Genomic DNA, 288,358 nt, shown 5'->3' with positions numbered 1-288,358 from the left:
CTCTCACCAGTTTATCTAATTCCCCGATTCATGTGCTTTTCTGCCAATTCCTGTCATGTAATATCATTTCATAGCACTTCCCCTTTCTTGGATAGAGGGGTTTCTACAAATGAGGTGAGAGCGTGTAATGCTTTCTGGCACGTTTGAGCGAATCTTTAAGCGAAACGCTCCACTCGAGGCATCTTAACAAGATAAATTATCACCTTAACTGAGAAGAAATCCCTCTTATGGGGATAAACATAGGGTGACTCGTGCGTGTTTGTTTTTCTGGGGGCAAGTTGCATAAGTGAAGAAGATTAAATTTTAAACTCACGGGGTATTAGTGGCCGGCAGAACAATCCAGATATTAAGATAAATCCATTTCCTCGACCAGAACCTTCTGTTCTGTCAGACACAGGTAAAAAAGAAAAAGAAAAGTCAGTCTAGTGATGTGCTCTCTGCTTTTTCTGAGTTATAGAGCTGCAGTTTGAATGTGCAGGAGTCTAGGCTGCAGAAGAAACTCATGCCGTTTGTTACACCAACATATATGCAGTATAAAAGTCAAACAAGAGTCTCAGAATAACAATAATACAACAATAGGTTATACTTGGGTGCACTGTGAGGGGAAATCATATATTTCTCCCCTCTGCACTTAAGATGAAGGAAATGTAGGATTTCTATCAAAACAATGAACTGGAGTATAAAACTGTCTCAATCTTATTTTACATGAGCTGATGTCTTTTATCCCAAACGCTCTCTCACCATTTCCCGCTGCAGTCATTCATTTAACTAGCAGGTAGGAAAATGTGCTTCCTGTCCACAATGCTAGCACATCTAAAAAATGTGAATATTGCGGAGAAAGGGCAATATTTCCTCACCAGTCACTGCAGAAAGTCAAACTCGTATTTTATGCAGAATCATCACACACACAGTAATAAACTCCACGCCTTTGTAATTTTGATGATTACGGCATGAAAATGAAAACCCATAATTTACTGTCTGAGAAAATTTGAAAACAGTACTGTAAAAAAAAAAAAGGTAATTATTGGAAACTCATCTGATGAACTCAATGCTCCTGCAGAGGTTTCCTGGGGCTTTCGACATTCTCTCACTCTGCATCAGGACACACAATCACAGGGAAAGCATGAATCCAAGCATGTTCGCAGAAAATTGAGTGGAAGGATGAAGTGTGATAGGTAAAGGAGCAGAACTCACAGAATCCACGTTGCGTTTCCACAGTCAATATCTGCGTTTCCATTAATGTCGCACAAATTGAAATTATGTAAATAAATTTGCTAAGTGGAAACACACCAATTGTTTCACTCATTTTTTAGATAAAAATCTTTTGCAATAGGATGAGGCGTTTTTTTTTTTTTTTTAGGGGAGTGTATCAAAATAGATGTATTTTTGCAAAACTGCAATGGATACATGTCATGTAAACATACGCCTCATATGAGTCATGTGATCACCAGTCAGATGTTACTACTGGCGAAAACCACGAAGACGACAGGAAGTGGTAGGAGGCTGATGGATAGTTTATGTTTTCTTTCCAGCTCGCAGCGTCGCACAGTTCATAAAAAGCTGTGTGTTTTTCAAAGGTGTTGAATCTGCAGCTCTTTGTTAAACATTCGGAATGGAAACACAGCTGGTGATAGTTTTCCATCACCAGCTGGTTTCTCCTCTGCCAAAGGTACCAACAGCTGCTTTAATGACCACCGTGTTCCTGTTCTTGACTGCCTTTAACCCCATAGAACATCTTAGGGCTGTTATCAAGAGGAAGAAGAGAGACAGCAGACCCAACGAGGCCGATGACCTGAAGGCAGCTATCAAAGCATCCTGGGCCTCCATTACACCTACGCAGCTCCACAGGCTGATGGCCTCCATGCTGCGGCGCATTAATTGATGCAGTAATTCATGCGAGAGGAGGTCCAACCAAGTACCAAGTGCACAGGAATGTAAATACTGTTCAGAAGTCAGACGTTTGTGCTTAAAGCATCTGTTTTTGATTGGCCTAATGTGATATTCTAGTTTTCTAAGACACTGAATTTTTGGATTTCTTTACCTGAAAGCCTTAATCATCACAAATGCAAAAAAAATAAAAGCTTGAAATATTCTACTCTGTGTTGTGAATCTCTGTAAAATTATAGTTTCACTTCATCAGATGACTGACAAGAAATATTGCACTCTAATGCAATATTTCAAAATTTTTCAGATGTCTAAATGTCTCTTGTCCTGCTCAGGAGTGAAAGTAGTTTTAAACAAAATAGAGCTGTATTACCCACTGGCTGCAATGTTGACACCTTGAGATGCCATGAGACCTAAATCCTGAACATCATGGCATGAAGTGCATCCCAGATTTCCATGTCTGGCATATAACCATTCATTTTAGCTTTTAAACTGGTTCTATTGATCCTGTGTCCAGACTGAGGGATAATCAGTAGCCCAGCATCATGACCTGTTTGTTCTGAAGATCCAGCAGCTTCCACTTCTCTTCCTAACATGGCGCCTCCTCACCCTGACTCTCATACTGATAGGAGGAACCACAGAGCTCTGTGGTTCCAACAGGTTCCTCCAACAGGTTCCAGAGGAATCACCTCAAACCAGATGTTGGACTGGATTTTATTTCACTGTCATTTGTGAATGTTAGAGCCTCATTTTCAACAGTGGAGCTATAAAGGTTGAAAAAGGTTATTATTTTGGAGAAAGTCTCATAAACATCAATATTTCCACTAAATAAGAGGCAAAACAAATTTGTTAAAGGAAAAGCCTCTCAGACTCTGAGCCCGACAGCACCAAACTATTTTTTTATATCAGACAATTAATTTAATTTCACATAATTATCGCGGTAGAAGCCATTTGTTTGTTAAATACTTAATGAAACATATTTACTGTGTTTGATGTTTGTTGTAACTGACGTATAGCTACTTACAAAGAATGAGATAATTAGTCCAAGTTTGTTGTTTATTGAACGTTCAGGAACTACAGCGGCTGTGATGCACCAAGACAAAGGTAAAACAAGGTAAAACAACCTGAACAGGTGATCAACTCTAAACCACTCACACCTTTTTACTCTCCGTCTCTGTCATTTAAGCACAGCCGTTGCTATGGCAACCTCCTGTGCTCCACAAGCCGAACCGAGATTATGTTAAAAACATAACAACCAGTCCGTGACAATACTAGGTTTGCAGGCTTGATATTTATTTTGTGCTTATTAATAATCCTCCCCTGAACACAGCGGTGGTTGATTAGTTCATTTTAAACTCCTGCTCTGCTAGTTATTTTGGTGATGGAACCGAAACGCACAGAATTGCGCAACAACTTGTTGAAACAATAATTACTGAGATTATTGTTGTTGGGTCATTAATTTGAACACGTTATATAAGTTTTTTTGTTATTGGTCTTTAATAAAATTACAAACGATAAGGAGTCAGAGGAGGACGTGCTGCTCTCAGCCTCCTGGCTGCGTTCAGTTTGTCACCTGATGCCGAGATCGACTCAAAACCTTCCGCGATCGACGTATTGCAGCCCTGCTCTAGAAAAGCACGAACAGTTCAGAAACAATATGAAATGAGAAAAATGCTATTTATTAATTGATTAAGTCGTGTTTTAGATTGTTCTTGAAAAACAAATCAGTCACGGCTGATTAGTGGGTGAAGTCACGGCTGCACAGTGAATCCATTGATTTTTTTACAGCAGAGAGCCGCTCCTCTCTTGAGGGTACTGCATACCCCCGCTAAATCTTTTAGGGGTACATAGTACCCTGCCGTACCCCCTTACTTTCACCCCTGGTCCTGCTCAATACGAAGTCTGGAATCCATTATTGCTACTATTCTATAAGCTAATCCATTTCCAAGCTCTGGCAAGATTAAAATTTACAAATCAGGGCAACTTTCTCCACCTATAAATATGTTACCAAGTAAAAGTATTCATACCTTTCAAACTTTTTTTTTTTTTACATTTAGTCACATTATGACAAACCTTGATGGGGTTTTTATTGAGCTTTTTTTGTGTCAGTCCAACACAAGGGTGGCGAATATTTGCAAAGTGTTGATAAATAATACAGTGCTTCAACATTTTTTTTTTTTTTCAAAATAAGGAAAAAAAACATTTACAAAATGACAAATATATGGGAAAACAAATCATTGACTGGATGTTCTCACTAAATACCAGCCTGTCACACGACTCACTATTTATTAAGAACAAACTGTTTAGATTTCCTGTTCCTCTTTCGGTGCCATTTCTACTGATGATTTGCAGCAGTTTAAAGGCAGGTCACGTGCACCGCTGCCCCCAGCAGGTCGGTGGTGGGAATTAAACACCGTTCATCGGCTGAAGCTCACCTCTGTGGCTTGTGGGTTGAACAAATTCACTCATCTGCCTCTCATGAATATTTGGTCAGAGCCAGGCGCTAATGTCTCCCTGAGGGTATTTCATGTTCATTTGTAATTTATTATTCTAGAATTAAAGTTAGTTGCAGCAGCTGGGCAACAATTTTTTAGTAAAACTCTGTTACTATGACATCAAAGCTGTTTATCTGCTGGGGGGATTGAGGGGGAACAGATGTTTGTATTTGATGTCAAGGGGACAGGAGGACACCGGACGGAGGCTTATTAGCAATTCTAATGCTGCAGTCAAACACAAAAGCAGCAAAAAACAAAGTGTGATTTGTTTTTATTATTGTCAGCAGACTCAGAAAACTGTGAGTTTTGTACAAATCGAAATCACAGTTTCACACATGAAAATGATTGTTTTCACCTCGTTTCTTTTTTCTTCTTTTTTTTTAAAAGGTACAAATTTGTTTTTCCATCACAACTAAATGACAATGTTTAAAGCAACCGCACGGAACGGGCTCATTTTTAACAAACATAGAACTTTAAAAAAAAAAGGAAAAAGAAAATCTAAGTCAATGTTTGCCAGATTTTGTTCTTTCTCTCCTTTTTTTAAGGGACAACACAAAATCTTCAGATGAAAGAAAAAGAAAATTGAAGCAATCACGTGTACAAGTTCAGAACAAATGACCCCACATGGGTTTAAAATGCTCCGTCGGCAAATGAGGGGGAAAGAAATGCAACCTCTGCCGTCACCGCAACGGACAAATCCATTAAATGTAAATTGGGTCTTTTTTTTTCTTTTTTGCTGATAATCAGTGGGGAGGAGGAGAGGAAAGACTTCTCCTTCTCCAACATGGTATGGTTTCCTAAACAGCTGAAAAGAAAAGAGTAGGGTTTTTTAAAAGGTAAGACTTTGGGGGTGTCTTTCATGATGCAGCAGAAAACACAGCGAGGCGTTTTAACCTGGGATGAATCCACAGCAACACAACAACTATAACTTTAACCCACATTAGAAGGATTTTAAAATTGATGCCAGATCCCTGATCGTCACTTTGTGCTGCATATGGTGAAAAAAAGCAGCAAATGTTTTTTAGTAGTTATGTGGTGTAGTTGTGAACTGTAAATAGCTTACCTCGGACACGCCTGTGATGCTTTGGAGAAATCACTGAGAAAATCTAACAGGTGAATCGAGTGAAGATCCACAAAAACTACAACAAATTAAAACTTCTCCACGAGGACAGAACAAACAGTCTGAAAGATTTTTTCAGGAGTTTGAAAGCCGTTTGTTAGTTTCACATGATATAAATGTTCATGTCACTGTCTCAACTGCACGGTTGCATCAGAAAGCTTCTGCAAAGTTCTGACTCAAAGTTGCCCTGCCACAATCTTAAGAAAATAGCCAAGTTAACAAAACGTGATTTGTGAATCGGGACATTTATTGTATCGTTTATCTTTCATTGTGATAAATGTATCGCAATAAAAATTTTACTGTCTTATTTCTGTTTAAAACCCCCTGAAATCTGTCCATATTGTCGGGAGTGTTGGCTTTATTATTTTCTCTAATGACAGAGGGTCAATGAGCGCATCAATAAATTTGAAAATGTAAATGCAGTTAGTTGGGGTGCTTCATGTGACTGGTGTCCTAAGAGCATTGAAACATTTTGTTTTCGGTTTTTGTTTGTGAGGTTATGATTGCGGGGACGTCATCAAAGCCAGACAGCCACGTTTAAAAAGTTGTAAGAAGTAGTTCTTATCGTCACTTTTATCGCTATTGCAACAATATACTCTGATAAAACTACATTTGCATCGCCTTATCCTTTTTGTGGAAGTCTTCGAGAACCAGGAAGCTGTTCATGAAGGCAGGGAGTCTCCTAAATGACTGATTTGAGCTATTTAAGATCACAGAATTAGCATGGCAACAATAGCAGCATTATCCACCTGAGAATAAAGTGACAATGCTAAAGCTACCACATGCTGAAGTGGTAAAATACCATCTTGATTTTATTCAAGCTACTGTAAGGTTTTGGCTTTTTAAATGATAGCTTTACTCCCCTAAGAGACTTTCCTTCCAACTCTGTAAACTATGATCAATCTAGCTGTTCTCTACTTTATGTAACATGCTAACAGCTCATAAACACTCCAAATAATCCCAGTTGGAGAATAAAAAGGGAAGTTACCCATTTAACAGCATATACTACAGACACATGATGCTAATAAAAGAAAAAGACCTTAAAGCAGGCGCTGTGGCATTTTATTCCTTTCTAATAAATGACATAAATACAAAACTACCAAGTTTAAACAGCTATTCAGTATTCCACTCACCAAACATATATATATTTTTTATTTTTTCTGAATCAATTTTTGCTTTTAGACCAGGTTTCCCTGTGTTGCACCAGACATTTGCATTTTTTATGACCACTTACCTTTGATTTGCTGGAGGTGTATTGAGCGAAATTTACAGGCGTGTTTAATATTTTATGGGACTCTCCTGAATGGGCTTCTGTCTGTGCACAAACATCACGCAGTTCGAAGACGAGTGAAACCATTTTACAGGTCGTACAGTACACAGAAGGTCAGGCGGTCAGCCTCAGACCCGGACGTGTTTATGTCCGCATGGTCACTGCTGTTAAAGCTTTGTTTAAAAGAAAGGCAAAGAGAACAAATTAGCACAACTTCTGTCCTGGAGGCGACTTTTAATCTGTTAAAACGATGCGCCGCGCAGACTAACAAGGTTCTGCTCTACTTATGGTATTGGAATAAAAATGTGGCTGTGTCTGCCTGATGGACCTGCTTGGATACCAGCTGGATTTGTATTTTCTCTTCCAAACAAAGAAACCGTTACATATTTGTGAGAATACAAGCGCGTCCTTCTCCGCAGGTTCCTGGGAAGAGGTCACAGCTACTTGACCTCCGAGTTATTCTACAGCATGTCAAAGGTCTGATGTAACAAGGTGAAACTGCACTCAGACTGGTGTTAACAGGATCGGCAAAATATATTCACTATAATGACAAGAAGTTCTGAAAAAGTACAAACCAAAACATTTCAACAGAACGTCCCTGAAAACATCGCATCAGGGATTACATTTTGTGAAATACAACGGTGGTTAGACTAGGACATCACAAAGTAACTAAAGGCAAATTAGAGTAAAATAAATATATATTTTTTGGGATCTGAGCATTTCTCAATGATTTGAGTCGGAATTCTAACTAATATTTGTCTTTAGGATGTTTTCACACCTGATAGTCTGGTAGACTCGGTTCGATTCGGGACCAAAGCTGTGACATTTGTTGCATTTTCAGCTGGTGCGATTCACATTCACACTGCACTGAGTCAAACAATCCAAACTCTTTGAAAAACCTGTTCACTACCTCACCTGTGGTGGTGCTGCGACAAGAACTACTGACGAAAACCCCTGAAGAAGACACAGAGCGCAACTTTGTTCTTTGTAAATAGTAAACAAAAAATGGAGTCTTGTCAAATTTTAGGGATTGGAAGGTTTCTCTTTTGTCTTTGGTAGAAGGCTACAAGTCATTTTTCCCGCTAGAAAATAGAAGCTAAAACACGTAATCAATAAAACAAATGCAGTCTGGAGTAGATAATGTTATTTATGCTTCTGAATATACAGCAAAAGATTGCGTGTTTGACAAAGACAAGTGAAATGCACCATTTCTTTATTCCTCCAGCCTCCTGTCTGACATCCCAATAAATCTGGTTCCATATGACTTGTTAGTCGACGCCCCCTAGTGGTCTGGAGAACTTCTATTTTAGTTTGTAGCGTTTCATACTCACCGTTTTCAATATTTGCCACATTTTCCCTTTTGCTTCTAGTTTCTCTGCTTGCAGCATTTTTCATTTTGTTTGTTGCATTTGCTTTTTGTGTTTGTTTTGGAGTTCGCGTCATTCATGCGTTTGCTGCACATTTGCATCTTTTGGCCGCCGCAGTTGAACAGAGAGCCTCGGAAACTTTGATAACGTTTAAAGCAGAGCACAACGTTTCTGAAGCAGAAAGAAAACAGGTTTTCTCTGCGCGCAGTTAACTGGAACCGCAATGAAATCTTTCGCAAGTCATATCAAAATTTAATAGGGGAGGGCGATATTAACTTAGTATTTTACCACAGTATTTTGTGGCATTGCTGCATATTTACAGTGTGATTTTAGCTTCATTTCAAATGTACTGATGTTTTTTAATGATTCTGTGAAAAAAAAAAACTGAAAAAAAATACTAAAAAACTACTTTTTAGTCCATCCATTTTCTTTACACCCTTGTCCCTCAGTGGGGTCCGGAGGGTTGCTGGTGCCCATCTTCAGCTAACGTTCTGGGCGAGAGGCGGGGTCACCCTGGACAGGTCACCAGTCTGTCGCAGTACTTTTTAGTCCATTTTTTAAAATTACCTGAACTTTATCGTGACATAATAGATCTGAATTTTTCACAATAAATGATAAACAATATGACAAATGCCCACCCCTACGCAGTAAACTGGATAAACATGCCCAACATTTGGTTGTACTGAATCAGATGGATTTTTAGAAACCAATAATACTGTTTCAGTCTGTTTTGCCAGTTGTTTTTTTTTTTGTTTGTTTTATAGGCTCTAGTGTCCCTTATTTGATAGTGAATTGACACTATCAAATAAGGAAAGTGGGTAATGAGAGAAGGGGAAGACATGCAATCGAACCTGCGACGGCCACGTCGAGGACTGAGGCCTCCATATGTGGGTTGTGCTCAAACCCTGCACCGCCACAGCAACCCAGTTTTGCCAGAAGTTTATGATAGCTTTTTGAAACCAAGGTAACAGGTGTTGGTTCCCTCGGAAACCATAGCTGGGACAAAATGTGTGCTGGGGTTGCGCTGCTGGAAAAACGCCAGAGAATCATTGAAGCTGGAATCAACTGTCGCTGTTCATAATCCTGAATCCAGAGCTTCATTGTGAATGGAAGCCGCGTGAACTAATTTCTCCTAATTACAAGTATCACAAAATTACACAAGACTGAAGAAGAAGACAACAAACTATGAGAGAAAGGGTGACTAGAGAGCGCGTCTTGTGAACAGTGGGAAAACAAAATCTCTGCAGACTCCAACCGTACCGAGGCAATTAGTAACGCAGTGGAGAGACAGAGATCCTTATCGCCACGCATATCTCAGCTCCCGTTTGTTGAAAACGATGCGTGGATAAAGAACCCCCGCCGCAGCGCGTTCTCATGCGAACGTTTCAGTCGAGCTCTGCCCGGTGGAAACAATTAAAAGGAACAGTTGCTCTGCGAACGCTTAAGTGTGATGTTCCAGGGTTTGGTTCTGGATTAAACGCTTTTGGGAAATTCTCTGCCTCCAAAAAACGCGATAGCTGGGTGAAAGATCAGATCTGTGCCGAAGCGCCGATAACCGCAGCCGTGGCGGGGAAACGAGACTCATCCTGAACCAGTGTCAATGGGAGGACTTGGCAGGGCGCAGCAAACCGGAGGAGGTGCGGGGGAGGGGCTTGGCCTTGGCCTTGGCAGTGGAAGGTGTGGACGCAGATCTCAAGGAGGATATCCCAGGTCAAGGGTCGCCCAGCATGGACAGGATATCCTTCCATCTTCTCCGTTCTGATTTCTCCCCCGTACACAGAAAAAAAAAAAAAAAGAACAAAACTTCGGCTGGGTTGTTCCTTTGACCCTGTGTTCTGGATGTTCGCTGTGGGACAGATGGAGAACGGAGACTAGAAATGAAAGTTATGATCCAGTTTGCGAGGCCTGGTCTACTAACTGGTTTTGCAGAGCTTTTCCACAGAACACAAAGACAATTGGTCAAAATTACGAAGCCCTTGATATTTTTTGGTAATAAACAATCCTATTTAAAGCAGTACAGTCAGCCTAAACTGATTTGGCCCGTTTTAGTTACTTTATTTGAATAAAAGCAAAACTGTCTTGTTAGTTAGACGCATCCTGCTCATTTCATCAAAAAAAAAATTTAATTTAACAAAGTTTAATTTGAAAACACTCCCAGACGATGCTGATAGAAATATTAATGTTTAAGGGTTAATAGAGGAACATGTTATGATGACTTCCATAATAAAAAGCCTTCGAATTAATTTTCTGAAAATTGCAGAAACTCTGTTCCCCACTAATTCAGATCAGCTTGTAGCAGTCAGTGAGCTGCGACAGTAAATATTAGAAACAAAATGGTCGTTTTACAAATCTTCCCAATTTCCAAGCCAAAAGCTTCCTACTGCTGTTTATCAGATGCAACCTCTTCTGCTAAAGTCCTCACAGTCCAGGACGGCTAATTATGAATACTAATGGACATCTGTAATTACAGCCACCTAATAATAGCTCTGGAGGACAGAGGCGTTTGCCAGCCTACGACAGGAGCGAGGAGCAGCATCACTGCAACTGGAATCCGAAGCACGCTCCCCGTCCGCTTACTGCTGACTTCACTGCGCTCCAATAAATCTCTGAGCCATGAAATGCCGGGGCTTGTTGTCATACCTGCTCACAGCACAAAACAAACAAACAAAAAAAATCAACAACCAAAAAAAAGGAGCCACAAATGCGGCATTAAATATTGAAGTGTCGACCATTACCAGCTTCCTCTCGGCGATCTGACAAGCCATTACTCTCTTTGTCAGACTGTAAGCTAATCTCCTTCTCTCTGCCCGCCGTGTTTCCTGAAACTCAGTCTGAGACAACATCGGTTTTGTTAATGAGCTTTTAGTCAAAGCCTCCAGGATTACAGCTTGGTTTTTTTTTTTTTTTTTTTCCTGTCACTTTCGAAGCTTCAGTGTGCAAACAGTTTTAAATGCTGATATTTTCCCCAACATGGATGGAGGGACTTAAAAATAGTAGGTCTTGAACTACGAGCCTGGACAGTTTTGTTTTTTTATTCCCGCTGTGGGCCAGTAAATCCTGAATCCGCATTTTTATGGAGCCGACAAAGGACGCTGTCATCCACCGTGTTAGTCGCCTGCTGCCACTGGAGGCTTTGTTTGTCTGACTTCCTCTGTGAGTTTTAGGGTGTTTGTCTCTAATTACCTAATTAAAAAACAAAGAAGGTGGTGCAAGTTCAAGTTTAGCCATATTTGAATTTCTCTAAATGTGCTTTGTGTGGATCTGTTAAGATAAAGGGAAAAATTTATAGCTATTTAAAAAAAAAAAAACACTAATAAAACAGGATTAATTAAGTTTTCTCTCCAGTGATGTGACACTGACTGGAGGACGACTCAATAGCCACAGAACTTCATTAAAAAGTAGTTCCCTCTATAAATGTACAATTTAACATGCTTTCTGTAACATTTCAAACATTGAGGAATGTAGAAAAACTTTCAGTAGTCTAAAGTTAAACTACTGGCTTTGTAGCAAAGAAAGCCAAAGCGCTAAGAATGCCAAACATTAAATAGTACAATCTCTGTTGAAGTAAATAAAACAATGAGTGACTGGAGGATGAATATCATATTAAATAGTGTGTAGTAGGGCCGACCCAAGATGTTTTCTAAGCTAATTTTAATTCGGGGCCCCCGTTGCAACATGTCAAAACCAGATACTTCATCATTTCTAGGTTACGCTATGTGTCTAACTTACCTACTGTTATCAGTGTCATTTGTAATTAGCTTACATCATGCCAGTGTTATTACAGATGTTCATTTTAACTTTCCAGGAGCAGCAAATGGGCAAAGATGCTCCAACTGTTTACATTTTGAAGTACAGAGTGGTATTTCAACGGGGCATGTTCTGCAGACAAATACTGAATGTAAACAAGTTAGCAAGTTTAAAATCTTTTGTTTTAAAAACTTGGAACAGGTGTGTAAGATGTGCCAAACATGTAACCTATCATTTCAAAACAAAATCAAACGATGTGCTTGGGGGCCCCCTGGTGGTGTCGGGACACTAAACAGCTGCTTAGCTCACAAATTCCTTGGGCCGGCTCCGGGCCTCAGTCTAGAATATGAGTCTTGCTGAACAGTTAGTCCAAAGGGTTGTTAAACGTTTGAGCCGAACACTAAGCTGAGGATGAGGCTGTATAAAGATGATGACATTCTGTCAGGGACGGAGGCCCAGAGGCAAACACAGCTGCCAATGAGCTTCCTGCAAACCAAACAACGAGGAAGAGTCCTTTATATCATGTTACAAATATGTTTGATGCTGACTTTCCATATTGTTATGCAGATAAAATTCAGACTGGAATCTCCAATGATCATGGGAGACTTGTATTCCTCAAAAAAAAAAAAGACTTGTCTATGATTGGTTATTGAGTCTTTTTTTTTTCTCTTTATGGTTTCAGTGGTGATACAGGATTTTGTGTTTTCAATGGAAACACAAAATCCTAAATATTCTAAATATTCCTTAATATTCTAAATAATTAAAATTAAAGATTTATTTATTTAGAATAAACCTTTAGTAATGTACCAAAATTTTATGGATTACCTGCTTTAGTTCTCCTGGATATTAAAAAAGATTATCTACATCCATAAAATATGAACTTAGTTGGAAGAACTTCAGATAAGACATTTTTGTTTTTGACTTTGTTAGGGTTGTAAGAATATTTGATATTTCAGTATTTTCCACAGAAAAACATGTTAGATTTTTTTAAAGCAGCTCATTTGGATCAAAATCAATACAATCTTAGGCATTTTCATCTTCTAAAGATGGCATACGACGATGAACAGCAGATCGAAACCTTCAGAGGACGCAGAGATTTATTAAAGTTGTATCCTCAACACCATCGTGCACACACACAAAAAAAGCAAAGGTTGATGATTTTATTTGTATCTCCAGTACAAAAATGAAAGTGAACTGTCTATGAATGCATCTGTTTAGACCAGATCCCTGTCAACAATGTCTGGAATCTGGTTTTCAATTTCATATTCTTTAATAACTGAATTCAAGGTATTTGTTTTGTTATGTATTTTAATATGTTAGTCGCGGGCTGCTTTGCCTTGTTGTGTAACATAAATTTATCTTTTTATTGATTTAAGTAGCTGCCGACTTGCATGCTGTTTATTGGCTTTGCAATAATTAGGACAGTAAAAATGTTATGTTCTTATCGATTATGTTGTTTTTAATTCGTGTTTGCAAGAACAGCATTTCTAGTTCCAACAGAATGAAGAATTTATTTTTCTTAGTGTCAAGTTTCAATTGAAAGCATCACAACAGCCCTGCTCCACACCTCTCAGGCTCAGTTAGCTAGCTAAATGTGCTAACAGCTTGTGAAACTACTAAACTGTCATGAAAAACGATAAAACAGTGGCTTTGATAGAGCGGTGTCTCCATGGAAACAGAAAAAACGTCAACACCTAACCTTGTGATATGAAACAATGTGGCAGCACAGTAAATTATTCCCTGACAATATTGTGTGTGTGTGTAGGTGTGTGTGTGTGTGTGTGTGTGCGTGTGTGTGTGTGTGTGTGTGCGTGCGTGCGCGTGCGTGCGTGTGCGTGTGTGTGTGTGTGCGTGCGTGTGGGGGTGTGTGTGTGTGTGTGTGTGCGTGCGTGTGGGGGTGTGTGTGTGCGTGTGTGTGCGCGTGTGTGTGTGTGTGTGTGCGTGTAGGGGTGTGTGCGTGTGCGTGTGTGTGTGTGTGTGTATGGTAGGGATTGAGCTGCTAAGTCCCTGTTCGAAATGTGATGGAAGAAAAAGTTCTTTTTAAAACACTTAACCTTGACCAATCACATATCTGATTCCATTTTAACAAGAATAATCAATTCTCTCATCTTTGATCACCAATCTTGCACATTTTTCAAAAGTCATTCAATTTTTCTTTAAAACTTTTGATGATGCCAAAAAATGTAGACATTATGCAGACATTTGTCATTTACAGCTGCATTATGTAACATTTATAAAAAAAAATTTTTTTCATATTTGTTGAAACTACATCATGACAGTTTGGGATAAGACACGGATAATCAGGGAAGAGATGGAGCTCCTCTGCCTTCCCCCAGTGTTAACTACAAACAACCAATCAGAGCTAAGAGACAGGTCTCATTGCTGTCAATCACAATCTTCTGTGGCGCTGCTCATCCCCTGCAAATTCTCCCTTTCAGCAGAGTCTGTAGTAAATGCTCAGGCTAGTTAGCGTAGCCACCAATGATGGCTTTTCCTTTAACGGTAAGTTGTTTCTCCGCCATTAGCACATTTAGTAGCGAGTACATGAGTTGATTGACAGCACTAAGACCCTCCTCTTGGCTCTGATTGGCTGTTTTTGGTCGGGAGCGGTGCGTTTAGCAGCTCAGGGAGGACAATGTGTAAAAATATATATATATGTAAAAAAAAAACAAAAAAAAAAAACATATTCCTTACAAAACCTGCATACTTCAGATTTAACTGAATTTTGCTTCATTTTCCCACTTCTCTGACCTCCATGTGTGATCACTTAGGTAAACCAGCCGGAGTTGCGTTGGACAGATCCCCTGGATTGTATTTATTCTAATTCTTGTAACTGGCTCTCCAGGAGGAAGCAGATTCATTACCAGCCTTTCAGAGAGGCCCTTCAGGCTGAAACGCAGAGAGAGGGTATAATAACAAGGTAATCAGAGGGAAAGGGCGAACCGCGAGAGCCAGGCACGGAAACGCACGAGAGTTTCAGATGGAGAGAGACAGAGACGGGCAGACCTAAATGTGCGCGGGGGCAGAGAACACAAAAAGAAGAGAACGATACCTAGAACAATCTCCATGTTACTACAGGGTGTCGTATCCCGGCGCAGCAGACGGTTCTGCAGGCCAAACAGTGTTTTATTCATGCAAAAACTGAAAAAAAAAGAAAAAGAAAGAAACAGCGCAAAGCTTCAAGGCTGTTCAGGCTGTTGCTCAATTATTCATCAAGCAGAGAAATGTATCCTGACTGTAGTTGCTTTGAACTTGGGGCATCATTTTTCATAGCTGCTGTTCTTTTTTCCCCCCCCTCAGCTGTGTCTAATGTACCGCCAAACAGAGCTGCGTCTCACGGCCCGTCTTTCCCACCGGGGCTGTGACTGTTAATTTATACTAATTTGAATTTTTTATAATGCAAAAACCTATTCATGCTAAATTAAGTTCCCATAATGCCTTAATGGCACCGAGCTACACCCTGCTGCTTATGAATAATATCACTTTAGACATACTGAGGCATTCCCTTCTTCATATCTGCCATGTGTTTTGAGTGTGAGATCATTTCGCTGCCATGTTTTCATTGTGGTTACTACTTGTGTTTAACAGCTGTGATTATTTTTAATCAGCAATAAATCACCTGGGCTACCTGAAAGCCAGATTTACAAGGACTCGTGCATAAAGGCGGTTAATGATACTGAGATTTTACTTCGTAAGTGTTGAGACGATCAAAAGTCTTTTATTTCCGGCCAAAATGACATCTTAAAATGAACATTTTAAATTCAGGAGAAAGACTCACTGGGTTGGTGGGATCAAGCGCAAATACCAAGCACTGCATCACACTGGTGCGACGACAAACATGACGCAACAAATCATAGGAGAACAATATCAGTTCATCAGAAACCAACCAGGTGTTCACCGTGTTTGGTTTCTGGTTCTTTTCTTCCCTCAAACATTTCAACGGAGTTGAAGAGAAAAAACCGACGTTCGGATTGGACCGTGACGGCTCCACCAGATGGTAAGTAACTTTGTACAATGTAGGAAATAAGTTTCAAGTTTGATATTTTGCAGATATTTTCCCAGGGCACCAAACAAATGACCACTTTTCTGTAAAATAGACCCTCTCATACGAGACGTGAAAAAAAAAAAAAAACATGCAGTTTTTTTCTACAAACTCTCCATATGACCCAGTGACCGAATCAGAAAATCTGAATTCTGACATGAAAACAAACAACATACACTTTTAGCTGTTGCTAAGGGTGCTTAGTGAGTCGTATCGCTTCATATTTCATGGAAATTCAATAATTATTACACATGAAAAGAAAAAGTTCTTGGGCAGCTGCTGAACCATGTGACCCAGTGAGTTCATACTACATCTGGACTGACCCACCAGCCACAGGACACAGGTCTTCCTGTTCTTTGTATTTTAATTAGGATTTTTAAAAATAAAACAATCGATAACAGAGACGCTAACAGCTCCAGATCAAAAGTGTGATATGGTTTAATAACTCATGGCTACGTCCCGATTTTGTTTTGGGTTTTTTCTCCCCCTTTCTTTAAACTATTTTTTGGGCAACCAGATGTTTGGGCAATGAATGGTGAGATGTGATAATGCCAGGACGCTCACGCTCACGCTCACACACGCACACACACACACACACACGATTTCTGAAAGTCTGAGGAAGCGTCTTCACAGCTCTGTGCAAGGTGACGTCCAGCTGTGGAGAAGCAACACACAGACTTCAGAGCCCGTTTGCCTCTGAGCAGAGAGTCACCTCTGCACTGTGGAAGCTGGCGACCGACGGTGAATGCAGAAGCCTCCGTCATCTGTTTGGTGTCAGTAAAACAACGGCGAGCTGGTGCGTCTGTACGACCGTCTACACACTGCTCCTTCCTGAAATCATTTGCTTTCCAGACCGGCGAAAATCTACAAGATATGGCCGACTGCTGTGAGAACAGGTGGAGGCTTCAACAGAAGGAGTTGACATTCCATCGTCTTCCAGGGAGTTTGGATGGTGAGGGACTGGAATGTTGACAGGGTTGAATTTAGCTACTGTGAGCTGGAGGACTTTGCAGAACCGACTCCTGAAATTTTTCTCCGGTACGAGGCTTCTGCAGGTTTCAGAAAGTCAAATGTGAGACTTTTAATCACCTTGTTAAAGGCACCTTGAATTAAATTCAAGACAGCAAAAACTATGACGCTAGCTAGGTAGCTAGCAAGGGTATATTAGTAGCTGATTACTGATAGCATCAACTCCCTCGAGTCACAGACGTAAGGAAGATAATTAAACCTTCGCCTGAGAGAAATACTTGTGACAAACAAACTTAAAAAACAAAAACATTTGTAGTCCCTCAAAGCTTGGGTAGGTAAAAATCCTGGTGTCTGAAGAAATGCACCACTCCCGGTGAAAAACAACCAATCAGAGCCAGGAGGAGGGTTTTAGCGCTGTAAATTAATCGCGGGTAAGTGCTGCTCAGTGTGCTAATGGTGGAGAAACGACTCACCAATCCAGGAAGACTGTTTATTCACACTATCATCAGTGGCTATGCTAGCTAGCCTGAGCAATCACGACTCTGTTGTGGTGAACCAGCTGCAGCCTAGCAGAGAGTAATGGAGAAGGTATGAGCAGCACAAACACAAGCATGATTGATGGCGCTAAAACCTTTCTCCTGGTTCTGATTACTAGTGTATCTGTCTATTTTTTTCAAATTAACATCCTTATAACATAATGATAATCTGAAAGGTATGTAAAAAAAACAAACAAGTTTTTAGAACATGTTTACGTACTCTAGCTTTAAAATTGCATCTCTGCATGGCTGCGGGCCACAAATGGTTAAAAATGGTCAAAAACAAAATTAAAAATCCACCTTCCTGTGTTGACGGGGTCAAACGTTTGAAAGCATAAGAAGAAATCAGCTTCCTCTGCTTCAAGCTTCAACTCTAATTTGTTTTTTCCCATCTCTGTATTTTCCTGTCTCCTAACTTTCCCCGTCCACTCTCCCTTTAATTCTCCGTCTGTTTGAACGCTGCCTTCGTGGCCGAGCCGTGGCCAGACCTGCATGTCGGTGTCAGATGAAAACCCAATGTCGTTCCGCAGCGTTGGAACCAAACACCTGTTATTTGGAGGTGACTGACACAAACTCCTCCGGGTGGTACGCGAGCAGATGCAAAGCCTCTAATTTGAAGACTGCCATGCATCAAAACGGTTTTGCAGGTCGCTTCAACTTGTTCACACATTTGCAGGCTCCAGTGAATCCCTCCATTCCGCTTAACGCCCGGTTAGTGTCTGTTTTGTGCGCGTGGGACCGTCGGCCGCTTGTGAGGTCAGTTTGGCCGTTTCTAAACATAATCAGCTCGGCCTGTAATTGTCCTCTGCTTTCAGATTACATCAGGACTCCATTTATATTCAGACGGAGACATGAAACCAAAACATCCAGTGTCAAAAGCGGGAATTGTTTCTAACCCGGTATCCGCGTTTCGGAGCTGCGTGAGTGAACTGGGTCAGGTCTGTCAGAGTTTTGCTTTCTTGCTGCAAACTGTTTACCATTCCAACCGATGAGACATCTTCCATGCATTGCTTAGATTCTCAACATGAAGGCTCTCTGGGTAAAATATTTACTTGCTGCCAAAGAAGTAAACAAGCCTTCTTTGCTTGCTTGATGGGACCATCAAAAGTTTGGGCACAGGACATGAAAGCCTGGGACAGCATGTGGCATACGGAGGGGGGCAGGGCGGCTGTGCTCAGCTTGAGTTATGTGCCATCTGTATTAAGAACCTGTGTCAAAAACCCCCATCAGGAGCACTACCCCGACCCCCTGTTGATTCCTGAAGCCTCTGATGAATGCTGATGCCTCACTTTTCTTTTGTAAGAATTAACAACAGCGAGGCAATTTCAAACGCAACCTTGCAAGCCACCTTGCAAATCCAAACCGTGACAAACGGAACGTTGCCTGCTGTCCCGGGCCCGTTCGTATCTGGTGAGGATCTGAAGTAAAAACAAACTCCATCCTGGTGTTTACATTAATTTAACCGACTCGGGTAGCCCTTTCATTAACCGGGGGAGGGTTCGGCGAAGAGAGCTGCAAATATATTTTTGGGATTATGTACAATTTTTATCTCAACGTTGCTTGACTGGTTAGCATATTTCATCATGCTAAACAAATAGAAAACAATTAGGGCCTTAGGGAAAACATGTGTATGAATACAAAGAGATATATGTGTGTTTCCATAAACAAGGACCTGCTTTTTCCTCCCTTCGTATTGAAGATGAATGTAGTTCCTTCAGCAGTCGCAGGGCCTCAGCTCATGATGTACACGCAACAATGTGATTGTGATGTTTATGATAAACTGGTAGACTCAATTTGATTGAACCAAACCCTTTGAGAAACCTGTTCCCCTCCTCGCCTGTGGTGGCGCTACACCAAGAACCACTGAGGGAAACAACCTCTGAAGACGACATTGATGGCAACTTCCTTCTTCTTGAAACGTAAACAAAAATGGAGTAGCATCAGATTTTATTACTGAAGTTCAACATATCGACAAACGTTAAAACTTAAGATGGAATTTGGAAAAATATTATAGGCGTCTCCAAAATACATTAATAACATTAACATGACGAACAGAAAAACGGAACAAATGTGTGTGGATTTATTTCTGAATAAAGGGCACAATTTGAGAGCAAATCATAACTAAATCGTTTTATTACTTTTTTTATCTTCAAGAGATGTTCTGAAACTAAGGTGTCAATCTCACCATGCTGCTATCGATATTGACTTGGTATCGATATTATCAATATTTTGTGTCCATCTGGCTAACTATAGCGCTAGAAATGCAGGTTTGTTTTGGTTGTATTTACCCAGAATGCCCTGCATAATAGCCCACTTCCTGCTTTTGGAGCATGCTCCAATAACGTGTGCCGCACCAAAGTTCACATCAACCAATCCTAGTCCGAGGTTCTTAGGCGGAGCAGAGTTCACTGTTTTGGGCCACATAAGAGTTGGGTTGTGTGTTCAATCAAACCCATCCATCCATCCATTTCCCTGCACCCTTGTCCCTCAGTGGGGTCGGGAGGGTTGCTGGTGCCCATCTCCAGCTCACGTTCCGGGCGAGAGGCGGGGTCACCCTGGACAGTTCGCCAGTCTGTCGCAGGGCAACACAGAGACACACAGGACAAACAATCATGCACACACACTCACACCCAGGGGCAATCTGGAAAGGCCAATCAACCTAACAGTCATGTTTTTGGACTGTGGGAGGAAACCGGAGTACCCGGAGAAAACCCACACATGCACAGGGAGAACATGCAAACTCCATGCAGAAAGACCGGGCCGGGAATCGAACCCAGAACCTTCTTGCTGTAAGGCAACAGCTGTACCAACTACGCCACTGCGCAGTCAAACCTTTTAGACAAATTAACTAAGTTTGACTAAAATGGACCAAAGAGAGTTGGTGTGAATGCAAAGTTAATCCACAGAAGTAATTTCAACGACAGTAATCAAAAGTACAACAAAAAAAAAGCTAAAAAAGAAAAATTAAAAACAGGGCTTATCCCAACAGAAATTTTTCTCATTTTAGAAGTCACATAAACACAGCCTCCAAAATAAATTACAAGCTGTGGGAGTTTGTGAAAAAAAAAAAAAAAAGTCAAGAGGTTGTGGTCGATTCAATGCTGGCAGATTACAGGGAGCCGTGCATGCTTATTAGGTGAAAATGAGATTTCTCTGCTTAGCATCTCCTTTCTATGATAATGTTTTATTCTAATTTTGTCATTGTAATAACACAAAACAGGTCACATACCGTGCTGTTTGTTTCCATAGAGACTAAATGCAGTACAATAGCTGCCAAACTAGCACCCCCACATGATTCAAATTAAAATCAAATAGAAGAGAAACAAGAATGGAATACGTGATTTTAACACAGAAATGAGAATCTGCCCACCTACGAAGTGCAGGGAGCATTGTGGAGCTGCGTCATGCATCCGTATTGTCTGTGAAAGGAGGCATTTTTATTATTTTCTAAAGGGAAAATAATAAAGCAGAGCAGCTATACACTGTTTGTTAGTTTACATTCTGCCTCCACACAGCGTAGCACAAACCTGCTGACAGATTGCTCAGGGAGCTCGCTGTACGCTGTATGAGCTTAGCTTAATATTTCCTTTTTATGTGACTTCCTAATTATGCTCAACCACATTTCAGTGGGAACATTTGTTTTTTGGTTTTATGGAGAGAAGTGGGGGGCTTGGCACCCGAATGCTCTGCTCTGCAGCCCCAGAACCAAACATGGAGAAGCAGCATTTCAGCTTCCATGCACCACAAATTGAACAAACTTCCAGAAAAGAGACGAAAATCTGAGTTTTTTCAAATCGAGGCTAAAATCCCACCTGTTGCTTCTGAACAACAGGTGAGATCAATATGTTGGCAAACATATTTGATCAAATATGTTTGCCAACATATTTGATGTGTGACGATGATTTTGATGATGGCACTCAACAAAATGTAACATTTATTACTGGTTTCTCAATTTCTGACTATATGTTGATTTTATGACTTTGTGTTTTAATAAATAATAATAAAAAGCAGAGATGATGAGTGTCTTGTTTTATGTTGCTGTAATAAATATCTTACAGATATGAACCTGGTTTCATGTCCTTTGGTTCAGATTTAAAACCATAAATGTAAAATGATTTGGAAAATGTAATTTCTGACGCTGCAGGTTGGACAGCTCTAAAATAGCGTAAAATATAATGAGGTTACTGTAAAAAAAAATGTTTACTAAGTTTTGTAAGTAATACATATTTATGTGATATGAGACCAAAGTCTTTGAAGCCAAATCCGTTTTAGCAAAAACCAGAGATGATCAATTTTTGGGGGGGTTTTATTGTGGGTTTTGGTTCTCCCTCTTTGTGCAGCTTGAAGGTTTTGGGAATAATCTGAAAACATTTTACTTTAGAACAAAAGATAACTACTTTTGCATACAAATGATTTTTTCAGTTCCCTAACAGCTTTCAAGATGCCTGCAGAAGCCAAAACGGCAAAAACCATCTCACTTTAGAGGCAGGAAACATTAAACTATAGCATATAAATAAATCATAGGACGGCCTTCCTATTTAAAGACACTTCTGTAAAAGGAAGAGACACGAGTACAACACAATTTTCTGATGCAAAAAATGCCTCTTAAACTGAAACGCCGTCTGTCAGTGGAGAGCAGAGTGAATTGTTGCACACAGAAAATTAATAGGGTTATTTTTAGCAACAAAACAAAACAGTTTTTGTCAAAAGTCAAAGGGATTATGCCCTGTTTTAACATTAATATGTCATAGGAAGATGTGAGCCTTATACAGAAGAGTGAGTGCTCTCACTTTCCCCACATATCCTGCTGCCCAAATGGTGTTTGCACAAAACTTATGAAACAAATTCAGCAAGGAAATAAACAACCCAACGGAACAAGGACACCACACAATACGCCATGTCAACAGCAGATATTTTAGCCAGACCACTGAAGGACCGCGAGTGTTGTTTGTGAGCATAAAGTGTCTCTGGTAAGAACATGAAAGTTTCAATGTGTCTTTTTCCTTTTCTGCAAGTTCAAATCATCAGGTAAAGTTTGCAAATTCCTTCACTATATTAAATCAATAACTTGTATCTACTGGATGTTCAGCCAGTGAACTCAGCTCTAGTAAAGGTTTATTCTCTTCTCTCTGAGATCATTTGTAGTTTTAGGGGATTTCTTTAGAGGCTAAGCGGTGACATGTTTGGTGATAAAACTTAAGACAGAAATAAAAAAAAAATCACCATCTTGAGCTCCAAGCACAAACACACTTGAAAAGGAAAACTTGCAACAGGAAAACTTGTAAATGTGCTGTTAGCTAATAAGACATAAACCGAGTCGTGCGAGACAGAAGCGTCGCTCTGCTTTCTCCTTACTTGGGAGGGAGATGTGTATATCTTTAGGAAAGCCGCTCGCATGTTAAGAGCCCCTTCATCTCTCGCTCTCAGACAAGAGAACTCGCTGCAGGTTGGCAAAACACAGCCACTTGTCAGGGAAAGACAGATCACAGGAAAGATACTGCGCGCCCCTCCCATCGCCTTAATGCTGCAGTTGTCTGTGTAAACAAAGAAATAATTAGAGGGGCGAGGTTTTATAAACACGTTTATGAAATGTGCGCTTGTGTTCACACACTCCTCTCTGCCTTTTAAGATTCTATATAAATTGATATTTATGGGAAAAAAAAGAAAAAAAAACAAAGTATGGGAACAATGTCCTCAATAATTGTTGACTTTCAGAGGCATTTAAAGTATCTTCCAGAAGTATTTATACCCTTTGAACCACAGGGTTTTGAAGATTTGGGTTAGATGTTATATCATAAAATAAAAAACACAACACAGAAAATTATACATGGCAATTGGTTTTTATTTGGTGGTATAAAATTAAAGAGGGCTCGAATACAAAGGTTTGCTCCACTTTGCCTTTTTTTTTGTTTATGAAATAATTTTTAAACTTTATCACTTCTGTTGCTTCTTACAAAATTGTTGTTTTTTTTTTACATTATGGGAATACCATAGACAAAGATTTGCACACATTCGTAATGGTGCAGGTGCAGCTAGTGACGTGGCTTCTTTGCTCCAGAAGCCTCGTATTTCCACCATCCCAAGCCTCAACGAACACTACAAGTCGTACGCTTCCTTCCTCCTCCCAAACGCAAACACAGCAACAACATCGGTTATTATTTTTTGGAACAGTTTTAATGACGAGACCAACGCGGCCGATACCAACGTCAACACAACGCAACCCTTCATCTTCCAAACACTTAACGATCCCTCACTGATGTTTTCACTCCTCCTCGCACACAACTAGCTTTTCAGGCTCGTCCAAACACTTTGCGTTTGTTCAACTGGAGATGCCAGGAGTAGCTGGAAGGGCCGAGTCGTCCTGCGTACGCTTTCCTCCTGTTGCATCACTGCCTCTCTTTGCGCTCTAGTAGGACCCTGAAACATGCAAAGGGCTTACAAAGCCTGCCAAGCTGGTTCATGTCTGACGTAAACAACGAGGGAGTGTTGAACAAGAACACATTCTCTTCAGGGTTCCTATGGAGAGACTTTTAACCCGCTGTAATTTATGCAGCTTCCACATCTTTTCCCAAACGACTTTTCCCAAACTTTCTTGTGGTTTAGTTTTTGGGGTCAGCGACCGCCACATGGAACCAAAACAAATCAGGCAGACGAACAGAAAGCAGTTCTTAAAACAAAGACAAAGGGAAAGAAGTGAGGACGCAGAGGAGGAGCGATCGAAGGGGGAAGAAGATCAGTCGCGGGAGAGACGAGAGAGTGTTGGGGTGGAGGAGATGGCGGGGGGAGAAAAGATTTGATTTCCGGGGCCCTGCTTCCCTGCCGGTGGAGGCAGAGTGGAGACAAATACACACGGAGGTGTTTGAAGCCAAGACAGGCTCGTTGTCCTCACCGATGCCTGATGACAGAGAGAACGCATCGGAGGAGGGGAGGGACGGGGCATTCAGGTGTGCAAGAAGACCGAGGGGAAAAAAGAAGAGGAACAAGGCTGTAAATCTAAAAAAGAGAGAGGTGTTAGCCAAAACAGTGACGAGGAGAAGAGGAAGAAAGGTGGCAGCTTTTCCTGAAAAGAGTTACTCAGTTTGTCAGGAGTGAGGAGGGATGAGATAACTCTCCATATTCCAGGTTTCTAACCTTCCAGCTGCATCCGATCGAATTTTAAATTCCCTCCTTAATGTGTGTTTTATTATTATGCCAATATGCACCTAAGAGTGTTATAATGGTTGTCTTTCTACTGAGAGTTTAGCTTAGCTCTTTATGGAATAACGCTGCGCCTCGACTGCCAAGACGCCGCGGAGCTGCAGGGCTGCTTCCAATGGCTACAATTAAACATATTAATAGGGCTCAGATTACACTACTATCCACATAATCACATTGCTTACAGTGCTTATCTGATGTGATGGCTTTTTGTGTTGCCGTTCTCCACCTCAGCTGTTATTACCCAGCCTCGCTCCGTGAGCTAATCTTCTGTCATTACGCTATCAGAAAATATCTGTTGCTGGCGCTAAAGTCAATAAAACCCAATTAGGCATTCTTTAGAGACCAGTTCCTCCCCCCACCCCCACCTTGTTCTGAATATTTGGCTTAGTGGTGTGTATGATGGGTGTATGTGCTGCTATATCCAGCAGAGAAATGAGACCAGAGATAGCGGGGAGCACTGAGAGAAAACAGCGAGCGGCAGAAGGAATTAATATCACCTTCACTTTAAAGTTTCAGGCCAAAGATTTTTTTCCCTTCTTCTTTTCAAAGACTTTAGCACTTCTCTTTGCTTTACCAAGCTATGCCAGTGCTGCACTATGCATCACTGTACAAAGAAGTACCACACTATGCTAATGCTGTTTATCCCTGACTATAATTTGCAGTAGTTTGTAGTGGTGAGTTCAGGAGCGGTGGAATCTTACTCAGGAAGGAGGCGGAGGAAATCGGTGTTTTCACAGATGAACTGTCTCATAAACTTTCACAACACAGTGACAGCTTCAACAAATATGTGAAAATCTGATTTTTCTTTCTCTATAAAAGTTATAAACTGCAGCTCTAAAACCAAGATACAGCTTTCTGCTTATACATATTTTCTTTCAGAAATATTAGCACGGACTGTCAGCGTGGGTTTTTTTTTTAAAACCAACGCATCCCACAGCTGGGACATTCACACCAAGGTCAGAACGTTTTAGGTACATTACAAACTCACATCTGTTTTTCTCCAGAGCTAGAAGTAAATCTGTCAGATAACTTAAAGATAACAACGTCCTTTGCGTAGCTCTGAAGGCCGAGCGCGGTCCTCCCACCGCGGCCGACAGCGACAGTGAGAGAATGACGCGTATTGACTGCGCCGCTCCCCGCTGCTCCGCGCCCGGACTAGTCAAAGGCCGAACGGCGCTTTATTGGAGGTAAGACTTGACAGTTTGAGCACAGCGCTCGCACAATCCGATGTTGCCTTTCTAATATACAAACTCAACAACATTCATTCATTTTACATCATCTCTGCATCGGAGAATACCGCTCTTTTCACTCGGATCTAAATTTTGGATGTTGTCGAGTTGATACCTGCTCGAAAAATAAAAAATAAAAATAAAAACAAGAAAGAAAGAAAACACGCAGAAAAAAACGGAGATCTGTGGTCTGCAGTTTAAAAAGGAATACATTATCCCGCTTGTTTCGAATGTAAACAAGAAACTTGCCAACCTGTCAGCAAAAGTAAAGCGAGTGGCAATAATTTATGGAATAAATTTGCAAGATTCACATTACGGCGGTGAAAAACAACTTTAAGCCGTAGACGCGGCCGTACAGATCCCCTTATAAAATGAGTTTTGGATCATTCCTGGAGTCAGTGACTCGTTTTCCAAGCAGGGGAGGCAACACTGGTTGGTTTTCAAGAGCGCGTCTTCGGCTGGTCGTCGGTTCATCACAAGTCTACTTGACTCGTCAGAGATGATTTATTTCAGACAGCATCCCATTGATTGGACAGCCAACTCATGACTGAAGTCTGGAGGTTTACTGAAGTAAAAAAAAAAAAAATAACACACGTACCAAATCAAAAAGAATAGCAAATTTTATTAGACGCTCTCTCAGCGTTTGGCCTTGTTTTTGAAGCTTTTATAGATTTAGCAAGCCAGCGGGGATCATCAGGATTACGTGACAACCTAAATTATTCATTATCCTGCCAGTCTAATTCCGAGACGGCAACAAAATAAAAACTAATTAGAAATCATGCGAACAACGTAGGGCTGTTTTTTTCTCCCCTGCACCCAAGGTTGCGCTGCCAATTACCATTTGCCGGGGCTGTGAGCGTAATCTTTGCGGGGAAGATGAACCACTTTGCTTCAAGCTGTCATGTCCCGTGTTCTTTCATTATCCGCGCTAATAAGTTGTCCACTGTGGGCAGCTGAGATCGCTGCTGTGCTCGTCTTTATTTTGGGAAAAAATAAAATAAAATAAAAAATGGAGTCTGACGAGTTGTCTGACTGGCTGCTGTTAAAAGATACCATCCAGCAACTGGAAAAAAAAATCAAAGAGTGTGAAAGGTGAAAGCAAGAGACGGTGCTCGGATGAAACTAACTTTGTTTTTGTGAGCCTCTGCTGCCTGAGGGTGTATGAAGAGTCAAAGTTCCCAAACATCTTCTATGCGGTGACCCAGTTGGTACCGGGGCAAAGGAAGATAGGAACTGAGCCAGAGGGTCCGACAATAGTAAACAGAAATACATATCCGTTGTAACGAGGAAGGTTTTTTCTTTTCTTTTAGCTGGTGCTGTACTGAAACTGGAAATAGCAAAGCAGATCCGTGACGTGTGCTGCAGAAAATGTCTGCAGCACAAAAACCGAGCGGTGGGAAAGTCCAACAGGACCCTGATTGACCCCATCAGCCTCCTTCTGCTCCCCGGGTCATTGTTAATCAAGATAGGTTGGATTTTTTTTTTTTTCTTTCTTTGAGTTATAAGGATTAGTCCTGTTGGAGCAGAGCGGTGGACGGCTAGCAGAACAAAACGAGTCAAACTTAGCAGAATGTGGGTTCTTCTACCAGCTTATCTGCTGGCCTCCCGCTATTTTGTGCAGTTATGTTCAGTCACCGTTAAGTTATTTATTGCAGACAGGGGTCATATCACAGTGTGGAGAGAAGTATAGAAATCCACAGAGCAGTTGAGGACCAGCAGCTGGTCGTATGAAACCCTCCACTTTTATATAACTGATAATAACTTCAAACCCAAAGTTAATCCAAAACCAAAGTCCATGGTAGATTTCAGATGAAGATTGCGTAAGTCAAACATTTCTGAGTAGTTTGTCACATTTGAAACTCTGTCACTTCAAATGTTTTTCAGCAGATGTTAATACAGAGTCTCACAAAGGACATGTCATGGTTCTTCATTATTTATGCATGAAAAACTATCTGCACGGCCTCCGTTTTACTACAACATGTTAGATAAAAACGGATCTGCTTTGCCCTCGTTCCCATTCATCTATCTTCACGGCTTCTATCTCAGCTTTGTGTGTAGCTTGAAAGGATTCTTTAAGCTTATAGATTAAGGACATCTTAGCAACTTTAACAGCCTTATCGTCATGTGAAAGTACCATCTAAGTTGATAGCTTCTCCACAAAAGAGGACGTAAATGGAGCCTTGGAAGATTCCCTCCATTAAAGGAATATGAATACATTTATGATTTCTTTGTGTCGGTTTGTGCAGAAGTTAAAAGCAGGATTGAAGTTGGAGCTAAAAATGAGAAGAGAATGGATTGTTTTAAAATAAACCGCATTGTGTTGTGCAGCATGACGCATGCTGGGCGAGTTATTTTATTAAAGTAATTTAGTAGCTAATTACCAAGTGCAGAAACAATGGCATTGCTTATAAAACCTGTTTAGATGTGTAAAAGCATTTTGATGCCGTCTTAGTGAGGCTTTACAATATCTTCAAATGTTTCACATAAAACTGAATATACTGTATTAACAATTATATGGTAGTAAACAGAAGGAAATACAAAAAGGAAACACTACACTAAAATATAAAATGTTTTTTTTTTTACATACATAATAGTAAAAAACTAGATGAAAAGATTTTTGTTAGAAGTTCTCATATTTATTGCAGATCGACTGGTTTCTATTGGCTATCAAATTCAAATAAAATTAAACTATATGCTTGTCATGCAAAATATTGGAAATTACTAAAACTATCACAATTTCACACAGCTGCAGCTGTATGAGTATTTCATTCCACACAAAGTAAACCACACAAGTGTTAAAGTGGCAGTATTATGCATTTTCCGGGTTATTGGTGCCAATCAAATAGCTAAGTTCCTTCAGTTGCTAATAAAATGCTGTACATATCAAATATGACTGAACAGAAATGTAGCTTCATAACTTAACACCGTAAAATTGGGTCTCTGTCTCTTTAAAAACGTCTGTTCTTTCTCCGTCTTCAGGAAGTCATCACAACATGGCTGCTCTATTAACCCTTTAGCAATGATTTTTCCAGCATTTTACTGAGTAGTAGATGCTATAATGAGCTCGGCTGATGCTCAGTTCCACCAGGTGTTTGCTAATTGCATCTGACTAATCTGAAGGAGCTGAGGGGTCGGGGGATGCTCTGTTAAGTGGAAGCTCGTAAGCTTAGAAACTGCAGCGTTGAGGAGGAGCTTCGTCCTCGAAGGCGGGGCTACGTCCACCCAGGCGTTTTCATAGCTGAATGGTTGCCATGGGAGATTAAAAGATTTCTCAGACATGCTTGAAATAATGCAGGCAACACTCCATGTATGTTTTTGATAAGAGAACATTAAAACATGATGTAAAGCTAAAAAATGTACATTTTCCATAATACTGCCCCTATAATAAAACATTTTTGGAATGAGGTGAAGTTTGTTTCTCAGTACATTGTGTTCTCTCTCTGGGCTGGAAGGATTTTCACCTTCAACAGAACCAAATGGCAGACATGCTGGATTCACCGGGTTATGGTTTGTACAAACAGGCTCACAGAGGCAAAATAAAAATATGTCTTACTGGAAGATTAGATCAGACATGAAAACAAAGCACAGGTATGAAACAAATTGTAGCCAAAGGAATGATTTTTATTTTTATTTTTTTGCCTTTTCTTTGATGGCTCCGTGTGTTTGTGTCTATCAGCTCGTCTCAGTGAGCCTCCCTTCACACGTCTAACCACCAACCAGAAGAGACACATCACAATGTCATCAGACATGGACCATTGAGGAGCGCTTTGCCACAAATCAAGAGCAAACCTTTTGCTTATGAAACGTTAAATGACACCACAGCAGACGTTGTAACTCAAGGTTAGCACCACATGCATTCCCTCTAAACTCAGAAGGTTTCTGAGTTTCAGGCGGCAGAACGAGAGAGATCATGACTTTAAAGAGAAACATTTAGACGTGTATTGATACCTGTAGAAACAATCTGTTCAGCTGAGGCCATAACAGCTTCATAGTTGCTGTAATCTCAGAAGGAGCCAGACGATAAACGACGCTTATTTTAGCTCAATGTTATGATGAAAAACACAAAACCTTGCCAGGTGTTTTTGTCTATTTTCCAGACCTGTCACGATAACACATTTTGCAGGACGATAAATTATCCCAGAAGTTATTGAGATAAATTATAATATTGCTGTTTGGAGACTGACTTTACATTGTCGTGGACATTTAACACGGGAAGTGGAAACTATTTTACATATGCAAAATAAATAAACAAAACAACATAAGAAGCAAATGAAATGAATTATTATAAAGTGTCCGTAAACAAAATTGTCCTTCAAAAATAGGATCTGGGTGAAAAAAACACCAGACTGGAGACTTTTTATCATCCAGTTTTTGGTATAAAAAGAAAAAAGAGAAAAAAAATGTAATCATTCAAATGGAAATGATTGAGCTTGTTTTAATTTATCATGTGATTAATTCATGTATTGCTTATTGCAACAAACCCGCTAGTTTCTAGCTCAAACATCTTTGTAATTTAGAAATAAGACAAAACTAATTTACAAGTAGCAAACGGGAGCTTGGTTTAAGTCAATAATTCCTTAATATTGATGAAAAAGTATTAGTTCCACTGGCAGATCTTTTCCAATTATAACACGACATTTTCCCCACATTTTAAGTGAAATAATCTGCCAGTGGAACATATTTTAAGTCAATAGTTGCTTAATATTGATGGAAAAAGTCAAAGCTCCTATGTCTTGCAGAAAAGTCACCTGTTAGTTTGGTCATTTTTCAGCAAAGACAAAACTCACTAATGCAAATAGTTTCTATTAGCATTAGAAACTAGACCAAAAATACATGCTAAGATTTTGTAATATATCTGATTTCTGAGCCTTTCCAATCCTACAAATACCTTAATCCAACCCCAAACCACAGGACATCAATTTGGTTGAGTTCTGAAATTTGACTAGGACATTGGAACACCTTCATGCTGTTATTTTTTTTGTCTTTTTTTTCCTGGTGCCCAGTTGGTCAAATAAGGCCCAAATGGTCACCTTACTCTGTTTGACAGCAGGCATGAAGGTTTGGTCATAATGCAAATCACCAGTTACCACATGTCAGCAAAAACTATCAATCTGGAGCCCAGAAATACTCAAATCAAAAACTCGAGTCAGACACATTTTAATGAGGTTGCTATGGATATATCACAATGTACAGCTCTGTACAATTCAGTGTCATTCAGGAGAGACTTACTGAAATAAAGACTAGTGAACTGTTGCAGTCTAAGCAACACAACTGGTTCTTTAGACATGAATAAAGCAAAGACAAGATGATGTGTATGAACATAAAGGGGAAGAATGGAGTTATCACAAACAACAGAAACAAAGGGGCGGTGTTACATGAGATTGACTGGTAAAAACATTATTAAAGGGTTAACAGAGGAGCGACGTTGTGATGACTTCCTGAGGCCGGAGTTTCAGAAAGTGCAGGATATTTTTAAAAGATTTCAAGGCATTACATTTTGAAGTCAAATTTATTTTATGTCAAATTTGATATATAAGCATCTTTATAACAACTGAACGTAAGAGTTGCTTGATTGTGCTATGAAGTGGCTGGAAAACACGTAAAACTGCCCCTTTAAGGGCAGGAAGTTGCGTGATTTTTAATAGAACTGAATAATTACCAAAATAAAAACAGGAAATGAGATAACCAAGCAAGAGGAAATGTTCAACATTAGTTGATAAATTAAATAAGTGCATCCAGAAACACGTGGCTGATTCTTTCCCTGCTAAAACTGGACAGATGCTGCAAAGGTGTACTTTGTTTTTGTTCAACAAATACCAAAAAACTCTGCAATCTGCAGTCATATTTACTACACTTTCATTAGGTCCTGATGCGTAAAACACTAAAACTAATTTTGTATGATACATCTTCTTAACTGGAATCACCGTCTGTGTTTCGCTCTTGTCCTTTGAAGCTTCTGAAATGTGATAGATCACTGGATGGAAAATTTACACTCCTGGGTTTGGTTTCAAATTATCCTTTGAATTTCATGTCTTTGAAAACAACAACAAAATCATTTGGAAACAGCATGGGTCAATACCAAAAGAATGACATTCAAAAGGCAAAGAGAGAACTGGGACCAATCTGGCAGCTGATCACAGCGGCTTTTATAGACCTTCTCGCAATCTGCTTCATGATTTATTAAATTGTGCACCTGAATTTGCTCAGCTTTTCGGTTTGGTTTCAAGTTTTCATGCTTTGGGCACCGCTTTGCCGAAGTGCCCACACTTCCTGAACTTTTGCACATCCTGTCATGTTACGACCGCAAACCTGAACGGACTATTTAAGGTAGACTGTGGTAGGCTGATGCAAGGTAGCGCAGAAGTAAGTGAACACTGAAAGGAAAACGATACATTTTGACCAATAAAAATCTTCAAAGTGTGGACTGCATTTGGGAAAAAGTTAAGTTTTGGTCTCAACTGACTAAAATGTTTACTGTATCCTCTTAGGGTGTGTGCCAAAATCTATATAGGTGGGTTTTTTTTTTTAAATAATTGCTTTATTTTTGCTACAGCCCTGTCAGCATGCCTAGGTGGGCCCCATGTGGGGTAAAGGAGGGCTGATACATGGGTCCCATATGGATTTGTCCGCGGGTTCCACGGTGGCCCCACATGGGTTTGCCCATGTAGGGCCACAGCCTACGTGGGTCCTACATGGGCCCTAAATGGACAAACCCATGTGGGCCCACCACCATGTAGGGCCCATGTGGGCTGTGGCCCTACATGGACAAACCCATGTGGGACCCATCTGGTATGCCCTCCTTTACCCCACATGGGGCCCACCTAGGCATGCTGGCAGGGAGTCTCCTAAATGTCCCATTCACAGATTGTCAGATCAGAGCTGGGCCTCTTGGTAGGACTGGGCATATAATCAAAATATTGATGATATTGACACCAAAGTGAGTAATGGTATTGGACCGTTACTAGGGATGCACCAATCAGGTTTCTTCACTTTCAACAATACGATATCGATATCTGAGGATTAGTATCGGCTGATACCGATCTGATACAGAAAAACAGTCGAATTGACTTAAAACATTTCTTTTACTAAAACACAGACATAAATGTACTGAATTACACATTTATTTAACACCTCTGCACTAGTAAATCACATTTAAATACACCAATAGCTTCACTAGTTTAGTAAAACATTTCAAAATAAGTTTAACTTATTCAGTCAGTGCAGGAGTAAAACAGTCGATGTAAAATAAATGAAGAAATTAAACTGACAAAAACAATAAGTTGACTATCTTGATCCAACATATAACAATAAACAACAAACCTTCTGTCAAATGGCTCAGAAAGTGCAATTAGAAATCCTAAGCATAATGTAAAATAAATAATGTATGATGTTCCTCAGAGCACAAAGTATAAAATTAGACTGAATAAATCAGATCTGCCCTTACAGATCTGGAACATTGTCACCCATACTCAATGTGGAATTTTTTTCAATATTGGAGGCAATATTTTAAATATCAGATCAATGATATTAAATCAGTGAATCGTCCGCTACAACAGCAATTTTAATGTTGGACGTTGATATCGGCTCAAATTTTCATATCGGTGCATCCTTAATCCTAATCAGAATCAACTAACTCAAGTCAAGTCACCAAATTATTCAATGAAAATGGCTTGTCAAGAAAAAAGTATCGGTTTTGGAGTTGGTATCGATAATACCAGCCCTGTATTTACGTCATATTGGACTGATACCAAAATTCCCAGCATCTTGTTGGTCCTTCTATTTCAAAATCTGCATCATTTCTTCACTGTTCCAAACTGTGAGCTACTTTGTGTTGGCTTATCACATAAAATCCCAGTAAAACCCATTAACATTTAGATGGTGTAGATACTTTCCCGTGTCTCTGTATATAATCGATGTAGATTCAAGCAAAAGTAGGCTGGAAACATGTCTCCCTTTGATTAGTACGTTATCTGCTGGTCTTTAGAGCAGATCAAAAGTGAAATCGAGAAGCGGCGATTACTTTTCAAAATGATTAGTCACATTTCTTCTCTATGTTCCAAGCAGCCGGATGCACTTCTATGCAGATTGCTTCTCTCTCTTTAGCTCATTTCCGTCAGCATTCTGGCAGAACCCTAACAGCTCAGAGATGTTTTTGAGATGACAGGGCTGGCGTACAATTTGCTCAATGTGAGGACTGCTCTCGACATCCTGTTGACTCACAGAGCGGGAATCGGGGATGTCAAACAGGATGAAATGCTGCCTTCAGGACCACTGTGGGAAAGCGGGCTCCACAGGCTAACTCCCCCCCCCCTTTTCATGTGACTCAGATCACTTCGGATCTAAAACACTCGGCTTAGTTTCTTGTGTCCGCGTCAACGGGAAGAACACGTGAACTCGCTCCGTTTGATATCTTCCTAGCTGGGTAACAAGAATTTGATGGCGGTGCCAAAATTCAGAGGACAGAGGAAGAGTTTGCTCAGATTTTTCCTGAATGCACCATGAGACGGTGGAGGGAGGAGAGGGCTGGGTATGTTCTCTCTCTTCTCTCCTGGCGAGGCGTGGCAGCAGCAACACCTCGGGGCTCCTCTCCCCGTCTTTCTGATGCTCCCTTCCTGCCCACCCCTCAACTCCATCCCACTCCACCTCCCCTCCCTTGAGGGCTCCTCCATGTTTTTTTTTTTTCTCCCCCTGTTTGATGCCCCCCCCCCACACCAGTTGCATCGCCATATAACAGGCTTGCAACTTTTTTTTTCTCTTTGCCTTTCTTCCCCCTGTACATGGGGGGTGTTGTGATGAATTTACAAGGCTCATGCACAGACAGTGGGCTGGATTGAGAGACACTCAAATGCATTGAGGACGACTGCGTGAGAGAGGGATGGGAGAAGAGAGAGAGAGAGAGGGAGAGCGACTGTGAAGTTAATTAGAACATCCTGCATCTGCTTCACCCTGTCTCTCCATCCCTTCCCCCTCCTCTCTATCTCTGAGGCTTTGATGTGACTTAGTGCCTGGAAACGTAATAAAAAATGTATAATAGCCATTTCGTTTACTGTCTCTGCCGTTCCTTTCCTCCCCCCTGCCTCCCTCTCTCTGCCGGGGCCCTGACTCCATGTTTCTGAAAACTTCATGTTAGGGCCATCGGTTTAAAAACCAGCGTTTCCCACCAGCAAGAGAGAAGTTTTGATTTCCACACAAAAAGTCATCCATGTCATTTAAAAGTACGGAATGAAATAAATCGTCAGGTGAGAAAGAGAAACACAGTCCATCACAAACCGTTATTCCAACATTTATCGTTTTTCTGAGCCGCTTTGGTTCATTTCTTGGATCATTTTCGACATTTGCAAAACAGTAAGTGCGTTTCTCAAAATAATTTGCACAAACAGCAAAGCAGTGTGGATTACCTGCAGAATCCAGTTTCTTTCTCAAAATTAACTATCTGTATCAGTGAACATATCAGTGCCTCAGAATAAGTCTTTGTTTCATTGTGTTTGGATAACACAGTCAAATCGATTAGTCAAAATAACAGTGCACTCTGTTGTAAACCATATAGTTAAAGTTTAAAAATTATGAGAAATCAGTGGAAAGAGATTGGACTAAACTTACTCTTTTACTATAATTTTTGGACAGACTGTGTCATTGTGATAAAGAAAGCAGAGCACAAAGAAAAAAACAAAAAACAAAAGTAGAAATGGGAAGGTGGGATCGCCTCGTTAAGGAAAACATTCAGTGCTACAGGAGTTAGAGTGCAGTATTTCTATACTTTCCATGTAAGAAAAAAGGAGGAGTTGTTTGAGAGGAACCCCATGTTGTGGTGCTGTGATCCTGTTGTGGATTGCAAAACATTACCAGGATGTAAACTGGCATATGTTGTACCAAAGAGAAAAACTGTAAAAAGAAAAAGGCTTAAGATAAATCTGGTGCCGCTATAGGTTACAGCTGACAGAGCTTTTACTATTAAGTTCTTTGACACAATCAAACAGCACATCAGTTCATGCATGTAGTTAGATGTTGCTCATGACAAACATTTGACTTGCAGACGTCCATCTTGGAAGTGTGAGGAGGTTTCTAAGTGCACCCTGATGGGCTCCTGGCAGTTCCTTCATTGCATCGCAGGGAGTCGTTTGACAAAGGGACACTCTGACATCACCTGTGGACATGTAACATTTACGTGCCAACATATTAACTCGCAACTCGTGTTGCTATGTTTAAGGCTACATTTACACAAGACTGCTGCCTGGAAACTGCCGAGAAATAGTTCCACGTTTAGACGGCACCGCCAAGACAACTTGAGTCAGCTGTAGCCGTCATGCCAGGCCACTAGATGGCACTGTGAAATTAGCATGTCATCAAACACGTATGCGCTTTTGACGCTCAGCTTCCGCATCACTTTGTAAACAGTAACTTGTCTCAGTTTCCCATATATTTCTTATCAGATATTACGTTAAGCTGAACACGTCAAGTAGCACAACACAGCACAACACAACACTATCCACCACCGTTTATGTTGTTACCTGCCAGATGTTGTATAAAATAAACCCTACAGCTGTGCATTCTGAGCATGCGGAGTACGTCTCACCTAAACGGTGGGTTAGGGTTACAGGAAAGTTTCACTGGTTTCTAAAAGTAAGAGTGTGAGAGACTCTGGTCAGTGGTGTCATAAATGAGCAGCTGGATCACAATTGTCACAGTTTAACTAAAGAGCGGCTCCATTAATGTTTCCTCAACTCAACCGCAGAAACCCATGACTCTTTCCAGGAACGATATCAAGAGTTTTACCCGTCCTACATAATTATTTACATTTTTTGCAAACAATTCTGAGCAAAATTGAGTTTCTGGTTCATCATTTATAGATGTAAAAGCCTAAACTCCCATCATTGGTTGTAACGTGCGTCACAATGCACTATAAAAGACATGTAGTTCTACTCCTGATATTAGCTAGCTGATACAGTCCACTCGAAAAAAGAGCTATCACTGCTGAAGTGGAGTTCTCCCTCCTACAAGCAATCTTTAATTGAGTACAGGCACCCTTTGTGGAGAGCACAGAGACCAGACAACAGACAAGCTTCATTTGGGTCTGTTATCAAGTTAATTACTGGATTAACAAGCGCCAGCAGCTCAGCTGCTGCCCAGTCGCCTCACTATAATGCTGGCATCTTACATCAGGGTGCAGCGAGTGAGCACAGAAGTCAGGGTAAATTAAGCATTGATCTTCATTGGGATCCCTCGAAAACTGGCTGAGAAAGTCAAGCCTCTGTGCAAATGAAGGGATCTTCGCACCGTCTCCCTACTTTTTCAGGGAAGCACCATCACCAGGTTTTGGCTTATCGTCTGTTGGTTTCCTGTATATTACTCTATGACTGTTTTTCAAATTTTATAGATAATTTTCACTGCTCTAAAAGAGCCCTAAGTAACATTAAGATACTTTTAAATTAACTTACTGAAGAATGTAGGTGCACCAATCAGATGATTGTGGCTGATTTATGATTTTTGCAAAGCTTGATGTGCATTTCACACGATTCCGACTTGTAGCTTTACCAATGAGTGGTAAAAGTGTGTTTTACTATAATATTAAAGGGGCAGTGTTATATATTTTCTAAGCATACATCTACTTGCTTGTTCTATAAAATGCCACCAATTTTCCTTCAGTTGTTACATAAATGCAATATATCTAAAAAAATATTTAATTTTTTTGCAATTTGATGCCTTGAAATGAAGCCTAATCTCTGTTGGTTTTATCTGTGTGACTGCGTCATTTCATTGTGTTTTGAATTGATTTTTTAATTCACTATTGTGTGCTTAGCTCTGTCACTTTATTCTCATGATTTCATTTATCTTATTTCTGACTGATGTTCAGATCTACAGCAGTGGCTGCTGTTAAAGGGCTTTGTAAATAAACCTGATGATGATGATGATGATGATGATGATGATGATGAAACTGACCTCCGTCTCATCACTACTCTTTCCTGTAGCTCAGAGAATAAACTTTAAATACTATTGTTGGTTAATAATCACTGAATGGCTTAGCACCAAAATACATTAAAGATCTGCTGTTGTATCAACCGCCCAGACCTTTCGGGTCTTCTGGTTCTGGTTCTGCTCTGTATCCCCTGAGCCAAACAAGCAACATTCAGTTTTTGTTCTAACAATCTTCCAGAACATTGCAAAACTGCTGAAACACTGAGTTAGCCATTACCAAACTTTCCCATAATATTCTAATCCATTAACTGGGTCTACCATTTATGATACTGGATCACATTTTACATGTTTTTTTTCTGGATGTCCTTGCAGCATTCCACATGGATTAACATGTAGCTTCTTTCTACATTTTTGCTGTAAGTTTTGCATCATCCTGTTTCTTTCCAATTTATACCTAAAGATCTGTGCTAGTCTTTGCCTCAAGCAAAGGTATTCACATGCCTTTTACTTTTTCACAAGTGACGGTGGGCAGGAGGAGATGGACGGGCGGATGGGGGGCTTCCTCCTGGAATAATAAGGGTGCTGCAGCAGCCTGTGGTGTGTAGACAGAAGAACTGAGACCAAAGGTGAAACTTTCAATTCACTGGTACAGATGTGCCAACCCTCAAGTCATGGGATTTGGATGATAACTGAGAAGCGAGGGAAAGAAAATCAGAGACCCAAGCAGCTGATGGATTTATATAGAGTGGGGAGCTTGGAGTTGAACCACTGATACAGAGAATCCATATAAGTCAGCCGTGCTTCCAGGTTTCTTTATATTAGATTTGGTTTGGTGCATGTTGAGCAGAGGGGAGAGACCCCGGGGCAGACCCACGACATGCTGGAGGAATTACACGTCTCTTCTGACCTGAAGTCTCCTGGCCGTCCTCTGGACGAAGCTGAGAGTGGAGGATAGACATGTGGATGGATGGATCGAGTTCGTGACAATTTACTGCCAATTGAACCATGAGTCATGGTTCTATTGGCAGTAATGGCATTCATCCACTCATTTTCTGTACCCTGTTCATGGGGGCTGAAGCCCAATGCAGAGCAGATGCAAGGTGAAGGTTGCCAGTCCATCGCAAGGTCAACTCACACAAACGGTTTGAGACAGGAAACTTTGCGTTTCCATTACAAATGTGCACAAGACTTTTCTGGTATTCTGCTAATGTCCAAAAAAAAAAAAAAAAAACAATTTTGAAATTGCGGTGTTTCCATCAAATAAGAAATGTAACTAAAATCACATGGATTAGCTTGTTCACACAATAAGTCATTAAAAGTCATGTTGTTGACTGATGTAAAACAGTTATGACATCATATTTCAGCCATGGCGCTAGCACTCACCGTCTATCAGCCATCATTCAGGTATTGGAATGGCAAACACCTTATACTTGGAAGCGGGTACTGATGCTACATTTTGGAGAAATAACAGCGGATTTCACAGAAGAGCTATGGGTTCAACATCTTTGAATGACAAACATCAACTTTTGATGAACTGTGTGATGCTGTGGAGGCACCAGCTGCATTCTGTCCAAGGAGGCCCCTGTCCATAAATAAACTGTTGCTGCTGTTAACAAGCAGATGTGATCAGAAAAAAGTTTTTCCATTGCTGTTTTTCAATAGAAACAAAAATAGACCAGCTAATCCTAGTGCATTTTTTTAAAATAAAAAAACGTTTTTTTTCAATTTGCATGTTTCCACTAATTAATTTGTGCAATTCCAATTTGCAGTTTCAAGGTAAATGGAAATCAATCAAGTTGTGCTGCACTTTTTCCATCAACAAGTCAGCTCACAGTGCTTTACATCATAATAACACAAGAACAAGAAGTCATAAAAACAACATGCAGCCAACAACTCAGGAACCAGAGACAAACGTTACAGTTTGATGAGTTTGACAGTTCACTTCGTCTTTGGTTGATAATTGTAGTATAGTGATGCAGAGTAAACCCACACATCCACGGGGAAACACAGAAAATCCACACAGACGTTCACCAACCAAGACTTGAACCAACTAGAGGAGAATGCTAACCCCACGGAGTAGCAAAGCTACAACAGCAACATCCGATCAGGTAAGACAGCAGCTGCAAGGGTATTGATTATTCTGGCAGACAACTTTTACATTGTTTTCTCTGGGTTTTTTTTTTTTAAACAGGCAGTGCAGAGCCCTGAAACCGAAACAAATGTGTTGGTGTTCTCATTCTGTGGCGTGTTTTTCTTTCCGAACACGCCTGTGGCATGGATGTGGAATAAATATTCCCCAGTCGTCGCTCGGCGTTTCCACCTTTACCCTGTGTCAACCCTCCCCATTACACCCATTCATGCCTCCCCCGGTCCCAGATCCACCCACTTCCTCCCAAGGTGGTTCCTTTCTGCCAGTCAGCATTTCCCCCCGGCAGGAAAGGGGCGTTTGATCCGAGCCTCTTCAACTCTCCCTGACTCACTCGCGCTCCGGCTCTTTGTTGCCTTTCAAGCTGTTCGGGCTCGCCACTCTCACACAGAGACCGTCTCCATTACTCACCGTCAAAATCCGAGTTCAAAGATGACATTCTCTGACTTTATTAAGGCATGTCAGTTCGACTCTGTGAAGTTGTTGCGCTTTTCAAATGGCAAAGAGAAAATTATATTTAAAAGGGGAAAAAAATACAAGTTTTGCTCTCGTTTTGAAGTACACGAGTGACATCACAGAAGGGAAGGAAATGGTGTCGACTGTAATTTGTCTTTTACAAATTACCATTATCAACGAGACAAGGCTGGGTTCATAGTCCAACAGACTCGAGGCCTGGCGAAAGTGCTACTTTTGTCAAATCCCAGTCATAAACTTCAACGTGAATTATTGAGATTTATTTTCATTTTATTTTTCTGATAGGCTAGACCAAAACTTTCAAAGCTCTCCGACAATAATTGAATTTTATTTATATATTCTGCATTTCAAAGAGGGGCCACTTTGGAAATTAATCCTACAACAATGAACCCAATTGAAGGGCTAGTACTATGTCCTTTTTAGAGATTTATATCATATTAAAGTGATATTCATCAAAAACACTCCCTGAGTGTTACTTCTTTCTTTCACGCATGTTTTGGAAATTGTTCAATCTCCCTTGGAAACCATTCTGCCTTTACGATTACTTTCCTCCCCAGAGCCCACAGTCTCCTTAGACCTGCAGAAAACTGTGATTCCCTCCACCTTGCTTTGAACATCATCACTGTAGCTGTAATGCTGCGTTCCCACACAGCTGACCCCATGCACTCCTTTGCTTTGATGTACTTTCTAAAGTTTCATCCTGGAGCGTACAATTTCACGTTTAGTTCCGCGGATAAACACTCTGTATGTGTGAAGGGTTAAAATAATGCTGCATTTGCTCAAGTGTACAAAACCGACAGGGGCTGCACTTGTAAACGTTCATTGCTTCCCAAGAAATGATGTATGCTATTCCTTTCTTTTATTTTTTTCACAGGAAGTAACCTCACAATAAGATTACTTCTTAATCCAGGGTATGCGTGGGCATTTATTGCATACTTAATTGTATATTGTGAAAAAATTCTTATGATAGTTTTTGAATAGAAAACTGACTGTATGATCGGAAAAGTTACTTTTGCTATTTTCTCCATTGCTCCACGAGAACTTTAATAAATATCAGTAAATCCCAAAATATGATTAAATGTCGTTACTGTGTGCAACTTGGTGATATAAATCACACTTTTTTTTAAGGCAGCAGCATCCTGAAGTAATCTGTTGTGAATGGGAGTATCCAGGCTGACCAATAAGCCACAAAACTCAAAAAAGTAAACAGAGTGCCTCTTCCTTTAGCTTAATGCTAATTTCGTACAGCTCTGGCCTGGCAGAACGATGTGGACAAATTCACAGTATGATTAGGTTAAAAAACAAAATGGTACAAGTCGTATTTTGCAAAACTTGAAAAATACGACTTTCTACACAGAAATATACACAATTAACGGGTGATGAAGAGACTGAATTAAGCTAATTACCAGACAACTGGAAATAAATACAGGCCACAACGTTGACAGTTTTACATAAGCAGAAGTTTGTTTTAGCCCATCACATGAAACACTTTAAAACTGAAGTTTGTCATAAAGTGGGGAAAAAAAAGTTTAAGACAGGAAGTTGTAATGAATCATCCTGCTGCATCAGTCTCTCTACATCTCCTGCATTCTCTCTCATCAAATGATTTGAGAAAAGATTTTTCAGGGCCTCATTAAGTGTTTATCCTGTTTGCAACCATCAGCCCCAGCGCTGTACCTGACAGCTCATCGTTGAAATCAGTCCCCCACCCCCATCTGTTAAAATCCTCTCATGTCATTCCAGATTGCTCATGGAGAGGAGAATCAGGTTTGCCTCCCTCTCTACTGCTGTGTGAGTTTTTTTGTTCTTTCAGGTGAGCAGCACAGCAGATAAATAAGCTCCTTTTCTCTCTCACGACTTCCTTCTTTCTGTAAGGTGTGGAGGAGCTAAATTTGTTAGCAGATTTGTTTGCACATTCATCTGCCTTCACCAAGGATTGTCTCCATTTGTTACCAAGCGATTCATCTCTCCTCCTCCCTTGCTGACAAGTGGAGGGAACGTTCGGCGTCTAGATATTTTTCTCGGCTTCAAACGGCTAGCTGAGCTCCCTTAATCCCCACTATGAAAACTGCTCAACTTCCTCTGTTTTCTTATGCAGGGACGAGGGAGAAGTCTTTGTTTTCCAGGGTAATCTATGCAAGTTTGAGTTAGCGAATGTGACTCGTGGAGTATCTAGCTAGTCAGAGCCATCTTAATTCACACAAGTGGAACGGAAATGACTTCCTTCTCCTCCTCTGTTTTTATCCTCGCTACTTCTATCTCACTCCATCACTCTCCTCCTCTCCCGGGACCCTTCCTCCGTACTTTACTCCTCTTCAAAGCCATCCACTCCACCCTCTCCCTCTCATCGCTACTTTGGTTTTATGACTTGAATGTCCTCTGTCTCCTTTATCCACCGTTTCTAAAGTAAAGTCAAGCACAAACACTAGCGCAGCCCTCCCTGTCCCCACCGCGCCGCTCTCTCCGTGTCCTCCTCAGGTTGAGCAGAAGGTCGTAGTCATCAGCAGTCCATTACGGCACAGCGGTAGGACCGGCCTGCTCAGTCGTGTGCTTTTTTTGTTTTTTTTCTCCGCTGAATTCTGCAGAAGCAGAGCACGATGAGGCACTGAGCGGGCCGAAACCCCAGCACAACAGTTATGATTTTCCTGCAAGTCGAGTTTATTCGTGTAGCACATTCACATTGGGTTCAAAGTGTTTTAGGTCATAAAATCATGGACACCAGTCATGAAACATGAGATGAACATTTACGTTTTGTCCAATGTCATCAAAATCATAAAAAAAAAATACACAGCAAATAGTCTGATCAATGCTTCGGTTACAAGAAATCAAAGATAACTCCAATCAGGTGGGGTTTTAGCCTTGATTTAGAGGAACTCAGTGTTTCGGCTGTTTTCAGTTCTATTCAAAAATGCTTAATTGATCCCAAAGGGAAATTAAATGTTGTTGTGACTCATTAATTCAATATTCCTCAAAGAGTTTTGTTGTTTTCTGGAAGTTTGTTCCATATTTGTGGTGCGTAGAAGCTGAATGCTGCTTCCCCATGTTTGGTTCTGGTTCTGGGGACGCAGAGCAGAACCAGAAGACCTGAGGGGTCTGGAAGGTTGGTACAACACCAGCAGACTTTTAATGTATTTTGGTCCTAAACCGTTCAGTGATTTATAAACTAACAGTATTTTATAATCTATTCTCTGAGCTACAGGGTACCAGCGTTATGACTTTAGATATGGGATGATGCAGCAGCGTTCTGGGTCAGCTGCCTTAAAAAATTGACTTTTTAAAGGCAGACCTATGAAGACACTGTTGCAATAATTAATGTGACTAAAGATAAATGGATGGATGAGTTATTCTAGATCTTGCATTAGTCTTCTAAACCTAGAAATGTTCTTCAGGTCATAGAAGACTGATTTTGTAACTGTCTTTATGCGACTCTGAAGGTTCAGGTCTGGGTCCATTACTACATCCAGAGAGTGAAACTGTGCATCTCGTTCCATTGCACCGAACTTTGCAAGAACGATAAAGTTGGAAAGTTGAGCTTCATAACTGTAATAAAAAGTCCATCTAAATTCCTAATACAGAAATGATTGATGACATTTTTACTATGCATTAGCAACGACCCTTTAAAACAGCACTGAAAGCACTTGAGGCTATTTCCCCCTCCCCCTCTTTGTATTCAGTCAGATTGCAGCAGAGGTACCATATTATTATAATTGCTTCAGCAGCAGATAAGCTGTGTTATCCTGTTTTGCCATTTGCGTAGGCAGCCAGAAAGGGGAAAAAGAAAAAAAAGAATTGCTTCTGGCATATTTTTATTGCAATTCTTAAAAGTTTTTGAGAATTCAAGTGCAAATAAAACTTTCAGTCAATGTTACGATTTAATCCACCAGTTCAGTTTTTCTTTTTTCTTGTGAAAATCTACCAAAAGACATTCAGTGTAAAATCTTGATTAAATTCAAAATATGGTGTTTTAAAAATGTGAAGCACCTTCATCATCGTTTGATGTTATGATTCTTATTCTTAAGGGCAAACCCAGTTTGTTGTGATGGTCTAAGGTGAAAGTGCTGAAAGATTTACAAGATGGGTTATGGATAATAAACCTGAAGGTTTTCTGTTGGTCCAGCTAAACAAGGTGTTGCACAATACAAAAGTATTTTTTAATTTTTTATGTTTTGTCACATTACAACCACAACTTTACCCCTGACCTGAGTGCTGTTTTTTTGTTACTGTTGCTATCAACCCATATTTTGTTTAAATATAAGCTTAGAAGAAATCAATAATTTGTATTTTGTATGTAAGCTGTCTCAGTCAACATGGCTTTCAGTAATTTTCAACATTGTGTAGTTCAACCTTTCTGTCTAGTAAATATAACTTTACATGTTATACAGTTTATCCTACTTACATGTAAATAGCAAATCCTTGAGTCCCCCTCTAAAAATGCTTGTAACTGGTTACTTTAATAGTTTAAATTTGGAAGTTATAAAGCTGTTCCATATTTTTAAAAAAGGAAAAACACTTTTAAGGAATATTATTTTGTACTGTTTTACAAAAATGTAAATTCTTTGACCCTTTTTAGCATGTAGGAAGTATAAATGGAAAAATACACACCAATTTATTTCTCTGTTTGGGTACAATTCATGGGAATAGGATGCACCATGATTGATGATCAATTATTCTGGTCTTGCAAGTTAAAAGTCACAGAAAACTGCAGTAAAATATTTAAAATGCACTCGCCTTAAGGTTGCTTTTTTGACTATGATTGTATTTAGAGGTGAAAACTATTCAGATCCCATGCTTTGATTACTTGTTTACCGATCAAACCTCGACTGGTTATGTCTGAGTTGATACAGGAAACGTTGGAAGTAACACCGTGTGTGTTCTTCACTTGGCACGTCTGTAGACGCCAACGTCTACAGTCTCCCCCATGTCTGCTCTTGGGGGTCCAGCCAATCAGCTGTTGATTTTCCTTCCACTCAGTAATAATGTACAACCCCCATTAAAATACAATGAAGTTTGTGGAAACTTTACAAAATGTGAGCAAGGACAGAATATGATGTACAGCAGGCCTGAGTGAAGTTGCCTATTGTTTTAAAGTCAACCTTCCCTCACACACATACAAAATTGGTTTCAATGAATGAAGTGTTCTGCAAACATTTTCAGTTGTGCTGCTTTTGCTTTAAAGATATTAATTAAAGTTTCAAAAGGTCAACCAGCCCTTTCCCACCCCCAACATCGTCAAGTCAAACAAAATTGGTGAGAATCAACTCTGCTCCGTTTGTGCAACATAAACTTGTGTCTGTGCAGCTATCGTTTCAAAGATATTAACAAAAAAAAGTTTCCCGAGGTCATCAGAGGTCTACCAATCCCCCACATTCACAAAAAACAACTTTCAGTAATATTTTCAAAACAAACACGGTACAAATTTAATTTGTTTTGCTGCACAAACGTAGCAGAGTTGATTCACACCAATTTTGATTGATTTCGTTAATGTGGGGGAGTTGGCTGACCTCTGATGACCTCTTGAAACTTTCACATTAATATCTTTAAAAAAAATTCTGTACAAATGAAACTCTTTGCCACACAAACATGACAGAGTTGATAGACACCAAATGTTTGATTTGAAAAAGGTGTAGGGGGGGTGGGCGGTTAACTTTTTGACCTTTAAACTTTCAGTAATATCTTCAAAGCAAAAGCAGCACTAATTGAAATGTTATCAGCACAAAAGCAGCAGAGTTGATTGATGCCAATTGTCTTTGATTTGAAGAAGGTTGGGGAGATGGTTGACCTCTGGTGACCTCTGGAAACATTTACTAATATCTCTTCAATGATAGCGAAACAATCCAAAATCTTTGCTGCACAATCGTAGCACCAATGTTTGACAGCGATTTTGTTAGATTTAAAGATGAGGGCAAGGCCTGACTTCATTCAGGTGTTCGACAATAAGAACAAAAAGAATGCCGACGCAGCTTTATTGTAAACATAGATTAGTCCAGGTCAACAATGATGTCAATTTCTGGGAAGCAAACGAAGAATTGAGTTTGCTGCGTGAATGTTTTGCACAAACCAGGCAAAGACATTCATGAGCGGACTGTGATTGCATTCGCAAATTGTTCGGGGAACGCTCCTCTGCATAAATGCCTCATAGAAAACAGCACAGCATCGTGCCAGATGCTCCCTGGAAATGGACACATTTATGCCACAATTAAAATAAACAACCATCTGTAACAGTTGGTGTTATCAACCTGTTGTTTGAGGTTTACAATGAATCCCTTTTCCTAATTTTCTCTTGAACACATGTAGACGGCGTTTACCGTGATGCGATTAGTGTTTGGAACCCGGTATGTGCACAATGTCCCAAAGTGGTTATTTGTACTAAATCTATTATATTTCAGTACACATGATCCTGTTTGCTTGCTAAATTATTCATTGCATATTTCAAACTCTGTGCACGCTCATCTCCATGTTAGTTTAAATGTCGTTTTTTCGCCCCCTCCACATTTCAGCATCTTGAAGTCTGAACTAACCTTTCAAAATGGCACCGGCTGACCATTTCCTTAGCAAAAACAAAAAAGAAAAAAAGAAGAATTGAGTGTGCTGCCTATAAGGTTGTCTTGGCTCACCCTCCATCTGAATTACTGTGCTGCGGTCACTCCGCTCGTGTTTACGCAGGACTCATTTTGCAGTGATTGATTTTGCCCCCAAACACACACACACATACACACACACACACACACTCGACAAGACTTTGGAAATTGTCAGCTATCGATTTTCAATTCACCAACTCTCTCTGTGGCGAAATTCGTCCTCGCATTCTTTTCATGGGAGAGCGGCTTAATTAGTTTTAAGATTTGTTCTACTTGGACACAAATGGCAGATAATGGCTCTTGTGGGACTTTGCACACAGCCTGTTGTGCTATTGGCATGGCATAAAGCCCAGCTGTGAATTCAAAGACATCTCAGGTTTTACAATTAACTGATTAATCTGCCACAGTGCTACCGCTAATAACAAACCTGCTGTTCATTACGAGGACAAAACATTGAATGATGCATCATCAACAGGAACTGTTAGGAAAGAAAAAGGAAATTAGACAAAAAGAGACAAAAATTGGAGAAAAGTTGTAAAAGAACTGTACCTCTATGCTGTATCGCTTTTACACCAAGCGCTCCTCCGGAGTGGCTGACCGTACAGCTGACCTTCTGCTGACAAAATGACAGATGGAATGAGGAGGGTTTATGATCTTAGCAAAAGCTGAGCTGCTGCACCCTAAAAACCAGGCCATAATAGCTCTCTTCATCCTGTGGAAGTTGTATTCCTGGAGGGCATGTAGTCATAAAAGAAACGCGTTTCTAAAAAGATGACCATGGAGCCTGGAGTGTGGCGAAGGAGAAGTCAAAAACCAAAATGAATGGAGTTGGTATCTTTTTCCTCAATTACCTTGACACCATTTTCCACTGTCCTGTTTATTGTCTTTTTTACACTGGCTTCTCTAGCCAGTCCTATTTTTGCTTTCCTCTAAGCTTGTTATTGTTTTACTTATCTTTGTCATTTTGGGCTTTGATTTTCTCAACTCCAGCCGTCTGCACATTTTGTTTGTCCTTTCCCGTTTCTCTACCCGCCTGTCCCCCTCCTGGCATTTCTCTTCTCCTCTCTCTCTGCTTTTTGTCATGTCTCTTTGGCCATGGTCCCATTTCCCCAATTGGCTTAGTGGCAGTCTAATCATTCTTTGACACCCCTTCTGTCGTCTCCCCTATCTCTCCTCCTGCTGCCATCCTAATCCTCTGATCGGTAAATACCCTTTTTTTTCTGCAAACATTGCTTCTCGGCAGCCCACTGCCCTTCTAGTATACACCACTTCTCCTCAGTGAGTACTGATGATACTTCCATTTCCTTCCAGCAATGCAGAGAGTTGAAAAAGCCAGCAAAATACTTTAAGAGAAATTCCTTGGGCTCTTCAACCAGCTACCTTAACATGAGTAAGATTGGGTATCCGCTTCTGTTGTCAAAGGAAAATATGTTGATGCCGTTCAAAAATAATGCTCTATCATCAGGTTATTATGCTGTTTGATTGACCATATAATAGTGCAAATTGATACAAAAATAAATTTGAATTATGGAAAGACAGTAATTTTGAAAAAACTCACGTTTTTTGCTAACATTTTTGCACTCGGATGAGATGGGTTTTTTTGGCTGTTTCGAAATTAGCGCATTTCGTAAAACTGCAATGGAAACACTTTTTTGCATAATTTGAGTTATGATCAACAAGCGGATGTTACTACTGGCGGAAAGGACAAAGAAAACAACAGGAAGTGGTTGGTGATGGCGCTGCATGTTTTGAATTACTTATCGCGAGAACAATCTTATTCATGTGTGATTATAATTGGATTACTTATTTTATAAAAATAACGCAACTGCAAAATTGTGTTTTTTTCTTCTTTTTTTCCAACATTAGTGGAATATCAAACTTTTCCGCACAATCGCAGCTACAGTAGCATGTGCAATTTTATCAACAGATAAGCCAGGCTGCCACAGATTTCTTAGAGTTTAAAAAATTCCACTACTCCCACACCATGTGTACCGCACATAATCGGCGGTACACATGAATCAACTCGACTATGACTCAAATGTCACAGCAACAACCTTAAATCTCAGGATATACTCACGTCGGCATGTCAAATGCCTGTTAAAACTTAAAATAAAGGTATCAACCTTCCCTTAATTTCTCAATGATTTCCTACTTGGCAGATTTAAAGCAAATCCCAGAGAACCTTAAATTTGATGATTAAATAAAGCAAGGCATCACATCAGAGCAAACGGGACATGCCCCATCCCAGTGCAGTGGAAGTTATAGAACTGAGTTATACAACATTCATTCAAATACACATGCTATATTCAGAATAGGAGAGGATCACCAAACAAGATATGGCAGCACAAATTCCCCTTTATGTCGTTATGTTTAAACCTCTTCACACCATTTTTCAATATGCCAGTGCTGAAAAACAGCTACTTGCTATGTACAGTCCACCATGCAGCAACATTATAATTGTTAGAGTGCTTGATAATTTTAATATTTCTAATGCCTGTCTATCAGCTGATTGAAAATGTAACAATTTGTCTCTGGTTTATTCCCAGAGCTCCTGCGAAATGCAGTCTATCTGGAGTCTATCTGCGTAACCTCATTTACCAATGTTCCTCAACTCACTTCGTTTCGGACAAACCGGGACTGGAATTAAATTATGATGCAGCAAACGATCCTAAAATGTAATTGAAGGACAGACAAAAACTGTGGAGTATTCCTCATTTAATCTTTAAGCAGTATTTTTAATAAGATGCCTAATAAATTTGGGTCTCAGAAAAAAACATGTCCTGACATTTTCTCTACAATATAGTTGTCCAAGACAGTATAAGACAAATTATAATACCATTCAAATGCCCATCATGTATTTTAGGACCTAAAGCTTTTCAGAAACCCAGTGGAGTGCTGTGGGTCACTGTGCAATCCAATAAAAGCCCTGGGTCACTGGAAACTCCACTACTATTTGAATATGCCAAAAACTTATGATTTCAAAGCTCTTTTCCTTCTGGCCAGTCTTACGTTTTTGGCCTTTCAATCTACACTTCTTGTTAGCTTGCACACAAGACAAAGTTACATGTTGAGAAGTTGTGGAAAATAGAAGATGGTCAGCTGTCATTTTTATGACTGAACTCTGTTTTATTTTTGTTGTTGTTTTTGAAACTACAGTTGGTAAGCTACTAGCCACATGTCTGTTACACAGCTAACAACAGGCTAGCTAAACAAGAGATTAGCTTGTTTAACAAGCTAGTACTAGCTTATTAGATGGCCAGTGTTACAAAATATAATGAGCATAAATGCTATATAAAAGGCAATAATCCTGTAAAATATTGTTTTTCTGACAGACTTGCTTTTAATATATTTTATCAATCTATTTTGATCATATGTGTAACAGAGAAGCTGGTTAGCATGTCATGGTCATGTCCACATAAAACTACTGATTTGAACATAACACTTTTTTTCATCTACTTTCCATGAGGATCAACATGGATCATATGTAACATAAATGTAAAAAATACCTCTATAACAGTATCATAACAATAATCAATCTGCTACTTTACATACAGCTTTCCGTCTTGGGTAAAAAAAAAATCCATAATTTAGATCAAATATTTGTGTTAATGCGATTAAGCCGTGGAAAGTGGAATGCTAATTATTTCACTTCACGGGTTTATTAACTGAACAAGATTCACGTGGCTAACGGTAATAATCGTTACACCTAATTTTCTGATTTGCGCTGAATCCTTCTGCTGATCTGCTGTGACTTGTCATTCTGTTTTAATATAAAGATATGCGTTTTCATCTGCATAGCCATATGCAGTACAGGCATTGCTTAGTTGATAAAATATCGCTAAATTAAACAACTGCCAAATATAGAGAAAAGGGCATGCATAAGTATAAATGGCTGCCTCTGAAATAGCACTATAATTTAGGCAAACCCCACTTTGTCAAGAGGCACATTCAAATGGTCTTAAAACTGGATTAACAAATGAGTATTATACTAATTTCTTTAATTGCTAATAACTTAAGTGAAAGGTCACTCACCTAGAAGCTGATTTTCATACTTTTCAAAGTTCAAGAAAAGACTTCCTCCTGGTTTCCATAATCCAGTTGAACAACCTCGTCGTCGTTGATGCCTTTTAAGCAGCTAATCACTAATCAGTGTGCATGTTATTAACCTTATTAGCTGCACCTGTGGCACACCCGCAGCTCGAGACTCCAAAGCCAGTTCATCCAACTGCAGCAGTGAGCTTTCGGTAAGATCATGTCCGAGCCCCGGGGGTAATATAGATGAAGGATTAAATAGTTCATCCCAATAATCGGCCATTAAACCTCCAGGAACCTATGGCCAAAAACAAAAAAAAGACAAGAAAAAAAAAAAGAGGATTGCTGCAAATGCTGACTGTTTCCAGAGAAATGGCGTCGTCGCCTGCTTATTATTTAGGCTAATTAAAAGTCATGTCGATTTAGAGGGAAGATTTTTTTTTATTTTCAAATTAGTATTAACATGCAAATTAAATTTTGCTTCATTAAAAAAAAGAAGGAAATCTTAAGCGACAGAAGAATTATGCAGCCACATTTTTAAAGCTACAGTTTTTCTTAAATCCGATAAAGACTTCCTTCCATTTTCAGTGAACATACAGAGATCATTTACTGCCATTTTTTGTGCATCTGCCCTTTTCCAGAGCACATTATATGAATCCATTATTTGGTGCAATTGTTAAGTGATTGTTTTTGAAAACACATTATTGCTGCTTCAGTTTCATCTGCCTCAATTTTATGATTTTTTTTTTTGGCTCATTCCATCAAGCATCAAATGGAAAAACAGGAACAGAGATGTGCATCGTGAAATAGAGCAGATGCCATTCCAACTTGACTGAACAGCAGAAGAAGTCTTGACTACTTTCTACAAATCTTCACTACAAAGTAGCAGTTTCCAAAATGGCCACCCAGTCCACCTTTATAAACACGTAGGAGTCTAGTTTTGGCTAGTAGTACCTAGGGGCGCGGTATAGGGGGGAAAAGTTATGACAATTCTAGCGGCCCCTGAGCGACAGGGGGCCCTCCACAATTTATTTTTTGTTCATAGAAATAAAAAAAAAATTGGGGCCATGTCAATTACAAAATTAATCATATTGTGTTTTCGAAGATTGCTTTTAGCAGTAAAAATGTAATGTTGCCCCTCCCAGACCAAAAAACACATCCATATTTGCCCTGAACCCCCCTAGATCTGCATGAAGTCTTTAGTTCCTGCTCAGTGCGCTTGATCGTGATGCTGTTCAGCAGTAGTCAGTGGAAGACAGGAACGATTGTGCCAGTTACTATGCTGCTAAGAAAAATTATAAAGTAAAGTTTTCAAAAAAGTAGAAAAATAGAGAGGGAGAGAGAAAAAGGTAAGAGTGTCAATTTATAGCCCAGTTTTTCTCCCAGAGGTCAGTAGACTGTATGAGATGATCAACTATTTAGCATAAGTAGCTTAGCTACCAACTGTTTGTATCTAATGCTAGTTAAAACTACTACTTTTAACTAGCATGAATGAATGAATTAAGGAAAAACATTACCAAGGTATTCATATATTTTAACTTGTCCCTTGTACCTTTTACCACACTTAACAGATGAGTCAGTAGGCAGCATCTCTATCCCACGTCCCTCCTGACCTGTCCTCTCCCCTAAGTGAAATTAAAGCTGCAGTATGTCACTTTTATAAAAAAAAATTCACATATTTGTTAAAACTGTCATTATGTTGTGACTGTATAGTATGACAGATAATCTCTGAAAAATCTATTTCCTCTCCTTTCTCCCAGTGCTAGAAACAACCAGTCAGTGGCAGGAGAGTTTTAGCACCGTCAATCACAATCTCATGTGGTGCTGCTCATCCTTCCTCCCCATTGCTCTGTGCTATGCTGCAGCTTGCATAGCCTGTTGTGAATGCTCAGTCTAGTTAGCATAGCTACCAGTGACAGCAGATAAACATTATTTTCTGTAATGATAAGTTGTTTCTCCGCCATTAGCACATTTAGCAGTGAGTGAATGAGGTTAATTGACAGCACTAAGACCCTCCTCATGGTTCTGATTGGTTGTTTTGGCCAGAACGGTGCATTACTTTAGCTAGCAGTAGCTGTTCAGGGACGAGGTGGAGGAGATTGATTGTTTTCACAGATTATCCGTCTCATAATAAACTGTCATGACATGGCGACAGCTTTGATAAATATGGAGAAAACATTATATAATGCACCTTGAATAAAATACCTGCACTGAAGACATGTTCATCCACCACCTTTACTGTCTGCTGTACCCGAATCAAATAGGTGTAGAAGTGAGCTAACTCAGCATAACCACAAATGACGGACGACAGACTGTACAACTTCGTTCCACTTTCTCCAGGAACCTCGATGGTGGGGTTGGGAATCACTAGGTATCTTCTTTTGACCCACCGTGGCAGAAACAGGACAATCATGTTATTGTTGCTGAGGCAGTTTTTACGATTTAAGCCTGACCTGCAGCTTGAACAATAAGACTGGCCCCACAAATTTACCCAGTTGCTAAAAAGTGAAGCGGTGTCATTGAGTGATGTTGAGGACCGAAGCACGACGACGGGGCCGTTACTCAGCAGCTCTAAGAACGACATCCCACATTCAGTACAGGTGTTTTCACAGTACATTTCCCGATGTGTGCTGCCACCGTACGAGTCTAGCCAGACTAGTACCGATTCCAGAAAACACGAGATTTCAATTTGTTTCCCCAACTCTGGTGGTGGTTGTCTCTCCCGCAGTTCCATCAAAACTGGGGAGATTTCCGCTGGGGAAAAGTGTTTTCCTGGTTGGTGGATGGCAGTGTGGATCAGACTGGCACAGCTCGGGATCGATGAAGCCTCTTTAAACAGGTTTCTCTGAGCCAGACACCGTCTGGTGACGCTCAGGTTGAGAACGCTCTGAAAACCGGCACTCATCCAGCTGTTGTTGAACTGGTTTGCAAATCTACAGATGTCCCCCTCTGTCTGTTTCATTTTGTTTTGTTCCTCATGTATAACTTTCCCATCCAGGTCAGTTTGTTCCTGAGGAACAGTGCAGTAACGGTTTCCAAAGGCTTTCCTCTCACCCTGAGAGACAACTACCCCATATGGGGTAGTTTTGTCTTTGGGAAACGTAAAAGAACCATCATTGGCGGGGGTTTCACTGCTGTTACTGTCCATCAAACCAGCTTCCCCATCCGGGGTGCTGTTCAAGTCAGGAACAACCGAAACCCTACGCTTTAATGATGATTTCATTGACAGATCAAGGATTCTGTTTTCATTGAAACTGTCCATCCCTCTGAAAGAAATTCCCTGTCCGGAGAGCTTTCCAAGTCAGAGGCGCTGGAAAATGTGCCATCTAGCGAGTTCTGCTCTGACAAATCCAGAGAGGAAATCAACAAAATCAAAGGTTTCTCTGTGAATTCAGCCCCAGAAAAAACTTTCCCAGCAGGGTCAGTTTTTTTCTTTGGGAGCAAAGAACAAATTGTTTCCAAAACCTGAACTCACATCCTGAGTAGCGACAAGAGATGATGTCTTACTCAGATCCAAATCTGAGGCTTCACAGTCAACTTTCTGGCTGAAAGAACAAACTAACCCAGCCGGGTCAGTTTGTTCTTTGGGAACAGTCGAAAGTTTGTTCCCAAAGCAAGCGATCTTGTCCTCGGTACTACCTTGTGAAATCTCCATCAAATTAGTATCCATGTTTTCGAAGACAACTGGCTCCTGTTCAAGGCAAACTTCCCCAGCCGGGTCAGTTTGTTCTTTGGGAACAGATGAAGGTTCGTTCCCAAAGGAAGTGCTCTCATCCTGAGAGACACTCTGGTCCAAGTCCTTTCCAGGAAATTCCCTGTTGTGACCAGGTAACCAAGTCCAAAACTGACTGGAAAAATTAAGGGGTAAGGCATTTCTGAAATTCTAAAAATCTTTGTCCGATACGAAGCTGCGTTTCACAGAACTGTTTGGATCCTGACTGATGATGAACTGAGTTACATGCATTCAAGGTCTCAGACCTTCTATGATGACCTTACAAGGTCATATGTGACCTCATCAATGACCTCACTGGAGTTCTGGTGCAAGGTCTTGCTTCTGATCGTTGCTATGGAAACTATCAGATCAGTTCTACATGAGTCAAACTAAAGATGATATAACTAAATATTTAAATAATAAGTCATATTGTTTTTATTTACTTAACATAGACATTGACAATAGATTTAATTGTTTGATTTGTGGTTTTCCATCTGCTGTGGTGTAAATTGTCTTAAACCAATTATCCATTATTATTTTTAACTCAATCCTTTGGTAAGCTGTCTGTTGAGAAAGACTGGTTTAAGCAAATCTAATCTATCCGATTCTTTGATCGCTCCAAGTTAAGGGGATAAAGCAGATGGGAAAAGTTATTTACTGCAGCTTGAATAAAATGCAACTACATTGCATTTTTTGAGAAGTCTGGATTGATTTATGTATATTTTGCACATTGCTTTTGACTGTTGCTTGTGGGGAGGGACATTTCAGTAATCTAAAACTAATAGAAACATTTTTAGCAACCTACTTGAATACTGTATGCGGACTGTTGGATGTAAAATTCATGAGCAGAAAATATTGTGCTAATATCAGTATTGAACCAAAGAAAGCAAGGCAGTGGCAAGCCTTTAAAATTGTGATGCTTTTTATGGGTCAAATAGACTCAAAAAATTGTAACAGCAGCTGCGTGAGGGGGGAGGAGGGGCAATCAAATTTTTTGTCAGGGGGCCCAAGATTCCTGGCAGCACCCCTGGTAGTTATCAGCAAAATGAGTAATTTAAATAAAATTCCTAAATTTGGCAAATATCAGCTGCTAGCACATCAAGTGACATTGTGCTTAGAAAACTTTAGTTTCCCAACCTGCATTTTAATTCTTTTTTTATATTTCCAATTTGCTCAACGAAAATTTCTTAGGTAATTTTTTTTTGCAAATAATTTGGAGCCACAATCCACAGAAAAATCAGAAAATAGGCGAATTCATGAATGCTGAACTTCGAATAGGTAGTGGAGTTCTTCCTCAACCAAAAGATGGATTATAAATGTTAATGATTGAAATCAATCAAGTTCATTTGCATAACACGTTTCAGCAGCAAGGCAGCAAAAACACAAAAATACAAAGTCGCCAATTGAGAAACCAGCACTCAACATCACATCACATCAATACTCATCTAATTTGTTGATCAATGTTCCAGTGATTATGGGTCGAAAGCAACTGTAAACAGATTGACTTTTAGCTTTGATTGAAAGGAACTCAGTGTTTCGGCTGTTTTGCAGTTTTCTGGAAGTTTGAAATGATTTCTGTGGTTGTAAATCTTACAAAAGCATTTTGAATTGCCTTGTTGCTGAAAATGTGCTATATAAATAAAATTATCTTACCTTACAAATAGAAATACAATTTCTTGCTAATGTTGCTATCCAGAAGCATTAGGCTCAATGGTTCAATGAGATTGTGTCTTTTAGTTATATAGATCAGTGGTTCCCAACCCCCGGTCCACGGACCGGTACCAGTCCGTGGACCAATTGGTACCGGGCCACGCAAGAAATAATTTCCATTTTATGTATTATTTGAGTCTGGAGGATCTTTTATTTTGAAAATCCTTTAACCGGATTCTCTCGGTTATTTTGCGCGCCAACATTGAGCCCACAAGCAGCAAAATTAGTAAGAAACAGATCAGATGTCTTTGGAAAGTTTCTTTGCGAAGGGGAAAAGGCCCAGAGAAGAGACGGGAGAATGGATTTATCCCGGACCGGTAGGTGAGTCCCACATTACAAACATAACATAACATGCGGTGACCGGCTGCTAATGAGGCAATGAAGCTTCAAGCTGCTTCGCCATGTAGAGACCAAGCAGGCTGTGCATATAAGCAACACTTCAGGTGTCATTGTCTCTCATCACTCCCAGATGGGACCGTCTCGTTGCAGAGAAACAAGCTCAGGGCTCCCGTTACTCAGTATTGTGAGGTAAAATGTTTGTTTTTGTGGCGCATCTGTATCTTATTTTGAAAGGATATGTAAACATTACCATAGCAACCAGAGTCCGAGCGTTTGAGCAGTGTTCGAGAAGAGATGAGTAGAGCTTGTGAGTCTCAAGTCTGGTTTAGACGGCAAGATTTAAGAATTGTCGGCCGATTCTCCAAACCTCTATGACCACAGAGCTGATAAAAGTACAACAGGTTCGATCGGTTCGTGTGTCCAAGGCAGGAGCAACACAACCGATTCCAGTCACAAACATCCCGATTCCAGAGGATAATCCAGTAAAACCTCCAACATAGCGGGAATTTAGAATAACCAAACACGGGTGACGATGTAGAATCAACAGTGATAGTTTGTGGACTCATTTTAAGAGATAAAGACGTAATAGTTTGTGGACTCATTTTAAGAGATAAAGACGTAACAAAAAGAAAAGGCGGTGGATGAAAGACGACGGGAGCAGCTGCTCTATTTGCTGCACTATGATTTGGAGGTGAATATGTTTTTTCATAGTTAACATTTTTAACTGAATAAACATAATAAACATATATAATAATGACCTTTACATATAATAATAAACATTTCCACATATCATCTCCGATATCCACCGGACTCTGTTGCGTAATATGTCAGCTGTTTGGGATTCCCCTCTGTTCTTACGTCACAGCGCTTTCTGATTGCTGTAACGTTCAACAGGTTGTATTCTTGTTCCCAGTCAGGGGAAACCCCGCAGGCTGCGATAAAAGGGCCAAGACAACCCAAATTGGGTATATTCATACCCCCCTTCCCCCGCCCCGGGCCGCAGCAAAATGTCCAAGTCTTGACCGGTCCGCGGTAATAAAAAGGTTGGGGACCACTGATATAGATAGTAAGGTCTGGGGGGGGGGGAATGCAACTTGGTATCTCATACAGACAACAGCAGCAATTGAAATGCTTTTAAATAATTATTGCGGACTATAACTGCACTATATCTGTGCTTAAAAGAAAGAGAAATTGGACTGATGAGTGAAATTCTGACCCGAGGGAGGAAAAAAAAACAGGTACCATGAATTCTGCAGTGGTGGCACAGACATGGTATTAGCTATATATGGTTTTTTTTCCCCCATCCTAAATGGATGGAGAGTATTTTCAATAGACTGCATCTTCAAAGGAAATCATGTGTAAAGTGACAGTGCAGCACAAGATGTCCAAACCAGCTTGCAGGCATCACTGCATTTATGGGCAATTTAAAGTCCCCAGAGGAGGCGGCATGCATTCATTTTAGCGAGCAAAGTGAAAACTGCAACATTTGTAGAAATCCCACCGGATGGAGGAGAAGTCAGAAACTCTGCCGAGTGAAACACAACGGATCTGACCGCCGTGGCGCTCGCTGGCTCACACTCCTGAGCCAATGAGAATATTTGTTCATTTAGGAATTGCAAAAAAAACATTCGGAGAAACACTTTAGACACGATAAAAATAAAAATCAAATCAGACATGTTGCTATGTGATATCCCACTTTCTTTTATCCTTGTTTTTGCAAAGCGTCTAACGTTGTAGAGTTTTGCGCCGTTTTGATCTTTGAGTAGTTCCGTCTCGTTTGTCCGGCGTTATCTCCGCTGACGCTTCGCTTTGATGTTTTCTCTTTTGTCTCGTTTGGCTGCACCTCACTCATCTGTACCGACGCTCGACACGACGTAAACCTGCAATGAAACAGTTTTCAGACAAATTGGACATGTACTGTCCATGACACTACAACCTCCTCCTCGTTGTTGATTCTGAACCCCAAACCTGCAAATGCAGCTCAAATAAAAGCAGGTTTTCTGTTCAGCTGACAAAAAGTTCCTATGTAACCAATTAAAAAATATAGTAGGCCTGTCACAATAAATCATGATACATTTTTATTGTTTTTTCCTTTCTCTCTCTTTTTGCCAAAAACTGAATGATAAAAGTTTTCAGTCTGGTGTTTTGGTCTCAACTGTCCCTTTTTGGAAAGATACTTTTGTTTGCAAAGACTTCATAATTCATAATTATTTATTTAATTTTAGATATATTTATGTCTTTCAGTTTCAGTGTTCATATGTTCATTAGAATTTAAAGTTTATCAGTCTTTATTATGCCATTATTACTTGTAAATGGTCCCTAAACAATATTATCGCAATAAGTGCTGAAACTATTTATCGTCCAGCAAACTTTGTTATTGTGACAGGCCTAATAATGTGGATGGTTTTATTTGTTCTATTCCCTAAAAGTACATTGAGATGTTGAGAATAAGCTTCCTGGTGTGTTTAATAACCTTAATGCAATACAAAAACAATCTTAATAAATCACCTAAATGACTGATGAGCGAGACGAGAGGCAGGTTTATGCCAGCTTTTCCTGGAAGTGCGGCCCATGTGAGCGCGTCTCCAGGCCGGGGATAAAGTATCGAGGATTTGTTCAGCTGTTGGCTCCGACTCAAGACAGATTAACGAAAGAAGCAGCAGGGACCAAGATGTCCTGGTTCTATTTACCGATATAACTACAAACACAAACTGAAACAAAATATCCATGAAAAGTATCCGGTATGAAGCATTATTTCTACAAAAAAAAATCCTGATTTGTTGTTACCTGTCTTTGTTTTATGGATGGTAATTTAAGGATAGCCTCTAGTGTTTTATGGGATTTCGACCTGCTCTCTTAAAGTCAGGGTGGTTTATTAGATTTCCTTCTATGTAGCCATCTTAAAACATAACTTTTAGACACCATAAATATAGACACAGTAAACACATCTCAAGTAGCTATCTGAAGTGCTTTTTCATTTGGTTCTTATACACATAAAAAAAAAAAAAACTTCAGGAGATTTCTGCCTCACTACTGCAGGAAAACATCAAATTTAAAAACAAACTCAGGTCTTGACTTTGGCTAGGCCATTTTAACACACAAATATGCTTTGATCTAATCCACATGTGTCAAACTCAAGGCCCAGGACCTAAATCTGGACCGCCGGAGCTTTTAATGTGGTCTTCCAAATTACATCAATAAGTCCCTCCAGTTTTTCAAATGCATAAAATTCACACAAAATCAATAGATCCCCACATGTTTCTGATATTACTGCAAAAAATTAAAATACCGTAAAAATTCCTTACAAAGATTTCTAAATTAGCACAACAAAATCTGTGACTTTGATTGCAAAAAGAAAAAATAAAACACAAAACAATCAAAATCCTGGAGGGACCAATCAGTGTGAAAAGATGCTCAACATGATTTAATTTGAAGAAACACTGATTGACTGCTGAAACAAACAGGTGATTATTTATATTTTAACAGTCTAATGGGTTTTATCAACACATTCTGGGACAGCTGGCCCTTTAAGAACATTCAGACTTTTGATATGACCCGAAATGAACCTGAGTTAAGCCACTGCATTTGAGCTCTGTCTGTTTTCTTAAGGATGTTGGAGTTCACAAATAGAGAAACTCTTTTGCTTGTAAGAGTTTTTTAGTGACATACTGCTGCATCTGAAGTACACATAATAATTTATGGGAGGTCCTTCCTGCCCTCAGCTGTTAGATTCTATGACCATCTCAATGTGGGACAAAAAAATAGATATTTCGCAGTATTATTCGTACTGAAAATAAAATACAACTTAGTAAATAGTTTCCATAACAGATGTGTGCAAAACTTTGGCGATAAACCGCTAGTCAAGGAAAACCCAATTTTGCGATTGTGGTGTCTCCATTAAATAAGAAACACAATTAAAACCACACAGAAATAAGTTTGTTCACGCAATAAGTCATTAAAAAAAACATAACGCCATCATCCTCCAAACACTTTCTGTCGTCTTCTTCGTCTTTTTCTGTAGGAGTGACATCCAGTCGTCGATCAAGTGAAGCGAAAAAAAGTGTCTCCATAGCAGTTTTGCGAAACACACTAATTTGCAATCAACTGAAAAAGCACCTCATCTTAGCGAAAATCATTTTAATCAAAAAACCTGAGATTTTCTTTATTTCCCAAAATTCCGTGTTCCCTATAACCAAATTTGTTTTCTGATTTCCAATTCGTGCCATTATATGGTCACTGGAAACACAGCTGTTTACTGTTTTACATTTTAACATTGACTATTTTATTAAAGAACATCAGACACTACACTTTATTTGTGAAAATCGTTGAAAACTATGCATCGTTTATCTTCAGTTTCATAATCGTGCTGTACTTCATGCTTGTGTGTCCCACACAAACCCACTGAAGCGTGTAGTTGTGACATAAAATGTGAAAAAAATTCAAGTTGCACATTCCCAACAGCATCTGAATTAAAAAATTAATTTAAAAAATGGTAATACTTTATTTGAAGGAGGGTGAATAAGATTGTCATGACACTGTCATAAACATGACATGAAGTCTTTATGAATGTTTATGATTGTTGTCATAAAGCGACTTTTGATCAATTCTGACACTTTTAATACAAAGTTGACATTATTCAAAATGTCTTTATGACAACTTGACATTAACCAAGAAATCATTACTGATATAAATATGTTATAAAAGTATTACTGATTGCACTTTAAAAATTAGGTAACTTTATATTATTAAAGGTAAAGTTTAAACAGTAATGATTTCTTGGTTAATGTCACATTGTCATAGCAAAGACATTTTGAATAATGTCAACTTTGTATTAAAAGTGTCAGAATTTACTGAATGACGCTTTATGACAACAGTCATAAATATTCATGAAGGCTTATTCATGTTCATGACATGTGTTATGTCATGTTTATGACAGTGTCATGTCGGTCTTATTCACCCCCTTCAAATAAAGTGTTACCAAAAAAATGTACCCAGTGTTGACTTGACTTCCCCTTTAGACATGGATCCAGAATCAACCGAATCACCTGAGCTAAAAAGAAAAAAGAAAAGAAAATGAAGACCTGACCCGTTATCTGTTCTACTCAGGCCTGCCCCACATTACTCCATCAGCCAGCAGATCACCCCTGTCGCCTTATGTTGTCATCTTCTTGCTGTCGGCTTGTGACAGAAAAGCCCTTTAAAGCAAACACGGCGGAGCGCATCATCTCTCATTTTGTCGGCGTGTTGCTGCCATGGCAGCGGCTTGTGGGGGGCAAGCGTGGAGTCAGGGGGACTGGGCACGTGCTCTGTTGCTTTCTAGGAGATTAATCATCTGTATCACACAGTACTTCTCAACCCACTCCTCCACCTCACTTCAAGGCGATGATTCACAGAGTCATTAAAGGAAAAACACGAACCGAAAAGAAAAGAGAGGAGGGGAGAGAAAGGGGGGAAAAAAAGGGATTTTCATCATGAGCCACGTTGAGAAATAAGTTTAAAACGCAAAATGACATTGTGACATTTATTCTTGGTGCACTTTCATTATCATTCGCCATTTCATGCTCCACTAACTTTTGTATTTTCTACTTGGAAGTATCCGTGTAAGACTTTGAAATAGTGAATATATAAACAACCCGTTTTAATCGAACAGAAGTCTTGCGTACTCCTCCACGTAAGACTGGAAATTTAGTCTAATTAAACTGATTTTATACCAACAAATCCTGGTCATTTGAATGTAGTTCTGCACTTGAACTTATGCGCTCAGAGTAGCATATTTCAGGAATGTTTTACTTGCCTGTCCAATCCAGCGCCAGGGGTGTCAAACTCCAGTCCTCAAGGGCCGCTGTCCTGCAGTGTTTAGATGTGCCACAGGTACAAAACACTGGAATGAAATGACTTAATTACATCCTCTTTGTGTAGATATGTTCTCCAGAGCCTTGCTAATGACCTAATTATTCTTTTCAGGTGTGGTGCAGCAGAGGCACATCTAAAAGTTGCAGGACACCGGCCCTCAAGGACTGGAGTTTGACACCCCTGGCCTATAGCTTCAACCAATAGCCACAGCAGTTGTTTTTTTTTGGGGGGGGGGGTTTCTCGAAAGCTGGAGTAAGGTGTGTGCTTGTTCAGAGTTTTATCCCAAATGGGGATTTAAAGAAATGGAGACTTTGATAATATGGTGGTTTATAAGTTTCCAAACAAATTTAAAATTCATATAAAACTATTTGGAAACCTTGTTGGAGACTGGGCTCTGACATTTCAACCCAAAGCACATAAAGTAACAACGGAAAGCTTTAAGCTCAAAACTTTTGTTTTTGGTGCATTTCAGTGATTACATGACAGTGCCACATACAGGCCCGGCATAGTAACTGCAACATTTTAGGTATTTGCCATGTTTTCCAGGCCCATAGGGCCGTTTTGTAGCACAATCAAGTAACTATGTATCTGTCTCAAATATGACTTGAAAGAAAGATGATTTTATAATATAACGCCTTAAAATTGGGCCTCGGTCTCTTTAAAAACTTCTGTTCTTTCTGAAGCTCCGCCTTCAGAAAGTCATCACGACATGGCTCCTCTTTTAACCCTTTAACAAAGACTTCACTGAAAAGTAGCTCCTATAATGAACTCAGCTGATGCACTTTTCCACCAGGTGTTTGCTAATTGCTGCTGGCTAGTCTGAAGGAGCTGAGTGGATGGAGACATGGGGGTGGGCTCCTCTGTGAGGCGAAAGCTCAGAAACTGCAGCTTTGAGGAGGAGCTACGTCCTCAACGGCGGAGCTAGGTCCGCCCACGGCTGACTGGTTGCCACGGGAGACTAAAGGATCCCTCAAACATGTATGAGAGAATCAAGGTTGTCCAGATTAAAGCAAGTCTTTGTGTTTGAAGCTCATGATAGTTTACACTTGCATCACGAGAAAATGTTACATGTTGACACCAACTGGATAGAAAAGAAATGTAACATTTAAACGCAGCTGGGCTTCTAGAGAACTATTTAACGCTAAATTAACTGCAGACGTATGAATATTTTTTAAATGAGCTGCTAGATTGCAATAATTTCAAAAATGTTTTTATATCTTCATCCAAGATGAGTTTTTGCTGTGTTTTTTTTTCTTTTTGACTATGTAAGTGCCTGACTGTCGGTAAAACAAACCCTTCATGGAACACGTACAAAAAAAGAAAAAAAAATCGGAACCGTCTCTTTAAGAATAAAGATAAATTTCCCAGTGATGGTTGAATCTCTGCCAACGCACCTCGTTTAGACAGCGTAATAAATCACAAAAGAACAAGTAATGCTGCTGCCTCTTAAGATCCAAGAGGTCAGAGCAAAACCGCTACTTCAATTTCTTTGCACTCGGTGTGTGATCGGCTGCTGGCTGAAGTCCGTCAAAAGTCCAAGTGAGACAGACCACCAGCGTGTGGGACAAGGGAGACCAAAATGGATAATTTAGTCCTTATGCATTTATATTAGTATAAATCCGGAGTTCTTGTCTCTGAAATATGACTGGAAACATTCTTCTACTGGTGCACACAAAACCTCTACAAACGCCACATGTAACTATTTAATTACATGACGTGTGATCGTCTGGTAAAAAGGTCTGATTGATAACGTGGGAAAGGGTTGAAACATGTTCATGCATAATGCACAGCCTGTGCATCACTGGGAAATCCCCTCCACGTCAGCCGTCATCCTGCTGGTTTCCTCCTAATGGTTGGTGAAATCCAAGAAGTGCTTGTTTCCTCCTGGGCTAAATATAGGGCAGGCCCAACAGCTCACTAATTTGTCTGTTTAGAGTGGCACCGTGACTTAACTTAGTGACACGAGGCAAAAGAAAAAAAGAGAAAATAAAAGAAATGCGGCGCCGGCGTTCATGAAGCAGAGTTTTAGAGTCGAGCTTCTACTGTTGTTTTTTGTTGCTTTCTTACTCGATGAGCGACTTATTTGTTCTCTGTTGCCGTTTAACGACATTTAGTTGACTGTAGAATGTAATAATTTAATAAGGTTAATTTAATTCTATTTATTTGTTGTTGTGTTTGTTTATTTTGGATATTTAAATTGTCTTCCGGTTCCAATGTTAAATGCTCGTTGGAATTGAAAAGTTATATATTGAGACCTGTTTTATATTATTTAAAACAGGTCTCAATATATAACTACATTATTAATAATATAACTACATTATTGTTTATCACAATAACTTTTGGGACAATCCAACATCCAGCAAATTTTGTTATTGTGACAGAAGTAGCTGAGACCCCAATCTTTACCTTATTAAATTGTTTATCGCTTACCTCTTTAAACCAATGGGTAGCGCATAATTAGCACCGTTTTTTGTTTTTTCACAGATTATCTGTCTCATACTAGGACATAGTGACAGTTTTAACAATTATGTGAAAAAACATCTTCGTAAAAGTGACCTACTGCAGCTTTATTTGGCAGCTAAACACAGTAGAAGGGTCTGAATAAAACGTATGCTTATTGACAAAATCTTCAAAAAACATCTTTCACTTTTCTTCCATTCTACATTTGTGGACTTTTACTTGTTGATCTCACATTAAACCTCATTAAGACACAACGTAATTTGAGGCTGTGATTAGTTTTGCAAGTCTTGTGTTTCTCTCATATGACAGTAACTATTATTGAGTTATTGCTGCTGCAGTAAATGCATCCAGTCTAATTATTCGTGTTCCTTCTTTTTATCTTAAGTTTGTGTGTTCTGTATCTTTGTGTCCTTTGCTATAGTTTTCAGACTGCTCTCTTATCAAACCCAGCTATGGGTCTTCTGCCTAATTGGTATTTTTTCCCCCAGATTCCCCACAAACAACAAACAACAAACCCAATAATCACATTCATAACTTACTGTATTAATGCTATTAAAACCGACACACACTTACAACAAGTACGTGCACAACACGCTCGAGGGCACACAGAAATTCTTATTGATTTATCATCAAGGCATGTTTTATCTCACTACCTCAAGCGCAGCAGAAGTGCATGCTGGGGGTTTCCTTTGCATAGTTACAGCAGCAGCAGCAGCAGGAAGCGCTATAAATCCTGCCATCCTCTCTGGGAAACCAACTTTTCTTGCTGTACGGCGCTACGTTAAGCTAGCTCGAGCCTTTAATGTGATAACTTTGTCCAGGCCAATTGATGTTGAGTGCGTAATCATGCGAATAAGCATCAGCACAATGGGGATCAATAAGAGGAGGGGTAGGGGGGAAAAAAGTCATTTTCAGCATCATAAAGATTCCAGAGCAGCTACTCTGCAAACATATTGATTTGTTGAGCAGATAGTTGGTAAAAGAGAGGAGACTACTGCCGGCATGGAGAAACCGTGAGAATCTCCTCGTCAGCGTGAGCGCACAAGTGATTTATTGTTTGGCATTATTTACCGCCAGAGCTGGTGCCGTGTGGCGGAGCAGCTCTCGCTGACATGTACCGACTCTCACTTACACACCTCTGCAAGGACACGCCGCCGCCGTGTTCGTCTTATAAACAGCTTGTCACTGTCACGTTTTATTAGTCGCTCTGCAATTTTTCTTGTGAGACTGCAGCTTTGCTGTGTCACTTTGTCCAAGGTTATGCTCAGTTCTCACTGTTAGCCAGACGTTTGTAAACCAGAACAGACAGAGAAGCGCGTCCCATCACGTTACGGATGGTCCGTCCGTCTGTCCGTCCATCCATCCATCCAGTTTCCATAACCCATCTTGATTGGTTGTGGTTGGAGCTGCTTTCGTTTCGATTACGGTTAACCCAAAACAACCCAAAACTGATTTACACGCCTAGCAACCAACATGAACCTGACTTGAATCTGAAGAAGCCCTCCAACCTCAATGACTTAATAAATGTGAAACGTTAAAATACCATCGGAAATGTGCAAAGAGCTTGTCATCAATTAAATATAAGAATACGTAGAATAGTTGTTGTCATACTATAACCCTGTGCTTAACTGTAAACCACTGCTCATCAGTTCATTGCAGGTAAGTAATTTTATTAACTATCAATCAAATTTGTTTGTGTAGCACATTTCAGCAACACAGCAGTTCAAAGTATTTTACGTCATGAAAACATAAAAAAACATCAACAATTCATCAGATAGTCAACAGTTGTGAAAACCAAGAATAGACATTACATTGCGTCATTATTATGGTTCAAATGCAACTCTAAACAGGTGGAGGGTTTACTTACTTAAAGGACTACTGTGTTTTGGCTGTTTTGTAGTTTTCTGGAAGATTTGTGGTGCATAGAACCTGAATAGAAGCTTCTCCATGTTTGGTTCTGGTTCTGGGGATGCAGAGCAGAACAAGAACAAGAACCTGAGAGGTCTGGAAGGTTGATAGAAGAGCAGCAGATCTTTAATGTATTTTGGTTCTAAGCTGTTCAGTGTTTTACAAACTAACAGCAGTATTTTAAAGTCTATTCTCCGAGCTACAGGAAGGCAGTGTAGGGGGACCTTAGAACTGGTGTGATGTTCTCCATCTTCCTGGTTTTAGTCAGAACTCCAGCTGCATCATTTTGGATCAACTGCAGCTGGAAGATATTTTAGGCAGACCTGTGAAGACACTGTTGCAGTAATCAATGCGACTAAAGAAACACATGGATGAGTTTCTCTAGATCAGTGGTCCCCAAACTTTTTCCTGTGAGGGCCACATAACTTTTGCCTTCTCTGGTGGGGGGCCGGAGTCAGTTTGTAACAGAAAAAGTGTTACACTTTTATCACCTGCGCTACCGGAAATTGTTGACAGGGTGGGGGGGGTTTGAAAGTTGAAACTGTTCAGCGGGATGGGGGAGGCGTTTCTTGATTGATTTTTACCCAGAAAGCACATGGGCAAAAACCGTTAGTGAAACGGTCACTGGGGCTGACTAGAATGCGGCGTTCATAACAAACACGTGTGTTCATCTGCTCTACCGCTAGCAAACAACCGTACTGATTAAATAACATAAAAGTCAAGCAGTTCCCTAAAACTCCAACAGATGGCAGCAATCCGCCATGCAAAACAAAACACCCACAGTTTACAGGACACACTTCCTGCTAAAGAGCCCCCTGGTGGTTCAAGAAAAATCCACATATAAACCGGAAAATACAATCTGAATGCTCTCTGGTATTGTTCGGAGGGCCGGACCAAATGTGGCGGCGGGCCGGATCCGGCCCGCGGGCCGTAGTTTGGGGACCACTGCTCTAGATCTTCCTGAGACATTAGTCCCTTCAATCTTGGAAATGTTCTTCAGGTGATAGAGGGCCGACATTGTGACTGTCTTTATGTGTCTCTGAAGGTTCAAGTCTGAGTTCATCACTACATCCACATTTCAGGTCTTATCATTAGTTTCTGGCTGTAATAACTGAAACTGTGCGCTGACTCTAGAACTACGACAATAAAACTGGAGCATTTCTGAAGAAACCTAAAAAAGTGAAACTGCTTATCTTACACTACTTTCTACTTAACAGGAATTGTACAGTTGGTGAATTTTGCAGAAAAGTTTTTTGTTTTTTGGGGGTGTTTTGTCAGTGGTATTAACTATCATAACCCTAACTATCAACTATCATAAAACAGACAATGAACACAAAAGTAACAATCTATTTTATACTTCATGGCAGTTCGTTACCAGAAAAAAACGCTCACTTATAAACAGCAAATTGATAACAAGCAATATTATTGTTTAAAAAAAAAACTATTTTGAAATACTGCTTATCTGCTGATACACAAGAAATTTATGGTTGGTAAATTTAGCAAAAGTAAAAATCAGATTAAAAAAACCTGATATTTACTTTGTGGCACTTGGTTACCAGAAAACACCGTCATCTCTTAGCAACAGATTAACAACAAATGTTATTTTTCAAAAAACATAACATTTATTCTGCTCTTTTGAAATACTACATATCTTATACTACTTAACAAGAATTGTGCAGTTGTTGAATTTTGCAAAAGTAAAAATCAGATTAAAAAAAATCAGATTGCAATTTTGCAGAAAAGTGAAAAAAACCAAAACAAAAATATTTTTTTCTGCTATTGGCGGTATGGTAGACAGAGGTGTGCCGAAAGATCGGTCATTGATCATAATCGGCCAATTTTCGTGAAAAAGTGCATGATCGGTGATCGGCGATCATTGGCTCTTGTTGCCAATAAAGATCACCTGCATCTCATTTCGCAGCCTGCCTGTGCAGCTGGTCTCATCTTTCCTTCACACTGTGCAAACACGCAGCAACAAATCCTAAGCGATGTGGAACTATAACGCACTGAGTGAATCGGGAAGTTTGCGTGTTGAGACGGAAAATTGAAGCACGTCAAAATGCATCAACACAACGAAGCCAATACGACATAAAAACAATGGCATACTTGACGGAGTTTGGCTACATCGAGGCTCACTGCAGTAAAAAGACATATGGAGGATCAAATAGCAGGTAAAGCAGCGCAGAGCTACAAACACTCACCCGGATTAGCATGACGGTCAGAAAGCTAAACAAATAACCCGCAAAATTATTTAAGTCTTCGAGCTGCGATGTAAGACGCTGGTTGAACCGCCGCTGTTGAACCGCCGCTACGCGCTACAGGTAGTAATATTTCACAGACGGAGCGCCGCTTCTGCTCCACCTGGTAGTGACTCTCACACCGAACCTCTGTTTAAAGCTGCAGTATCCAACATATGTATTAAAACTTTCGCTGTCCTAACATGAGACATATAATCTCTAAAAAAAATAATCGATCTCCTCCCTGTTCTAAATTACTCCGCTCAGTCAGAAACAGCCAATCAGAACTAGCAGTAGTCAGCTAGCCGCCATGCTATCAGGAAGTTTTCATTCAGTAACTCAGGATTGTTTATTGTAATGGATCCTGTATTTGCCTTTGAATGTTAAGTTTAATACTTGAATTTTTTTGGCAATGTTGAGAGGTTTTATTTTGGCTCTTTGCATTATTTAGCCTCTTCAGAGCCTTCATATGTCATCAGTCTGTTAAAAATAGTATTACAATTTGCAGAATGCCTGTTTTGTTTAGTTTTCTTCTTGGAAAAAGTTATTAAAAACAAGTTTTTGTCTAAATTAAGGTGAATTCATGATTCCTTTTTCCACATAATGTAACCGGTAGTGTTTATGATAAAAAATCAAATGATTTGATTCAGACGACCCTTTTATACATTTTGGTTCTTATCTTTGTTTGGAATAGCTCAGTCCCCCCTCCCACGCAAAGCAAGGCAAGTTGTAGAGCATGATTCATACACAGATTGATTAAATATTAATAAAGTGCTTTACAAGGAAAATTAAGGAACAGCAACAAGAGAATCACATTAAAAATACAAAGTACATCAGAAGCAAAATAACTCTGAGTGAAATATTGCACATAAATATGACTTAATGGAATTACTTGCATTTCCTAAGGTAGACTATGAATAGATTAGAATCAAATGCTGTTATTAATAACTAAAAAACTTAAATATATTCCAATAGCATAAGGATCCATTTAGTTCCCCAAAATGTCTGAAATGAAACAACCAAAAGTACAAAGACACAAAATTAAGACTTAATTAACTAATGAAATACAGGCACTTCTAAAGTGGGTCACAAGGTGGCGGTAAACAATACAGTCAATATTCAGACGAGAAGTATTTCAAGAAATGGGATATTGCTCAAATAAAGCACAAACCTTTGTATATGAAGGCTTACGTCACCAGAAAAAGTCAAATACCAAGAACAGCTGGACAGTTCTTTAGCAAGAATTCGCTTTGATTAGAAGAATGTTAACAGTTTAATAAAATTTGGTTTCTTCAACATTTTACTGCAGCCATACAAATTCCTCCTATTTTCAAAAAACGTCATTTTTCACTTCCATGATGAAGCACTGGGACAGACTTTTGGTCTTGACAGGATTTAACAGCAAGAAAAAAAAAACATTGGAAGAAAACAATATGACACCTGATGTTTTCTCAAATATCCATTATGTTTACCAGCATAACAAAGCTGCTTACTGTCATAATGATCTGCTGGGAAAAAGAAGCCAAATTTAGACAAGCTAAGCAAAAGCAGCAGGTTGGTTCAGTTAAAGAAGCCTCTAGTGGGGTCTGATAACGGTCTAAAGAACGCTTCACCGGAGGAGAACGTTGGAAAACGAGGATTGTTGCTCACAGGAAAATGGTCTGTTCCGCAAATTTGGTTTGAGCTGATAACTGATCTAGAAACGGAGCAAAATCTCGATCCTAATTGTAGAAGCTGTAACTTTCCACCACGACTCAAAAGATCGACATACTTTTACAAGAATGTGTGGGCATTTCTTCAGAACAAAGCAGATATTTATGTTTGCCTGAATGAAAACAAAGAATATGGATGAAGTACAAGAATTATAAAAAAAAACAAAAACATTTTTTTAAAAATTGACAGATTTTTAATCTGTTTTTAAAATTTAGGATCCCGGTAAGGCATCAGCGACATTCTTATCCATGTCCACTATCCATCTAACATTCACTCTCAAAGTTTAAATTAGTCTTTATATTTTGTTTCAGGATCAATCGGCCTGTATTAAGTAACTACAGCACAATCAAGTAACTACCTTCAGATTTATAAAAAAAAAAAAAAAAAAGCTACATACCTCAAATATGACTTAAAACAAAAAAAAATGACTATAATTTATTGTAGCTCTTTCTGAAACTCTGCCTTCAGAAAGTCATCACACCAGCGGTCTTCTATTAACCATTTAACTGTGTTTTTACCAATGTTGCAATGAGAAGCAGCTCGCAGTTCCACCTGGCGTTTGCCAATTCCTGCTGGCTAGTCTGAAGGAGCTGAGAGGGAGGGCGGGATTAAAAGATTTCTCAAACATGCATGAAAGAATCAAGGCAACACTCCAGGTGCGTTTTTGATGAGGGAATGACATTATAAGATGACGTCAAGCTCAAAAACGTCCATTTTACGTAACACCGCCCCTTTAAGAGTGATTTTACGCCTCAACACCATCGTTGTTCATGAGTAAAGAGACGCCGTGGAGGTGTAGGAAGAAAATCATTTTTCTTAGTGTTATAATGTAATCTCTTTACAAAGAAATGGCCTTTGAATTCTGCCGGCCATCCCCCGCTGATTTACAATTTCTTCTCGGCTGTGCACACGTTTTATTTCGGGACGCTGTTTTTTTTTTTTTTTTTTTTAAGATCGCGTCAACCGAGCGCAAGAGAAAAGCTGACGGCCGACGATAAATGGTCCTCTCTCGATGGGGGGGGCATCAAAGTGATGTTCCTTCACCCGCGCGCAGAATCATGTTGCTCCTTCTGCACTTTACTCAGCAACAAACCATCTCAGTTTGACCTTGTCTGCAACGTTTAATGGCTTTAAAAGCAGGCAGAGCTTTAGCCTTTTTTTCTTTTTCTTCTTGCAAAGGCCTATTCACCGTTAACACACAAACACACAGAGAAAGAGACACGAGCAGCAACAAATTCTCACTGCTTGTGTACCACCTAATAACCTTTGTGTTTGGCATATTTGCTCCTCTCTCCAGGACTCTCGACAGACCCGGAGACTTGCTGACCTCTGACCTTTTAGCACACGTCTTACAGTGAAACAGCTCCTGCTTTTAAGCGCTACGTGTAAACTCTTGACAAAATGTGCAAACAAATCCATTCTGCTAAACAAAAACGTCATTAACAAGTCCCCAAAGTGATTGGAGCAAAAAAGACTGTCACTAATTAACAACGTGCTCTGCAGTCAGAAGCTCAACTCAACAAAAGGTGGAGCGGCTGAATTCAATAAACGTCGTTTATTAGTTAAAAGGGTACACGAGCAATTTTGGCAATTAAAATGATGGCAATCTATTTTTGGGCGCCACATAAAGCCTTCTTGTTTTGAACAGTCTTCCTTATTGAAATAATGGATGGCGCCATTGTTTTCAAAATGCTCAGCATCACTTAGTTCAATTTATCTCGGTTTGTTTACCCAGCACCAAACAACGACAAACGTCACCTCCAGTTTACGTCTATTTATATAAAGTTAAGTTTAGATTAATGTAGAATCAATCCGTTTCGTTCCCAAACAGTGCAGATTCAGATCAATTTCTCTTCAAGTACAGTAGAGTCGGAGTTCAAACTTGTTGAACGGATTCAACAAGTTTGAACTCTGACCTTAAAAATCTAAACTGAATCAATTAAATGTTAAAACTGCAGGTGAAAACATAAATTAGCAATTAACCAAGTGCACAATTACCTTTCAAGAACTTTCAACAAGTTAAACAGAAAACTCAGAGCTCACTACTGATCCATACTCTAATCCATTTTTAAATTACTAGATATTTTACTTATAAACCCTGAAAGGTTATATATATTTTTTAATTTAGATCAATTGTAAAACAATAATGTTTTCATCTTAGCACTTGCCTGTGACAAACCTTCTCTGTTCTTGGTATGTTTCACGGTTTTATCATTACATAGAGCACATCATCTGATTAATTATTACGATTATTACTGTTTATTTTTTGTAGAATGTACAGATGAAACAATGTAACATTTATAAGAAACTTTCCAGAAAGGCAAATACAAATTTGGTTCAGGAAAGCGCTGAATCTGGCGTACTCTGGTTGCATTCGAGCGATAGAATAATTCATTTTTTAAACTTGCCTGCTGGTCATTTTAACTCGCGTGGACTGAAATGACACCCAGATTGTAAACTGAAACCGTTCTGACTGTGATTTTACTCCAAGCTCCTGTTCCAACAACGCAGCTGGCATCGAACGCTCGGTGTGAAGCGGCTCCGAGCGCAGCGATGGCATCGAGAGGACAGAAATCTGTACAGCAAACTGGAAGCTTTCAAACTTCTGCCAGTTTAATTTAGTGGGAGGAAAAACTGAGCAACTACACCAGTTTTGCTATCTGGACCAGAATTACGTGTCGCGTCATAAATCTGGCATAAAGACTGTTTTTTTTCTTCTTTTTGAAACAGCTAGTCCAGGTGCAGAAAGGAGAGCCAGGAATCGTCGGCGTTGTTAGCAAACACGAACCGCGTGGTGCCAGGTGGAACCGGCGCTTGGAGCTGGTGGAAGTCAGAGAGTCTATTCATCACTCGGCTTTTTTCCCCTCCACCCATCTCTCCGCCTCCCGCTCCCTCCTCCTCTCTATTTTTGTCTTTCCTCTTCCTTCCGTCAGACTGAGTTGTGTCTTTTCCTGTCCTCTATTTCTGTCCTGCTCCATCCCTCCCTGTCTTCCTCTCCTCTCCCCCCTCCTCCGGTCTCTCTTTGCTTCTCAGGGGTCCTGTTCTAATTCAACACTCATCCTCCAACCTAGTTCTTTGCCTTCCCTAATCCCTCTTTACACTCTAACAGGGTGTACAGGCAGCAGTGTGGGCCCATCCACGCTTCACCTGTTGTCCTGCTCTCCTCTCTGTTTGTCTCCTCTTGCCATCTACTCATTTCCCGTCCTCTCTTCTTGTCAAACCTCTTTTTTTTGCTATAATCTCTCTCCTCTTCTCCTCTCGCGACTTTACAAACTCGTAGCCGGCCGAAGGGGCAGCCAGGAGAGGCTTTGGAGAGAAGCAAAGTCCCTTTCTCAGCGAGGAATTAAGAAGACAGCTGCTTATCCGCCCTCAACACTTCTAAGTCCTCCACCTCCCCCCCTTCCACCCGGCCCCCCGTTTCTTTCCCCCTCTGGGATAAACAACTGCAAGTCTCGTCCGCGTTGCCTGCACACTGTGACCGGACACTTTAACACTCCCAGACTCGATCAACATCTGGCAGATATCACATAACACACCTTAGCTGGGACTCAGGCGGATTCACACAGACTTCACACAGAGCCGTTTTCCTCCAGGAAACTGGGATTGGTCCCAAAAAAGCGGAACACTAACAAGGCACTTAATGGATGCTTTCTCTTTAAAACACACAAGCAGTTCTCTTCTCTTTTTTTCTTTTACTTTTCTAAGGGCAAAACAGCATCGAACTCTTTAATCTGATTATCCTTGCTGTTGTCGGTAACGGTGACAGTCACAAAGGATGCGAGCAAACATGGAGATCTGTAGCAGCGGAGAGCAACGGAACAGCTGCAAGTGATAAACATTAGAATCAAATTGATTTTAAACAACTAAAACTGAAAATTATGTTTGTCCTTTCAATTTACGCTATTTTGTGGTTAATGGAAAACACAGCTAAGTAGCTCACATGTTGGATTGGGACTTTGCTCTTGATCTTGTCAGCAATTAACAACCGGTCCCTTCACTGACCACTATAAGCCTGGAGCACTAAACAAGAGCTGCAGTTCTGCAGATTGTCTGACCCCATCGTCTAAGCATCGAACCTTCTCAAACTTAGTCAAGTCATTACCTCTGCTGCCTAGAAATTACACATCATCCTTTATGTGCACTCACAAACATGTTCCATAAAGATACAATCAGCTTCTGTTTGCCATACATTACAGATTATAAGTTCTGATTAACTTAAGAAGTGAAGTAGACATAAAAAGGCACTTCAGTTACACATATTGAAACTCAAAATCGGCTTTATCCATGCTCTGTTTCTAAGACTTCTTGTCAGAGCCGTTGCAGGATGTGAATAATTGCTGCCAGGATGTGGGAATTTCTACAGGGGTTGCACAAGGTTTTTGTTGCCAGAAGATTGTTAAAACTAGATTTGCAGATGTATAAATTAACAACACACTGACTGGATTATCAAACGTCTGGGTTTAGGGAATCAAAACAGCATTGAGACAGAGAACTGCCTTCCACAAGTGATTGTGTGTCATATGGAAGAGAAAAACTATTCAGACTACATATATATATATATATATCCCTTGGGAAGGATTTCACTCTATATTACGAGATGATCAAGTAGAGCTGGAGGGTCAATACAAAAACGATACAGTGAGTTGTGAACAAGCATTACATTCTACTGCCGAGTCTCAAGGACTCGATGTACCTCCATTGTGATGGCGAGCTGTGATATTAAACAGCGAATGAAAGTGAATAAATGACAAGAATGTCGTCTGAAGTGAACAAACCTGAGGACAAATTACACAGAGTTAGATTGCATTTACGTATTAAGTGACTTTTAAAGGTTTTGGTGTATTAAAGTAAAGCGGGTGATCAATGTGCATTTCGGACTTCTCAGATTTTTACTTGTACAAGAACATTGTGCCTTTTAGGATTGTTGTAAACGATTATTTTAGTAATTGAGTAATCAATTATTCAGACGATTAAACAAGAAACCAAATAAAAATGTTTTGCTAAAACAACATATTGGTAAATACTGATATAATACTATCTGTGTCAAATATGTGCATCCCTTACTGTAGCTTAGAAAATTAACAAAAGTAGCTCTTGTTTTTTAGGTCTACCTGGACAAAAAATTACACAAAAATCTGAAATTGTATTCAATTTAATCATAAAAATAATACAGTTATAAAAAAAATGTGCATGCACCAGTTTTTACTTTACACATTAATCTTAAGTTAATTTAATAGTTGAATCCTCACTTTGCACAGCCATTTGTAGCTTTTATGTCCATGCGAGCGACGGGATTTTTGTTTTTTTGTTTGTTTTGTCATGCACAAAGACACATCTCCCAGCTATGTACTCATTTGTAGCGACCAGGATGGAAGGACATTTATTTTCCACTTTGTCTGTAAATCTTTGCTGTGTTCTGTCTATACCTGCATGCGTCTCCGCTCCACTTGTATAAATACATCCGCTGCGCACTTCGACACCGTTCGCTCTGAACCAGTCACTAGACAGACATTCTGGGAGAAAATCTGTAGTGTTCTATGCCAATGAGGATGTCAAAAATTAATGATAGCCCAAATATTTTCACCAATCAATGAAATCGCCCCGGATGCCCCTGACAAAACATGAAAAGTGGACATATGCAAATAGCGCTTAGGATTTGTCAGCTACTCATAGGTGGAAGTGAGAGCGTTGCACAGCACAAATACTCATCCGGCCAGAACACGGTGTGGTAAATAATAAAGTATAATTTTAATGAAGCTTCAAGGCAGATTATTTTAATAATCAAGGTACTCTAATCATTTGATGAATTTTGCCACATAAAATGCCGACATTAAAATCTGAATTTGTAATCTGACAAAGCCTGAGAAAGTTCAAGAGGTCTGAATACTTTTGCAAGGCGCTGTGGTGTCGGGTTACTTTGCTTTTCAGTACCACATCCATGTAATAGTTGGAGACGGCTTTAAAGACCCTGAAAAACTACACTGAATATAGTCCTGACTGAAAATGGCCGTCGAATTAGTTCAGCCGCGGAACAAAACAAAACTTTGCTGCTAATTAAAACAATTCATGATCGCTTTCCACCCAGAGTCAGTTCTAACTCTCAGCACGCCCCCTTTAGGCCAGTTTTGTACTCAACACTCCACCTCAGCTGCTTTGCCCTTGCCACCCTTGTTGGTGTTCTGCAAGCAATTTCTTTTCCAACCCACCTCCACCCGAGCACCTCAGTTTCATGCAGTTCCTGACTTAATCAACACCATGTGTGTTGTTACAGATGCTTGTTCTACTTAGTGATATAAGGAGGGAAGGGGGGTAACTACTGCTGCTCTCTTAGAAAACAGGCGTATTGCCAAGTATAAATTACTACAGATGGAAATAATCGTCTCAGACTAAAGTGGTTCTGACTAAAATTTTAAGAGTCCACTGTTTTTCTCTTCTCGGTTTACAGTCCAGAAGGCATAGAGTATCCTATTAGAAAACGTTTGTGATGAGCTGTCATTTTGTGGATAGAATTTGCCCTTTTAAGATGCTTTTTTTTTTCATACCGTGATGAAAATTTAATCAAAACTGCTTGTTTTTCACCTCATTAGTTTGAAACCTTTATGTAAGTGTGACAGCCACACCCACACTACATTAGAATCAACAACCCTCATGCACTTTAGCTTATTAGTTTATATATTTATGCTTTTTTTCCCAAAGACATAAACAAATCCTCACAAACTTGAAATAGCGGTTTATTGACCGGTTTGAATGCTGTTGGGTTTAAAATGCTCACATCTCTTTCATTGATATATTATTATCAAGTCGTTGCCCACCTTTGGTTTGTGATTTTCTTGCTAATTTTTGCTTATATGCTTGTTCTGAACGAGCTTGGCTAGATAAAATATGGCGACCAATAATTGCAGACTTTGGAATTATGATTTCTGCTCTTCACCAGAAAATCCTGAAGGAGTATACCTAGCTGTGACTTCTAACCTTAAAGGGGCAGAGTTATGCGTTTTCCAGCCACACAGTTTCATTTTACAGTAAATTCATGCAACTACGTTATATGTAGTTGTTATAAAAATGCTATGTCAAATATGAGTTCATATTTTAACGGCTTGAAATTGGGCCTCTATCTCTTTAAAAACTCCACCTTCAGGAGGTCATCACAACATGGCTCCTCTAATAACCCATTAACAATGTTTTCACTGAGAAGTAGCTCAGCAGATGTCCAGTTCCACCAGGTGTTTGCTAATTGCTGCTGACTAGTCTGAAGGAGCTGAGTGGGGCCGTTATGGAGGAAGGCTACTCTGTGAGGGAGGAGCTCCGTGGAAGATGGCGTTCGGTCTAACCAGGTGAATGGTTACCACGGGAGATTAATAGATCAAAGCAGCACTCCAGGTGTGTTTTTGATGAAGCAACAACATTAAAACATGACATGAAGCTCAAGAGCTGTTATACAGCAGGACAACGATATGAAGCAAACCAGCAGGTTCACCTCGGAATCCCTGGGGAAAAAATGGTTTTGAAGCTGTGTAGTCAAAGCCTAGACATGCGCAAAAGCTCTAAAATGTTGCTAAAGTAACCACTTCACTGTCACCTTTAAATGTTCGTCATTGAGGTCATCTCATGAGGTCATCAGATGACCTCATGAGGGGTTCAAAACAGTTCTTTAAAATTACATCATATCAACGTAAAGGAATCAAACACTTGACGGCGGTCGTTGACACAAACAGCTATTCAGCTAAACGGGGTAAATGCTTCATTTTTACAGCATCCTACATCCTGACTCAACAGAGTTGGCAGTCTTCCTCCATGACCATCATCATCAGCAGCAGCAACATCAGCACATATTTATTGCAGCCACTTGTTGCAGACAAGAGGCAGTGGCATCATTTACCCCTGGCTAACCAGTATTCACAGCGCTATCATTTCCATGTCGTCACCAGTCATTCATTGTTTAAGCGCTGCTCAGTCATTTTGCCCGCTGCACACAAAAAGGGCCCGTGGCGACGCGTACCGCCAGAGCTGCCTGTTAACTGGAATGTAACACCATGTCCTTCGCCTCACCCCCACCGGGCTGGGACTTGGAGGCAGGCGCATGAGATGCAGCCGAATGGCTTCAAGAACTGGCAGGTTCCTCTGAGGCTTTTCAGCCAGACAAAGAAATGGAGCCAGACGAAGAGCTGAAATGAAGAGGAAAGGGATCCAGAGACTTTAACGGCATAAAGGGGTGTAACAAAAAAAAAGGAAAGAAAGAAAAGAGAATGATGAGTAGAGATGTGGGGGGAAAAGACAGATTCATGCTAATGAGCGACTTGCCCTTCCCCGTGTTGCTTTGGCGGATGGCTGCCATCGCCACGTGTACGCTCCGGCTGATTAGGCAGACAGACAAATGGATAGGAGGGGGATAGGGCATTACCGCAAGCGGAAAAAGGCTCCTGGAGGAAAAGAGACGGGTGAGGATAGCTGCAAGAGAGATGATAATGTTTTTTTGAGCCAGCGCCCTGTGGCACGCTCGTTTCTCTCTTAATTAGACGACAGGTTCAACTAAAACAGCCCCTCTGAGGGAAGGAATGCCACCAGACGGGATTACGAAGGTGCAGATGCTAGCTAGATATGTGTACTTGCTGGGTCTTGTTAATAAAACATTTCGCAGAGACCTTTAAGGGTGCACAAAAACGTAAGTTGTAGTGTTGTAAGGCTTTTTTTGGTTGTTTTTTTTTTGCTTTTCATGGATACAGCATTCTTGGGAACAGATTGACTTTCTCTCGCTGCTCGTTTTGGAGCTACGCTTTGGTTATACGGGTTTTTTTTTTTTCATCATCTTCGTTATGAACATATTCATGAGCTTTCTCTCGCTGCATAATTCTCTGTTTTCCAATTTTAGCAACTGATAATTAAGTTAGCTTTCTTATTGCTAGAATAAACGCTCTGTGAAACTTAGAGACTTGCACAATGCCTTGCTTGATAATTACTCTATCGCTCCACTTTTCTGTTTAATAACAGCAACAAACCTCAATATACTTTAAGGATTTTATACAATAACAAACACCAAATAGCACATCATTTATAAAGTTGAAGGAAAATGATTCTTACAGTCCCTATAAAAAGCATTCACCCTCCTGGATGTTGTATCCTTTTCACTGCTTAGATGAATCAACCGTGATCAACTAAAGTTGACTTTTTTGAGGGGCAAAAAAGAAAAAAAGATATTCCCATACTTCACAGTGGGAATGGTGCGTTTGAGGTGACATTCAGTTTTTGGTGTCCATCAAACATGGCGTCTTGAATAGCGGCCAATATGCTCCATTTCGGTATCATCAGACCAAATATCTTTCTTCCACGTCCCGTTTGGCAAATGCTAGTCGACCCTTGATATGAGTTTTCTTCAACCAGTTTATGGTTTTCTCCCATAAACTGGTTGTATACTTTTAGTCTACTTTTGATTACTTGTTTTTGGTGTCCATTTTGTGCAACCAGTTTCCTTCGCAATTTATCTGATGACTAAGTAGAGTCCATCTGTGGGTAATTTAAGCTAAGTTTAAATGTGGATAATGGGTGAAGGTCTCGGAGGTTTGCGAGAAAACAATAATTAAGCACCAAGTTAAAGTTTTACAGAAGCCTGGAGCGGTGTAAGGTTAGAAAAGTACACACTGAGCTTTGGATGCCTCATGCTGGTTGTGAAAACTACATTTTGATTTGAGAAGACCAAAAGCATGCACACTAAAAGAAACGGGGAGAAAGTTATTTCTTATTGGGAGACTTAACTCAGTCAATGACCCCCCACAGCTACACAGAACAACAGACCAGATGTGGCTTCTAAGGAGAGAAAAAAAGAAAGAAAACATCAAGTCAGCAGTTGAAACAAGAGCAAATAATGCAAATTGTAGAGTAGTAGAAAAGGAAAGGAAAGTGGTCTATATTCATATTCGTATGAATATAGATCACATTCATATAGTGGTCTATATTCATATTCGGTAACACTTTATTTGAAGGGGTGTTCATAAGACTGACATGACTGTCATAAACATGACATAACGCCTGTCATAAACATAAAGTCTTTATGAATGTTTATGACTGTTGTCATGAAGTGTCATTCAGTAAATAATGACACTTTCAATACAAAGTTGTGCTAAAAGTTGCATTAAAAGTGCCAAGGTTGCTTTATTTTGTCAATGATGACACTTTAATGCAAAGTTAACAGTTTTAATTGAGTTTTAGAGCAATTTTTAAAGAAACTTTGCATTAAAGGTGTCATTATTTACTGAATTTTTACTTTTACTTCATGACAACAGTCAGAAACATTCGTGAAGACTTCTTCATGTTCATGACAGCCATGTTATGCCATTTATGACGGTGTCGTGTCAGTCTTATGAATACCCCGTCAAATAAAGTGTTACCATATATTCTGATGGACTCCAGTGTGCAGCGTAGCGTGCCTATGGCAACCATAACATACTTAGAAGTAAAACAAACACACCCACGAGTGTAGTCAGAGTCCAGGTCTAAAAATGTGTGGAAAAGCATGAAATTACGGTAAAAGCCTATTGACTATAATTGCAGCCAAAGTTGATTTTTAAATAGCTTTGCATCACATGGCTAAATAAAAACATTTACAGATTTTTAACACATTTTGAAAACCATGAATAATTTTCCATCCACTTTGCGTTCAGACTGTCAAAAATGTCGATAAGCCCACTGCCCCCAAGTACGTTTTTGAGGTTCATACTGAGGAGCGTCCTGACTGTGATCAGCATTTCCATCGAGAAATGAGAACATTTGATCTGAAGGCTGCTTTTAATGTGAAGTTAATTTCACCCACAGCTTTCATATCTTTATCAGTAGGAAAGTAAGCTGCAATTTTCATCTAATACAATTCTTCTGAAGAATATTCAGTCAGGCCTAAATCAACAGCTTCTTCAGTACGATCGTATTTTTGCTAGAGCTCAACAAACATAAAGTAAGAATAATCCTTATGGCAATATTTCATTGATTCGATGGATTAAGACATAAAAGATTCATAACGTTTGGACTCACTGTTGGATTCACACATGGATATCAACTGTAGATGTGTTTTCGCAGCTGTTAGTCCAGTAGACTCGGCTCAATTGGGGACCAAAATGGCAGCATTTGTTACATTTTCAGCTGGCGCTGTTTGCTTTCACACTACACTGTGTCTAACAAAATAAGCCCTTTGTTCCCTCCCTCGCCTGTGGTGGCGCTGCACCAAGAACTACTGATGGTAACAATGCAAAAACCTCAAAATAAGACACGAACACAACTTCCTTTCTCGCAGAATGTAAACAAAAATGGAGTAGAAGTTGAAGGATGATTTGTTTGTATGAACCCAAATACCCTGCGCTATAGTCCACTTCCTGCTTTTGGAACAGTCTCTTGTCCGTCTCAAGACCAAGGTTTTGAGATGAACCAGAGTTTGCTCTTTTATTTGTCCTCTTCAGAGTTCAATAGGGAACTCACACCTTTCCAAACAAACTGTACTTTCTAGGTAAATGCAAATGCCTTTTGGCTTACTTTTTACCCTTACTGCAATTGGTGGCCTCATAAAACCTGACAGCAGCTCAAATTCCTTAGGTCCTTCAACTAGGCCTGTCACAATAAACAACAAATCACAATCAATTAATCGCATGATAAATTAAAAGAAACTCAATTTTCAATCGCTTGAATTATTATTTTTCTCTTTTTTCTCTCATTTTAACAAAAATTGATTGATAAAAGTCTTCAGTCTGGTGTTTTGGTCTCAACAATATTTTATTTTATTAAAGATAATTTTGTTTACAGAGACTTCACAATTTATTTTTTTGTTGTTTCTGTTTAATTTATTTTGGATATTCCAAATGTCTTCCAGTTCCAGTGTTTAAATGTTAATTAGAATTTAAAGTTGATTGATCTTTGAGAACATGTTCTTGAATTCTTATGCCATCATTACTACTATATTATTTGAAAATGTTCTCAAAAGAGCAATCTTATCGTTTATCGCGATAAGTTCTGGGACGATTTATCGTCCAGCAAAACGTGTCATCGTGACGGGTCTACCTTCAACTAGAAACACAGACGATGCAGCGCTCTCATGCCGCGTTCTAGAAGCAAACATCCTGTCTTTGCCCCAGGAGGTTTCTGAGGCCAGAGGTAATTCAGTCACTTTGGTACCAAAGACTGATCCATGTTCAAAGCAGCTTGAATTGCTTCTGTTGACCATCAGGCTGTAACTGAGACCCTCTGCCTGTCATCTTTTTTACTTTATGTTGTCACTCACGACCATGCAGCTCCCAGCTTGTAGCACAGAGTCCATCATCTATCTGATCACGCATGTACCCGTATTCGGTTTCATGGTCTTGTGTGTACTTGCGTGTGTGTGTGTGTTGCCTGTACGCTGAGTCTTAGTTTTAAAGCTGGTGGGAATCGAGATGGACAAGAGTTTTAGTGTAATGGAGACCCATTCAGCACGCAAACATCCTTCCCAGAAGTCCCGCTGGGATCAGCCCCCTCCATCAAAAGAGAAAAGAAGAAGAAGAGGAAGAAAGGAGAGGAGGATGAACACACAGGAAGTCATTATAATCTGCATAGAGATTGGTTTGACCTCATCATCCACCCTCTCAATGACTGGACACAACAGATGTTAGAGGAGGTGGAGTAGAGGGAGTGGGGGCTGACAGCTGGACATTGTCTGTCTGGGCCAGCTATTGTTGAAGAAGAAGGGGGAGATAAGATAGAAGTGTCAGGTTACCCATGTTTAACACCATCTTTGGCTGAGTCCTTTGACTGAAACAGAGCTGTGAAAAAGTGACCGCCCCCTTACTATAGCGTTGTTTATTTCTTTACATTTCTGTCACGCTTAAATATCTCAGATCATAAAACAGATGATCCTACCAAAGATAACTTGTCAAAAAGTAGCAGCAAAGCAAAGTCAAACACTAGCTGTGACCTAAACCAACAACGGTGATCATCAACTGTGACGAGTCAAAAACTCCTGGTTAAATCTAATGAAAAATATGTTCTTGTTTTTTACATATTTGTGTAAAACTAACACTATGTACCATACCATAGTATGAGACTGATAATCCTCTGTCTTCCCCATATTTTATCTGAACAAATTCGCTGCTCTGTCAAAAACAACCCATCAGAACCAGGAGGAGGGTCTTAGCACTGTCAATTACGCTCATGTATGCACCGCTCACATCCTCCCTCTTTCTCTATGCTAAGCTGTAGTTGGCTCCCCAAACCCGGGAGCCTGTCCTGAATGCTAAGGCTAGCTAGCATAGCCGGCAACAGTTTTGCTGAGATGGTAAGATGCTTCACCACCTTTGGTACATCTAACAGCGCGTACATGAGGTCGATTGAAAACGCTAAGACGGCTCTGATTTCTTGTTTCTACATTTATTCAGATGGCAGCAGCAGATTATCTGTCTCAAATTATACTGTCACGACATAGTGAGAGTTTTTAACAAATATGTTACAAAAACATATTTTTGTAAAAGTTATCTACTGTAGCTTCAAGATCTCACCACAGCACCAAAGTTGGATGTTAAGTCAACCTCTAATTGGGTCAATATAAACTACCTTTTTGAGCCATTGAGAGGTGGACTAGCTGGTGTGTTTAGAATCACGGTTCTGCTCTGTAACAGAGGTGCTACTTGAGCTAAAGGTCTCGGACTGACAGCTGGAGATTTGGACATAAAGCAGAATTCATGGCTCCATCAATAACAATAAGTCGTCCTCGATCATATTCCCTTAATCATCATGTTCGACTGTAGTTATAATGCTCTTTTTCTGAAAGGCTGTTAAGTTTTCCACCAGCTGTAACTGGACACAGACACACACCTCCCATAATGATGTAGGTTTCGTAGGCTGACCTCTCCAGGGAAGGTTCAGCCCTGCCCCATATTTTCTCCTTTGTTTGGATAATAACTCACACATTTGTTAAGATTCCCCCCATCCACAGTCAGTCCATCTTCTTTACAACATCTTAATGTCGTCTACTCCACGCCTGGCTTTGTAACTCTTTCCAGACTCATTGATCTCAGTGACTTTGTTTTGTGTCTGCTCTATCTGTAGACTGGGTTACATTTTCATTGCAATAGATGCAGATCAATTGGGGACAAAAGTTGCAACATTTGTTACATTGCCAGCTGTGTGGTTCGCTTCCACACTGCATTGTGTCAAACAAACCAAATCCTTTGAAAAACCTGTTCCTCTCCTCGCCTGTGGTGGCGCTGCACCAAGAACAACTGAAGGAAGCAACACAAAAACCTCAGAAGAAAACATGAACACAACTTCCTTCTTTACACAAAACTGGAGTGGTGTCAGATTTTAGCAGAGGGAGGATTTATCTTTTGTCCAATGAGCGTTTTCTCCTGCTAGCAAAAGATTCTCGCATGTTTGTTTTGGTTGTATTTACCCAGAATGCCCTGCGCCGTAGTCCATTTCCTGCTTTTAAAAGTGGTCTCAGGTCTGCTTGGCATTCACATATGAATTCAAACCATGGAATTAGTAAAGATGAACCAAAAAAATGTGGCTAGTCAAAACTGCTCCTTAAGAGCAGCAACTACTTTTTTCCACAGCAACAAATTGGTCTGCATAGTTTTTTTTAACTTAAAACATAAAATCATTTAAAATGTGGTTTTAGGATCTAGTAAGAAACTTTTAAGCATTTAAGAATGACAAAACAAAGCAAAAACAAAGAAATTGGCAGAAAGGGCGAATAATCACTGCAGATGTAGAAGTACAAAGAAGAGCTGGAGCCAGAGAGGGCAGGAGGAGGCATTGTGTGGAGTTAATTTCTGCTTCTTTGACACAAGAGTCCTTGAACGTGATAGAATCTGAGGCGCTGAGGCACAAACTTCAATTTACTCATGATGGAGGTCCAGAATATTATGACCTAATCGAGTAGATTAAATGCTTTTTTTTTCTCTTCGTCTAGTTCAGCTATTTTTACATTATTGGTGTCAAAGAAATTTGATCAAATTCCATGAATGACATTGTTTGTCATGTGATACAGAAGCTGTTTTTAATTAAGGGTAAAACAAATTCTTGTAATACAAACCAAAATAATGGATTAAGAACTGGTTGTTTTTGCAGCGGAAGATTAAACCCTGAAACGGCAAAAACCGATTAGAACGAAGAAAAAAAACAAAAAACAAAAAGCTGGATTAAGGGAGACGGAGAAGACAGACAGATGGGTGAGCAAAGGCAGGCGTCTTGCATGGTGGACAGCCAAGTCTGACAACTTCATACAGGACAAAGGGAGGGGGGGGGACTGCACTGTAAGGGAAGAAACCCTAAAGACGAATGATTCATGACATTAAGCTAGCATTGGCAATTTCATTTCACCAAGAGGTTAAAAGGAGAGGAAATATTAGACACTTTGCAAAAATAGAGAGGGGGTGAGTGTTCCCTTTTAGAAATCCCGGAAGAGAAAAAAATGTATTTCCGAATTCAACGACGCCACGGCCAAACAGGAGGACCGAACAGCTGAGACAGAAATGAGAGGAGGGAGCTGGGAAAGGAAGGGGAAAAAGTGATGCAAGTTGTTCAAAATTAGCCGCATGGACGTCGTTACTTACCAATACTCCCTAACAAGAGCCAATTTAAAAAGAAAGGCAGGCACACCATAGAGCAGGCTTGATGCTATACATCTGCTTTGATGAAGTTAATTGGCCTTCCTTGGTTTCTGTAGCTTTCATTGTCGTAAAGAGTACACACACCCTTACAAGCCTAGAGAGCCAAGTCCAGTATCCCCCCCCCCCAACCTAATGAGACAGCATTCACGCTAGGCTGGGTTTTTTACGCCGGCAAAGAGACAAGGCTTCACAAATATTTCAAGATCAAAACAGAAGAAACTGAAAAGTTTTAAGGCTTCGTTCTAATTTGGTAGCTAAAGTTTAATTATGCCTCGATGTGAACTCACTCCGAAATGAAAGGTTCCGCTCTGTAGCTTCCTCTGCTGCTGTTTTCCACGTGATCTTCCTCGATCTCTGCTGAACGTATCAAGCGTACCCTGATGACCTCAGCGGTTGCTTTAAGCTGATGAACGCGCTCCACTCCTCCTGCCTGCTCCGTCTGCTTGGCAGTCTCAAACTCCAGTCCTCAAGAGCCGGTGTCCTGCAACATTTAGATGTCCCTCCGCTTTAGTACACCAATATTAGCTCATTAGCTTGGCTAGCAAGGCAATTTAGCCATTGACCTCCACTGTGTAGGATAAGAGACTTAACTAGAAGTTGTTCCTCTTGCTCTTGAGGGCAGTTTGAGAGACCACTTAAAATGATCAGTTTCTTTGGTTTTACTTTTTACAGGCATTTGTTTCAGTAAAATTAACTTTGTTCTTGTATTCTATGAACTACTGACAACATGTCTCCGAAATTCCAAGCAAAAATTTAATATTAGTAGAAAATGAGAAATGATAAAAACAATAAAAAAAAGATTCAGTGCTTTCAGACCTCAAATAATGCAAGGAAAACAAGTTCATATTCATTTAGAAATTATACTAATGTTTTAACTCAAGAAGAGTTTAGAAATCAATATTTGGTGAAATAAGCACAAGGTTTTTAACCCTCCTGTTGTGCTTTCCCTATACACAGAAAATGAGGGCTTCAATGAAATGGTCTCTTAATTTTGTGTGTGTGTGTGTATATATATATATATATATATATATATATATATATATATATATATATATATATATATATATATATATATATATAATGTGTGTATGTGTGTGTGTTCTTGCTCTCCACACACTCTGTCGTCCCCCTTGCCACAGCTATGGTCCTGATCGTGTAGCTGACCCGTTTTCTGCCTCCTCACCCATCGGCTTCTCCCTGACCGTTCTGTTACTGAGTTACTGTCGGCTTCATAAACCTGGATCATGGTTTCTGGATCTGTTCTGACACATTACGTATTTGTTTTAGATAGAGATATTGTTTTTATTTTCACCACCACTTCCAAAGCAGCAACGATTAATACAGAACAAATATAAGCAGCGATTCACTGAGGTCACTGAGGTTAATCAGTGGAACTAGGTAAGTATTCTCCATACTCTCAGTGGAGGTTTTTAAAAACGTCGAGCCGCTTGGTTTGAAAAGGCAAACATGAACTGACGTTAGGTACCTTTGCTCTAGATCCCATGTGTCAAACTCAAGGCCCAGGTGCCAAACCTGGCCCCTCCATAGCTTTTAATGTGGCCCTCTGGACTCCAAATTGCATAGATAAGTCCCTCCAGTTTTATTTTTACTGCAAATTTCCCTAAAAATTAACCCAAAACATTTGGTCTAAGTGACTGTGAAGTTGTAGTCTGTGACCGATACGGAAATCAATAAAAAGTCACATTTCACATCACACGCTAGCGCAAATATCATAAATGTCTTAAAGATATTTCTAAATTAGCACCAACAAAATCTGACCAAAAAAAAAAAAAACTAAACAAAAACAATCAAGAAATCCTGGACAGTCTGATCAATGTGAAAAGATGTTCAATATTATTTAATTTTAAGAAACACTTACTGACTGTTGAAACAAACACCTATTTAATGATATTTTAACAGCTTAATGGGCTTTATGAATATCTTCTGGCACAACCTTGACTTTAAGAACATTCTGATTTTTGATACGGCCCAAAATAAAAATGAGTTTGACACTCCTTCTATAAATGGACGAGTTGGTCTGTTTACATTTTATTTCAGTTTTCTCTGAAGGCTGCAGCAACACTTGCAGTTTCTGAATCAAGAAAAAAAAAGAAACTTTCTAAATAAGAAAAAAAAAACCATAACATGTTCTCCTTCTGCACCAACGCTGCAGTCTAACACAATGTACAGTGGTTACAGATGTGCCTGCTGCTGTTTGTAGTTAAGTCCAGAGTTATATAGGCATACTAGCTCAATCCTGATGCTAATAAAACAAGTTGCTCGTGCAGTTCATGCTGCTGGGAGGAGAAATAAGTACAAATTATTTTCGCTTGTTACCATTTCAGGTTATCTGCCTCCACAGCAGCAGCACAAATGGAACCAATATGTAGATCAATACGTAAAAATCTGTCGTGTTTCATTGCTTAAAAATATGACAAATTCAACCTTTAAGTGAGTCTCTTTAAATCGTCTTTCGTGAACTTTAGCAAGACTCTTGGCGCAGAATTATGCCCGATAGAAGTTTTCACATGTAGCCGATCTGTCACATTTACCCAATAATATCAGACATCAAAATTACACGGTTGCGTCTAACAAATCTCTCCAGAGAGCTTCCCGAGCTGTAATCATAAGTTCCTCGAGCCTTTCCTCACTTTTTTATTGCACACTTTATTGAACAATCACTCCTCTGCCTGACAAACAAAATAAATCTGAACCGAGAGCAAAAGACCAGTTTTCCAGATTTATCCCCCTCCATGCTTTTACTGTCCCCTTATTCTCCGCCGCTGTGCAACCGTGCTTCATAACTGCCAGGTTTCATGTGTGCCTCGAGTCTAATGCAGGGCAACAATAGCACATGGATAGCATTAAATATTTACTGCTACATCTTCTTCCTGTCTCCAGTCGGATAGCCTCCAAGAGTCTGAACAAACGGCTTCGCGTACGTACACACAGGCTCTCTATGCGCAAAACAAAAGGAAGCGTTGCTCTATAAAACCGCTTCGTATTTAAAAATGTATAATTGTGAGATTTTAAAAGGAAGCAAAAGTAGAAACGCTGCAATAATGCAAAGTCTTACAGAGTGTTTTTGGTCTATTTTCTTGTCCAACTATCTCAGTACGTTTGAAATAAAGCAAAACTAACTTAAAGAGAAATAAGCTTGTTTTAAGACAAAAAGTACAAGTTCCATTAGCATCTCACTTTGAACACGGAAAGCACATCTTGTTATGAGTGAAAATAAATACGAGCTTAAATTATCCCAGTCCAATGTTTGGTCCTTTTAAACATAAGTGGAATTTACAGGTGGGGTAAAAGGAAAAAAAAAAGTTAATGTTTTTTTTTTTTAAATGGAGAAATGAAGCAGAAGAAACGAAGAGCCTGCTGTACCTGGGGAAACGGCTTAGCTTCAACTGCTGCTCTGCCGCCAGCCGAGGAGGGAAACTTTCTATGAAAGACTCCTGCAAAACTGGCACCTGTTGGTGCCAGACTTGGGGAGGAGGGGTAGAAGAAAAATGTCTGTCTGTCCAGTGATAAGAGTAAGCTTCACTCTGGAAATAATTACTGGACACAAAAATCCGGCTCTGACAGTCTGCGCGCTTCGCCACCAGGGCTCAGAGGAGTATGCTAAAATCAACTTAAAGCTATCGCTCTCTTCATTCGGTGTGGACAGACATATATGTATATAGCGTCAGCTTTTAGCCACATGTCATTTATTGACTTTTCTATTACCCAGTGCTACAGCTTTGTAGACGAATAAGTTGGTGATTATGTTATCCTTTTGAGAAAACAGTAAAGTGCTCTCTGTTGGAGGCCATTTTCCGTGTTTACTACCATTAACGTAACAGTCTGCATGTGTGAACAGCAAATGTAAGGAGTTTGGGTTAGACGAGGGTGATTGCTCTAAGATTGCAGCTTTAGCTTCCCTGCTGTACGCTGGACTGATTCCAAAGATTCCTCAGTTTGAAACGTTTCTCTTGGGAAAGATCAAACCTATTTGCTACATCGCCTCACACGAAGTCGGTCAAGTCTCTTTCACGAGAACATTGTATATACGGCAACATCCACGCACAGATGTCTGAGTTCCAGCGCCGCATCTCGAGGTGCCATTGTGCGCGGCCGCTCAAGTGGTTTAATTCGGTGACAATGAATAAAATGAGATGTAATTATTTTCAGGCGGGGCGCCGTTCTTCTTGCTGGGCAGAGCAACATGTGTTTTTTTTCTTCCTGGACTCCATTGTATCGGTTTTTACTGTAGCCGGACAGAGGTTAACGTCTTGAAATCAAATTGCGAGGCTCCAAACAAACAAGTGAGTTTGTGTGTGTATGTGTGTGTGATAGGGTGGCAGAGGAGCGGTTGAGTAGGTGTGTGGTTGGACCTGCAGGAATTGACAAAAAGTGAAGCCTGTGGCTATCATCACAGGAAATGGCCTGAGACATCCGCTTCTCCGTCTGCCTGCCACCCAGCCTCCTCTCCCTCTCCACGTCTCACGCGGCCGCTATCTTTCAGCTCATGCGACCTTATTCTCTGCCTCTTGAGCTTTCTTTCCCTCTCTATCTCCTCTTCTAGCCTTCTTTCCATTTCCTAAGATAGTTTTCTATTTCCTTTTTCCTCTCCGAGTCCTCTCAGTTAGCAGTTATCTTTTTTTTTTTTCCAACTTTCGACGTCTCCTGCTCCATCTCACTCTCCAGACTACATTCGTTATTTTTTTCCCCTCCCTCTCTTCTCTACACACAGGCGTGTTTTACTCTTCCTCCGTATCTAACGGTGCTGTTTCTATCTTGCTGCGCTCCCTCGGGTGAAGCAGAACAGGTGGAGGACAAGCTGATAAGTCTCCCATCTGACGTGTCTTTTTCCGGAGGCCATCGCTGTCTCTTTGATCCGGTGGCATTTGAAACACACTTTTATTTATTGTTTTTTTTTGTCCAGCAGCTTTTCAAGTTACTAACCTTTGTGTTTCTGTTAGTTTTGTAAGATAACCCCCCTAAAAAAGTAGGACAAAATTAGGAACATTTTCACTTTTTTTTCAAAATCTTTCCTCGAATAAAACTCAGAAAAATATAGCATGCATTCATATTCAGCCCCCTAGAGGCTGAATTACTTTTGCAATAAGAGCTGCATAGCTTTTGGGGTTTGCACAGCTAGAGAATTAATTTGTTCCTGGAGCATCGATGAGTTGGATGGAGAAGTCCAGTCTGACCACACACACAGTGGCTTACAGAAGTATTCATACCCCGTGAACTTTTCCACATAGCAACCAAAAACCATAAATATAATTTTATTGCAATTTAATATAAAGGATCAAAACACAAAGTGGAATACAATTATGACTGATTTTCTTCTTATTGGCCTCATTGCTCACTCTGTCAGTAAACAGGAAGGACCATGGTAGGTTTGAAGCGGTTTTTGGATGTGCTGAACAGAGCTCTATGAGCTGCTTTTTAAAGGTTGAGATGCTACTTTACGATTTAAACCTGCTTTAAACTTCTCTACAACTTTCTTTCAGACCTGCTGTGCTCCTTGGGATGTTTTCACATCTGATACTCTGGTATTCTTGCTTCACTTTGGGACAAAAATTGCTACATTTGTTACACTTTCAGCTGGTTTGCTTCTACACTGCATACCCTTGGAGAAGCTTGTTCCCCTCCTCACCTGCGGTGGCGCTGGAACAAGAACAACTGAAGGAAACGACATGTAAACCTCTGAGGAAGACATCAGCCAAATGCAGTGGCGTCAGGTTTTAGTGGTTGTAGGATTTCTCCTTTGTCTTTGGCAAAAGACCATGAACCATGTCTCCCGCTAGTGCTAGACACTAGAGTTTGTTTTGGTAGTATTTACCTAGAATGCCCTGCGCTGCAGTCTGCTTCCTGTTATTGGAGCTCGTCGTTCACATACGCATACAACCGTACCAAAGTTCATGTCAACCAAACAGAGGCTGAGGTTTGAAGGCGGAAGAGAGTTCGCTTTTTTGTCCCGCATTAGAGTTCGATGGCGCATTCACGCCTCCCCAAACAAACCAAAATTTATAAGCATACAAACTAGAGTTCGATTAAAGCGGACTAAAGAAGGTTGGTGTGAATGCACCTTTAGTCTTTGTGGTGCAGAAAAGAGCAGCTGGATTTATACTGAGATTCATTTCGACATAGATGGGCTTTTACCATTTCTCATGAAGCCATTTGGCTACAGTATTTTTTTTGGGGGGGTACAAAAGTACAAATGGGCTAAAATGAAATGCACACAGCCCTTCTCAGATTCTCCTATGTGAAATCTTTTTAAAACCACAAATCCTTTTTCTGACGCCTTGTGTTTGACTGTCACATAACATCTCAACGTAACACTGACGTTTGTGGCTGGAACAGAATTTCAATGCGTTTCATTCCATTCCCGATCCATTGCACCAAATCAGATTAGAATAATCTAAAACTTGTATTCGTGGCAAGATGAAATGCCAAAAAAAAGTTCAAGTGGCGTGAATTCTTCTGCGAGGCGCCGCATCTGAAGGCGTTACAGCTGAGACAAGTCCGGCTTTGAACTGCTCGCACAAAGGCGACTCTGCCTCGCGCGCTCCTGCAAAGAGCCAATTCCAGTCAATTTCCCACAGTCCTGACTTGGTCATTTGCATCCTTTTTTCTCAGCTTCTATCTTTTTAACCATTTTTCCCCCTCTTTCTCTCTCTCTCTATGTGTCTTGGCACAGTGTCTTTCATCTCAAGTCCGCCCTTGTAAGACTCATGCATACACAATGTCCCGTGTTGCAGAGACGTGGACGATCCCTACGCAATCTCGTAGGGATACTTGCCATTGAGCGCGGACCGAGTCCGAACTGTTTTACATACTTACCAACTCCGAGGGGTTCCTGTTTATGCCTGAGCACTCTGCAGCTGATGAGTGGGGGAGTTTGGTAGCTGTGGCGCATTAAATAGATCTGAAGACCTCCAGAGGGCTCACGAAGCCCTCAAGATGAGACAGATGCTCACCGAGAGCAAAGGATGAGGAATACATGCAAGAGTGCAGGGTGGTGTGCAAATACATAAAGATATGCTAATAGACCATGAATTGGAAACTTAGTTAATCAAAGCACCAAGTTAAACTGCTTTTCCAAGTAGATATAGTCAGCAAATCCCTGTTTCTAAGATATGAGAATAATTTCAGAACTTTCTCTACCGTTATATGTGATGTGCAGACCTGTAAACGAAACTAATCTGTTAAAGGGAAAAATCTACAAAACAGCTGAAACCAGGATAAGTGAGTGTGCACACTCCTAAATGTATGCAGTCCTCCTTGGTTCACTCAGTTCTAGAGAACCTAATGAACGTGAGATCGAGTTCAGCGGTGATAGTAGGATATCAGTCATACTGGGCTCATCGACATCCTTTAGCTAAACCGTGGAGCTCACAGAGTTTACACAGGATAAAAAAAGGATTTCATTGTACAAACATATCAGCAAGGACAGGGATATAAAAAAAATAAATCAGCATTATGTACAAAACATACTGTAACACGACACAGTAAATATGGTCATCGATAACTGGAGTAAATTTTGAACAGTAGTGACAAGAGATGCACCGATTCAATATCAATATCTGTATCAGTCCCAATATTGAGAAAGACAGAAACTGGGTATCATGACAACGTGCCTGATCCATAAGTTCAGATCTATTCAGGCTAGTTCTACGTCTCGTGATCTGAGCGACGTCATTCTTTAGTATTTGTTTTACATTACTAATGGAATTGCTAATTGCACTTTATGAACCATTTGAAAGGTTTGTTGTAGGTCTGTAACAATGACAAATTTTGCTGGATAATAAATTGTCCTAGAACTTATTGCGATAAACGATAGCATTGTTTTAGAACATTTTCAAGTAATATAATAGTAAAAATGGCATGGAAATGTAAGAGCATTCTCAAATATCAATTTAAACTTCTAATGAACATTTAATCACTGAAACTGGAAGATATCTGGAATATCCTAAATAAATAAAGGAAACATCAGAACAACAAATAACATGAATTATGAATCAATCAATCAATCAAATTTTATTTGTATAACACATTTCAGCAGCCAGGCATTTCAAAGTGCTTTACATAATTAAAATAAAAACAGCATGAGACATTAAATAAACAGTGAGAAAAAGAGAGAGATTTTTAAAAAACAACAAAAAACAAGTCTCTGTAAAGAAAATTATCGTTCAAAAAAACAGATAGCCAAGACCAAAACACCAGACTGAAGACTTTCATCATTCAGTTTTTGGTAAAATTAGAGAAAAATTATAAATCAAGCAAATGGAAATTATTGAGTTTCTTTTAATTTATTATGCAATTAATTGATTTGTTGTTTATTGCGACTGGCCTAGTTTGTTGCAGTTTATTTGTGAAGCTATTGGTGTATTTAAGTGTGCTTTACCGATGTAGTTACCAAATAAATGTGTAATTCAGTACATTTCTGTCTGTGTTTAAAAAACAAAACATTTCAGGTCAATATTTGTGTGTTTCAATGAGGTTTTTGTGTATCGGATCGATATCGGCCGAAACTAAACCTCAGGTATCTGTATTGGTATCGGAAGTTAACAAAGAGTGGATGAACTTCACTCAATTGAGTGAATCTCACCCATTTAAGTCAAAGAGTCAATTTTGAGGAGAAATGTTTGGGAAAATAAAAAACGATTTTCTCTTCCTACCAGGTAAGACAAAAGCACAAACTTGGCCTGAGGGTGATGCAACAGTAACAACCTGGTCGCTACAAGCCCATTCATTATTTTAGGCCATTTCAGGCTCCAGCCCTGTAAATTGCATCTCAGCTTTCATCTCACGGAGCCCCACTTCACCAGGCCCCCGGTGTTATTCGTCAGCTTCCCTCCATCATTTCTGAATATACTTACCGTTATGTTTAAATCTCACACTGAATGCTCATTATGTCACCCATTCACACCTGGCATTGTGGTGCAGACCTGTTTTGTTGTTTAGTTCCAAGCAATTGCTGCGGATTCTCTCCGGCTTCACAACAGTTGCTGTTTTTCTTCTTTAAAGACCTTAATGTGTCCATTTAGTTTTTCTTAGTCTCCTCAGATGATGTTTGGCAACCCTACAGTTGTTTTATTTGTCCCTCTCTTTCTTAAACGTCGTTTCCCAGTGAGCAAAATTACATTGACGGAACGCTTTATAGAAAATATATCAACTGCGTACTGATTTGTATGAAAAGTAAAATGTGACACATTCCACAACATAGAAAACAAGACGTTTGACAACTTTATGATTGCTTTTTTTTTTCTTTTTAAACGCCATATTTGAACCATGTCAAGCAGGATAAAAAATCTGCAGGTTTCCAGTAAATAATGTGCGATTTATCTTTGATAAAACATTCCTTTGGAATGCGATGTTTTTAGCAAAGTCGCATTTACGGAAGACATCGCCCACATGTCTTAATCTCATCTCAAAGCTTCATCATGTGGGCCGCAAATCGCGCTGCGATCAGACTCCGCCGTCACAGCATGCCAATACCACCATGAAGAGTATGGGGTCAAAAACATGCCACCACAACAACAGGCTATGCTAGCTACTGTATAGCACAAACCAAGGGGAGGAGGGGAAAGTGAGTCAAGTGGCACGACATGAGGTTGTGTCTGGCAATGCTAAGACACACGTTTGGAGTTGTGTGTCAAGTTAGAGCTTGGGCTACGACATCAGCTTTTTCACAGGAGTCGTTCTGCTGTGCACGTGAATACACGAGGGCAAAATTGCCACTCAAACTTGTGTGGAAAAATCCCCTCAAACATTTTGGATTTCCTAAAATGGCGTTCTTTTATGGACGCAGAGTTGCTGTGTTCCAACTGAAGTCTGATTGCAGTCACATTTAAATAGTAACATGAACTGAGCATCAACACCAGCAACAGAAAGTAAGCCACCCCACGACTTCAACAAGCTAACTTCCATCCATCCATCCATCCATCCATTTTCTTACACCCTTGTCCCTTAGTGGGGTCGGGAGAGGTGCTGGTGCCTAAACATGCTAACAGAGCGCTGCACTCTGTTAGCATGTTTAAGTTTCTAATGCAAATAGTGTAGCAAGATGGTGATCATGTTGAATAGAACATACACTTATCTCTCATGGACAAGGATTAATCAGCAATTTATTATCTGATATTTCAGGAATATTCTGCTGAATATTGAGCCAGTTAAAAAACAAAATCAATTAAATGACTGTTTCTGAAACGCCATTCAAATTTAGTAGATAAACACAAATACTAAACTCAAATAGTTCTTATGTGGTTTGTAACAGTGACATTTATCAGTAAGAAAGAGAGTCTTAACATTATCAACCCTCACTGGTTCCATAATTGAAATTCCCCAGGGTGTTTATTTCTTAAATAAGCATAGTTAGATTTTAATTCCTATCTTTGTTGAGAAAAAAAATTTTAAAGATAAAAATGAGAAACATTTGCATGTAAAAAGCTCCTGTCCTTGTTTAAATACATTCAGGCAACGTTGAGAGACGACATAATTACTGGAAAAGAATGTTGTTTTCTGAAAGGATGACATGCGCAAGGACACGCTGCAGTGTGTAAAACAATAAGATAGAATAGAGCAGAAGAAGCCAGATTGGTGTTTGGTTGGGGAGAAAATTGTTTTGAGAGGTTGTGATTTGAGATTAGGTTTTGAAAGACATTTAAAGGGGCAGCATCATGTGAAATTGACTTATCAGAGCTTTGTATCATGTTATAATGTTATTCCTTCATCAAAAACTTGCCTTGATTCTTTCATGCATATTTGAGAAATCCTTTAATCTCCATGGCAACTATTCAGCTGTTCAAAACGCCTCGTTGGATGCAGTGCTGCCTTAGAGACGGTTTCCAAACTTCCCAGTTTCTGCCGCACAAAGCAGCCCTTCCCCACAACTGCCCTAATCAGCTCCTTCAGACTAGTCAGTAGCAATTAGCAAAGACCTGGTTAAACTGAGCATCATCTAAGCTGTCTGTGGACAGCTTAGATGTCCCTCCTATAACTGCTTCAGTGAGAAGCATAGGAGCTACTTTTCACTGAAACACTGGAAAAAACATTGTTAAAAGGTTAATAGAGGAGCCATGTTGTGACAACTTCCTGAAGATGGAGTTTCAGAAAGAGCAGGAATTTCTTAAAGAGACAGAGGCCCAATTTCAAGGCGTTAAATTGCCAGGTCAAATTTCCTTTAAGTATTAACAATTTAAGTTAACATATCTACTTGATTATGCTACAAAATGGGTCTAGAAAACATTTAATACTGCCCCTTTTAAGATTGAGCTGGATGGGGGGAGAAAAGCTTTAAGGTGCACCTGAACACACGACACCTGTTAGTCCTGTTAACGTGATGCTTGCAGTCATCATGCAATGTGAACCTTTCTGACAGGGAAAAAAACAAAAGGCGAACCTTGTTACAGTAAAAAAACTAAAAAGTCACATTGCGAACCACGCTTGTGTCAGCAGTGTGTTCACATGCTCCTCGGCACAACAAGACCTCTATCCCGCTGCATCCGCCGGGAGACGGGGTTTCAAAACCTATCTGGAGGGCTGCGGCTGAGACAACAGAGGCCCGTGTTCCTTCTGCTGCCGCTGTGCTCCTGGCCTGGCGGCCGAGGGAACACAGGGGCTGCTGATGGAAAAGAGTCTCACATTTCAAAAGGTCCCTTTTTTTTTTTTTTCTTCCCCTGCCTAACTGGATCAAGGCACAGACAAGCACAACACACGGGTGTGTATTTTGTGTGCATCCGTGTCGCATTTTGTACCAAATTTGAACCGTGTAACAAAGCACCCAGTGTGTGTGTGTGTTTCATATTCGGGTTACCAGCGGAGAGTTGCATGCTCTGTTCTCATCTCCACCTGATCCCACCAGAGTTTGTCAGACAGCCCAGCAGAGCTCCACGTGTGCTTGTCTGTAAACAGTTTACAAATGTGTATTTTCAGACAGGGAGAGAGAAAAAAAAGCTGACGAAGAGTCACATGGAGCCGTTATATCACCACCAATTCCCTCCATACGCAGCGTTATCCACTGCTCTGTTCACTGAGCTACAATATAGCAGAAAGATATATTGGGCCTCCTTTCCATCTTTTTTTTTTTTAAAACATCAGCTCAATACGCTCCAATCACACGGGCGAACTCAATCCCGAGTCAGCGGCTGCCACCCCGGGGAGCGACTGAGTGGGGATTTGAGTTCAGGACCAGGAAGTGTTTTAATGAAAGCAGCGCGGCCTTGAGGGGGAGTTTTTCTCTCCGCTCCTTCCTCGCCAGCCTAAACACACATCTGCTCCGGCCTGACCACCCACCCCCACCCCACAGGCCTGCTGCAGCTGGAGCCTTCAGTCAATACCACATCCTAATCCACCTAATATTGGAGCTTTCTGTGTTTCACTTGATAAGGACAGCAACACAGAGCGTTTAATGAATACACCAAAAACAAGAGTTCGAAGCAGAGAAATGATAAACGGTGGCGAGATCCAGCCGCTTGAAAAAGTGTGAATATTTTCACACGTCACGCTGCAACTTCAGTGTATTTATTGGGATTTTAATTAGACAAATTAGTGAAGCAAAGCATAACTCTAATAAAATAAGAATCTGAAATTATGGTATAAGCCCATTAAACTATGATCCCCAAATTTAAAAAATCTTTATAATCAAATGTATGTATTCCTGTACAACAGTTTTTCCTCCATCTTCTTTAAAATCTTTTGGCATATTCTCAGTAATAACAGGATGTGGGTCACTCAATCAAAATATTTTCCAATTTATTAGATGGGTGTGCCCAGGTCTACGTCTGAGTAAAAGTCAAGGCATCTTTGTGGTCGTACTTGAAATTGAAGTGAAAGCAGAAAGAGTGGTTAACGGTGCAGCCAGGGGAGCAGCGGTCGAACAGACGCCCCACACACACGAAGGCTGTCAGTTCTGAACCCAGCCATCTGTTGCTCTCCGCCCATTTCCTGTCTAATTAATGTTAAGACCCAAAATCTTTGTAAAAGATATTTTTTGTTCTTAGAAATGCAAATTGTGGTGTACTTCTTCACTATTTTAAAGGGGCAATATTATGTAAAACTTACTCTTTTGAGATTCACTTTATGAATCTATTGAGATTCACTTTATGAATTATCAAGACTCCGGGTTTCAAAGACAAACCCGGAGTCTTGCCTTGATTCTTTCATGCATGCTTTAAAAAATAATATTTTAATCCCCATGGCAACCATTCAGTTGTGCAAAAACGCCTGGGTGGACCTAGCTCCACTTTCCAAACTTTCGAATTTCCTCCTCACAGAGCAGCCCTCCTATACTTGGCTCCTTCAGACTAGCCAGCAGCAATTAGCAAACACCTCTTAGAACTGCACATGTACTGAGCTCATCATAAGAGCTAGTTCTGAGTGAAACTCTGGTAAAAACGTTGTTAAAACAATGTGTTGAATTTCTGGAGGTGGAGTTTCAGAAAGAGCTAGAGATTTTAAAGCTAGCCTGGCTATTGCCATCCCAGACTAATCCACTTTATTCTCATCTCCCTTCAGATGACATCAAATTTCTGTTTTAGAATTATAGTCAGCTAATTATAAGCTTAGCAACGACAGAAGAGGAAGTGAGCAAAGCCGTTCAGTGCTTGTTGGCCACGTGTCCAAATGTTGAGCAATTAAAGTCGGAGCAAGAGGAATGTTTAAGACGTCTTATTGCTGCCATAGATGTAGTTCGGCTCGAAGGTTGTTTGGCTTCATAGTGTCACTTTCTTTCTGTAAATGTCATGGCCCAAACGTTGGCGATTGGTCAAAATCAGATGCAGACGTTCAAAACTTCAACAGACTCCACGCTTCCAGGAGATAGCCAAGAATCCAGGCCTTCTGTATAAAGCAAAGCGTAGAGCAAGGAGCTGGTTTAGACCAGGCTAACAGACATGCTTCAACAAACTTAGTTACAACTGCAGGGACCTAAAAAAAAACATGCTGTAATATTTTTATTTGTAAAAGAAACAAATGAATAAAATCGTATAATGTTCCTTCAGCCTCAATGCTTAGGTCCACTGCATGAAATACATCAATGTTTGCAATTGCAGGACTAGAAACCTGTTGAAAAGTGGGACGGCATGTTTTTACCTGGCAGCACACATTACACAGGGCTGTAAAGCTCCTTTGGCAACAATGTAATGACCGCATGTACCCGCTACTGCACTTAAAAGGTGCTTTAAGACTGAAACAAAGTGAAACAGCTTGTTTTCTTCTTGAAACATTAAGAAAGCACTCCATTAGTTTAGGCAGGTAATTCGTCTTACTGGTCAGTGGTCCCCTCGCGCCCAATCATCTTCCACTTTAGTCTGTCTCGGCTTATTAGATGGTTTGATGATCTGCCTGTGCACTTCTCACATTACTGTTTTATTTGGTCCTAAAATGCATCTTTAAACTCAACAGCCTTGTTACGTTGAGCTGTGGACAGGCGGTTTACTTCAAAAGTTGTCCTCATCCTCTGCTTGCAAAAAAACAAAAAAAACTAAGAGTTTGAGCTCATTAAGCTGCAAGTATGCAACTCCCTTATTTGTGTATGTGTCTTTTTGTTGTTTTCGGTGGTTATACTAATTTAGAGGGCAGTGCTGGCAGGTTTTTAATGTTTAATTTGCTCCGTCACTTTTGCAAAGCCCGGCTTTCTTTTCAAAACAAAACCGAACACATGGCGAAAGTAGGGCAAAAAGCAACCCCCGCCCCCAGTCCTCACAAAGTCTCGGCGACACCACACCACCGCCCCGTACTGTCTCCTGAACTCTGCGTCTTTGGGACAGAAGTGGCTCCGGTCACAAAAGCACTCTTTGTGCTTCCTCAGGGACACTGCAGGCAGTATTCAAACTGGGAATGGGACGTCATCACTGGCGGGAAGGTTGTACCCTGGTGGCATGAAGGACACTGGATCGTCACGTCCTCATGTGAAAGTCAGTGTTTTTGCAATCACCATGCCAAAGGAGCATTGACATTGATCAAGAGATGACTGCTGACAGATAAATGAAGTACATTTTGAGCAGTTAGATGACAAGTTTAATGTTCTTCCTCAGTCATTTTTGCAAAGCCCGGTTTTCTTTTCAAAACGAATGTCCTGGATAAAAGACAGATTTCTACTCAGGCATTGCCAGCAAACTACTTCTGTGTGAATATAGTTGGCAGCCAATCATTTTCAGCCTGGTATCTACGGAGAACTTAACTGCTCAACTTAGCAGCTAAGCCGTATCGTTACCTACGTTTAGGGTGGTTTATTAGAATTACCAGGCATTTAGGGGACAAAAAAGACAAGAAAAAATCTTAATGAAAGGAGTGTCTTACTGTAGGTCCTCGTTGAAGGAATGGAAGGTATTGCATTCAGTAAAACAATTGGAGAGCAGCTTTTTTTTAAAAAATAACTGTCTAAACAAGGGTTTCATTCATGAAAATGTATTCATCAGCAGTCCTATTTAGTTTCTGCATTTCTGACAGTTGGATCAAATTTTCTGTGGTGAGCAACTACAGTCGTCACAGTAGGTTTCCAACAGTTCCAATAACTTCCAGTCAGCTCCTTACAAATTAAATCTGGGTCTTAAAAAACAAATTCAACATTTTATGAAAAAACAAAACATTGTCAACTTTTTAAATTACGACTGTTGTTGAAAATTAAAACTTAGTATTTAATATATATTGCTATTGCTGCACAGTGGCGCAGTTGGTAGAGCTGTTGCCTTGCAGCAAGAAGGTTCTGGGTTCAATTCCCGACCCAGGTCTTTCTGCATGGAGTTTGCATGTTCTCCCTGTGCATGCGTAGGTTTTCTCCGGGTACTCCGGTTTCCTCCCACAGTCCAAAAACATGACTGTCAGGTTAATTGGCCTCTCCAAATTGCCCCTAGGTGTGAGTGTGTGCTTGCTTGGTTGTGTGTCCTGTGTGTCTCTGTGTTACCCTGCGACAGACTGGCGACCTGTCCAGGGTGAACCCCGCCTCTCGCCCGGCACGCTAGCTGGAGATAGGCACCAGCAACCCTCCCGACCCCACTAAGGGACAAGGGTGCAAGAAAATGGATGGATGGATGGATGGATATATTGCTATTTACTTTAGTACTTGAGAGAGAAGTGATACTTTTTGTCTGGGTCTCTGCAGCACTGCTGTGTCAACTCAGTAATATGGAATTGGTGGAGCTTCTACCAGTTTATAGAAAATTTGTATTTCTAAAATATATATTCTTTAGTATTCATTGGATTGACATATGAATGACTTTAACAACCCTGTTCATGACCTCTAAGAACCTGATAGATACCCCTATAGGTACCGCATAATCTCATTGGTAGGCATGTTGTTGGTTCGCCATTGGTTTTCCCCCAAGTAACCCTAAATATGAGTGACATATTTAGGATTACATACCCACTGACATGGGAAAGTATTCCACTGATACTCAATAGGTTTCCTGTAGGTATCTGTTATACCCTATATTTACTCTGTAAGTTCCCCCACAGTTGCCCCATAGGTACCTAAAGTACATGTACATACCCTGTAAGTATCTCATAGAGCACCTTAGGTACTGATAAATACCTGATGTCACACATATGTACTTTGTAAGTTTCTCATATCTACCCTAAAAGCACTATAGATACTTGTAAGTACCTATATGTAGGTAGCCATATGCACCCTGTAAGTAGTTACCCTTAGAGTATCCCATAGATAGCTAGCCTGGTGAAAACCAGCCCCTGGTTCTACGCTTTGCTTTGTACAGGGGTCTATTGAGAAACGGTTGCTTGCTGGTGGACTCTGTTCAACTTTTAAACTTTAAAGCAATTGCGTAAATCTGAATTTACCCAGTCGCTAATGTTTGGCCGTGACGTACGTAATGCTCCAGCTCAACGCAGCATACCGGAAATCGTGTGCTGTAAACAACCCGGTGGGCCATGACATCCCAGCTATAAAATGTCTTAAAATTCCTCTTGCTCTTAACTTAATTGCTCAATATTTGGAAGAGCAGCCAACAAAGACAGAATGGCATTTTTCACTTCCTCCGCTGCATTTGACGAACTACAACTTTATATAGGAAGACCGTAGACGTCATTCACAATTCCATCTTCTCTTTGCTGATTGGCCTGTTAGAAATTCTATAGGGGGAAACCCATCTCTGTGGGCGAAATCCCAGACGGAACAATAAACAGAGATGAGAATCAAGTCAATTTGCGTAGTAAGGCAATGACCCGGCTATTAGGTATCAATAAGTACCCAATAAAGAGCTTGTAAATCTCCCACATATTTATCATTGGTACCCACTAAGTAGCTATTGTTACTGAACAGCTGAATAAAACTGTTATCTGCTAGACTAGGTGCTTTTTATCTGCTTGTTTCTTTTAGCAGTATGTCATATTAAGTGCAGTGATTTGTAGACATTTCTATTTAAGTGCACACACCATTTGCAGCTGGATTTCAACACACAAACCTTTGTTCGTTAATCTACCACACAGTTAAAACGTTGAAACTAACCTCCAAATAACCCCAAGCAGGGAAAGAGTCCCAGAGACTGTTTGTTCTTTCATGCTGAATGAGTGAATGAAGGCTGCTTGAAAACCTTGTCTTCATTTGCCACCCACGTCACTTCCAAAATTATGCCTGCACCTCCATTGAAAGTGGGGCAAGATAAGCTTTAAGGAGGGCAGTGCTACCTTCCAGTGCTCTTAGTAAAAAGTTTTTTTTTTTTTCCAAGGAAGCTAGAGGAGAACAGAAACAAAGTTCCTTTGGTTTAGAAGAAAAAGAGAGAAGATACGCTTTTTGTTACGAGTACTGAGTTATGTTTGTTTTAGAAGTAAAACAAAATATCCGTATTTTCAGCTTGAACCACTTCCAGGGTGTATTCTAAGGTAAAAAGTGGAGACGTGTGGCGGTAAAAGAGATTAAAAAAGGCCTCGGATTTGCCAGCAGGCTGTTTTATTTCCTTCTCAAGGTCAAACCTCCTGCATCAAATGTTGCTCATATGTTTTTATTACAGTATTTTCAGCAGCACCTGAAGACAGCATAATGACTGAAGCTGAGCCGCCCAGCCTACAGCCCTCTTTCAATCCATCCCCCCTGTCCCAGTGCCCCTCCCAGGGTCTTAGTTGGTTGTTAGAGGGCTGGTTGTGTTTTCTTTGTGTGGCCAGGCCTCGCTATCACATTACTGCACACATGCTGATGCAGCAGCAAAGTCTGCCCACCCCCTCCTCCTGCCCCGGCCCTGGCTCCTCTCAGCACAGCCGCACCGACAATGGAGCGAGGCAAATCGAGATTTCAATTTAAGCACTGCCACGTTACAGTCTCCAATCAGGGAAATAAGTCCTCACTTTTGTTATCACTTCTAAATATAAGATTAAAATTTGAATTATCCAGGAACTACCCCTCTTTCTCCTCCACCACCACCGCACCCCCATCCATCCGTCCTAACCACCCAGTCTCCCTTGATTAATTTTCACGGAATTAGTCACCGTCCTCCGCTGCACGTCGCGCCGCACTCGGATGAGAAATGGCTGAAAAGTTGGCTTCGCCTGGAGGAAATATTCGCTAAACTTTGATTTTTATCAAGCCGCAGAGGGAAGACGGGAAATTAAGTTCTGTCCCAATTTTGGACGATAAGGGGGATGGAGCCGACACATTTACAGCTGTGATAACAAAAAGTAATACAGCGGTGCAAAGCCGCTTCTCCAAGAGGTTGATAAGCAAATTAATATACTAGTTTAGACAGAGGACCAAGTTATTTGGGAATTACATTACCTGCTTTATTAATCACATGGCTCTCAGGCTGTTTGTTCTCGTTCAATGTGCTGATTTAACTGCCTGTTTCTTGTCGGTGAATAGGGGAGCTAAACAGAGAGGACGATATGTTGAAAATTAGGAAACAGATTAATGAGAGTTATCGGTGTGCGTGTGTGTGTGCTAGATCTATTAAATAAGCAAACTCCTCCACAGCTTTAATAAAATTTTTCTTGGAAGCTGCTATGAAGCTAAAAAAAAGGTGGAAAAACTCTACATATAACAAAGCAGTATTCAGCAGACCAAAGCTTTACGCAATTGAAAATGAACTGAGGATGATAAATGATTTTTATTTGTTAGCTTCATATCTATACATCCATTTTAAGTGCAGTCAGAAAATCAGCTTTAACATTTCAATCTGAGAAATCCAGTTTAAAAAAACATGCTAAGAAAATGCTCATGTTTTTTCCAAAACATGCCAATTTCTTAAAATGTTAGGAAATTGGCATGTTGTCAAAATCTTTCGGACTGTAAGACAATCTGTTGTACACAGGCCTGTTTGGGTCAGAAATGTTCCAGAATTTGGGGTTTGGTCAAGTCATTTTATGACTAATTTTTCCATGTGAAGCCGTTACTTTTTTTTTAAAGTTTGCACTTGATGATGTAGTATGACCAGCTAGCCATGGGTTTGGTGGATTTTTTTTTACCAGGTCCAAAAATGTTGACATAATAAAAACCTTGGTTTTTAAGCGGACCAGAGTTTGCTATATTGGTCCGCATCAGAGTTGGATTGCAACCCAAAAGAACCGGACCTTCTAGACCAGGGGTGTCAAACTCCAGTCCTCAAGGGCTGCTGTCCTAAGTTTGTGTGCCACAGGTACAAAACACTGGAATGAAATGGCTTAATTACCACCTCCTTGTGTAGATAAGTTCTCCAGAGCCTTGCTAATGACCTAATTATTCTATTCAGATGTGGTGCAGCAGAGGCACATCTAAAAGTTGCAGGGCAATGGCCCTCCAGTGCTGGAGTTTGACACCTGTGTTCTAGACAAATGAAGTAGAGTTCGATTAAAGTAGACTACCCAGGACTGGAAATGCAGCCTAAAACTGGGGTTTGTACAGTTTTTAGAAAAATGGACAGCACTTTTACACTAGAATCACATTCACCCTTGTACACACATTAACTTGCAGATCTAAAGGAAAGTTCGGGATAAGTGAAAAAAAGACAGATCAACATGTGTTATGGACGGGAGCTGGACTCAAACCCACAGTCTTCTCATTGCAACACGACTAATCTTTTTAGTTGCCACACTATCTTGTCAAACATATAGACATCCACAGCAGACAATTTCTGTAAGAATTCCAAAACTAATTTTCAGAAGGTGTCAACATTTCGCTGCACATCTTAGTTTCCTGCTTGATTTGAAGGTTTTGTGGAAAATTTGTGGAACGTGAAGCACCTCGACAGGATTGCTGTCCTCACGAAAAAGATAAACCTTTCAGGAGAAGGATTTTAAAGGTTGTGACAGGTAATTTACCACGACTCCACACCGAATTGCCATCGTCTGTTGCAGGAGACACAAAGTGTACAAGCACATCTAAATTTGACCTTTCAGCAAGATAAAGCTGCTTGATAGCAAGCAGCACATAGGGAGAAAAAAGGCTTCGGTGGGGAACCTTAGCCGCCGTAGAGCCAGACTCAAGCTAAAGGAAAACGACTCTGAAAGACTGTTTATTTTTCCTCCCTGAAGAAAAGCCCTTCATTGATGGTTTTTGGATATGCTGCCCTTTTGGAGAGACGGAGCTGCATTGACCTGGTCTTTTCTTTCCCCTTTTTCCTATTTTGCTCTCTCTCCCCACCCCCTTCTTTCAATCACACAAGAGCTGGAGGGGAGCCTGTAAAATCGGCAGCCATACGTTGTGTTATAAAAATAATCCAGGTTTTATTGGGACTGCCACGGGAGGGTGGCACAGGGCTGGGAGGGGGGAGTGAGGGTTAAGTGGTTATACAGCACAATCCACCTCTCTTAGCAGAGAAGAACTGCACTGTTATATACTGTACTGGCAGATTGACAGACTTGCATACACACACACACACACACACACATACATTGAGAGACAGAGGAGCTATTGGACGTAACGGAGATGTTTTTCTTGGAGACAGAGCACAAAGGAAGGAATGCTGACATGTTCATCTGTCTCCATGTTTATATGAAGAGGCAGTATGTGTACAAGCATCCGGGGGTTCGAACAAAATGCTGGTAGTGCCTAAACAATAGGGCTTAAGTCTTCGTCCAGTGCCCACAGTCTGTTTTCCTAATGGTACCAGTAGCCTCTTGTCCCCAGCAGGATGGAGACGCTCCAGCAGCCAAACAGAGGGCGAAAGACCCGTTTACACTGAGCCACTCTTCAGTTAAACAGTAATATTTAAAATATCTCACTTTTTGAAACCAGGTCTCAGAGTGAAACTTTTCTGCGACTTCCCCCGCGGAGGTGTGAAGTACTCCGCAGGTGCAAAAGCACGCAACGTACTCTGTAGGGTTCATTCTATGCATAACAAAAACGAATAACAAAAACAATTGTTAGCACCGTACTATGTTGTGCTAACTTAACTTGTTTAGCTTAGCACAATTTCTGATAAGTTTGTGTGTTACATGAACACTTCATTCAAGGGGGACTAGATGGGTTACCGTTTATGGTTTGAGGTGGAAGCCAAGGGTCAAAAGTGCATCAGCGTTCAGTGACGTGTTAAAATCACAGTGCCATCTAGTGGCCTGGCATGACAACTACAGCTTTCTCAAGGTGTCTAAATGTGGGACTTTTTTCCGAATCAACATCCATCCGCAAATACCAACGGCTTCCAGGCAGTAAAGCGTAGCCTATAAAAGGCTGAATTTTGCTCAGCAATTCTATGGAGGCTTGTGTAAATGCCAAGTCTGTCTGTAAGCATCTTATTTTTGCTTGGGTGGGAGGATCTTTCAGAGATTTTAAAGAACTTGACAAACCCTATTTAGAGCAGGAAAGCGAGTATGCCAAGATGATTGCAGGAGAGATCTCAATCAACTTGGGTTTTGGCATAAAGGTCATTGGGGGGAAAAAAAAAAAGTGCCTGAGCAAGTTGAGATAATGTCCGAGGCATTTTCAGGGTGATGCAATTACAGCAGCGGGCAGCTGGGTCTGTATGTGACACTAGCTTGAAGGACAAAAGGCTCTGGGAGAAACTGATAGATTAGAAAAGGGCACGGTCAGTCATTTGTCTTTTGTTTTTTTTTTCCCTATCAGAGGCCTTCAGTGTCCCCGTGTTCCAGGGGACAGCTTTATAAAGCATGAAAGATTGCCAAGCTTATAGGCATTTATGGCAAGTGTAAGTATTTTGACTGTTTTTCACGGCTGAGCGAGTTGCCCTTTTGGATTTCTGGGCCATCGAGGGGGGGGTGAATGCACGGCAACACCCAGGCTCCCAAGAACGCAAGATGTGGTAGCCAGGACGGTCTCTTAGCCCTTCTGAGAGAAACCCTATGTTTGCCAGTCATTGCAGCGACGTCCGAGAACGCCAGCTCAGGTCACAGCAGTGGAATATTCCCTTGATGGGATGGGGAAAAGGGAAAGGGATAGGCCAGGGTGTGGGAGGCATAAGCGGCTGTCTCTAGAATTCAAACACCGTCAAGCCTTCACATCTGTCTCATCTGTGATGAGATGGATCTGTAAAATTAGCCAACTGAAAGGGTAGCGGTTACGATGGGGGTGAGAGCACTGTGACAGAGATACATGTCAAGAATTGGATTAAAGCAGATGGCTTTCTGAAACCTCAAACCAGTGTGATTAGATTTTCGCCGCCAAACACTGATTGAAGGATGATTGCATTAGATGTCACTGGGAAGGAAAGATACACACAAAAACAAGCTCGATTTGAGCAGTACGGCAGGGTTGTAATCCTTTTTCTTGCTCTGTTGCTTCCACCTAGATGCCTTTACCAAAAGGTTGAAGAGTAGCATCAACACAATCTTTGTAACCATGCTGATGAACAAGAGGAGATCTGTTTTTTGCTACCACACACCTTTTCAACAAAATTCTGTTGGAAGATGGCAATTTATTTTACAAAATCTCTTTCATTTGCAAACATGAGGAAGCTAAATAAAAGAAAATTGTGTGCATTAAATGTTACTAGGGGACAGTCTCAACACATACCATCATATTTTCGTAATACCGAGCAATTGTTCTTTTTAATCTCTCACATCCAAAAATCCTAGCATCTTTAGAATGCTAACATAAATAGAAACATCACAATGTTTAAGTTTATTTTTATTACTATCAAATAATTTATAATATTCCTTTTTACATGCCTTTATAACATTAGTTAACTTATTTTTATATTTCTTATATTTGTTTTCTGATTCAGTAGTTATGTGTTTTATAAATTCCCTAAAAAGTTTTTTTCTTTTTACATGCATTTTATATTCCTTTTGTAATCCTTATTTTCCTTAACTAGACGGTTTTTATCATATAGTAATTTAAATATTCTTAAAAATGACTTTTCATAGCTGACTTTAGAGGTAGTTTGCATACCTCGGTTATGGAGTTTATAGACATGTGGCCTTGGAAGTGATGGGAACGCCTGAATATCAGGATTCCATCACTTCACACTTTCTCTCCCAACACATCCACAATTATTCTTTATTAATCATTAACAGCATCGCTGTTGTCCTCTCCTTGTAGCTGAACACAGGCTTGCAGCAGAATTGACAAATAGGACAGATTTTGATGTCTCTCAAAATAACTTTCATATTTTCACGTTTGGTGTCAAAATAAGAAGCTTTTATTTGGCAAGACTAGAAACATTGTGAAATCAGCTTAACTAGGCTCAATGCCACTGGACTGATGACAAAAAAGTGTCAGTGACGGGTACATAAAGTTGCTGAACTCCAGCTCACTGACAAACAGTTAGCCATTTTTCTTACTGCAAAGTAAAGTGTGATGCTAACCAACCAATTAGCAGAAGCTGGAGCCTGACTACAACACACCTCATTTGCATTTAAACATTTCTTAATGACAACGCATGCACAAGGAAAAGTAAAAAACAGTAGATGAGGCAATGATAAAAGAACAAGTGCTTGTATAAAAGAAAAAAACTAAATATATAAATTTCCTGATGAAAATGCATGTTTAAGAAAAAGATATATTCATTTCTTGACAAAACATGTATAAAAAATAACAACATATACTTTATGAAAATGCATGTGTAGGGAAAAAGAAAAAAAATATTTCCATTTCTTGACAAAAACACATTTAAGGAAGAGAAAAAACAAAATATAAAAAATTCTTACTGAAAACAGCAATATATATTATAAAATATATATAGAGATTTCTGCTTTTATTTTTGAGTATGTCAGTTTTGGTCATCCATAGAAATTGGGCCTCTGTCTCTTTAAGAAGCTCCTGCTCTTTCTCAAACTCCACCTTCAGAAAGTCGTCACAACTTGGCTCCTCTATTAACCCTTTAACAACATTTTTACCAGCGTTGCTCTGAGAAGTCGCTCCAGTAATGAACTCAGGAGATGCAGTTTCACCAGATATAATGCTGCTAGTTTGAAGTAGCTGATTGGGGAAGACTTTGATGAGAGAATAATATTTTAACATGATGTAAAGCTTAAAAAAGTTAACATTTTATGTGATGGCATGCCATGTTGTTTTCCCAGAAAGCTGTCTTTTGCAATCATCAAAATATATTATGTCGCGTAACCAACAAGTCAAAGCTCGCCGTCATCTGCAGGAAGTTTTAGGACATATTCTGTTTCAAACAGCCAAAAAACTTTAAAGTCCTCCGGCAATGTCTTGCTCACAAAGCAGTGCTTTTTGGTTTGGCTATTCTGGAAGGACCTTTATCACTTTTCAATAAACTTAAGTTTCTAATTTTTGTTTTCTTGACCAAATCCTACCTTGTTAAATCGCTTCCATTTTACTATAATTCAGCTGTTAATGGAAAAATGCACAGTCACATAATCACATTTGCATTCCTCCTCTCGTCATGATTGGCGCGGTTCGCTGTATTCAGCATTTGCAGCAGCTTTGTCCCAGACCACCAGTGGACACAAATGATGTGCATTCATGACCGACCGCCAACAAGCCCGAGGCGGAAAATGGCCTTTTGAGAGCGAGGGAAGAGAAGGAAACAAAACGTCCATATTGTTAAAGCCGAGGAATGTTTTCACTCAGACGGTGACCGAACTTCTGGCATTCTAAATGAAAGAATCAAAATGCATGAACAACAGGCAGACTATCTGCTTGTTTCTTTTCAGCAAGAGAACAGGTCAGTGTAGGAGGCAACTGCCTGTGGAGACTCTCTCTTTCCCTCTCTCCTATGCACGTTGGTATTCTTGCATATTTATTACCGCTCTAAGAAGATTCATGAGGTAGACGTTGCAGAAAACAGAGACGAAGCTCTAGGGAAGCGAGGGTACTCGATTCTTTGGAAAGACCAACTTGGGACCGGGGGCATGGTAGGTAGCTACAGGAGGAAAAACAAGATTCTCTGGGGCCCGATCCCTGCTTCTCTCAGCAGTTCTCCCCTTTGTGCTGACATGCCGCACACCCTCAACAGGGAAGTTAAGAAATTTAATAACCTTCCGAAACTATCCCTTTTCACGTAATGATAAATTAGCATGGTTGGTACCCTTTAGGAGACAAAGAACAGCAGATCTATGGAGAGATCCAAATTAAAAGGAGATTAATAGGTTTAAAGAAATTAGGCAAAAGAAACTCAGACACCAACCAGAAGTTTATCATTGTCATCGAACTGATTTATCCTACTGACTTTTTGAAAAATTGAGGTACCTTCTGGCGTAAGGACGCACGTCCAGCCTGAACAACCTTGCTTTGATTCTCTTCTAATCATACTGAACTCTTTCAGCTGATCACAAAGATTCATTAAGTTTGTGAAGCCGCAGTAAAAAGACAATTCTTCTATGATTTTCTTTGGTCTCTAAAGAAGACATGATTAAAGCGTCTCTGGTCACTCTCCATCTTCCTTTAATGAATTTGCGCGTTAAATGAAATAATGTTCTGCTGAGGTGTAATTTCCTTTTTCTGTCTCGGAGGACGGAGGAAGCCACTCATCATACGGGACACGCTTTAATACACTCATCTCAATAGATATTAAGCACCGGGCGATCGCAGAGGCAGTGATACATCGGGGGGCCATTCATCTCCGATAAAGACAGCGCATTTCTCCTCTCCGACCCACAAATGTTTATCCGGAAGATTACGGCGAAACAGAACGTGGCAGATTGGCGGCGGGCTCAAAGAGGTTTTCTGTCAGATCGCTGACGTTGCGAGGAGACCTTTAGATTGATTGTGACATCTTTGCCTCTCGGCCGTTTGGAATCAAGCTGCCGCTGCTGGCCATTAGCCTTTCATTAGTGTTCATCCAGTGTGTTTATGACCCATCTAATATTCTATGATGCTCTTCCGGTGTTGGGGGGTCAGGTCTGACTTACTAAATATGCTTCACCCTGTCATTCATCAATTTGACCATCTGGATAGTGTCTGTCAAGGAATACCCATATCATCTTGGAACTTTTTCACACTTTTGTCATGCTGCAATGGAAAGAGCCAAGTACAACTCCAAAGCCTGCCAAGATATGGGTGTTCACCTTTCAGGAAGAGGAGGGGCAATCTGAGTATTAGCAAGACAAGCAGCCCAAAGGCTCATAGCAACTTTGGAAGAAGTTAACAGAACAACTCCAGAAATATGACCTTTGTGAATGACAACAAGCCATTGTGGGAAGAAAATCAGAAGAAGTTCAATTTCCAGCTTTGCCACAAGTTATCTTCCAAGTTTCAGCAAACAAGAACTTTTAGAAGCACAAGCTAAAAGTTTACATTTTCTTCAGCTGTTGAGATTGGGGTGTAGGTTCAGCTTCCACCAAGACAGTACCTATGTTTCCATTCAATTGTACCATGAGTTTTGAAATTAATTTGTGCAATTCTGCGAAAAAAGAAGAAAAAAAAAAGAACGTGTGAATTATGTATGTTTCCATCTACATGGTTTGGAGTGGATAAATCAGGGTACACAAGGCATAATTGCGTCAGATGATGACGTTACGCGTGGTTGTGATAAACAGGAAGTTGAGGTTGCAAGTTGGCGTGGACCACACAAATCTCAGAAAAATTGAAAAGTTTTCAGCAATGTGTTGCCATCGGGTAAGTTGCAATTGCTCTATCAGATCAATTAGCAAAGGAAAGGTTAAGATCCAAACATGTTCATGTTAACGTTGCACCCTCTAAATTCATGTCCTATAACTTGATGAGACAACAAATGCTTGCCCTTCTCACATCAGCAAGTGATTGGTAAAATTTGTTTATGTGAAATCTAAAGCTTGTACAAGTAAGCATCCACAAGTTTAAATGTACAAGCTTGAAATTTCATTTAACTTTAAATGTTTAACTTTTGTCGCTATTGCGTTGTATGTGCTGCAAAATGTATGCTGTTGTTGATCACTCCCCATGTCTGAAGCTCATTGTGATGGCCCAGTCAAAGTCCTCCCCTACAGCCAATTGAGAATCTGATCCAGTGCTTGAAAAACTGATGCCAACAGACTCTCTCAATCTGACTTCGCTTTAGTTGTTTTGGAAAGGTAAACAAAAGTCTCTGAGCTGTAAATGCAGCAACGGTTTTTCCCGCAAGTACTGACTCAGGGCACTGAATACAAATGTGAGCTAGACTTTCAGGTTTTAATTAACAATAAAAAAACAAACTGAAACCCATGCTTCCTTTTTATTCCACTTTACAGTTATGTGCTACCTTGTGTTGGTCTAACACATAAAACCCCTATTGAAGCCTGTGGTGGTGAATACATTATCCAAGTATTGTCAACATTTCAATCATCTGACATCTTAAATACTCTCCATAGCCGACAGCCGACTTCTCTCATTAACATTTCCAAACATTGGCATGTGACGATTCAAAGCTACGAACTCCTGCTGACACTGGGAAGGTGAGTCGAGGCAAAAATGAGGTAATCGTTCAGAAATACTGTTTCCCATCTCTGGGTTTCAGTCGGAGTCAACCTTACCCTCAATGCAATGGAAAGAAAAAAGTCCAAACAGGGGCAAACGGATAGGAGCAAAAGCAAAGAGAGCGGCGGCTCACGGGAGACGACCTGTGCTGGGCTTTTTAATGAGACTTCACCCCCCGAGAAAAAAGGTCTCGAAGCCCCGCTCTGCCTTCTGATGTGCTAAATACCTGCTATTTTACAGACGCTTATCACTCACAAGGCCTCGGATGCTGCCAGCTGTGGGACGAAGCCAGCCCGAAAGTGGAGCTAAACTGACTTCTGCATTTCCAATCCACCTGTTTATTACATGAAAGGAAGAAGAAGAAAAAAAATCTTAGTGTGTGGAGCTTCTGAGTCGAAGCTCTTTTGGGAGGAGGGGGGGTTTAGTTTCCATCAATATGTGCAAAAAAAAAAAAAAACTCATCTCTCTGTTGTTGCCGGGGAAGATTGACCTGAATTGTGAATCGAGAGTTAATCCCCTCCTACGTATAACTATGTGAGGCACTGGATTTCCCTGAGCCCGGCCCGGCACGCACCGTCCCGGCAGCTGACGGCGCAGATTAATCCGTATTCTCCACTGGCTTTATGCACTATAGATATTTCTTCATTTTGGAGGAGTTTTTGTTGGCAACTTAGGTGAGCAGAGAAAAATAAGAATGAGAAGAGGATTAGGAAGAAACTAAAGAAGTTTTACGAGACAAAGTAAAAATAACAGTTTAAAAAAATTGAATGAAGCTGTAATAGAAAAATACAGAAGCAGAGGGAAATGAATGGTTGTGATGATAAAAGTGTGGATGGCTGTTTTACCTGCAGAAAGAAATGAAGGTTAGAAACTGAGGGGATAAATCAGATGATAAGTGGAAGTGGTAACTGGGAAATGTGGCGTTTTACTCCGTATGTGGGGCACCGGAGAAGCGTTCAGATTGTCAGATGATTGTTGTTGCAGAAAACTTTTTGGTCATTATTCCCTTTCCTGCAGAGTTCAATAAAGATTCTCCCTTGCGGAGAACATATCCGCAAAGACGTCACTGCTCTAATCGACCATTTCTGACAAAAAACTGTTAGATCTGATAGGTTAAAACATGTTTTCCATCATTTATCTGTTTGGTTTTGCTAGGTTACTTTCAAGTTAGCCCCGCCCCTTTGATAAACTATTCCAAACCATTTCACAAAGAAATGAACAGCAAACCTGAAGAGCGCTAATGAAACGAATGAGGATCAATTATAAAAAGAAAACCAAGACACCAACACGAGAAGAGCATGATAGGAATAATGTAAAGGGGAAAAAAAACAACCAATGCTTAAGAAACAAGCTATGAACTAGACATAAAGTGTCATAACCAAACCTGATGAGTAAGGAGTGAAAGAAATGGAACAGAATGTGATAAGATAAAAAACAAAACAGGAAAGGAATAATCACAGACTAAAAGAAATAATAAAGAGAAAACATTCAGGACGGGAAACGCCAGAATAACTTGTAAAAATAAGGGCAAAAAAAACATGAATAACCTGTAACAAAGACTACAAGCCAAAAAAACTAAAATACCCAAGAATCAAGACAGTAGCTGTGTTTCTGATGAACAAAAAAAGGCACAAATTGGAATTAAGAAAATAATACATTTGCTGAATTTGCTCCAATTTGGAAAATACTTAGGTTTGGTTGTACCAAAATTTGTAGAATTTGCAAAACTGAAATAGAAGCCATTTTTTCGGATAACATGAGTTACATGATGAACAACCAGATGTTACTACTGACAGAAACCACAAAGAAGACAAAATCTGTCGGACTGTCTGCAACACCAACAACCCAAACTACCAGAGTACGATATGATAAATGGGAGACTGCTGCATTTAGGGTCACTTTCCCACTAATTAACAAGTTTTAGCTATTTTTGTAGCTTTTGTATAGATGGCGTTGCTTTTTACTCTGCAGTACTTTGGTACTCAGAGGATTCTGTGGTGGACTAAATCACTGCAAGGTGTCTAGGACCCGTTTCTGAAAAACGAGCCTAAATCACCTCTTCTCCATCATAATGCCTGGCAGTTAATATGAGGTGCTTGTGCTGATATATGGTTTGATTTCTCTGAAATATGAAGCTGTGCATTATGACCAAACATCTCTATTTTCAAATCAAAGGATTTCCCTCCCACCCCCAGAGGTCTTACGGTTCATTCAGATAACAGGTTTTCTCCTGGCCGCAATTTTTCTGATTTTACCACAGAATTTTAACAGTTAGCTTAAGCCTTTAGCATCTGGGTTGTTGTGCATGGGTGTATTGCGATTTCTTTTAACATGCCCCACCTCACGCTACAGATTGATTAGTAGCAACAATTGCATCTCTGATGTCTCCCGACTTCTCCTATCTTGGTCCAAACAACTAAGCTTCTACTTTTACGGAGATGACCAGCTAATAGGTTTCATTTAATCAGCAGAAGCTGGCTGCTGATTTCCATCCTACATCAGCAGTGCTGACAAACGTAATTGGTTTTTCCCACAACTGCCTTGACAGTTAATGGGAAATTTCTTTCAGTACGTTTTCTTGGTCCTGCAATTCCACTATGTTCTCCAAACGACGGGGTTTGGGGCTGCTGTTTGTAAAGTTACACAAGATAATTATAGTTGCAGATAATTATAGTTCTCTGCAAATTTGGATTTATAAAGCCTGTCATGAAGGGAAAATATTGGGTGTTAATCTTCACCATGTTTCTCATACCTTTAGAAATGTCATTGTTCCAAACTAATTCACAAGCTAAATAATTATTTTAATTTGTATTTAGCTTGCAAATTTAATATCAAGAGGTTTTTAGTTTGCAAAGTATTTAGTTCCAGACTAAATATTAAAGTCTGAGATAGCCATTTTGTTTACAAACTCAATATTTAGACACAAATTATATACCTGGCTTGTTAACTAAATATTTAATTCAAAAGGAAATATTTATTTTGCTCAGGCCTAAATATTTAGCTTGCTTATTAAATATTGAGCAAGCAAGTAAAATAATTAGCTTGCTAAATAGTTGGCTAAATATTTAACTAGCAATCTAACTAAATACTTAGCAAGCAAACAAAAATATTTAGGTTGCTAACTATCAAGCTAAATATTTAGTAAGCTTCATGACTAGTTAGCTCGATAAGTAAATATTTAACAAGCAAGTAAAATATTTAGCTCACTAAGAACTTAGCAAGCTCAATATTTAGTTACTGGTAGTTTGCTTCTACCTATTGCTAACTGAAGCAAGTTATGAGAACGACAATAACACACAACCCTTCAATCTTACAAACTGTGTTAAATCTGCACTGGTTACAGCATTAATGAATTACTGCATTGATACAAAAAGATTCAACCAACCTTGTGATTCATTCGTGGAGAGTGATCCTTCGAAGATTCTTCCAAAGAAAGGAGCCGATTTGCATATTTCCAGCATCTCATATTAACTTCCGGTGGGGGGGTGAAGAAAAAGAAAGAGGCTACCGCAGTGCTGCAATTAAATGCGCATCCTTGTTCTTGTTTATCGGATGCTGTGAAAAAACAGATGAAGCGAACGAGCTCGGAGCTGCTGACTCGCTATCATTCGTTATCTTTCCGCGTCGCCCTGTCAGCCATTAAACAGTAATTTGTGCTTTCACTCTCCCGGGGCTCTTGGGCCTCGCGGCACGTCGTCTGCGCGAGCGGGAAAAAAAAAAGTTTTTCCCTTCCACTCGGTCGACGGCTGTACATTGAATGACGGGCTGAAACGTGTTTCTTCACGCCCACTGCAGGTGCTGGAACAAAAAAAAAACCAAAAAAAAGCGAATAAATGGGCTCCATTTGGAGTGGAGGTGTGAAATTAACTCCAGCGGAGTTCAGCTTGATATTTGGGACGTTGTTTTAAAAGGAGAGAGCGTGTTCTTACAGGGACGGCTCGACGTGCCTCTGCGGCACATTAGGCTTGATGGAAGGCCGGTGTGAAGCGGGAAAAGCGTCAAATGTTTCAAGACCAGCGTGAGTCGAAGCTGTTGAGAGTGGCTTTTTCAGGTGCTAAATTGAGCTGTTTTGGATACAGCAGGAACGCGAGGCGAACAGAGAGCTCCGGTAATAAATTGAACTTGAGGTCGGCCGCGGAACGTCACACGCGACTGCCTCTCCTCGGAATACACCTCAAGTGCATTTCAGTCAACCTTGGCGAGAATAATCCCCGCAAATTAATTTCCAGCAACCTTTACAATTCCTAACTGTAGTCGACTGGAGGAGACCGTGGAAGCGCAAAGCAAAGGTTGAGGCCTGCTTGTTCAAGAGATTCTCTTCTTTTTTTTTTATTTAAACTCTGAGAGGACCAGTTTCCACCCAACAAAAAAAAAAAAAAAAATTTTTTAAACTTCCAAATATAAAGTTCGTATTTGACTTTGATTTGATTCAATGTGGTTTTTTGGGGTTTTTTTACCAGAGTTTTTGAAAAGACTCCAAATTAGTTTCCTATTGACACATTCCTGAACTCAGATTGTCTGCTACCTGCTGTGTTTCAGGACGTTATTATTTGGCCCTGTTTATTTGCTAATCTGTATGAAAGAGGCTTTGGGTTGCTGCAGTGTTCTCCAAACAGCTTTCATCTGGAAATGTAGGGAAAGCTGAGCGGAAGACTCTTTAATGTAACCTTAAATAGACTCCAGTTATGCCAATATCTGGAGTGGTGCTTGTTTAATGTAGAAAAGAGTCACAGACATGATCTACAATTTTTTTTTTCTTTCAGTCTGGACGCTTAATCTATACGTCATAATCCAGGCTCTCCCAAGTAAATCTTTTTTGAATTATTTTTCTGACATTAGATAATAAATAATGTAAGCTCTCAGCATACAAACAGGAAGCTTCTGGAAGGCAGCAGACCGACACAAGAGGAACGTTAACGTCTTCCTTCATGTTTTTGCTGTTGGTCTGATGCACTCAATCACCTCTTTCTTTGTAGGAAAATGAAAAGGATGTTATTCATCGTAGTTCCAAATTGTGATGTTTGCGGTATTAAATGAAAGGCACCAGTTTCTGAAATAATTTCAGGCTAGGTTGAACAATTTTTATTTTATTTTTTTCAACTGTAATAACAAGATCCGGGTCTCTTTCTTTCAAAAAGCTAGCTATATTTCGTAGAGTTTATTAAGTAAGAGCAGATTTGGATGCGTCAAAGTTGGTTTTTCGGTAAAGGTCTATGCTCCTACTTACTCTAAAATAGTTTTGTTACAAAAAGATGAATACATCATGTTGTACTTAACATTTTTAATTGCAAGAAAAATATGTCTGCAGTAGTTAAGTTGAATAATCTTCATTTTTAACACACCAGGTTGAGATTATTTGAGCTTTGTGACATGGCGCATTATCCTGCTCGATGTAGGTAACAGAAGATGGGGTCACAGAGGTCATGATGGGATGAACAATAACACTCAGGTCAGCGTGACATTCATACAGTGTTTAGTTAAGACATACCGTTACACCACTAACAACAGCAGCCTCACCTATTAATGACGAATACAGGTTTTCATGTCGCGAAAGCCAAATTCTGACGCAACCATCAGAATGTTGCAGCGGATGCGAAAGGCCAATGAATGTTTTCCCAATCTGCCGCTGTCTAGTTTTGAATAGTTGGTTGGAAAAAATCAACTGGAACGCCCTCCGAAGTCAGACTTCCCAGCAGGAAAGCGGAAGCTACTCTGACTATCCCCAGTTATCACTTGTAAAGCCGACTTCACGTTCCAATATGGCCGCTTCTCACATTAACGGTAGCAAGCTGTGGTGGAAACATGTTTATTTCACAAGACACAGATGTTAGAGTGCGTCTGTGTTGCATGTAGCGCCTGCATCTGTAAACGGAACAAATTAAAAGTGGTGTTTGCGTATATAAAGTAAAACTTAAAATCACGTTTCTAACAACTTTTCAGTCCAGTCCCTGGTAGCTTTAAAGTGAATCATTTCAAACCCATTTTCAGGATTTAAACCCTCACCCAGTACGATGGGGCAAACTTATACCCCACAACCTTGTTGTATTAAGTTAAGTTCAATTGTATATATTTCATCAACGAGGCAGTTCAACTTGTTTCACACCATAAATGTATAATTTAGAAACAAGCAATGAATGTCACATTTTGTCAAATGCCATCATCAAAACCAAGCAAAATCCCTCACAGATGGTTATTTTAAACCCGGCAGTTTCATAACCGGCCGTATCAAATTATGCATCAATGACAAATTCATAGACTTTTTGTATTATTGATTTTAAATTTATGAATAACACATCTGACAAGATAAAACCATTTTGATGTGTCTCAAAAGTAGACTTTCTGACTTCACTTCAGTACCCGATGGCACCTGCCTGTTGGTGACGGAGTCCCTGGGAGAGCGTAACGTCTTTGTTCCTGGACAAGACAGGATGTGATTCAGCAGGATGACGTTTTCAGTTTGTCAAAGCGCCGACTTATTGTTTAAACACACAAATTATTAAGAAAAAAAGAAAGAAAAGCACAATTCCCCAAAGGCTTCAACCAATAAATGATCTTAGAATAACAGGCAGAAGCAGGCCAGAATAGCTAACGAACATCTCTCAGTGTTTTCGAGCAGCTTTAATATATTCAGCAAAACTCGACTATCTCGGTGTGATCTGAGCGAACGTATTCCACTGTGAGGAATTTTAAATCACCTGAATGCTGAAAGTTTAAACTAAAAAGCCTGCGTCCTCCACTGCTCTGAGTGAGGTTCTGTTTCATGGGCTGTTAAATTCCTCCGTGTTATAACGGCGACAGCAAAGGAAATACGGATGCAAGCTTGTCACGCGGCGATGCCGAACTTTGTCGGGTGACAAAATCTACCGTTCACTGATGCAGATGAGCGATGATCCAGAGGGCGGGGAGGGGGGGGGGGTACGAAGGGTTGTGACGGTGGGAGATTAGCCCCACTTTGCTGTCCATCCCATCGTCTGTATGTCTATGTTGGAGACACAGGGTCATTGTGACTGTTTGTCCAGATTGGGGGAATGTAGCTTTTTTTTTTCCTGTAAATGTTTGAAGTATGGTCAAAAAGCACTCCACACCGCAAAAAAACAATCCATTAGACATTTTTATTGGGCAGAGTAGACCACTTCAAACAACAGGACCTTAAAACAGAATTTGCTGCATGTAACTCTGAGTCTGGGTGTTTGTGGGAAGCAGATAGTTAAATTAGAATTAACTGACATTAAAACCTCTGAAGTTCCTGCGCATTCTTTCCCAGACTCAGCCACTTTGATTTGTTTTTATCTACATATGCTGCCGGAAAGAATTCACTCGTCTGCTTTCGCACTTTTAATGAAGATCTTTGTCCTTTTTTTAATTGCCGTTATGCTTGATGTGCTTTTCCCACGTGCTTTGTGATTTTATCTGTGAAAGGTGCCATGCAAATAGAATGTTACTTTTTCCCAGTGGTTTTCTCAAGGAAACAACTTAACTTCCCGTTGGTTTTCTCGAGATAGCGAGTTAATCGAATGTCATTGTGGCATGGATTTGAAGGTTTAACACACACACCAATCATCTCGTAATCTCCCGAAGACAAAAGTTTGATGTCTCCAGATTAAGTTATCTCAACAAAACCGTCGAGAAATTAACTCGCTCTCTTGAGAAACTGGGAAACTAACTCTGTGTCTCAAGAAAACGATAGAGAAAACCATTGGGAAATTAACTTATCTTGAGAAAATGGGAAGCTAACTCGATATCTCAAGAGATTGAGAAATTAACTTATTCTCTCAGGAAAACCCGTCATCTCGAGAAAGCAATTGGAAAGAAGTATATGCAGAAACGGAAAATTAAGTCCTTAGTTAGAGAAAACCATCGGGAAACAGTATATGCGGTAAAACGTCCGCTCTCGTAGATCTGTGACATAAAATCCGAAGGAGTCGATTTTCCTTTTTCGTGGTGGAAGCAGGACAGAATGCAAACAATTTCAATCGGCAAACAAACTCCCCATCCTTCCAGATGTTGCAGAGCAGGACTCTGGTTTAGTCAGAGCCAGAACTGACCTCTGATGTCTAGAACCAAAAGCCCTATTCCCCAAAATGCTCATTTGGGTGTGAGGGGGCCCTCATTAGAAAGCACCTCTGGGTTGCCCGGGGTCAGACTCCATGTTGAGAACCCCCTCAAAAAAACAAAAACAAAAAAAAAAAACCTTTACTTTGCACACAATGAAAACTGGCTTCAGCAGGGGCCCTGGGATGTCGGGGCCCTTGTTCATAGGGGCTAATGGGCGGAGACAAGTTTGTGTGCCTTTTTTTTTTTTTTTTTTTAAATCCTCCCAGGTTCCTGCTGCGCTGCGTACTGCAGAAGCAGGCTGGGGTAGAAGGGGGGCGCACACATACACACACACACACACGCACACATACACACACACACCACGCTGCAGCGCCACGCACCAGCAGCAGCACTCATCATTTCTAGCGGAGCCTGGCACAGAGACGCAGCGCTCACATTTCTCCGTCAGACTGCTGAAACTTCTGAGACAGAGAGGCGGACAGATCCTTCTAGCTCGTCCCACTTAGTGGATTAAATTCACGCTCTCTCTTCTTTCTTTTTCCTCCTCCTTTTTTCCCCTCCTCCTCCTCCTCCTCGTCCTCCTCTTCCTCCTTTGGGTTTCGTGTTACAAAGCCTTGGGAGGGGAGTTGCGCGTAGAGGAGCCAGTTCTTCTGTGCAGAAACTGAATGACAGGATCATATGGCACGATTTGCCTCCTTTAAGTCCAAACATTTCAAATCAGAGAGGACACGGGAGAGAGGAACCGCGGACCGATTCGTCAGAGATTGATGGGGGATATGGAATAATTTATCAAGTCAAATAAAAATAAAAAAGAAGAAGAAAGAAAGAAACAACAAACGCGAGATAAAGGAGAAGGATAGCCTGCTGGATCCGTCGGCTGTGGAGGGGGGAAAGAAAGGCAGGACGCAGCGGCTGTGATCATCAGCAGCATCAGCGTAATAATAAGGTAAGTTTGGAGCCGTTATTCACGTCGTAGCGGCTGAGAGCGCAGCGAGGAAGTCAACGGAGGTGGGAAAAGGTGGAAAATCCACATCAACGACGGGAGCGTGGAGCATCAACTGTTGCAGGGAGGCAGCTCGCTCTTTCTGTACATGGATATTTTTGTAGAAATAACGCAAACAGGGCTATACGCGATGCGCCGTTTCGGGCAGGCTAACGGCGGTCCGGTCGGGTTACCCGTTCGGGGTTTCGGTGCGGCAAACTTTATCTCGGTGTGGCGCGGTGTAAACACGGCGCAGTGCGGTCAGGAGCGGCTGGGAAAGGGGGGAACCGTCTCCGGAAAGCACACGCTGAGTGAGTGAGCCGGTCTACAAAAATACCCCCCCCAAAAAAAATCAATGCACAGCGTACATCACAAAGCTTCTGACTTAGCCTGGTGTGACTCTGCAACCCTCTCACGTAAATCTGGAATATTTAGCTCTCGAGTTCTAAGAGCTTCATGAGTCTTTTTTTTTAATTCCAGCACAACATCTCTGACTTACTGTTAGCTCCCAGAAGACTGAGAGTAGTTTTCCTTCTTCAATATTTTAAAGAGTCTACCCCCTGGTGTATTGTTCCCCTTCTAACAAATTTAAACTGAGGGTAAAAACAAAACCGAGCAATAATGTGTTTGATTTCCGCAGCAGGGTTTCACAATGACACAGTTTTATTTTTGAAAAAGGCACACAGAAAAAAAAACAAACACACTTTTTCTGCCTGGTGTTTATTTAAGTCCATGACATCACAGGAGGGGACAACATGGAGCTGACAAGCTAGCACAATAGCTAAAGTAGCAACTTTTGGCAAACTTTAACTCAAATTGTGAAACATATGAGTTGCATTTATGTGTCAGGGGAGTCAGCCATACAGCACATGACTCTTAAGGTGCTTGCAGAGCTGAAACTGACCTGATGATGATTGTGAAAATGGTGAAAATCTGTTTGTTTTCCTTTTTGAAATGTTCTATCTGATTTGATGGGGCGCTTGGTGGCCGCTGGTAAGATGACTAAATGCTGTATTCTGTTTCTATCACCCTGCGGGACTTGCTGGTAGTTTTTCACCACACGCCTTGTGAACTTATTTTATGTTAGCCTATCTGAACATCTTCCCTACTTGTGACGGCTCTGCTCTGGAATCGTTTGCCTGTCTTTACGAACCTCCTTCAGATTTAAGATGTTTTCCTGCCGTTAAAGTAAGACATGTTGCCTTGTCTTATGTCAGACATGTGATGTACCGCTTTTTTGTTGTTGTTGAGAGGATAGATTTTTATCTTGATTAAATATGCAATAAAATAGCAAAATCAGATAGAAATCATGACCATACAGGTATTGAACTATATTTAAAGTGAGTTTGATTCATTTTAGGGAAAATTGTTGTTTGTATGTGGGCAGTTTTTATATGCAGAGGTTTAAATTTACTGGAGTTTTTTTTTTGGATGAGCTTCAACTCATAATAAACTTCTAACATAATCCACCGCTGCTTAGAAATATTGCTTTGGAGTGCTTTTTCCTCCTTATTCCCTTACAGATTTACCTAATGAAGTAAGTATTAGCTTCAGTTGAGTGATTATTGTAATTACTCAGGAAAGGGGGAGGGCCGGATGGGCGTGTGTCCACTCTGGACATTGAGTGGGGTGGGATTCGGTGGGGGGTGGGTGGGTTTACAAGCTGGATGGTGCCAGCACCAGTTAACTAACAGACAGAGCCAGGGGCGGGGTGGGGGGGTGGGGGGGGGGGTGCAGAGCGCAGACACTATGAGGCTTGTGGGAGAAGTTAGTGGAGGCACGCCACGGCGATGTGGGCTGGAGGATGTGGGCTTCATGCAAGCGTCACTGTGCTTGGGGGTCTTCTTTCCAAAGTGAGATTTGCACCATCGACTCTAGAGAGTTCACACAGATATTGTAGCACCGTTAGCAGGGCCGGAAGATGTCTGCCCTGGGGCCAGAGTGGTGTCCTGTAGCCACAGATGTAAATTGTAACTGATTATTTATTGGGTATATATTTGAAAACAATAAAAATATACTGTTTGAAGTTTATGAATTCTACTACAATTTAAAGTCAATCAGGAATCATAATTTGTTTGTTACTTCAGGTTATCTTGAGCAGCTATCTTGTTTCTCAACTTCATTGTTAGTTTGATTATTCTGGATATGATACTTGACTGAAGTTATTTGGTAGTTATTTGCATTTATAAATGGTTTTTCAGCTCAATGAAAACTGTAATTTGCATGTACTTTTGGGTAAGCTCATTTTAAAACTTTTAAGTATGTTAAAATAACTTTTCATAATCAATCAGATAGCCTAAGCTGTTCTCTCAGATTTAGAAAAAAAAGTGTTCATATGAAAATATTTTTCTGAAGCAATTTTTTGTAGTTTTTGTTGTCAAAAATGTTGCAACACCTATGCCAGGCCTGTCTGCGGCGTTGATACTCAGAAATTGTAATTTACCAAAGACAAACAAGGAAAACTAACTAGTCTGAGCTAGTTTCAGCTAGCTCAAACAAGCTGCTTGCTAGCTGAAATTAGCAAGCATACAGCTAGTTGATATTAGCCAGCTAGTTGTACATTCAGCCCACTAAAGCTAGCTGAAACAATCTACTTTTACTGGCTAATATCAGCTAACTAAAACTAGCTGAAACTCTTGTGCTTTCAGGTTAGATTTGAGGTGTGGTTATAACATCATCGTTCTCCATTAGTCATGTATTGCTTACCTATATAAAACCAAACTAATTAAAGCACCCCACTTTATGTTTTCAGCTTCTACATAAAACATGAACTAATTTAAAAACAAAAAGATACATTTTGGGGTTCCTAGAAAACAAGTACTTCCCCTATTTAAGCTCTTCCTAAAATCTGGCACAGGTAATTGTAGCTGAGTGTGAATGATTGAGTCTATTAAGAATCCATGAATAGTTCAGCTTCTAGGTTTAGAAAATAAAATAAGGCACAAAAAAAGTCTAATCTTAATAATAAAAGGAAGTTCATGGTCCTTTTATAGATTATGTGAAGCAGTTTCAAAAGGAGTTGTCGGTGAAATCAATTTTGGTTTTTAAATATTTTCATCATTTTTGGTTTAAATTAAAACATCAACTTGAAATCCAGTGTTAGTTATAACAAAGCCTCACACAGTGCCTGTCCTCACACACAGACTGAACCCAAATGTTAATGCCTCTATTGAGCGAGCCACAGCACTCCTGCTGTCTCGATCTCTTCATTGTCGGACAGACAATAGACTTCACATCCTGATGGCCACCCTCCTTCCCATCTTCCCGCACATTCAGCTCTGCTAACAACACACAAGCACACACACACACACACACACACACACACCGACTCCAGACAGCCACGCATGAGCTGAGCCGTTCAGCGACGCACACGTGCTGCTTCAAAGGGCCGTTTAATGTTTTCTTAATGTCATTTGAGTACCAGCGAGACACAACTCTTAGAACTTTTACATCCTTTTTATGGCTGGTTAGCGTGTTTTTCTCTGTGTCATTGACTCGCTGCCGTCTGAGACTATTATCTTCCAACAAGCTGACAGAGTCACAGGAGACAATTCATTACCTTTTTGTTCTCAGAAACAAAACTGTTACAAGCCTCATTAAAAGATGCAAGCTTTATTTGTCATCTATGAACAGCTACAGCAAGGCTCCTAAGAATACGTTCAAAATTGTCCTGGCTATGTTTTAGGAGTAAAATGCTGTTTCAAAGGCCTGGGTATGGACCGGTGTTAAATTCTTACTGTATACTAGCCTTAAATATTAAAAGAGAAACAAAACTGTCATCATGTAATCTTATTGTTTTTAAAATTGTGTTGCACCAGTGACACTCACTGGATTGAGACAGAGAGAGGAAGACATCCAGCAAATATGATCAGGAATTGGACCCGGGACGTCTGTATCGGGGACTAATCCCTCTGTATGGGACTGTCCACGAATAGCTGAAATGACCAAATACTAGAGACCTCCTCTAAAACAGGGTAATAAGTGAATGTTCCAATAGTTCAAACATCGAACATACCTTCAAGTGCAATAAGACACACAGTGGAAACCGCTGAAACTAACATCTACAGTGCCAGTCAGCGGCAAGAAAAACTAAAAACGTTGCTGGTTTGACTGCTTTAAAAATGCCGGTCAATACTGTGTCAAAGATCAGCGCACCTAAGTATTTCTTCTCTCCATTTGCATTATTCTTTTGAATATTTAAGTTATGCTTTATGAAAAAAAAACACAACTAAGGTGTAGCCTGACCATTGCCTTCCTGCACAGTTTCACTCGATTCTAATCTGCCTTCACTGCTTTGCCTGGGATTTCTCCCATTGAAGTGGATTCCTCAGGTAGAATTTCAACCAGGTCAATCAGCGAACAGGACAAGTTGTGAATGATGATGTTGTTTTTGAGAATTGTAGTCAGCTTGTAGACTTAGCAGTAGCAGCTAGCTTTTGCCATAAATAATTGCGAGTTACGTTCCACAGAAAAATGTGAGAATAGCTGAATTCGAGAACGCTGAACCGCAAATAGAGCTGGTGTCTGACCCTTAGTTGAGAAACTGAAGAAGGCATTCAGCTAAGTTTACTGCATCGTTGAGACTATTGAGGAAACTTTATTGTTATTTACTGAGAAGTCAGAAGGTTGTGCTTCTTTGGCATTAGGGACACTTCAGAATTAGTCAGTCATAAACACAATTGCATATCGACGAGTCAAACCTGGAATGGAATGATCCCCAATGATTAGATTATTTTAATCATTTGTGGGGAACTAGAGGAAACACTGTAATATTTAGCATTTCAAAAACTATTGCTTAAATCTCATCTCATTGTCTCATGTCCTGTTTTAAGCTTTACTGTATTGTCACATTATCAATCTTACCCTGCGTGTGTGCGTGCATGTGTATGTGCTCCTGTGGCACATGGCAGCAGCGATGCATAAGGGTCAACATTGCATCATAGCCATTATGTCGTCACTGCACCAGATGTCTCCTGCCTGCTTGGTGCACGTCTGTTTGCACGTGCCTAATTGTCATCTACGTGCCACATGCATCGAGTCAACGCGACCGAATCCACCAGCCACACGGCAGGCAGCTGGATGCCGTGATCACCATTGATGCTTGACCTCTCGCTCGGCGAGGTGTTTGGATCCCGGTTGTTTGCTTTAGATGTGGAGAGGGGAACGGTTGATGCGCCAGACTTTAACTGGGGGCACGGCTGGGAAAATATGTACGTTTTCATCCAAATACAGCTAAAAAATGTTCCCGCCTCTTTATACTTAAGGGGGGAAAAAACAGCAAAAATCTCTTCCAGAAGCTAAATGTGCTGTGGACGTTACCGTTTCAAACAAGTCTGTGTTTCCCGCTGAGATGAAGGGAGTTCTCATCTCAGGCGATGCCCTCTGTGTTCAGAAGCTAGCCAAACAGAATGGAGATACCGCAGCTTTTTTAGTGCCCGCAAGTGTGCGTGTGTGTTTGTGTTGATCAGAAATGGCCCATGGAAGGCCAGAAAGCTGAAGCAGATGGGTCATGTGAGAGCTCAAGGGGAACAGTAGGCAAGGGGGAGGGGGTAGGCCTGGGCTGGATGGGCTGATGTTTACAGCAGAAGCAAAGGAAGGGGCTTGTTTACATGGACAGCATGCTAAATGAACCTCAGTCCAGGAGCGTAGTCATCATTCGAACAGGACTCCAATATGCATGAGCCAATATTTTGAAGTTTTCCAGCAGCCGTATGAATGAGATAGCATGGTTAGCAATGATATGTGGAGCCTAAAAATCACAATCTCAAACACTGAATTATGTTCCACATTAGCACGTGATTAGCACATCAGGCGCTAGAGATGAGCCTGTTGGTGTGTTTATATGTTCTGCTTAGTCTTCCCAGGGAGGAGAAGTTGTTTATATAAAAGATTTTTTTTCCCCCTTTTTACCATCTGGAAGGTTTTCAGAAAATAGTTTTTTTCCTCACTACGGCCCCCATTCCATAAGAAGGTAGGACGTCGTGTGAAATCAGCAGTGCGATGAGTTCACATACACTTAGTGATTAATTTAGTGCTTTTAAGGATACAACCATTGTTGTTTTCAGAATGGAATGATGCAACAACTTCCTTAATTAAAAGAAAAACCTGTAAGTTAGTGTAGAAGTTTGGATTTGTTGTTGATTTTCTACAATTAACAGAAAGTAAACATACAGGGTCAAATGTGTACATACACCATCACTTGTAGTTGGATAAAATGTCCTTTAGCAAGTCGCTGTAGCCCAGAATAATGTCCTGGAGCAATTCTGGCTGGATATTTACGCACTATTCTTTTGGTAGTTTTCAATAAATTTGATTGGTTTCCTGTCACATTACAGTCCTGTTACAGTAGCTAATAAACATAAAAACATTTTCAGTAATGTTGAGGTCAAGACCTTTTCAGATGCTTAATCTTTGCCTGCTTTATCCGTTAAAAATTGACATTCTGATATATGTTTAAGATCATTGTTGAATGATCTTAATATTCCTTTTAATATTCATTTAATATTCCATCCATTGTGTGCTGTGCACCAGCACCACTAGCTGTGAGAGAAGTGCTTAACATCCACCCTGTTAAGACACTTACTACATTTTTAAAGCTTCATCTTGACATATCCAAACATACATCTTCCCAAAGCTAATAGCTAAATCTTTTACATACTGTTTATAAGCAGAGGTGTCCCAATCTGATATTGATATCGAATATCAGTCCAGTATAAGCCAAAAGCAAGTATCGGATTATATCAACCTGCATCAAAAATCTCCGACATGAGCACTCCACTCCAGAATTCCAGCCCAGCATTTCTATACAGCAGCGCCGATTGGTTAATAATAAAGGAGTTAGTTGTTCTCATACTTATTGTTGTTGACTTTTGATGTTGTGTCGGAATCGTCTAATAATCAAAACTGCAATATCGGTATTGTATCAGAAGTGAAAAACTTATGTACCCCTTTATATAAGCATAAAACTTCCCTTTGGATACATTTGGCATAACTTGAAGCTTTTAGTCAGATTTGTGAGTTGTCCTCTTGCTTCGTCAGAACTCTATCTATCCAATTAAAGCTGAAGATGTTATATGAGGAAAAAATATAGTATTGCAGGATCAAAACTTTCATGGATATTCAGTCCGTTTTTGAGCGCAAGCTAAATTCTCAGCAGCACTGTTACCTTAGGGTATTGAAACCAGACTGAAACCTGAGAACCAAAAGCAGGCCGAGAGTCCCCTTGAAGTCTTTTATGAGCTTACGGGGCTCTTCTTGTCAAGAAAGACAGATTAATGCTAAATCAGAAATCTATATCCCCCTTAGCTGTTTTTTCCACTAGTCAACTTGAGAAAAAAAAAACTTGCTAAAATCTGGCTTCAGGTGGAGCAGTGAAAGTGTTTAATCATCGGCATTTAATCACGTGGTGTATGACTTTGCTCATGAATATTTATTGTAATCTAAGTATCAATGGAAAGTCGATACTCGCATTTTGGTGAGAGTCGTTTGCACGGGTTTACGCCAGAGAGCACGACTCGCCTTTTTATTTTTCCGCACCAAAAAAACCCGGTTACTGACTTCAGGAGGAACTCAGTGCAACAGACTGCAGACCTTTCTGATCAACAGGTGGCAACTCACTTTCAGTTTGGTAAAAATCTCACACAGTCACAACACAGAGGTCCGTTTATTTTAGCTGCTGGCTGTTAGGCTGGACAGTGACTCATATTTGCCTTGCCACAATGCTGAGTCAGCAGAGTCGCATCTTAGTCTCCATAACAACAACTAGATGGCGTTTTCATGGCATCCATTGTTTGGGAGCATTGTTTTCTCTCCTCCTATCACAAATGTGAATATGTGAAGACTGGAGTATGAGAATAAAAATCTGATGGTCTCTGACACAAAACTGAAAATAGGATTTTTAAAGACTTTTTACATGTGCCTGGTTCTGCATTTAACTTGTTTAAAGTTAGTTCCGAATCAAATGTTCTGAGTAAAAAGGGGGAAGATTATCTATTGGATGATGTGGTTTGTAAAGTAGAGAACAACATAGCCCTCTTGCTGAGGCTGGTCCAGCTGCCAACGAAACCCCCCCAAAAAAACAAAACAAAACGAAACTGCAGACACGCTCATATTACAAAATACAGACAGAAAAAGTGTGTCTTCACTCTCTACTCACACTTCCATTGCTGTGCTGAAACTTTTATTGGGACACTTTGCTCTGTACATTGCTCCATTTCTAACTTGATACAACAACAAATATCCGACTGGATAGATGTCAGATTAATAAAAAAATATGAAAGTAGGGCTGCAACAAATGTTTATTTTAGTAATTGTTATTCTGATGATTAATCGATGAAACGGATATAAACAGTAGTCACATTTTATAGATTTTTCAATTAACCTTATTGTCTTATGTCAGACTGATATATAAAAACGATGGAAGTAGGTTTGCATTTGTTTATTCTGTCGATTATTCTGATGATTAATCGATTAATCAGATAAAAATGGGCACATTCTTCAAATCATCTTATTGAATTATGTGTTTTTACACAATAAAATAAATGCAAATAAACAAATAATCAAATTCCCTTTTTAATAAGAAAATAAACATTTTATTGCCTAAAATGCGATAACATAGCATTGCTTTAGTGAATGAAGCAAAGTGAAGCAAAAACTATGCCACTTGAGGAGCTTTAGTTAGAGCAGAATTACAGACGAAGGTGTTTTTATCTTTAATGCTCAATGTGTGTAGATTTTGTTCAGTTTTGGAATAATTATCAAATTGCGTTTTTTGAGTATGTTTACTCAAACTAACGATTAATCGATCACGGAATTAGTTGATGATTATTTCAACAATTGATTCATCACAATTAACCCGATTAATTGTTTCAGCAGACAAATAGTGACTGCAATGAATAGTGACTTAGCGAACTCTGTGCCTCTTCATTATGCAAGTTTGATGCAAATTCTCCATCTCAAAAGGTTTCATGTTGTCAAATTGACAACATTTGTTCAGATATGTGGTTTTATTAGGTTTTCTGCACAAAATGTTTGCCTTTAAATTGGTTTGTGTGCAACAGAAACTCTTTTCTGCGAGGTTTTGTGCATTCTGGAGCTCATGCGCTCTGCTTGCTGCTGCACCTCTAGCCCTGTCTTTGTGGATACCAGACCTGCTGAGAATCGTCAGGCAGTGAAGACAGATTCAGGGGCTTCTGGCAGCAGCCCTGATTGCAGTTGTTCCAAGACGTGATGCCTTTGCTCTCCTCCAACTATGGCCTCTCTTTTCTCTTCCTCCCCTTCTTTTATTTAGACAGATTTCCCCCCTACCTCCCTTTTCCCAACTTCCTCACTTAATCCCACTCAGTTTCAGGAGCCTAACGAGGTCTTTTTTTTTTCTTTTTTTTTTTTGCATTGCCAAAGTGTAAGCACTTGCCACTTATACAGCTCAACTTTAATTGAACAGACAAGTGCATATTCAGTCTATTGTGAATAAAAATGATACCATGGAGAGAGTGCTATAATCTGTTTGGTGGTTTCTAATAGTGGTGCCAGTGCACTGAATACTCTGAGAGCAGCCATTATGGATCTTTTTCTCCTCTCTCTCACGAAATCAATTCACGCAAATTAAATGAAGTCTTATTGACGTTGCCGTCAAAATTAACTACATTATCAAAAAAAAAAAGAAGAAAAAAACGCACAATTCCCCGATCACAGAAATACAACGCAGTGATAAATATTTGTCACCAGCGATGAATGATGCATTCCTCCTTTGGGACAAATCAATAAATAAGTAAATAAGCCCGGAGGGAGGGAGGAGGGAAAATGTTTCCAGGAAAGACTGACTTGTGGAAAATCCAATATGGAGCAAAACTGACATCCTAGAAGCAAATACGTTGGGCCAGTACATCTTGAAATTTTTCCTTTCTCTCGTCCTTGAGCCGTGGCAGAAGTTTTGCTTGTCAAAGCTTTTTTTCACTGCAACCTGTAATTTCCCTCCTGTTTGGCTGATCAAAGCAATTATGAAAAAAAATAAAAATAAAAAAACAACACAAGAAAACTTCAGTGTGCAGTGGAGAGAGACATCACCCAAATCTAATTACTGTTTTCTGATTCAAATGAACGAACAGATGGAGAGAAATCCATTGCTTCCAGTCATGACATCACGCTTTGTGCTTTCCTGCTGCAGAGTTTAAAAAGACGCTGGCTGGAGTTCCTCTGGGTGGCTCTGCATTATTAATGGCCGGTAGAATGGGAGGGCAGGGCAGTCCCGACCTGCGTGTGTATTAACAGCTGACCACTGCTGGCCATCTGCTGCCCTCCTCCACTCACTTTCTCCGTCCTCCTCGCTGTTTATCTCTGGATAACCCCACCACCCCACCCCACACTCAATAACCGGGGTTCCTGTTGAAGGATTTATGTAAATCAGGACACTTAATTAGAGCTACAAGGTGAAATGGATTTTTTGCTTATTAGAGATTTCATTAAAGGCGAGCGTGTCCTTAAATATTGACATAAGGGAGGATGTAGTAGTGAAGAAATGTAAAGATCTTTATGGCTCCAGAATTGTAGAAAATTAGAGGATTAGTTAGGCAAGAATCAAAGGGGAGTGTTTAGCCTCTGGCTAGCTAGCTTAGATTGTAGCTTGCTGTTTTTTTATGAATTAAAGAAAGGTGACAATTTTTGAGAAAGCTTCCCTTTGTCACTGAACACTACATTATGTCTTTGTGATATTTTAGCCTGCTGACTGTAGAGTAAAACTCTTTGTTTTGCTAACTCTCTGCATTAGCATGTGTATGCTAATCCAGATAGCTAAAAAAACAAAAAGTTTTGCGCTGCGTCGGCAACTCTTTTCCACATTCGGGCTGAGGTTTTCATAAAAAGGCATATTTGAAGCAAAAATAATTTATAACAGAGAACTTTTTTATTCAAAAACTTTGCTCTAGGTCAACTCAGATTTAAAAATAAAAAAGACAACATAAACTAGCTATCAGCCTCCAACAGTATTGATTGTTTTAGTGTTTTTTTAATTGATCTTTAGACAAACATGGCTATCAGGTTACGGTCTGTGATGAACTTAGAAACTGTTGAAGACGTCACATTAAAGGTAAAATCAGTTCTGGAGTCTAAAAACTAGCTGAAGTCAGGAAATGGAACCTTTTGGCATATACCAATGATTTAAGTATGTGAACTTATCAACATGCAGCACAATCGTTTCATGGTTTTTAATTAATCATAGTGAGAGATGAGTGTCACACTGGATGTCATATATATTTGTTTTAGTATCAGAATCAAAATGCCAGTAACTAAAATGTTAGCAATACCAATTTGTTTTCTAATATTTCTTTAGAAGAAGCATTAGGAATGTTTGAAATACTTTTACCAATAATAAAGTGTCATAAATTTTAAACCTGAGATGAAAATAATACCTATATTTTATTTTTTTTATATGGTACTGATATTCCGTCCTGCGTTTAAAGGGTCTGCATAGGCCAAAGAAAAATTTACGCTCATGTCACCCTGGCATTCCTCCAACGTCATAAAATCCCAGACTTTACTTTAAAGCGGCGGCTTGTTTACAAGTTTAGCGCAGCCGCAAATTAAACCTCTGCTTTTCACAAAAAAAGGCTTCTTAGCAAATGATCCAAGAGAGTATGGACCAGTTTTTGAACATTTCGAGCAATCCAACCAACTGTAGGATGCCATGAATCTGTGTATCTTTTCCACAGTACTTTGCAAAAGAGATTTTTTTTCTTCATATTTGCTTTTCTGTTCTTCCTGAGCCAAAGAGTTGCTCAAAAAAGAAATCTTTATTGTCTCTTTTTACAGATTGATTCTATCTTGATCCGCAGACATGTCTTATACTCCATCTGTGCTGAGTTGTGTCTAGAGAAAGAACGATATGCTCAGCCATAAAACACATAGCCAATTGTGTTTTGGGGGCACAGTGTAAGGCACTTAGTGTTTTTATTATTTTTTCGGAGGCCCCAGCACGGCTGTCTGTCGGCTGGTTGTTGTTTTGTTTGTTCCGAGTCAGCAGATGTTTTCTGGCTCAGTTGTCCGCTCTGTGCTCTCTGTATAGAAGACTGCCCGAATTGCTCCCTTTTTCTCCCTTCTTGGGTTCGGTGACACTTAAAGGCTGAAACGTGTGCAAAATCGAGATTCCCGTTATGTTAGCGTGAGCCTGGGATGACGCATGTTTTAAATATTCAGTTCTCCAGCCGCAAATTTGTGTTTTCCCTACGGATGCACAGATCCACTTTTTTCGCCTTCAAAACAGAGGCATTGGAGGTGATATCTGAGACTTAGTATATCCGATACTAAGTCTCAGATATCAGATACAGATATCTGAGACTTAGTATTGTTCGATACAGATACAATGTAGAAAAATAGTGCTGAATTGATTGGAAACATTTTTTTTGGGGGCACAAACAAGCAAATATGCAGTGAATTACAGCAACGTCAGATCAGTAACTCTCTGAGTTTTCTCCATGTTGTGTCACATCAACCTGAAAGTACAGATTCATATTTTTGTGCATTTTGAATTGTGATGCAGATGAAGTTCACCAGTGGGCGAGGGGGGGTGCAGGAGAACGTAGCCCCCCATCCTCCCTCCTCCTCGTGCTAACCAGAGCATGGTAGTTTGTTTTTATGGCAGCCCCCCTTTTTTTTCTGGCATTGTTCTGGTCTGACGGAGCTCCCCCTCCCTACCGTGGGACCGGCCGTTAGTTTACAGGAACTGCCGGGAGCATGCAGCATCACACGCACACATACACACACACACACACACAGGAGCCGGGTCTGCTGGTGCCTGTGCTACAGACGTAGCCATTGCCCCGCGCGCACACATAAAGTTTTGAAGGAACAATAAAAAAAGCTGCCCTGTGGCTCGCAGGCTGGTAAGCTGCGGCTTATCCGGGAAGGCGCTGCAGCCAGGCTAATGGCCTCTCTCTGGGGCAGGCACTACGTCGGGGCCCATGCGAGGCTTATCAGCAGCAGGAGGGCCCCTGCAAGGCTGCTCTCTGAGATCTCTGTGCTGGTGTGTGGGAGTAGCTTAAGTTTTTTTTTTTTTGTAGAAGGCTGGGAGCTACCCTTCCTATTTCCTGCTCCCTTGCTGGAAAATCAGTTAGTCATTAGTGGACTAATAGGTGAGAATACAGATGTATGCACAGTGTAGCACCTCTAATTGGAAATTCAAAGTTATTGCAGTGTTCCTAACAGCCTACAGTCTTGCTGGGAAGTCAATGTTACTCCTTATTGTTCAGACATTAACGATAGAGCAAAGTGGCTTTTACTTGTAACAGAGGACTTGTTTTTTTTTTTTATTGTTTTTTTTTTTTTTTTTTTAACAGAACGAAGACGGGTCTGTTTTTCAACATTTTTACAGCACTCAGATGAGGTGGACTTAACTGCTTTACCTGAAGACGTCAATGAAAGGGCATGAGGATTTATCGAGCGTAGGGAGGACTGGAATCCTCCCTGCTACGTTCTCGCAGAAAGAACCCCTCTACCCTCTGATCGACCAATCAGGTGTTTTTTGTGACGTCTGACGTTGTACCAGCTCTGGTTTTAATCTGGGGTGAATGAGAAACCGGTATGAAATTTTTAGCGCAGCAGAACCCAATTAAGTGAAATGTTATGGCAGGTTGGACCGGATGGCATCCTGCCTGTGTGTTTGTTTCTGTTTCTGTTGAGGGTACCTCCTCTGCAGGAGAAGCAGGGTTTGAGGACTATCTCAAATCTACACATTTTGAACTAGTTTGACCGTCTTAAGTTAGCAGTTAGTCAGGTTAGAGACAGCAGTGAAGTCTGCATGTTCTTTTAATAACACTTAGCCTAACTCTATGGCTAAGTGCTGCCAGCATCATCCAATCCATGCTGAGGTTGAAAACTGAAAAGGATCTGTGTCCTTCTTGTTATCTGCTTCACGTTTTGCTCTCTCTCTGTCTTTCATGTCTTTGACAATACTGTTTCCTTTCAGATGTGGCTTTGTCTAAAGCTACGTTCTCACAGAAAGCAAATGCGATCCAAATTTATTTTGTTGGCCCAAATGCCCATTCGACTTTTTCGCAGCAGCCTGAGCCTCCCAATTCCAAACGTTTCATCAACCCAAGAAGTCAGATCCACTTTCACATGTGGTGCTAAGTTTGATATGTATCAGATCATTTTGAAAGTGTCTGTGGTCACTTTTACGTCCCTGATGTGAGACATGCGGCGTAATTCTGCACCAGAAGAAGCCAGTTGTGGTAAATCTAGACATAAACAAAACTTTAAAACCGATCCATAGATGGCGGCATCAATTACTGCTTCTGTAAACGCTGCTGCATTTATGTTTACGTCTTCTTCTTCTTCCTCTTCTTCTCCTGTGCATGCAGGTCGCTTTGGGGTCGTGAGCCATTCACAGTTACAGTTCACAGTTCAACTTTATTTAGTTGTATGAATGCAGGGTATCATAGTCCTGGCGGGCCACCAGGCTTTACTTGCCTTGTTTGTGTTAAACAGGGTTTTTCATACACCGGTAACAGTAAAGACAGATTAGGCTAGGTTTGTAGTTGACTCTTTGAACTATGGGCCAGTTAGGCCGTCCCTACATCTGCCCGTTGGCCTCACAAACTTATTCCCAAATTAAGCTGCCTGCTTGTGCATCTCCTAATACTTTAAAACTTTTTTTTTACTCAAAAACATGTTGGGCTGCCGGTGGACTTCCCTAGCTGCCCTCTACCACTGGACATAGCAGGTTTTCCCGGGGAAATCCTGAAACAACTTCAGCAAAAAAAAATTAATCAGAATTGCACATTAACATGTGTGAATCGTCTGACTCCAGCGATCCGGTTTCTTCGTCATGTTGTCGTCTGCAAGCGATTACCGGCCCGTTGTTTGACCTTTCCCACCACCCACCGATTATTTGAAAACTTCACATGCTGATTTCATGCCAACCTCGCTGACTCACGCTCTTCTCCCCGTATGAAACCTTTTGCCAACACAGAACAGCCTTTGTGTATTAGCGTTAGCTAGGGTTAGCTCTTAATTGGCCTCACCTCCCATGCAGTGCTGCAGCCTCCTTTGACTCCAGCTGTATCAGCAGCTGCAGCCACAATACTGGTGTTTAGGTGTTGGCTGGGGCGGTGTGCTCTCAAGGGAATTTAGACAGAGAGAGAGAGAGAGAGAGAGAGAGAGAGAGAGAGAGAGAGAGAGAGAGAGAGAGATTCAGTGTTTTCCTACTCACCCACCCCTATCCTGTTGTAGACACACCTTTGACCCCCATAGCTCTCAACCCCTCCCCATCTCCTGCTGCTCTTTTCTAGCCCACTGCTCTCTGTGTGATGTCTAACTTGTCTGGAGAAAAAGCAGAGGGGGGAAAAAAAAGAAAGATGCACCGTAGGATGAGGCCACAATAATATGACAGAAACGAGATAAAAGAAGAGAGGGACGGAGACTTGAAGTACAAAAGCTTCAAGGAAGAGGGAGAGAGAGAGAGAAGGGGGAAAATAGAGTAATGTACAGGGGCTGCTATGTTTGTTCTTCTCCTGGAGAGAGAAAGAGATTGGAGAGCAATGATGAGGCCGACTCGCCTAGACAACAACCCTGAGAAACCCTGATAAGAGCCGCCCAGCAGTCAACAATCACACCATCAATTTCAAGTCCGGATTTGGCCTCCTTCTCTCGCTCCCTCTCTCCTCGTCTCATCTTTTGGCGTCTTCGCGCTCGCTCTCACGTTTTGTCCCCACAGTCGTCATCCCTTGTAAAGTTTCTGAATAGGCTTTATTGCAAACACGTCGCCGTTCTGTACACCGGCTGTCGCAGATTTGTGTTTGTTAGATGTGCCGATCACGCCACGTAGATGCGTTCCGTCGACATCTAGCCAGGCATCGCGCTTTTAGTATGTCTCAGCAAATAACGAACCTACAACCTTTGGACACATGCATTACAATGAAGAATCCTAAGAGTTGCTTTACTGGTGACTGTCTTCATAGTCAACAGTCTTTCTTGGCTGCTTTGGTAAATTTCTCAGAACCGAGTTGATTGGCCCTGCAGCAATTTCTTGTTTTCCTGATTTTCCAGTTTTCTTTGCACGCTCAAATTGATGCCCAATTGGCAGTTTGAATCACACATCATTTCTTTGTTATGATTACAAATGTTGCTTTGTTCCATTGTCTAACTCAGTGTTTTTCAACCACTGTTCCACGGCACACTAGTGTGCCATGAGTGATCGTCAGGTGTGCCGTGGAAATTATTCAATTTCACCCACGGTACCGTATTTTCCGGACTATAAGCTGCTACTTTTTTCCTAAGCTTTGAACCATGCGGATTGTAGCCCGGTGTAGCTTTTCTGTGGATTTTTCTTCAACCACCAGGGGGCTCTCTAGCAGAAAGTGAATCATTAGAAGTCAAAATTGTAAATCAAAGAAGAACGCGCTAATTTTCATTTAGAACAACCACATGCTAGCAGCAGGCACGACGGAGAAATGTTTTCACACTCATATCATGCAGCTTTTAAGTTGAGGGCTGTCGATCTGGCACTACAGGAGGGAAATAAAGCCGCTGTACTTAAGCTCGGTGTGAACAAAATCATGGTTCGGCTTTGGAGACGAAGTGCTGCGTCCAGCAGATTTATTAGGACGCAGCCCTCTGCTGGGTCCTTATGAAAAACCGAGAGCAGCTTCCAGATTTTTTATTTTTTATTGAGGGTGCTAGTATGGTGCACTGTATAGTCCGAAAAATACGGTAATTGGTTTTAAAAGATTTTTTGAAAATAAATTATCTGCAAATAATGCCATCTTCGAGTCTCTGCTGTAGCAGTGACTAGCGGCGTAATCATGTAATTTTCCTACCACTAGATGGCAGTAGGTACAGAGCATTTTACATTAAAACGAGAATTAGTGATGCATGAATGTTACAGGTAGCGGTGAGAGCATCGTATCTAGCAAGACTGTGATGACAGTGATGGAAAAGACAGTGAAGCTCAGCAGTAGTTGTAAAGAACATGGGTCCATTTCCCACAACATATCTGTGTGAAGTGAGCTTCTCAAGCCTGGTTACTATAAAAACTAAAAACAGAGAACCTGAGAGCTGTTGAGGAAGAGCTTTGTCTTCAATTTCTGCCTGTTTTCATCCAAACATGTACAGGTTTCACACCAGGTGGGTAAAATATACAGATATTGACATTTTGTACTTGCAACTCTTCATATTGTAACAGTGAATATGAAGTGAAATGTTTCCCAAATATTATTGCTTCTTTCAGAATAAGAATTATTTTCTGTATTCCGGCTATAAGATGCTTGTTTAATTAGTTTTTAAAACACTTTGAAGTTTTCTACAACTTCTTTAAATTTAACACCACAGTGTTGTGGCTGTTCAGGTGTATTTTTGAAGTGGACATGTTAAGTGCAATTTGAAATAAATGTAAAATGTGATAAAAATACATTTTTGTGTTTATTTGATTCCTATTCAAGAGACTTTGATAAGAATGACTAAATATGTAACATAGGCGGCTACAGAGTATCTTTGTTTCCATTTTTGGTTGGTGGTGTGCCTCGAGATTTTTTTCAATTAAAACAATGTATCTTGGCTCAAAAAAGGTTGAAAAACACTGGTCTAACTCACTGGATTTAAAAGTATGAACCAAGTACTAGAGTTTGGACAATGTAATGAAAAACAATCATCGTTGAAATATCAGTCAAATAGAAGCAAGAACACATTATTTGGTATGCTGTTTCAGTTAAGGGCAATACATTCAAACTAATGTAATGCAATTGGTCAGTTGGATGGACTTTTACTGTCCTTTATCCACACCTTAGTTATTGAACTTAGCTACTGATATGCTAAGGCTCAGGGAAAATAGGTTAGATATGATAATGATGGAAAAGAAAGACAGTAATGTTAACTGCAATGGTGTATCATTATTGGAATAGTCAACACTAATACCAAATGTCATGCAGCTCCGTTGCATACATTTGGGCCTTTTTTTGGCGTATGCTTTCAAAATACTAAGGACCCCATTATCACATTTTAAGTTGCTCTCAGGTTAACCCCATGTATAGGAATGTGCAAGAACATTAAATTTTGCCAAGTATTTTTAGTCTAGTTTCTAGTGCAAATATCTTAATACACTTGAAATTAGACAAAAGGATCTTGCAAGTCACTTTTCTGTAAGATATATGATTTTAAGTCAATACTTTATTAATATTGATGAATATGTATTTCACATTTTTTCCATGTTATAAGTCAAATAATCTGCCAATGGAACCAGTACTTTTTCATCAATATTAAGAAATTATTGTCTTAAGAAAAACAAGTTAATATTTCTCCCTGAAAAGTTACTTGTAAGTTAGTTATGTGTTATTTCAAGGGTACTGAGGTATTTGCACCATAAACTAGACCAAAAAATACATGGTAAGATTCTGTGTTTTTGCAGTGCACTCTCATGATCTGTCCAGGAAACATGATTCACACACTTGGGGATGGTGATGACTCTGGATCTGACTCTGGATCTGACTCTGGATCTGAATGAACGATTCTGATCAGGTGACTCATTTTGCAGATGACTGTATGATGTGGCATGAAGTGTTGTGAGAACTACATGTTAGGCGCGGTGTGGGAAACGTACCGCAGCTATCAGGAGAACGGGAGTGATGCATCTTCGTGTGACACAACTGAAAATCTGTGTTTGGTGTAAGTTTTGAGTCTTGTGACTGAAAATTTTTGTCAAATTTGCGTGGCAAAAGCTGCAAAACGTTCGATGAAACTTGCAGCTGGGCTCAGTTTCAGCTGAATGTAATATGAATCTTTGACATGACAATTAACCGCTGATTTGTAACAGGCACAAAACAGAACCAGTGAAAGGAAGAACCGCTCGCCGCCTCTTCTTATTATGCAGATTTGTTTGTTCGGTTGGAAGTGGAACTTCTTCTAATATGAATTCTTAAAAAAAAAAAAACCTAAATTTCACCAAGCAAAAACACTTTTCACATCTACTAACTAACACATTAAAATCTCACCATTTCAACACAGCCATTCACAACTGCGACATATGGAACAGTTTATCCTGTAGCGTTATTCGTATTTCGCTTTTTTCCCCTGCGTATCCATAAGAAAACGTCCTCCGTGTTTTAGGAACGGTGTGGGTGAGAGAAAGGGAAACTCTTCCTTATGACTTATATATGTTTTTCTGCCTGGGGTCGGACTGGCTGCATGCGCTCTCACCCAAATGTCTGATTCTGATTCTTCACGTCCAACAAAATCAATAAAATCTCTTTTGAAAAGAGCCTGAAACCTAATGCAACGAGACAGAGAGGGGGAAAAACAGGGATGAACTCCACCACACGCTCAAAACAGGCATCACCATTAATACATCATAGATAGATAGATAGATAGATAGATAGATGTTCAAATCGGATTAAAATGTTATGCTTTAATGCCCCCTCTCTCCTCTCCTCCCTTTTTAAAATTCATTGTCCACCTATCTTCCCTCCACAAGTCATGTTCTCTCGTACTTTCGGACCAAGCGGGTCTGATTTGTTGTACCGAGATTAAACTCATCTAATTTGTCTTTCACTCCCTGTGGGGAAAGACTGTGTTTTTCATTAATTGATTCTGAAATGAAGTTAGCTCCCGTGGCTAAGCGTGTGTGGGTGTGAGCCGTGGCATGCGTGTCTGTCTGCAGTCTGCTGGGTGTGGTTTTGCCACATGGTGTCCCGTTGTTTGCCGAACGACTGTTTCTTTTTGCTGCTGTCGTTGTTGTTGTTTAAAGACCTCTCTTTCTGCGTTTTATTCATTTATTTAGTTGAAAGTAACAGTTGGAAGGAGACAGTCGTGTTTGTTAAGCCTAATTTAGGGAAAAAGGGTTTTAATTTAGAGTAATTGCGGTGCCAGTTTCACACTTTCGGGGATCTTTGAAACACTTTGCCTCCGCTTAAGCTAAGCTAATCAGAAGATGATTAAAGCAAGTGAGAATGTTTTCAGTGTTACTCATTAAAAGAAACAGTTGGGGGGTGGGGAGGAAGATTTTGATATTACTAGTGTAGATAAAAAAGTGGTCTTTACTGAATGTTAAAAATACCAATTTCAGACATTTTTAGACAGTTTCTCTGTTTCAGTGTCTGCTATGCTAAGCAGACACTGAAACAGTGTCTGCAGTTTCAGTGTCTAGTAGCTAGTAGCTGTTTAGGTTGATATGTTTTCTGTGGGGTTTTTTTTAAAGAATTTCTTTGAATAATTATGACGCCATTTTCCCAGATTTAACCAGAGTGTTTGGTAGGCTAGCTAAAAAATGCACTCAAGTAAGAGTAGCACTACTTCAACATAATTTGACAGACTGCCAGAAGCGAGGTTGCCACTCAACCGGTGACCGCCACCATCAGCCAAAGCGGATGAAGCGTCTTGCCCAAGGCACAGCGGAAAAGTGACCCCTGGAAACAAGATTTAAACTGATGACCACCCGATTAGGAGCACATTTATTAGCAAAAACTGATCAATGGTTATTAACTATCATGCCAGGTTATTACATTCGGTCCTTTTCGAACCATTTCCCGCGGCGTTAGCCAAGCTAAGCTAACCATAACCTGTTGAAAGCAGGTAGCCATGCTTCTGCACGCAACTGGATCAGTAGTTATTGTAATTAATTCACAGACCTAACTACGTTTTGAAAGCCTGAAAAAGTTTTTGTCTAATTTGTGTGCAACACATAGGCCGGCTTGTAAGACATCTTTGGAACAGATGTACGCCCAGGCTGCTGTGCTAAATTGTTTTCGTGAAAAAGGCTTCTCTCAGCATGATTGCTTGCTTGGTCAGGCCTCTTCATCTCTCCGCCTCCCATTTATTTTACGCCGGGCCGAAAAATCAACTCGCAGCTCACTCGCCGTAGTGTCTCTGCCTCCCTTATCTGGGTTTGCTGTTGATGAAATGCTGTTGGATTTCCTTGTCAGGTCCTCTGTGGAAGAATCGAAATGTGTAGAAAAATGTCCAAAGATTTGTTGATCTTCGCCAAACATCAGTTGACTTTCGGAAAATGGTTTTGGTGGCTTCAAGGAAAGCTGCTCCCCTCATTAAAACAAAAAACAACAAAATGCCCCCTTTTGTCACAGTTTGAGAGCGGGAGCTTTACGCTCTGGTCTGTCTTCATGTTTCCATGTGTAATTTCTCTCTTTTGCAGCCACGTGGACACTTCAGTGGCTCCACAGAGCCGCTGCATCTCATTTCATTCGGCGCACCAAGCCGTAGTCTCCAGAGCCACATTTTCCGTCGCAGCATGCCGCCTCTGTTTGGGGCGTCACGTTGGCCGATCGTTGTCAAGGCCGTGCTGTCTGTTGATGTGTGTCCCTGCTTTTTGTTTTGTTTTTAAATCTGTTTAATGCTTTTATATCTTTCATTGTGTCTGCATGTGGGCCTTTTTTCCACCCCCTTCATTGTGTCCCGGAGAACTGATTGTCGTTCCCTTTGTGTCTGCAGATACACGGGTCCGCATCAACCCGCGTGCGTCTTTATCTCTTTGCGTCGGAACGGAACGCTGCGTTTTTTTGTTTTTTGTTGAGACGCAAGTGTGTGTCTTTGTGTCCTTACGTGTCCCCCGATTTCATGTTTTTGCGTGTCCGCGAGTCGACACGTGGGCTTCGCTTTGTCTGAGCGCTTTGCGTCTCAGTGGTTTTCTTTTAATAGACTGTATGTGTATCTGCGGCCCGCGTGCGTGTCGGGCTGGCGGTTTTCAGCGACAGAGAGCTCCCGCCAGACTTTATTAAACCGAGTTTACGACAAGCTCTGCCGAGTTTGGGTGAAGGCAGGAGATTAAGACGTGCACTGCAGCGCACAGGATCACACTCACAAAGTCGTGGCATGGTTTTTGTAAAGCAGAGTTGTTTAAATGGGAGGAGGTGGGCCATGTTTGATCTGCCAGCGTGTGCGTTTAATCATTGTGAAACATTCCCGGTGACATATTCTCACATTTTCTGTCCTACACACACTACCAGCGTAGGACAGAAAGAAGAAGGTAAAATACACACCATAGATTGTGATTAAAGGGGTAGTATAATGTATTTTCCAGGCACATATAGTGCCATTTTATAGCACATTCAAGTGACTATGTTACCTTAAGCTGTGGGTAACATAGTATATATCAAATATGACTTAAAAGAAATTTGACTTTGAAATTTAACGCCTTGAAACTGGCCCACTGTCTCTTTAAGAAGTTCCTGGACTTTCTGAAACTCCACCTCTAGGAAGTCATCACAACATGGTTCCTCTGTTAACAATTTAACTTTTTTTTTTTTTTTTTTACCAGCGTTTCACTGAAGAAGTAGCTCCTTTAATGAACTCAGTTGTTGCACAGTTCTACCAGGTGTTTGCTAATTGCTGCTGGCTAGTCTGAAGGAGCTGAGTGGGGGAAGAGATGCTCTGGGAGGCAGAAGTTAGGAGGAGGAGCTTTGTCTTCAAAGGCGGGGCTAGGTCCCAGCAAGCGTTTTGCACAGCTGAATGGTTGCCATTTCTTTAAAGGATTTCTCAAACATGCATGAAAGGTGAGGTATGTTTTTGATGAGAGAATAACATTGTAACATGACATGAAGCTCAAAAAAGTCGATTTTACACAACACTGCCCCTTTAAATCAGCTACGTTTGATACACAGGGCCAACATTATTCTGACCTAATGAACTTTTGTCATATTTGCCACATTTTTGCCACAAACTCATAGGTATTTCATTTGAATCTGATGTGAAACAGCACATAATCGTTAAGCGGAAGCAAAACGAAACCCACCAAATCCTACTGCTTTCAGAATACTAATCGCTTGACAGTCTCACCTCGGTATAAATCCACCAAGATTAGTGGAGAGCAAACATCATGAATACTAAGAAACACAGCAGACTGATCGGGGAGACGCTGTGGAGAAGTTTAAAGCAGGTTCTGGTTGCAATATTAGTGCGTCATATTGAAGCTTCGGGCTCATCCATCGTGTTGTTCAGTCCGTTATATGAAAATTAGAAGAGTGCAACGCAACTCCCAACCTGCTAAGACTGAGATACACCTACGCCGACAAGCCATGAAAAACGGCGCTCACACTTCGCCACAAGCCGCTTGGGCGGCACGGTGAACACACAGAGGGAACTGGTCAAAAACAAACCCAGAAAATAAATGAAAAGAAAAGCTACCCAGAGGACCCAATCCTCAGAAGCATCATTCTGTAGGGACGCTGAGGGAATCAGATTTGATTTCACGGCAAGATGGACGGAGCTAAATCCAGCTGTGAAAGACTTGAAACTGACACCTGTAACGCAAGAGTTTAGATATCGATTTCATGTCCTAGTCAAAGTCCAGAGCTAATTCCAACAGAGAACTCATGGCAAGACTTGAGAATTGCTGCTCACAGAGGATTTGTGTTCAGTCTGACTGAGGTGAAGCGAAAAGTGTGTGGAAAAAAGAATCGGTTTCTACCTGTACAAAGACGATAAGAGATGTTTACTTGTGGCTGTAATTGCAGTGAAAGGTGGTTGGAGCAAAGTGCTGACTCAGCGGGGCATATGCAAATTCATGCCACACTTCTCCAATTTAGATTTTTCAGAAAAGATTGAAAAGCCGTGTGTCGTTTTTATTCCACAACAGGAACACTGAATAAACACAAAATCTCCCAAAGTAATTTTGGTCTAGTTTCTTGTTGCACATATTTTAGTACAACTGAAGTAAAGCAAAACTAACTCACAAGCAACTTTTCAGCAACGCTTGTTTTTAGTCAATGATTCTTTAATATTGTTAAAAAAAAGTACTTGAAAAAAGTTTGTTTCTTCAATAATAAGAAATTGACTGTAAATAAAGTCTGACATCTTTCTGAAAAGTAGTTTTGTCTTACTTCAAGTAAGACAAATTTTGCTAGAAACTAGACCAAAATTAAGATTTAGTATTTTTGCAGTGAAGTTTAGTTTTTCTCCCCCTGGGGCGATGAATCAGGCACTTATTGCAGCTTGAGGTCCTACTAGATCAGGGGTGTCCAACTCATTTTCGTTTTGGGCCAAATCAAGATCATGAATGCTCTCAAAGGGCCGATTGTGCCAAAATGTATTGATAAAACTTGTCCACAAACTGTTAAGATATCAATGAATTTTTAAAATTAAATATAATTATTGAACATCTTTTCAGTCCCTCCAAGATTTCTTGATACTTTTTGTGATTTTTCTTTTTTTGCAATAAAAATCAAACTGTTTGCGGTTCTAATTTGGAAAGATTTGCAACGTTTACACTTATTTATGTCAGTAAATGTGGCTTTTTATAACTTGCTGTAAAGCTCATGGACTATAATCTGACATCAATTAAGGCAGAGGCAGCTGTTTAGTACAAGTAAGAAAGTTTCTTTTTTAATTTTTGAGAAAAATCTGCACTAAACTCCCAATTACATATTAGCACACAAGAAACTGGAGAGACTGATTGGTATAATTTGGCAGTATAAACAGCTAAAACTTCCATTGATTTGACTGATAACATAATATTGAAGCAGACTTAATGTTCAGTCTAAAACCTAGACGGTCACATAAAAAGCTATGGCGGACCGGATTTGGCCCACGGGCCTTGAGTTTGACGCGTGTTTCCTAGAATTACTAGCCTAGCAGCAATGCAACACTTAGGTTTTCTCTATTTCTGCATCAAATAAGCATTGTTCGTTCCAGATGCTCAGCCCCCTCTCCCTGTTCTCAGTCGTTATGCAAAGCTAACCTTCATGTCTCCTGGTTTTCGGCTCGGCCTTCTTCTGTGCGCGCACAAAAGAGTGGCAGCAATCCTCTGATGTCGGCTAGAGAGAGCAACGACGTGCGAATCCCAAAGTGTTGAATTATACCTTTAAAGAAAAGTGACTCATCAGTCACAGATACGCCAGGGAGCTAAATGGACTGGAAAAGTGCGAAGCGAGAGACTCGGGAGAGAAGTGGTAAGGAAGGGGAGGCTGAAATGAAATCCACGAAAAATCTTATATGGAGAGAAATGGTCTGAGATGGTGAAAACGACTGGGGAATATGCGGAATAGAGTAAATAGGACGACAAAGAGCATGTTATTATTTCCTCCAAGCCTTGTGACTTCTGCTCGGTGACCACAGGCCTCCGCTGCACTTCCTGTGCCGTCAGCGTTTATTTCATTTTCTACGTAGCGCCGTCATCCCTTTCCAACAAAGTCGCACGCTTCTTCTCTTTGGTTTTATCTAGAAAATTCCATGACCTTTTAATGGTTGTTGACTTTTCTCTTTTTGTTTGTTTGTCAGTCGGTCCTGACAGGTCCTGTCTGTTTCTTCTTTATTATTATTATTATTATTATTTTATTTTTTTAAATTTTTTTTAATTCTGCTATTGTGACCCGAGCTTTCTCGTCAACGACTCAGCATGCATCCTAATTTTCACCCAAGGTGACAAAAAAAAAAAAGAAAAACCAGACGTGCTCTGAGTTCGGCGCATCCTTTTTTATACGAACCAATTTGAATTAACATCATGCTGCCGGTCTGTCTATAAAGTCAGCCCACTGCTGGGTTTTTTTCCCCTGTGGTGCAGCTGTGGCTTCCATTTACCAGAGTGAAGACATTTTTCCATCCGAAACTCTGACTGCTGTGCTTTTGATTTGCGCTGACAGCATGCGTTTGCTACCAACGAGCTTTGCGTTTATTTGCAGGCAGGTCTGCTTATGTTGTCGCTTCAAACCGGTCTGCAATTTGCGACGCTCGATGGAAGGTTGAAAAAGCTCCCCGGTGACAAAAGCTGCGTGAGACGAGAATTTGCCAGAATAAATTACAGGGTCTTTTTTTTAAATTTTATTTTAAAGATGATAATCATTGTGATTTGGTTCGCCTGAAATTAAGACAATCTTCCTAAATAAAGCTGTGAGAAAGTGTTTTCCCCTTACAAATTTCTGTTGTTTCTTTTTTTGTCACGCTTCCATGTTTTTATCAGACGTAGATAACCAGAGGAAATTGAGAGCAGTTTTTAAATAATTCTTTAATTTCTTTAGGGAAAATAACCATCCAAACCAACCAGAACCTACATGAAGAAGTAACTGGCTGAACCACAATCGGTGGCAACCACTGCCATCAAACCATTTCTGAACACTGGCTTTGAGTTTCTTACGCAGACTTTTGAAGGGATTATGGCCCACTTTTCTTTGCAGAATTGCTTTAATTCAGTCATATGGCTTAAACTCATGTCAAGTAAGTCATCTGCATCGATCTCTAAATGCCTTGTTTCCATTGAGCGCCGAAACACTTCACCCGCCTTGCCTACTGGTGGTGGTCAGGTGCCATGGTGGCGGCCCAGGGCAGCTCTCCAGTAGATTACCACCATCAGCGTTTGAATGTGTGTATGAATGGATGAATGGCTTCACAAGTACAGGCCAGTTGCCTTCTTGGAGATGTTTTTTGGCACATATGAGATGTTCTTTGAGGTCAGTACTGTTTTGGTCCCATGGCTACCCTTTTTATTCTGTTAGTTGAACCCTGACCTTAGCCAAGGCAAGTGAGGGCAGAAGTACTTTAGATTTTGTCCTGGGTTGTTTTAGGACTTCCTGGATGAGTCGTTGATTTGATTGTATGCTTCCTCCTGTGAAAGTTCGCCTTCACGGTTCTCTGCTTGGATCCCAGAGTGACAGATGTCTCAGACCTTCTCACCTGTCCTGGAAATTATTTACATCAGGTCATGGTGTGTTGCTTTAAGCAATATTTTTACCCTGCTATTTGTTGTTGGCCAGATTCTACTTAAGTAATGACTCTTTGGGTGAGGCAGTAATCAGCAGGGTTTCCTCCAGTGTTTTATAAGCCTGGCGGGCCACCAGGCTTTACTTGCTCTCCCACCAGGCTAAGTGCTGTTTATTTTTTTATACATTGTAACCACTGCCCGTCTCTACCGGTCTGCTTGATAACAACTCCAGCGAATACTTACAAGTCAAAAAATTTATGTTTTTCTTTTTTTACATTTGCCTTTTTAAGATTTTATAGTTGATGTCTAGGCATTGCTAGTAATGTCTTCCGATAACACATTATTACGTAGTCATGTTTTCAAATTTCCTATAAACCTTTTACTCAAAAACATGGTGGACTGCAATAGGGCCCCCAACCACTGGACTTAGCAAGTTCCCTGGAAGGAAACCCTGAACCAGGATTGGGTGAAAGGGCGGGAACAGCTTTTTTGCCTCTTAATAAAATCATAATTTGAAAACAGCTTTGTAATCTAACAGGATGAGATGATCTGAAACATATAAGTGTGACAGAAGACGCAGACATAGAAAAAAAATGTTTCACAGCAGGTTTTTTTTTTAGCATCTAGATTGTAAACATGTGTGTTTCTAACATGCTCGAATGAGCCGGCATGTTAACAGGACAACATTCAGGTTGTCTTGTTGTTTGTTATTGCGTGATGATGAAATATGCAGCTTCTGAGCATAATAAGAAGAGTCATCCTGTTCTTTTGCAGATTATCTAGCGAAAGCTTTGACAATCTGCAGCCTCCCACCAAAAGACTCCAGCCGCTCTGTTCCCTAATCCATCTTGAAATAGAAGATTTAGCCTTTACAACATTACAACGAAACTGTTCTCCCCCTCATCGAACAGCCAGCAGCCGCATTTAGCTGCTAGCGATGCACTCTTTAAGACTGTTTCTCGCCGTCTATTACTGCAGCATTGATTTCAGTTTGGATCCAATTGGAAATGGATGAAATGTAAGTGAAGTGGGCGCCTAAGTGGAAAGTTTCTGCTGGTTCCCCCCTTCCGCCCTCCTCTCAGTCCTGACAGTGTGAAGCACACCGAGCTGCTAGCTTTGGGCTAAACAAGGCCTCATGATGAGCACAATGAAACCCGCGTCGGTCACGGTGTCTGTGCTGCCAGTTGTTTACTGGTTTGTAAAGGGGAAAAGGCGGCTTCGCTACCTTCCCAAGAACACTGCACGTATTTGACGTGTCAGAGTTCTGGACAGTTTCACTCGCAATCGCGTGAAGTTGCGTTAAGACGGCTGCCGTGTTTGCACTTTAACTGCAATGCCTTGCAAACATTGTGTTTTTCTTTTTTTTCTTTTATAGCTTTTCACATTTTGTCATGTTGCTACCACAGAATTCAATATGTTTTATTAGAATTTTATGTGCCGGATTAACACAAAGCAGTGTATGACTAAGTCGAAGAAAAAAAAAATCATTATAAGAATAAAGTAGCAATATTATAAGAACAAATTTGCATGATAATGAAGTCATAATATTACCAGACTGAAGTCGTACAAAGTACAAGAATAAAGTTGTTGAGATTCCAGAATAAAGTTATAATGTCACCAGAATAAAGCTGTATGATAATAAAGTTGGAATAATATAAGAATAAAGCAACAATAATAATAATAAAATAAAGTCATAAATATTAGGGGAACGAAGCTGTTATTTTGTGAGAACAGGAAAAATATTAAAAATAAACAATGTTGAGTGTCTTGTGAAGTTACGCTTCAGTGTCAGTTTTACAAATAAGTAAATACTTGACCTTTTAACACATCAGGATCAATATGTTATCAGCAGCAGGTCTTTGAAACGACTCTGTAAATGGCTGTCAATGTTAAAGACAGAACTATTTTTTTTCTTTTCATTTTTCAACTTTCTTCTGGGAATATTGACTCTTTATTCTGCTAATATGACTTTAGTCTCATAACATTACAATGTTTTTTTCTGATAATATTGTGACTCAATATACATATATATGTACACATCTGTGACTGGCTCTAATACTTTAGCCCTAAATAAAAGAAGGTGCGAAATAAATGGGATAATCAGACGTCAGACTGGGTGGGAGGTTCGACCCTAAACGTTTGCCCATTCAAAGTCCAAATGTGTATCTAAGTGTAAAACCTTGGGGTGAGGTCTTACACTCACCCCAAGTGTGGTGTCTTGAAGAAGACACCACATTTTACATCTTCTTTGAGGTACATACAATCCAATCCCCAAGAAATACGCTGAGATTAGCTGTTGTAAGTTTAAGCAGTATGAATACTTTTGTCAGGCTCTGTCCGAACATCCAGGAAACCCTCCTCTCCTCCGACTCCTTAACCATCTGTTCCACATTTGCAGAGCACAACTATCCGCTGAGGCTGCAGTGTGTCACACGCTCCCTCCGCTCCCCCAGGTTTTCGACTCATGACGTTCCCTGTCACAGAATGTCCCGCTCGCTACAAATGAAGCCTCTCCGCCTTTAAACGTGATAGGAAAGTGCTTCCGTGCCCTGCTTTTTTTTTTTTTAAATGTATCGTTCAATTACGCAACGTGGGAGTGGATGAACACAGAGTTCATAAAGCCTTCGTTTGTGTTTCTCCTGAGAGCAGTCGCGGTTGTAAACACGCCACGTTACGTAAGGGTCCTCTGCAACGAGCCGCATCATGGGAAGCGTCTTCCGTTTGGCAGGTTTTGTCTGGAGGAAGTGGAAATAAGACGCGTCTTGTTTGGCATGCATCAGCTCTCACATAATGCAGATGTGAAGGGAGAAGAAGAATGCCACCTTCAAAGACTCCCCCGGCATTCTGGCAGTGAGGCATCCACACAGGCTCCTTATTGATTTTAAAGGAACACTGTTAATACCTGGTAGGGCTCGTGACGAAGAGGCTTCCAGCAAAGGCAGTAGAAAAGAAGAAGGGGAAAAAACGATGGCAATTCCTGGAATAAGGTGAGACTGCACCTGAGGTGGAAGGTTTTGCTTTGCAACAACACGATTTAGACCGATTTCTAAATCATATAAGGAATACTTGTCACGAGATTCCTTACAACTCTTCCCAGATTGATGAACAGTGACAACTGTTTCTCTATGGACATCGCCGATGTGTTTTCTCGTTGCCGTCTTGTCTGCTCGCACACTTGAACTCCTGCTTCCAGAGACTTGCAGGATGTCGCCCAAGACACCATCACCATCACAACCTCACCCCGGTTAAGCCGTAAAACATTTGGAGGAACCACATTCACGCCACCCGTTAAAGGCTGCTTCACTGCATCATAAACGGCTCTGCAAATTGCAGTAGACCCTTCTTAATTGCCTCTCATCTTTTCCATTTATTCCGTCAGCAGCAGCACTGCCTCCTCTACGCACAGGAAATCAAAAGCCTGCAACCAGAGAAAAGAATACTTCCCTCCTTTTTGTGGCTTTAAAAACTTTTTCTTTTTCGTTACCCGTCTCGAGGCAAACGTTTGCGCACGTGCGCCGTGATGGAAGCGTAAAAGTGAGCTATTCAAGAGCTTTGATGCTGATTTTTATTTAGTTTTTACCTCTCGCTTCCTCCGGCTCTCAAACACACCTGCCCTTCTCCCCCGGTGAGCATCCCTCACACACACAGAACCCGTCCCTCCTCTCTCTCCCTGTCAGTGGGAACAAATGAGCCGGAGCGTGTTTCCTAGAGTGTGTCCGGGTTGGACTTCCCATTCCCGCTTTACCACCGAGTCGTTCGTTCTTAGACTCTCGCCCGGACGTGGACGATCTCATGCCGCTCCGTTACCTTCTGACAGATTGCCGACACGCCGTCCCTGCAGAACACCACTGTTTTTCTGTGTGTGTGTGTGTGAGAGAGAGAGGATACAGACACCCGCTCCCTCTTCCACCCCTCTTTTTCCTCCTACTGTGTCAGTCTGGCAGATGCCATTTCTCAAGGAGCTGAGGAAGGGAGGGAGGGCGAAGGCCTTGATGTGAGTGTGTTTGTTGTCAGAAGGTTTATTAATAAAGATGACCTCAGTGCTCCACAGAGGCTCTGTGGGTGTGTGGGTGCGTGTGTGTATATGTGTTTTCCTTCTTTGTCCTCCTCCCTGTATGACTGAGATCTTTAAAAAAAAATTGATCAGTTTGAGAAAATAAAGACTTGACGTAATTCGCTTCTTGCTCTTTTATTCCTGATTTCATGCTAGTTGTAGTGCGATTATGTAGATTCATAATGCATCTTTTGCATGAATTCATTCCCCTCTCTCTCTGTGTGTGTGTGTGTGTGTGTGTGGGTGGCCATAGCAGGGATAATCCTTCACAATATAATTCCTTAGCGTCTCAGTGTCCGTGGATGTAATTATGTGCTTCATTATGCCGACCCAAACAGGTCGGGTCTTGCGCGTGCGTCGAGCGGAGGAGCGCCGAGGTCGGCTCCAGTCAGGCCACCCGCTGAGCATGTCGGGAAGAGCAGATGTGATCGCACCGATGGAAACGTGAGTCACTTCCTTCAGGGAGCGGTCCGTCATCGCTCCTTTGCAAGTTTGGTTAATCAGAGGATCCTGGGGCAGTAAGCACGCGCCTCTCGGCTCTCGTGAACGACGTAGAAACGTCATCAGTGACGTTTTGGCAGAATGGGATGAAGGAGACTCTCTACTCGCCGAAGCCTCCGTCTGTCATGCCTTTGGCTTTGTCTACTGTCAGGATACGACAGCTTACGCTTGTTTTAGCCCCAGATCATTTGCGTGGACTGATCCGATCAAAGCAGAACCATTACGAAGATTCTTTCAACAGACGTCTGAGGCCTCTCGTCTCGTCAACTTACACCACAACCAAGTTAGCGTTGAGAAAAACAAGATAATCTACAGAAAACATTGAGCCTCTTGTCTCTCTAGCTGCTTTTCCACTCCAGATGTACACAAAGCTTTGTTGATGTTCTGCTAATGCTGAAAAACAGAATTCGACAATTGCGGTGTTTCCATTAATAACGAAGCGCATTTGAAATCACATGTGAATAAGTTTGTTCACGATATACGTCATTCGAGAGCACGCCTTCACCATCATCCTCCTGCCACCTCCTGTCATCGTCTTCTGTCAACATCCTATTGATCACGCGACTCCTGTGATGCGAATAAAGTGTATCCATTGCAGTTTTTGCGAAATAAACCAATTTCAACAGGGCCAAAAAAAAACGGACAATTTTTTTAAACATTTTTATTGATCAAGAACCAATTTTCCAAATCAACAAATTTCCATTGAGCGAAATAATTTTCGCAATGTCATGTTACGCAACTCTATGGCTTCAGATTTTAATAAGCACCGCATTGCATCAAATCAACATTATACCTTCACTAAATCATATTGTGCTGAGGAGCAGTCAGTTTATTAAGGCCAGAAGTCATTTCAGGACACTGCACAAAAAATCTCATTAAAATCTAATAGAATTAAAATCAATTCTGGGCAGTCAGATTAAGAAGATGAAGAAGATGTTTAGCTGGGTTTATTTCTCCATGCAGCGTATATCACAGGCGGCGGGCGACAATAAAGAGAAAAACCACCAACACTGACCCCGATTCTGACATACCTCTGACATCGGAGTCGTCCTCCAGTGGCCTCCAGTGGCCAGTAGCCCCAAACCATCACTGTTGACTTGGTTCAGACAAATGATTGTTTCACTGTATTGCATTAGATTGTCACTAGTTGCAAATGTCGCCCTCGAGTTTTTCTACATTTTGCCTACAAACATACTATTGAGATAGATCAATACAAGCTAGTTCATAATCGTGACATGGAATGAAAATTGCCCCTCTTCTCAACCCCAATAGATGCTACAAGCTGCATAGCGGACGTAGCAACCGTTGTGGACGAGGTCTAAGTGTAATTCTGAGAAAACAATGGCTTCTCTTCAGCAGAGAGGGAGGGGAGGTCAAAGTCAGAGTCGATGACTCTTTGATTCAGGGAAATTCTGTTGGTTCTGAGACTAAGAACTGAGCTGGCAGAGAAAGCCTTGTGGTCTTCAACACCCGCTTCTCCACGTTTGGTTCTGGTTCTGGGGATGCAGAGCAGAACCAGAACCAAAAGACCTGAGAGGTCTGGAAGGTTCTGGAAGTGTTTATTGGTAAGTGTGATGTCATTTTAACTCAGCTGTTTTGACTTTTTTGACCACATTTTCCTTGTAAAATGGATCAGTGATCTGTGTGAACGCAACCCTGGTTGTACTAAGATAACCAATGAATGAATGAATGCTGATGACTGGAATACTTGAGGTGGAGATTTGCCTTCCTTTAAATGCCTTTAAATGTGCAGACGGGTGGAATGTCTTACAGTGACCCAGTTAAGGTCCAAACCTGGAACCAACTGAAATAGTGTGGTTTAGCCTTTTTTTTTCACCAAGCAAAACATAAAGAACAATCTCCTATTTACAATGTTAGCCTGAAAGCGCAACAGAGACTTGAAAAGACTTGGAAAATTACAGATTCTCTCCAGTACAAAGATAAGAGATGTTTCCCCCCATCCCTCAAAAAACAGACGTACACTTTGTAATTGCTGCAAAGAGTGGATCTGCAATGTTGAGTCAGATCTTTTGAAAACCGCATATTATTTTCTCTCACTCTTTTGTGTTAGTCTGTCTGATTAGATTGCAATATAAAAACAAGTTGATGCGTGCAAAGAGACAAAACTGGAGAGGATAAAAGAATGCCTTTGCGAGGTACTGTAAAAAGCACAAGCCGTCTTTCTACAAATCTTTATCCTGTCCGATTTCAAATAACCGCATGTCTTGGCCGCCGGGGGGTCTGCTTGGAAATGTACTCTGGAGTTACTGAAGAGGCTTGTAATGGCGGCAGCAGATGGAGGTGATCTAATTTGTTTTAGCCGTTGAGCTCCCCTCGGTGTCCGTCTCTTAGGGTTAGAGGCGTAGCCTGTGGGGGGGAGCCGCCGAGCAGGCAATGGGCCCCCGAGGGCCAGTCTGTTGCCATGGTGGGAGATGGTGAGGCTGATTTTCCCTGCTGCCTGTCCCACCACTCTGAGCTCTGAGGCCATTAGGAAGAGGGTCATCATGTGCCTTCAGAGAAATTAGATAATACACAGAGCTCACACTGTTACTGCTATCACACACACACACTCACACACACTAACTCAGACATGTGCAAAGACAGATTGTATGTTTAGGGATGCTTCAATCCACTTTTTTGACTTCTGATACAGATACCGATATTCATCCATCGATTTTCTTGCACCTTTTTTCCCTCAGTGGAGTCGGGAGGGTTGCTGGTGCCCATCTCCAGCCAACGTTTCGGGCGAGAGGCGGGGTCACCCTGGACAGGTCGCCAGTCTGTCACAGGGCAACACAGAGACACACAGGACACACAACCATGCACACAAACACTCACACCTAGGGGCAATTTGGAGAGGCCAATTAACCTGACAGTCATGTTTTTGGACTGTGGGAGGAAACCGGAGTACCCGGAGAAAACCCACGCACGCACAGGGAGAACATGCAAACTCCATGCAGAAAGACCCCAGGCCGGGAATCGAACCCAGAACCTTCTTGCTGCAAGGCAACAGCTCTACCAACTGCGCCACTGTGCAGCTAGATACCGATATTCCGATACAGAAAAACAGCCGGACTGATTTAAAGCGTTTATTGTTTTTTTTTAACAGACATAAATGCTCTGAATCACAAACTTATTTGATAACTCTGCATCAGCACAGTATGCTTAAATACACCAACAGCTTTACAAACTTGGTCAAACAGCTAAACACAACTTGAATTTGTTCTGCCAGTGCAATTATGAGTATAACAGCCCAATGTAAAATTAATTTCATTTTAATTTATTTGGTAGGGACAGTGTGGCTCAACTAACATTTCTGTAAATGCTCCTGAATTATCCAAAAAGCTAAGCTTTTATACAAATAGAAAACAAGGAAAGTACAAAACAATTATCATGAAAAGGTAAAAGAAGTAATTAAAGCTAAAACTAAATAATAAAGAAATTAAAACTGACAAAAACAGGTTGACTGTTTTGGTCAAACATGTAGCAAATAAACAGCAAGAAACTTTCTTTCAAATGGTTCAGAAAGTCCAATTATGAATTCTAACTATAATGTCAAATGAATAATAAAGCATGATGTCGCTCAGAGCACCAAGCATAGAATCAGACTGTATAGATTATGGATCGGGCACATTGTCGCCGATACCCGATCTAGAATATTTTTTCAGTATCGGACCGATACAGGATATTAATATCGGATCGGTGTATCTCTAGTTATGATGCACAAAAGCTTGACGTGACGCAGTTCACCATGTGGCAACAACACATTCATGTAGGTAGATGAACCAGTCGTGCACATTAGGTCTTTTAATACTGCCACCCCACACACACACACACACACACCCCTCCCTCCATCAGTAATCCTCCAGCCATGTGGAGCTTTCTGCTTCTTTGCTGTTTCAGCTGCAGCGCTGACCCTCGGCCGGCCGCGTTTAGTCGGACAGACAGCGGGAGCGCGGCGTGTGCGCGCGCGGAAAACTAATGAAACAGGATATCCCTGCCTCTGGTTATTATACAGGAGGAGAGGAAGAAAAATCACAGTCACTTTGACCTTGAATGAGTCTGTGAAATGACAGGCTGCGCTCACAGGCGGTTCTTGTTTTTCTTTTCTTCCCCCTCCAGCTTGCTCATTCGGCGACAGGCGCTGGTTGTTCTTTGCAGGGCCCACGCAAGAGCTGAAATGACCCTCACCGCCTGCCCGTATTAGGCGAGGGCCTCCTTCAGGGAGGTGTAAAGAACTCAGTCGTCTCCTGAGGGCGCAGCCACAACGCTGCGCGATTAAAAAGAAAACTAACTTCTTGCTTCCTGAGTTCTTTTTTTTTTTCACCTGTGAATATGAAGGTCTGTCTGATTATAAAGACGTTTTCCCTCAACTGAGATGAGAAGCAGAAAAGCACTGAGACGCCTGCAGCGTCTGTGTAGATGCTGCTGATGATGCATCAAATTATTCAGGTTCATATCTTACATGATGATCCAAGTTTCTCCAAAACTTTCATCTGAGCTTTCAATGGCTTTTCAGCACTTTAATCTTTCTTTCTCTATTCCTTTATTTAAAGGAATATTATGGATATTTTGGAAGTTGGGACCTGCGGAGCGGCATGAGCAGTCAGTAAGCACAAAAATCTTACCAAGTGTTTTTGGTGCAAGACACAAGACAAAACTAACAAGTTGTAAGTTCTACTATCTTATAAGCAAAACTGCAATGGAAACACTTTTTTTTTTTTGCATCACGAGTCACATGATCAGCAACCGGACGTTACTACTGGCAAAAACGACAAAGAAGACGAACAGGAAGTGGTAGGAGGAGGATTTTTAATGACATCACATGAGCAAACTTATTCACGTGTGATTTTAATTCTGTTTCTCATTTAAAGGAAGCACTGCAGTTGTGGGGTTGTTTAATATTAGCGGAAAATTTTGCGCACGTGTGTAAAGGAAACGCAGCTTATGAGAACCGATGCTGGTTCATCCGAAAGGCTTTTTAACCCATTTTTGAGAGTTCTGCATGAAAATGACGCACAGCGTTGCCCACACAGATTTCAAATTTGAGTCTTGATCTGACCGTGCTAAAGTGAGTGCAGAGGGAAAAGCTAAAGTCCAGGAGTGGAGGTGATCCAGGAAAAAAACCTGTGTGTGTGTGCGCGCGTAAGACGATGGGTTTTATCACAGGGTACTGCAGCAGGAGAGATTTGTTTGGCTTTACTCTTTATGAGACAAATATTGGGATGGATCTCCCAACCGCCCAGGGCAATATTGCGAAAGGGTCTGAGGCCGGAGCCGGTGCTTTGCTGCCTCATCCTCCTACTTATGGAAACCGATGTTTCTTAAAACACACACACACACAAACACCCACATAGGCGTCCCACCTCTCAGCGCAGAGACTCATTTTTACACAGCTTTCCCTTAGAAGACACACTTGTTTTAAGAGAAACAACCCCTCCGGCATCATAGTAAGATTCCGTCCCATTTCACTTTCATTAGGCCCTAATACAGAGCAATCGCGTCTGTGCAGCGGGTGAACGTGAGGAAACGTTTTATTTTTTCCTTTTCTTTTCTTCGCCCGTGCGTCTCTTCTTCAGTTTAGCTGGCGCACCAGGTGCTGCTCGGTATTTTGTGTCCACCGGGGCTCCTGTGGGTTCTGGCACAGCGAGAATAATAATCACAGCTCCTCGGCTCCAGCCAATATCAGATGCCAGAAGCAATGACGCAGGCTCTTCTCTTCACACAGGAAATGAGTGGATGATAGTAAAAGAGTGCTACTTCACAGAAGGAGAAGAAGAAGGAAAAAAATTAAAATCACAATCACTTTCTTTCTCTGTCAACACCAAAAATTTTTTTTTATTATCATTACTATTTCACGGAGACAATAGGACTCGAAACCAATCGTACGCCTCGTGCCAGAAACTCGGCGGATACGAATAACTGGCTGGCTGCGGCGCCAGAGGCTGTGATAGCATCTGTGTTGTGGGCCGGAGATACAAAGTCTAGAGCTGGAGGAGTCCATCCTCTTCTTTGTTGCTGGTGATGTTGTTGTGAAACAGAATCGGCAGGAGGTTTACTTTTGTCTTGAACTCCAAAAAGTGGTTGGCATCATGGATTCATCGTCTGAAGGATGATCTAAAGGGAGAGAGGGAAAAAGAAGAGGATGCTTTGCATCACTTTCAAGCAGCTTGACATTTTTCTTTGTCCTGTTTTGTTTGGTACTTTAATGTGTTAAGTTCTAGAAAACAATGCAGCAAATAAATATTTCACTCACAGGTTTCTTTGTAATTACCCTTTTTTGTTGTTGAGCTTACATTTCAGATCATCAAATAATTTTAATATCAGACAAAGATAACCTAAAAAAAAAAAAAACAATTTCAAATGATGATTTTTGGTTGGTATCCAAACCAACCTGGTTGTTGCAAATATAACTATCCCTGATATTGTATCAAGAATTAATTTTATTTTGGCCTAATTAAGGGCACATTCACATCAAAGCTCTCTAGTCTTCTTTAACCGAACTCTAGTTTGTTTGCCTAGAACGTCCGGTTTGTTTAGTGAGATGAATCAAACTGATGTGGACCAAAAAAAGTAAACTCTGGTTCGCCTAAAAACTTAAGCAGGATGCAGACTTCAGCAGCCTAGAGGATTCTGGGTAAAAACAACCAAAACAAACGTGAGAGGCTGGCGTTAGCTCAAGAAATGGTTTGTAGCCTTTTGTCAAAGACAAAAGAGAAATCCTACAACCACTAAAATCTGACTCCACTCCATTTTTATTTACATTTCGTGAAGAAAGAAGTTGCGCTCATGGCTCTTCCAGAGGTTTTTGTGTCGTTTCCTTCAGTGGTTTTTGGTGTAAAGTCACCAAAGGCGAGGAAGGGAAACAGGCTGTTCAAAGGGCAGGAGAACAAATGAAAAAAAAAAAAGTCAACATCTTTTGTGGGTAATTGCAATAGAAGTTGGTTCTACAAACTATTGAAAACAAATTCCTATTGAAAACAAATTCCTTTTTAAGACTTTTTAAACTTTTATTTGCAAAAATATCACTCGTCTTCTCTTCACAAGTCGCCACCACTTTGTTTTTAGTCCATTACATCAAATCCCCATAAAAATGTATTGCAGTCATTGGGTGTAACGTGGCAAAACGTGGACACGAGTCTGTCTGTCTTCGACCAGGAATAGCAACCGAGCAGACATGACATGTCCCACACGGAGCGGAGCGGGAAGAAGACAAATGCTACGCTGTCTGCTGTTTATCAGTCGTGTCTGGTCCGCAATGAATAACTGATACTTCCTTCAGCTGACTATTGACAAGTCCCCAGGGGGATGTCGGTATGAATCGACTCTGTCAGCCAGTCATGCTGATAACGGCCTCGGCAAATGAGGACCACCCTAATTTTAGCCTGTAAGTCGCGGCGCGTGAATAATAAGCTGCACTTACAGTCCAATCACTCTGGAGGAAATATCCATTCTGAAGTCCAGCTTTTGAGCCTCGAGATCTTTTTCATCTCCCGGTTCTCATTTTTGCTTTGTGCGGCCGGCGGAGGCTGCTGGCAGCCGGCTGACCTCCACCAGATGTTCACCGAGATGGAGTGTGTTCCCCTCTACTGTACGCGCCTGCGTGTGTGTGTGTGGGTGTGTGTGTGTGTGCGTGTGTGTGTGTGTGTGTTCAGTCGAATCTTGGAAGACTGCTTGCTTCTAAATGAGACTGGCAGGCGTTTTGCTGGACTTTATTGCCGCATGCCTCTTCCAATTGTGCCACTGATTAGAGCCGCCACCGCCCGGCACGCAAAACATTCGTGTTGGGTCTTACCAGGCTGGCACGCGCTCAAAGGCCCGTCTTCGCGTGAGATTAACGTCCCCGTTTGCGTTGCGTGGCTTGTTGCCTTGCGCGGGCGATCAAACGGAGCGTGGCTTCGGGGTGCCTCTCGTCTTTTGCTGATTGGAGGAAGTGGTGGATCCAGCGCCGCTCCGCTTTTCTTCCTCTCATCAGAGTGCAGTCAGCGTGGACAATGTCAAATTTGCTGTAAGGCAATTAAAGGCGCCGGGCTCTGACAATTGGGCTTGATAGAGAGGGCTGCGCATAATGGCTGCACAAACTCGACAACGCGGATTCAGGTGCGGGGAGCTGAGTGTGGTTGTGCGACGCATCCACTCTCAATTTACAGTATTTGTTTACAATGAGCATGCAGGTGATTAGCTCTGAGAGTGCCGCTTTGAACAGTTAGTCATTGGTGAATCGCGAGCGTTTGGCTGGCGTCCACGCAGCCACTCAGCGCGCCGCCTGTCAAACACGCAGGCAGCCAGCAGCTGGAGGTGTGTGTGTGTGTGTGTGTGTGTGTGTGTGTGTGTGTGTGTGTGTGTGTGTGTGTGTGTGTGCAGGTGTCCTGCTTTTTAACTAGGCCCTCTTCCCCCCGCCCCGCCTGTCTATTTCAGGATGGCCACACACATGCTTACATTAGTCCTATGCAGGGGTGAAAGTAGTTTTAAATTCTTGGGGGTACTATGACAAAAAAAAAAAAAAAAAATATATATATATATATATATATATATATATATATATATATATATATATAAACACATAAACGTATATATATTGCTTCTTTGTGTGCTTTGGAGTTTCTGTGCTGATTAATTTTTTTGCCAAGCAATTAAAGCTGGTAGTTCTTGAGTTACTACAAAATAAAGTTGTATTTCCTTCAGCCCACTGGCTGCAATGTTGACACCTTGAGATGCCATGAGACCTAAACTCTGAACATCATGGCATGGAGTGCATCCCAGTTTTCCATGTCTGGCATATAACCATTCATTTTATCTTTTAAACTGGTTCTATTGATCCTGTGTCCAGACAGAGGGATAATCAGTATCATGACCTGTTTGTTCTGAAGATCCAGCAGCTTCCACTTCTCTTCCTAACATGGCGCCTCCTCACCCTGACTCTCATACTGATAGGAGGAACCACAGAGCTCTGTTAGGTTAAAGTACATCTTCTGAAGTTGGGATATTTTTCCTCCAACAGGTTCCAGAGGAATCACCTCAAACCAGATGTTGGACTGGATTTTATTTCACTGTCATTTGTGAATGTTTCTCATTTTTAACAGTGAAGCTATAAAGGTTAAAAAAGGTTATTATTTTGGAGAAAGTCTCATCCGACAACACCAAACAATTTTTTTATATTAGAGAATTAATTTAATTTCACATAATTATCGCGGTAGAAGCCATTTGTTTGTTAAATACTTAATGAAATATATATATATGTTTGATGTTTGTTGTAAATGACGTATAGTCACAAAGACCGAGGTAATTAGTTCAAGTTTGTCGTTTATTGAACGTTCAGAAACTACAGCGGCTGTGATTCGCCACAGTAAAGGTAAACAAAGGTAAAACAACCCGAACAGGTGATCAACTCTAAACCACTCGCACATTTTACTCTCCATCTCTCTGTCATTTAAGCACACCCGTTGCCATGGCAACCTCCTGCGCTCCACAAGCCGACCTGAGATTACATTAAAAATATAACATTCAGTCCGTTATGATATTAGGCTTGCAGGCTTGATATTTATTTTGCGATTGTAATAGAGTAGTTTATTGCCCCCCAGTGGCAAGAAACACTGACGTTCCTGTTCTAGGAATAGTTTTGAAATGCCAACTTCTTAGGACGTCTAGAGCTGACGTCACACACTGAAGTGGTTGTAGTTTGTTTGGCGTTCCACCATTAAACAGGAAGAACCCGTATCCGCATCTCTTCTGTTTCTTTCCAACCCAGAATATCACAACTGGCGGCGAGGAATATCACAGCGATCATTAATAATCCTCCCATGAACACAGCGGTGATTGATTAGTTCATTTTAAACTCCTGCTCTGCTAGTTGTTTTGGTGATGGAACCGAAACGCACAGAATTGCACAACAACTTGTTGAAACAATAATTACTGAGATTATTATTGTTGTTGGGTCATTAATTTGAACATGTTTTGTTGATTTTTTTGTTGTTCTTTCATAAAGTTACGAACGTTTTGATAAGGAGTCAGAGGAGGACGTGCTGCTCTCAGCCTCCTGGCTGCATTCAGTTTGTCACCTGATGCCGAGATCGACTCAAAACCTTCCGCGATCGACGTATTGCAGCCCTGCTCTAGAAAAGCACGAACAGTTCAGAAACAATATGAAATGAGAAAAAAGCTATTAATTAACTGATTAAGTCGTGTTTTAGATTGTTCTTAAAAAACTAATCAGTCAAAGTCAATCAAAGTCACGGCTGATTAGTGGGTGAACTCACGGCTGCACAGTGAACCCATTGATGTTTTACAGCAGACAGCCGCTCCTCTCTCTTGCAGGTACTGCGTACCCCCGCTAAATCTTTTAGGGGTACGCAGTACCCTGCCGTACCCCCTTACTTTCACCACTGGTCCTATGTATCTAAAATTAAGGCCTTAACACATGAATGACTGGATGTAGTGTGAACCGCTCTGGGTTCTCTCATACTTGATAAACAAGTACAGGCCATTCACCATTTAAAATGTCTTAAATTCATTTAAAAAACATTTGATTTGGCCTGAAATATTTTAATAGCATGTCTGAAAATAGTATAGGTCTCACATTGAATATGGGAGACTAATCTCACATTTACCGCGGGTTTTATTTTCCCCCGCAGGATTTTCTGTCAGACAAAAGTTTGAGTCGCACACAGACATGCTAATTGCGCTCTGTGAGTCGAGGCGGTTGCAGCTACAGGTAACTAGCTGCTAGCTTGTTAGCTAGCACAGGTGATAGCTGCAGGTAACTAGATGTTAATACAACTTTGCTAGCGTGTTAACTAGTATAGACATGTCCTAATATGGTGACTTGGTGAGAAGCACGAGGTCCCACATTAAGCTGAAATTCACTTTCCAGGTCATAGCTACGGTTATCTAGCTGCTAACACAACTTGGTTTGCTAGCAAAGGTGATAGCTATAGATAACTAGCTGCTAGGTAACTAGCTGCTAGTAGCAAGTTCATTTTGGATGCAAAGGTGATAGACATGCCAGCTAGATAACCTTTTTGTTTCATAGGTAAGTGCAAATGTTTACAAAAGAAATATATATTTATGTACATTACATTTGTTACATTTGTAGGTCTTAAATTTTATTCGTAATGGTTTTTAAGGGGTCTTTAAAAGTCTTAAATTTAAGTTGATGAAAGCTGCAGAAGGCCTGTTTGTGAGTCCTTCCCCACATGCATGCTGTGTGGATGCCTGCGCATATTTATGGGTTTTTGGAGGCGGTGTGCAGAGCTTTTTGGCTGCTGCTCCGTTCTGGAGAAAGCCAATGGAAAGTTGAGGTCTGGACGACTTACTTATTTTTGAAAAATCCACCAGAGCGCTGCTGCGCTGTCACAAACTCGTGTCTGACTTCATCCGACTCGATAGGTAACCGAAGCGCTGACAGCAGCTACATATTTCATCTTGGACACATATTTCTCTCCCTCACCTCTGTCTCTAAGCGTACTTCTTGTTCCTGCTGCCGTTTCTGCTTCGGCAGACGCGCTGGGACTCATCGCAGGGGTTAAACAGTCTACCAGACGCTGCCAGCACACACACATGCTTACACGTGTCCTAATATGGTGACTTACTCAGAAGCACGAGGTTCCACATTAAGCTGAAATTCACTTTCCAGAGCATGACCTAACTGTATTTTTAAGGACCTACTGTCAAAGAGAGTTTTAGACTTTTGCGTAACAGCCTGTGGGGGGGGGGTGGTAATCTGGGGACTTTGATGTACTCAGACTTTAGTAAAGGATGTAAAAGTAAAAAGAGATCTTCACCAGCCAGTGAAAGCCAGAAAGGATTAAATTAACCTTCCTAGATGAGATGGAGCAGATTCTTCCACAAGTGATATTAAATCGACTTTTTTTTCTCTTTATTTTTTTTAAGCTTACAGGGTTGCATAAAAGGATTAACTTTAAAGCTTGAAAAATAGTTGTCTTGACTGTTAAAATGTCTGATTGTATTCACAAGGTTTTCAAGTTTTTCACTTAAAACCCCTAAAAAACAAGTCTCTTAAAAGCTTTTTATTGTTGAGTTGAAGTTATGCCAAGGTTTTTGTGTTCTTTTTTTGTTGTTGTTGCATGTTTTAGTTTGAGTGGGCACGCGTGTTTGAGTGAAGGGTGCGTGTGCTTAAATCAATGAAGTTTGATTAACATCACACAGCTTTCACAGTCGATAAAGGGAAACACAGTGACCAGAGGCTCTGTGCGTTTCCAGTGTCTGGTTTATTACAGCGAAGGATGAAGTACGACGGTGTCAGAGGATTCGGCGCTGCCTTTGTGGCCTCACTCTGTGCTCCTCCAACCAGCCCATATGTTACTGACAGCTTCTAGCAGACCCTTGGCGCTCTGATTGGGATCAGTGAGCCATTTCTGTTGATGGGAATCTCGTGCTTTTGCAACAAATTGCTGGCGCCAAACTTGCGTTTTGTAAAAAAACAGACATGTTGCTAAAAACTACAATTTAGAGGACACTGTCCACCAACCTTTTAGATTTTGTTCATCCTCTTTGCCAATAAAGCTGTAAAAAGTTTAAAAGTTTGATGCAGGAACAAGGTGATTAGCTAGCAAAGGTGATAGCTTCAGATAACTAGCTGCAAATATAACTTTGCTAGCTAGCTAGCAAAGGTAAAAGACATGCTAGCTAGCTAACTTTTTTTTCCCATCTATCATAGGTAAGTGCAAATATATATATATATATATATATATATATATATATATATATATATATATATATATATATATATATATTATATCTGTTGCCATACATTATATGAACAGGATAACTGTATTCAGAAAACAATGCTAACAAAGCTAACCAACTTACTTTTTGTCGGTTTTAAACATAAAAACACTAGAAGAGTTTTTATCAAGTGTGTGTAGTAGCTGCCTTATGTGAGATTTAATACAAACTGTCAGAAGTTTAAAAAAAAAAACATCATAAAAACTGTTTCTTGCTGCAGCTGATGGCAGCCACTTGAGATGGAAAACGCTTAGTTTCACGAATCATATCTGATGTTCCGGTTGATTCCTCCGACTTAAAACATAACATGGCAGATCTGATTTCTCCTTAGAGATCTGATGAGTTTCATACCTTTTGTTGTAAGATTTTTTTTATCACGTGTCATTTAGAAAAAAAAACCCAGCATAAAACTGTCGATTGATATCTTAAATTGCATTTGTAAACAATCAAACAAGCTGTTACACCTCTCTTTTTTCTTGCAAGTTATTGTGACGATCTGTGTTTTCTGTGTAGTTATTTTTGAGGTTTTTCTGTGTTTATTTAGTTCCGTTTCCCTTGTGAGTCTCTGTGTCTTCCCTGTTGATTGCTCCCAGCTGTGTCCAGTTCCCTGATTACCTTCCCTGTGTATTTAACCCCACCTGTAGTCTCTGTCCTTCGTCGGGTCCTTGTCGTATGTGTGTCTCTGTTACGGCTGTCTGTTTTGCTGCGCGCTGTCTTCCCCGTTGCTCCCTGCGCACCCTATATTGGATTCTGTTCATTTGTGGATTATTCGTCATTAAACCTACTTCTTTATGACATCCTGGGCCAGCCTGCGTCTCTCTCACCACCACCGATCATGACAGTTATATTTTTGGGAAAATAACAACACGACCAAAATAAAAGAAAAAAAAACAAACTAAATATGAAAAAAGTGTGTTCTTTGTTGTGTTTGTTTTTCGAAGGTTGGCGATGTGAAGTGAGGTTGACCCTTTGTTTTACCAGCTCTCGTCTTTTTGTGCGACCTGTTATTCCCCGTTTATTGCAGTCACAGACGAAAGCTGTGCTAGAGCGACTTTAAAGAACAATCATATTCTCGTTTATCAAAAGGACTGGCGCCTTGATCGCAATTTCAGCATCTCTTCAGCTCGAAAAACCCCTCAAAGGATGCCTGGCGGGAGAATCGCAAAGCACAGAAGAATGGCTCCAATAATACTTTAAAAACTGCACTTCATCGTTGCCCAGCATTGTAAACATGCAGTCAAGTTTATATTTTGGTGATGGCGAGAAGAAAGCTTGACTTTAGGTTTGCGGTAGTGGGATAAAAAGCTGACCTACATTGCCATGGTTACAGGAATAGATATTCAAATGCAGTTTTGGTACATTTTAGACATCCTGTTCCAAGTTTTGGATGGATCAGAGGTTTTAATATCTCAGAATTGTAGATTTATTCAAACTGAATCTTTGTTTTTCTTATATAAATGCCTTTTTCTTTTTTTTTTTTTTGGACATCAGAGCACTTAAAGATGCCCTGTCGGTCTCGCCTACCATGCGAACAAGCGTCACTCAAAATCCTCAACCTGTTTTCTCTTCTTTTGTCTCCTGCAGGCCAATGTGACCTTCGTCTGAGTCGAGCGTCGCTGTTCAACATTCACGAAGAAGAACTCCGCGGCGAACACGCGCGCACACGAAGAAAAGAGAGAGAAAAAAAAACAACCGAGAGGAGATTCTAAGGAAAGCACGGAGGCGCACAAGGGAGGAGGCGAAAAACAAGTAAGAAAAGAAGAAAGGCAAAAAAAAAAAAACAACAGAACAAAGGGAGGAGAAGAGAAACAGAAACATGTTTTCTTCTCTCCTCTGAAACCTTCCTCAGCAAACAGCCCAGAGAGCAGGGGATGCTGGGGGCCATTCAACATGACATAGAGGAAGATGTAAGAAAGTGAATATGAGGAGGGTGGGGTGGGTGGGGGGGGCTGTCAAATAGGGATGCGAAAATTATAGTCATTTTCAGGAACTTCCAAAAAGAAATGAATCTGCAGCGAGACAAAGAGCGAGCAGAGATCCACGACGAGCTCTTCATGAGATAAGAGGGGAAAAAACGGGAACCAAAAAGAGAGAGGGAGGTTGGATTCGGGTCGGATATTGGATTTCAGATTTCAGAGTGTTTTGTTAGGAATGATGCTGAAGGTTATTGGGTAGGAAGGTGTGCATGCATGTGTGTGTGTGTGTGTGTGTGTGTGTGTGGGGGGGGGGGTGGGTGGCGGGGGGATTCTGGCTGCTCACTTCTGATTCTCGCAGAGTTTTAGTGATTAGAAGAGAAAGGCGGTCCCCCTCCCTCCATCCCCATCGCCCTCTTTCTCATTTCACCTGTAAGACCACAACGTAATCCGAGGCACTAAATCAAAGTTTGGGTTCGCTGTAAATAAAAGTTTGCACGCTCTCTATCATGATCCAAAGGTGAAATCGGAATGTGCCCAGAAGTCATTTGTTACAGTTTTCGGCGCGGTTCATATTCTGTGATTTCTGACTGTTGAAGCTCCCGTAATGCGGTGGGGGGGAGACGCCCGGCGGGAGCAAATGAAAATGTAGCACTGCTCTCACTGTTTCTGATTACTTTCTGGTGTAAAGTGGCCCTTGGAATGGTTAAAGATTTCATTTCGGCCCTCAGCTTCTAATAAAGAGTGAGATTGATGTGACCTGGACTCTGAGCCGGTTTGGTTCAGCCAATCACAAACAGTGTAGCACCTGGCAAAATCATTTACAGGCCTTCAACTTTCCCCAGTTGTATTACGTTACAACTGCATTATCATGTGGAGTGTATTCTTACACCTCTCTCTGTCTTTGATCAGACACTTATGGAAGTGACTTTTTCTGTCTTTTTGTAAGAAAAAGTCGAACAGGAAGTCACGATTACAAGAATAAAAGTCACAATTACAAGTTCTAAAGACATAATTACAAGTTTTTAAAGTTATAATTACAAGATTTTAATGCCATAATTACAAAATGTAAGTGTAATTACAAGTTCTTAAAGTTGTAATTACAAAATTAAATTGTACATATGAGTCCTAAAGTGATAATTACAAGTTTCTAGTCCTAGTTAAGTGAATTAGGGTTGTAATTATGAGTTCTACAGTCATATGTTGCTAATTACCCACCATTTTGTTTACAACAAATTGAAATAATTGAATATTATATATATGTGTAAAAATTCCAAAATATTAAAACTACTCACTTTATTTGGGCTTATGAGTTTAATATGAAGCACAATGCTTGCAAAGCATTCATTCAAAAATAGAAGAGAAAAAAAATAATAATAATCTTTGCCACCCCCAAAATAAATAGTGCCCTGGGCTACAGCCTCTGTAAGACATTTCTCAAGTCTGGCCCGTTGTTATGACATGCTAACAGCTCAAAGTCCGAACAGCGGAGATGATATTCCACAGTAAAACGCACTAATTTATCGATGAGTCTATTTATTGGGGCTAAATTCCTTAATTTTTAAAGTTCTATGATGGATTTTATTCCCTGATTTTATCGACTTCAGAAAAGGTTTAAAAATCAAGTCCTCTGTTTCACTGCTGTCAGACAAATAGAGAAACTGACTGACAGAGCGGCCCTCCAGCTCATGTCTGCACGTTTGCGGTTAACAATAGTCGCCCCAATGTTGCCAACTCAGCGACTTTCTTTTGGCTATTGGCCAAAATCGGAATCGGCCGGTCAGGCTTCATATTTGATGAAGATTATTTGTGGCTAGCTGCTAATCCGCCTCTTTAGCTTTTGCCGCTCCCCTTCAAATCTCCCGTTGCATTACTTTTACTTTCCGACCCGAAAATATGCGCTCTTATCACAGCAAAATAAAAAACACACCACCGTTTTGTCTCTCGGTGTGTGTTAGTTAGTGGGTGGCTCCCCTCTTTTTTTGTTTTTTTGTTGAAGTGTGTGATGAAGCGCTCTCTCATGTACGATTAGTTGTCTGCCTGATCGAGCGACCGGGAGCTCCAGCAGACTGAAGTAAATTGCCTCTGATAAAAAAAGTCATTTGTATGCCGGCGAATGTGTAGAGAATACCGAGACGTGCCAAAGTGAAGAGGGACGTGCAGACAAACACCCGCGTGTTTGGTGACAATGGCAGAACGACACACACACACACATGCAAACACACACTCAGAGTCACAAAGCTGTGAAAAAACAGCTCCGGGCGGCATTCTTCTTCCCTTCTCGACTTTTTTCCTCCGAGTGTGTGCTTCTCTTCCACACTTATCCCTCCTTCTCTCTAATAATTCCGGTTCTCTCTCTGAGAGCGTGTTTATCTCTGGGAGGATATTGGTTGCTGATCATAAATGGTTTTTCTCTGACAGGGTGCCATCACACATGAGCTGGGAGCTCATCGGGATGTGTGTGCATGTGTGTGTGTGTGTGTGTGCGGGGGTGAAACGGAGGGGAGGAGAGGTTGACAGCGAAGGCATGGAGATCAAGAAAGAGATCGAGGGAGGCGGGAGGAAAAAAGCGAGACAGATAGAGATACAGGTTATCACGGCAGCGTGGCAGGTGTCAGGGAGGCTCTGAGAAATGCGTTGCTTCTAAATGCGAGCACCCATCCGCCCAGCAGCAGCATCAGCAGTGTTAATTCATTGAAAGCACGATACAGTACATGAACTACAAGCTGATTACATTACTACATTAAAGCAAAACGATAAACGGCGGCTCCATTTACTGCGGCGAAGCAAGGGCTGTTTTTTTTATTTTCAGTTCATTGTGTTAATGCAGAGCCAGCATTTTTCTGTTTGTTTTTTGTGCTTGCCCTGTGTGGTAAATCTGTCGTTTGCATTAATTTCTGCCCCCAATTACCAAAACATAAAATTTTTTTACATCATCTGATGTTATTTTGTCCTAATCTGATCTGGGATCAGGTGTCTATAGGAGAGGAATCCCTGATTTCCCTCTCCGCAGTCGCACTCACTAAACATTCGCAGGCTAGAGTGGATGTGTAGTTCCTTCAAACTCAAGGCCCGGGGGCCAACTCTGGCCCGCCATAGCTGTTTACGTGGCCCCTCTACATTCCAGATGCCGAATTGCAAAAATTGGTACCCTCCATTTTCTTGCAGAAATTTACATCTTTAAAAAATGAAAACTGGAAGTTTATTCCAAATTATCCTTTAAAAAAAGGGTCAAAGACATTGGATTTAAGAGTCTACTATCTCCCAGCTGCAGGTGGCAGTATTAATTACTTGTGCTACCCTACTGCCTCAGCCCTTTATTGATGTCAAATAGTCTGTGATTTATGTCGCAAGTAACAAAATGTCACAATATTGCAAATTTTCTTGCAAGTATTTCGTAATTATAGTGCCACAAAATCTGTGATTTTGCGAATTAAGAAGTACAACCAAATTCTCCTGACTCCTTCAGCAGTTCTTCAAGGGTTGCAAAAATAAAGATCTTTAATTGACTCAGATTTCTTGTTTTGCTGCTTAGCTAAAAGCTAATTGCTAATTCCTTGGGAGGGTGGCTTTTTCAACTGAAAGTCCTACATCTTAAAAATCTCTTTTTTAATATTTTAATATGAACTGACAGAACAATCCGAATGTGCAGCTACAAAATCAAAGTTGAAATCTTCTTAGTGTACAAGAGCAGAAATACGAGCTCCAGTAAGACGCATCTTTTCAGTTTGTGGCCATGAAACGGCTGCCAGAAACAATACAGCAGTTTTAGACATAAATGTGCTCATGTGTTGAACTATGTCTGTAATATGTCAGCTTCTCTTATTTTTTTTAGTTCATGAAATATTTTTTAAAGAAAAAATAAAAACCTTTCAGCTTCAAAAGGAGCGTGTTTGGTATGGCTGGTTTTGAGGCTGGTATGAGATTCTCAGAGTTTCATCACCTTCAAGGAAAGTATTGCAGTTTAAGCAAAAAAATTCATAAAGAAATTTGATGTAATTACATTTATTCAAGACAGAAAAGCTACATTTCTTTGTAAAGCATCAAATAATTGTAATCTTGCAGTTTTAATAACCTTATTGCGTTTTTATGCTTTTGCTCAGAGATGAGTATTTTTCTTGCAAGTTTTCAACTTTTCAAGCTCAGAAGTTTCTTCTAGTAAATTTCTGAGATTAATCTCAAAATTCAAAGTTTAGTTGTGGAAATTTACGCCTATTACTTTTCTTTTTTTTTTTTATCTCCAGTGGCCCTAACGTACCATCATAGCTACCAGTTGGAAAACAGAGGCAGACTTCCACAGCAGTGACATCTACTGTTTAAAATGAGAAGTGCAGGGAGTTTTGTTCGCCTCAGACTTTAAATACTCTCAAATATCCGTCGTTCGAAGATATATCCATGTCTTTAGTTTTCACTCCATGACTGTTGATGATGCTTCAACCAACAATATTTCCAAGAGGTAGACTTTGTCAGCCAGTTGACCAGCAGTGTGCAGGAACCTGTTGATGGATGGCAGTGCTGCCTTGCACTATAACTTACTCTACATACAAACTCCATTTACTCCATGAGTTTTCTGACTATCCCGTCCGATAGGACTTTCAACTACTGGAACGCTTTGCTGCAAAATTCTTTGCGATTTTGAAACTAGCACTTTTTAAAAACCTTGAAACCTGGTAACTTGAAAATAAAACCTCAGAGCTGTGCATGTTTCCTTTTTTATGTGCTGTCTGAGCATCCGCATACACCAACACACGCAGAGTTCCCGTCGGCCGGGCCTGATGAGGTGAACGGGTGTGAATCTGCCGCATCTTGCATTCCTCGGTCCTCCCCGTCCACGCGGCGGCAAGCCTTGTCTCGCGATCGATCCAGGCTTATCTTCCAGTAAAGCTGGAGTCTCTTTCCACTCCTGCTCCCCTCACGTCCTTCTATAAGCCCCTCCTCTGCCGCACACACTACCCCCCCTTGCTCATTGCTATCGATCAGCCTGTGTGTTCAACAAAGTAGAGAGCAGGCGGTGGTTAATGCAGAGTCTGGCCGAGGGAGCCGTGCACACGCTTCTCGTATCGCTCCGCTCTCTCTCTTAATGCGTGCAATCAGACTCTAATAGACCCGGGCTTAGAGCATCCAGGCCCGCCGCTCTCATCTGATTCGTCTCACCTTTCACTTCTGCTCCTGTCAACAAATATCAGTCTGCGCTGTACAGTATACATCATCTGCCAGGTTTATTTCGCTGATGACTGCTGATTCGGCAAACTGATATGATGGGCTTTTATGTATTTTGGTTGGGCATGGGGTGTACATTTTATCCTCTGGAAGGGAATTTGCTCCTGCTGAGTGTGCACAGCCCTCTTTAGAAGCGTCCTACTTTGCATTTTTCACAGTAATGCACATTTATTCATGGGAGCAGCACAGTTGAACCATGCTGTTTAATTTTGGCTTCTGGGAACTGCCCAGTGGCCAGAGCTTAAGTCTTTCATTATCTCTGAACTTCTTGCAGCCACCGAAGACAGTGAAGGTTGTTGGGTTAGATGCTTTGCTCAAGGGCAAACGACGAAGATTTCTTCGCTAGTTTGCCGTCCACTCTCCTGCTAATTTTATTTATAAATTTTTTTTTTAAGAAATTGATTTGGATCATAACATATCCTCAAACTACAGTTCTCCTTGACCTTGTTTCCCTAGTCTTGCACTCTGGAAGGCAGGGTGTTTTCACTGGTAGTCCGGTAGACTCGGTTTGATTGGGAACTAAAATTTGTTACATTTTCAGCTGGTGCGGTTCACTTTCACATTGCCTTGTGTCAAACAATCCAAACTAACTGAAAAACATGTTTGCCTCTTCACCCGTGGCGGCGCTGTACCAGCAACTACTTAAGAATAACGGCACAAAAACCTTCAAAGAAGACATGGGCGCAACTTCCTTCAAAACCGAACATAAATGAAGTACCGTCAGATTTGCAGGATTTCTATTTTGTCTCTAGCTAAAGACCACGAGCCATTACTCCTACTGGCGCTAAACTAGAGCGTTTGTTTTGGTTGGATTTACCCAGAATGCTCTGCTCGGTCTCCGGTATACTCGGTCTCCGGTCACTTGGCATTCGCATATGCATTCAAACCGCATCAGAGATCAAGGTTTTTGACAGGTCAGATTTCGCTCTTCTGGTTTGCATCAGAGTTCAATTACACATTCCCACCTTCCCATCTTCCCCAGAGAAGTTGACTTTATAGGTAAATGAACAATAGCTGGTGTGAATGCAACCTAAATGTCTAAACTGCCTCACTAGTATGCAGTCAAGCTGTAAACAACTCTGCTAATTAGCCAGGTGTGTTGAAGCAGAGATTAACAGTTGCAAGACGCCGGCCCTTGAGGACTGGGGTCCGAGACTATTGTCCTAAAGAATCCTGACCTATTGTGGCTTGCAAAGCACTAGTATGGGTGCAATATTTATTAAATGTAAGAAAATATAGGTGACTTTTGAAAATATTTGACTGCTCCAGATTTTATTTAAGGTAAATTCACACCACACTTCACACTTCTGCAAGGCAACGTAAAGACAACCCATCTGCAGCATTGCTCTCCCACTATGTCTCTTTAAGTGGAACCCCCTCACCCCCCACCTCCACTTGACCTGCCCACCAGTAAGAGATGTGTGGGCTGATTCTGTATAGGAGTCCAGCTAGGTGTAACCTTTACTGCCCTGTGGCACCTCACTGGGATGCAGGCCTCTGGGCTCAGTGTGAACTCCTGAACTTCTTCCAAAAGAACAGATAGGAGTAGTGGAAACAAGTCAGAGAGTGGGAAGGAAAGCGCAAGAGTGCTACCGGACAATTAGCCCCCCGAGGAGCACAGTAGGCGGTCCCACCCCTCCTGGAGCCGGAGTACACTGTGAGCGAGTGTCAGTGACTCTCAGCTAAGTGTGGCGAACCGAAGTCAGAGCGAGACAGCGTGTGTTTGCGTGTGTGTGTGCGGGGACGCGTGCGATGCGGGCCCTGGTTGCGTTTTGCATTCCCACGCCCGGTGGGCGTCGTTCTGAAATGAGACAGTATGTCTGGTGCCCACGGGCGTCAATACGACCCTTTTCTATTATTCAGAGCTGATTACGACTCCGAATTATACCAAGGTGAATACTTTTTAATGAGCTCTGAAACAGAACGGAGAAAGTTTGTCAGCTTTTTTTTGTGTGCTGTTTGTCTGAGAGAGGCTGGAGGGGAAAAATGCAGCGTATCTGCAGCAGTTATTTGATTAGCGCAGTAATATGCGAAGAGCAAGCTGCAGCACACGTAAGCGCTGAATTCAAAACTACAAGTGTGTGTTATGTAATGAAACATTCTGTTTATGTTTTCCCTTTTTGTCGTGAACTTTCTGCATGTTCCACGTGAGATTAATGTGAGCGCATTTAAATGCAGGTAAATTACCATGTTTTTGTTAATAGCATTTACATTTTCTAAAGTATTTGAACGTATAGCAATAAAAAATATTATTCGTCCGAATGGTATTTCATGCGCTTGTGTAGGTGTGTGTACCAGCGAATTGCTCATACCGCCTGGAGCAAGGCTGATCGACGTGCGAACCTGGTCGAGCTCGCTTGCAGTTATGTGTTTGAACATTGATGGCTGGTCAGAGCGCTGCCCCAGAATCCCCCAGGGCCGGCAGGCGGGTCACGGCAAGGCAGAGTGCACGTGGTTTTTATAATTTTTCACTGCGCCCTTGTGCTTGTCAAAAAAAAAACAAACAACAGATGCTGCACTGACAGCAGAAGGTCGACCAGAGAGAAAGGGAGCTTGATAGAAAATCTGGCAGAAATGGAAAGATAGACTTCTCTGGAAGTTGATGTTTTTCTGCACTAGTTTATTCAATCAGCCAGTTAGCTAATCAATAAGTATTTATTTATTGTGCACTTGTGACACAGAACCAGTTTTCTTATGTTGGACAAAAGCAGGACGTAATGAGAAATAAGCAACTACAATGGAAAAACATAGAGAATGCAATTGCTCAAAATGAATATAAGGCCAAATTAACTTAGGGTGATAGTAATTGTTATCATTAATTCTAGATAAGCATCAGCTAAAAGCTAAATAAAAACAGATTAATCTGAAGTTTGCTTTAATAAACATCAGCAGATTCTACTGCCCTCTGGAGTTTAGGAAGGGCATTGCACAGGCTAGGTTAAGTAGCATAGAGTTAGTATAATAAAATATGTATTTTCAGAATTAGGATAAGTTATAAATTGGGAGTCATCCAGCTCAAGAGATGAAATCATGCATTATTAGTAATGAGTATCAAGTACCGGATGAGATTTTTGCTACTTTTTTAGCTAATTTGTAATGACAATCTTTTTTATTTTTTCATCAAGTTATTTTTGAAGAAGCCAAGTGTCCATATTTTGTAGTGTTTATGCTTGTGTAACTTCAACATGGTGCTAATGTTGCCAAAATTGTCTAATAAGATGCTCTGAAGCAGATGCTAACGTTAGCACTGTTAGCAGGGTGTTCTCAGGGTTCCACAAAACTATTCTTGTCTGTCACTTTTCTTTTTGTACCGAGTTTCCAAACAGTCACCACACAAAGTTTAAAAGTTCAGTACTGTTAGCCCAATTCAGGCTCTGTCTCTACTTTCTTTCTTTCTTTCTTTAAAAAGAAACCTCAAACAGACAAGGCTAAGTCACTTTCTGAGTTGAACTCCATTTATTGAGACAGACTTCTGTATGATGAGGAAAAACAGTGATTTGATTATAACGTAAGCCCTTGAAAATCCATTTTGTTAGATTTTTTGAGGTCCAGAGTTTAGAATCGAAGTTCAGTGGCTTAGAAAAAATATACAATGATTAAAATGACTTTTGGTAGAAAGATTTCTTAAGGTCTTGTGTAAGAATTTTTGATTGTTTCTGCTGATAACAGCAACACCAACTGCATCACGGCAAACGTTGACCCTGGAATGAATTATTCAAGATCTCGCTTTCCTGATCTGCTGAGCTCAAACTAAGTAGTTCGAATCTGGTTGACGCTCACTAATGGCCTACATATTTTATCACGTATGATTATGGCCAGCCGGAAAAAAAATGTGGAGAAAAATGGTGTGGCTGTTTTCCCCAATTTTTTAAGAAAATGCTGCCTAGTATTCTGACAAGATCCACTCATTTCACTGATTATGGATTTTCCTGATTATGGCTGATGAGATTTGCTGCTCTAATGATTGTCTGGAATTACAACCATAGACCTCCAGGGGTTGAGAGCCACTGATTGTAGCTGTCTATATGCAGTAAAAACCATGCTGCATCACTCAGACATACTGTAGATCTCGGGCTGGTGCTTATCTTCTTGAGGCTGACAAGCATGACAGTATGGAGAGTTTGTAGATTTTTAGTCAGACCTCCCTTCAACAGCTCTTTATATATTTTCCATAGTTAGCTTTTTATAGGACCTGAATAAGTTAAATTATTTTAAAACTACTATTATTCTACCATCCCCTGTAAATCAGAAACATTCGTAATTCAAAATAAATGGAAAATATTATGCTGTATTTCATGGAGAATTAATAGGTTTTTTAAATTAAAAATAGACAAAACAATGGATATTGTACTTGTGCATAGCCAGAATTTCAGCCGTGTTATGGACCAAGTATTTCAAATGCATGCTTTTTATGAGCGGTGCGTTTTTGGATAGCTATCAACACAATACAGCGCCATAGTCATGAAATGGACCTCTGGTTAAATGTGAGCAAATGACTATTTACCCTAAAAGGTAAGGTCGTGGTGACTGCTGTGGCTTTGTACAAATCTGTGCTGTTTGGGCCACTTTGCACACACATCTCTGGAGGTGCTAATGATAATGGGGCAGAGATTTTGCCACCTGACACATTTAAACAGAAGTCAAACAATAAAGAGCTTCATGGATGTCTACTCTTGTTAATGAGGGTAAATACTTATCAATGTAGCCTTGACAGCTAGTTTTTAAGCTAACAGGTATTTATAATAGTCTTGAGAACTCCTTCAAATTCGCAAGATGTAACTTTAAAATAACTATGCGAGTATTTTAGTTTGGTAGTTTGGATATTTTCTGTACTTCTCAAACAACTAAACTTGCCACCGTCACATACGAGCGCGTCTCCGCCACTGCCGCCGCAAGCCAAAAGCACAGATGGTCCCGCTGTTCGATCAGCTCACCGCTGGCCCATCCGGTTTCATCTGGCCCAGTGCTCCTCCTCCAGTGCTTTTCCCTGGGTTCGGGCAGGTGTTTGGCCCGCAGACAGAGCCCAAATCAGATCCATTTCATCTGTAATCAGCTGGAGCCCCTGAGCACTGATGGAAGAGATCAGAGCTCCGATCAAAGAATTATAAAGCCGGCCACGCCTGGCCAGCCGACCGTAACAAGAAGAACAAGGCGGGTTGAAGTGCAGCCAGGGGAAGGAGCGGGGGCAAACGAGCCTACGCCGCAGCGCTGACGTGGGGGGGGGGATGAAAGGAGAGAAGATGGAAATTTTAAAGGCTTACAGGGTCTCCTAGGAGTGAGACATAAAAGAAGCTGAGAGAGGCAGTGAGGAAGGCTGAGATGTAACAATGTCAGCTCTCCTGGGGTTTATTTTTCCTGCTTTTTTATTGTTTTATTAAGACGTAAAAGACCAATAGAGTTGACTATTGTAATTTTTTCTCCGCTATAAATTACAACTGATGCTTTACGAAGCTTGTGCGAATTCATTTTAGTGAACCGTTCGTTAATTGCTTGCACGCACACAGGCAGGAAATAAATCGCCCAGCCGCATGAAAATTGATGAGCATCGCACACATTGATGATGGACGCTTTAGAGGAGGTTTCAAACTGTTTGCAGATGACAGAAACAAACTATTGGGTGTATCAGAGGGGCGCCTCATCTGTCACAATCACACTCTCTTTTGCATTCATCTTCTACAGTCAGACCCCGGCTTTGATTCTCCAGTCTTTCATCTGTGCCAGCTCGACACCAGCAGACCACACAATCTGCCGGCAAACACACAAGGTCACAAGCACGCAGTCTTTTAATGTCAGCTGGTCAGCATGAGGCTATTCATTTGCCCCCTTTATGCGGAGATCTGCCTCGCCAAATTTCTGGTGTGTGACGGTGCTTTAAAATGCGCTATGAGGCCACAAATTTAAAGACGCGGTCTTTTTGTGTTTATTCTACAAAATTGGTGGGAAAAAAACAAACTAACATTAGAATTGGTATCTGGAAAAGTATCTCAATTTAAGTCAAGTAGTCAGAAACAAAGCAGTTCAAAACGCTTTAAATCATAAAAGCACCATGCGGTCACCATTTGTGAAACAAGCAATAAACGTTACGTTTTGTCAAATGCCATCAATAAAATCATCAATACACATCAAATATGTTGGTCAATGTTCCATATGCTAATAATCATAGGGTTTTGAGCCTTGATTTAAAGGAACTCAGCTGTTTTTTCCAGATTTGTGGTGCATAGAATCTGAATGCTGCTTCTCCATGTTTGGTTCTGGATCAGTTGCTGCTGTCTGATTGACATTTTAGGCAGACCTGTCAAGACACTGTTGCAGTAACCAATGCGACTAAAGACAAACGCATGGATGAGTTTCTCTAGAACCGACTTTGTAACCGTCTGTATGTGGCTCTGAATGTTCAGGTCCGAGTTCATCACCACACCCAGATTTCGGACCTGATCATTGGTTTCTAGATGCAACAGCTGAAGTCGGGTGCTGACTCTAGAGACCATTCCTGTTTGGGATCAAAGATAATAACTTCAGTTTTGTTTATCTTTTAACACAAAAAAAACGTATTTATATATAGATTTACACAGTTTTACCACGTTTCAGTCTCCGCCAGTATTTTTGTACCAGGACTCTGATGGCGCACAGTGTGGGATGTTTTTTTTTTTTTTTCCACCGTAAGTGGAGTAAGTGGAGTGCTCATGTCGCCTCCATTAGCTTGATGCTTTAAATGGAAAAAACACACACACAGCAACAGGTCTGTAGGAACAGTTAAAGAGGGGGCAAAAAAAAAAAAACATCTTACTTTCCTCCAGTTTCATGCACGGCCCTAGAGATCCATATGAATAAATGAAAGGAAATAAGAAAATGCTGAGGCCCATGTTGACTTCCCTTCACTTGAAATCCCTCATGTCATCAATTTTTAAAAGAAGCTCTGTAACAAGATAGTTTTCTAGTCCAGCGTCGGAGGTGCTTTGCTCCGGACTTGAACCGGCAACCTTTAAATCTGTCCATTGACGCATCGCCAGACAGCAAGCACACTCTCACACATTTGTATTCGAGGCACCTAACAGGGGCTTTCACAAAACTCTTTCAGCTCTGATTCGAATCTTCAAAAAATACATTTTGATGGACCTCCAAGTTTTTAAAGGTTGATCTCTAACCAGAAGCTCTCGGCTGTGAAATTCATTGAATGGACTGCATCACCTCTCGAGGCGCCTCTGTTGGGTCGCAGGCTCTCGGATAACATTTTGAACCTTTCAGAATGCATTTGAATCGTGGAAATGAAAACGGATGAACTGAGGTCACAAATTATAGTTTTGCAATCAATCTTTCCATGAGGAAGAAGATTAGGTTTTAGACAATTTGTCACAAGTGCTCCGTTTGATAGCTTTTAAAAAACTGGACTGTGCTACAAATTAAACTTGTCTTTATCGGCTCCTTTTTTTTTTTTTAGTTTCAGCTGACATTTACTGCCAGTATGAAGGAGATAAACACTACAATTACAAAGTGCTAACATCTCAAATAGCACTGATATTTTTATTTAACTCTTCTATTTGATTCCCCCTAAAATTACTATGATTGAAAACTTTAGCAATTTATTCCCGCTTCTTTTAGTTTTTCCAAAGACCTCTTTTGTTAAAGGCATTCTGAAATTGAGTTAATTTCCCCTAGATGGTGTCAGTTCTTGTCAGTATTAACTAGTAAGAGGTGTACAAAGTTCTTATTAAGTCTGACAACAGTTTAGCATTTTTGTATTGTTTTTTCTAGTGTCCTACCTCCGTTCCTTGCTTGTCTTTCCTCCTTTACTTTTTCTTTCCTGCATTCTTTCTTCCGTCCTTGTTTACTCTCTTCTTCTCTTTCTTCCCTGTGTACTTCTTCCACATTCAGACGAACAGACATTTTTTAGTGCTTATTATGCGTTGTTTTTGTTTTTAATATAACGTAAGTCGAGTATAACTAGCTACTGTTAGTTGTTAGCATTCAGCTAACGGACAGAGAATGGGAGTGAAGGAGTGGCACTTCTGTAGTTCCAGCACCAGAGCTGTCTGTATTCTTCATGACTAACATTTTCATAGCAGACAGGTCGTTGTGTTGAAGCCTTTTGCCATCCAGCTGACTGGCAGCATACATCAACAGATGGGTAAGGGACAATGTTTTGATACTCTTTGCTAACGCTGGTGATAAAACCAGGCATTTTCCTGTCATAAAAACTTATTTTAAAAGTATCAGTGTGGCAGAAAATGTCAGTGGTTTTTAGATTGTGTCAATGGTTTGGTATTGGGTGACCAAAACCGAGTCTTCTCCTAGCACAGAGAGCCTATAGCAGCTAGCTTGTCCCATTTCGGTATTTCAAGTTAGCATGCTAAAATGTTAATATTTATCAGTGCCAGCAAACTAAAATCTAGGTTTCCATATTAGGGAACAGATAAGAAGGGTTTGACTTAACTGAATAAGAGTACATGGATAAATGTAATTTTTTTAAGCATTTTGAGACTCAGGTTTTGAGAAAGATGGAAACTAATCTGGAGACAACTTGTTGTGAAAGCTAGCGGCACAGTTGGAGAAGCCCTCAAGTTTTTTTTTTTTTTTACTCACTCGTGTGTGCTGGAGTGAAAAATAATAAATAGACCTAAGAAAAATATGCATTGCTAGCCTTAATTTAGCTGCTAGCCACAGGAGTTCTGTCTGGACCGCTTCATTGGACCATAACCCACCCAACACTCGGATGACATTTTTACAAAGTTTTACCACTGTGAACAGTGTTTAATTATCATGACATCACAGCATTTATTGTTTTTCTGTAACTTTTACCAACTTATTGGCGTTTTATTGGTGAATCATAAGTGCTTAGGTAAAGTTTGTGTGTGTGAAACAACACAGGTAAACTGAATGTCTCTCTTTTTTTAGCCCTGTGATGGAACCTGCACAGGTACCGCGAACCTGAATAGAAATAAGTAGATACAGATACGAGATAAGACTTTTTAATCATGTCAGGGAATCCCTACCATTAATGAGCAATCTTCATTCAAGATGCCGCTCTGTTTTGCGTCCTTTTGGTTACGGAAACCCTCTCCGAATAGTTGAAAATCACCTTTGGTCGTCTTCGGAAACCCAACGCACATCCGACCGTTAATGCGGCAACGCAGCTCCGGTTTTTCCTTTTTGTGATGATTTCAAAGTGAGGAGAACACACCATAAAAGTCCTCCAGGAGCTCTCAAGCCCTTTTGTCCTCGAGGTGTGAAATCGTTTGATCCTGCTTGTTTGGTTCAGCTGAAACGGGCTTTGTGTGTTGCGGGGAGCTTTCATTGGTGTGCGCATTTCAAAACGCGACCGGAGCAATAAAAGGCGGGAGGGGAAGGGAGAGGATACACACGGGGCTGTGAGGGAGGGAGAGGTAGGAAGGAAGGAAGGAAGGAAGAGCGCTGAGCTTCTGTGATTGTTAAGGGTAGATGAAGGGTGGGGAGGGGTAGCTGTCCGAGTGCATCCTGTCGTTCTGTGATTGAAAGTGTGTGTGCATTATTGAGGGCAGTTGCAGGTTAATGGACATTAAGTGTGTCCTTGTGTGATGTTCCGAGTGGAAGGGGATGTTCAGTCCGCCCAGGCTCTGTGTAACCCGCCAAAGGTCAGAGGTGGAGGTGAAAAGGCGAACAAAGCCTGGAAAGACTAACAATCAGCAGTGACTGCAGCAGAGGACCCTGTCTGTTAGTTTCCGTGTGCTTGTCTCTACGTGTTTGGCTTCCAGGAAAGGCGAGGGACAGGAAGGCAGCAACAGAAACCAGAGTGACATAGCAGCAATAAAAAAAACAAAAACAAGGAGAAACAGACAACAGACAGATTGGGGTTGAAAACGTTCATCTCTTCCCGTTTTTTCCTTCCTTAACATCCGCTCGCTTAGAAACAATCCTGCGTCGCTTCTCCCCCCTACAGGGATTCATCTGATCTCCAAACACGCGCCGAACACACGCACAGCCAGAACCCACACGTGCTTTACACGAAGTGACAGAGGCGCGCAGGAGCCTCCGCGGCCTAATCAGAACATGTGGCCTATTTCTCTGTATGTTTTAATGAGCCCTCCATTGTGGAATGGTGGAAGAAATTATTAGGCTGTTGTGTCTCGGCTCATTAACTAAACCAGCCTCACCAACAACACCAGCAGCTAAGAGATGATTCGGATTGCGCCTGCGGAGTCATGCGACACCGCAGGACCTTAAAGAGACCGCGGTGACAGACGGAGCAACTGTCTTAATTTGGTCTTCGGGGAAAAGCAAGACTCAATTCATCTTCCTACGACACGGCGAGGGGATAATATGTGCTGGCTCGATGGAAAGAAACCGAAAAATTCATCACAGGCTCCCCTGTTGCCCGTAAAGTTGCAGATCTGCCTTGATGATTCAGTGAACGGTTTTATTTGCAAAGCGGTGTCAAATAAGGAGAGGCAATCCAGAAATGCTACTGCAGGTAGTTATTTGGTCTTATCGTTAATAGCTCAATTTCGTCTCCGCCGATGGCAGCGGTGCGCTGTTGGGGACGCTAAATCGTTCAGAATGAAGTGCTGAATTTACCAATACACTGTGGCGTATTTCTCTCATAGAAACACCCCCGCCTCCAGTGTACGACCTGAGCAGGGAACCATTATTGTAGCGTCTTATATAAACACTCACAACCTTTCAATATTTCCACATTTTTTCATGTTAATGTTTGTGGTGGGAGTTAATTGCAGGATCTGTAATTAATCACATTTTAATTGAAAACAATATATAGTCAAAATAAGCATCGCTCTCAATTTGAAAACCCCTTTCGCTGCTATTATTCAATAGACATATGAGCTCAACAACAAAGATATATATATATTTTTTAAAGTTTTATTTAAGCTATTCAACCATCAGATTGGTGGAAAGTGTTATTGTACTCATTCAGCTTTCAAGTGTTTCAGGAACCCGAAATAAAACTAATTTGAAAAAAATACTTCTTTAGAAATGTGGACATTGGCGACATTATTGCTGCGTGTTTAGCATTGACATGCTATCTTAGTTTCAACGACTAACAGGCCAACTCCTTTCAACACAGCTTGAGTTTTTCCAGTGGGTCAATTGGGTCAATTTTTGAAGCAAAATTTAACCCCAAGTGAGGCAAGAGAAGCGGCTTTGTTGCCCATCGCTGTTATTTCTGCGGACGTGACTTTGTGCGTCAGACTTACGGTCATACCAGAAACAAGTGAAAACAAAGGTTCTGGCGGGAACGTTTGTATATAGAAAGAAAAAAAAACTACAAACATTTTTGTTCCTTCTTGGGAAGACCAGCACAATATGTTGCTTATTAGCACAGAGGATAGAAAATTGTTTTTGTTTTTTTACCAAAAAAAAGTGAAATCTGCACACTGCATTCATCCCACTTTACTCTGATCCCCTATATAAAGTTAAGTGCAACCAATTGTCTTAAGAAGTCACTTAGTGAATCCAGTTTGCCTTTCTCAGTACCTTTCTAAACTCGCACTCAGTTAAGAATAGTTAAGGATCATAATAGTGAGTAAACATGCAGACAAACATCCATTTCTAGAAAGTACAAACCCCAGAGTGGGCATGGCCTAGAGTTTTTCTGCAGACAAAACTTTCACTTTGCCCTGGAGCATTAGCATGCCACTTCTTCACATGATCTACCCCTCCAGAAAACCTCCACGCTTTATTACGTCCCTGCGTTAAGGCGAAGCAGCAGATGAAGAGGGAGGAGGCTTTTTCCTTCTCTTTGAACATCTTTTTCATCTCTCTGCTTTTCTCATCCCTTCACCGCTCCGTCTTCTCAATCCATCCTCCGCTCACTCAAGCGTTTGCCCGGCAAGGCCATCAGCATCGATCCAATAAAGCTAGCAGCCCGCACTGCAAGGCTCGCAGAGCTTTCACCCAAATCCAGCGGTTTAAGCACGCTCGTTTAACGGCACGTCGCCGCGATCTGATGCGGAGATGAAGAGGGGGGAGTAGGGTTCTCTCTCTCTCTCTCTCTCTTTTGTTTGTTTTTGTTTTAGCTCAAAAATATAATCAATACCCGCCTCACAGGCTGGGCGTAGACACACAAACATGTTCCAACGCCCCCACACAACACAACACACACACACATTTCTGAATTTCAATTACCTCCCCTGCCAATCCACCAAACAGAGTAAATGTTTGTTTTTCAGGGTCAGAATTTAATATTCACATGTGGGAATGGACGAGGAAAAGCGGGTTGGTCCGTTCAAATCTATCTACGTGATTCTGTTCTTCCTGTTTGTTTTTTTCTAGTTAAAGTCTGACGTTGTTTGCCTGTTCAGAAAGTAAAGCGCCTCCTTCAGTGATCTCATACTGTCAGAAACGTCATTTAACTTAGTGAGCAGGTGCAGAGAGAGAGGGGGAAGCTTACAGGTGGCGTGTCATGTTTAAGACATTCGTTTCCTAATTCAGGTCTGAGGAAGGTTGTTTTTCCTATACGTTTTAGAAATTTATATGCCACTATAATAGAAGAGGAATTCATTTGAAGGCTTTTTGTCCAAATTGATCTGCATCTGTGTCCCGTACGTAAGCTTCTGAGACATCCACCTCTGAGGTTTCTGCCGCAGTTTAAGTGGAAGTGAAGCGAACGGGCTTTTCCGTGCGGTGCCTCAGCACTTAAAAGTGACATTTAAAAGTGAGTTTGTCAGATAAATACAGGCTTCTCCATGAACAGTTTTGCTACTTTATACTTAGTTGCAGTCCTAAGTGGTTGCAGTGGATGGAATATTCCTCCTTTTAGGACCTCGGTGCACTTTAAACAAAGTGGTGCAATTACGAGAGATGGCTTTTTTAGAAAGTTCTTATGTGCTTTTTGAAGTCTTACGAGTTTTACGCTAAAAATCTGCTGATTTGTTCTCCATGTCTTAAAAGACAGAATCGTTTTCTGAATACTTCTCAATACAACTCATCATAAGCAGCTAGAGGAGTCTGTGACGTATTCGGGGCGCACCGATTGCACTTTACTGGCTGATCACTGATTTTTATGCAGCCTGATCCGTCGATTCAGATTTTTGCTGGTACCAATTTGTTTTTGTCTGAAAAGCCACTAAGTATTGCGACAAAAAGTCATAAGTTGGCAACAGTGGTTTGACTATTGATAACAGGGATAACAGGGCTGATTTACACACTTTTGCAGAGTTAGATAAAATAGGCAGATAAAATTGGTTTATCATGACGAGATCCAATTTCCCCAAAAAATTGAGAAAATTGGGGCTGATTTATCATTTCACCGCTACTTTTTGTACCCTTAAGTCCAACCAGATCTGGGTATTGCCTCCTATTTGCATTGATCCTGGTAGGGGTGGGGATTTATTGTATCGTTTATCATTTATCATGATTCATTTTGTCATGATAAGAATTCACTGTGTCACATTAATTCCAAATAATGATGTTAAAAAAACTAAACTGTCTGTATTGTCAGGATTGTTAGTTTCACTGGTTTGTCCACTATTCAATGAAAGTATTCATAAATATCAATACATTTTATATGATTACTCTATGTGCAGTACAGCGGGGTCACACTGTGCTTTTATGGTTTTGTTGTTTTGTGTGTGTATGTGTGTGGTTTCGGGAACTGATGGTCTGACGGGACACCATTCCTTGCTTCCCCGCTGTCCATGTGTGCTGCCATAGTCCTCCTGAGTGTTGTGCTAAAGTCATGGGAGGGTTGGATGCAGTTACTGTGTGCAATTCAGTGATGCCATGTACTTCTTTGTGCGACTGGTGTCCTAAAGAAGTGTATGGGAATGTTTTTCAAGAGCAGGATTTGTGTTTGAGGGGCTATTGTCGCTCTTCCATGCAGTCACAGCGATTTAGTTGCCTAAAAAAGAAGTACCGTATTTTCTGCACTATAAGGCACACCTAAAAACCTTCAATTTCCTCAAAAGCCGACAGTGCGCCTTATATATGGACCAATATTGGGCCACAACAGGTCTAGCAAATACGGTAACTTCATTTTCGCCCGTAGAAGAAGAAGCGCGCGGTGCATGCTGGGATAGTTGTCAGAACGCTGGTTTGTTAATAAAGTTTGACTGACCTATCTACCTACCGACTTGATAATCAGGTCGTCTGCAGGTCATGTAGCACCACGTTCGCCACGAACATGCTGTGCACGAACGGAGAAGGGTGACCATCATCCGGCCACGCCCCGGCCCAGTCGCGTAAGGCTCTCCTCACCGACGCAGTCAGACGGTTTTGTTGACATTCTTTATGTCAACAAAGTGGCTTTAGACATTCATCCTTTAGTGCAGCTCCATCTAGTGGATGCATAACGTAAATCCAGCCTCTTCTATAGCGTCTATTCTATGCGCCTTATAATCCGGTGCGCCTTATAGTGCGGAAAATACGGTAATTCATAGCATGCCTGCAATTCAGTGGGAAGTAAGGGGCTAATTAATTATTAGGACTGAATCAGTAAGAAAATTGTGAATATTAATGCTGATTTTTCCTGGCTATTTGTTAGTAATTTAACTTCTTGTCTGCTCTTACCCCACCTCCGCCTCGTCTCCCTCGCAGCACCGTAACAAGCCGCTCACCCCGAGCCGTCATTAGGCTGTAACGCCGTCTTCTAGCCGCACTTCTTGACATGTTCATTAGATATAAACCAATTCATTTACAACACCGTTCTATTGGATTGTCCTTGCCTCGACATTCATCTCCTGACACATTGGCGTTTGATGTGTTGCCAGTGCCAATTAACTTTGATAACTCAGCTCCGGCTTAATATACCGCTGCTGAATTGGTCTGACAAGAGTGCGGCGATGAGCTGTTATTTTGAGCCCTCTGAGTGCCAATATCTAGATTATCGCTCAACATGAGGGAGTGTCGGGGAGAACTTTTCCTGCGTGATTTTCCTGGCCAAAACTTCTTTGAATGTTGTAGTTTGTTTGTCTTGGCAGGGAAGCACAAACATGGAAGAACATTACGAGTGTCCTTTCAAGCAGCTACATCCTTCACTTCTGGTTTATGCTGCTCTGTTGAGTTTTATAGGGTCTGCTTTCAAACAGGACGAATTTATCTTTCTTCCCAGCTTGAATTTGTGTTCTGTTCCGTCCGTCCTCTTGAAAAATGTGCGTGGTGTAAAAGCCGCTCCCACATAGGGGCTTCTGATATACAACCAAGGCAAAAAAGGAAGTAAATAGCAGCTCCCATCTGATGTGTTGCTGTCGTCTCCATCTGTCTACAGCAGCCCGCTGACTCATCCGTCCCTCCGTCCATCACCGGGCGACAGGTCCAGCAAACCGGAGCTGACTCGGCAGCCATGGGTGGGACGAGGGTCTTACTCCTGATGTTGCTGGTTGGATTGGAAAGGTCAGCGGCGCTCAACTGGAACCCAGTCCCACGCAAGACCGTTCGATACCAAGGTGAGTGAGCTTACAGATGTTAAAATCCCCGTTGACTCCAATATTAGATTTATTTTGGAATTGGAGGTTTAGGTTTGCTCAGGCCTTGAAGGTCTTCAAAGTTTGACTTTATTCCAGTCAATGGAAAACTGACTACATGAAGACGTGCTGATTAATCCAAGGACGCATACGTCTCAGTGAGCTCACATGTCATTGAAAAGTTTTGTTTTTGTTTTGCCTCTTATGATGACATATTAATTGTGGCATTTAGCTAATGAAAATCTCCTTTTTTTGAGTCTGTGCTCTCCAGTTAACGATTAACCGATTAATTGCATCAATAATTGATTCATCACGATTAATCCAATTAATCGTTTCAACCCTAATCTACATATAAAGAAGTAGTTAATTTTTTTTGAACTGGCTGCTAGTAATCATGGGTTCCTCAGACATGACATATGTGCCTGATTGTGTGTGATGATCTTCAGAACAATACTTCTAAAGCTTGGTGCTTTACAATGTCAAAATTTAGCTGAATTTTGACAGAGCTCCATAAATCTTGGACGACTGGAATATAAAACCATGAAAGTTTTGTCCCTTAGACGTAAAGTGTATAGAAGCTGAGGATAACTCAAGACCGAAAAATAGCGTGGACTCCCTCATCCCTGCTATCATATTAAAAGTTTGCGCGAAAAGAAATCAAATAGCGGGAGCGTACCCTGAGAGTTACTGGGCTGACTTATTGAATTAGGAGAATCCTTCATCTCGCCACTGGGCTGATCCATGCATCTGACTCAACACCCATAATCACACAGCGGTGTTCCATTACAGCAAACCAGGAGACTTTCTCCATTATGTTGGAGGTGGATGGTTTCAGGCCTTTGATAAAGAGGCTGGCATCGACCCTCCATAAGACAATACATCAGTCTAATCCTGCACTCCGCTGCGTTCTCGCTCTTTATCTCAGCCCTTCTCTGCAGCCACATTTCGGCGTTCTTTGCTGAACAATGCCAATTGTTGCAAGCTGTATAAAAAGTCCTCTTTTTTTTAAATCCTTCCACAGGAGAAGTGCTGCCTTCTCTCTCTGTCTCTCTCTCCTGGGGATTAGGCAAAGAGAATGGAAAGAATATAGGGAAAGACTATGCTTTTCTCACCTCTCTGTTGCACCTATCCCACCTTTTTATCCCATATCTATTCCTTCTTTTTCAGCTCTCCTCGCTGTGTCTTTATGCACTTTTTCCTTTGTATGCAGTGGCTTTTTTTTTATTCCGAATGAACCTGAAATCCTCTCATGGCATTTTCACAGAGAGCTCCGGTTTCACCTGTACTCACGGAGCAGTGGGGTGAATTCAAAACCTTTCTCGTGCCACTACCAGCCACTCATGAAATCCTTTACTTTCTTCTTCTTCTTTTTCTTTGTTTTTTTCCCTTTTTTTCTACTCACAGCCGTGTTCCTTTAGCACAAGGATTTATTTGACAGTCCTCTGCAGTGTTGTGGTTGGAGGAGAGAGAAAAAAGAAAAAATGGGAATGAGAGAGATCGAGTGAGGGTGAGGGGGGGGGGGAAACAATCAACAGGGTGTTGAGAGTTTGCGGTAAAAACTCTCCATCGTAACAAAGAAAAGTCAGCATTGGCATACACACAGTGGGCCGGCTCTTTTTAGCCAGCGTGGAATTATAAAAACGACTGAGGCCAAGTGGGGGAAAACGATGACACACTCGCTCAACGTTGCGTATGGAAGGAATCGATGCAAACACTCTACAAAGAAGATAAACAGGCTGCATGCATTTTGATACGGCTTAACGCTACGTGTTTGTAGCGTTATGACAAACATATTTGTTATAGGATCCAAATCATCTCCCTTCAGTGCTTCGTTTAGGATTTCTCCCATTTACTTGGATTGTCGCCCGTAGAATTTCAACCGGGCCAATCAGCAAACAGAAGTTGTGAATGATGACATTGATTTTCTGCAATGTTTTAGAATTGTAGTCTGCCTGTAACTTTAGCAATGGCAGCGGAGGAAGTGAAAGTAGCCGGTCAGTCCGCGTTAACCACACTTCCAAATATTTAATTAACATTAACAGACATATAGTTTGACCCTGCACTTCTCTCTTTGCAGTGGAGAGTGGTTGATTGTAGCGCAGCCATTTCTGGTAAGCTGCATAGCGTCAAGTTGGCGCCTCACATACGTCACAGGTAAACGTTAGCGATTAACCTTTAGCAAGCAATGTGTTCAGAAGCAAAATGTAGAACAGGGGGCTGCTTTTTACCAGGCTAGTTCTCTACGTGTGATAATTGTGGTTTAACTTTCCTCGCTTTTGAGTGCAGCTCCGCTTATTGACGAACTAAAAACCCCTCATCACAAAACCCTTTTTTATGCTCGACTGCAATTTCGCCTGGTAAAAGATTTCTAACTCTGGCTGGTGTGAGGTGGAAACAAGTGGGATTATCCCTACCCGCCGACTGATTTCTCCAGAGACTGAGTGCTGGGTTAACTGACTGATATGGATGAGTTCCACCTACAGTGCTGAGGAGGAGTTATGAGGAAGACAAAATAGTGAAGGGGAAAAAAAAGAAACTGTAGGGGGATGGAGGGATGGAGAGCAAGACGAAAAGAGAGAAAAGATGGATTTTTTTTTTTTTGGAAAGGAAGCTCAATGGAACGAGTGCTGGAGAAACTCAACTCCAGTCAGACTACAGTGAGACGGAAGCACACACACACACACACACACACACACAGTGGGTCGTTCACCCTTTATTGCATTTTGAGCTGCAGAATCACCATGCAGCGTTCATATCAATGCACGTCTTTGTGCATAAGAAGTGGAAGACATACTGCAAGAAGGAAAACAAGTGTGATAGAGTACGAGGCTGTGTGTGTGTGTGAGAGAGAGGGTGTTTGTAGCTGTGAATCTGTCCATCTAATCCGTCTTTGTTTATATGTGTGTGTGGACGTGTGTACTGCTTAGGCTGGCGGTCTGAGGGATTTGGGGCTCCTGGCGGTACAGGAGGCTTGCATGAACAGGGCGGGGTCACGCCGGGGCAGAGATGGTTGAAAAGATAATATTTACTCCCACCCACCACTTCCATTCCTGCCCCCACCCTGCAATTACACGAGGCTTACATGGGCACGCAGAAGAAGAAATACAAACATCCTCTCTTCTATCTGTTCGCCTTTTTTTTCTCCTCAGCTCGTCTTTCCTCTCTTTTTACTTCTATAAAACTCACATGTTAACAGTTTCACCCCCCCCCCCCCCATCCAGCGCATTTGTCAAGTGAAAATAAATCCCTTTCGGCTTCTAATGAGACGTTTTCTGCGCACACGTTATATACGGCAACTTGTAGAGCTGCTAATGAGGGCTGTAAATTTACATACCCTCGATTCCCTCCTCATGCTCTCCTCACTCTAATCACTGACAAAGATTATATTTTAAGATTGTTTTCAGTTATATCTCACTGTCTCTGTGTAGTTTTGATTCTTCCCTTTCACAAGGATATTTTTGTCACTCTTACACAGCGACATGGTGTCATTTTACGTCTTTAAAAGCAGCCTGGTATAGCTGTAGCAGAGCGAAACATTTTAAAACACTACATTATTACAAAATAATTTCTTAGCAAGCTTCATAAAATTGGAATATACTCAGGGCAATTAGGACTTGTTTTTCCCTTTGCCTTTAAGCAATCTGTGAGTATTTAAAACAGCAGGGCTACATGTCATAAAGCCCGACAGTGTCACTATCCAGCCACATCACACAAAGAAATAAAAGGCATTTGCGACGCAGTCTGAAGTCATAAGCACGATCCAAAACAATGAAACCTCTTTTAATCAACAGTGAGTCTTAAGCTCAGCTATGAAATCCCACATCAAGATGACCAAAGAAATGACATCCACACTTCTAAATCCCAACAGTGAGCCATTGGAGACTTTTAGCTCATAATTTTACTCAACATCCAGGAGTTGCTCAAATTAAAACCAGCACTAAAACTACTTGATCTCAAAGCAATGACTCCATCAGTATGTTTGGGACTTAAATAAACTAAAGTTGAATAGAGGTGGTGTTAGCTTACATTAGCTAGCCACAGAGGGTTCATGCTATTAGCTTTGGGACTGCAATAAACTAAAGTTTAGTAGCAATGCTCTTAGCTTATGTTAGCTAGCCACAGAAGATTCATGCTAATACCTTCAAATAAACTAAAGTTGATTCACAATGCTGTTAGCTTATATTAGCTAACCACGGAGGATTAAGGCTAATACCCGTGATCTGCTCTGCCTTTCGTTTCTCGTATGAAAACGTTTCCATGTTTACTATTGTTGTTTGTTTTATTTTTTTCTCATGTTGTGTATGTGCTGTCAGGTTTTTTTTTTTAACAAGTTTACATCTAAAAAATGTACAGACCCGTTTGTCAAGTAGGTTTCTTAGCATGAGCTGTACAGTAAAGAACATTTACAAGAGAAGCATCGACTCTGAATTCAGACTGAGTTGCCACATTGGCTTTAGCACTCAAACTAGTAAGACACACAGCGCTCGGGAAGAGTTGGGATTTGACATTTTACCAGTTGAACTTCAACAACAAAGTACGGCAGCCAGTAAACAGATGTAAACAGATGTTTGTAAGCGTTAGCTTATATTGCTCGTAAAATCCCAGTAAAATGAAGAATTAGTGGTTTTCAGGGAGGTCTACAATCCTACATGGTTCTAATGGCATATTAAGAAACCCAGATTTGACTGTAAAACACTAAAACACAATTTAAACTGGGATTACACACGCACACAGGTAGAGTGATAACTCTCTAAACATTGTTACATAGTGGTACTTTTTCATTTTTCCCCGTATTACATCTCTCCCTCGCATCCATTACGTTATTTTTGCTCTCCTTACATGGCCTGTCTCCACTGAGCATAAGAAATATACCTCCATGTTCTCCCACTGATTTCCATAGTCTTTCTTTGACACCTCATTTGAGTTTCTCCTGCTGGGATAACACTGCACACTCTTAAACAGACTCACACACACACACCCTCCTCTGAGAGTCAGCACAATGACAGGGGCTAGCGAGCCAAAACTAAAGTATGACAAAACTCAACAGCTGTGTGGTCGACAATGAGGGGAAGAAAAGAGAGGAAGAGCAGCAAAACAAGTAGGAGAACTTTGAGAAGTTTGACCCTCAGTTTGTAAAACATGGCTGCCTTTGATGCAGCAAATGATTGCTGGGTCTTCTTTTTTCTTTTTTCTTTTTTTTTAAAGAAGAGCCAATGCTAACGTTTGCCTCTTGAGTTGGAAAAAGGAATGATAGAATCGGTTTTGGAGGTAGAAAAGAAATGCGATTTAGAAAGAGAGTGCAATAAGGGCTGGGCCTCTGACCTCCAGAAACCTTTTTCCCTCTCTTTCAACTGTTATTTTTTTTTCCCTCCTGTTCTCCATCTCTCTTGCCCTATCTACCAAAACCCTCCAATTACTGTAATGAGTGGTTAAGATCGAGGCGGAGGAGGAGGCGCAGAGAGGCTGTGCGTGACTGGGAGAATAGATGTGCGAGAGGCAGACGGGGGATGGAAGGAGGAGATTCATCACTGCTTTTATCTGCTATGATTGTCCCTCACCCCCCACCGTCCCTCCCTCCCCGCCCCATGCTGATTGGTCAGTGAAGATTAACAGCTGTGACCACGAGTCTTGACCCGCAGTGCTCTTGGTTGTCACTCCGACTTTGCGAAAGCGGATGTCTGGGCAAGTGAGGCTTGAAGTGAAAATGCCACTGCGAGGCCGCTCTTATCCAAACCACCTTTTAGCGTCGGCTGTCTCACGGTCTAATTAATGCACCGGGAGGCCATCGTCAGCGCTGCGGCCCCGTGACTCACGCAAAACAAGCAGCGCAATAAAAAAACGCAGCGCTCTGGGATGTCGTTTGTGCGCAAGGGTTATTTCAGACTAGGAATTACTGTGAGAGCAGAAAATACAATGTATAAAAAGACAAATCGCAGTGTCTGAAGTCGAATCAAGCCTAAACCTGTAATGTTTTATGTCCATCTGGATTACCAAAAAAGTTTATAGTTCCTAAAAGTCTTGACAATTTAGAGAGGAAAAAAAATCTGACATGTTTTATTTATATATAAATAAAACGTGTGTATATATATATATATATTTTTTTTTTAAGTTTACTATGCCTTTAAGAAATTTAGAAGACCCATATGATGACGCCATTACTTTGCAAGCTCCTGATAGGTCAGTTGTAAATAGTTAATTGGTGGAACATTGTGAATTCATTCTCGAACTAAACGTCTGCTAATTAAAAGTTGATTAATCATTTAAATAAAAATAAATTGACTCCAAAGAAAAAGCAGAGCTGTAATGGAGACAGAAATGTAGACAAAATCAAAACATTTTACAATTAAGATAATAAAAAAAAAATCCACTTTTGACTGTAAGCATGTTCTACCCAGAACTCCTCCTGTGTTTTTGCTTCATCCCGTTCAAATTCTGTAGAAAATAAAATCTCCTACTAAGCTGTTTAATGAATTTATAATGCAAAAATGTATCCATAAATTGATAAATGATCAAGCATACACTAAAGGAATGTTATGTTATTGCATTTTAGGCAAACAAAAGATATTTATCTTCTGTTTTGAAGTGGAAATTCGTTCTTTATTTGCAATTTTTGATGTGTTTCTAATGTATAAAAGAAGGTTTAAGTAGTTAAGCAAAAAAATCTACGGGATGTGGCAACATTTTCATTTGATTAGTCGATTGCTAAAATAATCGTTACTTGCAGGACAGTTGTGAGAAAACCGAGTGACATCTGGGAAGATAAAGAACTGTGGAGCGTCTTCTAGTCTGGTTCGTCTCTGTGTATTGCGTATAAATGAACGCAGCTGCCACTTTCATATGTTCAAACGACCTCTTGAGGATCCTGGCTGAAGCTGGTAAAATAAGTGAGCCAGAGTTGGTTGGGAAAGACTTTATGTTATGAAGATAACCTCCAGCTGTGCGGATCGGGGTTGGAAGCATCATGTTTTGTGGCTGCTTTGCTGTGGTACCAAGTGGTGAACTTTGCAACATAGATGACATAATGAGGAAAGAACATTATCTGGAAATGCTGCAACATATTGAACATTTCAAAACATCAGCCAGGAAGTTGGAGCTTGGACACAATGTGGCTTCAGAACAACAAAGCGAGTCCGGATCTGAGTCCTATAAAAAAATGTATTATGGGCAGAGCTGCTGAAAGAGTTGACCCGGATACGTCAGTTTTGTCACTTCTGCATTTGAAGAAAATGAAGAATTAGAATTCTGACTTTTCCTTTTTTAAATTCCTGATGGCGCATAACAAGTTAAACAATTAGGGTTTTGAGAAAAATCTGAATAAAAAAAAAAGTCTGAATTCTGAGATGAAAATTTCAATTTCTGTGATTAAAGTGAGATTTTGCATTCTCAGTCCTGAAAAAATGTGAGACTGACTGATTGAGGTTCACCTATTAGCTGGACAAACAACTCCAAATATGATTTTGCATGTCAGATTTCTGAGATTAAAATCAGAATTCTGGAAAAAATATAAACTGCTCAAAAAAATAAAGGGAACACTTAAACTCTTAAGTGAACACTTAAGTATTTTTTTTGAGCAGTATATATATATTCCAAATTCCGAGAAAAAAAAAATTGAATTATTTTTATTTCTTTTAGTGGTTTTAATCTTCTTCTATACTAATCCTAATGGACCAACAACAAAAATGTCTTGTCTGAATTAAATTCAGGCAGTAAAAAATGCTTTTTGTGGTTCTATTGGCCTTTACTCAACACTGTGAACGGGAATGAGGGGAAGACATCCAGCGAACGCCTCGGGGCCAGGAATCGAACCGGCTACAACTGCAGCCTCTGCATGTGGTGCGTCAGCTCCACCGCTGAGCCATTTGGATTTCCAAAATTTTTTACTCACAATATTAAAATATCTGGTTTCATCTAGCGTATAGAAGTCTGTCTGTGAGCCAGAACTGCTGCAGCCGGGTTGGTTTGGCTAAAGCTCAGCTGTCAAAAGGAATCCAATAAATGAACTCTGCTCCAAATAAACAACACAAAATTTGGCTTTTAAATGTTTTTCCTCTCCATCTGATTATCTCTTGGTACTTGGCGCTGCTCCCACTCTCCACCATCTAGTTTAACACTACCTTGTACTGTATATAAAGTGAGTGTTTGTTAGAATTCATTTGTATGACAGGCAGAGATTCTGCTTTGAAAAAGCTGCGACTTAAAAACAACTTCTTGTGTGTGTGTGTGTGTGTGTGTGTGTGTGTGTGTGTGTGTGTGTGTGTGCGTGTGTGTGCGCTTGGTGCGACTCGCAGCAGCAGTGGAGATGATGCGTTCAGGTGAAGGAAACTCTTTTGTCAAGTTGACAGCTTTCCAATTATGCCATCACAACTATAACACTGACTGTTCAGTAAAACATGTGGAGGACTGTTGTTCTCAGCCGCTTTCATCTCATCCCCGCTTATGTTTTACACTGTCACCGTGGAACTGGGATGCTAATGTGGATTGGTGTGGAGTTCTCGGAAGGCCGTGACCTTTCGGAGGATTTAAGCGATGAATCTCCATGATTAATGACTAAATTTGCTTCTGTTATCAGACTAAAGAGGGACAATCTACTGGCTAAGAAAGAACTAAGAAGACCTGTTTGCATGCACAACGCTGTTTTAGAGGCAGAGGGAATAGAATTACTCTGGAACCATGGGAACAGGGGTCCTGAAAATGCTAAATTTGAGACTGACTGAGTCTGAGTTATAGCTGGACAATGATCTAAACATGAATCTGTATCATGATTTTACATATAGAAATATGGCTCGGTTAAAGTTCAGACCAAGTCTAACCATTGCCTTGCAGTACAATTCTGTTAGATTCTCATCTCCATTCAGTCCCGCTTTGGAGATTTCTTTCATTAAGTTAAATTTCTCTGGTTGAATTGCAAACTGGGCCAATCAGTGAACAGAAGGCGTTGGTGTGAACGATGATATTGATATGAAATTGTATTTTGAAGGAAGTGAACAAAGCAGTTCAGCTTCTAAAATTATGAGCAACTATAGTCGGAGCAAGAGAAATGTTTAAGACATTTTGTTGTTGTGGCCCTTCTCTCTACAGGATTGTTTACAGCGTACGCAATTTCTGGCTAGCTTGTCTCTGAGCTTGTCTGAGCTAGCTTGTCTTATTTTGAAACGTGCTTTTATTTTGATGTGGTAAAAACCACAAGTAGTTTTTTTTGCTCCTGAAGCTTTCTAGGCAGAAGTGGAATACTAAGCTAATTGTGTTTTGTTTTTGTCGCATCATGTTTTATATTTTACTAGGGCTGTTTTTATGTTGCTTTTAAGAATCTTAGTTAAATAAAATGGACCTTGAAGGCTTGGGTGTATAACTCTGCCATTGGTTAAGAAGCAGGCCAAAGTGGTTAGTAATATGCATATTTTCTTTAAATATATTATCTTCATTATTATATAAGGCTAATGCACCAGCTTGTGTTTATTTCTTATATTTTGTGCACTTTAGTTCACATCAGTTAAAGGTTCTAGTCTTGTATCCAATCAATGGGCCTCATAAATGTAACAAACCTAAATTCACAGCTTATATTTTATAATCCAAGTTTAAATGGAACACATTGCAGAGTAAAGTGCTTAAAGAAATCCCCTGCATTTTTCTGCAGACAGATGAGTAAATTAAACACCAGTGCTCCGGTACTAAGGGTTCTTAAAAGTCAGTTTTTTGTGGGGGTTTTTAAACAGGGAGATGCTGAAAAACGACCCACAGCTGTGCCACAAACACAGTCATGGACGGTCATCAAGAACTGATTTAAGAAGCTCATCTGATTTCCTGGCGACGTGAGCGTTATTCATCATGCCCCTGTGACCTTTTTCTTTTTTTCTTCCCCCCTTTTGAGACGTCTCCGTGTTATTCTGCACCATGACCGTCCTGTTCCGGTGTGTTACATTCAGTAAGAGGATTTGACACAGTGTTGAACATCAGTTCTCGACTTATACCAGACGAGACTTGTAATTCGCAAGCCGTGTATTTCTGAATCTGTTCGGGGGTGTTCGGGGGATCGTTGAAGCGAGGGGATTGGCGTTTTCTATCTCATGGCCGGCCTGTTGCGAGAAGATGGAAGTGAACGGGGAAGAAATCATTTGCGCCGAGTGGTGCGTAGTCGATGGCGGAGGAGAGGGGGGCGATGTTTTCTGTTGTCCGACTGCATCTTTAACCCGAACGTGACTGGGAAGAGAAGAATCCGGAAGAATTGTAGGCTTCTTTTAAAGGGGCAATATTGTGTAAAACCGACTGCCCTGAGCTTTACATCGTGGTTAACATGTTATTTCCTCATCAGAAATATACCTGGTGTGTTGTTTTGGATTTTTTCATGCATGTTTGAGAAATCCTTTAATCTCCCGTGGCAACCGTTCAGCTGCTCAAAATGCCTGGATGGACCTAGCCCCGCCTCAGAGGATAAAGCTCCAAGCTTTCGAGCTTCTGCCTCACAGAGCATTCCTACCCCATGACTCTGCCACTCAGCTCCTTCAGACTAGCCGGCAGAAATTAGGAAACACCTGGTTGAACAGTTCTCGACTGGGATTACAAGCACCACTTCAGGGAAAGTTTTGAAATCAGGGAACAGTGATTTCAAAACTCATTTTATGAGCTACTTCTCAGTGACGCACTGATAAAAACATAGTTAAAGGGTTAATAGAGGAGCCATGTTGTGATGACATCCTGAAGGTAGAGTGTTGGGGAAGAGCGGGGCTTTCTTAAAGAGACAGAGGCCCAAGTTCAAGGTGTTAAATTGCAAAATCAAATTTATTTTAAGTCATGTTTGATATATACAGCATTTTTATAACCACTGGAGGCAACATACTGACTTGATTGAACTAAGAAATCATTGCATGTGGCTGGAAAATACATCATGCCGCCCCTTTAACATCGCCTTGCGATGTTTCATCACCCTGCTACTCAGTCCAGCTGGTTCTTTCAAGCATGCTTCACCACCAATGCTGTGCTGGGGAAAAACCTCACTCGTTGCATCAACCAGCTTCTGGCTTGTACTTCTTGTTGTGGGTTTTATTCCCAACCCCCAGTTCCATCCCCATCCAGCCCAACTTTTGGTTCACCCCACACGCCACACCCCTCATCCTTTCATCTTCTTCTAGAACCCCCCACCACCCCCATAAATCCCATCTCCTCCATGGGGTCACTTGTTCCCTTCCTATTTTATTCATCTTTTACCACATCCTCTGTTCATCAAGCTTGTTAAATTCAGTTTCTTTATGAGCATGACTGTTCCTTACGTGCGGCAAAGATTACCGGGAGGTGTCAAGCCTTTTTAAAATGCACACAAGAGTTTGTTTAAACCAAGCAGAGAAAAACAGAATCCTGACAATAGGTACTTATGCAAAAAGCCCGAGGTATGTATACCTTTCTCTTTCTTGTTTCTGTCTCTGTGCTCCCATTCTGTCGTACACCTTCCTCTCCACTGAACTTCTACAAGAGACTAAAACTTGTACATCAACGTGGGAGTGTGTTTGTCTTTGTGCTTTCTGATTTTTTTATTTTTTTACCCCCCTCCTCAGAGACAGTCTAGATGAGCTACGGGTGAAATACAATGCTTCGCCCGCACTGCTGCACAACGTCCTCTCTCCCGCCTTCTGTCTGTCTGCCTCGGTTCGTTCAGTGTTCATCTCCGCTTCAAAGCGCGCCCTAAAATAGGCCTTTAATCATAGTTTCGGTGTGCGAGTGGCTCGGCGGTTACAAGCTATAAGAGGAGGCTGGGTTGTATTTATAGCAGGCAGAGAGAAGGGAGGGCGAGGTCCGGACTGAGAGCCGGCCGTGAAGCAACAGGCGGCGAGTGTGTGTGTCCCTGACACTGTCCAGCAGTTTGTATTTTGTATGTTTGTTTGTTTTCTGGTGAAGATTGACTTGAATAGATTTGACTTGTAGTGAAGAAGCACTCAGTCAAAGCTGGAGATATTCTACACAGGTTGTCCACTGATGCTTAAAGAGTCTTAAATTCTTTTTAAAAAATAACGTGGCCAAGTTAATCACAGGTCTTAAATTTTGTCTTGGCACAAGTATTTAATTGGACACTCTACCCTATTTCATTTTCTCACTGGACTTTTCTGTCAGGCAAAAGGTTCAGCCACATGCAGACATCTTCATTCTGCGACTCACTGCTAGCTAGCTAGCTCTTTTCGTTTTTACTTTGTCTATTGTTACGTTTTTTGTTTTAAATATCTTCAATTCTGCCAAACCTTTTGGCGTGACCTTTCCTGTTGTCTTTAAGACGTTATGAGGCACGGTGGCGAAACCTGAAACCGCTGCAAGTTACTCCACCGGTTGTTGCTAGGCAACCAAAGAGTGGCTGAGTTAGTTGATGCCACTCACCTTGCTTAGGTCACTGTGAGAGCTTGAGCAGAAACATTTTCTCTGCCTACATCTCCCAGAATGCTTTTTGGATCAGAGTTCAGTGACTATTCTACATATTGAATATTCTATCAGATGTATTTTATGCTGATTTTGATCACGCATCTATCTCAATATATTATTTATTTATTGTCCAGCCTTAGTTCCTGGGGAGATGTAGGTTCTAAGTTCCATTCATAATGGTCTTTAAAAAAGGTCTTTAAAAGTATTACATTTGAAATCTGCAGAAACCTTGTCTACAGTGAAGTTCTCCAACAGCACCTTTCACAAAACACATCAAAACAGGACTTTGACACCTGCTGATGTTTGATTTCTGAAAGTAGTGACCTATTCACGACCGTCATAAAGGTTTACCTGTGTTAAAAACACAAAATGTGAAAAGGAAACCACCTCATAACCTGCCGACAGCAGCGCTAATCTATCTGTCTGTTCGTTCATCCATCCATGGAGTCGAGGCTAAGGTGTTTCTTTACCACAACAGACCAAAGTTACACCAATATTTCTGCTCATCCACTTAAGGCAAAGACTGACCACCAGCTTTCAAACATCACTATGAGAATAAAGGTAATGAATGGTTGGGGTAGTTTGCGCACCATGACCGTCAGCTTGTTTTTCTTGAGTGAAGAAATTTCTCAACAGTCAGTTTAGTTTTTATTGGATGCACAAGACACTTCCTCTTTATATGGAGGGACAGAAAATTTTAGCCTGAACTTGAGAGAGTGAATAATTAAATCGAGTGAAGTGACTTGATTTTAAACCAAATAATGTAAATAAAGTTATCTGACATAAAACTGCTCCTATCTTTTATGTCTATTTTGAAGCTCCATCGAATTCCCTGCATTTGACTTTCAAGCCTTTCCACAGTCACATTTTATCCTTACTTGATTCCCTTCAGTGTTTGACTTATTTTCATTTATTAAAAAGAAAAAAGATCTGCGCTGCACTTTGAAAGCAAACATTCCCGTCCTTGCTTCTGCATTTCATTACTTTCAGAGCAGACTGTTGATCTGCTTCCCTTTAATGACAACACACTGGCAGATTCGCTTATATCTTGTCTCATTGTCAAGGTTTGCGTCTTCCCTGCTGCACTTGCCATTTCCTTAATGATGCTGGCTTATTGCTGGATGATGCTGCAGAGGCAGTTTACAGTGTTTGGTCTGTGTGAAATATCTTCATTGCTGTGCTTTCAGGGATGCGCTGACACTTGTGCATCACAAACCAGGGCGGTGTGTAGACGTGAAATGTAAATGCGGACTCCTTCCAGGTATAATGCTCTCCTGCCATGCAGATATATCTAGGAAAAAGAAAATGTTTTGATTTATGTGGCTATAAACAGAGTGCAGGCCGCTGTAATCACAGTCATTTCAAATGAAATTGCTAATGGTTAGCTAAAGGAAGGAAACGGCAAAATATCCCTAAAATAACATATTTTGAGAAATTATTGCTTAGAAATTGGGTGTTTTTGTGGTCAAAGTAAAATGAAAAAAGGAGTTATTTTTTAGCTGATGAAAGGGTGACCTGTTAGCATTTCTTAGCTAGCAATCTCTCAGCAAGCTATTAAGAGTTGTGGGAATCTCGAGCAAGATAACTTTTGGAGAAAGCAAAACTTGGAGGTAAAAACACCACGTCTAAGATTAGTTTTAATCTTAGACGTTTTACTAAAACATAATTACTTGATTATGCTGTGTAAATGTTTTGGAATGTGTCAGCTAAATCAGTTTAGCTGCATTAGCTAAGTTAGCGAAAATAAAAAAAAAATGTAACTACTTCAACTAGTTTTAGCGGAAACAAAGAGCCTCGTGTTAGTGGAGTTATAGAAACTGAACAGACATGAAATTAGCAAGATTTATTTTTAAGGCTGACAAGCTGTAGCTAGATAATTTACAACATTTAACTTTTGGTTCAAAAACAAAAAATGTTTACACATTCATTTACTCAGATTTTACTCATAAAAAGGCAACAAAATACAATTGTTGAAGACAGTGAAATTGTCAAGGATTTGCATTCACAGACTGAGTTTACCAACATTGCTTTTTTTAACTTTATATTGCAGAAGTTACCTGATCTTTTAGTGTGGCGTCCTTATGTTTGATCATTAGTTTTCTGTTGCTCTTTAGAAAAAGTTTGAGGCAAGTTAAACAGATAAAAGCAGCTCAATTACATTTACGCAGAAGAGTAAAAAACTCAACATTGACTTCTAAACTGGACAGACTCATTATCTCAGAGGCTGAATCTAAACGTTTGTCATGTTGCATGGTCTTCTCCTGCTGTGTAATGAACTTACTCATTTAAAAAAATCCCAGGATCAGACCCTGCTGTGCACCAACCATAGAGCCTATCCTTTAGTTGTTTTTATCAGCTGACTGAGCTTGTGAAATACAGTACTTTTTCAAAATCTTTCATCATTGTATATCCTACCTTATCGACACTTCTGGAAAATACTTCTGATTGGATTTAGGACAAAACTTGCTCTTTGATAAGCGGCTTTTCCACATTATCATTATTCATATATATTTTAAATTTCCAGAAATTTAACACATAACATTTCTTGTAAGTGTGAAATATATTGTAATTCTGTTTTTTTAAGCATGTATTTCCAAACAGTTAGCGATTCTATTTATGGTGGAAATAATTTTTTGAAGCAGCTCTGATTCCAGTTTATATACAGTAGGTTATTACAGGTTTAACCCTTCCATGGTACACTCAGGAGGAGCGTCAAAAATGTCATGGTTAGACAGCGGGGAAGTGGAGCGGGCTGTCCTGTCAGACCGTCAGTTCCCAAAACCACACATTAAAAAAAAAAACGTGTAAAAACGCACACGGAATCAGTGTCCAATGCCTGGACCGCACTCAGAGTAAAAAGCTTGTGGGGTGTAAATGTATTGTGTAAAGTTAGCAAAAAGTCTTCATAATCTTATAATCATTTTGTGAAGAGTATATCACTGAAACACTTTAATCTATTCCTACGTTCAGTACGTTGTTGAATGACCCCTGAGGTCATTGTCAATCATTTATCATCAAAGTCTATCTTTCTGATTGTACATGTACACATCTTTGTCTTTTTTTTGCCAGCATTTTATTTTTTTCAGCATAGTTCCCCCTACGCACACACACGCACTTACAGAAAATGTTTGCCAGAAAAAAGTAAAGCTATTGTGCTGCACTTATCTCAGATCATCCCCGTCGCCCGTGGTTTTGACCTCGGTCAAGCCTTTCTGACTTTTCTGTGTTTTGCATTCTATTTTTCATTTCGACTGTCTGCGTTTACCCTCTTTGTTCCCTTCATCATCTGCTAGACTTTTCAAATCATCCCACCTCTCCTCTCCCCTCTTGATTTCGTATTATCTCTCCTTTGTTTTTATTTTCATTTTTCTCCACAGAGTTGCTTCCCAGCATCAGAGGTCTGGTAATTTATCCCAAACGTCTGGTAGACGGTCACTCACTGTACAAATACTGGCAGCCTAGATCAATTCAATTCAACTTGGTTCAATTCAGTTCACTTCAAATTCAATTCAGTTCAGAAATGCTTTCTTGATCCCACAGGGAAATGAAATAAATATGTTAATAACTTGAAGTAGTAAACACTCATGTCTTCAAATGTGGCCCAATAAATGCAGATCAAGGACAGGTGCTTCGAAGTCGGCCGCACAAATGCTGCTGCTTGACCCCTAATCAGTACGAAGGCCGGTTTCTGTAAAATACGCTCATCGATGTGTTCCCCTGCTCACGAACATCGACGTGCCAGACGGCTGCGGCGGGTCTCGTAGCCGTTAACCAGATGAAGCCACACTCACGCAGATTACAGCGCGTAGCACACACTCGTCACGTAGCCTCTGGCCGATGTGACGTGGTGACAGATGGTAAGTGTGTCTGCTTCCTAATGACAGAGCTCATCTGATAACTTTAAAATAAAAATTATTTTAAAAAAATCCACTCTGAGCAGAACCTTTCCTCGGACCTGGTGGCGAGACGTGGAAGCCACCGCACAGCTTCCCCGGAGAGCAATCGAGGGCTGCGTGCAAACGTGTGTACGCAAGAGCTCTGCATGTTTGGTGTTGGCATATGTGTGCAGATGTGAACTGTTCGGTGTGTGTGTGTGTGTGTGTGTGTGTGTGTGTGTGTGTGTGTGTGTGTGTGTGTGTGTGTGTGAGCCTCAGCCGTACATCTCTGGAGCTTTTTTTTTTTTTGCGTGGCTGAGTGGAACACGGCAGATGTGCTCGGTTCTCCCCTGAGGATGTTGCTACTCTCTTCACTCGCTCTCATCTCACTTCCTCATCCGCACATGCCCTCCGATGTTTATACGACGCTGCTCTTCAGATAATAAGATGACTTCGGTACTTATCCTCCTCCCCCCTTTTCTTTCCTGCCTTCCTTCGGCTTCTCGAGGCCGTCCTCTCCTCTGCCTCGCTCCTTCCTGCTCCTCGGGTACCTCTTAGGTTTTAATTAAACCCAAACTTATCCAGCTTAGGAGGTTTGTTTAGTCTCGGTGCTCCAGATAGATTTTTTTTTCTTGCAAATAATGTCATGGCACATTTCGCTCAATATAAACAGTAGCAGTCAAAAGTCTGGACACACCTACTTATTCAGACTGTATTGGGTGTTTCCACTTTTTTTTTTTTATGCCAGTGTGCATAAAAGTGTTTGTTTGAGATGCAGGTAGAGATTATTTTGGCACGCAAAAGCAACTGAACTTTATGAGAAAACAAAGTAAATCTGCACTTCGATCTAGTGCACAATTACTTTTATCTCACTAACTTGCTTTGTTCAATGTTTTTGCATGTGTTTCAGTTGCATATCGTCACCTTTGTAAAATAAAGGTAAAATAAATTGTAATTAAATTACAATTTAGGTAATTTAATTACCTAAATTGTAAACTGCTACTCAGTTTACTGAAGTACAACTCAAATATTGCAGCAACGATCCCACAATAGTGTTCCCTGGATTCAAGATGCAGTATGCAGTCTCTCCATCCACACTGCTGAAGGGTCAGTCACCTCAGCGTGCTGGAAGCTTGAAGTGGCTCCAACAGCTGAGCAGGCTGACCTATTTTCTCATAAACTTGTCTGTTCATTATTTTGGGCACTTGTAGGCTATTTATAGCGCATTAAGCCTCTCTTCTTAGAAGGTTAGGCAAATATAGAGAAAGAAAAAATAAAATTAAGATTTTAAAATTAGCATCAAAAACTAATTTAATTTGTCCTGATAGAGTAAATTTTGCACATTTCATTAAAAATAGACATTAAAAAATAGTTTTAATTCATAAACACTTTGCGGTTTGGCGAGTATTGAAATGCTTTGAGTAGCTGTTTGTTTAACTGATAGCTTCCTATTTGCTTGTTTTGTTTTTTTGTGAATCGTGGTGTCTCTTGTGGTGACAGTGTGTCACTGCACTGGCTGTCACAGTGCAGTTATTGTTTTTAATTTAAACAGCTTTTAACTATCCTACTTTAAAAACAGTTTCAAAGGAACAAACAAAACTTGCTTCCAAGAACAAAATATTTATTGTGTGTGAAGTACAAAAAAAAAAATCCTTGAAATTTGGTGGCAGCGAGTGTGGAATTGTTACATCATGTTTACATCTTGCTTCCAGTTTTGTTCAGTCTTGCTCTCTCTTTTCTCGTTCCCACACAGATATTCTCACACGCTTAGACAAACACGCAGCCTGTTTGTTCATCCAAAACAGCCTTCTCCGTGCGTTTTCGTCCCAACTAGGCCACCGCGTCACACGAGCACTTAGTCACACAATAAATCACACCAGTTCCTGCCGCTCCCTGCTGCATGGATTTCAGCTGCTATTTTCGGTCGCAAAGCGAAAGCACCGAGATATGCAAAAAAAGAAAAAAAAATCCCCATTCAGTTTATGGGATACGATTATGTGCGTGCATGCCTTCACCGTTGTCGTTGATGTTTTTTTGTTTTTTTTGCATGTACTCTTTTGCACCCAGATAACGTGGGATTTGGAGCGAGGAGGAAAAAACAAGGTGACATTGCACTACAAGCAACAACGGTGCAGAGAATGGAAACTAAACTTCCCTTTTTTCCTTTCCTGACGTCTCTGTTTTGTTGTCTCTTTTGCTACCCAACCCTAGTTTGTCTGTATGCTGATGAGGGCATCGGAATGGCTTGTTGTGTGTGTGCATGCGTGTGTGCGTGTGTGTGTGTACTTGTCTAGTGATCTTATTTGAGACCATTTCTTGCATGTTTACTAATCTTTTGAGGATCTTATGAGGAACAAAACTCTGTCCTAATGCGGCGGACCCTTGTTTAAGGTCAGAGGTCAAGTTTAGAGGTAAGGTGTGAATTAGGTTTTGGTTAAGGCTAAGATTAGGAATAGACTAGTAATGGTTATGGTTAGGCAAATTATCTGGATTAGGTGAAAATGTGTTCACCAAAATGAATGGAAGTCGATGCAGAGTCCTAATACCAATAGAAATACAACTTGTGTGTGTGTGTTGTATGGATGAGTGAAGCAGTGGGAGCATTTTTTTTCATATTTTGACAAGAACCTCAGCTTTTTTTTTTCTGTCATGCAGAAGGGATTATGTAAAGAACATTCTCTGATCATCTCAAACTAGAAAACACACAAAATTAATTCTATTTTTTCCTCAAAACAATAACAGGGTCTTAACAAGGCGGCCAGAGTCGAATTTATTTTCTAAAGGAAAGAGCAAACCCCCGTTCCGCCCCCTCTTTTATAACTGCAACCTGCATAGGGATGTGCATGCAAAGACATTGAACAACCTAATCACCGGTGCAGATTTATACCTGTTATTAGTGAGCATTTATAAACACCGGAGTCCTCTGCATTCCCTTCACGTTGTCGCTCAGATCTCATTTTCCTCGTGCAATAATGCCTCCAGGTCCAACAAATCCAAGTGTTGTTGTATTTAGATGCTCTGTTGAGCCTGGAATAGGCTGCTCTTTTTCCATAAGGGTGTGTGTGTGTGTGTGTGTGTGCGCATGTGCGTGTGTGTGTGTGTGTGTGTACGGGCAAGGTGGGGGGTGGTGGGGACTTTTAAATGCTGCAGTGCTGAGTTTTAACAATCTCTGCTCTGAAAGCTGCATTTAATTTAGGCAAAGCACAATTTATGTTGTTTTCTAGAACAAGTGCAGTCGATTTTCTTAATATGGAAATTACCCGTCTTAATGGAAGCTTTATTGAACAAGTGTATGAATGTGCACCTTTTGGCATGCGGCTCGATAACGAGGCTGCCTTTACAACGCACTTAAGCGTTATTGAAGCCGTTGAAAGTTGGTATGTTCTAAAGTAAAAAGAAAACAAACAAAAAAAAGGCGATTCTGCAGATTGTGCACTCCTTTAATGGCGATATCTTCAATATGCATCAATATGTATTGAATTTAAGAGCCACGGGTTGTGAAGAGCTGTGCTTTCAGATCTGTCGCCGACAGCTGGGACGCCACAGACCGCTGCACCCTTCATTAAAGCCAGAGCTGCTCCGGGCGAGCATCTCTGCGTCTTGTTTATTTGCACGGCCTTTCTAAACACATGATCACCTTATCGCACTTCTGAAATGAAGATCTGGAACTTATCAGACTTGCCCTGCAGACAGACCCGTACTCCCAGAGTAAACACAGAGCTCTGGAAACTTCTCATGCAGCTCTTCGTCCTGCACGAATCGTTTCCCGCATGTCTGAAGAGCTTCTGTTGTCCTGCGTTGAAATGTTATCGCGATGATCCACAAGGCTCCAACAGGACTTTCAGTTTACAGACTGAGACCGTTATTTACAGATATAAATGCCTTTCAAATGTTCATAACTTTTTTCTTTCTTTTTTGCATTTTGTCACATTACAACACCGATCCACCTTTTTCACTTGCAATACCAATACAGATATCTGAGGTTTAGTATCGGCCGATACTGATTAAATACAGAAAAACAGCAGAATTTACTTAAAATATTTCTTTTTTAAACACAGACATAAATGTACTAAATAACTCTGCACCAGTGCAGCTTAAATACAGTAATAGCTTTACTAGTTTGGTCAAACATATAGAAAACCTTTTTTTATTTGTTCAGTAAGTGTAATTAGGAATAGACCAGCCAATGTAAAATAAATAATAAAGAAACTGAAACTGACAAAAACAACAGGTTGACTAACAAACCTTCCTCCAAGTGGTTCAGAAAGTGCAATTAGGAACTCACAGCACCAAGCATAGAGTTAAACCAAATAGATCTGCTGGATTTATTTTTTTAAAATATCAGGACCAATAGTGATATTAATATTGGATCGGCACGCTATAATCAATAACTTCAGCCCATTTTGATGGGATTTTATATGATAGAAAAATGAATTAAAAGGAAAAGGTTTTTCTTTTTAGATTTGCTTCAAACATCTAAATCAGAAAGGTGTGTTATGCATTTGTTTTGGTTCATCACAGATGTGAAGATTTCTGGGCATTAAATACTTTTGTACAGCTCTTTAATTCCTGAAATTCCTGAGGGTGAAAAGAATAAAAAGACTCCATGGATTTCTTTCTCTTGTTGCCTGACAGATGGGAAGGTGACAAAACAGCCAGTCGACAGATGGCTCAGTCAAAGTTTGGTTGTATTTACTCTTCTGCATATTGGCTCAGTAAATCTTTCTTTAGAGCTGCTACTCAGTGTTGTGGATGGTTTACCACTGATCCCCAAAGGGAAACTGGAACTTGTTATTGTATCTTAACCTCCTTGGTGTCACTATGTAATTTCAGTTGTGGAACTCGGCTTTGACCACAAAACATAAATCTACTACTCACCTTGTGTCGAGTTTTGTTTAATTTTCCCCAATCCCCAAAAGGAAATATCTGCTGTTTCATTCATAAGCAGGTTGCCAGGTTGCCATTGTTGTGGTTCCAGGCTAGTTTAATTAGCCTGTCAGCTAACCACAGCCAGAAGATTTACGCTGCGGTTAGCTGACATATTAGCTCCTCCACCAGTAGGGGGCTAAAGAACAGCCGAAAGCAGAAAAGTTCAACTCAAAAGATTATTAGAGACATCCTTTTACGCTCTGAAAACTGGTTGGTTGCGTTATTTATGCTAACCAACTTTGACTATATTAGGTTAAGACTACAACTTAGAAAATGGGTTAAAGTTACTAGCATGTAACATTAAGGCCACCAAAGTGTTTTAGTAAGATTTACCCAAAATCTGCATTAGTGAAAGTTTGGCAAAAATTGTTTTCATTTTGGGTTAATTTCTGTATTAAAGCCTATAAGATGAAAGAAAGTAGAAATAATTTGTCATTAGTGTAATAACACTTATTGACAAAAATATGCATGTAGGTAGCATAAATCCATACTTAATGTTTCATGTTTTATTTACTAATTTTATGACTAATTCTTTGGTCAAAGTGTGAATGCTAAACACAGCTAGCTTTAGTTTATGCTAGCCTCCTAGCACATAAAGGGTTGCTGCTAGCTTAGCTGAACTAAGTGGGGAACTAAAGCCTTGAGCTCAGTCCTTTTACATTGACTCTATTCTATTGAATTATCCTAACATTTCGTATTTCAGGTTTAGTGAATCTGATCAAGTCATTCAGTGAACAATGATGTGACTCCTTTCCAACAAACTGGATCCATTTCTGCTGCAATTCAAACTGTTCAACATCTGTTCAATAAAAAATTGGTTCTTCTTAGTGCTTATAGTCTCAAATGTTAGAAACAGATTGCACAACTGATCTGGCTGGAGTCTTTCAGCAGATCAGCAAGCCGACATGCAGGACGCGGCACGTCCAGGAACCGTTTGGAAGAAGATTTAAAAAAATTGTGGAGTGTACATCATTAGTTTTCCTGAGCTATTTAGTAAAAGACTGAAACATACACAGAATTTGACAGAGGGGGGGCCCGCAAATGTTCCTCTCCTGTTAACTCCCGTTTAATGGTTAGCTGGATTTAGAGGGAATTCATCATCCGAGGTGAGAGCTGATGACATGTGTTTGTGTCTTCATCCAGATGGGCAGGACAGCATGGCGAGGTTCAGCGTTCAGGGAGTGTTCAACTACAGCATGCTGACTCTGTCCGACCACGAGAGGGTTCTGTACGTCGGCGCCCGGGAAGCGCTGTTCGCCCTGGACCCCAACGACATCAGCAGACAGCTCCGACCACAGGTAACACACACATGTAGGCGCAAACAAGGCGCCTCAAAAGGCTGATGTGAACAGAATTGAAACGCATACAGGAAAGTATTTCTGTTCAAAATAATTACAGCCTGGCGGTCCGCAAACACAACAGTTATAGAAATATCTTTGTAGCAAGGCAACAAATTAAATGATAAGGCCACATTTCTTGTCACTGGGACTCGTGACGGACAGTTCAGCAACAAAAGCATGATTCACTTGCTGCGGAGATAAACGTTCATTCTAGATTTAATTAGGACATACATTTTAATAGAATTATAACACAACATTTAAAAGGTTCTTTGATAAGGAAAGTGCAGAGGCAGGAAACATCCTCTTCTGTTTCACACTTTTGTTTGCTCCCTGTTAACGTGTGGAGAAACCTTCTTTTAAAGTCTTTTTTTTTTCTTTCGCTTTTTCTCCGTTGCATTGGAGGACACTGAAGAACACCCACATTGTCGACTGATTGTAACCAGTTGTTGAATCGTCTGTCGGTCTAATTTATCTTGTTAACACTGCAATTCTTGAAAAAGCTCAAATTGAACAAATAACTTCAGAAAGTAGCTGCAGACAGGGTGAGATATGTAATAACATGAATTCCTCTGCTGTTAGCTAAAGGCCGGGGCCTCCACATTCTTAGCTTTTCAGCTGCCATGTCTTTACAGGAGGAGAAAAAGCAACAGGGAAACTGTCTTGACGCTTTCACAGTGTCGTGGTATGAGACAATCTGTCAAAAACAATCACACTCTTAACAAGAAACAACCAATCAGATCAAAGAGGCAGGTCTTACCGCTGCCAATCGCAAACTCGTGCTACTGCAGCTAGCATAGCCAGTTGTGAATGCTAAGGCTAGTAAGAAATGGTGTTCCTGCAACAGTAAGTTGTTCCTCTTCCATTGGAACATTTAGCAACAATTACATGAGGATGAATGACAGCGCGAAGTCCCGCCTTCAGGCTCTGATTGGCTGTTTGCATTTCTTCAGATGGCAGCAATAACAGGAGGAGGTGGAGGAGATCGAACCTTTCACAGATTATCTGTTATGAGACAGATGATCTCATAACTGTCACCATGTCACAACATGGTGACAGTTTTAAATATGTAAAAACATTTATTTTTTTAATAAAAGTTACATATTTCAGGTAGTCATGCAGTTTTAATCCATGTAGTTTCCCCCCCCAATGCTGAGTCAAGAGTTATAAACTGAAAAACGTGACAGAAATGGAGGAGTAATAAGCAGAAACCTGCCAAATAATGAGTGGCTATCTTTCGCTTTTATCTAATAATAAAAGTAAAACTACAAAGCTTTGTGACTCAGCGTAGTCCAGTCTACAAAGTAACCTGCAGGTACTTTTACCTTTTACTTAGCATTAACTCAGTTCTTTTAGCTGAAAAATTGAAAGCACCTGTTAAAAAATGAGCTCCATAATTAATCACAACCTTTCCAACATTTCCCCTGACTCATCTTACACGTTTTCCTCTCTGTGAGGCGTAACACTCCCAAGGTTACTGAGTAAATCCACCGCCTCCCGTATATTTTCTTCTGTCAGCACAAACCCCCCCCAAAAAAATCTCTGCAATGTGGCAACAAGGTGATAAGCATGGCCTCACATCCACCTGCAGGAACCCGTCCTCAGACGCGGCTCATGACTCAGTTTAGGGTGCGCTCAGTCACTTCACTTCCTCCTTGTTTTATTGTGTGTTTTTGTTTTTCTGCTTGGCACTCAGGGGAGGGGGGGAAAAAACCAAAAAAAAAAAACCTGTTTCACTTCATCGAACCCCCTTCGACTTGACCCTCTGCTCACACTCCAGCGCGCGGAACCCCCCTCCGGGACTCGGTCGGGTTTTTGCCTTTGCTCCCTCAATAATTGGGCCGTGTTGCAATCAATGCCACCGCGGCGATGCAGAGCGGGTGTAGCCCGGCAGCAGTTTGGGGGATTTCTATCTGATTTGCTGCTGTAATGAGCAGTTATTAGATGCACACACAACACAAAAATCTCCCGCGCGCACGCCGCGACACACAACAAAGCCGCCGGCTTGTTGGAGTCGGGGTTTGTGAGTCTTGCGGTAATGATATGGCCACCTGTTGTCAGCCCCCAGCGCGCCAGAGAGAGAGGGAGAGAAAGAGAGAGAAGGAGCGAAGACGGAAAAATGACCGAGGAAACGGTCCACCCATTCTGTCGCCACGTTCCCCCTCTGTCGTTCTCTCACTTATGCTCTTCCTTTATTTTCACTAATTGCTTCTCTTTTATGTCTCTGCTGTCTTGCTTGTTCTCCGTCTTCATTACTTTCATCGCCATCTTCCCTCCCTGGATATTCTCCGGGGAGTTTTTTTTCCTCAGGATTTTCTTTTCTTGTTTTGTTTTGTTTTGGTTTTTTTCGTTGTTTTTGTGCTCGTGTTCGCATCGCGTGTACGCCTTCTTCTCTCATTCGCTTATCGTGTTTGCGACGACCCCGTTTTAATTCTCCACCGCTTTCATTTTCATAATAAATTTGCGCCTAAACGCAGCGGGCTTCCAAGAGAGCGCCCACGCACTAGAATCTCCGCTCTGCTTTTAATCTGAACAGCTAATAAAATTTCAGTCTAATTCAATTAGACTTAATTCACAGGCTTTTTCTTTTTTTTTTCTTTTCTTTATTACTATTATTATTCCAGGAAGTTCAACTCGCAGGCTGAGCCACTTGCAAATCAGATTTCTATTTTTATTCAAATGCTAATGGCCTAAACACTGCCTGCGCTATTTGTGCTGACGTAGGCGGAGATTTGCAGAGACGCTGAGACCAAGTGGCCGTGTAATAGCTCTGAGGTCATTACCAAAATAAATGTTTACGCTGCGTTTCATTCTTACTTTTAATGACAGATACGCTGAGGTGTAACTAAACACAGAGAGTTGATGGAAGTACATTAACGCTGCTGCTGCTTATTACCGCCGCACGTCGGTGTGAGGTGTGTTTATTTTGGAGTGTCGTCAACGAGAGCTCCTTCTATGTGATATTTGCTACTGCATGCCGTTATATTTAGCTTTAGCTGTGAACGTGCGTGGATAATAGGGTGAGATTTTATTTTTAATGAAGTAATTAACAAAAAAGCGAGAAAAAAAACCCCCATGGAAACAAAATTAGAGGTAAAAATAAATGCTTGGAGCTGGTCCTTCATTAAAATCCTAATCAAATTAGTTCAAAGCTCAGGTCTTGGACGTGATATTTCGGGGCTAATTATTCATTTAGATTTCGTTCCCGATAATTGGAACTTTGTCGGCTTTCAGAGAAATTCTCTGGAAATTAAATTAGATTTAAGGAGCGTGGGAGGACGAGGTGAAGTTTGTTTCTTGCAAAATTGGCCTTTAAACTCTTACCACATTTTTTTTTTCAAGTTTACTCCCACACATTTTGTTTTTTCTTTTTTGTACTTTCTTTTTTCTGAACAAATGAACGCGCGATTGTGAATTAGGCAGAAACATTACACATCGACCTTTGAAGTCTGACACATTTAAAAAAGAATTTTTGTCCGCTTGATTTACTCAGATGACACAAACATTCAGACTGTTGGTTTGTCTGAATGAGACAGCCTGTGTGCAGTGTAGGATTTTACACATCTGGCGGTCCGGTAGACTCGGTTCGACTGCGGACCAAAATTGCAACATTTATTACATTTTCAGGTAGTGCGGTTCGCTTTCTGGTAAAAGAATCTGTTGTCAGGACAACTATTATTAGTCCACTCCGTCGACTTATATTAAAGGTTGGTGATTTAAAAAGTGATTATTCAAAGGAATTGCGAGAACTCCTTTGTGTAGGCGACACGCAAGAAGATCCATATAGAGGTGGCAGCATCATGGAGTAAAATGTGGGCGGAGTTAAATGGATTAAACATGCAGGACAGTCCAGGAACAATAAGAGTTAAAGGCTGGGAAATACTCCGGGTCAAAGTTCAACTTCTAGCAGAACATCTCTTTACATACTGCCTGGGCTACGATGAAATTGTTTGACCAAAAGCGTTTTCATATTTTCTGCATCACAGTCAAAGTTCAAACCTAAATCCAATTGAAAATCTGTGGAGCTGAATGTGTACGTCTGAAAGCTCAAAAAGGCCGTCGCATAAAACCTCAGTAATCTCTGTGTTGGAGGTTTTCGGCTGCAACATCACAAAACGTGAAATATTTAATGGGCCTGGATTCGTTCGCCAGGCCTCACCTTACCTACACGCATTTAAGATGGAGTAATAAAAATGAGAATTTACATTGTGGATTACACCGCCAGTCATTATGCCAAACAACCCGCTTTATGTTTTATTTTTACTTCGAGACCATTAAAAGCCACAGTTGCCGTAGCACGTAATGACCATCCTATATATTGTAAGGCGCGGTTTATCTACCAGCACATTTGCTTTTTGTAAAAACTCCACCGTTTGATTGGAGTTGGTTTGCATCCAGTGGAGGCGTTTGCTCTCTCGCCCTAATAGCCATTATAATTAGAACTAATGGTGTGTGAAACGTCTAAGGAAACACGGTGGATTCCTCTGACCTTTGTCCACGGAGCAGAGTTCAGCCAGGTGTTGTTGAAGAGAATGCATTTTTAAGGTCTATGCATGTTCCAGTGGCGCTTTGCGCCGCAATATTCTCTCCAGGCTGTCTTTGATCCTTTCAGGGAGCTGTGGTGTTTAATCATCAGATATATCCCTCCAGTAAAGCTCTCGCGGGGTCCAACTCACTCCTGGCAGTGGGTTTAATGGAGCCAGAGACAGAAACAACACAACCACGGAATGAGTCTGAGTTGCTTCAGTGACATTTCTCTGTGTTTTAACCCTCCACCACCTGCAGCTCAGTCTGTGGATTATTATAATTGACCGCAGTGCATTGTGGATTAGCAAGGCGAGGCTATCTGCAAATACAGCCATGTTTAAAAAAAAGACAGTCAAATAAAAAGATAAGGATTAATCTGGAATAGGACTTTTTTAATATTACTTTTAACAGTGCTTACTGTAAAAATAATGTTAGAAAAAACAGCCATTTCCTGGTGGAATCTGATACACAATCATACCAAATCGGTAAAACTTAAAAACAAGGTGGCTACTCGACATATCCAAGGAGATTTTCGCTGTTTGAACCCCCAACATTTAGTCTGGTAGGTCCTGAGTGTCGAAGTGGACGCGAACACACCGGTGAGATCCAAAGAAGTGTCTGAGGTGTTCAGAAATATGTTGGAGGGATTAAAGAGATCTCAAAAGATCAGCCACTTTCCTGTACAGAAAGTTCCCTACAACTGGAGGACGTCTGGTCTGGCGGACCAAGCGAAGTCCGCAAGGGTTGAACACCAGGTCAGAAACATAGAAACATAGAAACAGACCAGTTTGAGCAGCTTCTGGAAGTCTCAGGGTTTGGGGATGCTTTGCATCAACTGGACCTGACCAGCTCACCATCATGGATTTTTTATGTAATCAACCGTGTTTGAGTCAAAGCTCAGGTCTTGATCTGATTAACATGCTGTGGAATGACCTGAAACAAGCCATGCATGGAAAAGAAACCTTTAAACATTCAATAGCTAAAAATGATACGTATCAGAGAGCAGTAGATGGGTACAGGAAGCAAGTTGTGATTTATTTTATTATTTATTTGTGAGAAGCCCAACAGATTTAGTTTTACAAGTGAAGGAGAAAAGAGAAGAGAGAGAAGGATGAAGAGGATATGAGGAAAGAAGTCTGCTTCTACACCTGCAGAAATACAGAAAAAAAACTATAAAATCACAGTTAAGTGCATTACTTATTAGTACAAGATGCATTTAGTGGCAACTGCATCCCAAAATAAAAGCTACAAAACTGTATTAGCATTAGTAGTGTGTGGTGTCCCAACTTTTTCCTTATAAAACATCTTTTTAAAATGTTTTTTTGACGAGTAAAACATGCCTCTTTTTGTTGTTAAATGCAATTAACTCAGTTTCTTTTCCAGAGATAAATAAAAATAAGATCAGACATACATGTTTCTGAACATTTTTTCGTAATATTTTGGAGTGTGCTATTTTCTTTTTTTTTCCTGACTATGAATTTAGTTCGTTCATCAAAAAATGTGTCAGACACTTAAAATTTTCACCAAGTGAAATATATCTGAAGCATATTTGTTGGAACACAGTCTTGACACGAGTCTGGGTTAGTTGCTATAGTTACAGCAACTGGTGGGCAATCGTGTGGAGAATAGGCAGAGCAGTAAGATGTCTCTTTCTACTGTAATGTGTTTCAAAGTGCGTCTCATAAGAGACTAGGGAAGGATCTGTTTTTTTCAGGCATTGTGTATTGCTACTCGTATAGATGTCCCACCTGCAGGTGGAAAGTTGACAACTGCTGCTAATGGCTAGTCACATTTGCCTCCGTCTTCCCCCAGATCGACTGGCCGGCTCCGCAGGACAAGAAGAGGGAATGCGTCTCCAAGGGGAAGAACAACCAGGTAAAGTGGATGCTAAACTCACACAGCCCCACAAACCCCTCAGACGGTTTCATCCGCCGGTTCGACAGCACGGCGCTCGTTTTGAAAAATAATAGCTTATACTGTAAGTGCAACATTTCTCAGTTCACTTAATTACATTTTGTTAAGACTGCGAGGAGTCTCCAAATTGGAAACTTTCCAGTCATTCCATTAGCCCACAGAGAAGTCTATCATCCGGACAGGGTCAGGCTCAGCAACTTTTTAAAGCGCTCGGATTCAGCGTGTCTTTTGTCTTCAGCTGCAAAAAAAAAGAGCAGATTGCGGCTCTGCTCGTAGAAAGGACAGAAAGCGATTGAGGATGGGGTTTGGTAACACTGCAGTCTAAACACAACAGGACGTGCCTACAGTCAGAACACAGACACTGATCATATTGCTAGCTCACAAGCAATATGTTAATCACTTTAATGGAACAGTTTATAATTTATTGTTCAGAGGTTATAAAAGGTTAACATAGCTCTCATCTATTCTCAAAAATGCCATAGAGATTTATGTCTGTTTAATGAACCTTAAACCTGTTGGTATGTTTACGTTGGGTGGTCATTTGCTTAGAAGCTGCTAAGTATTTACACATAAAACTGAGTTGTAAGACGGTTCATTGCTAACAGTCTACCTGAGTGAAACAACTCCAACATGTGAGGCAGTTCTGATCAGAGGAACTTCGTGATTTAAAGGTAAAGCAGTTCGAAAAGAAATAGAAAATATAAGTGGTTTTCATTTTATTTTCTACTCTACCCTACTTTTCATAGTGAAATCACAAATAGTGATCTCAAATAGAAATGGTTTACATTTTCCCTCCCCAGTGCGTCTTTAATGTAGGAAGATAATTAGGGTTGCACCATCTTCCGGCTCTATTTCCTGTGTAAAATATCAGGATTTTCTGCAAATAGCCGCTTCATGCAACGGCTTTAAGATTCATAAAACAGTGTTTCAATAAAACACTGTAACATTTTTGATGTTGTTGTTGATTTAAGATGAGGTGGTTTAGTCTGTTTTGGTGTTGACCCGTTGCAGACGAGCCATTAGCATCGGACTCCAGTTCTAACTAAATGAAGGAGCTAAGATGGTTTTCTACTAGATTTAAGATTCAAAATGCTTTAAAAATTAATTTTCTGAACTAATTCTTTATTTAACTATATAAAGCCTAGTTCCAAGTCTTTTTAGGACATATACCTTTCTAAATCCTTTCTCTTGGATTCTGATTCTCATCATCAGCAGACAGACAGTGAGTTTTCCAGGGTCTGCACTTAAGCCTCACCGGGAGCCTCCATTTACTGAGGCTGCATGCTGTTCACGAGCAAAGCATCCTTCCTTAATATTTTATAGTAACTCATATGCTGGATGCACAACAGCAACTTTTGATGTGGTTTTCAGTGGAAAGCGGAAACAGTTCATCAGAGAGCAGGGGAAGCAGCAGTGCTTTGAAAATGGCTCCAAGTAGAGTTAAAAAGTCCATGTTAAATAAAATTAGGTGGAGCTTAAAAGTAACAGAGTAGATTTGAAAATGTACTCTGTTGTTAAAAAATGAAATTTAAGTAACGAGTAAATCTGCAAGGAAAATGTAAACTTTGTTTTAAAAAAAACAAAAAACAATCTTTCTTTTACTCCAATTATTGTTTTGGCTTACAGATTTGCTAGGTTTTTCTGTATCAAGCTGGATTGTCTGGCCTGCTGCTGCAGAGACAATATCAACAAGATGCGGTGAATTATTCATTCCGCTGGTATGCATCGTTTCTGAGCATCTGTTTTTCTTTTCCATCCAAAGAGCTTCATTCTTCATTCCTCGCCATGCAGACATGAAAGGGCAATCCCCATAAAGTGCTGCATAAATTATTCTGTTAATTATTCCCTGGAACTGTCTGTGACTTTTTTTTATCATTTTAGATTATTCAGATAATTTGTCACAGCATTGTATGTTAAGTGATGCAGTCAAAGGGATGCTGAACGCTCGTACTGCTTCCTTTTTTACTTTTAACAGAAGAATGAAACCAAGCTTGTTTGTAAATGTATTTCTAGAGTTCTCATTGCAGACTTTCCTTAAAGACATTTCTCAGCTGCGCCATGGTGGCAGGTTGGCCGTTCATCTTTAAAAAGTCTCAATATATCTTAAATAAATCTTAAAAAGAAAATGTAAGTTGTTCTTAAATATGTTAATCACTTTACTTTATAAAGGTGGCTAAATCTACTGGTAACAAACTGGTAATGCTTGCTAGCCAGCAAGATATTTAGTTTGTAAGCAAGCTAGTTAAGGCTTACTAGCTTGCTTGTTAAGGCTGACTAGCTTGCTTGTGATGTAACTAGCAAGCTAACTAGAATGCTAGTCAGCTAGCTAGCCAGGCTATAAGGCTAGTTAGAAGGTTAACTAATCTTCTAGCTAGTTAACTAAGGCTGATTATTTTTGCTAGCTCACAAGCAAGTATTAGCAGCTTGTTACCGGCTAACTAACTGGCTAATTTGCTAGATACTTAGCTACTAAGCAAACTAGCTAGCTAGTAAGCAAACAAACAAGCCTTTAGCAGCTACCATATGGCTCTCTAAGCTGGTAGCTATCTATTGCCATTTCCATTATGTGAGAAGCACAAAACTGCAGCCAAGAGACCCACAAATTTCACACTTTTGGTTCCCTAAATTTGTTTTGTACATCTCTGTTGTGACAGAGGTCTTACAGTTTATTCATAATAGTCTTCAAAAGGTCTTAAAAGTTTAAAATTTTAGTTGGTGGAACCGGTGGTGAAAACATCTTTGCTTTAACAAACAACAAAGTTACTCCTGTTGCAGCTTTACTTTTTGAAAGAAAAACCCACTCCAATTATTCCCTTCTCCCACTTTTCCTTTTGTAGACTGAGTGCTTCAACTACATTCGCTTCCTGCAGAGCTACAACCACACACACCTCTACACCTGTGGCACCTACGCCTTCCAGCCCAAATGCAATTACATCGTAAGTATTTGTGTGTGTGTTTTTCTGGTTGGAGTCGTGGCAAGCAGTGGCTGACAGGTGTCAACCTGACACGTCTGACCCCGGGGGGGGCCCCATGCCGCCGTGTGACAAAACGAAAGTAAATGCAACAGAAGAGAAGCATAGCACACAGGGGTCGGCTGAATAATGTGAGTGCTGCCGTGTGGGTTTCTAAGTGCGCACGCGCATGTTACACTGATGCGACAGGACAACATGGCAAGGGTTCGTGCACCGGATGGACGAGGCTTGCAGCTCTGTCATGTGGGTCATAATTCAAACTGACCATGAACCACCTGTGCTCCCCTCATAGTTTTTTTTTTTGTGTGTGTCTGTGGGAATTTGTGTTTGTTTGCAGAAAGCGGACGATTTTACCCTCAATCCGGCAGCTCTGGAGGATGGGAAGGGCAAATGTCCATATGACCCTGCCAAGGGTCACACTGGCCTCATTGTGGGTAAGTTGACATAATTATACACTGCAACGTTCTGCACGCCTCCCGTTTGTCATTATTCACTTGTAAGGAACAAAGCTTCTTGGTACTTTTTCACAGTCAGTAGTTCTTCAAATTTTCCTGACAGTCTTCCAAGGCATCTTGAGACATGGCTTTATTTTTATTTTATTTTGTAATTCAGCTTTGAAGTTTGCGTGTTCCACCTCACAGAGACCTTTGAGTCATTTAGGCATGGCAAATTGCCTTAGAGAATGAATCACAAATGTTTGTACCCCTTTAACTTTTTCACATTTTCTAGCGCTTCAAAATGGTTTTCAACATTTTTTTATATAAATAAAAGTCTGTACAGTATGCTAATAAAAGTATGCATTTCTATCCAGCCCTCCACTTTTCACATCAAGTACGGTCTTTTTTTTTTTCTCCACGTTTTTGCCACAAAGTAGCTCGTGCTCAGGCAGTCAGGAGTGTGTCTGTGAACGTCAGTTTTTAAGTCTTTCTACAGATTCTTAATTTGAGTTAGGCCTCGCTTGTAAGTAGATCAGTATTGTTATCTGAGACTTTGATTGGAATGTAGCATTTAGCTAAATCTGATATATTCACAACAACATTGTATGGTCATTAACATTCACTGTCCCATTTAAATGAAATCAGTCAATGTTCCAGCTTTGTGGCGTCAACAGCTATCAGCTGTCATGTCAACAGATTCTCCCACCAAATCCTCAGGAGTGACTGCAGGCCACTTTGGCTGCTTCTTTATTTAGCTCTGTCCTTGTCCAGCATGAGTTGGTAGCTGTGCAATTGTGCAATACTCTCTGATGATGATGATGATGATGATGATGATGATGATGATGATGATGATGATGATGATGATGGATTGAACTCCATGTGGTATACAAGGCTCAGCATATTGATTTTGAACCTGACCGTTCTTTAAACTTGTCCACAACTTTATCCCCGACCTGTCTGCTGTTTTCCTTGGTCTTCATGATCCTGTTTATTCACTAATGTTCTCTGTGTTTTCCTGAACCTAAGTTACACACAGAGCTACAAATGCAATAAAAAAATACTTCTTTTCATTTGTAAAGAAAAACACATTTATGCTTTTCTTTACACTTCACAATTATGCTCCAGCGAGTTGCATCAATGCTTTTTGCATGGCGGTGTGAGGAGAAACGAACTGTTTTGAAGTGTACTTTCTGTCAAAAACGCAATTTGTTCCTGTTGTTATCGCTTGGTCTGCAGTGACGTTTGTCCTCTAGTTTGAGTTTAATCTGCAACAACATATAACTCAACGTACAAGAATCCAAAGTAAAATGTCGATATACCTTGAAAAAGTCCATGCCGTTTTCTCAAATTCGTTTCAAAACCTTCCACAAACACAGTTTGCAGAGAATAATAGTAATAATACAAAAAAATGAAATGGCTTGTTCACAATATTGTATGCATACAGATTATCTATTTGACCAATATTATATTCTTAGAAAATACACATTTTTATCTGACCCTGTCAAGAAGACACTCCCCGCCAGCTGCTGTTGTTGTTCCAACTGTGGAACCTGAACAAATTAAAAGAAGCATTAAACCAGGTCAAAAAGCTCTGGCAGAAACTCTCATCGCTTCTGCAGCCAATACAATTGAGCCGAGAGTCCAGAGATGCAATTTAGCCTTTTATGCTGCATTCACGTGATTGTGGGCAGCTTTAGTGACCCCACAGACGGCCACTCTTGCAGCATTTTTGTGCCTCCTGGCTGATACACAGAGTCTCTTTCAATGTATGCCTGTATTGTCTGTTGGAAAAAAAAAGAAGCTGAATTAATGTAAAGCTTGCACTTTTTTTTTCTTTCTTTACAGATAAGGAGCTGTACTCAGCGACGCTCAACAACTTCCTGGGCACGGAGCCGGTCATTCTGAGAAACCTGGGCCAGCAGCATTACAGCATGAAGAGTGAATACTTACCTGCCTGGCTAAACGGTGAGTGTGAAGAGAAAAACAATAATGTGCTAAAATGTGGAGTAGAATGAAGTGGTCACTTGTAAGAAAATAAAATTATGTAGATGTGAAAAGAAATGCACTGTCCTGCTGTTGTTGACCTCATCACACTTTCCCCTCAATCTGGGACAGTTAAAGGACAACTCTAACGATAATGTACAGTTTCCAAGTAGATTTTTACCCTTACATTAAAGGTTAACCAGCGCTGGTATTATCTAATGGCTCATTACCCATCTGCATTACCTCATCAGGAAAAAAATCATTGAGCCAGGGCAACTTCCCATTGTCCACTAAACCTCTGAGTGGATCAGCGTTATCGCTGCTGTCAGGTGTACTAGATGAGCTAGAAGGAACAAATTATAAGAAAACTGGGTTTTATACAATAAATGTACTTCCTCTAGAATCTTCTTCTGCCATCATTTGTTGAATGAAGGTCAATTTTAAGAAGTCGGTCTAACTCCTTGGTCTGCAGTGATGTTTGTCCTCTAGTTTGAGTTTAATAGCAACTAACTCTTGTACCGACCAGCGTTCTAAGAGAATTATGAATGAAAATTAAGACCTGCTGCATCACAACTGAAATGTACAAAAGAAAGCTGAATATTTTACATTATATTTGTTTTTTTGCACAGAATGCCTAACAACGTATGGGTTATGATTGGAAGTGAGCCAGTGACAAAAAAACTGGTGACAAATTCACACGTTCCCATGATAGATAAAAAAAAAAAGCTAATTAGCAAGGACTCATTAGCAGCTAGTTAGCTGTAGCCTCAACCACCTCGAATCACAGAACGCAATGAAAATATCTTGAGAATGTTGCTTACACGTCTTACAACAAAATGTAAGACATGTGATTAACGTATTTAAGGGCAACTTACATTTTTTAAAAATGAATTTAAGACATTTCAAGACCTTACTTTTAAGAATTTAAGACGTCATAGAGAATAGCAGACATACTGACTTTGTTGTCTGAATGGCAGGATATCACCTACTAGCCTATTCTAGCTTTTATTGCCTATACTTGCTGTTGTAAATAACCTGTACAGTTACCAAACAGGCGAACATTAGTGGCAGAAAGCAGAGGTACAGCTGTTTCCTGGAGGTGACCCCTGAGTCGTACTCAGCTTATGTCTCCAGTGAATACACACCGCGTTGTGTGTGTTCTCACTTTGTCATCTCGGCTAGCTGGGACACCTCTCACACGGCCTCCAACTCCATAACCACCGTCGGCCATACATCACTGAGAGTCATCCATTAGAAACAAAATGAACATAACTCATAGTGCCAAGCTGAAAATAGATGTAGTTTTCTGGGAACATGAACACGGCCGTTCTTAAACTAGTGTTGGAAATATGAGCTGTTGTGTTCTTACAAAGGATTAAAGGAAAAACTTGAGAGAGCTGTATAAGTTACAATAAATGTTTTAAATAGAAATGTATTCATTAAGACAAGTTTCTATCTCTCTTTTAATCCATGAAATGTTTTTTTTCTCATATTTTTTTCTCGTTTGTAAAATTAAACACTTTTCTGTACCGTCTGTGAAGAAAATTGGAACTTACTTTAAGCTACTGGTATGGTTAATTTTGAAGTATTTACCTCTGTATGCTGCTGTAATTAACTATATAGTATGAGTGCTATATATTTCTGGGCAGCTCTTGATATATGCGTTAGTACTACCAATGGCCCGTACTTGTTTATAAACATAATTCTGCTTCAGCTGTAGCTAGCAGCAGGCTAGCTTGCTAACGTCACCCTGTGGGTTTTTTCTGGTTGTAGAGTGGCCAGAAAAACCCTGTGAGATTTATTTTTTCAATAAAAACACATTTAATGTGTCCACAGATGTCTAGGTTTAAAATTGGTCTGTATTTGCTCTAAAAGGGAACGTTATTTCAACATGTTAGTAGAAGTCTAAATTTAGCCGCCTTTCAGTCGAGCATGGAAAGCATAAGAAAGAGCAGATTATGCTGGGGGCAAACGCAGGACCTCTCAGTTATTAATACATGTAATAGACTTGTCACTGTTATAAAATTAAGGACTTTTTTGTGCTTTTCTTTGTTACAAATACAAATGAACTCCCTTTCCTCATCTGTCTGTGTCATTTATGTTACTGCAGTTCATTCAAAGAGATAGAAAAGTTAAATTCTTTCTGTAAAGTTGTCTTTTTTCCTGAAAACTAACATAACTTTGCCTCTGGTGATACAGTATATAGAAAATATCTCGTCAGTGCACAACCTGTACTGTTTGGTGTTTAACAACCTTTTACATTTAAATGCATGATCCTCAAAGCCTGTAAAAATTCAAAAATGTTGACATAAATACCTTTATAGCTCTGTTTTTAGCTCTTAAATAAATAAACTATGTTTTTCTGCCTTTTGATAATATTACCGCCAAATGGCAAAAAGGATGAAATTCTTTCAAATTGAATCAAATCAAGCTGTCTTTATGTAACTATTTGTCTATTACAGCTTTTTGTGAACCTTACAGGCATTTTTATTTCTAAGTATAAGCTTTGGCTGCTTTTAGACCTGAAAGTTTTGCTTTCTGTGAAGATAAAGAAAACAGACGCGTTGCAACTTGATGTCATGTGCGAAGAAATACTCGCTCACAATACCTACCGTTGGTTAAGCTTTCAAGTTGTCAACGTAACGCACTAAATCTTTAGCGTATGTGTGCTATATAAAAGAAATAGGAACACAGTGCTTAACTACTAATTGTCAACACTATGACAACTAACAAAGTCAGGAAAAAGTTTTAATTTTAAAAGAATAGTGAAGGAGAGGGAAGTAGGTCAGTTATGCTTGCTTGACTTTGAAAATCTTAACATGTAGATGTGCTGTGGAATTCAACGTGTTTTGGCTCAGTTGAAAAAAGAAACCCACACATCAACTGACATGTCATCAGCAGAGCAGGTGTTTAAATTAACTAAACAGCCATTTAGCAATAATCGCAAAATAAACATCAAGCTTCAAAACATAATGACTGAGTGTTCTGCTCTTTGTGTGGGAAATGTTTGCGTGTTTTTTGTTGTTGAATCCTGATACATTAGTGGCGTCTGTTGCTTCTTGTAACGTAGCCAACACAGAGAGTGTGAAGATGAGTACTCTTGAGTTGTTGTTCACCATTTTCTGCATTACGTTCCTTTTGCTGTGGCACACTGCACTGAATTAATGATACCTGCATCTCCAGGTTTCATTTTGTTAGCTGAATCGTTCTACCGCAGCAGCGCGGCTACGGATGGCAAGTAAAAGAATCGTCTTTTTACTCTCCGGCTTTGTGCGAATGCACAAAATTTCCAGATGCAAACGATAACATGCAACACGTCTACAGGTCTAAATCACAGCTGCATTGACATTGGCTCAGGTCTAATAGGTCCATGCGTTACCTTAGCAGGATCTGTTTCTCTGTGGGAAGGCAGTAAAACTGGAACCACAGCACACTTTGAATTGGTGTAGCTCACCAATCCAAGCTAGTCTTTTAAATTACATTCAGCATTTTGATTTAGAACAAAAACCCACTTAATATATGATTGATTAACTCAGGTTGATGAGTAAAGACGGGCTACAGAAACGGTGGAAGCTAACGAGGATGTTTAATTTTCATCAAACTTCACGCCTGAAATTTGAGGTGAAAAAAGCTGAGAGCATGAAGCTCGCTCCTCAGCTACGACGAAGGATTGTTATCATTTGGGTCGAGGAGGCGGGGGACAAAGTGAGGCACTTGGAAAGAAATGGAGAGAGAAGAGGATGAAGTCACAGCAGGAGAAATGGATGATGGAAAAACAAGACATTAGGAATGGTGATGAAGAGTCAGAGAGAGAGAGGAGACGGGGAGGTACGCGAAGAAAGGAGGTGCATACAGATGAGGCACAGCTTCTGCCTCGCGTGTCTGTTTATTATTCATACAGATATTGAAGTTTTTTTTATTTATTTAAGACCAGACCTGCGATGAAACCAGACTCACCTCAATTTAAGCCATTTCTGACCAAACTAAAAGCCTTCAATTGGTCTGGACTTCGGTGGAGAGTTTATACCGTCCCATTACGGCTGAAAATTTGACTCCTACCTTAAAAAGAATGGTCTGTCTGGGCAGCCAGTAAATTCACAGAATATATATTTTTATAAAAAAAACTTTTTGGCATAAAAATGAATTTGAAGCCTCAAGCAGCTAAGATTTTTTTCTTTAAAAAAAAAAAAATATGCGTGATTGTCTTGAAAAAGCAATATCTACAACCTAATGAGGCCCAGACACAGAGACATAAAAAAAAAGAAGACGGCAGTGACTGAGGAAGGGGGAAAACACAAAATGGATCGCTAATAGTGAGCAGAGGAAGGAGACGGAGAGTGAGAAACGACTGGTGGAGAGGTGAGGCGAAGGGGGATGATGAAAGCAAATAGAGGAGGAGGTGAGAAAGGCCGACGGAGGATGAGATGGACGTGTCAAGCTAGCAAGCGCGGGGTGTGATTCAGGCCTGCAGGCTGAAACCGTCTCTGCTCACTTGTGATATATGTCAGCTGAGTAAAAATACACCCTCTGATCTCCTTTTTGTGCCTTTGTGTGTGTGTGTGTTTCCGCAGAGCCGGACTTTGTGGGCTCGGCCCTGGTGAGGGAGAGCAGCGGCAGCAAAGAAGGGGACGACGACAAGATCTACTTCTTCTTCAGCGAGCGAGCGCTGGAGCTGGACTGCGATACCGAGCTCACCGTGGCCAGAGTGGCCCGCGTCTGCAAGGTAACCCGATCCATCCCGGAGGCCGGCCCGGGCTCCGTAAACACGCACCGATTCCAACGCCAATCGGCCTCAGCTAACGCAGTTAGAGTTAATGCAGGAGCGCGGGGGATGGATCAGACGTGAACTCATGGTTCTCTGCAGACTCGTCTGGGAATCAGCTGTTTTCTGCTTCCTCCAGCTGTGCTGGCAGCTGTTTCTGAGAACTTAATAATGTGCTAACCGTCGTTGGCTTTAGCTAGAGAGCAGTTTCAGGAATAATCTAGTGTAGAGGGCAAAGCAAAAGTATTCCCCGTGTTTCTCTTTGATAAAATAGAGCGTAAAAGGCAGAGGAAAATGATAGATGGATTTTCTACTACACTAATTCAACATGTTCAGCCCCTTTAACTCTGATACCCCTCTATAAAATACAGTTCAACTAATTAAAGCCACTGCAAATTAAGCAATCAATCAAGTTTATTGCTATAACACGTTTCAGTGGTCTCTAATCAAAGTCTGGACTGAACTATTGAGACTTACTTTATTTAATTTGACTGAGTTTGATCTATTGTACAAGAAAGAATTAGCTAAATTTTGCAACTTCTGGGCATGCAGATGGGGCACAGATGTGCCAGCTTTGCACTACGGGTCAAGGTTCAGACCTAAATTCAGCTGAGAATTTGTGGTTAGAGTTGGGAAAAAGATCTCCATCCAACAAGACTGAGACTTTTCAAAGAAGGCAAAACAATTCACCCCCCAAAAGCCTTGGCACTGCAGCGTAAGCTAGCTGTACAAAGCTAACTCGTGTTCAGTAAGGAACCAAAACAGCCGGATATCTTCTGCAGTAGAAGAGCACAGTGGAGAGCGTGTGCTACCAAACAAAGAAAGGAGAATAAGAGGGATCAGTGGCTTTTAAATCGTTTATTTTAACCCAAAGCAGCAGGAGCAACACACAATCGGCTCGTCGCCAGCTTGCTTATATCGGCCCATGCGGAGACAATCACACTGACGTGGACATATCTGCTAATTAATTATTCATTTTCAAAATAAATGGCCTCATTAGGAAATCTAATTAGCTTTGATGCCGCGCCGTCGTTACGGCCGCACGTCAGAAGCCTCTTCCCTGAGACGTGCTTGACTGTTCTTTAATGCACTGTGATGTTTGAATTGTTTGGATCACACTATATCCCGATAGCTTAGCACGCGCTGCACTGCTTCTGTGAGTTTTGCTGCTGCGCCACATGCATTTGCGCCTTCTAAATCCTGTTTTACATCATCTGCAGAGGATAATAGGGACAATTCAACAAATTGGGTCTCCTTTGAGCACAAAGAATACAATCCAGCACCACCTGTCTACACATTTACCTTTTTTTTTTTATTTTTTTTTTTTAATGAGCGTTATTATTTTCCTTCTTTTTGTCCTCCATATCAGACTTCAATATCCGAGGGTCAGAATGGATTTGAAAGCCTTTACGTGCAATTACAGCAGTTCAGTCGGCGGGGGCAAATTGAACAGATTTACTGCTGAGCAGATAAAGAGGGAGAATAAAGACGATATTTGTCTTTGATGGGGTGAAGGGGAGGCTAATGAAATGCAATATAACAAAGCGCTAAAAGAAATAGAAGAAGAAGAAAAACCTGGGAGCTTAAAGAGCGTATCCAGGTTGAAAAATGGAGTTCAGCAAAAATCATTTGTAATCCTACATTTCTGAGTTCAGCACCAAGAAATATCCGTCTACTTAAACCACCGACTGGCCGTTTGAATATATTTATGTTTTTTCGGTGGATTATTACTTTGATCAGTTTGATCAGTTTGCAAAAAAGCAGAGGTCGGCTGTTTCTTTCTGCCATGTCGGCTTTGAAGATGTCGTTACCGTCGTTCGTTTTTGTTCGACAACGTGTCAGTACGTAAAAGTCAGAGAGAACAACTGCCTTCAGAAGTCAGCTAATTAGTACATGAAGTCCATCTGTGTGTAATTTGGTCTCGGTAAAAGTCCAGCTGTTCCATCAAGGCCTCCGAGGTTTGTTAGAGAACATCAGAGAACGAAGACAGTCATGATGATCCAGGAGGACGGCAGACGGGTCAGGGATAAAACTGGAGAAAAAGCTTGAAGCAAAGTTAAGTTATAATGCAGAATCCAAAGCTGTGGATCTCACAGAGATCTATTCATTCCTAGACCTGTCACAATAATCAATAAATCAGTTAATAGCAAGATAAATTAAAACCAGTTTGATCGTTTCCATTTCCATGGCTGAATGACACAAAGTCTTTAGCTTGGTCCATTGGTCTCAACTAGTCCCTGTTTTTGAAGGACAGTTTTGTTTATAGATATGTCATAATTCACTTTATCTGTTGTTTCTGATGTTTATTTCTTTTGGTTATGTAAAATGTCTTCAAGTTCATTGCTAAATGTTCACTACAAATGAATGTTTACTGATCTTTAAGAGTGTGTAGTATTACCATTACTATTTTATCACTTGGAAAAGGTCTAAAAAACAAAACATCATCGCAGTAACTTTTATCATCCAGCAGTAAGACAAACACATAGACGAGTTTCTCCAGGTCTTGCTGGGACATTGGTCCTGTAATCCTAGACATGTTCTACGAGGCGATAGAAGGCTGACTTTGTAACCATCTTTATGTGGCTCCGAAGGCTCACCTCAGATCCAAAGTCGGTTTGAGCGTGGACCACATCTGGAGTGAAAAGAGGGAGGCTCAGCTGCTATGTGTGGCTCTTTCAGGGTGATTTGGGCGGCACCAGGACCCTGCAGAAGAAGTGGACCACCTTCCAGAAAGCCCGGCTGGAGTGCTCCCTGCCGGAGCGCCATGTCTCCTTCAACAACCTGCGGGCCGTCTTCACGCTGCCAGGGCCCGACTGGCGGGGGACGACCTTCTACGGCATCTTTCACGCACAGTGGTCAGTATGAGAGGAAAAGGCACGCGGCCGGACGCCGGAGATGCATTACTCCGTATTTCAGACTCAGCGGTGGAGTTAATTACCGCATTAGTGCTCCGCCGCCCGCCCGCCGCCGACGTGTCAGAAACCCTTAATGAAATCGCTGAGCGGCCAGTCGCTCTGATAAGATGGCTCCTCTGATGTACTTTGTGTGATTAGATATTTACAGTGTAATTGGGGGATTTTAATTTAAGTTATTACTGTTACAAATGTGAGCCATTTAGAGCGCGCACCACTCGGGCGTCCTTGGATATGTTTTATCGCTTTTATTAGAGGCAGAATGTCACACAGATTTAATGTGGTTTTAAATGGCGATAAATCCGTTTCCTTAAGAGAACCGTTGTCTTGACCTTGAAAGATTCTACGACAACGACGAGCCACAGCGTTAGGACCACAGTGGTGCGGTCTCCACTTAGAGAAACACTGAAAACGCTGGAGGACAATTTCATGTTTACAGCAGAAGCATAACATACACAGAAAAAAACAATCAAAACTAGATAAATCCAACATCTATTCAGTCAGCAGAGTTATTGGCCACTGCAGGAGCATTAAAACATCCAAATCCAATATATTTATAAAGCACATTTTTTTTAAAACGGTACATTTGCTAAAGGTTCTGATATATAAAAATGATAAATCCAAGACATGAAACACTTTTAAACAGAACAGAGACATTAAAAAGAACCACTTACTCGGGGCCAAACTATTCATAAAAGATGTGCTTTTATTTTTTAAGTTTAGTGGCCTTTATTGCGCAGTAAATGGACAGGAAAGAGAAGGAGAATGAGGATAAAATCAGGATGTCTGTCTGGTGTTTAAAAGCAGAAACAGAAAAAGTCTCCCTGAAGTTTCCACCTCGGACAACTAAGATCAACTGATCTGAGGGAGATAAAGCTGGGGTAAATCAGGGAGGAGAAAAGGAGCAATAACCTTTATCTATTTACCAGCCAGCATTATGATTTTAAACATTAACTCTGATGCATTACAGTACTGCAAAAACAACATTTTACCAAGTATTTTTGTCTAGTTTCTGGAGCAAATTAGTGTGAAAAAATAAAACAAAATCAACCTACAAGTAACCATTCAGCAAGATACAAGAGCTTAATATTGATTTAAAAGGTAATAGTTCGCTTATAATATGGAGAAAATGTCTTGTTATATACATGAAATAGTCTGCTGGTAGAACTGGTAGGTTTTTTAATCAATATGAAGCAGTTATTTATTTAAAACAAGCTCCCATTTCTTGCTAAAAAAAAAAGTTACTTGTAAGTTAGTTTTGAATTATTTCAAATGTCCTAAGATATTTATTTATTTTCCTATAAACTAGACCAAAAGTACTTGGTAAGATTTTTTGCAGTGTAGTCTGTCTGGAGGAAGGCTGGTTTTTTTCCTCACTTCATTTAAAATCTTTCCGTCATAAACACAAATATGACAGCAATTTACAACTATTAACTAAACTATTGAATAAAGATTCCAGCTGACAGATATACCCTCTGGTTTTAGCGTCACAACCCAGCTGCTTTATTTCCCCCTGGAAGCCAAAATCCATCACAGCCCTGGTAATTTCCTCCGTAAATTAGATCTCTTAAACATTTATGATAAGACATGCCGAAAACATCTTCCTCTCTCTTCTATTTAGCGGACTTATTTAATATTTTAAATGTTGCAGCCACTTTGTAAAGACTGTAATTTGCTTGACCAATTGTAATACTGTAGTGGTTCCCAGCCAGGTACAGGTGGGGGTGGGGACTCTTTTGGAGGAAAGTTTGAGGTGTTCTCTGTCTCCAGGCGGACACCTTTGAAGTGAGCCTTTTGTACTCTTCAGTAAGATATCGTGTCACCAATCGGGTCGGCTTTGAACCGCAAGCTTTCTTTCTTCGTTTGGGGTTCCTTCAGCTGTTGAAAGGCTTCTACCTTACTGACCCCTTGCATGCTATTGTTTCATCTGAAAATTTCACACATGTGCACAATGCTGGAGGGCAAAAAGATTGTTCTTTTACATCCATAGCTGTGCTGCGGCGGTAGGGCGATTCAGTTAAATTGAAACCTGGAGATGTAGGGATTATTAATTTAGTGCAGTGCGCCACAAAACACAGAACAACAGTTGAAGAACAACTCGGTCGTTAGTATTATTCTTCTTTTTCAGCTACGTTACACACAGTTGTCATAGCAGCTGACAACAACGCCTCTACATATACCAAAATTCAACACCAAAAAAAATGCTCAAACATTTCCCACACGAAGAACAGAACATTCAGTCTGTTACAGTTTTATGTTTTTAGGCTTGATGTTTATTTTGCAAGTATTAAATGATCCCTATGTTAAGACCGCCTCACCTTGATAGAGATAACATTAAGATAACGTGACATTATGGAAATAATTTTAGAGTTCAAGTCAGAGGTCGCCGTCGATGCTTTTTGCTTTACCCATTAGAAATTTAACGCCATCGTCTAGGTTTGACATTATAAAATCAGCACCTCTCCTCCCATTATGCCACATCCAGATAAATCACGACATAAGCTCATAAAAACAATCTTACTTGGCTGTTTGCAGCTTTGTAATACTGTAATACTTCAAAATGTGCAATCCATTTTGAAGCTAAGTCTAAAACCTGGTACGTCAATAAGTGTTTCCAACAATAACACAAAACAAAAAAAAAAAAAAAAACAGCAACAGGAGGCTGAAAATTGTGACTTTTACAGTTCCCTGAGTACAAGTGCACAACATGTTTTTTGGTAAGCGACATTGCCTGCATGTCGGTGTCTGAATGGCTGAATACAGAAAGGAAATAAACTCATTCCCAGTGGATGAGGATGGAAATCAAATGTCGTATGATGGTGACAAATGTAATTTAATCTGCCTGGGTCATGAGTCAACAGCCAGTTTTAGTCCCACTTGCTGTGCGAGATGTGTGTGTGTGTGTGTGTGTGTGTGCGCTTGCGTAAGAAAAATAGCCTCAATATTAAACAAAACGTAACTCTTGAGTCACAGCAGCCGCCACTTGCCTAAATTATTTACAAGAGTTTAAACATCAGATGCATTTGCCACAAAAAAGTGGGAATATATCAATATGGCAGTTTATTCAATACAAAAATTACAGCAGCGTGAATAATCCAGCTTCTCCCGACACAATCTGTCTGCTTTTTCTTTTTCACACTTTGTTACCGTGAAACCACAAACTTCAGCGTATTTCGTCAGGATTTCATGCGGTGCAAAATGCAGCAACGACGTCGTGAAGTAGAAGGAAAGTAAATTATTTTAGACAGTTTTCAAAATTGTTTGAAAATCTGAAAAGTGTGGCTGGGATTTTGTAAGATGCCATCACAGATTTTTGAGTTGTGTCAACGTCAGCTTTGCACATCCGGTGACTAAAATGGTCGTCACTCGTTTTTCGCTAATGTGCCATTGCAACGTGTCTTGTATTGTGATGTATAATAAATATTTTTTGTTCTAAATAGCTTATGCTAAGACTGGATGATGATAATAATAAATTGAGAATTCTGACTTTTTTTTAAATTGATGCCTGTCTACATCAGTTTTCAAGTTCAACAATCGATTGTCAAATCAAATCAAAACTCCACAAGAACTCTTTGTGATAAATGACATAAATACCCCAACTTGGGATATCGTTTGTAACATTTAGGTTGTTTCTGAAACATTTTGTTGCACTGGATTCTATTGAGAGACATTAGAGTAAAGGCGGCTTTATTAGTAGCAATGGGATTGGTTAAAAACTTTTTACAAGACATATTTCTATGTATAGAAATGCCTTTTTTTTGGTTGCTCACATTCACTTGACATGCCAGTGACAGACACGTTTCACTCTTATTTTCACGTCCTCCGTCCCGTTTGGCCCTTGTCAGGCATTCATCCGGCAGACAGATAATTCATCCGTCACTTTTTCCCCGCCGCACACGGCTGACTGCCTTACTCTCTTGTCGTGTTTCAGGGGCGACGTGGACGTGTCGGCTGTGTGCCAGTACCAGATCGGCGACGTGAAGAAGGTGTTTGAGGGCTCCTACAAGGAGTACAGGGAGGCGTCCCAGAGATGGGGGCGGTACACGGGCGCCACCCCCAGCCCCCGGCCCGGATCGGTACGAAACCCCACTCAGAGTCCAGGGGCATTTCAGGAAGCAGAAAAAAAACCAGCATGAGAAGCAGGAGAGGTGGGACGAGAGAGGTAATGAGGGAGGCAGCGGGGAGGAAAAGAAACAGGTGATAGAGAGAGAAGTGTGGAGGTGGAAAACAGTTGAAGCTGGCACGTCACAAAAAAGCTCAGGGCATAATGGGCCAGGACGGAAAGGAAGGAAGGTAATGGAGCAAACGGAGGGGAGGCAGGGCAGTCAACCTCCACGCCAACTAACCATGCCAACCTGCGCCAGCGCCAACTAAGAAGTCTCCTTCCCTCCATTCTCTTCTCTCTCTTTTTCTCCCCGTCTCTCCATCCTTTCCCTGCGCTGCAGTGCATAACTAACTCAGACAGGGAGAACGGCTACAACAGCTCCCTGCAGCTGCCCGACGCCACGCTCAACTTCGCCAAGAAACACCCACTGATGGAGGACAAAGCTCTGGGTCGCCCCCTGCTGCTGACCAAGGGCGTCAACTTCACCAAGCTGGCGGTGGACCGGGTCAGCGGCCTGGACCAGCGGGCGTACAACATGCTGTTCATCGGCACAGGTAGGGAGAGGCTCCATCGCCTCGGTTATCAGGGAAAACATCAGTGTGTTTTTATGGAAAAATATAACCTCCTGTAAAAAAAAAAAAAAAAGTAGTCTTCAAGTGGCATTTCACCTCATTACACTGCAAACACAAAACCTTACCAAGAGTTACAAGTTATTACTTTAATTGCTCTTTGGCTTTTTTTAGCTTTAGTTTTTATTATTATAACTCGAAACAAGAGGATTTGCAAAAGTATTCATGACCCTTATACTTTCTCACAATTTTATTAGCACGACTCTTTAAGGATTTGATGAAGCAGTGCACCGATTGCAGTTTCCTAATTTTTGCAGATACCGATTTTTTTTTTTCTTTCTCTTTTTGCCTGAAAAGTCAGAGTATCGGCTGATCACCGATTCCCTAAAATTAAAAAGCAGCTTGATACAGTCCTGGAAGAAAAAGATGTTCATGGTTGCAAAAGGCTTGAGACAGTAAGATGGAAGTCTTCACTCAGAGGCTTCTTCAGACCCACTGCACCACAGACCGCTACAGGAGAGCCTTCCTTCCCGTCGCTACAACCATTTGTAACGACTGAAGAAATTTTGTTTGCAAGAGTCACTACATCTAATTTCTCTTTGGGATTTCGGAATCCGGTTAAAATGAATCTGGTTACATTTACATTCCCAATTTACATTTAATATTCTTTGCTTCTTTTTCTTACCTCTTAGCAATTATCCACCACTTTCTCTCACATAAAATCCCAATAAAACAAACGTTGCAGTGGGTATCTGCAGCAAACCACAAACACGTTTGAGATAAATGCACTATTCAAACTGAAAAAAAACTTAAGATCAAACTTGCAGGCTTCACGCTCCAGCTCAGAATGCAGCTCATATTCATCACCTCAGACTCGACGTTTCGCACTCCGAGGCGTTTTGACGTGTGCTGATAAAAAGTGCTCCCTGGTTGCAAATCATTCTGATCCTTGAGAGCAGTGCCACCCGAGAGAACATCCTGTTCCCCATCTTTAGGGGAGAGCAAGACAAAAAAAAAGGCAACAGCGTTGAATCTTCTCTGTTATCTGTTGCACACGGACGAGTTAGGCCTTTCGAGCTTTGGCCAAAGCTGGACTTGTCATGTTTGATTATATAATGTCAGACAGCGTTTTGTTTTATTTGGATCTTCTAAGTGTCGTGTGGAAAATCCTTGAATTTCCTTTGGGTGTTTACAAGGTTTGGAAAATGCTCCTTGATTTCTCTATAAAGTCCTTAAAAGTGCCTGATATTCAAACCGCACAGTTTTGTAACAAAATTCAATCTAATGTTCGATTAAAAGCCTAAATTTGAAAAGCGTCATTTACAGTTGAAACCAGATATTTTCATACACCTAATAAAAAAAACACAGACTTTTTCTTTCACTGGCTGAAGTTAAGTCAGATTAAATGTTTACTGTTTTAGGTCAGTTAGAATTCCCAAAATGATTTCTATGCCGGAAGTGAGAACAGTTTTTGTAACTTTCTTCAAATCTGGAGGTTTATGAAGATGAGCCATCTCTCGAGTTGGTGCTAGCTTGACTCATTTGTTTTGGTTGTAATTACCCAGAATTCCCTGCGCTTCCTAGGATTTTAGGTGCACCAAAATTTGTTTTTTTTTTTTATTTGGTCCCCATCAGAACAACACTCCTCCTTAATCAAACCAAACCAAACTTTCCAGACAAAGGAACTGGAGTTTGATTGAAGTGAACTAAACAGAGCTGGTGTGAATGCACCCTAAGTTAATATGTCCAAAGTGTGGTGAGAATGTACCTTGAACATGCTTGAATTTTACCTGTTTGTGTGTGCCCGTATGTGTGTGCGTGTGCTTGCTGAGGGAACTCCACAGTGTCCGTTAAACAGGTAAGAGCCTCACAGGCTGTGGCAGCATCCAGGGACGGCCGCTGGAATTAGACACGGTGGCACACAAACAACACGCCATATGGCCAGACTTCAGCTGGCTTTCAATTAAGGCCTTCATTTGCATGCCGAGAAACACCTCCACGCATCAAGGGAAACGTCTCACCTATGCACAGCTTAATTAATATCTCCGGTCAGCAGGAACAGGGCCCCATATGCTGGCGGCTGTGATCGGAAATCGGCTTGTCCGCTCAAGACTCCTCATGCTGAGTAGCGCTGGTATTTAAAATGCAACTGCTTGCCATTCAGACCAGCATGTGGGCAGAGACGGTGCGACAGCGACGGAGTGCGGGCCAAACCGGACAGACATGTGCCACACACACACACGCATGTGTGCGCGCTCTTCCAACTCGCCGCGCGTCGCAGCAAAAACCCAAAAGGGGCCCCAGGCAGACACTCAGAGTGCCGGTCGGGCTCCCGGCTTGATTAGCTATTAGCCGCAGCGTGCTGACAGCTGATGTGAAGAGAGAAACAGGGAGAGACTGTAGAGATGGTTTTTCTGCGGGATTGAGGGATTAGCTGACGTTGCATGATGATACGCCTGCTGCTTTCTGCGCCTCTACATGAACGTATGTGTGCTTCGCTCCTCTCTAGCCTCCTTAGGTAGAGAGGTTTGGGTTCTTATGTTTTTGCCTGACACTCTTAATAAGTAAAATCGACTTCTTTCTGGCTTTAGGCCACGTTATAATTTTATTTCCTCCATCAGAACACATCTGCAAGGTGTCCACGCATCCTTAAGAAGTTTTAAATTCATTAAGGCTTTAAATTTCCTTAAATTAATTTAAAACGTGTAAGTTAGACTTCAGTGCATAAAAAACAGATTTTAGATTTCCTCATTGCAGGACAATTTAATGTCTTATATTCCATTTAGTTTTTTTTTTTGTTTTTTTTACTGAGACTTTTCTGTCAGGCAAAAGTTTGAGTCGCACACAGAGGTCTTTGTTACATCCTGTCTCAAGGCGGTTGACTCTGCTGCTGAGTCTGAACATAAGCCTCGACTTCAGCCTACTCGTTTTTTTTGGTCAAATATTTGTTTGTAAAATTCTGTTTTGTTCTGTGTTCTTTTTAGTAAAGTTGTTGATTTACCATAATAATGTGAATCTGAATCTGAATAAACTCTTGCTAGCTAGCCAGCGAACGTTTTTACATATTTAAGATATGTAGCATTTTTATAACAACTGAAGGTAATACGGTGACTTGATTCGTCTTTAAATTTCACTATGTGGCTGGAAAATGCACAGCACTGCCCCTTTAATCACCAGGACCTCACAAGACTGTGGATTTCAGAGCGTTAAGACCGTCTCAGACATCAAGGTCACCCCACCAGCTGCGCCTGCGACCATCTTCATCACCGGGGATCTAAACTGGTTTCTCTCCCTCCTAGAGCACCAGCTCCCCCATGCATCATGCTTCTCTGATGCTGCTGTCCCCCAGGGTGCTAAAAGCCAGCAGAAATGTTAATATTTTTTAAAATCGTCTTTAAATAGTTTCTGCTGCGAAAAGAAGCCGGACTTTCCAGCTTTTACATTTTTAGCCCAACTGGCCTGAAAAGTTTAGAAAACCCGTCTGCGTGTTCCACTTCATCACTGCCGACATGTTTCACAGTTTTATTTCTCCAGAAACTTTTAACAGGTAGAGTTATCATTAAATAATTTCAGAGCTTCTCCTTTTACAAGACGAGCAAATATGATTAATGCCGAGAGCTTCACCTTGTGCTTCAGAAAGAAAGAAAGAAAAAACGTCTTAAACGTGATGGGAATCTGAGCTTTTAGATCATTTAGGCTCAAAAAGGAACAGTTAAAGCCCGAGGCTCACCGTGTAGCTTCATATAGGGTCATGAAGTACAACAGAGATTTTTTTTTTCTTTTCCTGCACATGATCATATTTCATCATTAATATTTAAACAAACTCCTTTGGAGTTGCAGGTGTGAATTTATTCAGCTTTCATGAATATTTAAATAAAAACACTCTCTGTAGCCACTGATCATAAATAGTTAATGTGATTGGTATAGATTCATGGGTCAATTTACTGCACAGAATCCCAGTTGAACCAGTGAACCGCTGTGCCGTCCCAATGTTCCCAATGTTCCAGGTTTAGACTCATTAGACTTCAGGAATCCATTATTATGGAAAAAAGTATGAACAACTTTATTCATATCTAAATAATGTTTCCACTCATCCATAGGTTTTTCCATCCTCTCCTCCATCTTTTCTTTCCATCTTTCTTCTGTTACTGTGTCCTTCCCCCTTTTCTTTTATTGACCCTTTCAGCTTTATTTTGTCCTGTCCACTCTTCTTTGCATATTTCAGTCCTTCTTTTCATCCATGTCACTCTTTCTCTTCTTTCTTTCACCCTCCTTCCCACTGTTCTATTTTTTCTTATTGTCTTTCTAACATCCATCCTTTCTTACAACCCTTCATCCTTCCTTTCATAGTTCTTCCCTCTTTGCTTTCTTGCTTCCTTCTTTCTTCTCTCCTTTGTTCTGTTCTTTCTTATTTCCTTCCATTCTTTCTTTCTTCCTTCTGTTCTCCCTTTCATCCATATTTTCTCCCTTTCTTCTTTCTATTCTTCTTTCCTACTTTCCTTCCTTCTGTTGTCCCCTTTATCCATTTTTCCTTCCTTCTTTCCTTCTGTCATTTCTACTCTTCCACTCTCCCTTGCTTCTTTACTCCCATCCTTTGTTCTTCCTTCGTTGCTTCCTTGCCTTCTTTCGATCCTCTCTTCTCTCGTTCCTTCCTTTGTTCCTTCTGTCTTTATTTTCTTTTCCTTTCTTCCCTTCTTCCTTCCTTCCATCAATTGAAGGAAGGAATACAAAACCACACAGGTTTTGTACTTAAAGCCTGACCAGATGTTAACATCTGCAGTAAGTTCTTAGTGAATCAATACTCTGCCATCATGTCTCCAAATATAACTTTAAATTTCATTGTTATCGACGTCAGACCAGACGTTGTGTTGGACCTGGATGAAGTCTGTTCTTGTTGGATGAGTTGCTGTCCTGAGCACAACAGAGTTAAGCGGTGCTGAGTTTGTTGCTGGTTGTGTTGCAGCTCAGGGTTGGCTACAAAGGGTGCTCATCCTGGGCTCCGAAGCCCACGTGATCGAGGAGATCCAGCTGTTCGACTCGGCCCAGCCCGTGGACAGCCTGACCATCTCACACTCCAAGGTAAGAAGAACGCCAGCCAACGATCTGCTTTTTTTTGGTATAAAAACCGTTGTGGAAACAGTTCACATCCATTTTAGACTACGTTGCTACCCCCTTACAACAAAGGGGCGTGGTATCTGTCGGGGTGTGTGTGAAAGTACAAATTCACCGCAACAAATCGAGGGAGAAATGACTTTGATTTTTTTTAAAAGGGAGCTGTTCTTGGTCTTTTCTGCAGTTATGTCATTATGAACTTCTTGTTTTCCTCCCATGTTGAAAAGGTTTTTTATGTCTTAAATGCTAAAATGTCTTATTTTTTAGTGTGTATACCAACAGAAAGTCCACTTTATATTCCAGTTAACGATTAATTGATTACTAAATTAGTTGACGATTACTTCAGTAGTGAATTCATCACAATTAATCCAATTAATCGTTTCGGTCCTAGTAGAGACTACTTCCTGCTTTGCTTCTGGAGTCTTCCTCTTCCCCCCAGCACATTATCGTATAATTTTGTAGATCTATTGGCTTCTTTGTTGTCTCATCTCAAGTTCATTTGTATTCCTTTTCAGCGCCATTCCTCTGTCTGTGTTCATCTGTTTTTGCCTTTTTTGCCTGATGCTTATGAGTATGGCTCATCTGTCGGTAGACGTTGAATAAGGGGGTGTTTATCAGCCTCGTTTCATATCGGGTCTCACCTCATGAAGCCGAAACTCCCCCATTATGAACGCTGTAACTCCACGACTTTAGCCTGGCGGGGAGCTGAACCTTTGGTGCACACGTCTCTCTACGGCCACTTAAATCGATGGACTTTGGTCCGGGTGTTCTCGTCTCCAAAGCCTACTGCTTATCTCGTTAATGCGGGCTTAGCCACGGCCAGACATATTTTCTAACGGCTTTCTGCGAAAGGGCCGCAAACCAGATTGGATTGGAAGAGGGCAGAAGGGCGTGTGTTATTGTAATTGAGAGCGATTATCCCATTATCTCCTCTAACCCATAACTCTGTCACTCTCCCGTCTTCTCCATCTGTGTTTATCTCTCCTCTTCTTCCTCATCTCTCCCTCTGGATTGTGCCCGGCCCCCCGTCCCGTTCTTTGTCCTCGCCTTTTCTCGCTTCCCTTTGTAGAAGTACTTGTACATCGGATCTCGTTCCGAGGTTCTCCAGCTGCCCTTGGCCAACTGCAGCCGCTATCAGTCTCAGCCAGACTGTCTTCTCGCCAGGGACCCCTACTGCGCTTGGGACAACGAGGGCCGGGCCTGCGTCCGCATCGACCTCCACCGAGGGTGAGACAAGTTCTTATCTTTGCCGCTGTTGGCTCGGTTCGTGTCGAACGAATCTTGCGGTTGCCGTCTTGAGGGACGGGTTTGTGGAACATTATTTGAACCAAAGCTTAAGCTACCAGTTCTGCTGAGTTTTATTTTATATATTTTAGGTGATAGACCCACACAAAAGTGGTGTATGATTATGAAGTGGAAGGAAAATATAAAATATAAAATTTTATTTTAAATTTGAATAAAAACTGCAAAAGTATGATACACATTTGTATTCAGCAGTGCTGAGTCAATGCCACACAAAACCAATTTTCCACTCCAATCACAGCTACAGCTATCGCCCGAGTATTAGCTGCAGGTTCACATCCTGCTTCGGATGTGAACCTGCAGTCTCAAGGCTTTAAAATCCTTTGAAAGTTTTTTTTTCCAGGATTTTATTGGATTTAGCTTCATCCATTTCCCACTTTTTAACTTTTACTATCTTTCTTTTTATTGCTGAATAAAACATGTCACTGCACCCCAGTGTCTTTCAAGGAGAAGACGTTTGTCTCATCTGAACATATCCCCGTCTTCCACAAAAACCCAAAAACCTTCAAATCCAACTTCTTGTGGCTCCTTTGCAACCTACTCTGTGGGGAGTTTGATCTAGATGTTATTTAGGTGTGTCAAAGTAAAATAGGCTGAAGACAAATTCAAACAATTTTTTTTCTAGTCAGTTTATGTAATTTTTTAAATCCAATTTAGCTTAAACCCTGATATTATCCTTTAATGTGTCAAAATATCTCTCAGGTCTCTAATTTTAACCTTCTTTCTGTTTTGTTTCCAGGTCCACCTCCTCCCTCTCCCAGGACCTCATGCTGGACAGGTTTAGTCGTGGAAAAGCCAAGTTTGATAAGCCCGTCTCCATCCCCAGTCCTGGTGAGTATGAGCTGTGCCTCACTGGTGCCCCCTTGTGAGAGTAAAGTGTTAATGCAGGAGCAAGTTAGCTTGAAGATGGAAAATAGATTTGCCTTCATCTTGGTGAATACATAAAACGGAATAAATTGAAATCAAGCAGAAGAAAGTTGCCTAAGCACAGATTGATCATGGATGACCTGTAGCTCAGTCTCCTGTCTTTTCTTCCCCACACCCTCCAACCCTTCCGTTCCCTTGCAGAGCACTCCCGATTGAGAAACGTAACCGTGGTCGTTGGGTCCGACATGGTGCTGCCTTGCCAGCTTGTTTCCAACTTGGCCCAGCCCTTCTGGGTGGTCAACGACCGCGAGCTGCAGCTGGGCGACCCGGAAGCAGGAGGACCTCGCTTTGACCGGACCCTCAAAGCCCTCATCGTACCCGAAGCGGGCCAGATGCAAGCCGGCCGCTACATCTGCTACTCCGAGGAGCAAGGGGTCAAGTTTCAGACCGAGCGCTACCAGGTGGCAGTCGTCGCCAGCGCCCCGGTGTTCATGGAAGCCCGGGCGCCGGACAGCAGCATGGGGCTCTTCTGGGTATTGGTCATCACCCTTGGAGCGGCGTGCCTTCTCCTCCTGGTGGCAGCTCTCTACCTGCGCAGGAGGCTGAAGCTGGCGTTAGGGAAGGGCGCCGACATGAAGCCTCTGGAGAGCACCCTGGTCTACCCCATCACCCTGCCCAAGGAGCCGCCCACCTTCGTGCCCAGCAAGATGCCGAGCGACGAAGACCGCTTCTGGGAGACGGGGGCCAACTACTACTACTCGGACGGCTCGCTGAAGATCGTTCCCGGCCACGCCCTGGGCCCCAGCAGCGTCAGCAGCACGGCGTCGCCCAGCGCCATTCCCGGCCAGCCCATCCACTCCCCAAGCCGGCTCAGCCTCACCAACATCCGAGGCTCAGGTAGCAACGGCTACATCCGCCTCAACCTGAGCACAGCGGGGGAGGAGAGGGCTAGCGGGGCCGGCGTTGGGGGCGGCGGGCTGGGAGGACTGGGCGTGGGCGTGGGCGGGAACGACTACTCCAGTCCCTTCAAGGAGGAGCTGAGACGCACCCTGCAGCAGAGGAGCGTCCTGCCCGACGCCAACCCAGAGGAGTCGTCCGTCTAGGCCTGTCCCTCCTCCGTCTTTATTCCCCCCTGAGGTGGAACAAGAAATCCAACCAAAGCTACCTCGCCTCCTTCTGAGGACGCCTGTCTCTCTCTCTGTCTTTTAGCGACACGCTGTCCACTCCCATGCTCTCTCTCGTCTCACTCTGCCAATGCCTGTTTGGCTCTCCGTAGACTTCTATTAGCACTCAGCATGTTCAGCACACACACACTCCGCATACCGTGTTTGCCAACAGTTGCTGTGTTTCAGGCAACACAGAGTCGTGGTTGTGACCGTCTCTGCTTCCACTGTGCAACTGCCACTCGTGTACATTTTGTATTTAGAAGAACAAAAAAAAAAAAAAAAGGTGAACGCAAAGGAGACCCACCTCAAGCATGGAAACCCCCGCCCAACAAACGGTGTTATTTTCTTCTCTCAGATGGGCACCGCCTCTGTTCTGGGACCAGTTAACAACAAGGGCCGACTAACTGGAAATATGAATTATTTTGTGTGTGGATATGTGTGTGTGCGTGCGTGTGTGTGTGTCTGCTTGTGTCCCTTGAGACTTAACTGCTTACTGCACTTAAAAAGCTGGAAGCCTGTCTTCCCTCGGTTTTGTACTTGTGAGCCAGGAGTGAGAGAGTGAGCCAAAAAAAAAAATCTCCAAGCAAGACGACAATCATGTCCCCGTGGCAGGAGCTGTGTGTGGGTGTGCGTGTGTGTGTGTGTGGGGGGGAGAAAGGGGCAGAAAGGAGACAAAAAGAGAGGAAATGAGACGGAGGGATGGACTTGAGGAGAGAGTTTCAAAATGAAGGACAATCTCTTAAAGACTTTTTTCCTGCTCGATTTTCTTTTTTTTCCCCGCTGGAGGACTCCTTCGATTTCTTCCGATTTAATTTAATGTGACGCTCGGTTTGAATTGAGACGTTTCCCGTTTCTCTTTCTCTTCGCTGTGCCGTTTTGTTTGACTTTTGGAGCACGGCAGCATTCAAACGGTTTGCTAGTGACTAATGGCTCACCTCTGTGAACGACAGAGTTACATTACTCCTCGCTCAGTCCTGCATGGTGACCTTCAGATCCGCGCCGCTCCGTGTGACATTTATCGGAGTGGCGGCGTGTGACAGACGGGTGTCTGGATTTGGACCTTTGTGAACTCTCGTTTCGGTCTTTTGAAAAGAAAGAAAAGCTTTGCTCGGGCGGAGTTAATTGCGAATCGAAGCCGACATGAAGACGTTCGGCACACAGAATGTAGTTGAACCCTTATCGTCGCGACGGCTGTGGATGTCCCAGGAAGTGCTTTATTTTTATTTGTATTTTTTTTTCTCAGTGTTTTTGTGAAGAAGGTGGCAACTTGCACTGCCAAGAAGGAGACTACCACTCCCGACGCATGCACACTCACACAAACACACACTTGTTTCGATTGTTAAGGAGCCCAGCCATCCAGGACTACAGAGCGAATGTGAAGCACCCTTAGAGCCCATGGAGCCCCAAACCCCCGACCTCCCTTCACCGAAGCCTAGAGACTGAGCCGGGGCTACTGTGGACCGATGCAGTGGAAGGACACTGAAACACACACCAACACTACAAGAACTCACTCAGTGTTAAAATGGAGGAAATGGACCGACAGACAGACTGATTGCTGCCATGCTGATAAACTGCTGGCCCCAGGCGGAAAGATGCCACGAAGAAGTGAAAGGTAATTTTTTTGTTCCCTCTCTCTCTCTCTTTTAAAATAGAATTGTGAGTGCTACTACGATTTCCAGTGCAAATGATCTCTTTGGAAAAGAATAAATGACTTTCATAATTTTAGGGTGCAGTCACAGCAGCTCTGTTTGGGCTGTTCGCTTCTGATTCTGGTTCGCTTGGGAGAGGCTCTAATAAAAAAAAAAAAAAAGAAAAGTTAACTTTGGTCCATCTAAAAGCCTAGGCCTTAGTTCAGTTGAGTTGAATGCATTCACAGCAGACCAGAGACTGCTCCAAAAACAGGAAGCAGCTCATAGGGCAGTGCATTCTGGGTAAATACAACCAAAACAAGCGCACATGTCTAGTGCTAGTGGGAGAAAAGCCCTGTGTTCTTTTAGGTTAGACAAAAGAAAAATCCTACAACCGCTAAAGCATGACCATTCTGTTTTTGTTTACCTTTTGTGAAGGAGGAAGTTGTGCTCTTTGTCTTCTTCAGAGGTTTTTATGCCATTTCCTTCAGTAGTTGTTGGGTGCAGCACCACCTCAGGCGAGCGGGTTGAAGGGCAGGTTTTTTTAAGGGTTTAATAATAATAATGATCCATTTTATTTGACAGCGCCTTTCAAAACACCCAAGGAAACTTTACAACATTAAAAACACAAGCTAAAATTATTTTCATAATTGTAATAGCTTAATAATGCAAGAACACATTCTCAAATATCAACAGACTTTAAATTCTAATGAACATTTAACACATTTTAAATATCCAAAATAAACAAAACAACAGAAACGCTAAATAAAACGGATAATGACGTTTCTGTAAATGTTACAAAATTGTTGTTTAAAAAAAAGAAAGAAAAAAAAAAAAGATCTAGTGGAGACCAAAAGCACCAGACTGAAGACTTTAGTCATCCAGTCTTTGGTAGAAAGAGAAAAATGCTAAATCATGCAAATGGAAATAATTGAGTTCATTTGAATTTATCCTGCTATTAATTGACTTATTTCTCAATTATGGCAATAATTGAGCCAAATTGTACTAAATCTAATTGTACGTTATTGTACTAAATGAATCTCTTTCTTCATAATTCTACACATAAATACTCAATTATAACAATGTGGGGAAAAAATATTTGAGTGTTTTGTTGACACCACAAGATTTGCTCTGTTATCTTTAGGCTGTTTCACCAAATGAACTTGATTTGGAACAGGGCTGCAACATGTGGAAGAAGTGAAGAACTGGGAATACGTTACGAATGCACTGCGTCTGTACTTGGCTCCATTGATCTCAATTTCTAATCATCTTTTGTCACTTCACAAGCTCCAAACGTGTTTTATTTGGATTTTAAGAGCATAATTGTGGCGTGGAAAGGAAACGATACATGTTCAATGTAAAAAATAAATAAATAAAAAGTTATGAAAAAGTTCAAGGGGTATGAATACTTTTGCAAGAAATTACTCTCTGTAGCTACTGAAATATAGCTTCCTGCTGATACTAACATCAGTTGTTTGTTTCCTTGCAGTGTTTTTAAAAAAAAAATGTCATCGTGTATCTTGTGGATGTGCCTGTGGAGACCGGAGGAACGCATGAAGGAGCCGGAAAGTAAAGTACCTTGTGTTGTTCCCACTGTGTACAGAGCGATGAAAAAAACGAAATCTAAAGAACCCCTACGACTGAGGAGGTCGACAGCCATCAGCACTTCATCCTACTGTTGCATGATCTTCTCTGCAAGTGGACTGCACACCTTTGATAATGATCATCCCTGTACAAAAAGTGAAACATTTCCATCCCTGTTTGGACTTTTTTTTTTTTCCATGCTCTGACGTTGTGCAACACTAAAGATCTCTTGAAAAAAAAAAAGACAAAAAAAAAATAGCCAGCTAAATTTCACGCCTCAAGACTTGTACAGTAAATTCATGGCTGTATTTCAACATGTTTACTTTCTCTGTGCCTCTTCACCTTTCTGGAAAGAAAAGAAAAGAAAAAAAAAAAACGCCAAAGTAGACTGCAGTTGCTTTTGTTCCTCTTGAAATTCCTGAATAAGTTTTATTTGATTCCAGATCGATATCTTAAGTCTCAGCAATCCGTCCGCTTTGCTGCGCTGAGCTGGTGTCAGCAACCTTCCTGCATATTTTATCTGCGGCTAAACTTCCCCTCAAGCGAAAGGCGAAACGTGTCTGAAAACTGAGGAAGCTGCTGTTTGTTTCCTGTTTACATGTCAGTACTGATCTCCTGGGCCAACATATATATATACATATACACACACACACATATATATTTTTTCATCTCCACAACATGAAGAAATGCTGAAATTGGAAACCGTTTTCAGCCCCTGAAACCGGAATGCAAAGCTGCTGACTTGAAGCAAATCAACAAACTGATCACTTTATTTTTAAATCTCTTGAGGCAAAAAAAAAAATAAAAATGCTAAAGAATAAATGAGCTCTTTACACTGGTACTTGGTTATGTCTCAATATTTCTCCTTTATTTTTTTACAAATCGGGCTTATTTTCACTACGTAATGTTGGAAAACGTAAAAACAAAGAAGACAGGTCTGAAGCTTGAAAAACATGCATGTGTAACGTTCTTAATGTGCCGTTCCTCAGCTCTTAAATGTTTGGATTATTTCTCCCATGAGGCTTTATGTTCTGCTGTGTTCTTACATTATTATTATTATTTGAATAATTTTTGCCCCTTTTGTTTTGCTTGTTATTGTTCAGTTTGTTTTTAAAATATCTTAAGTAACTTATTTCACTTGTACAAACTTGTCAATATTTATTATCATTGTACATATGTCCTTATTTTTTATATGTGTATATAAATACACAAATAAAAAAATAGACATACTTGGAGTTTGAGTGTTTGTTATGGAAGGAATGGCTATTTATTTATGTCTAAGTCATTTTACATGTGGATAAGACGTCATTTAAGGGCTAAATGACCGAGCTGGTGGTACAAACACGCAAAACTAAAAAAAAAAGGAAGAGCTAAGTGAAACAGCTCACAGAAAAATTTTCAGATAAACTTATATTTTCTTTAAAGAAGAGGTAGACACAGAAGGTGGATGACAACTCAATCTAAATCAAGAGTTGGCACACAAAAATATGAAGAAGAGAGTTCTGTGAGGGTAAAAAGTTTGGAGACAGAAGAGTGACGCACTGCTAATGCTAGGCTAGTTAGCATGGCCACCGATGACGGCGGATAAACAGTTTTCCTGTCACGGTAAGTTGTTTCTCATATGAAGCAGCATTGATTGACAGTGCTAAGACCCGCCTCCTGGCTGTGATTGGTTGTTTTTAGTGCATTTCTTCAGACGGCGGAGATTGTAGGTCAGGTCATAGACATAATATGAGAGTAGACCCCGCATTGGCTTCTCTGGCGCAGGAAATATGGCGGCCATCTTGGAGCGGTCGTCCCTCTTTGCTCAATCAAAACAGCAGAAGACGCCTCAGCACTGAGGGATATTGTTCTGATTGATGGACTATTGATATGAGGGCTCCACAGACAACATTTCACAAGTAAGATGGACATATTATTGTGTATTTATTGTGATTGGAATATTATTTTACTGTATGTCCACCGGTGAGATGCCAGCTAATATTACGGTAGCTACAGTGCTTGGTGTAATACGGGGTTCAGCCCCGCTATGAAGGCTAACTGAGATTCCATCCATCCATCCATCCATCAATTTTCTTTACACCCTTGTCCCTTAGTGGAGTCGGGAGGGTTGCTGGTGCCCATCTCCAGCTAACGTTCCGGGTAAGAGGCGGGGTCACCCTGGACAGGTCACCAGTCTGTCGCAGGGCAACACAGAGACACACAGGACAAACAATCATGCACACACACACTCACACCTAGGGGCAATTTAGAGAGGCCAATTAACCTGACAGTCATGATTTTGGACTGTGGGAGGAAACCGGAGTACCGGGAGAAAACCCACCATGCACAGGGAGAACATGCAAAAAGACCGGGGCCGGGATTCGAACCCATAATCTTGCTGCAAGGCAACAACTCTACCAACTGCGCCACTGTGCAGCCTTTAACTGAGATTCCGTAAATCTAAAAAAAATTATTATTCTCTAACATTGACAAATTATCTGACACAAGAGCCTACATTAGAAATGAAACAATGTAACATATATTATAAAACGTATGTGTTATAACATTCACCAGCAAAGTTTACACAGGTGGTAAAGACTATTATTTATATGTAATTCTTTTACTAGTAAGATACATCCTAAATCTTCCGTTTTTGTTTTGAAAGTTTCATAAAGACACGATGTGAGGAAGAAGAGGGAGATATCTATAAAGAGAGGCGGATTCACTGCAGCACGGATGAATCGCACATCGGATTTTGGGCTCAATCTCATGCTTTGTAATATGCTCATCATGCATCAATATCAGAATATTCCATTCCTATTCTATTGTTATAGCCACTAAGCATATTTAAACATGCTGAACTATGTATTAAAAACACTTAAAAATACAATTGTTTATAATTGTAGCTTTGATAGATGTTTCAATATGGTTTCCAGTAACAAAAAAGCGTGTTATGATCGATTAAATGCTCTGATACGTCATTGTGCCTGCTAAACACACAACGCTGAGTGGAGCGGTGGACCGCTCCAAGATGGCCGCCCTAAATCTCGTCAGCGACAATAAGCGAGAGCAGTCCATGAGGTGTCTATCCTTATGTCTATGGGTCAGACAGGAAATGGTGGAGATTGATCTTTTCACAGATTATCTGATTAGTATTGTACTGTCATGACAAGTTAACAGTTTTAACAAATATGTAAAAAAATAAAAAAAAAAGTTCATAAAAAGTTACATACTGCAGCTCTAAGGTAGAGCAGTTGTTTTGGACAAAGTCTTAGAAGCAGGTTTCAGATGGTTTGAACATATGCGGGGAAGAGATAGTGGATGTGTTGGATAAAGGATGTTGAATATGGAGCTGCCAGGCAGGCAGAAAAGGGAAAAAAACGGTGATGGAGGGTCGGTGTGACAGGAGGAAGATGCTGGGGACAGATCGAGCTTGTGGCGACTGCTCCAAGGACCAGATATCTCCTGTTAGACAGTGTTAAATTGCTGGAAAGTTTTTGTCATTTTCAGTCTGAGACCTGAAATATAAAATAAGTGCAACAGGCTCATACACACCAAACATGAGTCAAGCATTGAATCTAGAAACCAAGAAACAAAAAGTATTTGATTCAGTGGAAGAACCATGAGAAGAAAACTACTGTTTTGGCCGACAAAAGCAGGGATTCACATCACCCCGGACACATCATTTCAACTGTGAAACACAGTGGTGGTAACATCATGCTGTGGGGGCAGGGAACCTGGTCAGAACTGATGAGAAAATGGAAATAAATAAAGACATTAATTGAAGAAAACATGTTAGAGACTTGAGCTTTGGAGGTTTGACTTTGAGCAGCAAAGTTACAAAGGTTTAGATCTTAGCGCAATGAAATGGTCAAAGTTCTTTCGCGTGCTTTAAACCGAACTACCTCAGAATTTAGCACACTTGGAGAAAGATGATTTGTGGATGTGAAGGTTGGGAACTCATTACATAAAAATTCTCCCTTTATTTTCGTTATTCTGCTTCGGTGTTCTCACTTAACTCGCTGTTAAAAGGGAAATCCAGTCAACAAAGCAGCAAAACTCCAATCTTACATTTTGAAACAACAGATGAGTGTCGAATAAACATTTAAAATGTGTTTAATTCTCAGCTTACTCTCATGTGTGGTTATTCAGTTTCATCAGGCTTCTGTTCGTTTGCACGGCCCTCGCTGGTGTCGACGCAGCAAGGCACACGTTTCATGTGGTCAAAGTCCCTGGTGTGGAGAGATTGGCTCTCTGCTGCATCTGATCTCAGTGTGCTCAGCTGCAGAACACACTCTGAAACCTCACAAAAAGGAGGAGCTTGGAGTGTGTCTCAGACGCTTTGTGTGTGGTTACAGGGTTTACAGAGATTTCCAGCAGTGCACCTGTTTGGGTTTACAGGTTTGTCTTTGGGGGTTGGGAGGCTTACAGCACCTCCTTTGAAGCTATCAGATAAATCACATAATGAAATTGTAGTTACATTTAAAATTCTGTAGTTTGTTTTACACAAGTCAAAAGCAAAGTACTGGCTGACAGAAGCCCAAACCGCTTTTATGTGGAATGAAATCGCATAATGTGGCTAAAAGACAGGCGGAAAACCACATAGTATTTGTAAAGTTTACAAAATGCTAATTCTGCTCGTCGCTAGCACTAGCACAGAAAGCTAGCTCGTCAACAATATCAACAATATCATATGATATTGTTGACATGTGAGCAACAATACCAAGGAGAATGCAACCCAGTTTCAACTGGGGAAAAAATTGCATTTTCTGGGAAAATGCGGTGTGAATGCTGTAAGCTGAAATATTTTTTGGTGAATATTCCAGAAGCATTTTAAATCGGCTGCATAAGACTTGCAGAAATGTAACAAATATGAAGAAACGGCAGAGGAAAGCAAAAGCGTGCGAAACGCATACAGAAAAACTGTTTTAAAGGAGTGAAAACTTTCAGTCAATGCACAAATTTCACTCAAGATTATTAGAAATAAGCAGAACACTGCTTTCTAATAGAGTTTATAGCTTAGCTTTCAAAGCAGTTAATTGGTTAAAATTCGCTAAAAAGCTAAAACCAGCAGACATGCTAATGTAGGCTATCACTAGCAATTTCTTCATCGTCCAATATATTTGATATGGAATAGAAACTGCTGCTCCATGAGTCTTATGAAGACTGCCAAATTACAACACATAACTTATTAAATATATTTTAAATGCGCCAGTTTATTAACTATTCACTCTCCATAGATTTTTAATCTTTTGATCCATCTTTAAATGTTTAAACATACATTTCTCATTTAAAAATGTACAATAAGGTTTTCTCAAATACCTTTTTTTGATAAACGTATGCAAAGGTGAGTCAACAGAGCTCTATTAAATGTTCGTTTTAGATTTAATTTAAACGCAAATCATGAATTTTTCTGTTATATCAATAAAGAAAAAAAAAGAAACCACTAATTACAGCCACCAGCAGAGGGAGCTCTGGGGATTAATATAACTAAATTTGTCGCCTTCGTGAAAAAGTTTATTATTGTTATTATTATTTATTATTATAATTAAAATTATTATCCTATATCGTAACTGCAGAAAATAGGTCATTCAATTATTTTCAAACACACTACGCTGAAAATTTTGAGCTGACTTCATATGACAAAATGAATTCAATGGTCTTACTGGTTGGAACCAGTCACGTGGTACGGAACTCTTCGTTTCTATTGGTCAGTTTGTATTTTGAGTCGGTCAGGTCGTGTTCAAGCCGTTTAAGCAAATGAAAAAATAGTTCCACTGAATATAGCACAATTTTGCATGTTATCGGTGTTCTCTAATGTAGTCTTATTTCCGAGCTGTAATTAGGTCACCTGAGGATGTAGTAAAACATATCATGTCCGGTTTTCAATGTACTGTTTAAAAATTTTATTACCTGCTCCGCGGATGGATCCATCAGTGGCGCTTAGCTGAGCAGTGGAGGGTGATTTGAATACCTTGCTGCTGCAACTGTCGTTTTTCAAGAATATTTTTAAGTATTTTTCGACTGTATATGAATATACTTTTAAGACATTTTACACATGTTTTAAGTTGAATGCTCAAGGTAAGAGTTTGACTTGCTGTCAATAAGTTGTTTTCACTAGTTGTTGCTGCAGTTCGCCAACTTGTTACATGTCAGGGTGTCAAAACTAGATAGCACTGGCTAATAGCTTTGCCATTGAAGTTTTTTTCCGGCTACAAACACTTTGCTGCAACTCATACGTTTTCAATAGTACTGTGTATTTTTGTTTGCCTCTAATGCGTGCTACATAATTGTTACCCTAGAACCATGTTTTGTAAAAAAAAAAAAAAAAGAAGTTTCGTCTGCTTTTCCAGAAGCTATTGAGCCCAATACACTAATAAATATTGTAAATAAATATATGTCCATATACATTTTTACGTTTACGTGATCCTTGTGTGATGTGCCAACATTTTGTCAACACAGATGTCTACAGACCAGGCAGTCACTAAAGTCCCAGTGGGGGATCAGGAGAACATGTCTCCCGTACAGGAAGATGCTCTTGCTGTAATGAATGAAATCTCAACTCCGTTAAACTTTTCTAAGCTCACACCAGGTCAGTTTGGCATCTCTGTGGAGAGTTTTATCCCATCCTCATCAAACTGCAAAGGTAAGAAGCCTGAACTGTTGTTGACTACCAGGATAGTGTATGATCCACACGTGATCCAAGCCCTATTGTTTCTTATTATCATCGCAGAAATGAGAGTTTTAGCAGGATGTCATTTATTTTTATTCCTGGCAGCATATAATTGGGTGTCTGAAACCTAATTTTAGCAACTCCGCTGAGCCGCCTCAGTTAAAAATGTGTCACTCAGATGTGAAGCAGCACATCACATCCAGCTCACAGCAGCAACACGCCATCTTCTACATTACACACACCTCACCTTAGTAGAGGCGTTTATAAACGCATTTTAACAGCAACGCCTCATCAGTAGTTGCGTGCAGTGCATTGCAGAAGTATTACACAGAGTTTTCTCTATATTGTTACAGCAGAGAAAAACTTCACCACAAAACAACTTGTAATTGTGGAGTTGAATACAATGTATTTTTTTAACCAGAATAATCTGAAAAGTGTGGTGTGCATTTGTGCTCTACCACCTTTTAATTGGAGCGTCCTCTAAAAACGGTAAATTATCATTTCTAAGCTTTGAACGTCTCACCGAAAGTGAATCTTTGCCTGCACAATAAAACAGAGGAACACCGAACACTGTACAGTCATATTTAATAAATAATAACATGCGTCCCCATGAGTCTCGTTTCTTAGATTAAAAGTACCTTAAGAATAAAAAAACTCTAAGCAGGTATTAAACACACTTTTCGTTAATCCTCCATTACTGTTTTTAATTTGTATTATTATTGATCTAATGTAAAATTCTAACATTAAATGTCATGTTTCATTAAGTGTAAGTAGGAAGTGATCGTCATTAACAGATGTTTGAAGGACTTTCAAACATCCGTCTTCGTGTAATTGATCAATATTATGTTTCACTTAGTGATAAAGTTTTTAAAATAAATGGGTTTTTCAATAATATTCCAGTTTATTGAACTTCTATTGAAAAACATTCACATGTGAAATGGGCATCTTCAGGACGCTACTTACCTAAAGAACTTTTTTATCACGAAATCTGCACACAGGTACTTAATTTATTCATATTTTCAAATTTACTGATTTTTATTGATTCTCTCATGGAACAAATAGTGGAGGATATAGTAAAAATCATATTTCTGATAACGCTATCAGTTTAATTATTGTTTTTTATTTAACATCATTAATTGAAATTAATCAAGATGTCGATCAATCAGAACTTTTCATGACAAATGCTAAACAATATTATAAACTAATGTGTCCTGCTTTTGAACAAACCAATATCGCAAAATGATCCGGGAGCCAACAGTGTCACCGGATCCATCCCTGTCAGGGTTTATTGAGCCTGCATGAGATAAAAAATAACAGTTGTGACTTGCACGAGGATGGGTCGTTAATCTGAAAAGAGAATTTGTGTAGTTTTCCTTCTGACACCAGCTGAGCGTCACCTCTCTCTCTCCTCCTCCTCCAGACAAATCCCGCCTCGCACAGATAAAGTCCCGGCGGAGATCTGGCATCGGCGCCCGGGGCTCGCCGGAGACGAACTCCCTCATCCGCTTCAGGGCCCAGCAGGGGATGAAGACCCCGCCTGCCTCACGCACCCCAGAGGTGGGCGAGATGCTCCTCAGTTTGACAACTGCTGCTATTTAAACCCCGCGTTTAAATAGCTGAACATTTGCGACCTATTTGTTCTTGTGTTAATTATTTGTTCATCTACGTAGGGACATTAAGACCTGCACACAGCAGCGTCCTTAGAGCAGGGTTACTTCATTCCCTGATGCTGGATGAACCTCTTAGTCACATAGAAGATGAGAGCATAGCTAACGATTGTTTGAATTATCGAGGGAGGTTTTCCTCTTTTTAGTCCCAGAACATGGGCAGAAGGTTGGTTTGTGTCTATAAATGTGCAGTTAGGTCAGTTCTGCACTGATCGCCGTGTTTTAGTGGCAGCATGTGAACACCACACTGTAGTCCCAACCAGCTTTGATCCAACAAACCTTTGAGTTTCTGTTTAAAATACCACTAAGGAGCAGCCAATACATCTCCAGCTGCATCTAAAAAAAGGACAATAACATGTAAAAGTTCAATATTTTGAATTTGATGTCTGAAATACAAACTTGACTTTTATCTAAAAAGAAGACTTTTTACCACAGGGCAGCAGTCCAGTTGTTTTTGTCTTTAGTCCAGATAAACTCATCAGACACGTCTGGTTCAGTGGTTTGACACAAGTAAAGCGACATTGAGGCCTGTCACAATAACAGATTTTGTTGGACGATAAATCGTCCCAGAAGTTATTGCAATAACTTTGTTGTTTTGAGACCATTTTCAAGAAATGTAATGGCAATGACATCATAATGCAGGAACAAATGATCACAGATCAATAAACTTTAAATTCTAATGAACATTTAACACCAGAACTGGAAGACATTTTAAATATCCAAAACTAAATAAACCAAACAACAGAAATAACAAATAAAATTAATTATGAAGTTTCTGTAAACCTCAACATATTTCACACCATGTGAAATTTATCAATATAATGATTTTTACTTTCTAAAATGAATATCCATATTTTTAGAGAAATACTTTCTGGAGAGACACAATATTTAATTTTAATGCTTGTGCACTTTACTGAAAGGTATTTGATTTAAACTTAAATTTAGAAACTTTAACACTTTTTGCTCCGCCTCAAAAAAAAAAAGCTGAAGATGGCCAATCAGGGACAAGAGGTGGAGACCAGAAACCGTCAGCCAATGACATTTGCTCATCTGCTCTGATGTGCTGATGATTAAGAAAAAGTTAACATTTTAATATTTTATCTTCTCCACTGCGACTGTTTTGAAACATGACTTTTCTATATGACAGAGAGGAGAAGTGAATTATGCTGAAAAAGTGTTTTAAAAAGTTTCTGTCAACACTCTGGAGCTTTTTTCGCTCTGAAAGCTACCAGTCCTCCAGTCTGCACGGGGTGAGTCACCAAAGCGAAGTGAGACGGTTTTCTAATTGCATTTAACCCGCGATGCCGCTGTCTGAGGAAATGAAAATATTCAAGTGGCTCTCTTTAAGCAAACCAGGGTTGTGTGTGTGATGTGCTCCCTCTCAGTAATACCACTTTGATAATTTCAAAAGTTTATGAGCTGCCAAGCTGCATCACTGAGTAGATGTGTTTATTCATTATTATTATTGTTTATTTTTTTATATATATATTTTTGCCATCTCACTCCCCAGGCCGTCAAAAGTAGCCCCGTCTTTCCCCGGGTTCCCTCCACCCTGAGGCAGAAGATGGCCTCCTTCCAGAGCCTGATGGACGTGGTGGAGAGCGACGGCTGTGATCCGACTCCAGCGCCGGACGGCGACGCCGCAGGACGCATCTCCGACAGAGATTATCCGTCTGGTGAGGCGGCCCGCGTCACCGAAGGATTATAGTAGTTTTAATTTCTCCGTCGGGATCCACGGCAGGAAGATTTTTCCTTTTTTCTTTCCTCTATCTAATGTCTGGAGACAAGTTCAAAAGCTCCAGATTAACACGCTGCACTGCATAAGCCTCACTCTGACATTTACAGTCAGTCGTTTCTGCTGAGCTCGGTCAAGCTTTGTAAATAGGCCACTTTACAAGTGAGACTTATCTGCCTTTCCTCTAATTGAGGGGTTTTAAGGTCATTTTGATAAAACGGTTTCATTTTGATTCGATTGTGATGTCCCCCAGGTTCTTTTTTGTTTTCTGTGTTTATGTAATTTATCCCCTTTTTGTATGTGTGTGTATATATATATATTGTTTTGTTTATTTTCCAACTTGTCAGATGGGCTCAGCTGTAACGAAGAGAAAGAGAACAATCCACCAGCCACAGGCAGCAAACCCAGGCGGCCGGCCCCCCTGGACGGCTGCAGTGTGGAGATTAGAGAGGAGAATATCTCTGGCCATCACTCTAGTTTGAAGGAACAAGAGGTACGCATTTTTCACATGCACACATAACTACTGTTTGTTTACATAAAAGCGACATCATTTTTAAATGAAAGCTATTGGTGACAAAAAAAAAACAAGCTGATTGGCTGATTCTTTGCTAGAGGTATTGTTCAGTTATTAAATAGAAAAGCCTGGTTTTACAAAAATAAAAGCTCTTTAATCAAAAGAGATCATACACAAACAAATGTTAAAATCAGTGACAACTTTTTTGGGATATTTGAATTTAGGTATTTTTTGTGAGGGGAGGATTTGAATTTTTTTTTCCCCAACATCAACCTGGAGTTTATACAGAAAGTTTTCTTTTAAGGTGACTGGTGATTAACTTCTTCTCCATAAAGGAAGAAACTTTAGGAAAACAAATCAAGTTTGCTTTAAAAAAAGAAAAATCAAGTAGCACAGTTCAATCGTTTTCTAAAACAATATTTTTCTCAAAATATAACTTGATAAATTGTTAATGTGATTTTCATCTAAAAGTCCCATTTGCATTATTACTCCAAACATCTATAATGTTCTTACAGAATAAATTTACATTAATAGAAAACTTCTCTTTACTTTCTTGTATTAATTTGTAGTTTTAAACCTGTAAAATACATACAATATATAATAACCTACTTATGTCTATTCCATTCAAACTAAATTGAATTTGATCTAAACTTTGTTTTATCAGGTCCATTTGAACTTTTCCAAGCCAACAACACAGGAATGTCTGTTGCTTTGTGTTGCTGTGCAGTTAGTCTTTTTATCAAGCTTTTCAAAATGTATTGTTCCCACTTTTTATGGCAATGTACTCTGAGACTATATCGACTACTGTCGAAAAGTAATAACAGATTGATTCATTTAAGGAGTGCCCAGTCTGTTATTACAATGTGGTTGTAAATGTCCATCATGTAACTAACGATAAAAACTGCAGTAATACCCATTTCCAAAACATTTAGTTTTCTACCTGTGTGTTTATTGTCAGGATAATCATACATGTGTATTTATTCACTTTAGATTCTGTTTCTGTGTGAATTTCTCCTTTCACAGCTGCAGGTCAGTAGGGATAAGTGTAATTGTGTGACTGAAAGTCCTGTACTTCAGTTAGCAACACAAAACACTTTAAACCCACTAATCCTATGGAAGAAAGCACAACCTGTACTTTCTGTTTTCTGTTGCCCAACCCGTTTCACAGTCTTTAAGCAGAAACGATAACATCCATCTGGAACATTTACATCTTTATCTCTCAATAAGTAAAAAGCAGTGTTTGGATGGCATTGCTGTCACAGTGAGAATCGACTGTCGTAGGTGAGGAAGCCTGACAGTAGCAGCATGTTACTTTGTCTGCCTCGACCCAGTGCTTTAAGTGTCTTATCTGCCTCGGCTCGTTGGTGCCACTCGACGGCAATTTCACCGACAATCCTGCGAGCGTTCCTTTACTTCTGCTCGGTTTAAAGACGTCATTTGTGCTTTTACTTTCATCTGGTGTGGAAAGTCAAAGGAGATGCCTGTTGCTGCTGTTGTTTTTTTTTCTTCTCCAGTCTGGGATTATTGGTGTCTTTCATGCTCTGTTCCTTTTGTTATGCGCCAGTCAACCGTTGCGTAGCATCATCTCTGGAGCTGTATAGACTTTTAACGCGTAGACTCCTTTCACTCTGCACGGTGGGATGTGCATCAGGTTTAACTCGAGCTGTAATAATTCAGCCAAAGAGCAGAAAGGTAAATGTAAAAGGATAAGTATTTATAGGCCTGATCCCACAGGGTTACTAAGCATACCTATGCATCAGCAAGGAGCAAAACACTTATTAAAATCTGATTTAGCTGCAACTACGCAGCAGGTGTGACTACAGAGACCTTTACGCTGCTGCTCTACTTCAGAGCTTTGCTTTAATAGAATAAGATCGAGTGATGTCTTTCTATAAAGCGCTCAGCTGTGAAGACATACAGGGAACCAGAAAGAGTACTCTATATTTAGAAATATTGCCATGTCAGCTCTGTGACTAAGTGGTTTCCCCCTTCTCCCCTCTCCTGCCTTCCTGTTCCTGCTTTAATCTGAGATGAAAAGGTCTAAGTGCTCTCATCATTTCTATGGCCACTTTGCAGCTGGATGTCTTGTGTTCAGAGCTCAGTGAGTTGTAGTCACTGAGCTCTTCGTCTGCATTCAGGTTTCCAGACTGGATGTCGATCATATGTGGTGGTGGAGCTGCTGTGACAGTCACAGTCAGGCTCACGTCTCCAACTTGAACACCAAAGAACGTTGATTTCTACCTGCCCACCTTACAAACAAGGTTAAAGCTATGATGATTGGCTGGTGAAACTTTGGTGTTTGTCTATCAGCTCGTCAGGTCTGTCTGAATCTGTTCTGTTTTTGATCAATCTTTTGGTTTATTAGTCTCATGGTTGGTTTTGAGTTGTATTATTGTCGATGAAATAGTTGATCTTAAGAGATTTCATTGGCTTTATCATCTCTGGCAGATTTATTTCTTTATTTGTTTTATTCTGACTTACTTTTGATTACAAATCCATTTATTTATGTAGTGTGAAGACAAGAGGAAAAACACCTCAAAGTCATGTTAATTAAACCTGCTCTTTTACTTTTCTTTCTCTTTTTCTTCTTCTCTATCTTCTCTTTCTTTTCCTTTCTTCCTTCGTTCCCTGAGCAACCAAAGTCTCGTACTAAGAAAAGAACCTCGAGGAAAATAAGTTTACTCTATGCAACATAACACACCACAGAGGTCCTAAAGAATTAATGTAGTCAATAAATGGTTGCCATTTATGAAAAATCTATTACAATTGCCGTTTAGCATAATAATTAATTTTCGCAATTTTAAAGAGCAATTTAACATCCTAAAGGCACAGAGATGGATGGTGGTTTATGTGGTTTCCATAGCAACAAAAGCAATAACAGATGGAAAAGGAGAGTTGCTGAGAGGTTGTTTGTTATTGAGAATATGAGCCTCCAAAGATAGCAACAACAGGATCCACAGCAAACTGTGTTCTTAAAACTTTTGACATTGTGAAAAGAAAGAAATTAAAAATCCAACCCAAATTTTCTGAAATTATTGTTGACGTAGAACATGTGACTTGGATTACAAGATGAACCATGACAACTGTCTGTTAGACCACAAAGTACTTTTGATAAGTTTTGTTTTGAAAAGTGGTTCATTCATCAGACAGTCCAATTCCACAGCTCCTTTACCCAAGAAAAGGGGGGAAAAAACAACAGAAGAGAGATTAAATAAAAGTGTCTAATCTAAAAATAAAATAAATAAATGGGAAGTGGGCAGATTAAAATCAGTAAGAAGGACAGAAACATTTACAGTGATGCCATCCTGATAGAAATCACTTCAAGCCCTTTATCACCACACTAAAAAAAAGGAGTCAGGAGTAAAAGACGGTGAAAATAGTTTGTTGGTTTTTGAGCTATCTCTGTGTCTCGTCTCAATTTTTGAGATCAAGATAAACTTTTCTTCTTTTTAAAGAAATCACTAGCTATGTTTCCTTTACAAACACGTGCAAAACTTCAATATTCTGCTACTGTTAAAAAAAACAAAAAAAAAACACCACCACAATTTTGCGATGTTTCCAGTAAAGAATTAAATTAAGTTTGTTCATGCAATAAGTTTTTAAAAGAAACATGCCGTGCCATCATCTTCCTGTTGTCTTCTTTGTGGTTTTTCCCAGTAGTCAAATCCGATTGTTGATCACATGACTTAAAAGTGTTTCCATTGCAGTTTGTAACATACACAAACTTGAATACTGCTGGGGGGAAAAAACACCTCATTTTAACACACAAACTTTCTATTGAAAAACATGAGTTTTTTCAAAATCTGTTTCACAATTTGTTTTCATAATTTGAATTTGCGCAATTATCTGGTCAATGGAAACGCACATACTGGTGTTGCTGTTCAGAAAGTTTGGACTCCTGGTATATAAGCAAATGTTTCTTATTGCACATCGGGCTGTGAAAGCATTTGGCAGCCAGAGCGGGAAACCGATGTTCCAAATGGGTCTAGAGTGGATGATCTGCAAAAGGAAAAGAATGATTGAAATGTGACTCCCTTTAGTGTCGACACCATATTGCAGAGACGCTTTATTTGCCAGCGGTCGTATTTAAGAGATACACTTTTAAGAAATGAGTCTGCTGTGACAGAAACATGAATGCTTTCACTTATAGGTTTTTGTTGCATCAGCCAAATGTTTTTGCTTAGTGAGGAGCGACGCCTTTACTGCTTTATCGTCAGAGGAAACTCTGACTTGCTGACAATTTACCTTTGGAGCGCTCTGAAAATAAAACTTCAAATATGTCGGATTTAATCCACTGCACCAAGCAAAACTTATATTTGTTAGGCAATTTCTCCACTCATCTTTCATTCAGATTGTGGTGTGTAAATGACTCAGCCAGCAGACAATGTAGCTCTGAATCAGTTTGAAGTTTGTACCTCTGAATGCCTCACTATCTGACTATCAAAAGGACACTTTTTTAAAAATGAAAAAACATTAAAGTGCTTCCTATTTTTAAACTGTAGAAATTTAAAAGATGTGTCATCTCCTTTCCTTTGTAAAGCGTTTTTTTTTTTTAACTGGAGATGAGTGATAAAATTAGCATTTTTGCACAATACTTTACAGATTCTGGTTTTACCTTTTTTGTCTCATTTAAATGCCTTAGAATATCATCAAACAGCTTTTACATCAAAAGATAACCTCAGTAAATACAAAACAATGTTTGTCAATGATTTAGTGAGGGAAAACATCTGTTCAAACCAGCCTGGGATTGTGTCAAATACCCACAGACATATGCATCATCTTTTAGAATGTTTTTTTCCTCACTATTTTTACTCACTATTTTATCATTATTACATTTAGCATAATTTCTACGTCATACTTTCTTTTTCTTGTCAGAAACTTGCTCATTTTGTTCTTGCTACACTAGCTAGCTAGCTGGTTTCACCAAAGGAGCTTAATAAATTTGACTGGCATCCAATCAGAGAGATGAGCACAGAAAATAGCTTTCTAATAGATTATTTTTTAGCTTATTTTATAATGATGTTTAAGTTTTTTTCTCCCTTTACTGCCTGTCTCCCCTCCTCCCTTACAACCCATTTTTCTGTTAAGTATCAAAATGGAGGCCACAAAACAAATTTGATTTACAAAATAAATTTAAAAAATTTCCGCATTTAATTTTTTTTTTTTTTTAACTAGGATAAACTGGAATGTATATTATTGAACTGACATGATTTTCCTTGTTAAGTGCGACGCTCGCTGTGAACTGGCGCTGTAGAAATAAACCGAATTGAATTGAATTCACTTTTTTCCCCTCATCTTGCCTTTGGTGTTCTGAGGCGCCCCCTGGTGGCCCTAAATAAAACCATTTTATCCTGAAACAGATTGAGCAGCAGCATGCTGTCCTTTCTACTGCAGCCCAGATTCACTGAGCATCCCACACTTTACCTGCTAACAGGATGCTTCCTGTAAACACCAAAGCCCAGGCCGCCCTCCCTCTGACGACCCCTCAGCCGTTTCAGACTCCCATCCCTCCCACATCCCCTCTCTTCCTACTCTGCTGGAGATGAAACCCCCAGGTAAACACACACACACACGCACATACTGAGGGAAGCTGGCCTTTGATCTTGTTTTAGTCTAGCCTTTGAGATTTAATGCTCAGTGGAGCTCTTTTTATTTTTTTACTCTAGCCTTGTCTGTAGGGCTCCATTGTTATATACCAAGCAGAAACAATTATTAGTAAATGAGGGATTCAGCTGTGCACAAGTGCTTATGCTGAAATAAAAATGGCAGCAATGTTTGTAAATTTAAGCTTTTGCTGCTTTGCTACAGCAAACGCGGACGAGACGCCTGCAGTGAAGAAGAAGAAGCAGGTGCGCTTCGGGGGTCCTTTATCTCCCGAGTTCTTCGATAAGAACTTGCCCCCCAGCACTCCGTTGAAGAAGGGGGGCACCCCAGCACGAGCAGCCACTCCCGGCGGGGGCCTCCAGCCGCGCTCGGTGCTGAAGACGCCGCAGAGGAGCGACTCAGAAGACCAGCTGGATCTTCTCAGCCTCGCCGGGTTTGGTGCTTCTCCCACGTTCTCAATGTCTCACAAAAACAGAGTGGCGCAGGAGAGGGAGGACGACGAGGACGGAAAGGTGTGTGCTGTGCTAAACCTGTCACTACAAATAAATTAAAATCATTCATTTTCATTTGGACAACAGTCGTTGCAGAAACGCTCGACTTTAATGTAGAAAACATTAAACCTTTGACACACAACACAACCCATGGTTATTATTGTTAACTAAAACTAACTGAAACTGAGAGCATTTTTGGTAACTGAAATAAATGAAAACGGTAATTAATGTGGTAAAACCTAACTAAAACATCCTGAAATCATGGGTACAATATTCTTTTTGTGTTTATGAATCTATTGGTATTTCGAACTGATGTGAAGTTGATTTTCTTTTTCACAATTTTTCATAAGCAGTTTATGTCAGCTATCAGCAAATTATGATTGATTTTGGTTGTTTTGTTTTCTTAGTCTCAAAACAACAATATTATTGTTGATTGCAATGATTTCTGGGACAATTTATCGTCCAATAAAACTTACCGTGACAGACCAAGATAGTGTTTGGTTGATGCTTTAATGGTGACCACGGTAACAGCTGAATTCTTAAAATCGCTTAAAATGTGTGAGGTTTGTTGTATTAAAGCCTAAGGCTAAATAAACATTTTCTTTTTTTCTCTTAGATTGTTTTCCCGTCCATGGAGGAGACGGACTCGGCTGTGTCGAGTGAAGCAGGTTGAGCAGAACTCTTCAGATGTTCATGTTGTTTTCGTCCTGCGGTCTGTGATAACCATGTGTTGTTGCTGTTTTTCTTTTCTTTGCATTTCTAGATTGTCCTTTTAATGCTCAGCCGTTAAATTTAAACATGGCTTTCCACGAGGAGTCGCTCTCCCAGCATCTGAGAGGTAAAACTGCTTCTCTTACTTTCCACATTTTCATCTCCGCCACAATAATGAAATCAGAGGAATGGGAGGATTTGACACTGTTGTTTAAGTTGCTTCGCTTCAGTAGTGGCTGCATGGAAACAAACAGATCATATGTTTTTATTAGGTTATTATTCCAGTTTGAAGTGTGACTAGCAGACTTTTCCTTTTTCCCCTTGACATAATCTTATTTGATGCTTTCTCTTTGCTACGTTGCCTCAGAGCTCCTGCCTCCTGTTGTTTACTTCTCATTTAAAGTGCATACAGAGCATTTTGATGCTTTTTAAGCTTCAGCTTATTTTTATTTGTCAGAATCGTCTTTGGGAGGCTTGTGTTCATTTATTTATGCATTTATTTTCAGCGTTGACAGAAGTTGATGCACAAATAGTTGGTGGAACGTTTTGATGTCTTGATATCTGAAATATGAAAGTATTTTCCATGCATGGCTGTTGTCCTGCTGCATTCCTACGCCTGCTGTTCTTTTTAATCGCCGCCATCTTTCCCACGTATTAAAGGTATTAGCAGTGAGCTGTGCGATGTCTGTGGGCATACTGTTATCGTAACCGTCCATAAAATTAGAATCATTATCAAGCGTAGCTGAAGGCCAGTTATTTAAAGCTTATTTCAGCTGATTTGCTGCTGCGTCTTTTTTTCACCCATTTGCCTCAGAAACCGAACCAGAACCGAACCAAACCTCTCAGACGGATCAGTCAACGGCCGAGGAGAAGCAACTTGACCGCGGCGCTGAAAGTCCGACTCCGATCCAGTCCACAAACAGAAGAAGAGCAAAGGTGTGACCCCATCCTAAACGTCCAAATCAAGTGTTTGTGAAAGAGCAGCCTGGGTGAAGTCCTTGTGTTTGTCTGATTGTTTGAACTGTGAATTGTTAATTCAGTTAGGGATACCAAAAAAAGTCCAAATTTGTTCCACATCTTAGAAATGGTTCTACTTTAACACGGCTTCTTTCAACAGGCGTGTTCAGGGTGTCTGCTGAACATGCCCAGATTTAAGGAAGTCTTAAATCCATTTATTGACAACTAAGGGAAGTTGGCCTTAAATACGTTAATCACAGGTCTTAAATTTGGGCGTTAGAGGATTATTTAATTTATTATTTAAATTATTATTTTTATTTAATCTTGTATACAGCTACTTTTTTCATTGTGGGACTTTTCTGTCAGGCGAAGGTTTAAGTGCAGACATCTTAATTGTGTTCTGTGACTTGAGGCAGTCGAGGCTACTGGTAACTAGCTGCTTACCTTTGCTAGCTAGCATTTTTGTGTGCCGTATTTATATATATATATTTTTTTTCCTAGCTTAAATTTCAGTAAAAGTGGAATCAAAAAGTGTTAAATTTAACTTGCTGAAGCCTGCAGATACCCTGATGTTGACATGTTTGGTGAAAACTGGAATAGAAAAGAAATGTCTTTTTTTGTCCCACAATGGAGAAATTTCTGTGCAGCAACAACAAAGTGACAGGCAACAGTAAATAGACTCACACAAAGATGGAATATAAAGGACAAAAATGCTGTACAGTAATGGCAAAATTTCAACTTAAATACTGTGTAGTACTGTGTAGTCTGTTAAATGCACCAACACATGAAACTCTACTTGCATTAAAAAAATTTTATTTGGACAAAGTTCATCCTGTTGCAATAGATTTTTTTGCTTTTTCTAATTTAAAGCAGCAAGTCTGTAAACATGTAAACTCGTCTCTCCACAGAACAAGGAGTCGTCTGAAGGCCAGCCTGGAGCGCAGCCCAGCAAGCGAAAGAGAAAGGTCTGCTTCCACCGCTCACGGTTTCTCCCTGATTCTTACTTGTAGAACTCTTCAGTTGCCAAATAAGATCAACTTTTTAATAATTCAGGGGTCGTAGCCTGCTCCCATTTATTCTGCTGCTTAATTCCTTCTGGATATGAACCTAATCGCGCTTTTCCATTTGGTGTGTGGAAGAGCGCGGCAGAGACACAGTGCATCTAATGTTTCCTCAGGCCAACTCTCTGTTCCTCCAGCAGCCAGAGGTCGGCGAACCCCTGAAGAGGTCGACGCGATCCGCTGCCAAGTTGGCCTGCAGGAAGATGAAGGTGGGTCTGCTTGTTACAGTCCTCTTCTCTGAGGATTCTGCACACATCACCCCGGAGGCCAGACATGGACTTGATGTGTTAGCGGTTTCACTCCGACTCACTTTGCTCAAGTTTAGGAAAGAGATGCATCTCTCCTAAATGTGTATTTATCTCTATATAGCCAAATATAGATCAACGTAGATCTGTAATGTAGAACGATGGTGCCCAAACTCTTGACATGTGGGACAAAAATGTCAAATGAAAACTATACTGGGGGTGCCACAAGATTTTTAGTATTTTTCTTCTTTACCTATAGTAATGTAGCAAGAAATACGTAAATCATTGAAGAGTTCAAAACAAAGGAGGGTCTTGCAGGTTTGCTAGATCTAAAAATACAGAAACCTAGCAAACTATATCCTACCTTTTCAGGTTGATCTTTTTACATTTGTTTTTTGTTTTGTTTTTTTCTTGCAGGTACATTCAACAGCAGTTGTTCTCGAGTTCTGTTGCATGTTTAGACACATTTAAATTCAGAAATTTGACGCATTATTAATTTAATCCAGTGCACCACAGCAAAGGGAAAAATAACGCAGAAAAACTGTTGAAGAATAACTCAAAATCACTTGTATTCTTCTCTTTTCTCACTCCCTGTGTCCACTATGCTACACACAGACCCGTTAGCATAGCAGCTGACAACAAACATACACTGGTATGTTTGTTGTCGTATTAAACACCAAAAACATGCAAGCATTTCCCAAACAAAGAACAGAACCTTAATCTGTTACAGTATGATCGCCTGACACAACTGTGGTTGATTAGCTAATTTAAACACCTGCTCTACTGATGATCTGTCTGAAAGTTTGTGTGGATAACCTTTTTTTTTTTTTTTTTTTTTTTTTTTTTTTTTTCAAAACCAAACCTTCCAAATTCTGCATGACATATGTTAAGGTTGTCAAAGTCAACCTTTGACATAGCTACTTCACTCTCCCTCGCTATTGTTTTTTTTAATTTTTATTTTTATTAGCTTTTTCCTGACCTTGTTATCTAGTTGTTACAGGGTTGATAATTAGAAGCGAAGCACTGCTTCCCTTTTTCTTTTATACATCACCTGTATGTTTAAGATCTATCGTCTTGTGTTGACAACTTGACAGTAAAACCACTGGTGGTCGTCGTCAACAAGTAGTTTTTGTCCTCCAGCAGGGAGCTGCATAGTGGGATGTTGCGAGAGTGATGCCACGCTGCTACGTGTCTATACATTTTCAACTTAAATTAAATCCTCTCAGTGCAGGAATCTGAACGTTTTGTTGGTTGAATACCTAAGCTAATCTTAAGGAACTTCCTGCATTTTCTTCTATCTTTTCTATTTTCCAACAAATTGACCGTCTGCTTCTCAGTCAAACAAGTAAAGAAAACTGTTTTTTTTTAGTTCCTTTGTATGGTTTTTAATCTCCAAAGTGTGATGCTGTAAAAGTTTGAAAACCTACCTTGAAAAGCGCTTGAACGTTACCATGGAAACAGTCTACGAACTCTGTATTGACAAAAAGAATCCAGTCCCAATCCTCTCTCTGTTGATCCGTTATCTGCTTTTTTCTACTGGTTTTGAAATGGTGTGTAGTGTCAGGGCAGATGTGGCTTTCATGACAGGAACATGGCTGTGCATGTCATTAATCGTTTTGAGATGAGTTTTTTTTTTTCAACCCAGAGTCTGACTGCATTTCAAAGGATAAAATATACATCTAATCAACTATAGAACAGAACTTTAGGAAGAATATAAATTGCTACATTTAATACTTCATGTAGCGACACAGAAGATAAAGTGAGATGTCAGTGAATACTTCCAACTTAAAAGTTTTGGTTCCGAATCCTGGCCTAAAATTGCTTAAATGAATGGATAATATTCAATGAAATGTCTGTTCATTCATCTTACGCTGTTGGAAAATGCTTAAAAATCTTAAGTCGTTTATACAGAGAGTTGGATTCTGATATCCATTGTCCTCCTAAAATCAACATAAACGTGTTAAATAAGTTTGTTCTTGTTTAAGTTGATTTAAGTGGTCTCTTTGGCTCTACTAGTAATGTTGAATTGATCTAGTTCTTTCATGCATGAGAGAAACTTTGTTGTATTGACAAATTACTTATTCTACAACAATTATTCAGTGCAGCTACGGAATAAAAAACCAAGATGCAAACACATTACATCTAGAATGACCCAATTCTGTTGTTAGAAGTACCTCAAATATGTATTATTTCTGGCTGAATGTGTAGAATTTATTTATTTTGTTAACTTACATTAGTTTGTCAGTAGGTGGCAGTGTAGAGAGTCTGATACTGGAGTCCACTAAAGAGACTAATATGCAAGTACACCATCAATACCAACACATGACCAAGAAAACAGTTTGAAAAAGAGCTTAGAGGTGTAAATTTCACAACACAAGTTTATATCGACCAGACTGCTTAATTAACCTTTTTGTTTCTTCCTAACATTGTTGTACAGGTGGCCTCCTCAGCCGCCCACCGCTGGAATAAGGATGTAGATTACTCTCTGTACGGCTCACGAGAGTACGCCTCCAAGAACCCCACCCTGAGCCCCATCACAGAGAGGCTGTCCTTCATCCAGCGGACTTCAGCCAGACAGCAGACCCTTGAGAGCCCCACAGGTAAAATGTGCTGTATACATCTTTAGCTGCAGTTACTGATTTGTTTATGTATTTTTGGTTCAGTCCGAGAAGACTGTGGTTCTTTGCAGAAAAGGTTAGAAGTGAAACAGAGCGCTAAGATTTTCCCTCTTTTGTTCCTCTAAACAGCCACGCATCAAGGATATGTCATCAGCCTTCAAATGCCAAATGTTATTCTACATAGAGAGGATTGCTCAGAGGGAAACTTTTCCATTAAATCTGTCAGCCTTCCTAGCTGTAGTCCAGAGAGGAACAACAGGCAGCCAAGGATTACAGCCAAGAGAGTACGGAAGAAGAGAAAGGTCAGTGTTGCTGACTGCGAGGTGCTTCGGGAGGAAATCACAGAGCAGCAATTAGAAGTTGACGTTTCACAAGGAACTCTGTCGACGTTCACCAAGAGTGAGCAGCGTGAAGCCGACCCTGAGGAGCCCTCTGCTGATATTCTCTGCACCGACTCAAGCAAATCGAAATATGACGCAAGTACATTGACGCCAACTTCCAGCTACGCTCCTTTGGGTGAAGACTCCAGCAAAGCAAAACCAGCAAAGAAGCAAGCTAAACAAGGCAGAAGGAGCTCAGCCCTGCTGGAACCACATCAGGCAGGGGAGCACCAACCCGACTGCGAGGGTAATGGGAATCAGGAGGAGGAAAGGGGACCCATTGTCGACCTCGCCCCTTGGCAGGCTCATTTTAATTTTGAGGACGTGTTCAAACCTGTTGCCACCAGACGACAGCGCTCGGTACGCCGCAGTCTGAGGAGCCAGGTGAACTCTGAACACGTCACCACTGGACTCGCCTGGGTGCCTCACACCTCCCCCGAATCAATTAAAGAGACTCGCAGAAGGACCCGCCACAGACGGCTCAGTGCGACGCTGCCTGTCCAACCGGCTCTCCCCGAGGAGGCGCAGGACTCCTCATCGAGCCAATGGACACCAGGGAAGTTATAATTTCTGCAACTCCGAGCTGTTTGTCTTCAATCGAGTCGATTTGTCTAAGGAGACTGATTGTTGTACATTAGTTGGAAAGCATTGACAGTTTTGTTCCTTGTGAATTATTTGATCTGAGTTCAGTTTCCCTCGAGTAACGAAGTCGGTCAATACACTAAGAGCCCAATGATCTCTGCTGACCGCCTCCTGATCAATATCACCCACTCAGCTGGTAATCACAGTGCATCTTCAGTCCCCATCTGAAGTCACTGGATCAAGCATCTTCTAGTCAATACCAACTATGTGGACAAGTAAAGATGGCTTTACTGCTAATATGTGGGAAATGTGATTTTATTTCTTTTAAATTGTATATAGTGCTCAAATGTGAAACAGCTTTTTTTTTTTATCATTTGTTCTTGAACCAGAAACTGTACATATGTAAAACAGTGTCCAGCTGCTTCTCTCTCCATCTGTGTGTTCACATCCAGTTCCAGTAAAGTAGTTTTTCCTCTCACTTACAGCCTCAGACCTCTTCCTCTTTAGCCGAACAAACTGCTGCATAAATGACTGTTCAGATTTCCATTTTGAAACTGGCCAAACGACTGGAGACGTATTGACCCGTAACCTCGCCGACCGTCCGCCAGTTATAGATTCAAATCAGCTGCTCGCCGCTTTCCCGATCCATCTATCTGAGAAGAACAGAGGGAGCAGTTACAAATTGAGTTTCAAATTCAGTTCACATCGGGAAATTGGCTTCCCCCCCCATCCTCCCGAATGATGCATGACTGTAATCTATCCATCATTGGGTAATTGACTACCTCCCTTTACATCAAGTCAGTCACTTGGCTGAAGGACGCTGGAGGTTTCTGGCTCCGCGGAGTAAGTGTGTGTGTGTGTGTGTGTGTGTGTGCGCGCGCCAAGGTCCCTTCTGTCCCCTCATTGGAAGACGGATGGACACAATCATGAGCTGTAATGTATGGTGTGTGGATGCAGTGTAGCAACACTGCCATCTTGTGGATATTTTGATGAGTTGCACCCCAACTTAAACTAAAATGCGCCAAAGACGTCTCAGGTGCTGAATTTATATCAAATTGATGCGGAATAACTTTTTCACTTCTATTATATAAAAAGCTTTAACATTTGTTGGCCTCGTGTTTGAATCTTTCTCTCTCTCTCTCTGTTTCTTGGCCTTTATCTTACAGTAATCCGACAGGAAAAGGAGAAAGACATGCGGCAAAAGGAACCGACGACGGGAGGCGAACTTCGTGGCCGCTTCGAGGTCGATAGTCTCTGTAGACCCGAGTTTCCGTCATTTTTAACTTTGAAATTTAACGAAGCTTTTCTAGTGTTTTGAGACTACAGCGGAACTGCTGCATGTCTCGTATAAGTGGGTGTATGTTGGTCTGAGAGCGCGCGCGCGCGCGCGCGTGTGTGTGTGTGTGTGTGTGTGTGTGTGTGTGTGTGTGTGTGGAAGCAGTGTGAAGCCCCCTCTCCCTGGCAGACGGGCATGGTGAAGACGGCTTAACACCAGAACAATGGGGTCCTTTGACCAAAAACGACGCCCCCAAGACATGTGGCCTCCTGTCACCTTGGCAACCCCCCATGGGATGGAGAGTGGGGTGACAGCTGGAGGGGAGGACTTACCAAAAAAATGGAGTCTATTTCTTCCCACTGAATCTCTCCCGCTCTGTTTTTCTCTACCTCCTCTCCCGGTCTTCCTGAACGCAGGGGCCCGCGTGAATGTGGGTTACATCTCACTTTACAACTTCATGGGATTGACCTCGTGGGGGTTTGAAAGGAAGATGGGGGCGGGGGGTCGCCTCACCATCTAACTAGTTAAGGGAGAAATCGAAAAATAAAAGCCGACTATAAATCAGCTCTTTATAGGCTCAGGGATAAGAGAGCAATTGACAAATCTGGGGCGGCCCCGCGTCGTTTTATGCACTGTACGCTTGATTTTCCGCCTCGTTTTAAGCACAAGTTGCACGAGCCTCCTCATTTAGAGACCCGTTTCAATTAGTTAATTAGTAACTGAATGGTCTTAAGTTGTCCGGCTCGTTGCGGTGAGCCTCTATTATTGGTGCTAAGAGGGTATTTCTCTAAGCTCAACGCCACTCTCCTATGGAGTGAAAGACGAGCGGGAGGAGGGCGCCGAAACAAAGGCGGCGCAACAACAAGAGACCCTCGAGCTCCGCTCTTTGCTCTGCTGTCACAGTGCGTCTCTCTGCGTACAGCTGTGATTGGTTTAGACCCGCTCCGGACAGCTGCCGCTACCGCTGCAGCAAGAACATTTACCCCCAATAACTGCAGCGCAGTTCACTGAACTTTTCCCTTTTTGTTAGTTGTTGTTGAGCTCAATCAAATATTTCTGGGTATCTTCATGTGGTACATCAACTTTGTTTTTCTTTCGTTTTTTACTAATAAAACTTTTGAAGAAGGTGCTCTAGAAAGATGAGGCCAAAACTGAACTACAATGCCGCACATCACCTGAATTTTATTTAGGAGTAGCAGAGTTATGACTGTCCTATCCATGCCACACTTTTTAGATTTTTGTGTGGGAGGAAAATGAATAAATAAATCACACCATTCCACTAATACAGTAATAGTGTGTTCCTGGGTGAGATAATAACTCGATAAAAAATAAAATATTTGTGGTTAAAAGCTGAGGAAACCTTTTAAATTTATAAGGCGACTTCCTAATTTCCCTGTTTCTTTTATTTTGAACCCTACATCCTGTTCAACCACTGCAAGGACTTAATGTTCAATCAAATAAACTTTCAAGTTTGTTTTATTTTTGTGCAAATTTTCACTTATTTTCACTGCTTTGTGAACAACTGAGTGAGTAAATAGTCCCACAGTTTAGGAACAAAGCTCAAAATGCTAATTTCCCCTTTGTCACTGAAAGCAGCATCAGTAGCATTAAAAGCAGAGCATATGTTGCACTCTATTAACATATTTATTGTTAATAGCGGTCGGGTCACTTTGTGATTTGTACCGATGATGCAGAGTTTTAACAATATTTAAAGGCAAGAATGCTTAAATCAAATCGATGTTTGAGGATCAAACTGTGGCTCATCTTCCAGTTGTCTTTGTGCTCAACTTGCACTTTTATGCAGGTGATGACTCTTTTTAATTGTCAACAGTTATACGATTTGTGTGAAGCTTTCATGGACGTCCAAAGCTAAACACACTTCCAATATGAAAAAGTCGACAAAAAGAAAACGGATTCAGAAAAATATTTGAAATTCTGGACTTTACTTCCTGTCTGGGTGTATTCAGCCGTCTGCCCATATATCTTCTATTAATCACTTTGAAATGAAATCTGTGGAAAATTTGGTTGTGTAGCAGTATGGACCTCCATAAGTAATTTTAGCACATCAAACCTCCCACAAAACTGATTATGTTCTTCTGCATTTCGTGTTCAAACATCGGATTACCAAACCAGAATACACAACTCGGCCTCATTACACTGTGAAGACTATGTTGACTATGTCAACTATGTTCTTTACTGAACTCTCTGTAAACGGAGGGCAAACGCAGCGTGTTGAGCAGAGGCAGAACAGGTCAGAGAAGCATACCTGCACGATTCTCCACCAGTGTTCGGACATGTCTCAACTTCTTACTCTGGACGACAAAACCAGACGGAGCTGCTGACTAAAGGATACAGATTTGCTCTATTAGGATGTTGATCTGGGGGAGGGGGAAAAAAACAACAGCCTCCAAAACAGGCAATTTCTGAATATAAAGTGCAGAGGTGGGTGGTGTACCTAAAAAAATCTACTCAAATAAATGTGTACTCAAAAACATCAATCATTTAATGTTTAAAAACCACATCATCAGGCATCAAGAGTTATGTGGGAATTTTGGTATTTTATTGACCCAAATGGAAAATAATAGATTTGTTTTTTTCCCCCCCAAAATCAATTTCTTTCAATATAAAACGTATTTAACAAAACATGCGGGTGTTTGTCTTGGTTAAAACAAGCTCGTTCTTCATTCACTCAAGTTACTCAGAAATTTTACTCGAATAACAGCAGCGATGCTTTAGAATAAAATTACTCAAGTAAAAGTAAAAAGTACAGGGTAGTGAAGTCATTTTTGTTTCCCTAAAAGTTGCTCAGGTAAATGAAACTGAGCAGCTGGTTGCTACGTTTCCTCTTCAACGTGTATTGATTTGATTTCGTGTTCAAACATCGGATTACCAAACCTGTAATCCGACTGGAGTGGAATTACAGGTTTGCTGCTGGATCTGAATGTTCAATTAAGAAAATCCCACTTCAGTTTCACCATGTGTCTCCTCTCTTCTGTTCTTGACACACACACACATACACACCTGGTTCTGTTTCTGTCTGTTTCATACCTTAAAAACATACACACACACACCTGACCCCGCCTCCGCCCTACAGGTAAACGGTAAAGAAAGCAAAGGGCAAAGTGCTACCACAGCTGGAGGCCGACAGAAGTTGTTTTTCTTTTTTTTTTAACGGTTTCTGTCTTGAAGACGCCTCAGATAGAAGGAGGTTGAAGGTTTGTTTTTACTCCCATTTTTACAAACTGGAAATGAAGTTAGGTTTCCCAAACTGTTTGCTTAAGCAATTTTTTATGTTTCCTTAGAACCATACATACATTTTTTGGGTTGTTTTTTTTTAAAACAAAGGTTCAATAAACAAATAAACAAAGGTTTTATGACTGGTTCTATATTAACCAAAATGTTAGCAGCGTATAATAAATTCAAGTTTATTTAAGGATTATTTTTTAATATACCAACCCAGAATAGTGGATAATGGCTGCTGAAAAGTGTGGCGTGTGTGTGTGCAGAGCCACAGCAACAAAACATCTGGAACTTCCTTCTTTGATCAATGGCTTCTTCTCCATCAGATGGCACATAAAACCTTTGCGAATACCAATTTTCCAGTCATGACAGATTCTCAATGCCATCCAGGTCTGGACTTTGACTGGGCCGTTCAGGCATGTGAATATGCTTTGATCTAAATCAGTGTTTCTCAACCTTTTTTGTGCCAGCCCTTATCCAGGTCCCTCATCGCCCCCCACCAAAGAATTTGCAGGCTACTTTGGACTGAGCATTATTTTATCAATAATATAACTGTCACTATTGTAGATGTTTTCTGTATTTATCATTAAGATAATTTCCCAGAGAACAAAAAAGTCATGTGAATAGAAATTATTTTCACAGGTGTCTATGAAAAATTTAATGAACATTCAAGTTAAAATTGGTAGGCCTATCAGCAGCCAATCAGAGTGGAAAAAAATATTCTTATTTTGTGCCATTTTCTAGTTGTTAAATATTCCACAAAATGACCAGATAAAAGATGTTCAACATGCCAGTTTAAACTTTGAACTATTTGCAAAACGACTGAGCTCTGCAACATTAAAACATGGATAGAACTGTAACTACATTAATCATAGCTCTTCTTCTCTTCAGTGTTTGTCAGTTTCTCGATGGGGAAAAGGCAGACTGACATAAACCTTTAAAAACAACGGAAACAATTTCTGCATTCTGATTATTGAAATTTAAAAGTGCTGTGTTGTTCCATTACCCCCGCTTCATACCGGACCACTTACAGCACCGGTGTTAACGCTATACAATGAACGCTCCCTGTATCCCATGGAGGGATTTTATTATTTAAATGGGTTCATTTTTCAGGGGGATACACAGTGAGGGTATCGTGATTTTAGCTACCAGTAGCAGGAGAACAGAGCTGCGCCAAGAAGCTAACAGAAGCTAACAAACACTGAATAGAAGAAGAGCTGCCATCGATACAGTTACAGCCAAGCATGATTTAATGTTACACAATACAGTTTTACCAAGTTGCTCAAAGTCTAAACTGGTATTGTTGTGGATTTAAGGTGTAAAGTTTACCTTCGACCAAACGTCCCCCAAAGGCATCCCAGCACCCCCCTTTTGTAAAAATGTCCGCCAGCGCCCCCTGCCGTCCTCTGAACGGCCCCTGGGGGGCGGTACCGCCCACATTGAGAACCGCTAGTCTAAACCATTGAGATCATTTTCCCGCTGGAAGGCGAACATCCAGTCTTTTGTAAATTTGGGCGAGTTTTCTCTGACCCTCCGTCCTCCATTCCACTCACATCACTGAGGAAAAGTATCACCACAGCATTATACCGCCATCGCTGTGTTTCACTGTGTTTGTCGGTCCTCGTGATGCTGTTGATCTCTAACATTTCTTTTTGTTTTTTTCTATAAAAAAATTGAGCTCGGAGTTGGTCGGTATTGTTTAGCATTTTCACATTTCTAAACATGATTCTTAAAGTCTGAGTTAAAACAATTTTCAAAACCTCAAGATTTGTAGAGCGTAGATCATAATGGAACATATTGGCATTAACATCTGCTATCGGCAGATTTTAGTCATTATTTTACCATATTGGTCTTTGTCTGATTACAACAGAAGACGTTTATTTTCCATCTTATTGCCGTTTGTGGTACAAGCCGCAGTGCCTGCAATCAGGGACGTGCACAGATGGACAGTAGGTGGTGCTAGAGAACCTGTGGCCAAAAAAAAGTACCCTTCCAAAAAGTTTTTTTCTTTTCTTTTTTTTTTTTTACCATGTAGTGTGTGGCCCAATGTAACATTTCTCCCTTTAAAAGCCTACACAACCAGACTCCCAGACGTGTGTAATAAATCTCACCCTGCTAAAGCAGCTGGTGGTTCTACACGCCTCCTGCGGTGCCCCTTTCATCCTCTTGAGCACCTGCCCCCCAAAAATATCTGCGCACGCCACTGCTTGTAATGTCAAAAAAATAAACGGCGCTGAATTTGGCTCGTCAGACCACATTGACAATCAGTGACGAGACGCGATCTGACCCCGGTGCGGGAACACACTGCCGCGCTGAAACGAAGAAGCCGACACGCGAGAAGAACCGCGACGCAGTGGCCTCGACTCGGCTCCGCCTGCAGAGAGAACTTATCCCCCCGGAGGTGACCCGGTGGAGATCCGCGCTGGCTGACCGGCTCCTGTGTGAGAAATGAACCAGGCTGACGTGTGTCAGCCGTGATGAATGAGCAGGTGTTTGGGTCGGTGTTAAGTAAATGGAGTCGTTATTGATGACCTCCAAGCTCTCTGACTGTTGCCAGTATCTGTGATGACTTCCAGACCCCCCCTGCTCTCAGCAAGAAAAAAAAAAGAAAGAAGAAGAAAAGAGTTTGTTGTTCTGGGATTCTTTGGGTCAGCGAAGAACTCACAGCCTCGGGGGAGAAGCAGTGCCGACTGCCAGAAACGGGGTTAAGTTGAGTTGCGCGGAGCGATGACCTCGGAGCGGGAAGTTCACAGACAGTCGCCTCCGAGCGGCCTGGCTGTGACTCCATCCTGCTGATTCTCGTCGTTTCCAAATCTGTGGAGACGAGGCACGACGTGAGCGACGCTTGTATCTTATCCTGTAGGTGTGACATTACAGGCAGATGCTTTTAAACCGGGAGGATCTTCTGTCAGGGGCTGCACAGTGGCGCAGTTGGTAGAGCTGTTGCCTTGCAGCAAGAAGGTTCTGGGTTCGATTCCCGGCCTGGGGTCTTTCTGCATGGAGTTTGCATGTTCTCCCTGTGCATGCGTGGGTTTTCTCCGGGTACTCCGGTTTCCTCCCATAGTCCAAAAACATGACTGTCAGGTTAATTGGCCTCTCCAAATTGCCCCTAGGTGTGAGTGTGTGTGTGCATGGTTGTGTGTACTGTGTGTCTCTGTGTTGCCCTGCGACAGACTGGCGACCTGTCCAGGGTGTACTCCGCCTCTCGCCCGAAACGTTGGCTGGAGATGGGCACCAGCACCCCTCCCGACCCCACTGAGGGAAAAAGGGTGTAAGAAAATGGATGGATGGATGGATGGCTGGATGGATCTTCTGTCGGGTTTAACCACACTGATGGCTGCCGAGAAACCAAACCAGTGGCCATCAGCTCAGCTAATGTCTGGCATAATTCTGGCTTCATTTGTAGCCGCTTCTTGTGTGTCACTGCTGGAGATCATTTTAATTTATTAGTTTCCTGACGAAGACACAGATGCTTTCAAAAGAGCTGTTTTATGCTGGAGACTCCCTAAAATATTTGGTGGTTTATTTGGTTATGTTTTATTTTAGTTTTGTTTTTTTTAAATCAAATAAAAATAAGACAAAATCTGAATCGTATCCAACTCTATCCACGTGTAAACCAGCTCTTGAATATAGTCGTGATTGAAGGAAGTCAAGGTCATCATATTCCTTCCGTGTTATGCTTGAAAATGGGCCTCTTGCATGATGCTGCCACCACTGTGCCTCAACATGGCTCAAGGATTATGACAAAAAAAAAGAGGAATACTATTTGTAGAAAACAACTGAATTAATAGTTTAATTTAGAGGAGTCAGTAAAGTCAACCATGTCAATGAGTAAATGTTAAATTAAGCAAACCAAACCCCAGGAGGATAATCTTGGACAGGGAAGGGACAAGCTCATTACCTCACTAATGCAGCCTTTATATAGGGGAGAATAACCAATCAGGTGTTTCCAATTAGTGCACCTGCTGCTCTCCAGCCAATGAATCTCCTCCTGCAGCAGCTCAAACAGTCACCTGACAGAAATGCCCCACATGCTTCACAGCCAAATACATGCATTTTCACATGTCTGGCCATAAAGCCAGAAGCCGTGTGGCTTGTTGTTAGCGACAGCTGCACATTTCAGCTGAGCTTGAAGAGGCCAACCTTAGAGCTGGTCAGCACCCAGTTAGAGATGGTGGCGCAAAATGTCCCTCCGCTTTGGTCAGGTGTCCAAACATCTTCCAAATGAATTTCAAGCATGAGGAAACCAATGAGCCCTACCAAATCTGAAATAAAGAGTGGTTAAATATTCAGCCATATTCAGAATTCTACCAGAAGCTAATAATAAGCTAGAATTAGCTTAAATGAGCTAAACCAAAGCTACGTCTAGCTAAGCTTCTGCTAACTCTGACTAATTCTAGCCTAGCTTGTATTAAAGCTAGAGGTGAGCTAACTCTACTTAACTCTAAATTATCTCGTGCTAAGCTAAAGCGAAGCTAACTCCAACTCTCCCAGTAAAGGGTCTAAATACTTATGACCATGTGATATTTCAGCTTTTCTTTTTAAACAAATTTGCTACAATTTCTACATTTCTGTTTTCCTCTGTCAAGATGGGATGCTGAGTGTGCGTTCACGAGAAATAATATGAACTCTTTTTCATTTTACCAAATGGCTGCAATGAAACAAAGAGTGAAAAAAATTAAAGGGATCTGAATACTTTCCATACCTACTGTTTGTATATACTTAAGCTTGTGTACATGGTAGAGAAAATGGCCGATAAATTCAAACATGTCCACCTTGCTTTTGTTTTAAAAAGAGAATTCAAGTTGTTTGGCAGAGAACAGCTCCTGTTCTGAAAGAGCGGCTCGCATAAATCATTAAGACACTAAAGTTATTTCAGCTTTCATGTCAGAGATGGAAAAACGAAAACTTCTGGTCACAACTGCAGCTGCCCGCAAGCATTAGCCCACAGCTGCAGCGACGCTTTGAAATCTTTTTTCAAAGGCTCACATGAAAACGAAGCGATGATACCGTACGGCGATGATAACTTCCGCTCAACTGTTTTCACATTTCAAACCTGGAGAGCATCTGCTAAACCAGAACCCGGACCGGTTCCTCGGTTCCTCGGTTCTGCCTGCCTGGCCCGGCAGACGATCCTTCATGCGACACTCTGCGGTCCTCACACATGTTTTCACTCTTTCTGTACCAAATGTTGCGGACGTTTGTTGTGCCACATGCAGCGATACCAGAACATTTCTGGAATACTGGTCGGCAGAAATGCCTTCGGGTTTATTTTCTTGGGATGTGCAATATTTTTGTTCCAGTTCATTCGAGATGTGAGTGTAAACTCCGCTGCACTGAAAACTTGGCCACTTGGCCTTAGCTAAACCACAAACATGTACTTTAAAAGCATGTTATGTGATGGACCAAGATAAAACAGTGCTTCGTTGTGAAATAGAACAAAATTCAACTATTCAATTTGGGGGATTTTGTAACAATTTAGTCCACATTCTTATTTTATTGAAATCATCTTAAGAAATGTCTTAACATCAGCTCTCCCTTGCCCACCTTGGTGTGTTCTCCTACATGAGCTGCACAGTTCAGGTGGGACAGAACCGGGGCTCAGAGCTAAACTCATATTAGTTACGTTTCCATGCAGGTGTCATGCAAATTTTAAGCGAACTTTTGAAATGTCTCAAAAAAATTAAAATAAAATGAAAGGAAAATGTGAATCATGTGTATGTTCTCATCTACTGGTTTGGAACGAATTAACCACGCTACGCAAAGCGCCATTTTGTTTTTGTCAGATGTTGACCTTAAGCATGGCAGCGATAACCAAGACGTGAAAGTTGCGAACTAGCATGGACCGTGTTCCATGCTGGAGGTTTGGACTTAGAAATTGACTGAGACTTTCACGTTCACCAACGGATGGGAATGTTCCAGCGATCCCACCCCAGCCTGAAGTGTGTGTGTGTGTGTTCATATAAAACCCCTAACACCTATTTACACACCAACTGCTCCACTGAACAGAGAACATGTTTTTTTTTCTTTTCAGTCAAAGAAAAGAAAAAAAACGTTCCGCTCTCACCCGGAACGTTAGCTGGAGATAGACACCAGCAACCCTCCCGACCCCACTAAGGGACAAAGGTGTTAAGAAAATGGATGGATGGATGGATGGAGTCAAAAAAAAGAAAAAACGTCTGCACAGTGGCGCACAGTGGCGCAGTTGGTAGAGCTGTTGCCTTGCAGCAAGAAGGTTCTGGGTTTGATTCCCGGCCCCGGTCTTTCTGCATGGAGTTTGCATGTTCTCCCTGTGCATGTGTGGGTTTTCTCTCTGTACTCCGGTTTCCTCCCACAGTCCAAAAACATGACTGTCAGGTTAATTGGCCTCTCTAAATTGCCCCTAAGTGTGAGTGTGTGTGTGCATGGTTGTGTGTCTCTGTGTTACCCTGTGACAGACTGGCGACCTGTCCAGGGTGACCCCGCCTCTCACCCGGAACGTTAGCTGGAGATAGGCACCAGCACCCCTCCTGACCCCACTAAGGGACAAGGGTGTAAAGAAAATGGATGGATGGAGTCAAAAAAAAGAAAAAAACGTCTAAAAACTTCTGGAGCTGAGCTCACGCAGTCCTTCACACTGTTTCCAGGCAGCAAAAATGTTCACGTCTAAAAAACCAGGATGGATGAGACGTGATATCATCATCACCATCATCATCATCATCACTCTCAACTTGCACATACCGTTGTCTCTCCCTCCACACGCAAAACCCCCTCCATCACCTCCACCTGCACCAGATACCGTTACCCTGAATGCACCAGAGGCGTTTATCACCTCCAGCGTCATATGTGATGCAGATGCATGTCGCCTTATTATCGGACGTCTCTCAGGAAAATCTGCAATTTCTTTTTAAAACCAACATGATTACAGAATGTCCTCCATCTGTCGCCTCTTGCTGCTACTGTAGGCCGGGGAGACGAATGTGCACATCGTTACACGCACACACACACACACACACACACACACACACACACACACACACACACACACACACAAATATAATTAACCAATTAGGGACAGTAGTGAATGAATAACTGATTCATCACAGTTTACATAATAACAGTGGAGATCATTACTGCCTCCGTAATGCAGTTTAGCTCCACCGCAGAGGGTTGGAGAGATTATTCATGGGAATGTACACTTTCTTTTTTCTTTTTTTTTTGATCCCCCATTACCCTGCAGCAGAGCACCAAAGTGGCATCATTAATACAAATGGCTATGAGGTGACCGGCTTTTAATACACGTCGCTCTGATTGGATCAAGGGATGGCCCGTCATTTGTTTCCGCGGCGGCATTAATCGACACAAACTCTCCGGACATAAATCCCCCCCGATCCGAACATTAAGACAGAAGAGGTCTTAATGTTCTGCTGCGAGAACGGCTTGTTGTTCGAGTAAATGAGCGCACAAAAGGTCACAGGGCAGCAGAGTGGAGGTGGTGTGGGGTGGACAAAGCTCGCTGAGCTGCAGGAGCGTAGAGCCCCCCCCACCAACACCAACACCACCGAGAAGGACCAGACCCACAGGAATGTGTGTGTGTGAGAGAGAGAGATAGAGAGAGAGCACGTTCCGGAGGTCTGCATTGTTGTCTGCGGCGCATCCTGCCCTGCAAACACTGTGGAGCTGCTGCTGCCTGCACTCCAACACACTGTGACACTCTGGGAAGGAGTGTGTGATGTGGGAGGTCTGGAGAGCCAAACAAGGTGTGATGGCGACCAGGGGGTTCCATCCCATGTTGATTATTGATATTATGTTATTTTCAGTTCAAATGTATTTTGTATCAGTTCTTTATTTCAGTTACTTTGACATTTGGTGAACATTCTTTTTGGGTAGGGAGACTGGCCATCTTTCCTGTTCAGAGAATGTGGGGGGGAATGTCAGTTTGTTTTGATTTAGATTAGTCAATTTGAGTTAATTGAGTACTTGCCTTTCTGGGTGTGTCTCAGCAAGGTGGAGCAGAGAGGGAGACAAATGCTCCTGGAACATACTAGCTTCCATTAAGAGGGGTAACACTCTGAGGATTTATTTTGTTAGTTACTTTTTGATTGACCTTAGAATAGTTTAGTTTTAATAATTTGCATGCATGTAAATATTTGTTGGATCATTTATTGTTGGTAGGTTTGTGTAAATAGTGTTTGTTGTTTGTCTTTTTTTTTGTGGTCACCCCTTCACCTGGTGTAAGTGGAACTTGCCTCAGGTATAAGTGTAAGCTGCTGTGTTTCACTAAGTGTGGTTGTTGATGAGGATGGTGATGTAACTTGGAGCTCCGAAATAAAAACACCTCAAAGACATATTGTCGCCTCAGTTCCTCCTTACGAACGCAGAGCCTCCGCCGGTCAAAGCGACAAATGGTGTCAGAAGTGGGATTTTTGGAGGAACAATGAGACGATGATGACAAGAGGTGGTAAAAGAAGTAATGAAACTGAGAATCCAGAGAGCACTGCTGCTATGAGTGGAGCTGATGCGGCTACTGGTATTAGCACTGATGACAAACTGGATCAGCTGGCAAGCCTCGTCAAGTCACTGATGCAGTCTCAAACTGCCCGAGACCAGCAGATTGAGAAAGAATCAGCACTCCAAGAAGTAAGATGGAAGAATTTGCAACAACAGTTTCGACAGCTCCAGACTCATGTGGAGGAATTGAAGGAGGAACGACAGCATGAGGGTGACTATTTGGAGGAGGATCCTCACACTCATGATTATGACGGAGACAGCCATGATGATGGACAAAGTCAGATGTCCTACCAGCTACCAGCCACACAGAGGGAGCCGAAGCTGCTTCCACTGGCTTCTGATGATGATGTGGAGCACTTCTTAACAACTTTTGAAAGGATAGCTAAGGTCTGTCATTGGCCTAAAGAAGAGTGGGCGGTCCGACTAGTACCACTTCTTACTGGGAAAGCACGTAGTGCTTATGTGCTGATGGACATTGCAGATTCTCACATGTATGACAAGGTGAAAGATGCCATTCTGACCAAATATGAGATAACTGCCGACACCTACAGAAGGAGGTTTCGATCCCTGGACATTCATCAGGGTGAGACACCAAAAGAACTTTATGTTCGACTCAAAGACATGTTCTATAAGTGGGTCAAACCAGAGACTTCTACAGTGAAGGACATTTCAGAACTGATGATTATGGAGCAGTTCCTGAGGATGGTGAATCCGGACTTGGAAGTGTGGATCCGGGAACGAGCCCCAAAGTCTGCAGAGGAGGCCGCAAGTTTGGCAGAAGTCTTCTTGTCAGCAAGGACGGGGACCAGAAGAGCCCACTTTGGCCGTGAAAACTTTCCTATGGGAAGAAGTAAGTCTGATGGGGGTGAAAGGGGTGGTGCTATAGGCCAGGCTAGGAGTTATTCAGCTGCCAAGTCATTTTCTGTGGCTAAACCTAACCCTGCTAAGAATTACTCTTCCTCAAGACCAGATGTCAGATGTTTTCAGTGTAACAGAATGGGTCATACACAGTACACATGTCCTGCCACTACACGGAGTAAACCCTCCCTTCTTTGTTCGGTACCCAGACCACTCTCCCCATCCCTTGCCCCTGAACCTGCTCACACAGTCCCTGTGTTAGTTAATGGTCAACGTGAAACAGCTTTGCTAGACACAGGAAGTTTCAAGTCTGTGGTCCTGTCTAGCTTAGTGCCAAGAGAACTGTGGAGTGATGCTAAGACAAAAATAAGTTGCATTCACGGTGATGAAATGGAGTATCCTGTAGCTGAGATTTATTTAACTATAGGAGGTCAGACATTTCTATTACCTGTAGCATTAGCATCAAGGCTTCCTTATGCTGTAATTTTGGGCTTAGATGTCCCCACTTTGACTGATTTAGTGTCAAACACAGCAGCTGGACATTTGACTCAAACTGATTGCCATGAGGGAACACAGTTCAAAACTCGGAACACTACACTCTTACAGAAAAATGTCCCCATAGTGACAGGAGCAGAACTTTCTTCTCCAATCTGTAGCTTGGTCACTTCTAGAGCCCAGGCAGTACGGAACTCACTTAAAGAATTACCATTCTATGATGTAGAACTGGAGGTGGGCAGTGTAAAACCATCCAAATCCAGAGCTCAAAGAAGGAAGGAGAAGTTTTTAGGTTCAGCCAAAATGGAGGTGGAAGAACAGATGAAACCTTGCCCTTTGTTTGACTTTGATATTCCTGCAGACATTTCTGCCCATCAGAGATCAGACCCAACATTAAAACCATGGTTTGATGAGGTTACAGAAGTTGAGGGAAAGAAGCAGGGTAAAATAAATGCCTTGGAAGATGCAACTTATGTTGTGAAGAATGGTGTCCTTTATCAGGTTAAAGGTAGATCAGAAGCCATTGCTTTACCACAACAGCTAAGGGGAAAAGTGATGGAACTCGCTCATTCAGTTCCTTGGGCCGGGCACCTGGGATTTCAGAAATCCCTTCATAGAATAGCAAGTCGGTTTGTGTGGCCAGGCATGTACACACAGGTTCAACAGTTCTGCTCTTCCTGTCACACATGTCAGTTGACTACAAACAGAGGTGTTTCTAAAGCTCATCTACAGCCATTACCTATCATAGAAACACCATTTGAAAGGATAGGAATGGATGTGGTAGGTCCCCTGGAGAAAAGCTCCTCTGGTAACCGTTACATTCTGGTTATCTGTGATTACGCTACAAGATACCCTGAAGCTTTTCCTTTGAGATCAGTGAAAGCTAAACAAGTAGCTAACTGTTTGCTTCATCTGTTTTCACGGGTAGGCATTCCTAAAGAGATCCTTACAGACTGCGGGACTAATTTTCTGTCAAACCTTTTGAAGCAGGTCTATCAGTTGTTAGGTATAAAGGGTATAAACACCACCCCGTACCACCCCCAGTCAGATGGACTGGTTGAACGATTTAACCAAACACTGAAGAACATGCTGCGCAAGTTTGTTTCAGAGACTGGCAGGGAGTGGGACAAATGGCTGCCCTATATGCTTTTTGCATATCGAGAAGTTCCACAAGCATCAACTGGATTCTCTCCATTCGAGCTGCTGTATGGACGACAAGTGAGGGGGCCGTTGGATCTTATTAAAGAACAATGGGAAAGTCCAAGTCCATCGGGTGAGCATGTGGTGTCCTATGTGATAAAAATGAGAGAGAGACTTGAACAAATGGCTGTATTGGCACATCAACACATGAAAACTGCTCAAGCTAAACAAAAAACCTGGTACGATAAAAATGCCAGGGAGAGGAGTTTTCATCCTGGACAGAAAGTGTTGTTGTTGCTCCCCACCAGTGACAATAAACTTCTCACTAAATGGCAGGGCCCTTATGAGGTCACACGGTGTGTTGGAAAGCTCAATTATGAACTGTATATGCCAGAAAGGAAGAAGAAACATCAGACTTTCCATATTAATCTGTTGAAACAATACCACGACTCACCACAGCAGTTAGCAATGTCGTCTGCTTCTCAGTCATCTCAACAGGATCCAGTGCGGAATGAGGAACATGCAGAAACTGTTTTGCCGCAACTGTTTGTGCGTGTGGTGGACGAAGAGGAGGAAAATGAGCTATTTTTTCCAGCCTGTAGCTCTGTACCTGTTTCAATTTCTCTCTCTCATCTTCAGCCATCCCAACAGCAGGACATAAAACCCCTTTTGGATTCTGAGCTGTTTCAGGAAAAACCTGGGTTCACAAGCCTGATAAAACACAGTGTTCACCTCAGAGACAATGCTGCACCCCGCAGGAAGTTCTACAGGGTTCCAGAACGTCTTGTCCCACAACTCAAGACTGAGATACAGTTCATGTTGGAGCTGGGGATCATTGAGCCCTCTGTAAGTGAATGGTGCAGTCCAGTAGTGCTAGTACCAAAAAAGGATGGCACTTTAAGATTTTGTATTGATTTTAGATACCTCAATAGTGTCTCTAAATTTGACCCTTATCCAATGCCTCGCATTGATGAACTGTTGGAGAGGGTTGGGAGATGCAATTTCATCACCACACTTGACCTCAGCAAGGGCTACTGGCAGCTAGCCCTGGCATCAGAGGCAAAAGAACTGACTGCTTTTAAAACACCGTTTGGGGTTTTTCAGTTCAGGGTGATGCCCTTTGGCCTGCAGGGGGCACCAGCGACGTTTCAGCGCCTCATGGACCTGGTGCTGAGGGAGGCATCTGACTTTGCTGCAGCATACCTGGATGACGTGGTGATTTTCAGCCAGACGTGGGAGGAGCATGTTCATCATCTGCAGCATGTTTTACAGCTCATTAGATCTGCTGGCCTCACCATTAACCCTAATAAATGTAAGCTGGCTCAGAGGCAGGTAGAGTACCTGGGCTATGTGGTGGGACATGGCAAAGTTAGACCTCAAGTGGGAAAAGTAGAAGCGATTCATGCATACCCAGTTCCTACAACAAAAAGGAAGGTCCGTGCCTTTGTTGGGTTAGTGGGGTGGTATAGTAAATTCATTCCCCATTTTGCAGACAGGGCGGCTGTTCTTACAGATTTA

The 288,358-nt window shown here is 40.9% G+C and overlaps 2 protein-coding genes and 3 long non-coding RNA genes across 8 annotated transcripts; 2 read left to right on the top strand and 3 right to left on the bottom strand.

Annotated features, from left to right (window-relative positions):
• Positions 1-46,041: 46,041 nt before the first annotated feature.
• Positions 46,042-51,370, bottom strand: LOC103469748 (uncharacterized). Its single transcript, XR_534392.3, has 3 exons — positions 51,000-51,370; positions 47,517-47,580; positions 46,042-47,445 (listed from the first exon to the last, which is right to left on the bottom strand). It is a non-coding gene; the product is annotated as an uncharacterized LOC103469748 (long non-coding RNA).
• Positions 51,371-58,431: 7,061 nt separating this feature from the next.
• Positions 58,432-118,614, bottom strand: LOC103469749 (uncharacterized). Its single transcript, XR_014089100.1, has 4 exons — positions 117,646-118,614; positions 86,839-87,032; positions 66,941-67,036; positions 58,432-58,640 (listed from the first exon to the last, which is right to left on the bottom strand). It is a non-coding gene; the product is annotated as an uncharacterized LOC103469749 (long non-coding RNA).
• Positions 118,615-122,616: 4,002 nt separating this feature from the next.
• On the top strand, positions 122,617-249,356 carry sema4c (sema domain, immunoglobulin domain (Ig), transmembrane domain (TM) and short cytoplasmic domain, (semaphorin) 4C). Of its 2 annotated transcripts, none has more exons than XM_008417656.3 (17): positions 122,617-123,261; positions 168,804-168,968; positions 189,546-189,723; positions 212,088-212,242; positions 218,621-218,683; positions 221,560-221,658; positions 222,032-222,128; positions 223,977-224,096; positions 228,686-228,837; positions 231,556-231,731; positions 235,720-235,864; positions 236,234-236,447; positions 241,426-241,541; positions 242,644-242,801; positions 243,616-243,707; positions 243,945-246,521; positions 248,141-249,356. In XM_008417656.3, exons 3-16 carry the CDS (start codon positions 189,621-189,623, stop codon positions 244,844-244,846), a joined length of 2,592 nt encoding a protein of 863 aa, XP_008415878.1. In that variant the 5' UTR covers positions 122,617-123,261; positions 168,804-168,968; positions 189,546-189,620; the 3' UTR covers positions 244,847-246,521; positions 248,141-249,356. The 2 variants fall into 2 exon arrangements, with proteins under 2 accessions (XP_008415878.1, XP_008415874.1); XM_008417652.3 differs by having other exon boundaries at positions 248,027-249,356.
• Positions 160,282-162,554, bottom strand: LOC103469751 (uncharacterized). The gene is made up of 2 exons (XR_534395.3): positions 162,271-162,554; positions 160,282-160,592 (listed from the first exon to the last, which is right to left on the bottom strand). It is a non-coding gene; the product is annotated as an uncharacterized LOC103469751 (long non-coding RNA).
• A 4,490-nt stretch (positions 249,357-253,846) lies between the features above and the next one.
• Positions 253,847-271,819, top strand: cdca2 (cell division cycle associated 2). 3 transcript variants are annotated; one of them, XM_008417659.3, is made up of 14 exons: positions 253,847-254,184; positions 254,566-254,749; positions 256,197-256,333; positions 257,954-258,119; positions 258,526-258,671; positions 264,127-264,247; positions 264,501-264,808; positions 265,404-265,455; positions 265,551-265,625; positions 266,313-266,434; positions 267,364-267,420; positions 267,657-267,725; positions 270,199-270,361; positions 270,509-271,819. In XM_008417659.3, exons 1-14 carry the CDS (start codon positions 254,176-254,178, stop codon positions 271,324-271,326), a joined length of 2,427 nt encoding a protein of 808 aa, XP_008415881.2. In that variant the 5' UTR covers positions 253,847-254,175; the 3' UTR covers positions 271,327-271,819. The 3 variants fall into 3 exon arrangements, with proteins under 3 accessions (XP_008415881.2, XP_008415880.2, XP_008415879.2); XM_008417658.3 differs by having other exon boundaries at positions 267,654-267,725; XM_008417657.3 differs by having other exon boundaries at positions 267,633-267,725.
• Positions 271,820-288,358: the final 16,539 nt, after the last annotated feature.

This window comes from Poecilia reticulata, chromosome 9 (genome assembly GCF_904066995.2).
Source record: "Poecilia reticulata chromosome 9, P_reticulata-male-v2, whole genome shotgun sequence".
Classification (NCBI taxonomy): domain Eukaryota; kingdom Metazoa; phylum Chordata; class Actinopteri; order Cyprinodontiformes; family Poeciliidae; genus Poecilia; species Poecilia reticulata.
This window is presented reverse-complemented; position numbering and strand designations above follow the sequence as displayed.

Excerpts from the sequence above, each read along its gene's own strand:
- sema4c (XM_008417656.3), top strand. The coding sequence starts at position 189,621 with ATGGGTGGGACGAGGGTCTTACTCCTGATGTTGCTGGTTGGATTGGAA. Across the intron at positions 189,724-212,087 it reads CAAGACCGTTCGATACCAAG|ATGGGCAGGACAGCATGGCG; the intron begins GTGAGTGAGCTT and ends GTCTTCATCCAG. Across the intron at positions 242,802-243,615 it reads CGCATCGACCTCCACCGAGG|GTCCACCTCCTCCCTCTCCC; the intron begins GTGAGACAAGTT and ends TTTTGTTTCCAG.
- cdca2 (XM_008417657.3), top strand. Across the intron at positions 254,750-256,196 it reads ATCCTCATCAAACTGCAAAG|ACAAATCCCGCCTCGCACAG; the intron begins GTAAGAAGCCTG and ends CTCCTCCTCCAG. Across the intron at positions 267,421-267,632 it reads CCAGCAAGCGAAAGAGAAAG|GCCAACTCTCTGTTCCTCCA; the intron begins GTCTGCTTCCAC and ends ATGTTTCCTCAG.